The 267,904-nt window shown below is 37.2% G+C and overlaps 10 protein-coding genes and 1 long non-coding RNA gene across 19 annotated transcripts; 5 read left to right on the top strand and 6 right to left on the bottom strand.

The window, feature by feature from the left end:
* The first annotated feature begins 11,024 nt into the window (after nucleotides 1-11,024).
* On the top strand, nucleotides 11,025-14,575 carry LOC149713601 (uncharacterized). 2 transcript variants are annotated; one of them, XM_089843903.1, is made up of 5 exons: nucleotides 11,025-11,567; nucleotides 11,690-11,840; nucleotides 11,905-12,117; nucleotides 12,198-12,864; nucleotides 12,933-13,068. In XM_089843903.1, the coding sequence occupies exons 1-5, from the start codon at nucleotides 11,353-11,355 to the stop codon at nucleotides 12,953-12,955; spliced, it is 1,269 nt and encodes a 422-aa protein (XP_089700029.1). In that variant the 5' UTR covers nucleotides 11,025-11,352; the 3' UTR covers nucleotides 12,956-13,068. The 2 variants fall into 2 exon arrangements, with proteins under 2 accessions (XP_089700029.1, XP_089700028.1); XM_089843902.1 differs by having other exon boundaries at nucleotides 12,198-14,575.
* A 9,220-nt stretch (nucleotides 14,576-23,795) lies between these two features.
* LOC149713600 (uncharacterized) lies at nucleotides 23,796-27,132 on the top strand. Its single transcript, XM_089843900.1, has 9 exons — nucleotides 23,796-24,228; nucleotides 24,757-24,843; nucleotides 24,950-25,071; nucleotides 25,293-25,487; nucleotides 25,557-25,635; nucleotides 25,795-25,967; nucleotides 26,125-26,340; nucleotides 26,525-26,696; nucleotides 26,769-27,132. Exons 1-6 carry the CDS (start codon nucleotides 24,079-24,081, stop codon nucleotides 25,945-25,947), a joined length of 786 nt encoding a protein of 261 aa, XP_089700026.1. The 5' UTR covers nucleotides 23,796-24,078; the 3' UTR covers nucleotides 25,948-25,967; nucleotides 26,125-26,340; nucleotides 26,525-26,696; nucleotides 26,769-27,132.
* Nucleotides 27,133-63,840: 36,708 nt separating this feature from the next.
* Nucleotides 63,841-221,134, bottom strand: LOC149713597 (cell adhesion molecule Dscam1-like). Of its 3 annotated transcripts, none has more exons than XM_089849047.1 (26): nucleotides 220,679-221,134; nucleotides 165,838-166,170; nucleotides 132,481-132,642; nucleotides 115,962-116,111; nucleotides 114,465-114,758; nucleotides 113,814-114,083; nucleotides 104,491-104,898; nucleotides 103,881-104,042; nucleotides 102,977-103,273; nucleotides 100,696-100,815; nucleotides 100,266-100,433; nucleotides 94,957-95,104; nucleotides 92,000-92,148; nucleotides 91,382-91,513; nucleotides 90,620-90,787; nucleotides 90,489-90,559; nucleotides 89,448-89,688; nucleotides 89,279-89,377; nucleotides 88,194-88,379; nucleotides 71,178-71,471; nucleotides 70,106-70,270; nucleotides 66,771-66,964; nucleotides 66,572-66,653; nucleotides 66,088-66,168; nucleotides 64,543-64,701; nucleotides 63,841-64,185 (listed from the first exon to the last, which is right to left on the bottom strand). In XM_089849047.1, exons 1-25 carry the CDS (start codon nucleotides 220,773-220,775, stop codon nucleotides 64,613-64,615), a joined length of 4,560 nt encoding a protein of 1,519 aa, XP_089705173.1. In that variant the 5' UTR covers nucleotides 220,776-221,134; the 3' UTR covers nucleotides 63,841-64,185; nucleotides 64,543-64,612. The 3 variants fall into 3 exon arrangements, with proteins under 3 accessions (XP_089705173.1, XP_089705174.1, XP_089705175.1); XM_089849048.1 differs by having other exon boundaries at nucleotides 103,881-104,039; XM_089849049.1 differs by lacking the exon at nucleotides 132,481-132,642.
* LOC149713599 (uncharacterized) lies at nucleotides 72,329-73,375 on the top strand. The gene is made up of 2 exons (XM_089849051.1): nucleotides 72,329-72,549; nucleotides 72,608-73,375. The coding sequence occupies exon 2, from the start codon at nucleotides 72,629-72,631 to the stop codon at nucleotides 73,091-73,093; it is 465 nt and encodes a 154-aa protein (XP_089705177.1). The 5' UTR covers nucleotides 72,329-72,549; nucleotides 72,608-72,628; the 3' UTR covers nucleotides 73,094-73,375.
* Nucleotides 84,758-87,704, bottom strand: LOC149713598 (uncharacterized). Its single transcript, XM_089849050.1, has 2 exons — nucleotides 87,286-87,704; nucleotides 84,758-87,220 (listed from the first exon to the last, which is right to left on the bottom strand). The coding sequence occupies exon 2, from the start codon at nucleotides 87,011-87,013 to the stop codon at nucleotides 85,094-85,096; it is 1,920 nt and encodes a 639-aa protein (XP_089705176.1). The 5' UTR covers nucleotides 87,014-87,220; nucleotides 87,286-87,704; the 3' UTR covers nucleotides 84,758-85,093.
* A 9,584-nt stretch (nucleotides 221,135-230,718) lies between the features above and the next one.
* Nucleotides 230,719-232,629, bottom strand: LOC149713596 (uncharacterized). The gene is made up of 2 exons (XM_089849046.1): nucleotides 231,620-232,629; nucleotides 230,719-231,565 (listed from the first exon to the last, which is right to left on the bottom strand). Exons 1-2 carry the CDS (start codon nucleotides 232,077-232,079, stop codon nucleotides 231,141-231,143), a joined length of 885 nt encoding a protein of 294 aa, XP_089705172.1. The 5' UTR covers nucleotides 232,080-232,629; the 3' UTR covers nucleotides 230,719-231,140.
* A 7,169-nt stretch (nucleotides 232,630-239,798) lies between these two features.
* LOC149713595 (uncharacterized) lies at nucleotides 239,799-240,787 on the bottom strand. Its single transcript, XM_089843992.1, has 3 exons — nucleotides 240,196-240,787; nucleotides 239,991-240,132; nucleotides 239,799-239,932 (listed from the first exon to the last, which is right to left on the bottom strand). Exons 1-3 carry the CDS (start codon nucleotides 240,499-240,501, stop codon nucleotides 239,799-239,801), a joined length of 582 nt encoding a protein of 193 aa, XP_089700118.1. The 5' UTR covers nucleotides 240,502-240,787.
* Nucleotides 240,788-240,844: 57 nt separating this feature from the next.
* Nucleotides 240,845-241,750, bottom strand: LOC149713594 (uncharacterized). Its single transcript, XM_089843980.1, has 3 exons — nucleotides 241,544-241,750; nucleotides 241,430-241,484; nucleotides 240,845-241,347 (listed from the first exon to the last, which is right to left on the bottom strand). Exons 1-3 carry the CDS (start codon nucleotides 241,748-241,750, stop codon nucleotides 240,953-240,955), a joined length of 657 nt encoding a protein of 218 aa, XP_089700106.1. The 3' UTR covers nucleotides 240,845-240,952.
* Nucleotides 241,751-248,008: 6,258 nt separating this feature from the next.
* Nucleotides 248,009-249,137, bottom strand: LOC149713593 (uncharacterized). The gene is made up of 2 exons (XM_089843899.1): nucleotides 249,107-249,137; nucleotides 248,009-249,024 (listed from the first exon to the last, which is right to left on the bottom strand). Exons 1-2 carry the CDS (start codon nucleotides 249,131-249,133, stop codon nucleotides 248,530-248,532), a joined length of 522 nt encoding a protein of 173 aa, XP_089700025.1. The 5' UTR covers nucleotides 249,134-249,137; the 3' UTR covers nucleotides 248,009-248,529.
* Nucleotides 249,138-250,619: 1,482 nt separating this feature from the next.
* On the top strand, nucleotides 250,620-258,267 carry LOC149713592 (uncharacterized). 6 transcript variants are annotated; one of them, XM_089849045.1, is made up of 8 exons: nucleotides 250,620-251,185; nucleotides 251,268-252,417; nucleotides 252,481-252,622; nucleotides 252,681-253,430; nucleotides 253,485-253,997; nucleotides 254,055-254,336; nucleotides 254,398-254,457; nucleotides 255,700-258,267. In XM_089849045.1, the coding sequence occupies exons 2-8, from the start codon at nucleotides 252,112-252,114 to the stop codon at nucleotides 255,756-255,758; spliced, it is 2,112 nt and encodes a 703-aa protein (XP_089705171.1). In that variant the 5' UTR covers nucleotides 250,620-251,185; nucleotides 251,268-252,111; the 3' UTR covers nucleotides 255,759-258,267. The 6 variants fall into 6 exon arrangements, 2 of the variants coding, with proteins under 2 accessions (XP_089705171.1, XP_089705170.1); XR_016371447.1 differs by having other exon boundaries at nucleotides 250,624-251,185; nucleotides 254,398-256,051; nucleotides 256,121-258,267; XR_016371446.1 differs by having other exon boundaries at nucleotides 250,624-251,185; nucleotides 254,398-256,297; nucleotides 256,378-258,267.
* A 1,299-nt stretch (nucleotides 258,268-259,566) lies between these two features.
* LOC149713591 (uncharacterized) lies at nucleotides 259,567-260,170 on the top strand. Its single transcript, XR_016371451.1, has 2 exons — nucleotides 259,567-259,851; nucleotides 259,920-260,170. It is a non-coding gene; the product is annotated as an uncharacterized LOC149713591 (long non-coding RNA).
* Nucleotides 260,171-267,904: the final 7,734 nt, after the last annotated feature.

Here is a 267,904-nt window from a genome sequence, read left to right as displayed (position 1 = left end):
TAACCTATTTTAATCCATTTATAAGTTTAATAGTAGTTGTAGTAGCTAATGTCGACGCTAGGCGTAGTAGTCCGCCGGTAGTAGCAAAATAGCGTTACACCATTTAGGCAAATGCTCATTGTAAATGCAATGCAATTATGAAAATAAATGTGCCCCACCTGGCACCTAGAATGTTTTCCATCGATACTGTGCAATATTTTCCAAATTATTATCAAAATTGCTAGATAGAATCTGAGTACACAGAAAAAAAAGTGTTTAGGTTTGCAACATCTGAACATGTTATAAAGTTAAACATTGGTGTGAGGTAATGTTTATTGCTTCAATGTTGATGTCTAATTACATCTCTGTTTCTCTATATAAGGATCCTTAAAATGTGTTCCAAATAGAAACACTTCTTATTTTATCACGTTTAAGAGGTAAACACAGAATAATCTTAACACTAAGCTAAACATCAACGCTTGCCAGGTGTTATTTAATGTAACATGTTTTTAATACGTTGGTATATGGTTTAAATTTTTTAAATCTTTATTTTATGAAGAATTATAATATTTTAGTAAAACAATTAAAAAGTAGAGGTATATTTTATCACAAGGTGAATAATCTAACACCTTGTGGCTATATTCACAATGTAAGCCACAATGACTTTCATTTTATATTGAGAAAAGGACTTCCTTTACTCAAATTTTGAGCAAAATATATGTTTAAAGTGATGGTTCGACATGAAGAATAAACAAGCTTTCTTGGCTTTAATAATAGAACAACATTTCCAACAGGTCGGCTAGATTTGTTTAAATAGGTATATTCCCATTGCGCAGAATTCCATTAGACCGAATCCCGCCAAAGTTTCTAATGAAATTAGCCCTACCGCGGGTTTGATATTTACAATTCAAACGACGCTATTTGTCGAATTAAGAGACCTGAAAAGTGCTAGCGTTTTCAATACATTCGTATTGCCTTGGTAGCCCAGGACTTTTAGGGTTTGACCTAGAACATTTGAACATAAAGATGAAAATTGGTATATGTGTTATTTTTAACTCAACAAAAATATACTAAAAGTCCCCTGCTGTAGAGCGCGAGCTTTCGCCGCCATCTTGGAAAATGGCCGACGGGAATGCGAGGGGCTACTCACTTCCCAAAAAAATGTACACCAGATTTCATATTTCCAAATATTTCCGATTTATTTCTATTATTTTTGTATTTCTTTATTTCCCGATATTTCTCCTAAAATTTCCAATATTTTCACTATATTTCCCTTAAATTTCCAATATTTCGATTATTCCTTCGTATTTCTAATATTTCTCAGTATTTCTATTATTTTTGTATTTCTTTATTTCACGATATTTCTCTTAAAATTTCCAATATTTTCACGATATTTCCCTTAAATTTCCAGTATTTCCATTATTCCTTCGTATTTCCAATATTTCCGATATTTCTCATTATTTCCGATATTTCTCATTATTTCCCATTATTTCCGATATTTCTCATTATTTCCCAATATTTCTCATTATTTCCAAATATTTCCGGTATTTCTCATTATTTCAGATATTTCCCTATATTTCCGATATTTCTCAATATTACGATATTTCTCGAAATATTGAAATATATTTCTTAAGGCTTGTACACCATATTTCGTAAGTGGCTAGCCCCTCGCGGGAATGCCAGCATCAATGTATTCCACGTTCTTCTTCAATAATTATGATAATTGGTACACATAATGAATGGAACCACACGAACATCATGGCAAAATTTTAAAGCTCTGTGTTCAATAGTTTGGTCGCCATATTGGAAAATAGCCGCGGTGAATGCTAGGTACGGTATATTTCACTATGTTGTTGGAAAGTTATGAAAATTGATAGGTATTATAATCAGAGCTGTGTGAACCTCATAGTAAAATAGTGAAGCCCTTAATCAGATAGTTTGGCCGCCATGTTGGAAAATGGCCGCCATCAATGTCATATAGATACAGTATATGGTTCCAAAATTACGAAAATTTGTAATAATTATGTTGAAGACCGTCTAAACATCATATTTGAATATTGAAGACGTGCTACTGATAGTTTGGGCGCCATCTTTGAAAATGACTGCTGGAAATGCTAAATATATTTCAAATATATAAATTTTTTTGAAATTCCTATTTTGAATAGATGATTTTCATTAACGTAATAAACAACAAAAAATGGATATCTCGAAGTCGAAATTATCGACGCCATCTTTAAAAATGGCCACACGAAAATCATTGCCCTAAATTCTGAAAGAAAGAAAAGTTATTCTAAGCTGTTATTCTCAACATGTTGATTAGAGAATATGATTTAATATGGGGTTTAAACATTGTAGTGTTGTTTAAGATTAGAATTTGGACAAATCTCTAACATTTCATACATATTCATCGTCATCCTGATGATTTTTCATAATAATTGCATGTCAGAACCCTTGATTAGGCGCTACACCTAGCTGGGGGCCTTATGATGTTCATGTGGTTCTAATCATTATGTGTATCAATTTTCATAATTTTTGAAGAAGAACGTGGAAACATTGATGCTGGCATTCCCGGCGGCCATTTTCAAAGATGGCGGCGAAAGCTCGCGCTCTACAGCAGGGAACTTTTAGTATATTTTTTGTTGGGTCAAAAACAACACATGTACCAATTTTCATCTTTATGTTCAAATGTTCTAGGTCAAGCCCTTTTTTGGCCTATATGTCCTGGCCTATGGAAGCGCCACTATTTGACGACTATGCAACAAGATGATAATAAAAAACGACCTCGGGAAGTTTTCAACACCGTGTGTTCTAAATATATAATGTAATAGCATACACAAAAAGTGAAAATTGGACTTGGGTTAAGCATTTAAGAAAAACACTTTCGTCCAATAAAACCTTTTTGTTCAAAACCAGGTTAGGTAGGTAATATTTTATAAATCATTTAACATTGTTACGCCTTTTCCAAAATATTGATGTTTATCTTCATTGACTTCTCAAATAATATGCCTTTTCCAAATAGTTACTGTTCGGTTAGGTTTGGTTTGGTTTGGTTAGAAGGACGTCTCGTCCTCTTTGGGGTGGTTATACACCTCAAGTACAGTAAAACGGCTGGCTTAAAGTATTTTCATAATGAATATGCCATAAAAAATAAATCAATATCAGCAATTGATTTTATTATGTCATATTTTGCTGATTTATTACTATTTTGTTCTTATAATCCTTAGTTCTAAAATAATAATTTAGAAAATGTTTGGATCTATAGTCTGTCAAACGAAAGAAGAGCCCTGAGAAATTTGTTCAAATTGGTGTCGCCACCATCGACCCCATGGTACTTTATCAACTTGTTTTGTTTTGTCAATAGTCGTCTGTAATATAGTCTGCTATAAACAGATAGGCTTAATCGCAATAGAACCAATACATTTTGCAATATATATTTAATATCAGAAGTGGTATGAGACTAGAAGTGAAGGGCTCTAGCATTGATAGTAGATCCTGGCACTAGTGAACAAATTTGAGGATTTTATGCCGCTTCCATCGCGGAGAGAAAAAAAATTGGTCGAGTTCCAAAAACATTTCTTACCCCCTTCCCCTCAACCTAAAGCGGCGAAACACGGACCCGGCTCCTTGAATCTAGTTCGGCCGTCTACCACCGCGAGCGTCTCACGTTTTGGAGGGGAAATTTCAGAAACCGCCACTAGAGGGCCAACCGTTTGTGTTTTATCAAGTCTTTTCACTAATGCCGAGTGAAGAATTTGGTTAGCTCAATACTTCTAGTATCATACCACTTCTGTTAATATGTTTATGTTTCATGGTTTTTTACGATCATCGAGTATTAAAGAATATAAAACAAAATTAACGACAAGACACCAGTTTTATCTTTGTTGAACTAGCATTGCAACATATTTTAATGACATAATTTAAGTACTTGTCCATAAGTAGTTCAGCATCAAAGCGTCTTCAGTCCACGTCTTCATCAGAGTCTTCGCTGTCTTCTTGCATATTAATTTAAAGGTCAAAGTATACCAAAAATTTAGCTTCTAAAATCCAGTCCAGTGCTTACAGATTTATAATATTGCAGTCTAACGATTTTTTTTCGTAAGTTTGGACATTTTTCTAATACTCTAATATGACAACCATATTATTGGCTAATTAGTTAATTAAATATGGATTAATTAACAAAGCACCAGTTTCTTAATGTTTTTCCTATGTAGCTCTTATTAAAATGAAGTCACACTGAATTTTATTTTTAAATAGAAATATACCGAGGGGCTAGCCACTTACGAAATATGGTGTACAAGCCTTAAGAAATATATTTCAATATTTCGAGAAATATCGTAATATTGAGAAATATCGTAATATTGAGAAATATCGGAAATATAGGGAAATATCTGAAATAATGAGAAATACCGGAAATATTTGGAAATAATGAGAAATATTGGGAAATAATGAGAAATATCGGAAATAATGGGAAATAATGAGAAATATCGGAAATAATGAGAAATATCGGAAATATTGAAAATACGAAGGAATAATGGAAATACTGGAAATTTAAGGGAAATATCGTGAAAATATTGGAAATTTTAAGAGAAATATCGTGAAATAAAGAAATACAAAAATAATAGAAATACTGAGAAATATTAGAAATACGAAGGAATAATCGAAATATTGGAAATTTAAGGGAAATATAGTGAAAATATTGGAAATTTTAGGAGAAATATCGGGAAATAAAGAAATACAAAAATAATAGAAATACTGAGAAATATTAGAAATACGAAGGAATAATCGAAATATTGGAAATTTAAGGGAAATATAGTGAAAATATTGGAAATTTTAGGAGAAATATCGGGAAATAAAGAAATACAAAAATAATAGAAATAAATCGGAAATATTTGGAAATATGAAATCTGGTGTACATTTTTTTGGGAAGTGAGTAGCCCCTCGAAATATACTTACGATACCTAAGAACCTAAAATAATTTTTAAGTGGATTAGTGTAAAATCCAATTAATAAACTAAAATAATTGTTTAAGCCATTATATCAAACTAAAGGTTTCTATTTCCTGTCCAGGGAACAAACTTTTCAATTTAATTCCAAAATTTATTTTTTTCCTAGTAGTTCATACCTTTCTTAAGTACTTAAAATAGTTTTTAAAGCCTTAAATACTTAAGATATTTTAAAATTAATTAAAACATTAATCAAAATATTTTCCCGTGTAACTCATTCAAAAAAATAGTTAGACAGGAAGGCTTTTTGCGTTTGATAAAGCAACGATAGGCCTACACTGTAAAAAATAAGCGTACTTTTGGCATTCAAAAATGATAGTGGCCGTTTAATTTTGAACAAGCCTCTATTGACGCGTTCACATTTAACCAGAGACATTCAATTTTGAACAAGGAGTGTTTTAGGCATTCAAAACCTACCATGAGCATTCATTTTTGAACAATCTACCGTCATATCGATCAAAACTTAACTCTAGCATTCATTTTTGGACAGCTTATATATTACCATTCAAAAATGAATCCTTATCCGATTCAATTTTGAATAACCGCCTTGCGCTAATGAAGTGTTCAGATTTAGTCGTTTTGGCGTTCTAATAGGATTGAAATAGTATTAGTATTAGTATTAAAACAAGAGCGTTTTAAACGTTCAAATAAGGACTTTTTGGCTTTCAAACGAGTGCATTGTGGTTGTTCAAACGAATGCGATATGGGCATTCAAACGAGTGCGATATGGGCATTCAAACGAGTGCATTATGGGCGTTCAAACAAATGCGATATGGGCGTTCAAACGAGAGCGATATGGGCGTTCAAACGAGAGCGATATGGGCGTTCAAACGAGTGTGATATGAGCGTTCAAACGAGAGCGATATGGGCGTTCAAACGAGAGCGATATGGGCGTTCAAACGAGAGCGATATGGGCGTTCACACGAGAGCGATATGGGCGTTCACACGAGAGCGTTATGGGCGTTCAAATGGAATTGTTTTTGGCTTTAAAACAACACTCTAAGAAACAAGATGGCCCAAGGGCTGGGCCTTAATAGTAATTTTACACGGCTCACGTGACCCCCCGTATAGTTGATCTCCAATAAATCGTACAACTAAAAACATTTCTGAAACGCAATCGTGTATCCCCTTAATTTCTAATAACGTCACATTTCAAATAATATTAATGAAACTAAATTGTGCACCCCACTAAAGTATAATTTTTCAAAACCATACGAATCAAATAATGTATCTAAAACCAAATCCTGGATCCCCTAAACCAGAAATCACTATGACCGTAAACCGTCCCCTCTATTTTACGAAACCTAACCTAACCTAACCTAACCATTCAGCATAATCTCTGATGTATCACGCGCATGGTGCCGTTTCTTAAATTTTAACGGAATAAAATTCCGTGTAAAATTAAAAAAGTGCAGTAGTGCACGAAAATTATCATCTTGTTTCCCTTCACTCAAAAAAGCCCGCGAGATTTAAACTACCTTTCTTTCCTCTCTCTCCGAGCGGGATGCCCCCTCTCCCTCTTCCCCCTCTCACTAATATACCAGGCAGGCAGTTCTCTCTCTACGCGGAGCTTCGTATCGCCACCGCGTACGCTAGCGATCTCTCTCTCTCATCGTAAGCGTACGTTTCGCGGACGCGACCGGTTTCCCTCTCTCTCTCATCGTAAGCGTTCGTTTCGCGGACGCGTCCGGGACAGGGACAGGGACAGGGACAGGGACAGGGACAGGGACAGGGGTTTTGGTGCCGTTTCTTAAATTTTACCGTAATTAAAATTACGTGTAAAATTAAAAAGCGTTTAATGGGTATTCAAATGTGAACGAAATTGTTCAATCGCAAAAGGTGTGCAAAACAAAATTAATTCTGCCCTAAAATTACTTCATTCCACTGCTCTTAATTTGTACTACAAATAAAGCTTTCATTAAAAATACAATAACTTCTCAACAATTTACTATAACTTGTTTATTTACTGTGAATTAAATATGTATTTGTCTGTATAAACATAATTAAACAATAATATCAAAGGAAATGTTACGGATTATTGCGTATTTCACCTTTCCCTTATGTTTACATAGGCCTTCAAATAGTTTGATAATGTAATTTATTGCAACAACGTTTTAATCGGAAAGAACTTGATAATGAACACTTTCCTTAAGTGCAGACTTTCTTCATATCTGAATTATTATTTAACACAACGATTGATGTGTTTCAAATTTACCAGCCCTCAGAAGATGTACAAGCTTTAAACACATTAGATTTCTTACTTGTCAGTGCGTATATTTAATATAGTATGCCTTACCATAACGCATTCAGCGATGAAATTTGAAATCATATTTTTCAAATTTCAATGCTTCATCAAACGCTTGTCCACCATGTATTAATAAATGGTGAACTGATCAATTTTGAACGTAAGCAATTGAAGATGATCAAACTCTCCGATGTTGCTCAGTAATGAATGCATAAATATTCAATATTAAACGTTTAATTTTCCAATGAAATTTGAGCGGTTTTGTGCTTAAATTTACACGATATACTTACCTCTTACGCACTGTTCAAATATGAATGCGTGAGCGTCTAATTTTGAACAATAGTGTTCTGTTCAAATTTGAACGCAAAGAAATTATTCAAATTTGAACGTTAAAGCGTACCACCACAGTGTCGGGGCTACGCACGCCTAAGCATTCAAAGATGAACCTCACTTTTTAATTTTACACGGAATTTTATTCCGGTAATTAATTTTACACGGAATTTTATTCCGGTAATTAATTTTACACGGAATTTTATTCCGTTAAAATTTAAGAAACCACCAAAACCCCTGTGCCGGACGCGTCCGCGAAACCGGTTTCGCGTACGCTTACGATGGGAGAGAGAGAGGGAAAACGAAAGCGTGCGGGGAGAGAGAGATCGCTAGCGTACGCGATGGCGATACGAAGAGAGATGGAACCGAGATCGGAGGGAAACGAAGCTCCGCTGCCTGCCTGGTATATTAGTGAGAGGGGGAAGAGGGAGAGGGGGCATCCCGCTCGGAGAGGAGAGAGAGGAAAGAATGGTAGTTTAAATCTCGCGGGCTTTTTTGGGTGATGGAAACAAGATGATAATTTTCGTGCACTACTGCACTTTGTGCGCGTGATACATCAGATTATGCTGGATGGTTAGGTTAGGATTCGTAAAATAGAGGGGACGGTTTACTTATTTCTGGTTTAGGGGATCCAGGATTTTGTTTTAGATACATTATTTGATTCGTTTGGTTTTTAAAAATTGTACTTTAGTGGGGTGCACAATTTAGTTTCATTAATATTATTTGAAATGTGACGTTATTAGAAATTAAGGGGATACACGATTGTGTTTCAGAAATGTTTTTAGGTGTACGATTTATTGGAGATCAACTATACGGGGGGTCACGTGAGCCGTGTAAAATTAGTATTAAGGCCCAGCCCTTGGGCCATCTTGTTTACAGTGCTCTAATACTAAACTGAAAAGCTATGGCGACAGGAAAACGGTGATTGTAATCACAGAGTAAGGCAAAACTTGTCGTCAACGCCCCCCCCCCTTGTGTATTTAGTCTTCTCGATAATACCACTGGAAGTATCATAAGTTCATAAGATATGTTCCATAAGTTTGTCACTGGTTTTCCGAGAGCTTACCATGAAGTAATGGTTGGTGAAACGTCATAGATTTGCAAGCTTAGTACAGACTAAATAGGAAGATGGACTGCAAAACCGCGGTAGTCATTCTCGCTTGTCGATGCTGACATGCTCTAAGTAAGGCTCTAGCATTCCAAAGTATCTGTAGTGTCATACTTCTTTAACATATCTTATAAAATTATAGTTGAAGCAACGTTTCCCGAGAGTATGACGAGAAAAGATTTTTCTAGTCTTTGATTACAGCCTGAGGATGAGTTCATAGATTTTTATCTATTGGACTCCTTATCCTATTGTAAAACCTTTCTCTGAATTCCCTGCCCAATTATCTTTCTTGGAAATTGAGGGGTTCCATTGACAGTTTTCAACTGGTGACTAGACATTATGGAACCTTTATTGGTAGTAAAATTAGGAGTAAAACCTCTAAAATCAATCGATATCCTACTATTAAGGTTTCCCACAGTTCGGTTCAAACAGTTCAGTTTTCGGTTCAGTTCAGTTATTTGTCGGTTCAGTTAAGGGACTAAACTGATTTGATTGCTTCAGTTCAGTTTCAGTTCTTAAATTTCTAAACTGATCAGTTTTCGGTGCGGTTCGGTTTTTTTCTTAAACTTAACTGCACTCTAAGAAATGGAAGTGTTAAAAAGGTGTTAAAACGGTGTAAACACCGTAAAAACACCCAAAAGAGTGTTTTATTAGCTTGAGTTTTTAGAGGCCAATTTAAAGTGTAAATTCGGTGTAAAATAACACTATTAAAACACCGTTCGAAATTAAACATGAAAAATTATAATACTGCTGGTTTCTTAAATAAGATCTTTCATTTATTTTTCATTAATGTTTTAATATTAAAGTCAATACAAACAGTAAAATATTATTGAAAAACGTACTTGTTAAACCTTTTTTAAAGATGATATTCATGAAAGAAAACAGTTTTATCCTTTAAATAAAATTAACAAAGAAATTGGTAATCTGGCGGTGTTGTACCTTCATAAAACTATGCTAAACGTGTTAGGCGACACTCTTACAGGTGTTAAGCGATACTCTTAAAACCGAGACTAGGTTAGATACTGGCCTCACAGTAGGGCCAGCTTGAGAAGCCAAAGTGGGTGACTTGCTTTTGTGACATGTTTTATCAATATTTTGAGAAAAATTAGAGTACTAAATGAATTTTTTTTTTGTAAAATCTGTAGTGCAAATTAGATTAAACGCGTTTCTGGTGCTCGAAAAACTCTTAGTGAAAAGAGATTATTAAATTTAACAAGAACGTCTATATCTACTGCTTGAATATTATAGCCTCCAAAACTAATTTAATACTCTATGCTTTTGTACGAATTGAAAACTTTCTGCCTTTTTCAGAAGTTTATAAACCCGTAAAAATGACTTTATACGCAACAACCCTCGCTTAAAAAGGTATAGTTCTGCATGTGAGAATTTTCCTCCCTATAGGTGATGAAGTTCTCTCAAGATGGAACCCTGCTATGAATATAGCATTAATTGCTAATAATACTGCGGAATGGCGGATAATCAAAATTTAATTAAACAGGAAAACCATACTCGATATTTGAGTTATGCCTCATGAGTGGTCAAAATGTAGCTACTATAGTGTTTTTTTACGTCATCGGTTTTGCTCTTAAGTCTAGGAAAAGTACTAGAATTTCTCCTACTATCCAAAGAAGATACACGCCCCAGGAATGGAAACTGTAGCTTCCTCTAGTGTAAATTTTTGTCTCTCCCCTCCTAGTACGCTCCAAAGGCAGGCTCGGTTGACGGAGGTATTTCCGGCTACTTTGAAATTGCATAGACCGGAAGTTCCTTGATCAGCCCAACCACGAGACATACCTTCCATTCCCGGAGCGTATATTTTCTTTGTACTATCCTACCAAAAAATCTCCCACTTTTAAAGGTGTTACGCGACACTCTTAAAGGTGTGAAGCGACACTCTGAAAGGTGCTATGCCGCACCCTTTAAGGAGTTGCACAACACTAATACGGGAGTAAAAATTCATTTTCCGTGCGATATAAGAGATAAAAAGGTGTTAAACTGCACCTCTGATGCACAATTTTATACTTATCTTTGCCACCAATTGCTCAAATAAGTGTTATAAGGGGTGTAAATGAACCCCTGTAACGGTGTCAAATTTGGACCCATATAAACTACTTTTAAAGGTGTTAAAGCACACCCCGTTTTCTTAGAGTGTAAGTGTGATTAAATCCCTTCAGGGGTGTAAATGTACACCTGTAACGGTGTCAAATTTGGACCCATATAAAGTACTTATAAAGGTGTTAAATCACACTCCAATTTCTTAGAGTGTGATAAAAACTGAACTGAAGAGAACCTCAATGCCAGAAAAAGATAAGGTTCTTAAGAGTGCGACTTCGCGAGTCTGTAAGAAGACGGAGAGGATCAGGCGGTGCTCTGCAGCACATCGCATTCGAATGCGTGGTCGAGTGGGCTGTGGCCGCGGAGTTATAACTTCTTACACGCGTTTCACAAATTCACATATATATTCTTGTGCCAGCGGAGCGAACTTAGTCAAACCAAAACTAAACCTTTAAAAGCAGTCTGCTTGTGTTTACCCATCAACTTGAACTTGCGGTCTTTGAACATTGAAATTGGCGTTTTCACTAGACTCTCTAAAAATAAAAATTGGCGTTTAACTTTAGTAGTTTTAAGCTGAGAAGCCCTTGGCTTACTCAAATTAATACCAGTACCGGACTAGTTAAATCCGAGTCATGGAGGAGGACGGAATTGCAGAATCACGGGTCTCTGATCAAGAATCTGATTTTACTGATACTGTTAATGACCACACTAATGAAATTGGTGTTTCGGTTTCGGCACCCAAGAAACGCCGCAGCGGAATTTGGGAACATTTTGATCTAATTGTTGAACAAAATCAAGGTAACAATGTTTCCTATGCGAAGTGTCGGCTTTGTAAAAACAGTAAAATGTAAGTATTTTATATTTATTATTTTTTTTAATGTGGAATTAATAATCTATATGCCAAATCTAAAGTTAGATAAGTCATGTCCTATGATTCCTCTTATTAACTAAATAATCCTGCCCTCGTAGAAAATACAAAATTTCCGGAAAGACTAATGGCAGCACATCGAACTTGTTAAAGCATTTCAACTCAAATCACAAATCGATCCAATCACATTCACAACCAACAATTGGGCAAGTGGTTCAATCTCAGAAGGCTCGCCAAGGAATTTGCTTGGAGGTAAGTGTAGTACATAATTAAGGAAGCACTTTGAGCTATACTAACAAATATAACCGAAAAATAGGATTCGGAATTCTCCCAAAAGAACTTTCGAACTTCGGTTTTAGAATGGATTGTCCTTAACGACCAACCGCATACTGAAGTCGAAGCTCCTGCTTTTATAAAAATGATTAAAACTTGTAATCCCAGGGCTCAACTGTTCTCGAATAATACTGTTCGCAATGATCTACTTGAGGAATACCAAAGAAAATCTACCTGCTTAAAAGCAATGCTAAAGGTAAAATGATTCCTTTGCTAATAATTATTTAAAATTTTGCAGCTAGCACTATTAATACTAATTACTAAGTTATTTTTTAGGAAGTTAATGGAAAATTCTCCTTTACAATGGATATGTGGACTTCCAGAAATAATTTACCATTTCTTGGTGTGAAAATCTTTTTCTTGACAAACAGTTTTGAAAAAAAGGATATTTTGCTAGATTTCCCAGTTGTGAGAGGCAGTCACAGTGGTGTATCCATTTGCAACGCATTTTTGGGTGCATTAGAGAAGTTCGATATTCCAGCTAGCAAAGTGTCAGGAATAACATTAGACAACGCAGGAAACAATGATACATTTTGTCAACAATTCGACGTTCGATGCGCAGAAATAAAGGTCGCCTTTTCATCAAAAGAAAACCAAGTTCGTTGCCTGGCACACGTTTTAAATCTTGCTGTGCAGGATTTGTTGAGTGGGCTCAAGGCATCCACAAACATACACGATGAAGCTGATTTGGATGATGAAATGGAAGAAGATGAAATCCTAACTGAGTCTGGAATTGAAATAGAAACGACGATGAGGAAATTGCGTCGAATCATAAAAAAAATCCGGAAATCACCTCAGAAATCCGATAAGCTACAAGAGATTTGTAAACTACAAAAACTGAAGCAACTCAACCCAATTATAGATGTCAAAACACGTTGGAATTCCACCTTCGAAATGATAAATAGAGCTTCCTACCTCAGATCTGCCTTAAATGCGCTTACAAGTATGGATGGAGATTTGTTCGCATTAGCTTTGAACGAATCTGAGTGGAAAACTTTAGAGTCGTTGCAGGACCTTCTGCAACACTTTCATAGGACAACCAACCACATATCAATGCACCGTCATCAGACAATTTGTTCTTACATACCGGCTTGGGATTTTCCCCCTACAAAAATCTTCTTAAGAACTCTTAAGAAAATTCCTTGGGAAATTTCTTTGGAAATCCTTAAGGCTTTCTTTAGGAAATTGGGGAATATTGGCCTCTTTTTCTTAAGAAATTGCTTTGGAAATATCTTTGGAAATTTCTTGGGAAATATCTTTGGAATTTGCTTGGGAAATATCTTTGGAATTTGCTTGGGAAATATCTTTGGAATTTGCTTGGGAAATATCTTTGGAATTTTCTTGGGAAATATCTTTGGAATTTTCTTGGGAAATATCTTTGGAATTTTCTTGGGAAATATCTTTGGAATTTTCTTGGGAAATATCTTTGGAATTCTCTTGGGAAATATCTTTGGAATTTTCTTGAGAAATGTGTTTGGAATTTACTTGGGAAATGTCTTTGGAAATTACTTGGGAAATGTCTTTGGAAATTACTTTGGAAATATCTTTGGAATTTTCTTGGGAAATATCATGAGAAGTGGGTAAACTAATTTAGCCACTTGAAACGAGGATAGTTCTTACACGCAGAACCATATCCCAATACAGTGAGTGTAGTGAACTACACCCCATATAGGCCTAGCGAAGGAAGTTCTCGCGTGCAGTGTGAAATTGCTTATAAAGTCAGACATTTAATCGACTTAACAACATCCGTAAACGGCAGAAAGTTTTAAGCTTGTGCAATTGTATGGTGTGCTTTGTGGGTTTTGGAGGCTTTAACGGCCAAGCAGTAGATACAGACGTTGTTGTTAAATTTAATAATGTATATTCACTGAGAGTTTTTCAAGTATCAGAAACACGTTTAACCTAATTTTCTCTACAATGTTTTCTAAAAAATATTTATTTTGGACTCTAATTACGCTCGAAATAAAGATAAAACATGCCATAAGAGAATTAAGCCAAAATTCCCACTGACAGCTTAGATTCCCTGTAAATCTAAACATAACGATTTTAATTATATACTCTTATTTTACTTTTAAAGAATTAGTGCCAGCCGGGAGGGTGGCGCACTCCTGTAAGCCAAGCTTCTGGGCGGCAAAGTTTGAGGGAATAAGACACATGCCGGCGATCCTACCCTATAGGTGCCGACTGCCCCGTGTCCGCCGGAGGTAACTTGACCCCCACACCCCTTCCGTCACCTACCAAGTAAACCTCATTTCCTTCCCTGCTTAAACACATACTGAACCCTGACTAATCGCATCCTTGTCGCGGACGTATGTGCCCTACTTGCATTGAAACATCCACAATAGAAAAAAAAAGAGTTAGTGCCATAATTTTCGTCATCCACAAACTTAAAATGTGAAAAACTTTGGAAAATAAACCCTAAACCTTCTTTGGAAATTGATCTCAAGAATTCCTAAAGAATTTCGTTGGAAAATATTCCCTAGACGTTCTTTGGAAATTTATCTCTAGAAATCCTAAAGAATTTCTTTAGAAAATAATCCCAAGAAATTCTTTGGGAATTTACCTCTAGAATTCCTAAAGAATTTCTTTAGAAAATAATCCTAAGAAATTCTTTGGAAATTTATCTCTAGAATTCCTAAAGAATTTTTCAGAAAATAATCCCAAGAAATTCTTTGGAAATTTATCTCTAGAATTCCTAAAGAATTTGTTTAGAAAATAATCCCTAGACCTTCTTTGGAAATTTATCTCTAGAATTCCTAAAGAATTTCTTTAGAAAATAATCCTAAGAAATTCTTTGGAAATTTATCTCTAGAATTCCTAAAGAATTTTTCAGAAAATAATCCCAAGAAATTCTTTGGAAATTTATCTCTAGAATTCCTAAAGAATTTCTTTAGAAAATAATCCCTAGACCTTCTTTGGAAATTTATCTCTAGAATTCCTAAAGAATTTCTTTAGAAAATAATCCTAAGAAATTCTTTGGAAATTTATCTCTAGAATTCCTAAAGAATTTTTTCAGAAAATAATCCCAAGAATTTCTTTGGAAATTTATCTCTAGAATTCCTAAAGAATTTCTTTAGAAAATAATCCAAAGACATTCTTTGGAAATTTATCTCTAGAATTCCTAAAGAATTTCATTAGAAAATAATCCTAAGAAATTCTTTGGAAATTTATCTCTAGAATTCCTAAAGAATTTTTTCAGAAAATAATCCCAAGAATTTCTTTGGAAATTTATCTCTAGAATTCCTAAAGAATTTCTTTAGAAAATAATCCCAAGAAATTCTTTGGGAATTTACCTCTAGAATTCCTAAAGAATTTCTTTAGAAAATAATCCTAAGAAATTCTTTGGAAATTTATCTCTAGAATTCCTAAAGAATTTTTCAGAAAATAATCCCAAGAAATTCTTTGGAAATTTATCTCTAGAATTCCTAAAGAATTTGTTTAGAAAATAATCCCTAGACCTTCTTTGGAAATTTATCTCTAGAATTCCTAAAGAATTTCTTTAGAAAATAATCCTAAGAAATTCTTTGGAAATTTATCTCTAGAATTCCTAAAGAATTTTTCAGAAAATAATCCCAAGAAATTCTTTGGAAATTTATCTCTAGAATTCCTAAAGAATTTCTTTAGAAAATAATCCCTAGACCTTTGGAAATTTATCTCTAGAATTCCTAAAGAATTTCTTTAGAAAATAATCCTAAGAAATTCTTTGGAAATTTATCTCTAGAATTCCTAAAGAATTTTTTCAGAAAATAATCCCAAGAATTTCTTTGGAAATTTATCTCTAGAATTCCTAAAGAATTTCTTTAGAAAATAATCCAAAGACATTCTTTGGAAATTTATCTCTAGAATTCCTAAAGAATTTCATTAGAAAATAATTCCAAGAAATTATTTGGAAATTTATCTCAAGAATTCTTTAGGAAATTCCAAGGAAGTCTTTGGAAATTGTTTCTTTAGAAAATGATCCCAAGGGCTCCGTAGGGTTCCAAAGAAATTCCTTTAGAACTCTTAAGAAGTTTTTTGTAAGGGTCTTATGGTAAAGCTGCAGTCATTCAAAACAAACGACGATATTCTAACACATGCGATTAATTCTGCCATTAAGAAGCTGGAAAAATATGCTCCAGATTTAGAAAAACACGAACTTCCTTTCATTGGAGTTATTCTTAACCCTGCACTGAAAATGGAGTACTTTAAGCAGCATAAATATTTGTACGGCAAAAGAATGCTGAAAAACCTGAAAGATCTTATTACATCAAAATACAATTGGTATTGCAGCCAAGAACCAACTCCGATGGAAAACGAGCTGGAAGGTGAATTACTAGAAGATGAGTTTCTCATGCACATGCATTCTTCTAAAAAATCCAAGAAGTCTGAAGTCCAGAAATATTTGGATGAAGCTGTTTCAGGACGTACAATTGACCCTATTGAATGGTGGAAAGTTCATGAAGTGGAATATCCAATTTTGAGCAAGCTTGCAAAGGATGTCTTATGTGTTCAATGCACATCTGTTAGTATTGAGAGAACTTTCTCCGCTGGTGCTGATCTCATCGTTCCTACACGTTGTAGACTTAATGCTGAAACTATAACGAAGACAATGTGCCTCAAGTCCTGGTTTAAAGAAATTAAATAATAAAGTTTCAACTTGAAGAATCAAACTTTATACAAAAAAATGTACATTTGTAATACTTCAAATAAATTGTATGGCACTTCATGATTCCAAAATACTTATTTAGTGGTAGTAGAAAATGTTAGCGGTTAATAGTGATAGTCAAAAATACCGTTACAATCTGGGTATTTTGGGCCTCTGATATCTTTTTTTTCTTCTCTATAATTTCAGAAGGGGTTTTCGGTTCAGTTCAGTTATAACTGAAAACTGAACTGGTCAGTTCGGTTTCCTGGCTGAACCGAACTGATAATTTCAGTTCAGTTTCAGTTCTTGAAAATCCTAACCGAAAAGTTTCAGTTCAGTTTCAGTTTTAGTCCAAAACCGATTTGAACCGAACTGTGGGAAACCTTACCTACTATGCATTTCAAAATAGGTACTGAATTTCTGCGCCATCTACGTTCGTAAAATCAAACTAAGCCTTGGGTGCCTTGGTCCTTAAGAGGTTCAATTGTGGTTTCGATGATGGAATCTTTTCTCCAATACTCATGCATTATATTCTCTACGTGCTCTATTGCCTTACGCCAATTCTCTGGTCTCACACGTTCAATGGCCCTCAATGTTGCAACTTTGACCGTCGAGAGTTTGAAACCAGAATTCTGCTTCGCAACGTCGTTCTTCACTTGTGCCCATATTAGTTCAATCGGGTTAAACTGGCAATGGTACGGTGGAATCCTCACTACCGTGTGATCTCTACTTTTAGCAACCTCGTCAATTTCGTACTTCAGGGTTCTGGACTTGTGACGCTTTATTATTTCGTAAAGTTCACGTCGAGAATATAATGCATGAGCATTGGGAAAAAGATTCCATCATCGAAACCACAATTGAACCTCTTAAAATTAATATGCAAGAAGACAGCGAAGACACTGATGAAGACGTGGACTGAAGACGCTTTGATGCTGAACTACTTATGGACAAGTACTTAAATTATGTCATTAAAATATATTGCAATGCTAGTTCAACAAAGATAAAACTGGTGTCTTGTCGTTAATTTTGTTTTATATTCTTTAATACTCGATGATCGTAAAAAACAATGAAACATAAACATATTAAATATATATTGCAAAATGTATTGGTTCTATTGCGATTAAGCCTATCTGTTTATAGCAGACTATATTACAGACGACTATTGACAAAACAAAACAAGTTGATAAAGTACTATGGGGTCGATGGTGGCGACATCAATTTGGACAGATTTCTCAGGGCTCTTCTTTCGTTTGACAGACTAGTGTTCATTTTACGTAGGCCTTAAATTGTTTTAAGCAGAAGTAAATGAACCGAAGTTACCGGAGAGGGCAAAATTTGTATAATGCGTTTTCCATAACGTGAGGGTAGTAAAAATCAAGATAGCTGTACCTCTACCTGAATCGTCTCGAAATTTAACGCTGGCACCAAAGACCATAGTTACAGCTTGGTTACAAATCCGCGCAATATCGTTAGCATGAATAAATAGTCGTTGTTTCAGAAATAGGCGTCTGCTTCTATCTTAGGAGCCTAGGGGCTTACGTTCGATAATGGATGAAAACATTACGGATGATCTTTTGAAATACCTTTCAAATATTAATCGACCATTTGTGACTTCAAGACGGGAAAGATTCATTGAAATTCTAAAGTCAGACATTGGACAAAAGTATGTTAAAAGTCTTCTTATCCTACTCGAAAAGTTGTTCAAAGACTGTAAACCTCAAATCCCTAAGAAGTCGCCATTTTTAAAAACTCTTAACTAATTCCCGGAAAATCCGGTTAATCGAACATTGGCCGCTTGGTGGCGTTTTCAAAATTTTTGTGACTCGAAAGAGTAGAGGAGCGAGACTATCGTCGGGGTTGAAATATGGTGGTTTGTGAGGAGCTTGTGCTTAATGAATAAACAATAGGACTCCGGTAACTTCGGTTCATTTACTTCTGTTTTAAGTTAATTTAATTTAAATTCCATCGGGGAAAACCCGAAGTGCGGGTTTTTCGGTGCAATGGGATTGTACCATTGGACTGCATCGTAAATCCGCCAAAGTGAGGGTTTTTCGGTCGAATGGGATTCGGCGCAATGCTACTGAAGCCTTTAAATAAAGCTAAGTTGAAGTTCAACGGAAATTTTGTTTTCCCACTAGAAGCGGCACGCGTTTTTCTGAAAACAATGTATCTTATTTCGCTGGAATTAATTCAACCAGAAGTTAATGACTTCTTATCCTGGGAAGTATTGGACACTAAGGCTTTATATAGTATCCATCCCTGCTAGTCAAAATTGCCTATGTCCATCGTAAAAGAGGGTCGAAAGTTTCCTCCCCACTAGGAAAACGATCTAGTCTACTGAAAAAAAATCCCACCCCGCGAGGCTGTGGCACTCAAACTGTGGGGCGTGTTCAAAATTTCTTCAGCGTCAATCGTTGAAAAGCCGTTTGTCTAGAACTCTCTGAAAATCCATTACAATCCGTGGGCCTAGGACCCCACACTAGTTTGACCGGAATTTCTAGCAAACTCTATTAACAGCTGTTCTTGTCACCGTTTCTGATTCGTTACCTCAAACCACAGGACACACACAGTAAAAAATAATGGTTTTCAAATGGTTTAATTATGGTCTAAAAATTATTGAGATACCTTAAAGGGATTGATTAGTGGTTTAGTTTTATTATCATTATGCCATTTATGGTTTGAAAATATATCTAGACCATAAATGGTATGAATAAGGTATGAAGTTATACCGTTAAGGGGAATTTTTCATTTTAGATGAAAATTTATGAAAATGATTTTCATGATTATTATTTTCTTAGTCTGGGTTTTTGAATCGAATCTATGATCGTTTTTTTGCTGCAACCTTGTCCTTCCAGTTAGTTTTTCTTTGGCAAGACTAAAGTTTTATCCCATTCCAATATTAAACTTACTTTTGTTGAGAAACTTGCCGATTAAGTACTGAATTAAAACCTTTATTGGTTTAAAACTACATCAGAACACAACCAATATTATACCCGCTTTGGTTTAAAAACTTCCGAAATAGGTTTTGAATTAAAACCAAAAACGGTTTCAGACTAGAATGAAATAGGTAAATTTTTAAACCTGCTTTGGTTTAAAAACATGCCAGTTAGGTTCTGAATTAAAACCAAAAACGGTTTCAGACTAGAATGAAATAGGTAAATGTTTAAACCTGCTTTGGTTTAAAAACATGCCAGTTAGGTTCTGAATTAAATTCAAAAACGGTTTCAGACTAGAATGAAAGAGGTAAATTTTTAAACCTGCTTTGGTTTAAAAACATGCCAGTTAGGTTCTGAATTAAAACCAAAAACCGTTTCAGACTAGAATGAAATAGGTAAAGTTTTAAACCTGCCTTGGTTTAAAAACTTGCCGATTCGGTTCGGAATCAAAACGATAAATGGTTTAAGACTAAAATGTAAAGGGGTTAATAATAATCCCGCTTTCGTTTAAAAACGTACCATACACATTTTTAATTTCAACCATAAAAGGTTTTAGACTATAGATTGCATTGGCTCAATATTAAACCTGTTTCTTTTAAAAACTTACCGATTATGATTGATTCAAAATAAAAAGAGTTGAAGACTAGATTGCCTGGAACCGATGGCATGGGACCAATACCAAACTTCATTAATACGATAAATGTGAATCGAAAATATGTCCATTTCCAAAATTTCTGTTTTAAACTACCATTCTAAATTTTAACCCAAAATATAGTTATTTCCGATTTCTATAGACTAGTGGCGGTAGAGAGGGGAGTAGACTACGTATCCCCCTTTGGTCGCGCTTTTGTAAGAGAGGACACTGTAAGCTCCCAGTAGGCGGATGACACAGAGCTCTATACTACAACTCATTTGAAGGGGGAAACTCTCGCTGTGCAAGTGTTCAATATACAACAAAGGCATATGTTTACGAAGTCAAAAACGTTTTACTTTAGGCCTAACGGGCTATAAAGTGGACGTAATAGGTTTACTCAATAGTCCTGGTCGATTCACAGGCCCAAGCCGTCGGGAGACCTTGCGGGGATTTTCGCGGGAAAGGTGATCGTCCACCATATTTTGGAGAGAGGAATTTTTCGTCTGCTACAATCTTAAGGTGGGTTTCCAAACGCGCTTGAACAGCTACAGTTAGGCCCAGCCACAGGAGAGTTAGGATTTTGAAATCAGGGTATGGCGCTTGGCAACACTTCTCCTCCTAAAATATGGCGGCGCGTTCAAGGTCAGCGCGGATTTTGGCAGTTTCGACCAGGACTATAAAGGGAAAAGGAGGGAGACCGCGTCTTCCCCTAAGAAAATGCTCTACCGATTTATTTGGAATCAGTTTGATGTTTCAGCATGTACTAAACTGTGCTCCCTTTATACCTCTATGAAACCGAGGCATAGAGATGAGATGAAAGTAACTTTGTACCCGCTGAAATTACAAATTGATCTTGACTGTATATAGGATAGCTGCAATAATTCGTGAAAAAGTACATACACATAAATTAAACAACAGATCATCCGTTTTAGCCTTCGATTTATTCGATGTAAATGCGAATTTGAAAATGTTATGAATTAATTTTAGTAACTTACAGATTTTGACCTTAATGCTATGTAATGAGTCTGCTCAATTTTATACAAGTCTAACAATTCGTATTGTTTTTCATCACCTGCGTTTAGGATTTCCCATTTTTCAGGGAGTTCTTTGACCGCGTACGCGTGCAAACATTCGTGAAAACCTTCAACTTCGTATATAGTACCAGCCATTATTAGCGACATATTTAAATAGAAAATAAACCTAATTCTATAAAAGGATTTAATCTCATTTTTTTCCATTTCATAAACCATAAAACAATCCGTTGAATAATAGACTTGATCAAAAGTTGCGTTGGACAGCGAATAATTTTTTTCAGGGAAGGCATCGCTAAGAATTAGTTTTAATTGGGCGGGCAGTTCATCTTTTGAAATAAATTTCCCAGCTGTCGTGCTTTGTATACCATAAGGTTGTTCGTCCAACGTGTTATAACACTGCAAATATTGGTGTCGTGAAGACAACGTTTTTGTGATATTTATGCAATTATTTGACGCTCTAGCTATTTTTTTGAAGTAACCGTGTTTGCTTTCGAAACGCATACAAGAAATGGTTTTGAGTGGCCCATATTTTTGAAACGCTTTAGGGTAATGAATTAGATAATGAAATTTTGGCGTCATAATTTCGCAACCAATTACAGTAGATACCGATTTTAAAAAAATTTCTATTAAGTTTTGTAGTTTTGAGAAAAAATTTACGTGTAAATGTGTCGCATAGATGTAGTCTATAATTTCCCTTAGTTTAAGATAAACACCCCAATGCAAATCATTTTTGTGGGGTATGTATTCAAAAAACATAAATGGGAGGAGACGAAACAAACAAAAAATTTCACTCGCGGAACCCTTTAAATTCCCATTTCCCAAAATTGCTGCTCTAATTTGCGTTTCCGGACGACTTGACTCTGTTTTACCAAAAGGGAATGTTTTGATAATTTGGTTTAATTTGTCAAGGGTTAAATTTGAATTACTAACCATATAATTTAGTACGTGCTTTAATATTCTTGGCATAATGCCTTCTTTTAAATCGTGCATCGGATCAGGGGGCAATTGTTGCGTAAGGTCAAACCCCCTAATATTCATAAGCGGACTTGGGCTTCGGACTCCGTACAATGATTTTTCATCGGGATCTCTCGCGATACTTTGTAAGTGATACACGTGCCTATCCAATGTTTGTAATTGTAACTGGTTCTCTTTGATATTTGTTGAAACTTTTTCCCTAGTTACCATGCAAAATCTACTACACTCTTCCTGAACTAAAAGACGCGTTAAATCCGGCAAGTTTGTGGATACCCAAATTATCACCTGAAAATATTGCAACAGTAGCCGTTAAATGTACCCCCTGATTTTCGATATATATTCCTTCTCTTTGAATAAGATTTAAATCATAAATTAGAGGCTCAAGAACTTCATGAAAGCCATAGTTGTCAACGTCAACTGACTTCGCCAAAAAAACCAAATTTATATCGCTCAATTTTGATCTGAATTTTGGCTCAAGGTTCAGAATAGAAAAGTAACATCCTAGTATTTTGTGTTTGCCACGTTTAGAGCCTAAAGGATTCACTATTTCAAAATCATCAAGGTATATTTGTAATTGAAGCGTATTTAACGAGAAACTAGAATTCTTCTCTATAATGTTTCTGGAAATTTCACCTTGAAGATAATGTCCGACACATTGATTTGGTATTTTTGAAAGATCAACGTTTTTTCCAATCTGAAGATCTGAAGAATAGAGTTTTTGAATCACTTTCACAATAGGTACATAATGAAAATGACACTTCTCTTCCTTGTCCATTGTTTCGGTGAAGGTGAATTGCATAGGCTCTATTAACCCATAGTCCGATTTGCAGACAGCATTAATTTTATAGTTTGAGTTGAGGCTTTCAAACGCCTCCCCAACTTCTATGTTTTTCGAAAGTAATGCGGCTTTTTCAATGATAATATTTTTTGAGCGCAATACGGTTTGTATATTATCCATATTTGATGATAAAATTTGCTCGCAAAATATTAGTAGATCATTAGCGAGTGATTGTACTACGGTTCGTGGAAGATTATGAGCTTCTCGATATTTAAGTATAATTTTTAATATCGTTTCCCGAATTTCGGGAGGTCTTAACTCTTTTTCATTCCTCCCTTCACTTTGTTGTTCCTCTTGATTATTTTCTTGCTCATTTTGGTTTATTTCTTGTCCATTTTCGTTTTCAAAAATATCTGCATTTTCGTCTTGATGAGGGTAACTTGGGGGATCAAGCGTTTCCCTGGTAAATTTATGCTTATATTTCACGTGTCGATGATAAGTTTTGATATTAGTGAAAGACCTTCCGCAATTGTCTAGTCCACAAACAATACTAAAGTTACGATCGTGAGAATGCTTATTTAGCATATGAGTTAAAAGTATCCCAAATGTTTTGGCAAAAAAGGTACATCTAACACAGCTAAATAAACCGGGTGACGCCATATTTCCTCGAAGAGTGGAGGAAAGGAGAAAATTTTAACTATATACACGTACCACTGGACCAGAGTTTTAGACTCCAAGATTTAACCGTGCATTTGTTACTTGACAGTAAAGTCTGTTCTACACAAGGTCACGATTAAATGGTTAGGCCCATGTACCGCATTTTTCTTATAGCCAAAAGATAAGCTTCACTTCTCAAGGTAAATTCCACGGCCCATTGTTTGTGTTCTGGGAAAAAAAAAGGGTCGGCGACGATGGGACGGGGACAATATTTCCCCCCCCCAACCAAAAACTTTCCATTTTACGTAGGCTGTCCCATAGGAAATGGAAAGTTTTTAGCTGCGGTGCGACTGTACCAGCATCAAGAAAAGAACGGGTAAGGTCACTCTATGGTACTAGCATAGATACCAGTAACCAGTATTCGAGAAAATCTCGGAAAGAGTGGATTTAGAGGAGCGGACAAAAACTATTTCGAATATTTGAAATTAAATCTGCGGACATAGTCTTATAATTATTAACATGGATGAAAATGGAACTTTGTTGTTGTTGTGTTTTGGAGAACAAAAAAAGAAAATTCGGATCAAAGATAACACATATTCAGCGTTTTTGGAACATTTAAAATGTGATGAAAACCTACAGGACTTCGTGGGTCCGGATAAAGTTTATCAGGTAATATCCTTTTTTAGATATTCTTTAAGTATTAGGGCTTCCTGAATATTAAACTAGGTCAAACCAGATATGGTTTTCAGATATGTTCAACCAACAAAATTGTTATCCTATATGAAGTTTGCACGATGTATAGAAACTAATATAAGCCTTTTCTTTACGTTTAATTTTCACGGACAAGACTCCACGACGTTAATTATTAAATAGACTTTTGTATATAACTCTCTCTCTCTCTTTCTCGCTCTCTTCAGCGAGCCATCCCTTCTCAACAGGTATCTATAGGGAAGTTGTAGGAGCACCTGTCTGTTTTATCCCATATAGAGTTGGAAGGCAAAATGTATGTGATAGAGGAAGTTATCATATCACGTGCAACCTTCCTATATGCATAACCAATCCCTATTATAGTAGTATCATATCAAGTTTTATTAAGAGTAGAGTTGCCCGCATGTCTTCGATTATTTTAATATTAAAGGAAGCTGATACTCTTAGAGACAATAAAATTTAAAAACCGCTAAAATTGGTCATTATTAGGTCTATGATGAAGATTTTGAGGAATATGTGGACCTGGGTCAAACTAGCATTTTTAAAAGCAAAACTAAAGTCAAAGTGGTTTTAAAAGTAAATATTTGAAATATTAAAGGGAAACTAACCCTGAATATAAAATGGTGATAATTATTTTAAGTCAAAATTATAGCTTTTCTAATTAAAATATGTTTAAATATAGAAAAAACGATTAAATGAGGACCCAGAATGTTCAACAGAAAAAAGGTCAAGAAATGACCAGATAGATGCCACATCGACGTCGAACGCAGGCGAAAATGAAAATGAACCTCAATTGATTACCTGGTTAGTGCAGTTTTAATGCAATGAATTACATCAATATACACAATTTTAATTTATCATTAATCTATGAATAATCCTAAGAGTTTGAGTAAACTTTTTCAACTTATGGTTTTACTGTAAATAATTGACTTTTTACATTTAAAAATGTTATTATTATTGCAAACTGCAAAGGAACAAGATTATCTTTTTTATAGAATTATCTTACTAAATTGAAAATACTATAGGGTTGCTGAAAATCTTAGAGAAGATATTGGCAGCTGTTCAAGAACGACATTTGCTTTGACATACTCCCTTCCGGATTTGCCAGAAATGTTTGTTAGTGCTGACAAATACCAGGGTCTTTCCCCTCAGGTTAAAATCACAATGAACAAAGAGCTTTTAAGCATTTTATTCAGTGATTTAATCAAGAGATATGGTTTGTAAGTATAACGTTTTGAAGATATAGAAATTTTACTTGATGAACTTGTATATTTACAAATACCCTTCAGGTATCCATATCACAAAATTGTTGCAGAAAAATTAATCATGAAATACCCACACTTAAGAACACAACCAGGAGAAGGGCATGTATGTATCTTTATTGATTTTAATAGATTAAAATTTGTGATATCGCAGTGTACTCCAAATAACTTGTACAAGTACTGAAATTTCTTATTGTGAATTTCAATTACCATTTATTTAATGAAGTTTTAGCAGGTTAATCATGTTTGTAAAATAATATTACAGGAAATGTGGCACCAAATGCTGCGATCCAAATTCAAAAATTTTAGACAAAATTTGACAAATATAACCATTGTAGCGGATAACAAAAAAAATATGGAAAGGAGTCCTACAAAAAAGTACAGACATCTTGTCCTGGTTCAGATATCAACGTCATAGTAAACGTACAAAGAGTTCAGGTGATTATACATTCATATTCTATTTATCCATGATAGTCTAGCAGCATGAATCTATACAATATAGATTCATGCTAGCAGTATGAGTTCAAATTCGGAAAATTTTTTGTATTAGGTAGTTTCATGTAACAGTTAATATATCAATTCTCTTTATTTGAAGCTTGCTGATGTGGAATCTTTTGAAGATGATAATGATAACATCGCCGCTCATAAATCAATAATGATCAATGAATTAAAAAAAAAAGAAATAGACTGGGAGAAGATTGATACAAAAATGGATAAAACTATGTCTGATAGAAGAGAAGTTCTAAAAGCAGAGGGTACTTCTGTGGATAAGGTGTTGAAAGAGTACCCAGCGCTTTCCAATGCTCGACAAGTATGAACTTTGAATATGATCTGTAAATAAAGAATAGACAGAGGAGTAGATGGTGAAGTTTTCACTTGGAATTTTCACTCCTATTTCCGATTGAGGGAAAATCCCAAGCCTTCAACTCCTCTTCTTTCTATTCTCTATGGATTGATCAAGTCAATGCAGTTTATCATTTAATTTTTAATTAAAGATATCCTTGGAATTTGAGAGAATAACAAAGATAAACATTGAGAAAAAACTGGATGAAATGTTAAAAAAATACTCAGAAAAAATTTGGGTTTTGGCAAAAAAAGAAGTGGTTAATTTGAAAGCGGAAATTCTAGACCAGATAAAAAAGGAAGAGGACCCTGAATCCATGCAAAGTAATTTGATTCAATAGTACGGAAATTCTACTATAACAATAATAATTTTCCTTTCCTTTCTTATTCTTATAGGTCTCAAGAGGTCACTTTCAATTTTGCTAATTCCCACCAGATTTAAGGAAAACCATGAAAAGTTTTTTTTCCCCAATGGCGACTCTTCCCGATACCCGAAAGTGCCAGTCCTTGTTTTTTCGGGAAGCAAGATTCTAATAAATACAGACTACGAACTGTACATTGATCGTACCAAAGTGGCTGAGGCTTCCGACTTTCCGACTGCAATGATGATACTCATCGCAAGCTATTGGATTTTCAACATTCAATACCCAGATGAATTATTTAAAACTTATAGTTTTATTGAATCGTGCTTTTTGGAATTAAACTTCACGAAATGTGCTGCGCCAGTTAAAAGACTCATAACAACTCTCAAAAAATGAAATTCCAAAAAAATTTCACTAAAATGATTCGCAGTGCAAAAACAAATCAAAATTCACATCTTCACCTTGTTTTTTCTAGCCAGGAAAGTGAATACTTAAACTGTAACTGTAAATTTCAGTAAATATGAATGGTAGAAAACAAAATAATTTCCTCTTGAAACATAATTTCTGTAATTTTTCTAAACTTAATTGAATATCTACATTTCGGAGCTAGTTATCAGGATAATGTGAAAAGTTTCAGAGGGAAAATAATTATAATGTTTATTATTTTTATTTCCCCGGGCAATTAATATTATTAAAGGGTGTGTGAAAATAATGCAATGGGTTCGATATTAAACCCGCATTGGTTTAAAAATGTACGGGTTAGGTTCTGTATCAATACCATAATGGGTTTTGGACTAGATGGGAATGGGAAAAATATTAAACCTGCTGTGCTAAGGTTCTAAACCTGCTTTGGTTTGGAAACGTACCGACATAGTTCTGAACTATAACCATAAAGGGTTTAACAGTAGATTGAAAAAGGTAAGGTTCTAAACCTGCTTTGGTTTAAGAGCCTACCGACAAAGTTCTAAACTATAACGATGAAGGGTTTACCACTAGATACAAAACGGTAAAGTTCTAAACCCTCTTTGGTTTGAAAACGTACCGACAAAGTTCTGTACTATAACCATAAAGGGTTTAAGAGTAGATTGAAAAAGGCAAGGTTCTAAACCTGCTTTGTTCTGAAAACGTACCCGTTATGCTCTGACTTTAAACCATAAAGGGTTTAACACTAGGTTGGAAAAGGTAAAGTTCTAAACCCGCTTTGGTTTGAAAACGTACCCACAAAGTTCTGAACTATAACCATAAAGGGTTTAAGACTAGATTGAAAACGGTAAAGTTCTAAACCCGCTTTGGTTTGAAAACGTACCGCCAAAGTTCTGAAATATAACCATAAAGGGTTTAAGACTAGATTACAAAGGGATTAATATTAATCCCGCTTTGGTTTAAACACGTTCCATACACGTTCTGAATTTAAACCAACTAAGGGATTAACAAAAGACCCGAAATGGGTCGAATATCTAGCCTGTAATGGTAAATAAACAAACCAGGAGTGTTCTAAATTTAAACCATCAAGGGTTTTAATAAAATAGTCCTTAAACCCTTCAGGGACTGAAACTAAACCACTGATGGACTGGTTTTTCGGACAACTTTGACCAAACCCTTTGGGGTTTATTCACAGACCATTATTTCTCACTGTGCACCTTAAAGTTTCGTTACTTGCCCGCTGCTAGCGCGCAAATCAGCCTGCCAGCTCAAAATGAGAGAAGCGCCGTAGGTGGCGCGGTGATCGGACCTAATAAGAACTTGGCTAACAGAGATGGTTACGGATATGGTTAGAGTCCAATACTTCCCAGGATAAGAAGTCATAAACTTCTGATTCAACCTATGTATTTAAACCGACAGCATTCAAATATTTCAAGTTAACCTGCAAATATCTCTAAATCTAAGGTTATAAACCCTTAAACACGATAGGAAGCTAAGCTTATAAACCTTTAGTCATGGTTAAAACCTAAACATATAATCCTGAAAACATGTTATTCAACTAGGCATATAATCGTGTAAACACGTCTTGTTACTAAGCATTATAATATAATAACATGACATATATCACCTTAAACATGTTTAAATACTAGATATGACAAGCGATCAACACATTTTGAAACTAAACATAAGGTGTTGCAAACCTAAACACCATTCTTACTTAAACATGAGTGTTTTTAAACATGATAAAATATCTGTTGCATTGTCGTGTTTAGGCAAGTGTTTAGCTTCTAAACACTTTTTTTTCTGCGAAATAAGCGCATGAAAAACATGAAAAACTAGCTGATTTCAAGCCTAAATAATGGAAGCCATATTTAGTCGCCGGTGAAACATTATTACCTTACAATAGATTTTTTTAATAAAAATTCCCAATCATTTAAAACGACTGTGAAAAGGAAAATCAAATGATTTTTTATCGATTCTTCTACTAGGCTGAATTCCGCCCTTAGACGCGAGAGAGAAGTATCAACTGTTATTTAAATTTCACGCGCTTTTTGAGCTCAGGAAACCACATAAAAGTTCCGTGCAATTCGTGTGCTTGATTTATCCAAGGATACATCAGATTATGCTGTATTTTATAAGGTCAGGCCACGTTCCTTTAAATGGAGGGGAGGTTTGCGGTCATTGTGTCTTCAGGTTTATAAAATTATACCTTTAGGGGATCAGGAGTTTAGTTTAGATACATTATTTGACTCCTATGGTTTTTAAAAATCGTACTTTAGTGGGATGCACTATTTCTTTTTAGTAATTTTAATTGAGATGTGCCGTTTTTAGAAATAACACTTTAGGGGGTACACTATTGTGTTCCAGAATTGTTTCTTAGTTGTGCCATATTTTTTAACAATACCTTAGGGAGGTCAACTATATGGGGACACGCGTAAGCTGTGTAAAATTAGTATAAGGGCCCAGCCCTTGGGCCATCTTGTTAATATTTGTGTAGATATAGATTAGTCGTTGACTGCCGTCTGCCAAACTACTGAACAAATACCTACTCGAGTTCTCATTTCCCATAGCCTAGATCCTAAATTAAGATAATTTTTTCTAAAGAGGCAGTCACTGACGCAGTTTAGTGATAGAAATCGACTCAAATTCTGCCAATCCTGTCGCTTCATATCATAAGTTGTTTTTTAAGCATAGAGTTGTAGATTTCTTTGGAGGTTTAAAATAAATGTAACCTAATTCCGTAAGCCAATCATCCTCTTTAAGCATCCATTATAGGTTGTTTGGTGGAACGTCTTCTGCCATTTACGTCAGTACTTCGAAGATATTTGGTGCCAAATATTGACGAGATATTTTAATTTCCTACGCGGTGGCTTGGCACTCTTGGGTGAAATTTTTAGTTGAGGGCCTCTTTTATCGTGGGTTTTCCAACCTGTGTTTTATACTTGGATCACGCTATACTTTTCCACTTCTTTCGCTAAGAAAAAAACAGGGCGAAGGAGTAACAGGTTTTTTCCTATTCTTAAAACACCATGATATTGAATAGATGTTTTGGGGGAGAAATTTATAATAGTTTTTCTTTATTCAGTTCTCGAGTTTCATGCTCTAAAGGGAAGCCTTTCCCGGCTGTAGCGTGTCTTATAATCAAATAACAGCTTGGGGGTGAAACGGAGAATTGGATTCGTGCAGACAGACTAGTCTATAGAAGGTTACATGGTTACTTAAAGAGGATAATTGGCTTATAATAATTTCACTAAACTAATGTGAACCTAACTCGAATGTCGTATTGTTGTTTATATTGAAGGATTCCTCGTTCAGATTTCCGACCGCAAATAAAAAATCTGAATTCACTGGACGGGATTTCAACATTTTGAAAATTTTATCGGAAATTCTCTCTTTCAAGTACCGTTTCAAAATTATTTTTGCAATACATTTCCAAAGTTGTCTTCAAAAGAATCTTTTCCATTTATCACCGCGGTGTTTTTCCTACTTTTACCTCAAACGAATCTTATACCGGAGCCTCTGAGATGATCTAGGCCCATGCCTATCGCCAAGCGAGAATATTTTTAAACTAATTTAATTCGCCGTGCTTTCTCGCTTGGGGGAGCTTTTAGTATCGTAATCTAAAAATAAGTTCAGCCTCGTGACCCCGTCGACTTCTACAATATTAGGGCTAGGCATAGACGTAGAGCGGTGAAGCCCAGGTTGCGGATAGTAAGAAAATGTTTTAAAAAATTTCCGAAGACCTTTATTAAACAATCATGCCAAAGAAGTAAAGGATAAAAAGCTAAGGTTAAAAAAATGAAAGGTTACGAAGCAGTAAAAAACAATCCTCTTATGGTATAATAAAACTGTGAATAAGCAAATTCAAGAAGTTTTGTTTTACTAAAAAAACAAGAATGTTAAAATCTCATAATTAATTTTGTTGTTCACACAATCTAACAAAAAGATTCTATAAAAAGTAAAACAATTACGTCAATTTAAGGGTGAAACCTTTCTCTTTCATAAATTTTTATATTATATAGAATATCAACGATAATTTGTGGAAGACCCCGGTCGCAACTGTAATAAAAGCGCCATCTAGTGCACATATTGGGTGAAAATATTTCCTCTATGAAACTGGATATTTCCCAACTTAAAAATCGACACGCACGGGCCTAGATCATCTCGGAGGTTCCGCTTATACTTCAATTCGTACTGAAGATAGGCTTATCTTCGTAGTTATACAAAATTCGCCTAATATAACTTAATCATCGCCGCTGTTTGAAATAATCCTTTAATTTTATTCAACGGAATAAAATTGACTTTAAAGTTACTTTTCAGTCGACAATTTTAAGGCTTATCATAGCTTTCCCACTTTGAGAAACCCCTCGGCCAAATTCCCATCACAACATCAGCTGAGCCCAATTAATCCACTATGGAGTTCGTGTCTTTTTAAGCAATTCAAAATGTGTATGTCAAGTTGAGACGTGGTAATAGAAATCGACCATCAGCGACTCAAAAAGATGAAAGAACCAATGGTTATGCTATCTAGGTATCCATCTATTTTACTGCGAGGTACGATACCGTCCTGGTAAAATAAGTTTGCTAGCATATGCTCTATGATGGGCTCCAATCAAAATCAAATTGGCCACGGCAATAGAGGCCGGTCGGTGCTGGATCCTTATGAAATGGATAAGTATGGTCTGCAATTAAGATTCATCGCACCATGGGACCAGGATTCTCTATTAGTGAAAGCTTGGAAAGTTGAAATACTTGCCTCGAAACTATAGGCTAGACTCACGTTTATAATATTATAAGGGTTAGTAGAAATCGCCTTAATAGCGCAAAAACGTTGAAATTATCCGACCGACACGTACTAGGCCTAGCTCGATAATAACTACCCTATACTTGCTTTCCAAATTTCATCCGAATCGGTTCAGCCGTTAAAGCGGGTTTGAATAGCAAAGTTCCAAACACAAACTCACAAACTTTATTCATACTCGAGTTTTGATGTTGTACAAACATGAAGGGGTGATAAATATTGCACAGTGCCCCTTTTCTGTTATTTCAATTTATCTTCGCTACTGCTTAAGAGTAACGTCCCGCCAAATAGGGTTTTAGCTTCCTACACTCTTAAAATCAAAGGTGTGATTTAGCACCTTTTGTCTTAATTTTGACGGGTCCAAAAACAGCACCATTAAAGTGGTTAAATAACGCCTCTGAAGGTTTTAAATGGCCCATTTTCAACACTTTGCGTCTTAAAAATATTTTCTCCTGACACATTTTAAAAACCATATTTTTAAAAGGTGTTCTCAAAGTGTCTGTATATTCTTCTAATATTCTTCAAAAGGCGTCAATTTTGGCTTGAAGTGTGAAATAGTGCAGAAAAGGAATATTACACTCTTAAAACAAAAGATGTGATTTAGCACCTTTCGTCTTGATTTAAAGATGTTAAACAACGCCTCTGAAAGTGTTAAATAGACCATTTTTAACACTGCATCTTAAAAAATATTTCCCACTGACACATTTATTACACCTCATTGAGCTATTTATTACATCTCATTGAGCTATTTCTTACACCATTTTTAAAACAATATTTTTAAAAGGTGTTCTTTAAGTGTTTGTATGTTCTTCCAATATTCTTCAAATGGCGTGAATTTGAACTATTGAAGTGGGAAATACTGCAGAAAAGGCGTGAAATATTGCAGGAAGGCTGATTTCAATACAGTCTGCCACCTTTACCACATCGTGCTACACTCAATAAAGGTGCCATATATACTTTTCACCGTATACTCAAAACGAATTAGTGTGTTATAACACCTTTAAAAGTAGTTTTTATGGGTCCACATTTCACACAGACCGAAACCATAATTTGGAGGTTTTCGAACATTGGTATATACCCTCAAATGACTACACTTAAGTGTACATTGCTAAAATTTCTCTGATAATAACAGAGTAGTAAGGTGATACATCGTCTAACGATTTAAAGGCTTATCTAAATATAAGGGAAAGGTGAAATAAGCCATAATCCATAACATATCCCTTGTTATTATTGTAACATGATGCTTAAAAAGATAAATTGATATTTAAATTATGGTAAATAAACATGTTCCAGTAAATTGTTGAGATATTTATGGATTTTTAATGAAAGGTTTGTCTGTAGTTCAAATTTACATCCGCTGAATCACGAAATTTTAGTGCAGAAGAAATTTTCTTATTATATCGGTTTTCTAAACTATTAATTCAAACGATAACGCAGAAGGTGGGCGTCTTGAGCACTTATCGATATATTAACCTTGTTTGATTGGATTAAAAATGTTAAACCCGGGACGCAATGCGTCAAAACAATTAATGATTATAGAACTTTATGAGTAATGTCAAATAAGGTGGACTTCGAAACTCTTCATTATACATATCGGTATCGGCACCGATACTCGGGGTTTCCCGATAGTATCGGATTGGTTGGTATAGTACGATACTAAACCGATACTCGTTTAAAATGCGTTATATGGCACTACATGACATTTTTGGGTCTTTCAGTAATGTATGGATGGTGATAATACATTTTTATGAATGTCAATGAACCGTTATATTAATTTGGAAGTACCTCTTGGTAGTATAATTCATGAAACTACTCTATAATTATTTTCTAGTTGTTTTTTTTTTGAATACATGTGTATGGCACCGTACTACTAAAAGTATCGGTTGTAAGTATTGTGTTTTGGGATCATAGTGAGTAAATATCGATTGGAATCGGGTTAAGCCTGGAATCGGCTATCTCTAGTCAGGACTTTTAACTTACCGCCAAATCGTCTAATTACAATTTTCATTTAACAGGTCTGGATGTTAAACGCGTTTCTATTAGTTGCAATAATTTTGATAGTGAAACACCTAAGTTGGGCGAAAAGAAATAATTTATGGAACATAGTGGAAATAATATTACGTCAAGGTTCGAATGTCTTTAAAGAATAGCCTGAACAGAAAATTACGTGTCAATTTATGATGTTTTCAAAAGGTTTTACATTAAACAACATTCCATCGACGGTGTACAATCTCGTTCTCGCTACTACGATTTTATTTTTTGGAACGATGGAAGCATTTTACGCCTGCTGTTTGACTTCGGTGACAAGTTTAGCTCCAGTCAATCTACCAATTGACACTTTCGAACAGATGGCGCGGTTAATCAAATCAGAAGATTACGTTGTCAGTGCGAGGGAAGGACTCTCGACCCACCACAGTATTATGGTTCAGACCGACAAAACATTTTCCTTCATAATTTCGAAAACCTTATTATAAAAATATTTATTTCCAGAATACCGATAACGAGTACTTGAAAATATTCTCCAATTCCATTAAGAAACCGGGTTTCCGGCTTCCGAGAACGGCAAAAGAATTAGCCTTGCATCGAGTTTTACTTGAAAATTACGCTTACGTTTCAAGTAGAAAAACTTGGACATTTTTCATTACGTACTTGAAATTTTCAATCGACGCGTTTCATTTTCCGAAGAGATTTTTTACGTTGATTATAATTCCATAGCCTTTCGCAAATCACTTCCTTGCAAAGAAGACATCAATAAATGGTAAATCGTTACTTACTCATAAAATGAAGTGACATTTCAAAGTTTATTGTCAAAACCAAGTGTAATATTTTCACACTGCAAATATTCCACGTGACACTTTAAAGGGGTAAAAAATCATATGATTTTTTATCGTTTCTTATTATAATACCAGTGTGCTTAATCCAGGAATAACCTCTGAGTGAATTTAAATTTAGTTTGAGATATCATGGTTAATTTTGAATTAGCACCTCCCCTTCTTATTCACAAAATTTCTGTGGGATGCTACATGTCGAATGAAATTAAGCTCGAGATTTGATAAAAATTGATTTGACAACTGCGGTGCGAGATATAGAGCGTGCCACGAAAAAACTTGCTAACAAGAAGGCCGGGCATTATGGAGGTGCTGCAATTTAAAATTATCCGCGAAACCTCAAACTGATTTTAATTTTAAATTCATTTCAAATGCAGATTGGTCTTATAATTAACAGAAGTGTCGATAAAAAATCACAAGATTTTCCTATTCACCCTCCCTTCAAACCCTTTTCAGGTTGAACATTGTAATGAGTTCAGGACTAAATCTGAAATGGGAGTCGTACGAAACACGTGATTATATCACAAAGTACAATGAAACGTCCATCCAAGGAACTAATTGTATCCAAATAGACGATCTCAAATTGATATTTTACGTCTTGGTGTCGGGATGGCTCTTCTCATGCTCCCTTCTTGTTCTAATAATTGTAAAACAGCGACTTGCCATAAGATAAAGGAGATCCGCAAAATTATAAAATTTACTAACTCTAAACTTTAAACCGACCATCATAAAAAATTTCAACTGTGACCACAGCATTTGTTAGGCTGACCAACAATACAAAATAATCACAATTTTGTTTTTGATACTAAAATTTACAATGTTAAAAGAGCATTTCTACCATTCAATCGAAAACTCAAAAATTCCAACTCTGGAATTAAGAGAAGAAGAAAAAAACTTACAACCTAAACACTTGACTTTCTATTTCCAAAAGAACACAGAACAAGCTTATGAAAGGTGATTCATAATTTTGTCTCGACAGCTGCAAAACGCACGAATCTGCTTTTATTAATCAATATTATGAAATAAATATTGGAAATTGACACGAAATCATTTTACCTTCATCATTGCTAAAATGGAAACAATCACTATTAAAATTATTTAGATATAGTAAAATATGCTTAATAGCTTCTATAAAGTTGATCAATGTACAGTCGATGAATGTTGTTGAATAATACGAAAAACTAGTCCTACTTCGTATTTAATTAATCCGCTGTTAAGACTTTTAGTTCCCTTCCACAATAGCATATTTTTTGACACTGGCAAATGTGGAAATAAAGTTTTGTTATAATAGGATTTGAAACAGTTATAAAAATTTTCACTTTTGAAGACATGGTTATAAAACACGAATTATTTAAAAAAAAATTCTTATCTTAGGTTTTTTCACCAAAATTTCATATGACGAAAATATATTTCAACATTATTTACACAAGTATTAGGCTCTCAATTTAGTTCTAGAAAAATATGACATCTTCAAGGATATGACAGGCCTAAGGGATACCAGCTTAGTAGTAAGATTTAAAGATCTGCAATTTTGGTCAAATCAGAGTTGAATCCAGCTTTCAGGGTGTTGGCGTAAGAAAGACAGTATATTTTAAATTGAACGATTCTTGAACTGCTCTCTTTTTCTCTTTCGCAAACCGATCAGTAATTATAGGAATGTTCTCTCGATCACAGATAATTACGCTTTGTTTAATAACACTTTCAATTGAGTCTATTATTGAAGCATTAACTGACTGAGGTAATGGAACTGAGGGCTCCTCCTGATGATATTTTAAATGACAAGGCTTAACTTCAGATTGAAGGTCTTTAATTGCGTTTAGAAGATAATCTAATAATAAAATTAGATACTTTTCATGCAAAATGTTTTCTGCTAATTTTGAATACATTCTTCCTCTTTCTGTATTTATTAAATGAACTTCTTTAGCTACGTTTTCATTTAAAAATATACCTTTATTTTTCTGCAAACCTCCCAGCTCCATTCTCCGTCGCCTCCATTTTTTTAGCCACATCGTAGTATACGATGAGGCTCTTAGTTTGATCTGCCCTGTTGTCATTCTCGTAGTAGTACTGCCACAGTCATTTTCGAACGTCGAGAGAAAATATATTTGATTTTAGTTAACGTTACAGTTCACAGGTGGAGTTTTAAACTTAATACAGGGAAGAAATTATTTTTTAACTTTTCTTCCTCCACGGAGAATCGAACCGCGGACCTTTCACATGCCAGCTCAGTACTATACAGCCTCGCCTAAGATCGCTTGTTAAGAAACGGCCTCGAATAAAGCGCTATACTCGGAGAGAGAGGCTTGTCACAGGCACGGTCCCCTTCTCTCTCTCTATCTCTTGAACTAGGAGTCATGATCTTATCCGAGGCCAGGAGATATAACTTCTCGGTTGGAGAGGTAAAAGCATATTAAATAAATTTTTACCGACCGGGCAGAAGTTTTTATCACTGTTTAGGGTATGTTTAGGGTAGGGCATCGAGGGGCTATCCACTCGTACGATGTGGCTACTATTACGAGCCCTTGGGTCGTCTTGTTAAATCTGTATTTGTTTTCCCCAACTAAGACTCAGTAAGGCATGCGCAATACGAACTTCGATTATTTCATTTCCGCTTCGTGGTACCTCTAGAACCCGCCAGGGGGCGATGAAATTTCCTTACCTTGTAACGTGGGATATTTAATAAGTTAATTTAATTTTATATCCGGTTACTTTAATTTAAGTTCGATATGGCCGTCCCGGGTTTAACCTATCCTTTCACTATTTGGGGATGGTTTTAAGTTTATCAAAAATTAGGTGTCTAGGGGTATGATGTGTTTTTTGTTACGAGCAATAATTAGAACAGCTTTTTCACAGTAATCAATAGTATGCAAGTTTATTCAATAATCAATGTTTCCTAGTCACGGGTTACTAACGGCCCTCATAAATACAATAAATAAAAAAATAAAGAACTACGATACTGCGTTGGTGCGCCGTGGCGTTGTGGGAGGGGGGCTGCGACCGGTGGTCCGTCTTTGGTTCTCGGCACGGGGTCTCTCCGGATCACGGATCCGATCCAGGGCAACGGGCTTTAGCGTCTTTGGCCGTGGGGATGGAGCGACGGGCTTAGAGTCCAGCAGGGGCGTCGCGTTTCTTCCTGTAGCTCGGGTTAGTGCGGCGACGGGCTTGAATTCCTTTTGACGCCAAAAATGATTCCGGGTAGTTCGGCGACGGGCTTAGTTGCGGGTACGCGGTTACGAGCGTAGCGTTCTTTGCCAGCGAGATGGGACGTACGTAAATTCCCGGTGTTTTAGTAAGCGCGGTGACGTATTATAAATTCTTTTGCACGTTCACACGATGTTCGAACGTCGAACGGATTTTCCAAGGCACGTTCACATGGTTTCCCGGATGAAAAGTTTAATTCCTTCCAGGCACGTTCACACGGTATTCCGAACGGAACGTTTAAGTATTTAGACAAGTTAAAGTCGCGAGTCAGAAAGTTAAAGTTCTTTCACTACACTACCGAAAGGGTAAAATTACCCGTGACAAATTTTTACTTCACGAGTTTCGAGAGTCAGTCAGGCTGACCCCCAGCGTAGGGTCCAGTAGGCAACTCTGCCTTCTTTTTGTGAGTGCCAGGCTTTTATAACTTTATGGCGACTTCAGGCGCACCAATCATTATCGCTAGAAATCTTTCGGGTCCTCCAATCATTGAGCGAGGCTCGTCAACAAGTGTTTTTACCTCTCCGAGTGACGTATGTCACGGAGAGGTTCTAATTTCGACGTGTGTGTGTGTGTGTGTGTGTCTGTCTGTGTGTCTGTTGTTACACCCACGTGACCGCGTTCGCAGTTTCCAAATCGGAGCAAACGTGTTCGCCATTTCCGAACTGCTTTCACAGTCACGGAAATGGCTCCTCTACTTGAGTTCTCACACCACCATCTTCTGGTTTTTGTCCATCCCACACGGAGACCAATCTGTACTTACTGGCTTCTAATCACCACCATCTTTTGGTCTTCGTCCATCCCGCATGGAGACCAATCTGTACTTACTGGCTTCTAATCACCACCATCTTTTGGTCTTCGTCCATCCCACATGGACACCAGTCTGTACATACTGGCTTCTAATCACCACCATCTTTTGGTCTTCGTCCATCCCACACGGACACCAGTCTGTACATACTGGCTTCTAATCACCACCATCTTCTGGTCTTCGTCCATTCCACTTGGACACCAGTCTGTACACCTGGCTTCTACTCCATCGTCATCGTTGGGTTTAAGACATTCGCGGCGATCAGCTAGGGTTACGAGAAACGTCTAGCCTCCCTAAGGTGGGATCGCCACCAAAGGTTTTCGCAATTGCGGTTGTTCTTGCTATTAGCTGTAGTTCGACACCCTTATATACTACCTATTTGAGTAAGGTAATGCAACCGGCGTATGCTTCATTTCAAACGCCAATATTAGTCAAGTCTCTCAAGAATGTTTAATTGTTCTTTTTTAAAACGATGTAACGTTCAATAAGGCGAATAACTAACGAAGAAAATATTAAATATTAATTATATTTATTTTAATATTTAAGATAATCTTGTTTCTCAATTCAAAATTAATACGGAAAGAGTTAAAAAGCAGTCTATGTTTTTGTCTGTGTGTGTCCGTCCGTTGTTACAGTAGTGCGCTGTGTTAGAAGTTCGTTTTGTTTTGATGTGTAAAGGAATCCTACAGAACCATAATATTCCCTTTATCCTTAATATAAAGTGAATATGTGGAAATATTTTTCGTAATTATGATCCATTTAGTACTTTTGTAGCTTTAAAGCTCTATTTCATTTTGATATTCCAATGATTTTTTTTAATATTATTATTTAAAATGGATGTTTATATATTACTTAAGCTATACTACATCTGTTTATAGCATAATCCTTTCTAAAGTGAATACAAGCACAACGCTACTATGATGGTCAAATGAACTTTTATTTGTCAATAGACCTAGTGAACCAAAAAGTAAACGTTTGGGTTCGGATTTCGTTTCTGTAATGCAGAGACATTAACGGTTCAGAGTGAGCCGAAAGTTAAATACACTTTAGGCTTAGATATTATAATCATGGTGGAAATCTGGGCCGCGTTCAGCAGAGCCCAGCGCTGTTAACAGTGTCCTACTTAACGGGATTTTGTTTTTGGATTTTGACGTCACGGTGCTTAGCGCTTAGCTAGCGCGGTCTTCAAAGAAAATAGTCGGCTCTTTGGTAACGTGACGTAAAACGCGTATTTCTCAGCTTGGCGAAAAAACCATGGAGGAATTAATACAAATAGCTCTATGGGACTACAGCTATTTAATTGGCGTGAAACCAGTTGATCACGCGAGAATTTTAAGAGATATGTTAGTTTCTAATTTTAATTAAAAAAGTTGTTATCTATCTCTATAAATATGTTATCATCCAATTTTTGTTAAGCCTTGGTACATTGCACGCTTTATTGCGCTAGCGTCATTTATAAAACGCCGATGACCGGAGTAAAGCTATGACGACAGAGCTCACCGGTAAAATTTCCATATTCCGCTGTCTTTTTTGGTGAGCTCTGCTGAACGCAGCCCAGACCAGTGAAAGGTCTGATCGTAATCGGATAATAGCTTCGTGTTTTCATGCTTTTTATGGTACGCATTTACTTTCAGTGTGTGTAGCCACAAATAAGCTTTGGTGTTATGTAACGTTAACAGTCATGTTGACAAACTAAGAAAATCGTTGAGATGAAACGAGAGGATAGTGTTTACATGGCAACCCTGTTGTGAATATGGCTTTGAACATAGAGGGCATACAGTTGAGGAGTAGAAAATTGGGCCTTTACAAACACGTAAAGGTAATATCCCTCCAAAGTTTTATCTCTTCATTTCCCGTTTTTCCCCCATCGGATGATTTTAATGTGTACAAGTATATCATTATTGGATGTAAAATGTCGTCTGATTTACAGTATATTTGCTATTCTTTGTATACTGCTTTAATATTTCATAAATTTTAACTTAAGAAACATTTCCATATCTGGGTAAATAAGTTTGTAAGTAGTCGTCTTGACTCGGAGAGGTAATATTTTGGTTTTCCCAACTTGTTTATCATATACTAGTATTTTTACAGGTTACATTGGGGTCAGGGCTTGGTCAATAGAAAGCACTTTCAAAAGAGGGGTTGTTATTGTTATTCGGGGATTTTAGAATTTCTTAGGATTTCAAGAATAAGAGAATGGTAGGACAGGTGCGTGACCTGGCCAGTGGGTCGTCCCCGACCTTACCATTGAAAAGCGTGAAGTGCATGCGGCCTGGTACCGTGCTCGCATACCACACGCTGGGTTTTGAAAAGTATTTTCTTTTTGGATGTTTTAGGGTATTTTTATAAGTGTTCTTGATTTTGGCGGGAATAATAAAATTTGGCGTTACAACCTACTACCTTCATTAGGGGCATTTGCTAATGACCTAAATTGTCTTTTTCTCACACTTAAGGGGACCTTACATAATAGACTTATGATAATGCATAGAAATAAAGAGTAATTTAAAAAACCAAAGAAGAAACTGGATCAGAAATATTAGAAAATTCTGAACAAAACGCTGAATTAAAAATTTTAACAATTGAAAGATTGCAGTCGATATATTCTTGATGCTGAGTCTCTAACAGAGAAGAGGTCCTAGCAGCAGCACAGGTCGTTTCGCAAATAAATAGGCCAGACTGTTTTCGATTTCTTGAGGTAACGAGCCACAACGTGTCCTCCGTAGTTCCCAACGAAACACTCTTAAGGCCTTAGTACGTGATGTCCCCTGTCCCAGGAATACTTTCCTTAAGGCAATTTTAACAAAACTTTTCAAATCAAAACTCCATCCAACTTGAAATATCATATTCCTTTCAGATCGAACTATTCTACATAAAGACGGTTTTCCATGGAGTAGATTTTAAGGAGTAGAACGTTCAATTTCTTAAATGTGGTCTATATAGCAGATAGATATCTTTTTATATTACTCCATGGCGGCTGATTGCTAGCACGAGTCTTGACTAGTGATTTTTTGATTAAATCGGATCGATATAGTATCATAACTTAATCTTATATGTGTGAGCAAGCTTTTTGTTTTTTCTTCATGCACAGTCACAATTCGTTAATATCCAAATTTGGCCAAACTGCAACTGAATATTTTGGATAGGAAAATCGCATCTTCGGTATTTGTTGCTTTGTAGCGAAAAACCGTGTTAAACGAAATGGTAAATGGTATTGCAGCGAAAAGAAAACTACTCCATTTAGCTTCTTTGAAAGAAGGTATGAAGTGAACGTATAATTTGGTCGTCGACCTAGATAAAACCTGTTGAAGACATGGCCAACCAAGCAGTCAGCCGAACACCCAAAACTTTCCATCGATAGAGTCGAGCCATGTCTTTATCGATGTCTTTATCGATCGGACTACTAGGTGCATGTATAGGCGTAGATAGGTAGCAAGTGGTCGAGGCAGACCGACCGTTAGAATCGATCGCTTTAACAGGGAGATAAATTGAAAAGGGAGTTCCAGTATTTCAACCGGATTCTTTAGGTTTAACTTTGGGCTTTTATTATCTTATTCAAAATCCTAGAAGTAATGCGTAGAATTTAAAATATAATTTCAGTATAAAGCTTAATTCACACTCTGAAAAATAACTACGGAATTCCCCGGAAAAGAGTTCAACAGAAAAATTACACACTGCGCTCGACGCAATTGCCGTTCCGTTGGACAGTGTGTGGATCTTATTTTTCGTTTGAACTCTAGCGTAAAGTCTGATTATTCCATCAATGTACTGAGTTTAACTTACGATTTAACTAGGGACTGTCGTGCCAATGGCAAGAGCATTTAGCTCAGACTAAAGATTTGACCAGCTTGCTTTTATTTTCAGATTAATAAAACATTTTTCTCCTCCAAATTCCGGAAATAATTCTTATTAATGACATCAACAGATATCGCGCCAGCATCCAAAAAATCCAATTTTTCACATGCAGTTTAAATTGAGCTTAAACCTTATACTTTAAATTAGAATTAGCAAGGTTCCGGCAAATGTTAGCACCTGTTGAAAGGAAATCAAAATAGCTAAATTGAGGCATTCATGAAATGCTTCTTCGATATTATCATATTTTTCGTACTGCAATCAAACCTACTTGGTAAATGCAACACTTTTGTTTTTCCCGGTGGGAGTACCAAATATTTTATCACTGGCTACGTTCCCCTTACTGTTAACAAACATTCTTCTACTTCAATTTGCCGTTGCTTCCATGCGGTTGCAATAAAGTAGTTTCAACTCCCTTATATTTAGCATCTCCCTGATGATAGGTATAGCGCGGTGATGATAAAGAGCATCTAAAAACTCATTGGTTTCCCCAGAGAATGGCGGAATTCCATCCCTTGACTCCAATCCCTGGCCCTATATAACGCAAACGTCAGGCAGGTAAGCAAAGGCGAGATGACCGCTATTTCTAAACAGTATCAGGATTTCATTTTATGATTTTGCAAATTTTGTTGGTATTTCCTTGAGAGATTTCTTTTTTGCGCTTGTTTTAACTGGATTTAGTAATTTTGCCAGAGGTTTAATGATTTGATCAAATCTTCAAAGATTTTGCTATTTTCAATGTTAGTTCGGATTGAGATTTCCCCTGTGATTTTTTGAATAAAATATCTTCTGGTTACTTTCCGTGATTTTCAATGTTTGTGTCGAATATTTCGCAATTTCTTCACATTTCTTGATTTTGTAAAAAATACTTCGTAATTTACATCTTGATTTCGATACTTTTTCTTTGAAGTCGAATTCCACGAGGAATTGATTACCAAGGTTCGGAAAACTACATAACAACGTAAAACAAGTTTCTTATTCTTAAAGGGAATGAGAAGCTTCGTTTGAAAAACCTCTGATTTATATAACAAAATATAGAATTAATATATGTCTAATATTGTAGCAGTCAACGGGGTCACGAGGCTAAACTTATTTTTATTTTATGGTACTAAAAGCGGCACCAAACGAGAAAACACGGCGAACTAAATTAGTTTAAAAATGTTCTCGCTTCAAGATATACTCGGGCCTAGATCATTTCGGAGGCTCCCCCTTACAAAAAACTTCTTAAGAGTTCTAAAGGAATTTCTTTGGAACCCTACGGAGCCCTTGGGATCATTTTCTAAAGAAGCAATTTCCAAAGACTTCCTTGGAATTTCCTAAAGAATTTTTGAGATAAATTTCCAAATAATTTCTTGGGATTATTTTCTAATGAAATTCTTTAGGAATTCTAGAGATAAATTTCCAAAGAATGTCTTTGGATTATTTTCTAAAGAAATTCTTTAGGAATTCTAGAGATAAATTTCCAAAGAATGTCTTGGGATTATTTTCTAAAGAAATTCTTTAGGAATTCTAGAGATAAATTTCCAAAGAATGTCTTGGGATTATTTTCTAAAGAAATTCTTTAGGAATTCTAGAGATAAATTTCCAAAGAAGGTCTAGGGATTATTTTCTAAAGAAATTCTTTAGGAATTCTAGAGATAAATTTCCAAAGAATTTCTTAGGATTATTTTCTAAAGAAATTCTTTAGGAATTCTAGAGATAAATTTCCAAAGAATTTCTTGGGATTATTTTCTGAAAAATTCTTTAGGAATTCTAGAGATAAATTTCCAAAGAATTTCTTAGGATTATGTTCTGAAAAATTCTTTAGGAATTCTAGAGATAAATTTCCAAAGAATTTCTTAGGGTTATTTTCTAAAGAAATTCTTTAAGATTTCTAGAGATAAATTTCCAAAGAACGTCTAGGGAATATTTTCCAACGAAATTCTTTAGGAATTCTTGAGATCAATTTCCAAAGAAGGTATAAGGTTTATTTTCACATTTTAAGTTTGTGGATGACGAAAATTATGGCACTAACTCTTTTTTTTCTATTGTGGATGTTTCAATGTAAGTAGGGCACATACGTCCGCGACAAGGATGCGATTAGTCAGGGTTCAGTATGTGTTTAAGCAGGGAAGGAAATGAGGTTTACTTGGTAGGTGACGGAAGGGGTGTGGGGGTCAAGTTACCTCCGGCGGACACGGGGCAGTCGGCACCTATAGGGTAGGATCGCCGGCATGTGTCTTATTCCCTCAAACTTTGCCGCCCAGAAGCTTGGCTTACAGGAGTGCGCCACACTCCCGCCTGGCACTAATTCTTTAAAAGTAAAATAAGAGTATATAATTAAAATCGTTATGTTTAGATTTACAGGGAATCTACGCTGTCAGTCGGAATTTTTGCTTAATTCTCTTATGGCATGTTTTATCTTTATTTCGAGCGTAATTAGAGTCTAAAATAAATATTTTTTAGAAAACATTGTAGAGAAAATTAGGTTAAACGTGTTTCTGATACTTGAAAAACTCTCAGTGAATATACATTATTAAATTTAACAACAACGTCTGTATCTACTGCTTGGCCGTTAAAGCCTCCAAAACCCACATAGCACACCATACAATTGCACAAGGTTAAAACTTTCTGCCGTTTACGGATGTTTTTAAGTCGATTAAATGTCTGACTTTAAAAACAATTTCACACTGCATGCGAGAACTTCCTTCGCTAGGCCTATATGGGGTGTAGTTCACTACACTCCCTGTATTGGGATATGGTTCTGCGTGTAAGAACTATCCTCGTTTCAAGTGGCTAAATTAGTTTACCCACTTCTCAAGATATTTCCAAAGACATTTCCCAAGTAATTTCCAAAGATATTTCCCAAGAGAATTCCAAAGATATTTCCCAAGAAAATTCCAAAGAAATTTCCCAAGAAAATTCCAAAGATATTTCCCAAGAAAATTCCAAAGATATTTCCCAAGAAAATTCCAAAGATATTTCCCAAGCAAATTCGAAAGATATTTCCCAAGAAATTTCCAAAGATATTTCCAAAGCAATTTCCAAAGAAAAAGAGGCCAATATTCCCCAATTTCCTAAAGAACGCCTTAAGGATTTCCAAAGAAATTTCCCAAGGAATTTTCTTAAGAGTTCTTAAGAAGATTTTTGTAGGGGCCACACTGTGCTATAAAGGTTTAGCTATTTTCAAGTGGTATTTTTCATTATTTGTTTAAAAACGATCAAAATAATTTTCTTTTGAATTTTCGGAAATTACCAAGAAAGGTAATTTACTCGGTAAATTACCGTAATTTTCAAACTCTAATTGTTCCCTATCACAATGTTTAGCGGGTCTTTGCCTGAAAACGGGTTATGGGTTACTCTTTTCAGTAACCACCATTAAAGGTGAACATATTATTATTATAATTAGTTTTGCTGGCAACTGAAATTTTGACCAAGTTGCGTTGGGCCGTAGTACATTTACTCGAAATACTCGTAGAGTGCGTTTCACACATTTTGTTGTTTTATTACTTATGACATCACAAGTATTTTTAAAATATTGAAAGAGAGTTGCCAGGGAATTTTTCTCTTGGGAATAGCCACATGGATAAACAAGAACCTAATATAATATTTTAAAGAAACTTCGCAATAAATAAACTTTACTCAAATACCGGAATTTCAGCATTCCTCGGGCCGGCTTAACTTCCCAAACCTTCTAAAAACAATGGCCACAACAGTTCCTGCATGCTTAACATTTTAAGCAAAAGACTGTTAAATGCTTCAATAGAGGACTGCAAAGGCATTGGGAGAACTCCAACTTCATGGAAATCCAAGGAACTCCCTCACTTTTGGTCGGAGTTCGAGTTGGGTAAAATAACGCGTGATTAATCTTTGAGAAAGCCTTTACCATGATTGATTGGTGGTTTTACAATACCATACATAATTTTAAAGCTATAATTTATAGATAACACAGAAAGGAAATGAGCTATATTATATTCTGTACTTTTCTGATAAGCATCTTCCAAAACTTTGGGGGATTCACGTTCCCGTCTCCAGATCTCCGCAAAAGACAGGCTTACGTAACTAAATGGTTAGCCTACATCTGCAGTGTTCTCGAAGTCTAATTTTGAAGTTGCAACAAAACTTCTTGTCCAATTATAAAATACGACACGTCATTCCATTTCGGGCCACCATTTGTCAAAGATTACCGTGAATTTTAAAAACCTTTTATAGTGTGTTAGGAGCTATTAAGTCTTTGCTAAACTAGTTCCTTTCCAGGTTGGTTAATGTAGTTTGGGTTTGGAATGTTTGTTAATTATCTAGTCAGGCAGGAATTTTAGTTATAGTAAAAAGTTCTAGGCAGTGATGGGCGCTCTCATCTCCTACTCATAATTTTGAGTAATTTCTGAGTAAAGGAGAGGGCTTTTTTGAGCTTGTGATATGAGCAGGAGAGGAGAGGTACTAAAATTTGAAATTGGAGGTGAGTTTGAGATGAGAGGTGGTTTTTCAACCTCCATGAGTAACTTTTGTGGTGAGATATTTTATTTTCAAAACTCGGAGAGATAACCTCGTGTTGAGAGCAATTGTTTTGGATCATGAGGAGAGTAGTTGGATGTGAGATATGATTTTTCGGTAGTCCATGAGTGGAGTGATAGGTGAGAGGCTGTTTTTGGGCATTTTTTTTCTTGAAGTGAGTGTATGATATAAGTTTTTGCTTTTCCATGGAATGAGTGGTTGATATGAAATAGGTTTTTTAATGTGCTATGAAATGAGTGGTTGATGAGTAGTTCTTATACTCGATGAAAGGAGTGGTTGACGAAATGTCGTTATACTTGATGATAGAAGTGCTTGGTGAGATACTGGATGAAAGGAGTGGTTGACGAAATGTCGTTATACTTGATGATAGAAGTGCTTAGTGAGATACTGGATGAAAGGAGTGGTTGATGGGAGACATATTTTGGGCAGTAGGTAAAAAATACTACAACTTAAAAATAGAAAAGAGAAACTTTGCACCGCCTGAAATTTAAATGAGTTACTTTCAAAGGCGAAACCCTACTATCTCAACCATAATAAAGGTATATTTAATTATGTTGTGGCTGTCAGTTTTTTTTTTCAGCTAAACGGAAATTACGGGATAACGTATTTTGAGTTTGTACTTTTGATAAATTTTGAGATTATCTTTGAAGCAAGTTATGTTATTTATAAGTGTTCAAAGAATTTAAAACACGCGTTAATAAGATAAGCTTTAGTATTCTTAAGGGCGGTAGAATATCGACTACTGGTAATGAAGCTAGATTACCGATGGACGCGCAATGCCCTAATACGTTTTCTTTCCAATGATTCTAAACAATTTTAAATAATATTAAGACTGAATTAGAAGATATTAATAAAAACTGCATTTGTAGACAAAAAAGGGAAAGTGTAAAAGATAAGTATAGAAAATTAATTGCCTGAAGTACAGATATTAAAATTTTCCTTTTTGAAGAAATGACTATAAATCATCAATTATCTGAAAAAATTCTTATCCTAGTTTTTTCACCTAAATTTCACTTGCCCAAAAAATTTAAACACAGTATTTTTCTAGTAGTTCTAGAAAATAAGTCACCTTCAAGAATTTTTTAAGGGATACAATGTTCTACTTTATACTTTGCTTATAGAAGATTCAAATACTCAGATATCTGAAAAAAATGTAGCTTGATCAGATTAAAGTTTTATATTATAAAATTGGAAATATTGATATGGTATATATATCAGTTTAAATTTTATATTTTAAAATTGTAAATTTTACTAAGCGGAAAATAACATAGGCATTTTTATGGGGCGCCATGTCGGACATAATTCAGAATATGCAATCTGATATATATACGTCAACTTTGATATATATACGTCAACTTTGATATATATACGTCAGCTTTGATATATATACGTCAGCTTTGATATATATACGTCAGCTTTGATATATATACGTCAGCTTTGATATATATTCGTCAACTTTGATATATATAAGTCAGCTTTGATATATATACGTCAACTTTGATATACGTCAGCTTTGATATATATACGTCAACTTTGATATACGTCAGCTTTGATATATATACGTCAACTTTGAAATACGTCAGCTTTGATATATATAGGTCAACTTTGATATACGTCAGCTTTGATATATATACGTCAACTTTGATATACGTCAGCTTTGATATATATACGTCAACTTTGATATACGTCAGCTTTGATATATATATACGTCAACTTTGATATACGTCAGCTTTGATATATATACGTCAGCTTTGATATATATACGTCAGCTTTGATATATATACGTCAACTTTGATATACGTCAGCTTTGATATATATACGTCAACTTTGATATACGTCAGCTTTGATATATATACGTCAACTCTGATATACGTCAACTTTGATATATATACGTCAACTTTGATATACGTCAGCTTTGATATACGTCAGGGTTGGCAAAAATCCGGATAATTTGAATAAAATCCAGACCAGTGGTTTTAATTGGATTAAACCGGATTTTATTGGATTTATCCGGTTTAATTGGATTAAACCGGATTTTATTGGATTTATCCGGATTTAAAAAAAATTGTCATTTTATTTTTTTTCTGAAGGCAAAGTACTTTTGTTTCGCTCTTATATGAAGTTGGGGCACTCCCTGGTCCTGCCGCAGGGCCGGAAATAAGAAACATTTCTTATAGGACATGTGTCCAGTGACCCCCGCGATTTGACTGGAGAATTTATTGGACATTGTCCACTGACGTGTGCATAAATAGTGCCGCATCTTCATAGTCAAGCTATCAAAGCTTCAGAAAATTTATTGGTCAAAATTTCCAGTGAGCCCTTAGTTTTGAAAAAAATCATATGACATTTAAAAATTTTATTGGACAATGTCCAGTGTCCTGTGCTTAATTCCGGCCCTGAATTGCCCCGGTTCCAGTATAAAATCGTCTGCCAATTTAACTGCTAAAATGTTTTCATGAAATCTATTTCTTTCCTGAGTGCACGAGCCTAACACTAACTTTCGCTTAATATTGTAAGCTGTAACTGGAAAGTAACTGGTAACATAACTAGGCCTATTAGTTTTATCATTTATAATAAATAATATTTAGTTATCGCTTCTTATATTTTCCCTTGTTTCTAGTTGTATTTTAATTATTTTTATGGCACAAAATTGATTTTTTCTCCATTCATAATTAAGCCGGATATTTAGGTGGATTTTATTAAGTGGATTAATCCGGGTGGTTTAAACCGAACTGGATAGGTGGTTGCCAACCCTGATTACATAACAGAATATTTCGAGTGAAATAGGAAAAAAGCAATTCTTTTAACCTCAAAGGGAAATTCTATTTTTAAATCCACGAATTCCACTATTTTTCTCACGCATCATTCGCCCGTGGGGGCTAAATCCTAATTCGTACATTTGAATGAACGTTTTTGCCTAAGTATAATCTGAGATAAATAACCCCCTGGATAGGAAAGCGAAAAGGGAGGCATGCATGGATAGGGCATCGCCATCTCTAGCGCCCCTATCGTCAAAAATTGGAAAAACGTTACCCCAAATAGAAATACCATTGTCTAGACTAAGGCCACAGCGACGCCAGGTCTGTTTGGGGTAACAAAGTTCAACTTTTTGCCGACTGAGGGCGCTACATTGCGATGCTTTTTGAAAACGGCCGGTTTTGCTTAGCTTTCCTATCCAGGGGTTATTAATATGAGGATTTTAACTTCCCTCGAAACAACTAAGCCTAATTTAATAATTATACTTTAAAAGATATGCACGATAACCATGATGGTAACGTATAATTATAGTCCAATAGAGAAACGAGGGTCGGGGGGTCGTATCGGAAGTTATCGGAATCGGATCTATCTCTCTATCGGTCTGCTGACGTATATATATCAATCTTGCTGACGTATATCAAATTTGACGTATATATATCAAAGCTGACGTATATCAAAGTTGACGTATATATATTAAAGCTGACGTATATATATCAAAGCTGACGTATATCAAAGTTGACTTATATATATCAAAGCTGACGTATATCAAAGTTGACGTATATATATCAAAGCTGACGTATATCAAAGTTGACGTATATATATCAAAGCTGACGTATATATATCAAAGTTGACGTATATATATCAAAGTTGACGTATATATATCAAAGCTGACGTATATATATCAAAGCTGACGTATATATATCAAATTTGACGTATATATATCAAAGTTGACGTATATATATCAAAGCTGACGTATATATATCAAAGCTGACGTATATATATCAAAGCTGACGTATATATATCAAAGCTGACGTATATTTATCAAAGTTGACGTATATATATCAGATTGCATATTCTGAATTATGTCCGACATGGCGCCCCATACATTTTCATTGTGATTTCACTATTAGTGTCGAAAAAATCTGTAGATTGATCGGTATCGTTCCTTTCAACCGAATTCCCAATGGACCGAAATCCCATTCGACCGAATATCCCGCAATGATTTTAGATTTCCAGCCCAATGGCTATATTCCCGATGGACCGAAATCCCAATCGTCCGAATATGCCCCTAAAAAATACACGAATATAACTTGAAACACTGTAGCCGTCAGCGATTCGGTGGTGTAGTGGATACGATGTTGGACTACGAAGCGATAGGTTGTTGGTTCGAATCTCCGAAAGGTATGTTAATAATATTAAAAGTAAATGTTTCGTAATACTAATTAAAACGCTCGCTTTCATTCCTTTCAAGGCAAGAGATATATAGAATTAATAAACAAATTGTGCTTAAAATGAAGTGCAGTCTTAATGGTAGTTCCATCAATGTCTTTAAATTTTAAATTAAAATTTTAATATTTTGGTTTCGGGTGGGTTAGGTTAGGTTAGGTTAGCTTAGCTTAGGTTAGGTTAGGTTAGCTTAGCATAGGTTAGGTTAGGTTAACTTAGGTTAGGTTAGCTTAGGTTAGTTTAGGTTTGGTTTGGTTTGGTTCCAATAATTCGTTGACACCTTTTCCAAAATATGCTCCTTTTAATTAGCTACCACCTTTTCCAAAATATTCTCCCTTTAAATAGCTACCACCTTTTCCAAAATATTCTCCCTTTAAATAGCTACCACCTTTTCCAAAACATTCTCCTATTAATTAGCTGCCACCTTTTCCAAAAGATTTTCCTATTAATTAGCTGCCACCTTTTTCAAAATATTCTCCTATTAATTAGCTGCAACCTTTTCCAAAACATTCTCCTACTAATTAGCTACCACCTTTTCCAAAACATTCTCCAATTAATTAGCTGCCACCTTTTCCAAAATATTCTCCTATTAATTAGCTGCCACATTTTCCAAAATATTCTCCTTTAAATTAGCTACCACCTTTTCTAAAATATTCTCCTATTAATTAGCTACCACCTTTTCCAAAACATTCTCCTATTAATTAGCTGCCACCTTTTCCAAAATATTCTCCTATTAATTAGCTGCAACTTTTTCCAAAACATTCTCCAACTAATTAGCTGCCACATTTTCCAAAATATTCTCCTTTTAATTAGCTACCACCTTTTCTAAAATATTCTCCTATTAATTAGCTGCCACCTTTTCCAAAAGATTTTCCTATTAATTAGCTGCCACCTTTTCCAAAATATTCTCCTATTAATTAGCTGCCACCTTTTCCAAAATATTCTCCAATTAATTATCTGACATCTTTTCCAAAATATTTCTATTATTGCTTATAAATTGTTCGTGGTAAGAGGCGGGCTTTTAATACTCATATAAATAATCTTTTTACCTCCAAACAAGGTTGGGTTGGGTTAGGTTAGGTTAGGTTAGGTTACGATTGTTTAGGTTAGGTTAGGATAGGGTAGGTGAGGTTCGCCGTAATTAAAACGTAGTTAAAATAAGTGCAGTAATACATTTTCAACTCACATTTATTTTAACAATAATAAGTTGTGAAATTAGAAATATATTTAATGCAAAACCACACAGTATGTCTTCTTTCAGTTCAATAGAATTTCGGTCCAATGGGACTATAATAAAATCGCACCTTTGGCTACGTTCGGTCGAATGGGACCCCAAAAAAAACCCCTTCTGTCGAATGGGAATTCGGTTCAATGGGACCAAAGCGATTGATCGTGATATCTTGAGAGCTACACAACACGTAAATTTTTAAAACTTCGAAAACTTTACAATTAACGAAAACGTTTTTCTGTCCATTTTCTTCTCCTTATAGGGCCGAATTCTCAACCCAATTGTAAATGTTTGAGAGAAAATAAAATGCAAACGTGTTCTTTTTTTAAATTATGCATATCTTTCATGTTAAATTATATTTACTGAAATAAATTTGGTGAAAAAAATTAAGATAAGAATTTTATCAAATAATTGATGTTTTATAATCATGTTTTCAAAATGGAAAATTTGAATATCTCTTACTTCAGGCAATTAATTTTCTACACTTATATTTTACACTTTTCCCGTATTTGTAAACAATGACATTTTTATTAATAATGTTGGACTTCACCTCTTTTAATTTTGCCTTTCATTATTTTTTATCTGATTAGCTTTGATAAAACTCTATTAGATGCTCACTGAGAACAAGTACTTTGCGCCTTATTTTATGGCATTGGTGCATAAACGAACACCAAATGCTCATATATAAAAACAAAAAGTACACTTCATTGAAGCTTGCTCGAGCCATGTAATATAATAAAACACCCTTTTACAATGAGATTAGTGCTTATTTAATAATGAGATGAGCGCTAAAAATAAAATGATGTGAGATTGAAGAAATAGTTTTGAGTTCAAAACTAAGACTTCATGAGTGTTTAAATGAGATGAGTGAATAATACCAGATGACATTGCAGGTGCTTAAAATGAGATGATATACAAAACCCGGGATAAACTCACCGAGAGATATATCTACCAGAAAAAAAAACTGAAAGAAGAGGAGGAGAGGAGAGCCAAACTAAGGCTCTGATTTGAGGGCTGCCACGAAATGAGAGAAAATGTATATTACTGAAAGGAGAGGACTCAAAAATGAGTTTTCAATAACACTGACGAACAGTAGTGCGCTTGATATTTGGTTCCATTTTATAAAATAAAAGAGGTGAGCCATAGAGGAGAGGTTTCTATAGAAAAGCGCCATTTTGATCACGCGAGATGAGATGACATTAAATTTGAATTTGATAAAATAAGGAGAGGAGAGGTTTAAAAATATTTCACCATCTTATGAGATGGGAGAGGAGAGCGGCGCTTTGATCAATATTTGAAAAAAGGTGTGAGTGGGAGAGGGAATAAAAATATCAAAAATGCCCATCACTGGTTCTAGGAATGTATGTAGCAAATAAAATGAGATGTCCGTACATACATAGATTGAAGAGTGTCCTAATTTAAGGGATATAAAATCCACATGGTGTTATTGGCGGGCGTTCAATCCTTTAGAATAGAGTGGCCCTTAATATGGTAGAGGCCAAGGGTTGACTGAGGGAAGTTTGCCTTGGGGCTTATTACTTTTTCGAGGCCCATAATGAGGAGGCAACGCTTAGAAAAGCGATTACTTCAGCAGACTCTTCTTTAAAGATAAGCGACGATAAGCATCCGAATACATAAGACAATAACGCCAAAACTCCCCCCCAAGTCACACTTGACTATAAAATCAAACGCAGTCTCTAATAACAAAGGCAAATGGAAAGTGGAGAAGTAAGAAGAGCCTATAGAGACAACGAAAGGCTTTCTTCTGCCCCCATCTATGGTAAATCTCGCGTATGAATACTAGAGTTTGAAGCCTATGAAAAAATGCTAGAAGTAAAGGACACAACTGTTATAACACATTCCCCGAATGCCTCATAATTTAAATAACCGAAATGGTGATTTTCTTCGCAGCGAAATTAACAAATATAATACAATATTAAAGGAGATGGCTGATTGGTATATTTTGCAAAGAATCTAAAAAGAACCTATTATTATTATTGTTGATGAGGAGGGTACGCGCCCTAGCACCGATGCCAAAGGCATATTGTGCATCCTCGTAATCAGGCCTTGAATAGGCCTGTAGCTGCAGCGTAGCTAAGAATTCGCTCCACCGTGAGAGAGGAGACCCTCGAGGGTTCCAGGGTGTGTGAATCAAAATATTCTAATCTAAGCGAGGCGAAGTAGTCGCACTCGCAAAGTACGTGGGCGGATGTTTCTTCCATCTCCTGACACGACCTACAGAGAGGGTCGTCGGCAAAACCCATCAGATGGAGGTGCCTATTAAGCCGGCAATGCCCGGTCAAAAGACCGGTGGCCAGCCTAATATCCCATCTGCCGAGCGAAATTAGGTCCCTAGCACGAGACCTGCAGGGACCATCGACAAACAACTTTGTCTGTCTCTGGCCCTCCATGCTGTGCCAGAGCTGATTTTGTATGACAGTCAACCTGTCATGCAGACACCGTTTGACGTGCCTGTAGGGGATGGGGACGGCCGGCTCCGGCCCCAAGAGCTTGGCCTCCGCACCCCTTTTCGCAAATCTAACGGCTTGCTCATTGCCATAATATCCGCTATGCCCTGGCACCCAGTACAGCAGAACCCTGTTGCAGGATGCCAGTCGCGCTAGCAGGTCGAGGCAGCTACGCACCAGTTGAGAAGAAATCTGACACTGGTTCAGAGCGTTCAGGGCAGCCTGACTGTCAGAATAAATTCTCACAGTCCGTCCGGTATACCCTTTGTTAATACAGTAATCTGCGCAATAACAGATCGCGGCAATTTCAGCCTGGAACACACTAGCGAAGGTGCCCAGGCAAGCAGAAAAGCCGACCCTTGTGGTTTGACAGTAATAGCCGGCGCCAGCGCCGGAATCAGTCTTGGAGCCATCGGTGAACCAAATGGTTTCACCCCCAGTGCCAAGAGGCAGCAGGTTAGTCCACTCTGCCCGACTGGGGAAGTGGATACTGAATGGCTTAGTGAAATCAAAACTGGTGACGGTTTTGTCAGAGCACATCGTAAGCGACGGCTCAAGTGCGGCGTACTCCCGAAAGAGCTTCGTATGGCTGTAATCCCAAAGTCTTGGAACCCAACAGCCACTAATGTTGAGCCTGTAGGCTCCCATGACAGCCTCCTCCTCAATGAAGAGATGAAGAGGAAGCATGTCGAGGAGCACCTCCAGGGAAGCAGTTGGGGTCGATCTCATGGCCCCCGTAACACCAATGCAGGCAAGCCTTTGAAGCTTGCGCAGGGCAGCCTGCACCGTCTTAAGCCGGACCCTTGTCCACCAGACAAGTGCCCCGTAAGATAGTATGGGTCTGATGATCCCAGTATAGAGCCAGTGTACAGCCTTGGGGTTGAGGCCCCAAGTCTGGCCGACAGAGCTCCTGGTCCTCCAGAAGAGCATCTTGGCCTTCTTAATACACCGATCAAGATGCGGCTTCCATGTGAGTCTACAATCAAAAGTCACCCCCAGGTATTTCACCTCGGAGGACTTTGTCAGGACCTGGCCAAAGAAAGAGATATCATTGAACAGATCCTTAGTATTCTTCCTCGTAAAAGGAACAAGGACAGTTTTATCAGGATTAACGGTGAGGTTAACCGCCTGACACCATTGCTCCACGCTAGAGAGAGCAGATCTCATAAGCGCGGTAACAGTATCCGGGAACTTCCCCGTAAAGACTATCGCTACATCGTCCGCATACCCGAAGCAGCAACAGCCCCCAGCACCCCCGAGCCTCCCCAGGAGCTCGTCCACCACCAGGCACCACAACAGGGGGGAGAGCACTCCACCCTGAGGGCAGCCCCTGCTGGTAGTCACCCCTAGATAGTCCCCAAGGAGGGACGCCGACACCTCGCGGTCGGTAAGCATGGACTTGATCCAGCGGCCAAGAGTGGCGCTGATGCCAAATCTCTCAACAGCTTCAGTAATAACCGAGCTAGAGACCTTGTCAAAGGCCCCCTCGATATCGAGGAAGACAGCCAGTGAAATTTCCTGAAACTCGAATGCCCTATCCAGGCAATTCGTAAGGCCGTGAAGGGCCGTCTCAGTGGATTTGCCTTTTTGGTAGGCAAATTGTGAAGAAGAGAGAGGAGTTACCGAAAGTACCTCGTCTCTGATGTACCTGTCCACCAACTTCTCCAGAATTTTGAGGAAGAAGGAGGTCAGGCATATGGGTCTAAATGCTTAACCTAACTTACGTGGACTTCAGAAAATAGGCTTAAGGGGCCAGATAAAAAAGGAAAAATGTGGTAATAATTGTTGTTGAAACATAAAGGATATTGATTTTCGTTTGGGATTGGCGGTAGGTCGGTCCTTAAGCAAATGGTCCGAGAGTAGTTAAGCCTTGCTTTATTCTTTAACGCTGCATAAAGATTTTTTTCTTTCGCACCATCGGCTACCGTTATGAATAAAAATTAATGGACGATTTTATTTTATCATTCACGTTCTAGTGGTGCACCTTACCACCCTTCTTCCTATACTCAGGCAGGTGAATGTCGGCATTTTGGTTCCATTAAAACCTGTCGATTTTCGCGCTATCTAGCGTTAGAGTGAAGCAAATACGATTTAAAGCATCATCTAAAATTTTGATTTCCATGTGGCATACTGCGCGTTTTATGGTACTGTACTTTCTTAGCCTATTTAAAGACTTTGAAATATCGCAAGCCCTCAAATTTAAAAACGTGGGTATTATTTAGGCCTACCACCCTACCCATAAATCCTAATACCTTAAGGGTTTTTCGTGTACAATATTTAAAGGCCGCATTGTAATAAGAATTTGAAACAGCTAGCGAGCTATGCTTCCAGGCATATCCAATGATCCAAAGCTAACCCTAAAAGAAATATTGTTCCCTTGTCGAGCGTCATTTTTAACCCTTGGCTAAAGTTTTTCCATCGCTTGAAACCGCTAATGAGGTGCCTCTAGCAAGAATATTAAAAAAAATCCAGCCCAAGAGAACATTGAAGAGGAGCGCTAGAGACTACGTTCGGTTCCTGATTAATGGCCTATTCATTACAACTTTCATTGTTTGGTGTTTTGCAGTCTGCTTGAAGATTAAAATTATTATATATCCGAATCTTAGCACTAAAAAACTGGATGTTTTTTAAGAAAAGTCAGGAAATAAGTAATGAATATAAAACGTTCCATTATTGACATTACTTTGTCAAAAAGCACCGCTAGAGGCAGTAAGAGTTGGCTAGTCTCCTAGCGTGTAGTGAAGTGTGTCGTGGCCTCTTGGAACGAAGGAAGAGACCCCTCCGAACCTGCGCCTTCATTTCTCTACCACAACTAGAACCTTAACTTCCAGGGTTATTAATTAACGCTTAGTCTTCTACTCCTTTTTGTAGATTCTCGTTACTCCAACCAAAGGATACTGGGGAAGCGAAGAGACATGAGCTCACTAGGGACTGCGTCCTTTTTTTTCTTCTTCGTGTTTCCGAAATCCCTTGACGTGCAGTTTCTCAAATTATGCGCTCTTCATCAAACTGGAACGAGGACTTCCCTGCCACGTTATCTCTAAGAGATTTTTTCTCGTAAAAATCCTTTTAATTGATTTCTCGGCTTTTATGAATAATTTATATCAAAATGAAGATGAAGAATTTATACGTGTACTATCTTGGAACGGTTATTGACGTAAGCTATACCCCTTGGCAAAATGTGTGGGTGAAAAATGGGTCGTTCTTAAAGTGCGTTCAAACCGATTAGGTATTTTCACAGTAGCTGAACTGTTCAACAACATACTTCGTTAGATACTAAATTACCGAGACTATCGTCGTCCGCTACGTTTCATGTTGAAATTTTTTGTGTCCCAATTATTTTTACACAAATTTTCTACCTAAAACTGCAGACATCTAAATTCGTATAAGATTGACAGCATCCTTTTAAAAGTATATACTGTTAAAAAATGAGTCCAATCACAGTCCAAATTTGCACAAAGTAATCCAAATTTGGATGGCAAGAGGTGTAAGGGTCCAATAATGCTAGCTTTAATCCGAAAATGGATGCCTTCGATTCTTGGTGCTAAAGCTATCCAAAATTGCACAAAGTATAGACCATATTTGGATGGTAAGTGATATAAGGGTCCAAAAATGCTAGCTTAATTCATCCGAAAATGGAAGTCTTCGTACCTTCCATACTATCTCAACAGAAACGCCCTAGACCCGACCAAAGGGGGGTTAGTATAATATAAAAGGGTAATGGTAAGAGGGGGGGGGATTAAGTAATATTTGAGGATTACCTCCATACCTATTTACCTTGGCATGCAATTATCTCTCTTTATTGATGAACAATTGCAGGAGTTAAAACAAAAGACAGAGAGGCACGTTAGGTACAAAACCTCTCCGTGACATTTGTCACCCGGAGAGGTAAAAATTCACACTTGAAACATCTTTTCATGATTTACCTCAAAACTACTTCTCTATTAACTAATACTGCACTCTCCAATTCCATTCAGTATAAATCCCAAGTCTAGATCGACCTATACCAACTTTCATTTCCTAGAGCCCTAGACATGGACCAACACAAATTTCCTCGCCCACAACTAAAGCCATACCTGTTACCAATCCATACGCTAAAAGGAATCATTGTGACCCGTATCTTCCATGTTAATTACTTGGCGGGTTTTGTGGGCCGGGCTTGAGTGCTCTCCATCTGAGGTATTTCTAATTCTGATTTCATTGGCGGGTCGTCTGCTTATTTTAGTAGCACATGGGCACCGACTAATTAAAACTGCCTGAGTAGTGACAAAGGCTAATAGCATAAGTAACATAATAACCATAAGTATGACAATTAGCCAAAACTAACTATAAACCTATTTTCGGGCCTTTTACGTCATCATAAGTTCGCGTCCAGCACAGAGACCCCTAGCGGTGGAAAATGAAGCGACTTCCACCCCATATCGGAAATCCAGTTCAGAGGTTTAAAGAGACGCTATTGGGATTTGAGTCAACGGTCCTAAGCCTTGGTTATATAGTTGATTTGTATTGACTTTTTACCGACTTTAGCGCGACCACATTACGAAGTTGAAAATTGCACTGGGTAGATTTAGTTACTGAATATTTGGACTTCAAAAGGCTTATCATTTTTGGTGCTAAAATATCCGACTTATGACAATCTCAAAGTCAAACATACAAACACCGCGACCGCGCGAGCTCGTACAATAAATAGCAGACGAGCTATTTCCGACACAAATACGTTCAAGGAGATGGTTTATTGTGATTGGCTAAAATTGTAAAACTATGTCATTCGCCAAAGACCAGCATGAAGTACTCGGCGGGGTTGCAAGTCCTGGCCTGATGTAAGTGAGAGTGGTAGTGTTGATTATAGGTTTCATTTTGAAATTTGCATTATTACAATAGGAAGAGTCATACTTATGTTTATTATGTTACTTATGCTAATTGACAAAGTCTGCTTTCTCTACAGCGAATAAACTCGGCCTTACTTAAAGCTAAGGAATTAAAATAAACAGTGAGAATGTAACGTTCGTCAGTGGGAATACATAAGGAGTTGTTTCCTTGGAGTCGTACTTTATGGTATGGTTAGTTCCACTGAAAAAAAGAAAGAATATTTCCATTGTCTTCCCCTGAAGTATAAGAGAGAATCGCTAGCATCAGCGGCTTTCTCCCTCTCCCATCCTGGTATTTCATAACCAGTTCCTTTAGTTTTGTAATGCGATTTAAAAAAAAATTATTGTCAAAGAAATCAATTAAGTCCTTATGTAAAACTTTCTCCGATTTTTGTTTTAGACGTAAATCACTAGAGAATCAAAAACATTTTTGGGTCGGAACCAAATGAGCCGCAAACATTTCGTTGTAACTTCCTTAAATTCCATAACGTCGTGCCAAACTGAGGAGGATCCAAAACCCTATATAAAAATCAAGCCTTCAACTGGGATAGTCTGGTCATTTTCAAACTGAACCTATCTAGGGACTCAAGTCCAAAAATAAAAATAGCTTTTTTCGTGCGTGGCCTAGCTCCGGAAAAAGACATTTACCAAAAATAAAAGGATTGTTATGAGGCTGACAAAATAGGGGGAGAGGGAGGGGGTTTGGGGTCCGCGGTCGCGGTCGCGGTGCGTTAGTTCCCGCGACCAGACCAAAAAAAACATGATTAATGCACGCTCTCTCATACCCGTTACATGGTTCACAAGTATCTGGTTCGGTTTCCTCAAATGTATAAACACATCTGTATAATAGAACATTTTTCCTATACATAATTAAGTAGCAAAAACCCACAATGCAATGTACGTTAATGCTAGGCATACCACCCATTTGTCTCCTGTGAAGTTTAAAAAATGCTGCTGTCTATTACCATCTTTGTGATCCTTAAAAGAATAGGCAAAGAGATTTTTTTCAACCAGAGTAAAGTGGGCCTCCGAGATAAAATATCATATCATATACCTATCCCTACCCGAACACCTACCATTTCACAATGATGACTTTCAAATTTAGAATGAACTTCGTAATAATACCGGAAAATAACAGACCGTACTTTTCAGTAGCCCCATCTTGGAACGCTTTCTCCAACATTTTGGAAAGTCGGATATTTCAGTACCAAATAAGTTACTGAAGTGACCAAGCCCACCAATACATTAAGTTTGAGCTATTGCCGATGGATTGCACCTATCTGCAGACTGCCACGTCGCATACTGTTCTAGTAAAATTGGATTTAGAAAAGGTCTATTACAGGCCTAACTTGGAACAGTCCGTCCTAAAATGGAACACCCCCTTACTTTCTTTTTACTTCTCTTAGCATTAAACAAGGCTTCGGATTAAATTTCGTATGACTTCGATATCATAGAATCTTAATGATATCCTTCCTAGTACATTTTTAACCGACAAAGTACTTTTCTCCACAGGGTTTATAAGATCCAAAATAAAACTTTTGTTTACCTTTTAATCGTAGTATGGTTAGACTTGATTACACCGATGTATTGCGGCTGACCATTCTACAGGGGCAGGTAGAAATTACATTATTATTTTTACCCCTAGAGGTTCGGCAATTATTAGAAAAATGAAACAAAATTGGTAATTCTACAATAAGAGATAGAACATTAAATAATTTCCCCATAAAACAATATAATATTTTCTAAGTATAAGAAAACCACGTTTCGGTTAAATTTAAAATTCCTTAAGCGTTTGAACTTGAATTTTGAAATTTAAAGGGTATTAATTCCTGTTTAAAGTTAAGAGAATAGTTAATATGTTTGGTTTATCATAATAGTCACAAAGGACGACCAGGATTAATAGTAACCATGATCAGGTTCATGGTAAAAATAAAACAAGGATAGAGAAACGGCGAGATGTAATGAGCGTATTTGTCAAACGAAAAATACGAACTGTAGATAAATCTCCTCAATCAACAAAACCCTATTTTTTTTGTCCTGGAGCTTTTTCTCCGAAAATAAATTCGAAAGGTAGTTTAGCTCTTTTTTTTTCAAACACGGATCACCAGTGTTTTTCAAAATAATTTTGGAAAAAATAATCAAGTATATATAAAAAAGAACAAAAGATAAAAAAGTTTCCTAACCCATGGTAATGAATAAACTAAATAGAAGTAAGTTAATACTGAAAAGGGACCTTGGTTAGAGGTATTTGAAATTATAATACAAGCACTGTCAAGCATTAGGCTAAACAATTCTACTTTTGAAATCTCACATATAAGTATAAATCTTTCACTCACCAAAGGTTACTGGCGTTGCCCTACTGGACATTTATGTTACTATTCGGCCACTACTATAAAAATCAGTAGAGAGAAACATCCTGTCTCACCCCTCCCCCCGCGCCTGGAGTAATACGTTTCTGTGACGTTATCGTCACTCGGAAAGGTAAACAAGGGTCCCAAGGGGACCATTACAATTTTTCCGCCACACCTCGTATAAATTAAGCACAGATTATGAGTCTTATCTCCTATTATAATAAAGCAATAAATATGAAATGAAATTAAAAAATAGCTTATCTTGCTGGATTAATTAATGTAGGAATCGCATTAAGAATAGTAGCTCCACAGTCAATAATTCACATCGAAAACAGACTTGCAGGAGCGAGAAAACGCTGAGCGCAGAGGAAGTGAGATGGAGTCTCATGGTGAAACCGTTTTATACATATAGCCAGTTCAGGGCCGGAAATAAGTACAGGACACTGGACATTGTCCAATAAAAAAATCCTTATTTCCAAGACTTCTGAGACTCGATTTTCGCCTGAAATGGACCTTTTCGCCGCAAAGTGGAAACACTGGCGACATCTCGTATATTTTAGCGAAATCAACACCTGGCATTTTCCAAAATATATATTTAAATTATATTTTAAATTACTATTTAAAATATTATTTTTTCATATTATTTAAAATAAATAATTTATATAATTTAAAATAATATTTTGTAAATGAATTAAATAGCTTAAAATAAATATAAATTTTTAACCAAAATTTCAAGGAAATAAGTACAGGACACTGGACATTTTCCAATAAAAAAATCCTTATTTCCAAGACTGTCTGAGACTCGATTTTCGCCTGAAATGGACCTTTTCGCCGCAAAGTGGAAACACTGGCGACATCTCGTATATTTTAGCGAAATCAACACCTGGCATTTTCCAAAATATATATTTAAATTATATTTTAAATTACTATTTAAAATATTATTTTTTCATATTATTTAAAATAAATAATTTATATAATTTAAAATAATATTTTGTAAATGAATTAAATAGCTTAAAATAAATATAAATTTTTAACCAAAATTTCAAGGAAGACTCGAACGCGCCAGCTGCCGTTTCAAAACAATCCACGAGGAAAAAACAGTCGAGCGTTTTACCAACTGGGCTACGACTAGCTCTGCAATTTCCGTTCTGTTTGCGTACTATATACATATTCTAAAGCTAGAGTTGACTGACAGCTGAGGGTGAAAATTAAGGCGGGGTTTTCGACGCCGTCCAATAGCTCTGCAATTTCCGTTCTGTTTGCGTACTATATACATATTCTAAAGCTAGAGTTGACTGACAGCTGAGGGTGAAAATTAAGGCGGGGTTTTCGACGCCGTCCAATAAGCGGTGTGACGAAGACGAAACGAAGGAGGAGTTAAACTCTCGTTTATGCTCCCCATAAATTTTTACGCCATCTATCGATGGGCGGAAAAATTAAAAATGAGGATATAGAATTCTTTCATCACAAATGGCACGAAGTAGTCTTTAACAACAATAGCAGGTCTTTTCATTCAGTTTAACAATTGCATCGCGCCCTTTCAGAGTTTTAATTAAACTACGTTTTTAAAAAATTGCTGAAGTGAGCTATATGGGTCATTTTTATTCATAGTACGATGATACAATTTCATCAAGGTTTATACAAAAAGCTGGCTTTACAAAAAACATGGCGCTTTACAAATATTGTTTAATTGGTTGTTGTTAATTGTTCGTTCGCACGAAGTTCATTTGGGCTGCCTATCGAAAGCGGATATTGGAGTTTGGTTATAGGAATTTGTCCTTTTCGCAATATCGGAATATTTTTACAATCTTTGATTTTTTTACAGTAACTCTTGGATCATGAAAACTTGACACTGCATAGATTTCCTAATTCGGAAGGTTTTTCTTTTGGTTAAGTTGCAATCCAAGACACGAACAAATCGGGTTTCACCACCTGCGTATATACATATTCGAAACTATTAATTGAAGCACAAGTTCGTAGGCCTAGGCTATCAGAATATAACCGGCTTGGAAATAAACTTTAGTCTGATTAATGCTAGAACGTATGAATTGTATTTGTGTAAAAATTTTAAAGAGTGAGAATGAAATAACATAAGAGCCATTAATAAAGCATTTCCATTTATATTATAAAATGTGCATAAGCGCTAAGCCCAGCTCTCAGGGCCAATTTTAACATTGCACGACACTTTTTTTATGATTTTCAGACTTTGAAACATAAACAATTTTTTATATAAAAATAACGTGTTATAATTATGGTTTTTGAAGTTTCGTAAATGATTATGATGCTCACCATGGTTTTTCAAAAGCTACAACTAGGCATATCAAAACTGTGGTCCTCTTTCTTTCTCATAAATCCACTCTCATCTGGTGGAGTTATTGGTCTGTCGGATTGAGGCACTCTCTGGATTGGAGAGGTAGTCATTCGAAGACAAACGTCCAACAGTTGACTCTGCAAGTAAGGTAAAAAAACGTATGTTATAGTAAATTGAAACGGCAAAAGCCCATTTTTTGCAATTCTAGCAAAGTGAACTTAGAAGAACACGTCACATTTACTTCCCAGATTCCAAACGTGTATCTTAAAAAATGCTTCATTTTTATGTCACCCCCCACCCGTGCGCCTCAGGTTTTCGTTTTGCCGCTCTTTAGAGCTGGAAAACGATTGTTCCAACCTCAGTTGGAAGGCTGGCTAAATTCTAGGAGAACGGTAGCTCTCTTATATAAGACTTCATACTACCTCTAATCTAAAAGGATGGTTTTTTGATTTTTGGTATGACCTGATGGGTTTCGTCACAAATATACATTTTGAATTTTCAATTCAAATTTCACCCGTACTTCACATTACACCTCCTAGGTGGCGTAACACATTTTATTTCAAACGAAAATATTTTTCTTCCACACCGAGAACCGATCCCGCGACCTCCTGATCCATACTTGACGCCCGTGAAGACACCTGCCTCAACTAACTGAGCTACGGTCGCTTAGTACATAGTTCGAATTAAGTTAAGAGTCAAGAGAAGAGAGAGGAAGTAAGATTTGGACCCCCTCTCCCCGCCCGCAATTTTTCTGCCACACCGGGAGCCGATCCCGCGACCTCCTGATCCATACTTGAGGCCAGTGAAGACGCCTGCCTCAACCAACTGAGCTACGGTCGCTTAGTACATAGCTCAAGTTAAGTTAGAGTGAAGAGAAAAGAGAGGAAGAAAGATCTGAACCACCCCTCTGCCCGACGCCCGCAATTTTTCTGCCACACCAGGAACTCATCCCGTGACCTCCTAATCTATACTTAACGCCAGTGTTGAAGCCTTAGCCGTCTGTGCAATGGCCGCTTACTACATAGCTCGAGTTACTCTGTTTAAGAGAAGAGAGAGGAATGGATCTGGATCCCCCTCCCGACGTACGCCACTAGCTAGCGGGAGCCGAGAGAGAGTACCCGAGGCGCGATAGCATAGACAATTTTCTCTAGCTCTAGCCTGGCCTAGCCGAATATTGTTAGCGCTGCGTGCTCCAGCGCTGTGCAGTGTACAACTCGCAATATTTTTTTGGACAATTTATAATTATTATAATTTTTTATGCCAAGCAAGATTTTCTACTTGGAACTTAAACATTACCATTTATATGATCATATCAATCAACATTATAAAAATTTATTAATACTAATTCTAGTCACTAGAGGTCGCCGACGCAAAACGTTAATCTGGCTGGGGCCATCTTGTTAAATATAAGTTCCGTAATGATCTTCTTATACAAGGACGCTAATCTCCTTATGTGGGTGTAAGATATGGGTAGAAAATAAAACAACTCTTTAATGAGGTAGAAATATGAATTATTTGCTGACCTGATATGCTGTTCTCCGCATACTCTTCATTATTCTCGGAAAATGGCTCCTTCCATTTGGCTACTGCTCTTCGAACATCATCTTCAAATAAAAGTAAAGAGCATTTTACAACATTGTCAACACAAGAGCCAAAAACAAAAATATAAATAGCTCCCGACGCTCAAACTGAAAAATTTCAATCACCAATCGAAAAATTCTAAACAAAAAGAATTATTTTTCGGTACAAAATGTCTAATCACTTTAATCTATTTTATTACATGAAAAAAATCTTTTTTTTGTCACTTTCAAAAATTTTCCTTAAAATGTGAAAGATTATTTAGAATGAATCTCATTTCCCACAGTTAGTTGAGATATTAATTAATTTAGATATTTTTTTTTGCGACAAGACGTTGAAATAAAGGTTTAAGAATAGATTGATGACAGACTGTTTTTCAATTTGTGCATCAAGAGCTATCCTTATTGAAAAACGAATGATGACACCAACCTGGATAATGATAAATATGAAGATCTGATTTTGGAGGCCTTGGCGTCCGTTTAACGGTTGCGTATAAAGGCTCATCCGATATCTGGAAGACAACACAAGCGTACTATAAAGTGTCTTTTTTTAAACAGAACAATAAAAACGTTAACACTGAGGTTGGTCACTCGTATGAAGTCATAGATATTGTGTTTCTTAAGCTTACTTTATGGTTTTTGGAATGTTCTTTAGCCAGCCCTATATCCGTAGTGGCGTAGGGAGACGGGTAGAAGACACCAGGGCTCTTATGTTCGAGCTCAGATTCATCAGGAAGTGGCTCCTTCAGTGTAACCATTGTTTTGTTAAGATAATTTAAATGCATATTGTCACGGTCTTGACTTTTCTGCGGTGAATAAATTCCTAAAACAATAGACACGAACATTGTCAAGACACGTTTCATAGACCCTTCAGGAAATACAGACGAAAAATGCAGTTTCTTGTACAGAACTAAGATGTTTATATTTTTAGGTAATCTATTTAACTGTGGTAAAGACAGAAGTGAGATGAGACTAGAAGTGAAGGGGGTCGACTAATCTGCAGGTACTCTGAATGTCTGAAATGCAGTCCACGGTAGGAAACCTACTATTTGTAGTATGCAGGTTCGGTTCACATTTACAAATATAAGAAAGCAATACTATAATTCATTGCCTAACATACAGTCGAACAAAATTAGAGTTTCAACTCTGAAATCTCTTGACTAAAATGCAGTACTCTGAAATGCAGTCCTCGAAAATTATTATTTTCAACTCTGAAATGCAAGTCCTAGAAAATTATTATTTTCAACTCTGAAATCTATTGACTAAAATGCAGTACTCTGAAATGCAGTCCTCTAAAACTACTAATTTCAACTCTGAAATCTCTTGACTAAAATGCAGTACTCTGAAATGCAGTCCTCTAAAACTATTAATTTCAACTCTGAAATCTCTTGACAAAAATGCAGTACTCTGAAATGCAGTCCTCGAATATTATTAATTTCAACTTTGAAATCGGTTGACTAAAGTGCAGTACTCTGAAAAGCAGTCCATGAAAATAATAAATTTCAACTCTGAAATCGGTTGACTAAAACGCAGTTCTCTGAAATGCAGTCCTCAAAAATTATTATTTCGAACTCTGAAATCTTTTGACTAAAACGCAGTACTCTGAAATGCAGTCCTCGAAAATTATTAATTTCAACTCTGAAATCGGTTGACTAAAATGCAGTACTCTGAAAAACAGTCCACGAAAATTATTATTTTCAACTCTGAAATCTTTTGACTAAAACGCAGTACTCTGAAATGCAGTCCTCGAATATTATTATTTTCAACTCTGAAATCTTTTGACTAAAACGCAGTACTCTGAAATGCAGTCCTCGAATATTATTAATTTCAACTCTGAAATCTCTTGACTAAAATGCAGTACTCTGAAATGCAGTCCTCTAAAACTATTAATTTCAACTCTGAAATCTCTTGACTAAAATGCAGTACTCTGAAATGCAGTCCTCGAATATTATTAATTTCAACTTTGAAATCGGTTGACTAAAGTGCAGTACTCTGAAAAGCAGTCCACGAAAATAATAAATTTCAACTCTGAAATCGGTTGACTAAAACGCAGTACTCTGAAATGCAGTCCTCGAAAACTATTAATTTCAACTCTGAAATCTCTTGACTAAAATGCAGTACTCTGAAATGCAGTCCTCGAAAATTATTAATTTCAACTCTGAAATCGGTTGACTAAAACGCAGTACTCTGAAATGCAGTCCTCGAAAATTATTATTTTCAACTCTGAAATCTTTTGACTAAAACGCAGTACTCTGAAATGCAGTCCTCGAATATTATTATTTTCAACTCTGAAATCTCTTGACTAAAATGCAGTACTCTGAAATGCAGTCCTCGAATATTATTAATTTCAACTTTGAAATCGGTTGACTAAAGTGCAGTACTCTGAAAAGCAGTCCACGAAAATAATAAATTTCAACTCTGAAATCGGTTGACTAAAACGCAGTTCTCTGAAATGCAGTCCACAAAAATTATTATTTCGAACTCTGAAATCTTTTGACTAAAACGCAGAACTCTGAAATGCAGTCCTCGAAAACTATTAATTTCAACTCTGAAATCTCTTGACTAAAATGCAGTACTCTGAAATGCAGTCCTCGAATATTATTAATTTCAACTTTGAAATTAGACTGCATTTCAGAGTACTGCACTTTAGTCAACCGATTTCAGAGTTGAAATTAATAATATTCGACGACTGCGTTTCAGAGTACTGCGTTTTAGTCAAAAGATTTCAAAGTTGAAAATAATAATTTTCGAGGACTGCATTTCAGAGTACTGCGTTTTAGTCAAAAGATTTCAGAGTAGTATTTAATAATTTTCGTGGACTGTTTTTCAGAGTACTGCATTTTAGTCAACCGATTTCAGAGTTGAAATTAATAATTTTCGAGGACTGCATTTCAGAGTACTGCATTTTAGTCAATAGATTTCAGAGTTGAAAATAATAATTTTCTAGGACTGCATTTCAGAGTACTGCGTTTTAGTCAAAAGATTTCAGAGTTGAAAATAATAATTTTCGAGGACTGCATTTCAGAGTACTGCATTTTAGTCAAGAGATTTCAGAGTTGAAACTCTAATTTTGTTCGACTGTATGTTAGGCAATGAATTATAGTATTGCTTTCTTATATTTGTAAATGTGAACCGAACCTGCATTCTACAAATAGTAGGTTTCCTACCGTGGACTGCATTTCAGACATTCAGAGTACCTGCAGATTAGTCGACCCCGAAGTGAAGGGCTCTAGCATTGATAGTAGATCCTGGCACTAGTGAACAAATTTGAGGATTTTATGCCGCTTCCCACGCGCTAAAACTAGAGAGAAAAAAATTGGTCGAGTTCCAAAAACATTTCCTACCCCCTTCCCCTCAACCTAAAGCGACGGAACACGGACCCGGCTCCTTGAATCTAGTTCGGCCGTCTACCACCACGAGCGTCTCAAGTTTTGGAGGGGAAATTCTGAAACCGCCACAAGAAGGCCAACCGTTGGTGTGTTATCAAGAATATTCACTTTCGCCGAGTGAAGAATTTGGTTAGCTCAGTACATACTTCTGGTCTCATCTCACTTCTGGTAAAGATGATAATAAAGAATGTTGGAATTAACGTATTTGTTTTAATAGGACATAAAGAGAGTGGAGATAAATACACAGGTTGCCTTTTATAATTACAAGTCGTCCCGTACTCTATGGCTATACGAATTAATTAGCAAATTAATCTGTACGGACTTTATACGAACTATAAACTGATAAGAAGATACTGGTAGCTTGATTGGCTGCTATAAATTGTCTGGTCATTTACCCTGTGCCACTGCCTTATTTCCCACACTGATACATTCAATATTTTTTTCACATATTCTTCAGCGAAGATGGTAGACAGTAGCCTCGAGTGAGTTTTGGGTCGGAAAATTTTAATCTAACTTTGTGGTTATGTAACTCCCCCCCCCCCTCCCATGAAACTTACTGTGACAATATGACTTGCCTGTTCTACTTTCTGAGCTTCTTCTTTTCTTCATTAAGACGCAAACAAAAATGACAACCATGATTACTACGGCGAAGGATATCACAGCGGGGAGAATGACGTTCCATTCCAAATAAAATGGGACGCCTAGCGTCGACTCTTGAACATTCGCTGGCAACAAATGGGCTATAAAATGACAATTAGAATAGGTTTTACTGTCTTTAAATGAACCTTTAAGCGATAGTTAAGTTTCAATTCGAAAATAATAAAGATTGTCATAGGTTCAAAATGTGATCAAATTTGACAACGACATAACAACTATAAGTATGCTGCTCAATGAAATACGGTAATGGAGGTGTGATTACCAGTTAAACCAATGAGATAGAATATATGTTTCAAACCTAGAGTCACAACGTGGGATCGCGAGATCGACGTTTCGCAATACACTGTTTGTCGAGCATGAATCTTTATCAAATAAGAGTGGTGCCACCTATTAATCACTTTTAGAACTTTTTTATTACCGTCTGCTGGTATAATCTGTGTAACAAGCTGCCAGGAAAGTTTTTTAAACGTGTTAAATAAAATACGCGAGTTAAATAATAAAAACTCTAGTCCTTTTAATCTAATAAATAGATGAAATAAATAGATGAAATAAAATCATAACGATGTTTCTGATTTCAAATAAGCAATTAAAAGCTGTAATTAGTTCCGCTAGAGGCTCACAGATGGCGCTATCATGTTTTTATAAACGTGCATGATAAAAACAATGTGTTTCGCTGTAAGCCGCTTTGAATTGTAACTCTAGGTTTAATACATATATTCTATCTCATTGAGTTAAAAATGATTTCCGACAACCAACTTATTAATGTTTGCCATTGAAAACTAGCTTTTGCAGAAGCGATCCCTAAGGGGTGACACAAAATAGTTATAATAATTTTTGGTGGTTATAAATGCCACGTAAGGTTTTCAGGCAACAAGCCTAGTATCTATAACATGTTAGTAGGAATAAGGAAATGAAAGGGAAGTTCATTTCATGCTTATTGTTACTACGTTACTTTAGAAAGGAACAGTAATTATATTATAGAACGATTACTTTTATCTTTTTCCAGCGTTAGGAATGTGTAGATGGCCTCTGTGGGTCCAGCTTCGTTCGTGGCCGTAATTTGTAGATCGTACCAAGTGCCGGCACTCAGGCCACCGATAATGTGGGCCTTTGTCGTCCCTGGAATATTGGCCGCAGCGACTGACCACTGTTTATGACGCTGCAATTTATGTTTGACAAGAAAGTGAGTGATGGGACATCCGCCATCGTGCCATTTGTCCAGTCTCAACAGCACCGATGAAATATTCACCGATAGAATTGACTGCTTGTCCGGCGCCATTGGAGCTAAAATTTAATTAAATACATTATAGCAAGGACAAATATAAATAACACAAATTGTGGCTGTATAGGGAGAGCGCACGCGTTCTGCTAGGCGAAAATATTCTCACATTGAAATTTATTTTTACTTTATTTTGCAAAATAAACGGTTGCAAGCAATCAGAGAGGCAAACCTACTCTTCATTAATACAAGATAAAGCATACGGGCAAACGCCGCAAACCGAAGATGTTGCGCATAATATTCAATTATAATCTCAAAGAAGCAAAAAAATTCCAGCACTACGAATGACTCAGAAGCTAAATTCTGGGCTGAGAAATAGAAGTAGAGCACTGATTTGTCTAGAGAGTAAGCCAACGTAAGGGTCCTCCGTCACTACAGAAGACATTTATCCACCTTCTGTTTATTCAATTTGTCTTCGCTGTAACAGAATGCCTCTAATACGCGATTCAGCTCTTGGTAGAAAAATAACAGAGTTCGTCAGATTTTCAATGGCAACATTGTTCTTTCATTAAGTAAAAAAAAGTAAGTAGCCTATCATATGGTCTTATTTTTCCCAGGATCAATTGAAAATAAATTATTTCAACTATAAGGAAAATAAATTGAATCAAAGACAAACTTCAGAATAAACAATTTCACCGTTATTAATGAAAAACTGAAACATAAATGAGAATTCCGCAGTCTGATGATTTTTTTCAATGATGAAAGTAATGAAAAAATAATTATTTTAGTATCAATCTAGAATTTTTGAGTGGCATTCTTGGAACCTCAAGTTTTATTTGACTTGTAGCAAAAGTCCATTACTTTATTCCATAAAAGTAAATAAGGCCCCATAGCTTAATACTATCTGCAAAAGACAAGTCAAACGTGCCGGCAAATTCTCATTCGAAACCCCCTTGCGGCAATAAGAAGAAATAGTAGCGCTGGAAAAACGAAAAGAATCATGGGAAACGTTCAGTGTAAGGAGCTAAGTGTAGTATTCTACGTGGTTTTATAAATACTTGGAGTCACTTTTCCTCGTCTGCTGTAGTTGTTTTGTTCGGCGCTGCCGACTCAGTGCCGAGATGTAAATACAAGTCCAAAGAGGTAAGGTTTTAAGTTTGAATAGATGTTTTATACTGGTTAATATTGTCGTATTAAATAGTAAAGAGTAAATTCTGTCAGCATGGAAAGAAGTAACGAAAATATCGTGCCAAAAACCCCTAAAATGTCAAACGGAACTATAAGCCTTGGCGAAGACTTTGATACATGCTGCACCAGAACTTCAAAAATTACCAAATATATTGAAAAGAAACTAAATGAAGAACTGCACATTAAGGAATCTCAATCAAGATTAGAATTTCATCAGATGCTGATATCTGATAAAAATGTGACAGAACACCTTGAAAACCTCCTACAATCCTTTCTATCTCTTAAAGAAGCTATCGATTCTCAAATAAAAACCAAACATCCAAAAATGAAGAAAGGGTCAAAGGACTCCATGGCTCAGTTAATAATAGAGTATTTTGATGAAGCCAAAATTATTGAAGAAAATTTAAAGGTGAAAATCCGTGATCTCACGCTTGTAAACTTTCCGGAAGATTTGGAACCACTTTTAAGTTTTTACGCAAATAGTGTATTTGGTTACTAGGGATGCACCGATATGGGTACAGCCGATATATCGGCCGGCCGATATATCGGAAATTCGTAGCCGATATATCGGCCGATATTATCGGCCCATAAAAAAGTAATATTTCTCCATGAATATCGTTTCAAAGAGTAGAATCAACATTATTTAGGACCATTTACGTTTTTCTTTTGTTTTATTAGAGACATGTTTCACATCTCTTTCGAGTCTTTCGTTTAATGTGGTACCGCTACATATTTTAGCCTTAGCCAAATTCCTTAAAAAAACGGTGTGGTCTAAGTTAAATCGATCCCTGGTTTTTAGTAAAAATGCAGCTCCTTTCTTTGTTCAACAAGAAGTAGCGTTATAAGCAAAATTTTGGACCACAAGTGAAAAGTTCAAAGTGTACATTAGTGACACGTACCAAAACGCATTGGAGAGCGTCAGTGTCGACAACGATTGTTTGTGGGAGGTGTGGGAAACTAGGGAAATTACCTACTCATAGTCGTGAACAACGGGATAAAACTGAGATTGTGGAAAACCCTGCATTTTTAAAGGGAAATGTTAAACTGTGGGAATAAATTTGTTGTGATGTGTTTCAATTAGTATTCATTGAGTACCTTATTTCTTGTCAAATTTTTCCCGGAAATATCGGTTTACATGAAGCCGATATTGGCCGATACCGATATGAAAAATATAGGCCGATATATCGGCCGATATACCGATAACCGATATATCGGTGCATCCCTATTGGTTACATGCTAAATAATTCAATGGAAGTTTGGCGTGAAAGGAAAAAAGAAACTACTGGACCAACTAATCCTGAGCCTAAAGAAAATGCCAGTATTAATTATGAAGGAGAGCCTGAAAATATAAGAGGGCTTTATACTCTTGGAGGCGGAACATTAGGAGAGATATGGAAAAGAACCAAAAGAGCTAAAGAAAATAAAAATCTAATTCTACCGCAGAGAATTGAAAATCGAAAACTATACAAAGCTACATTTGAAATCAGAATGACTAATGAAATGAAACTGATTCATCTTCCTCAGGTGTTAATAAACAGAGACTTGAAAGGAGGAATGTTTTTCGCCCGAAAAACATTTTTACCATTTATTAGTAGAGTTTTAAAAGATACCAAAGAATTTGTAAATGTGCAAAATTTTGCTAAGCAGGGCAAAAACATTTTATCCATTGCTGCTGAAGAAATGAAAAAGAAATTGTGTGTTTATGAAGAAATATTCAATAAAGCTGTGACGGAGAAATCTATTGTCTTGGAAGAACATTTTCAGCAAAAGTTTTTTCAAATATGGTTTTGGAAGATAGTACACGCCGCAACTGAGGAGTTTGTTTCTGGTAACATGAAAGTAAAAACTAACAAGTTGGGAAAACCAAAATATTACCTCTCCGAGTCAAGACGACTACTTACAAACTTATTTACCCAGATATGGAAATGTTTCTTAAGTTAAAATTTATGAAATATTAAAGCAGTATACAAAGCACAGCAAATATACTGTAAATCAGACGACATTTTACATCCAATAATGATATACTTGTACACATTAAAATCATCCGATGGGGGGAAAACGGGAAATGAAGAGATAAAACTTTGGAGGGATATTACCATAACGTGTTTGTATAGGCCCAATTTTCTACTCCTCAACTGTATGCCCTCTATGTTCAAAGCCATATTCACAACAGAGTTGCACTGTAAACACTATCCTTTCGTTTCATCTCAACGATTTTCTTAGTTTGTCAACATGACTGTTAACGTTACATAACACCAAAGCTTATTTGTGGCTACACACACTGAAAGTAAATGCGTACCATAAAAAGCATGAAAACACGAAGCTATTATCCGATTACGATCAGACCTTTCACTGGTCTGGGCTGCGTTCAGCAGAGCTCACCAAAAAAAGACAGCGGATTATGGAAATGTTTACCGGTGAGCTCTGTCGTCATAGCTTTTCTCCGGTCATCGGCGTTTTATAAATGACGCTAGCGCAATAAAGCGTGCAAGGTACCAAGGCTTAACAAAAATTGTATGATAACATATTTATAGACATAGATGACAACTTTTATAATTAAAATTAGAAACTAACATATCTCTTAAAATTCTTGCGTGATCAACTGGTTTCACGCCAATTAATTAGCTATAGTCCCATAGAGCTATTTGTATTAATTCCTCCATGGTTTTTTCGCCAAGCTGAGAAATACGCGTTTTACGTCAGGTTATCCAAAGAGCCAACTATTTTCTTTGAAGACCGCGCTAGCTAAGCGTTTAGCACCGTGACGTCAAAATTCAAAAATAAAATCCCGTTATGTAGGATACTGCTAACAGCGTTGGGCTCTGCTGAACGCGGCCCAGATTTCCACCATGATTATAATATCTAAGCCTAAAGTGTACTTAACTTTCGGCTCACTCTGAACCGTTAATGTCTCTGCATTACAGAAACGAAATCCAGACCCAAGCGTTTACTTTTTCGTTCACTAGGCCTATTGACAAATCAAAGTTCATTTGACCAACATAGTAGCGTTGTGCTTGTATTCACTTTAGAAAGGATTATGCTATAAACAGATGTAGTATAGCTTAGGTAATATATAAACATCCATTTTAAATAATAATATTAAAAAAATCTTTGGAATATCAAAATGAAATAGAGCTTTAAAGCTACAAAGGTACTAAATGCATCATAATTACGAAAAATATTTCCACATATTATCTTTATATTAAGGATAAAGGGAATATTATGGTTCTGTAGGATTTCTTTACACATCAAAACAAAACGAACTTCTAACGCAGCGCACTACTGTAACAACGGACGGACACACACAGACAAAAACATAGACTGCTTTTTAACTCTTTCCGTATTAATTTTGAATTGAGAAACAAGATTATCTTAAATATTAAAATGAATATAATTAATATTTAATATTTTCTTCGTTAGTTATTCGCCTTATTGAACGTTACATCGTTTTAAAAAATAACAATTAAACATTCTTGAGAGACTTGACTAATATTGGAGTTTGAAATGAAGCATACGCCGGTTGCTTCGCCTTAATCAAATAGGTAGTATATAAGGGTGTCGAACTACAGTTAAAAGCAAGAACAACCGCAATTGCGAAAACCTATCGTGGACAACCCACCCTAGGGAGGCTAGACGTTTCTCGTAACCCTAGCTGATCGCCGCGAATGTCTTAAACCAAACGATGACGATGGAGTAGAAGCCAGGTGTGCAGACTGGTGTCCATGTGGGATGGACAAAAACAAAGACCAGAAGATGGTGGTGTAGAAGCCAGGTGTACAGACTGGTGTCCATGTGGTATGGACAAAAACAAAGACCAGAAGATGGTGGTGTTAGAAGCCAGTGTGTACAGACTGGTGTCCATGTGGGATGGACAATGACCAGAAGATGGTGGTGTTAGAAGCCAGTAAGTACAGACTGGTGTCCATGTGGGATGGACAAAAACAAAGACCAGAAGATGGTGGTGTTAGAAGCCAGTGTGTACAGAATGGTGTCCATGTGGGATGGACAATGACCAGAAGATGGTGGTGTTAGAAGCCAGTAAGTACAGACTGGTGTCCATGTGGGATGGACAAAAACAAAGACCAGAAGATGGTGGTGTTAGAAGCCAGTGTGTACAGACTGGTGTCCATGTGGGATGGACAATGACCAGAAGATGGTGGTGTTAGAAGCCAGTAAGTACAGACTGGTGTCCGTGTGGGATGGACAAAGACCAGAAGATGGTGGTGTGAGAACTCAAATAGAGTAGCCATTTCCGTGACTGTGAAAGCAGTTCGGAAATGGCGAACACGTTTGCTCCGATTTGGAAACTGCGAACGCGGTCACGTGGGTGTAACAACAGACAGACACACACACAGACACACACACAGACAGACACACACGATCGTTACAGAACCTCTCCGTGACATACGTCACTCGGAGAGGTAAAAAAGGAGGCCAAAATTTAAGGGACAAGTTATACTCGTCAAAATCCAAGAGGAATAAAAAAACAGAATCCACAAGTAAGCAGTGATGGGCATTTTTGATATTTTTATTCCCTCTCCCACTCACACCTTTTTTCAAATATTGATCAAAGCGCCGCTCTCCTCTCCCATCTCATAAGATGGTGAAATATTTTTAAACCTCTCCTCTCCTTATTTTATCAAATTCAAATTTAATGTCATCTCATCTCGCGTGATCAAAATGGCGCTTTTCTATAGAAACCTCTCCTCTATGGCTCACCTCTTTTATTTTATAAAATGGAACCAAATATCAAGCGCACTACTGTTCGTCAGTGTTATTGAAAACTCATTTTTGAGTCCTCTCCTTTCAGTAATATACATTTTCTCTCATTTCGTGGCAGCCCTCAAATCAGAGCCTTAGTTTGGCTCTCCTCTCCTCCTCTTCTTTCAGTTTTTTTTTCTGGTAGATATATCTCTCGGTGAGTTTATCCCGGGTTTTGTATATCATCTCATTTTAAGCACCTGCAATGTCATCTGGTATTATTCACTCATCTCATTTAAACACTCATGAAGTCTTAGTTTTGAACTCAAAACTATTTCTTCAATCTCACATCATTTTATTTTTAGCGCTCATCTCATTATTAAATAAGCACTAATCTCATTGTAAAAGGGTGTTTTATTATATTACATGGCTCGAGCAAGCTTCAATGAAGTGTACTTTTTGTTTTTATATATGAGCATTTGGTGTTCGTTTATGCACCAATGCCATAAAATAAGGCGCAAAGTACTTGTTCTCAGTGAGCATCTAATAGAGTTTTATCAAAGCTAATCAGATAAAAAATAATGAAAGGCAAAATTAAAAGAGGTGAAGTCCAACATTATTAATAAAAATGTCATTGTTTACAAATACGGGAAAAGTGTAAAATATAAGTGTAGAAAATTAATTGCCTGAAGTAAGAGATATTCAAATTTTCCATTTTGAAAACATGATTATAAAACATCAATTATTTGATAAAATTCTTATCTTAATTTTTTTCACCAAATTTATTTCAGTAAATATAATTTAACATGAAAGATATGCATAATTTAAAAAAAGAACACGTTTGCATTTTATTTTCTCTCAAACATTTACAATTGGGTTGAGAATTCGGCCCTATAAGGAGAAGAAAATGGACAGAAAAACGTTTTCGTTAATTGTAAAGTTTTCGAAGTTTTAAAAATTTACGTGTTGTGTAGCTCTCAAGATATCACGATCAATCGCTTTGGTCCCATTGAACCGAATTCCCATTCGACAGAAGGGGTTTTTTTTTGGGGTCCCATTCGACCGAACGTAGCCAAAGGTGCGATTTTATTATAGTCCCATTGGACCGAAATTCTATTGAACTGAAAGAAGACATACTGTGTGGTTTTGCATTAAATATATTTCTAATTTCACAACTTATTATTGTTAAAATAAATGTGAGTTGAAAATGTATTACTGCACTTATTTTAACTACGTTTTAATTACGGCGAACCTCACCTACCCTATCCTAACCTAACCTAAACAATCGTAACCTAACCTAACCTAACCTAACCCAACCCAACCTTGTTTGGAGGTAAAAAGATTATTTATATGAGTATTAAAAGCCCGCCTCTTACCACGAACAATTTATAAGCAATAATAGAAATATTTTGGAAAAGATGTCAGATAATTAATTGGAGAATATTTTGGAAAAGGTGGCAGCTAATTAATAGGAGAATATTTTGGAAAAGGTGGCAGCTAATTAATAGGAAAATCTTTTGGAAAAGGTGGCAGCTAATTAATAGGAGAATATTTTAGAAAAGGTGGTAGCTAATTAAAAGGAGAATATTTTGGAAAATGTGGCAGCTAATTAGTTGGAGAATGTTTTGGAAAAAGTTGCAGCTAATTAATAGGAGAATATTTTGGAAAAGGTGGCAGCTAATTAATAGGAGAATGTTTTGGAAAAGGTGGTAGCTAATTAATAGGAGAATATTTTAGAAAAGGTGGTAGCTAATTTAAAGGAGAATATTTTGGAAAATGTGGCAGCTAATTAGTAGGAGAATGTTTTGGAAAAAGTTGCAGCTAATTAATAGGAGAATATTTTGGAAAAGGTGGCAGCTAATTAATTGGAGAATGTTTTGGAAAAGGTGGTAGCTAATTAGTAGGAGAATGTTTTGGAAAAGGTTGCAGCTAATTAATAGGAGAATATTTTGAAAAAGGTGGCAGCTAATTAATAGGAAAATCTTTTGGAAAAGGTGGCAGCTAATTAATAGGAGAATGTTTTGGAAAAGGTGGTAGCTATTTAAAGGGAGAATATTTTGGAAAAGGTGGTAGCTATTTAAAGGGAGAATATTTTGGAAAAGGTGGTAGCTAATTAAAAGGAGCATATTTTGGAAAAGGTGTCAACGAATTATTGGAACCAAACCAAACCAAACCTAAACTAACCTAAGCTAACCTAACCTAAGTTAACCTAACCTAACCTATGCTAAGCTAACCTAACCTAACCTAAGCTAAGCTAACCTAACCTAACCTAACCCACCCGAAACCAAAATATTAAAATTTTAATTTAAAATTTAAAGACATTGATGGAACTACCATTAAGACTGCACTTCATTTTAAGCACAATTTGTTTATTAATTCTATATATCTCTTGCCTTGAAAGGAATGAAAGCGAGCGTTTTAATTAGTATTACGAAACATTTACTTTTAATATTATTAACATACCTTTCGGAGATTCGAACCAACAACCTATCGCTTCGTAGTCCAACATCGTATCCACTACACCACCGAATCGCTGACGGCTACAGTGTTTCAAGTTATATTCGTGTATTTTTTAGGGGCATATTCGGACGATTGGGATTTCGGTCCATCGGGAATATAGCCATTGGGCTGGAAATCTAAAATCATTGCGGGATATTCGGTCGAATGGGATTTCGGTCCATTGGGAATTCGGTTGAAAGGAACGATACCGATCAATCTACAGATTTTTTCGACACTAATAGTGAAATCACAATGAAAATGTATGGGGCGCCATGTCGGACATAATTCAGAATATGCAATCTGATATATATACGTCAACTTTGATAAATATACGTCAGCTTTGATATATATACGTCAGCTTTGATATATATACGTCAGCTTTGATATATATACGTCAGCTTTGATATATATACGTCAACTTTGATATATATACGTCAAATTTGATATATATACGTCAGCTTTGATATATATACGTCAGCTTTGATATATATACGTCAACTTTGATATATATACGTCAACTTTGATATATATACGTCAGCTTTGATATATATACGTCAACTTTGATATACGTCAGCTTTGATATATATACGTCAACTTTGATATACGTCAGCTTTGATATATATACGTCAACTTTGATATACGTCAGCTTTGATATATATACGTCAGCTTTAATATATATACGTCAACTTTGATATACGTCAGCTTTGATATATATACGTCAAATTTGATATACGTCAGCAAGATTGATATATATACGTCAGCAGACCGATAGAGAGATAGATCCGATTCCGATAACTTCCGATACGACCCCCCGACCCTCGTTTCTCTATTGGACTATAATTATACGTTACCATCATGGTTATCGTGCATATCTTTTAAAGTATAATTATTAAATTAGGCTTAGTTGTTTCGAGGGAAGTTAAAATCCTCATATTAATAACCCCTGGATAGGAAAGCTAAGCAAAACCGGCCGTTTTCAAAAAGCATCGCAATGTAGCGCCCTCAGTCGGCAAAAAGTTGAACTTTGTTACCCCAAACAGACCTGGCGTCGCTGTGGCCTTAGTCTAGACAATGGTATTTCTATTTGGGGTAACGTTTTTCCAATTTTTGACGATAGGGGCGCTAGAGATGGCGATGCCCTATCCATGCATGCCTCCCTTTTCGCTTTCCTATCCAGGGGGTTATTTATCTCAGATTAGACTTAGGCAAAAACGTTCATTCAAATGTACGAATTAGGATTTAGCCCCCACGGGCGAATGATGCGTGAGAAAAATAGTGGAATTCGTGGATTTAAAAATAGAATTTCCCTTTGAGGTTAAAAGAATTGCTTTTTTCCTATTTCACTCGAAATATTCTGTTATGTAATCAGGGTTGGCAACCACCTATCCAGTTCGGTTTAAACCACCCGGATTAATCCACTTAATAAAATCCACCTAAATATCCGGCTTAATTATGAATGGAGAAAAAATCAATTTTGTGCCATAAAAATAATTAAAATACAACTAGAAACAAGGGAAAATATAAGAAGCGATAACTAAATATTATTTATTATAAATGATAAAACTAATAGGCCTAGTTATGTTACCAGTTACTTTCCAGTTACAGCTTACAATATTAAGCGAAAGTTAGTGTTAGGCTCGTGCACTCAGGAAAGAAATAGATTTCATGAAAACATTTTAGCAGTTAAATTGGCAGACGATTTTATACTGGAACCGGGGCAATTCAGGGCCGGAATTAAGCACAGGACACTGGACATTGTCCAATAAAATTTTTAAATGTCATATGATTTTTTTCAAAACTAAGGGCTCACTGGAAATTTTGACCAATAAATTTTCTGAAGCTTTGATAGCTTGACTATGAAGATGCGGCACTATTTATGCACACGTCAGTGGACAATGTCCAATAAATTCTCCAGTCAAATCGCGGGGGTCACTGGACACATGTCCTATAAGAAATGTTTCTTATTTCCGGCCCTGCGGCAGGACCAGGGAGTGCCCCAACTTCATATAAGAGCGAAACAAAAGTACTTTGCCTTCAGAAAAAAAATAAAATGACAATTTTTTTTAAATCCGGATAAATCCAATAAAATCCGGTTTAATCCAATTAAACCGGATAAATCCAATAAAATCCGGTTTAATCCAATTAAAACCACTGGTCTGGATTTTATTCAAATTATCCGGATTTTTGCCAACCCTGACGTATATCAAAGCTGACGTATATCAAAGTTGACGTATATATATCAAAGTTGACGTATATCAGAGTTGACGTATATATATCAAAGCTGACGTATATCAAAGTTGACGTATATATATCAAAGCTGACGTATATCAAAGTTGACGTATATATATCAAAGCTGACGTATATATATCAAAGCTGACGTATATATATCAAAGCTGACGTATATCAAAGTTGACGTATATATATATCAAAGCTGACGTATATCAAAGTTGACGTATATATATCAAAGCTGACGTATATCAAAGTTGACGTATATATATCAAAGCTGACGTATATCAAAGTTGACCTATATATATCAAAGCTGACGTATTTCAAAGTTGACGTATATATATCAAAGCTGACGTATATCAAAGTTGACGTATATATATCAAAGCTGACGTATATCAAAGTTGACGTATATATATCAAAGCTGACTTATATATATCAAAGTTGACGAATATATATCAAAGCTGACGTATATATATCAAAGCTGACGTATATATATCAAAGCTGACGTATATATATCAAAGCTGACGTATATATATCAAAGTTGACGTATATATATCAAAGTTGACGTATATATATCAGATTGCATATTCTGAATTATGTCCGACATGGCGCCCCATAAAAATGCCTATGTTATTTTCCGCTTAGTAAAATTTACAATTTTAAAATATAAAATTTAAACTGATATATATACCATATCAATATTTCCAATTTTATAATATAAAACTTTAATCTGATCAAGCTACATTTTTTTCAGATATCTGAGTATTTGAATCTTCTATAAGCAAAGTATAAAGTAGAACATTGTATCCCTTAAAAAATTCTTGAAGGTGACTTATTTTCTAGAACTACTAGAAAAATACTGTGTTTAAATTTTTTGGGCAAGTGAAATTTAGGTGAAAAAACTAGGATAAGAATTTTTTCAGATAATTGATGATTTATAGTCATTTCTTCAAAAAGGAAAATTTTAATATCTGTACTTCAGGCAATTAATTTTCTATACTTATCTTTTACACTTTCCCTTTTTTGTCTACAAATGCAGTTTTTATTAATATCTTCTAATTCAGTCTTAATATTATTTAAAATTGTTTAGAATCATTGGAAAGAAAACGTATTAGGGCATTGCGCGTCCATCGGTAATCTAGCTTCATTACCAGTAGTCGATATTCTACCGCCCTTAAGAATACTAAAGCTTATCTTATTAACGCGTGTTTTAAATTCTTTGAACACTTATAAATAACATAACTTGCTTCAAAGATAATCTCAAAATTTATCAAAAGTACAAACTCAAAATACGTTATCCCGTAATTTCCGTTTAGCTGAAAAAAAAAACTGACAGCCACAACATAATTAAATATACCTTTATTATGGTTGAGATAGTAGGGTTTCGCCTTTGAAAGTAACTCATTTAAATTTCAGGCGGTGCAAAGTTTCTCTTTTCTATTTTTAAGTTGTAGTATTTTTTACCTACTGCCCAAAATATGTCTCCCATCAACCACTCCTTTCATCCAGTATCTCACTAAGCACTTCTATCATCAAGTATAACGACATTTCGTCAACCACTCCTTTCATCCAGTATCTCACCAAGCACTTCTATCATCAAGTATAACGACATTTCGTCAACCACTCCTTTCATCGAGTATAAGAACTACTCATCAACCACTCATTTCATAGCACATTAAAAAACCTATTTCATATCAACCACTCATTCCATGGAAAAGCAAAAACTTATATCATACACTCACTTCAAGAAAAAAAATGCCCAAAAACAGCCTCTCACCTATCACTCCACTCATGGACTACCGAAAAATCATATCTCACATCCAACTACTCTCCTCATGATCCAAAACAATTGCTCTCAACACGAGGTTATCTCTCCGAGTTTTGAAAATAAAATATCTCACCACAAAAGTTACTCATGGAGGTTGAAAAACCACCTCTCATCTCAAACTCACCTCCAATTTCAAATTTTAGTACCTCTCCTCTCCTGCTCATATCACAAGCTCAAAAAAGCCCTCTCCTTTACTCAGAAATTACTCAAAATTATGAGTAGGAGATGAGAGCGCCCATCACTGCAAGTAAGACTCCAAGCTCTAAAAAAGACATCAAATCTCAAACTAAAGTTGCAAAAGGATGTGAAAAAGAGAAATGTATGATTGATGAATCAAAAGACAAGAGCTCTAGTCAACCTACATCAAATACAAAAAAATCGAAAACTAAACTGGTAAAGGAATGCCAAAAAGCGGATGCCAAAATTTTTAAGAAAAATAATCCAAATAGAGGGAAAAAAGTCAAAAAGGAAAAGGTAGCCGTCACTGAAACATCTAGTCTAATAGAAGAAAGTATGATAGGAAATATTAAAAATCTTCACACTAGTCAAGGGGGTAAAAAAAGAAAAGCAAAGGAATCTCCGATAACCTCTAATCCTTCAGCATTAAGAAAAAGTGAGAGAATTGAGAGAAATGTTAGAAGAAAATTAATTAATGACTTTTAATCAGATTAAAGTTAGTTATTAAAAATTAATTAAGGACTTCTAACCAGCTTAAAGCGTTAGTTAATGAAAATTGAATTTAGGCTTGGTAGAATAAGTAGATGTTGAAAAAATTACAATGTTGATCCTATGAAAAAGTTCCTAACATGTTTTTTATGTTTGAAAAAATTGTACCGTGATATATTTGTGATAATTTTCTTTGTTCTGTTCCTAAGTTTTGGAGGTATTGAAAGTTTCAAACCAAAAATAAAAGGTTTTTTAATTTTATTTCAAAAGATACTCATTTAGAAGGGTGACAGAAATAATATAAAAATATTAATCATTAAATAAGAGACATTTAAGCGTCATTTAACCTATATCTTTGCCTCTCTTAAATAGAGAGAAACATTTCTGTAGTCTCTATTGTTTTTGTGATGGCCATGAATGTTTCTACGAACCAAAACCGATTTTCGGGCTGTTGAATAGTTAACACTCGATAATTTGCTTCCTGTTGCGTATTTAAATTGACTAAAAAGACTTTCAACAGCACTGCCATTAACACGACTTGGAGAGATAAAATAAGCAGGATATCGTGACAGAAAATCTCTACACAAATTTAAAAAAAAAGACTGTTATCCTTAAAAGATCCCAAGTCTGCCAACTCAGGAACACTTTCTGTGTTGGCTTAGATAATTCAATTTTTGGATTATCAGTAACCAAATCATTGGCCCAAGATTCAAAATATTGATAACCATCTTGTAATGATTTTATTACGTCACTGTCCATGCTGGTTATTTTATCTTTACAAAGTAAACCATTTTCGAAGATCTTGTTGCAGGCTCTTAAATATCTATAACATTGTAACGCTCTCATTCGTTCTACTTCTGTGCCATCGCTACTTTTATAAAAGTCGAAAAGCTCTGACAAAATATTTTCCTGTTGGAAAATTTTTGACAGTACTACATTCAAGCGCGTCCACGCATCCCTGATCAAGTAACTTTTTTCAAGATTTGGCTCGAAACGCAACAAACCTTTTTTTCTCCTCTCGTCTTCTCTATCGCCCAAGTCAAGTAGCTGTTTCCAACCAAAATGATATCCGCAAAGTTTGTAATCTTTTGGACCACCATGCCGCGAAGAATATAGCGCGGCAATAAGACTTTTTAGTTCATGAGTTGGGCAAATGACCCAGTGAATTAAGCGTCCAGGGCGGAAAGGATTTTTAAATGAGGGGTCCACAGAAAAATCATATTCATTTCCATTTTTTTTCCAGTTAAATGAACCTCTTTTATGTTGCATCGTAAGCTTGATAAGGGTTAAGTTTTCGCTCGCTCCGTCACAAACAATTCCCAAGGTTGAGAATTGGTAGGCTTCAAACACACGGATAGTTTCGTATAGGCAAGTAAGAACAAAACTGTTCTTAACTGAGGAACTTGACGAAAAATAAGGCCCTATAACATCATATTCAGACGACATATCACGCCATAAAAATTGTAGAATATACTGCGCTGGTGTTGCTGGTTTGTCGGTAGTGCCTTCAAAAATGTCATGCAAGTTTACAAATTCATCCTCAGTCATTGCTAGTCCAATAAATTGATGATTTTTAGAATTCCAAATGATCTTATCGATCACCTTCACTTCGTCGAATATTAATACGCCTTCTCCGAGTGGCACTTTTTCACCTTTGCTATTTTTTTCCTCTTGAAAACTGGCATATTTTGAAGCTTCTTCTTTTAGATAGTTGTGATCTATTCCAGGTTTACTGTTCAGGTGCCTAGTTTTGTTCTTCAGCGAGCCAACACTTGGTAGTTGGAGTATGTTGAAGGATTTTAAAGCACTGTAAGCAGCTGGGCTCCTTGTATAAATGGATAAGGCAATACGATAAGATATGGAACTCCAGGAATTTTGTTTCGATCCCGTTTTACATTTTAATTGATCAGTAAAAAAGTCTCTGGAATCTTTATTTTGCTGCACAGCCGAATCTTTTTGCCAGTTTTTTCTTACGGCATCCTGAATATCAGTATTTCCACCTACACTTCTTATAGCGCTTTCTACTTCGTTAGCAAAATTTTGGTTCAAAATTTGCAAAATTTTAGACATTTCTTCAGAATGGTGCTCATTTAAAGTTAAACTGCGTTCTTCAAAAAGGGCCTGCAACTTTTTATTTTTTTGTAAAAGGGTATTCCGGGCACTACGCAGTTTACTTTGTCTAATGGCCTTTGTTGTTGGTGTCATATAAGAAATTTTGTAATTGCTGCTTATGCGTGCCCTCTTAATTTTCGAAACCGGGGTTAGTTCTGCTTTTCTCTTTTGAGGTCGCCCTAAGCATGTCATAAGCTTTCCGCAATCATTGCACCTTTGAATTCGGTTCAAGTTTGGTCTTCTACTTTCAGAATAGTGAAAAACTTGGCAGTTTTTATACTGGTAGCGCTTGAAAGGTTGGCTTAAACTTTCTAATTTGGGATTACAAACGCCTTTGACCTTTTCTTCGGGAATCCCGGGACAGTAAACATATTTTGGATTTAGCATCAAATTTAGGACTTCTTCAAATTTTTGCTGGTCAAATGTTCCTCCACATGTTAAATTGAAAGTCTCGACAGGTCTAAAAACAACGGAGAAAGTGCATTTTCCAGACACTGTAAGCAATAACGACACTGGTTCAATATCTTCTTCAATCAGTCCTAATAGCGCTGGAACAAATGATATTGCGTGTTCTCCCCGTAGAAGCCTTTTAACCTATATAATTAGCATAGAGAAGGTACTTAAGTTTACTGACTGAATTAGGAAAAAAATTCTATTACCTCAAATGAAATTGCATCATATTGCGGTTTATTTAAAGCCTGCTATACTTCCACTGGAAATTTGCGTAGATCTGGGTGACAAAGTTTTTCATTGCGAAAACAGTACTCGAAATCCGTTTGACAACCGAAATCGACTCTACTAGCCCTTGTTACTTTTGAATCAGTTTGTATTTGTTTATTAATTTTACCCTTAATTTCAGGCTGGGGTATATTATTGCACTGAGTAGAAGTGGAAAAAAGTTTTTTTCTTGACCAAGGCTTACTTCCAACGTTTGAGACGAAGCATTTTTAGTTCCATAAGTTGGCTTATTTTTAAAAAATATTGTATTACAGTTCGTAGCCTTTTCCTTAGTACTCTTTCTATTTAGTAAAAAATAGTTGTACTGCGTAGATTTATGCATATTTATAAGCTTTCACACCCGAGTAACCGAGTTCCGACTTCCGAGCTAAACACTTAACTTTCCGCCATTTTATTCTCTGGCTCTCTGCTCGATGCCACGGAGTCGCGCGCCGTGAGTATAATATATCCCATAACTCTCTGCGCGCCAGCTTTAAACGGACTCTCTCAACCCGGGAGTGAGCCTATATGTGACGTCACCTATCACTTACGTTTCTGTATAGATTGTGACGTAGTTGATTTCATTTGCGTATAGTATTAAGCTATGGGGCCTTATTTACATTTATGGAATAAAGTAATGGACTTTTGCTTGTAGCGAGAACCAGGGAATTCCAAAACTTTCAGTTGTAATACTCATTGATGCGGGAGCAGGTTGTATCATATATCTTTATTTACGTCACGGCCTTAGTATCGTGAGCTTAACAAAGTACCCACACACACCTCAAAATTTCACCATTTAATAAAATAACCGATAACTTGATATTTGCTTGAAATTATAAACCATTATTACCTGCTCCATCTGTATTGGCGGTGACAATTTCACTATCTTCTCCTTTGCCAACGTTGTTAAAAGCGGTAACTCGGAAAACGTAACGCGCTCCGCAATTTAAATGACTGACCACGTGATGCCGAGTCGCTCCTGGAAGTTTCGTTTCCATCCAAACACCGGACTCTTTCCGAAATCGCAGTACGAATCCTAAATAAAATAAAACACAAAATTTTTAAAAAAGTAAAAAGTAAGCGAAAAAATTGTTAAAATTGTAAATTATTAGATTATGGTAATGCGGAAAAGACGAATGCAATTTCATTCGTCTAGCCTTTTTTTATTCAGCCGGACATCATTCAGGTAACAAAATGTTTCCGTTTACCACTACTTGTTCTGTATAAGAATGATGTGTTTTATAGGCCTCTACTCTATATAAGCATAATTAATCTTTCTGTTGTACCCATCCCTTGCTTACGACAATCGTACAAAGGACCAAAATTCTCCTCCACACTAACTAAAGGATCCAGAGTTAATGAAATAAATCTGCAACGAAAGGATGTAGTCTCGAGTCTAGGGACGTGATCACTAGTTTCCGGGGTTCTATTAAATGTTTTTAGTTCAAAGCGAAGACTGGTTTGTCGCCAGCCACATATAACCATCATATGTTAAGAAGACTCTAATAAAACACCTGTACGCCAAAACACAGCTCCATTCCATATGGGTCTATGATCGGAACTAATAAACAAGCTGCCTATCATAAATAGTTTCGAATATGAACACTTTGAGTCTAACACTTCGCATAATATACGGCATTAATTTCTACGGTTACGATATCACTTTCAAATAGAAACGTACTAAAATCACGGTCGGTTGAAACGCACTAAAATCAATAAGGGTTGAAACGCAAAATTCTCCATATATATGAGAGCAATCCTCATGTTTCACCCATTCCTTATTATCTAGGGTGCAAATCTGTCCTCATCTCAAAACGCTAATAATAATAATAATCTACCGAACTGAGTTATTCGAATATGAACACGCTGAGTGTTATACTTCCCAGTATAAACCAATTAGCTTCAAATTACAAATTATTACAAAAAGGTTCGTACCACTTATTGGTGTAACATCAGAATTGTCCATTTCCCATGAGACGGCGATGGAGGTGGGCGTGGTAGAAGACAACTTTAAATTCGGTGCAGTAGGAGGATCTACAATTGGAGTAGAACATCAGCACTTGAAGAAGAAATACTTGGAAACTGCAAAAAACATGAAGCTGACCATTTTCGAATGTTTGAACAATAACTTCGTCAGAAGGTGGACCAGCACCCTGGGCGTTATAAGCTTGAACGATGACGCTGTATTTGGTGAATCGTTTCAAGTTGGACAATAAGCACTGGTCCGATTCCGAGTCTCTGTCCGTCTCGAGGGTCTTGTAGACATACGTGTCCGTCGTGCCTTCCATTTTGTAGCCAACGTAGTAACCTTTGATTTCTCCGTAATGCAAATCGCGGCGCGGTGGCTGAAACAGTTGATAGTTCGATTAAAACTTTTCAGATTAAACAGTTAAATACACTAGCTTCGTTTATGAAGCAAATAGAAATAATCGAAAGCGAGCTAATGGGGTAGATGAATGAATCCGTGGCGTGAGACTATATAAGCCAGCCATGTTTAAGCAAACTGATTGCGACAATATACAGTGCCTTTCGCTAACCAGCTGGGACAAATTGACCATCCTAGTGAAGTCATATTAGTTATGTACTGATTAATTCAGTTGCCTTGAGGTATGTCAAACTTTCATTTTAATTATCGTAAAGAATACGATATCATATTCGAAACTCCAGTGGAAGGATGTTCAGACCAAACTTAACTAATAACACTGGTATTTATTTCTCAAAGTTTAAAATAAACTTGATCATGCAAGCTGACTTTCAACTCGATTTTAAAAATCAAAGATAAAAGTATGAGTTGGCGGCAAACTTTAAAAATCACATATTTAGAGGGCGCCTTATCGTTGACGTACACGTTTTTCAATTTATTAAATCCGGTATTAAGAATTTGAATATGAGTTAATGTTTCGTAAGAAGTAACACTAATTACTCAGACTTAGTCGTTAAGTTACGTCATAAATTCTCAAAAACTACGCCTGGTGAGGAACTAATAGTCATGTGTCCAAATAAATAAGCTGATGAACGTCAAAACTTTCCGCGTTTTTATTTTAGTACCCTCAGTGAGGTATTTCAAAGTGTCACATTTTATAAACGTATGATTATAACATTCATCATTTCACGATAAAATCAATTCGGTTCGAAAACGACTTACCTTCCAAGTAACCTTGATGGACTGAGATCCGGTGGGAATGGCCTTAATTTTTAGAGGTGGTCCACCGGGGGCTACCAAATATAACCAAAATAGAATCATTTATATTAGAAAAGCATTTATTATGACTATACCTTCTTCGTGGGTTGTAATGGAAATAGTTGTGCTGTATTCACTTCGACCAATGGCGTTAATGGCGGTGACTCGGAAACTGTATTGAGTCACCGGATAGAGGCCTTTTACCACCACGTCTGATTCCCCGCCAGGAACGGAAGCGTTGAAAGCTCGGGTGTGCCACTTGTCTGAACAATACAAATCAAAACCCATTATAGGGGACGTCTATGCAATGAATATAATTGAGCAACTTCACTAAAGATTTTAAATTTGTTTTAATTTAATGCGCGTGCCTTGGTGAAAATCCGATCATCAGTACTGTACATTCTGCTCTTACTGAAAAATTGGTAAATGTTGCATTTGTACTACACAAGCGATTAATTTCAACGAAGTTAATCTAATTTGAAATAATCTTTCGATACGTATACTGAAGGAAACACTCGCGTTTGAATCCTAAGGCGAGGAACTGCGCAAACATAATTCCAATTACCAAACAGATTTGAGTGCACTACGAAACCTATCATAACTTTCAAAAACCATAAATTATTATCACGCATTCCTACTGCTGATTGACTATTTCCTGGAGAGAGGAAATTAGTAAGATAATGTTGTACTAAAGTTGGGCGTTTATTGGCTAGAGAGAAAGAGACGAAGACTTTTTCGGTGTACTGTACTGAGATCACTAACGGGCTGTTATTTACATTTTTCTTTTCCTATACTCGATGGAGTCGATGCTACCCCCGCTAAGGCTAATAATAGTATAGAGGAAACAAAAATATTACCAGTGTCGGTTTTGTACTGCACCAAATAGTCGAGGATAGGACTGTTGCCACTGTACGGTGGCACCCAATGCAAGCGAACAGTTCTACTGGCATACTCGCTCACTTTCAGATCCTGCGGTGGGTCCGGTGCCTCTGAAATTAAGAACGTCAAGATACGTTCTGGAATACTTTTTAGAAAATCGGAGATTACAGTGCCAAATAGTTCAGTAATTTTACCAAGAAAACTTTTACACGTAGTTTGAACTAATTTCAAAAGATTAAACCAATTTTAAGACTTCTCCGAGTCCGACCAATAGAATTCCATAAAAAGGGTCTATGGAAAGCTAGCATACTGCCCTAATATCGCTTAAAATGGGAAATCTTTGTCCTAATTTGTATCATTCAAATAAAATTTCTAGAAACACAAAATATGGGTATTATTTTTTATTTCGAAGCAATAAGTGAAGTCCCTTGGCAAAAATTCAACTAATCAGGTTTGGTTCTGTAATTAACCAATGAAGTATTTGGGCATTTTGAGGTTTAATCAGGTGTTGCCGATGGTGCATATGGTGCAAATCACCACCTGCGGACACGGGTAGCCAGCACCTATAGGGATAAATTACCGACAACCTTAATTACCTTGAATAATTAGCTGAATGTTGGTTTCATCTTGTCCGAAAGAGTTGGTTGCGGAGCAAGAGTACAGGGCCGAGTCCCGTCGATCGGCTCTTAAAATAATGACTTCGGATATGATGCCGTTTGATAACACTGTTTCCTTAGATTCGTATCTGCAACACAAAAATACCACATTGTTACTAAAACTCGCTTCAAAGTTTTCGTGTTTCTGTGGTGGGAATGTTAATTAGTATAGTATGTTTAATTACCAATCACCAAAAATATTGAGTATTAAAAAGTCGTTAGGCGTTAAAAATGGTAATTTACCGGTAAATTACGGATTAAAATTTTGAAATTTCAAAAATTACCGTAATTTATGGTATTTTATGTTTTAACAGGCTTATTACCGCGGTAATTTTTGTAATTTACCGGTAAATTACCATTCTAAAATTACGGTAAGATATAAATCGGTAGTTTACGCGGTATTTGGTAAATTACCGGTAATTTTTGGACGGTAAATTACCGACTCACATCTCTAGGCGTTAGTTTCTAACTTGAATGAGGCCCGAGACCTCGCATACACAAATAACACAAGCGACCCTCGTAGAGATTACGCCTACATATTCTATGATATAATGACAATAATATTGATTGATATTTTGAGGGAAGGCTCTTGATTTTGCAAACTTTCCTCTTCTGATCTTCATCCCTAACAGACGTTTAACGCCAAGAAAGTGAGAGGGATCACCTTCCCTGTACGTTTAGAGGGTATATGCAGCGTAATCCATCCATTTAGGATTTCAGTGGGGCTGTTTAACATTAGGGAGTTTAAAAAATTGAGTTTCTATGAAAAATTCCAGCGCCATTTCAATAGAGTGCGAGCAAAGCCACAGAAGCACAGTGAACTTAGGGGAATTTACAAAATTTATTTACTTCCCCTACCAAGCTCTACCTATTAACAGCGATAGCTTTGAAATTCAGAGTGACCTTGATATATACCAGAAAAATATCGATCCTAATTTGCTATTTCCCCCTCGCCTAGATTTAAACAGTGAGAGCCAAGAAATTTGAAATGATTTTGAGAAAATGTTTTAAAATCATTGTCATTATTATTTTCTTTCAAGAAATACTAAATCCCAACAAAAACATCTCTGTAAAAATATGCCAAGTTGTTTGGCCGTAAAAAGAAGTGAGATCTAAAATACGGCCAAGTTATTATCTCCAGGTGAACCAACATTTTATTCGACTTAAAACTTCTCAAGAATGTTTTTCTGACTTGGCCATTAGCATTTCAAAGATTCGTTTAATTCCAGATATGGATCGGAATTAAAATATTAAATCAAATTGGTTAAATATTCTTGAATAGCCTTTGTGGTTAAACTTGTAACTTCCGTTCTTCACCTTCACGGGCGCAAAGAAGAAGGATGCAAGTTTGGAATGCTAATGGCTAAGTCAGAAAAACATTCTTGAGAAGTTTTAAGTCGAATAAAATGTTGGTTCACCTGGAGATAATAACTTGGCCGTATTTTAGATCTCACTTCTTTTTACGGCCAAACAACTTACAGAGATGTTTTTGTTGGGATTTCACTCTTTTTTGTACGTGCATGTTCTTCTAGATTTATAGAAGTAGGATTATGAAGTGAAATAAACATTTGTACTTTTCCAATTCAACCGCAATGATATGAAGGTGTGATCAAACAATACCTGATCTTTAAAAATCCAATTCAAGCGCATTGAGCCAATGTAGTATGAAAGCGCGAAATTAATATTAAAAGATTTAAAATATTTTTTAATCGACTTTTACCACATTACCACATTTATTACAGTTGTTAACCGTATTTCTATTCGAAGAACAGTATATTGTGGCAAGTAACACTTTTAATCAACAGAATAGATTTAAGAAAAATAAATGAATCAAAACACGCTTAGAACCATTTCTGACGAAATGAAAAGGAAATGAGTAAAAAATTTATTTACTAAAACATTAAGTAAAAAACATAAATTTTACAATACGAAAGAATCATATTAGTAAAAAATATTAATATTAAAAGACGAAAAAATTAAATTATAATGTCCTATTACGAGGGGATATAAATTATAAAACCCCCATTTCAGGGACTAACAGGGGAAAATTCCCGCTTTTGGGACTTTTTCCTTTCTTTGAATGCTAAGTCCTACTTGTATGCCAAATTTTATCATTCCCGCAACACCGGAAGTGCCCTAGAGGTTTAGATGATGACTCTAATTCTAAATCCCCATTTCAGGGGCTAAAAGGGGAAAACTCCCGCTTTTGGGACTTTTCCCTTTGCTTGTATGCTTATAGTGGTACAAGTATGCCAAATTTCATCATTCTAGCTCCACCGGAAATGCCCTAGAGGTTTTGATGATGTGTCAGTCAGTCAGTCAGTCTCATAATGTGTCATTTTCTCATAGGATTATCACAGAAACCAAATGAGTTAGAAAGCTGGAAGTTGGAGGACTTCCTAGGATTAACACTGTGCCCTTGAGGTGCAAATATGAGTGGTGTACTATTCCCCAGTACAGAGTTACGAGGGGGTGAAAATGAGGCTGAAATGTTTCGGGTAAAGGATTGCTGGTAGTGCACGACAACTTGGCGGGTGCACTGCCGTGCACCCAGACTAAGGTATATTTTTTTTAAGTAAGACAAATATCATAATTTTGTCTTTAAAACTGAAAATATTCAATATTTGAGGCTTCAACCACTCCATTTTGTTCAGTTATTTTTCGCTTTTTCAATAAGATGCAATGTTTCATTTAGAAATATCACAAATTAATAAAAAAAATTAATGAAAACAAATATGTAAATATTAAAATTATTATTATTATTATTTCCAACTTTTTCTTGGTGGACGATTAAGGTGCTCAAGGTCTACGTAGTCGCTGACGTAGTCGAATTGAGTTTAGTTTCTTAAGGTCTCTAGTGTGCGTGTTGGGCTTTCGGGGATAAACATAAATCTTACCTCGGGTCGGTGTCGGGGTCGAACTGCTGCTTATCTTTAAACCAAGCAATGGCGATGGGCTTATCTCCAAGCGACTCGCACTTGAGCCGAGCGTTTTGCCCTTTCCTCACGCTTTCCGTCTTGTATTTGCTTTCAAAATGCGCCGCCACTGTCAACACAACCCCCAAAAAGAAATAAAGACCACTTTTAGTTACAATACGCTAGAAGAATAACTCTATTTTATTCGAAACTTCGCGTACTTGAATCGTACACTTATAGCGAGAGTGTATTAAGAAAACCCCATCAGGGATTTTCTATTTATACTCAGTCCAAAATCGTAATGCTAATCTCTATGAAGCTTACCATTACGAGGTGGATAATCTTTTCCGAGTTAGACCCAAGGTTTCGCGACCAAGGAGGTACACTTTTTAACAAACCAACTTAACAGCACTAGCAAAGGCTGAAAAATGATAGTATCTCATTTCTCGTAGTGCAAAAATTAGTTGAACTTTTTTGTATAGGTTTAAAAAAACCTTTTGAAACCACGCGCTAGCTCACGCGTCAGCACTCGCTACATTATATCAAAATTTTAAATTCAAATCTCGCGCTAAAATTCACTATTTTATATTTTAAAATTAGGGTCACGTAATTTTTCGAAGTCCTTTCGTGCCTTTTTTTTTGTTTTAATAAACCTTAAAGTTAAAATAATCACAATGAAATACCTGGAATTTTTGTAATTATCAGCTAGTTTCACGCGGTTTAAATGAATATTTAGCAGAGAGTGCTTTTATACAGTGCATTGTATTTTCCGACCATTACAAATGTAAGTTACGATTGAATTTGACAATTCCAGAACTAAGTTATTTCCTAAATAACGTTTCTCCCCAAAAAGGAACACATATTTTACAAAAAAAGAATTTTGCTTCGCTGTCCTTAAAAAGCTGCATTTATACACATTCCTGGGCGTCACTTTTTGAAACCCATCACGAAGGGTCAGAATTAGAAGTTATTTTATGTATTGTAATTTGCAATTAAGCCTAATCGATATGAGAAATTTGGTTTTAATTTAATTCTAAACTTCGCATCAAAAACGGGTTTTGGAAGAAAAAGCTAAAACCAAGGACGATCATGACTCGAGTTGAACTTTAAAACTCGTGCAGGGTGTAATAACGCACATATAAGAACACCCATTCTCAATGTATGATAAACGTCAGAAATACGACACTGCTTAAAAAGCTAAAAACATTGTCCAACACCTTCCATAGATTTTAACTTAAAACCGTGTTTTATTGTTTTCTACTCCTTTTAACGCAGAAAATAGGTACTACAGAAATGTCACGTTAGCTTCCACTTATGCCATAAAAAAGGAGGACCTGAAATAGCTTTTCTTCGGGAAAAACTGTGTGGGGCTATAAGCCTTAGGAAAAACCATTAATATTGGACTTAAGTCAATTTGGATGTGAAGACGAGCGTATAATCTGGTGCGACGAGTTGAGGTGGTGGGACTGATTAGGGCATCATGCAAATATATGATAATGCCATGGTAATCGCTTAAGCCCGGAGAACAGATAAAAGTGACGCGCCGTGAAAAATGCTCATTTAATACCGCATTTATTCAAATAAGTCTATAACGCTCGTTTGGCTACAATGCCGCTCAACAAAATAACCAAGCTTTTTAAAATAAGCCTATGAAGCCTAAGTGTTGGTCTGCCATACGGCATTATCGATGCGAGAATAAAACGAGTGTAGCGCCATCTTCGTTTCAACGTTTCTATTACAAACCGTCCCAGAAATCAGGCACATCCTTCGTGATTTACATCCTAGGACGAGTTGGGTTACGGGTGGAGATGAGGCAAGCCCAGCAACGGGAAAAGCACCACTAATAGATATTAACTATCTACCATTATATAAAGAGATAGCTAAGCTACCAAGCGTTGAACGGTTGTTATAAGGGACTGCCTTTGTAATCACTAAACAGTTCTTAAGAGTCATAATAGCTAGGGATTCAAAACTAACCATCATCACAGTTTGGTAAAATTCAGCAGAGCTGTGCTAATTAATTAGTTAGCTAATTGAATTTCTAATTAATTAGCAAAATTTACTAATTGAAAATGGTAATTGTATTTTAATTACGTTAGTGTTAATTGAGAAGTAATTCTAATTAATTAGTATGAATCGAAAAGGTAATTATCTAATTAAAATTTAATTAGATTTAGGATTAACTAATTAGCTAATTGAATTTTCAATTAATCTTTTACGCCAATTTGTTGTAAAAAAATCGAGGAATTAACTCTTGATTCATCTATTTGAATATGAAAAAGCCTTATTATATCGATGAGGAAACCTTAGTGCTACTCTAAATTTTTCAGCTCCTCAAACATGAGAGAATACTAGTACTAGTAGAAAATTACGTAGTTCGCAACTGCCCCATTTCGAAATTTCGACTGTTTTACCTATTCGAATTAATAGCAGTGCGCATGTATTTACTACTCAGGGGTCCATTATAGGAACTGTGGGAAGAAAATGAAGAAATGAGACAAATTTTAACATGACGGAAGGCTCGAGGCTTGTCTCATTTTTCGAGAATAATTCATGGCTTCCGTACCCGTTTTTCAATGACATTAAAACATTAAACTTTGCATTACCAAAGTACTAAATCCATGGGCACTTTTAAACTTTTATGTTTACTTATGGTCTCTTTTTTACCTTAATTAGACAAGTAATTAATTAGAAATTAGTAATTCTAATTAATTAGTTTGATAAATAAATGCCAAATTTCTAATTGAATTGAATTAGTTTCTATGTCTAATTGCTAATTGGCTAATTAATTAGATCATAAATATTTCCCTAATTGCTAATTCTAATTCAATTAGTTGTCAGCTAATTAGCACAGCTCTGAAATTCAGTAGCGAATTCTGACTTTTCCTAAAGAACACATATACTAACAATCAAAACAACAGTTCGTAGCAACCCCATACTTATGAGTAAGACTGGTTTAAGTTATATTACAAGTTGGGAAAACCAAAATATTACCTCTCCGAGTCAAGAGGTCTACTACTACAAACTTATTTACCCAGATATGGAGTTATTTCACTTTTTTGAAGTAAAAATTTACGAAATATTGAAGTAGTATTCCAAACATAGCAAACAGTAAAGTAGACGACATTTTACATCCAATAAGGATAAATCTTGGACACATGGAAATCAGTCAATGGGGAAAAGAACAGGAAATGAAGTCTACGCTTCAGCTGTTTACCCTATATTCTGGTAGCTACATTCACAACTGGTTTTCAGTGTAAACACAATCGTCTCGTCTCACCTCAACAATATTCTTAGTTTGCCAACACGAATGTTAACGTTAAATAACACCAAAGCTAAATTATACCCAGACGCACTAATAGTCATAGCGCACCGTAAAGAGAATAAAAAGTCTGTAGCTACTCGTTTACCACTAGCCCTTTTACTAATCTAATTGCCACCATGATCTTTTCTTCTATTATAAAATCTTTACCTGATTATTTAAGAGTGTATTTAACTTTCGACTCACTCTGAACCGTTAATGTCTCTTCATTTCAGACACGAAAATCAAAGCCAAAAGTTTACTTCACTTCAGGCCTCAATAATTTACACTTTGTTTCACTAAGCCTATTGCGGATAATACTTGTTTTACCCGCCGGAGTCTAGGTCTTAGGTTTCTTCATGAAGTCACTAAACCAAGGATTATTCTATATACAGATGTCGTATAGCTTAAGTAATATATAAACAGCCATTTCAAATAACAATATTAAAAAAAATCTTTGGAATATCAAAATGAAACAGAGCTTTAAAGCTACAAAACTACTAAATGCATCATAATTACGAAAAATACTTCCACATATTCACTTTATATTATGTAAAAAGGGAATATTAAGGTTCTGTATGATTTCTTAACACATCAACACAAGGCTAACTGCTAACGCGACGCACTAGTGTAACAACGGACGGACACACACAGACAAAAAAATAAGCTGCTTTTTAACTCTTTCCGTATTAATTTTGAGATGAGAAACAAGATTATCTTAAATATTAAAATAAATATAATTAATATTAAATATTTTCTTCGTCAGTTGTTTGCCTTATTGAACGTTACATCGTTTTGATAAAGAACAATTAAACATTCTAGAGAGACTTGACTAATATTGGCGTTTGAAATGAAGCATACGCCGGTTGCTTCGACTTACTCAAATAGGTAGTATATAAGGGATTCGAATCGCGGCTGTAGATAAGAACATCGCAATTGCGTGAACCTTGGAGGAAGACCCCTCCATTGGAAGGCTAGACGTTTCTCGTAACCCTAGCCGATCGCCGCGTATGTCTTAACCTTAAGGATGTTGGTGGTGTTAGAAGCCAGGTGTACAGACTGGTGTCCATGTGGGATGGACAAAAACAAAGACCAGAAGATGGTTGTGTTAGAAACCAGGTGTACAGACTGGTGTCCATGTGGGATGGACAAAAACAAAGACCAGAAGATAGTGGTGTTAGAAGCCAGGTGTACAGACTGGTGTCCATGTGGAATGGGCGAAAGACTAGAAGATGGTGGTGTTTAGAAGCTAGAAAGTTCAGACTGGTGTCCATGTGGGGTGGACAAATGAACAGTTGTTAGACAGACAATGGAGTTATAGCCTGTAAGTGGAATACAATTTCCGGGACTGTAAATGCGGTCTGGAAATTGAATACACGTTTGCTCCGATCTGCAAACTGCGAACGCGGTCACGTGGGTATAACAACGGACAGACAGACAGACAGACAGACAGACAGACAGACAGACAGACAGACAGACAGACACGTCGAATTTAGAACCTCTCCGTGACATACGTCACTCGGAGAGGTAAAAAGATGTGCAGTGTCTCTCCCAGAGTCCCAGTCCCTGGAATTAAATTAACTAATTTTTAACTTTTCCATCAAATCCTTTGCAGAGTATTCTTAACGACTTCCACGGCTGTTGATGACTCGGTGGTTAAGCTTTGCTCGGATTTATGCATCGTATTTGCGCTCTTATTAAAGTTTCAGGTGTTCCTGTTAAATTTGGTGACATTTTACATGCTCTTGAATTGATTTTACTAGCTATAGATAATTAGCCTACTTTCATCAATAAGTTTTGTTTGCAGAAATTAAGTGAATAACCTATCTTGCATTCTTCCATATATTAAACATATGTGGCCGTATTGTAGGAACTAATGTTAATCCGATTATCAACGGCCCGGTATGATATTGACACTCTCATAAATCTCCATCAATACTTTTAATACCAAGATAAGAACAAACTACTAACATGAAAATACAGCAATTACCTTTGACTGCGATTGGAACTACTTTGCTCAATCCCGTTCCAATTCCGTTGGAAGCTTGACAAAGATAGGAACCGGCGTCCGACTGTTGCGCGTTCTGAAGTGCCAATGAACCATTCTCAAAAACTTGAACTCTTGAACTGCTACTGATGGCTTTGAACTCAGACTCTCCTGAAAATAATTGAAGTAAATTATGTAACTGGGACTTGACTATTTAGTTTGGTGCAATTCATTTAGTGAATTAATTTGTTAAAACGCGACTTCAATTGAATGCACACAATTTATGAAATTGAGAATATAACTGCTTATAGATGTATGGAACTCTCAATGATTTACGTTTACAGAGATTTTTCCGAGTGAAATAATTCCCCTGACTACAGCTACTTTGCACCCAGATCTCTTTCTGACAGCGAGTAGACTGAAAAGTACTCACCGTTAGACTTGGACCATCTTATTCTGGGAAGTGGGAACCCTTCAGCTTGGCAGTCCAAGAGCAAAGTTAATCCTTGCACTACGAACGTCGCTTCCGGCTCCAGCTTCCAACGAGGAGGAACTGAAATTAAAAGAACAAAACGATTTTTACCATTAACGTCAGCATTTAATATAATAGCGATATTTTACAACTATAATTGATATGCCATATCTTTCAAAAGTGCAATATGAATGATCACTTCAGGGTATCTTTCACTGCACAATAGTAACAACGAGTAATTTGTGACAATGCTACATTGATTATATGGAATAGATCTGAAGAGTAAGTAATTAGAGATCTGACATATATCACACCGATTATTTGTCTGTCGGCAGTACAGCACCATAATCAGGGGCGGACTGGCGAGCTTCACAACCATCTGCCACCGTTTTAAGAAGGGCCCCCAAGCCGATCCCTAAAATGAGAGGGGAGTATGTCGTTATAATGCACAGGGCCGTCGAGAGAGGGGGGCAGTTCGGTACTTTTTCCCGGGACCCGTACCTCTAGGGGGGGGGGGTGTAACTCGTATCAGCAATTCTCGGAAGAGCAGTTCTCGAAATAGCAACCGCGATTCCAAAAAAACAGCGGCGTTAATCAAAACTGCTCTTCAAGAAATAGCAGCTGCTAGTTTAGAAATAGCGGCTGCTATTTTGGGAAATAGCAGAGTTAGTCTTGAGTTTTGAGCATTTCTTAACAATACAGTTATGTTCGTTGGTTTTTTATGTTAGTTTATTCAGTGATCATTTAATCAGTAATGTGAGCTAATTTTTTAAAAAAGGCATATTATTATTTGGGAAGTCAATGAAGATAAACACAATATTTTGGAAAAGGCGTAACATTGGTAATGTGACATATTTTTTTGGAAAAGGCATATTATTATTTGGGAAGTCAATGAAGAAAAACAAAAATATTTTGGAAATGGCGTAACATTGGTAATGTGGCATATTTTTTGGAAAAGGCATATTATTAATTGGAAAGTCAATGAAGATAAACAACAATATTTTGGAAAAGGCGTAACATTGTTACACTATTTCCAAAATATAACTAACCTAACTCAAACCAATCGAAAAAAAAACCCTTAAAATCCCAACCCAACCCAACCTGGCCTGACCTAATACTATTGAGTTCAAATAATCAACTTTAACCAAACCAAATTATCCGTATCTGGCATAGTTCTATTTGAGTTCATATAACCCAGCCTACACCATAATAAATAACTATAGTTTTTCGCATCCCCGTTTTTCTGCTCTTTTGAGAACTGCTGTAACGGTACGCCACGTTTACGAGAACAACTGTATCGGTAACTGCTGTAACGGGTAAACTGTCATTTCGGGAAAACTGCTATTTAGGGAACCGCTGTTATGAGGACCGCTATTTAGGGAACCGCTGTTATGAGGACCGCTATTTAGGGAACCGCTGTTATGAGGACCGCTATTTAGGGAACCGCTGTTATGAGGACCGCTATTTAGGAAACCGCGAGTTTGGAATCCGCTCATACGGGAACCGCTCATGTGAGGGCTTCCCCCTCTCGGGGGCCCGACCGGGCCTCGACCTTGGTTAATTCTAGTGGGTAATGGTTGTGAAAATATGAATATAAATATAAATATAAATATAAAACTTAAAAATATATTTATCTTCAACTAGAGCTTAAACAGTAAAAATAAAAAAGTGATGAAGAGTAGTAGTTTTATAACTTGAGCCTTCTCTTAATGTGCTCTTAGTCCCTTATTTTCCCCTTTTCTCACTAAGCATGAAAGTAAAATATAAACCGATTTTAAGTTTTGTTTCTCGCGGGATAGGCCAAGATATAAAAGTAGAGTTGAAAACAATAAGACTACAAAACTATCTCTTTCCGCTTTATAAATGATTAAATGAACATTATCTTCTGAGATGCCATTTACAAATGTCCGATTTATGGATACGTAACTATTTTGAGTTAGTGAAGGACCAATTTTGAAATATGCAAACCCCGAAAAGGAGGGCCCCCCATTGACTGGGGCCCCACTGCCAGGGGCAGTTGGGGCCCTATGGCCAGTCCGCCCCTGACCATAATACTCTGTATCAGTGTTCGTCTGATCTGTTCCAAACAGAGTGTAGTTTGTAGTACTCACACAACAGTGAGTATAAGATTAATTACCCCTCACCTCGGGTGTAAAATTATGATTATGAGTTAGTATCGTAATTTATAATGGACTAGCAAAAATACTGCCATCCCATCCATGGTTTAAACATAAAGTCATACCGTGAATTACCATTGTGGCGTGATGACTGGCAGTCCCGACCGAATTGGAGGCAACGCAAGTGTAATTGCCACGGTGGTCAGGTCGCAACGACTCGAAGACTAAAGTGGAGCTGAACTCGGTGACGGCGATGGAATGCACGCCGTCTGACCCTGTCTTCCGATCCGACACAGCAGAACCGTTTTTCAACCAGATCATTTTGATTGGAGGATCGCCTTTGGTCACCGAACACAAAACTGAGTAACGTTGGCCTTGTTGAAGTGACTTCGGAAACGTGAACGGCTCAATGTGAGGACTGACTGAAAAACCAAGATGATTTTTGCAGTTATACTCAGGTTGGGAGCCATCTGCTGAGCAACTTCTTTATATTGAAGATTTTGAAACAACGTTTGGCTTCATTAAATAAAATAATTTTACCTTAAAATATAAAGCATCCCAAAATATTTACCCCATAACTTATAAAGCAAAGGCAGGGTTGCGTCATTAAAAGGTGAACGGAAAATGTCCAGACAACCATTTTTTCAATAACAATGTCAAACTCAATTATAAAATTTACTCAAAATATTCTGTTCTGTTAGAAATTTTAGAACTCTCAAAACTTGAAATGATAACCCTAACGCACATTTTTGATAAAAGTCATCCTTCCTATCTGGAAGCGCCACTCAATGTTTAGATTGCCTTGCGGAGGATTATTAATGAACAATTCGTTAAGAGGCTAGCACCATTTATTTAACTTTCGAAAGCGTACGAAAAATCATTTTTGATTGATTTCGTTATTGATCTTCACTTTTTATTTGTAAATCCAAATCGATATAAAATTATTGTCCGTCCATTTAATGATACCATGATAACTAAACATTTGTTTGAATACGATAAAACTTAGGAATTGGATCTTGGTTTATTTACCTGTAATGGTAATATGTAAACTATTTTGAGCGACTTGTCCATCGGTGTTTCGGGCGATGCAAGCGTATCTTCCTTCGTCATGAACTTGTTCCACACTCTGAACTATCAGCGTTCCATTTGGAAATGCTCTTTGTCTGTGATTGTAAGGCAAGCGAAGCCCTTCTAAGAACAGAAAAACAAGCAATTCTCGTTAAATAGAAATAAAAGAGATAAGGCAAAGCTAAATTAGAACTCAGATTGGTAAATAAACAAAGAAGCGAATGAAAAAAGCGATCAAGACAACTGTTAATCAACGCACTGCCAAAACAGCTTAGCCTAAACCTAAAGCTGAATTTTGTAAGGACAATGCTCTTTTGTGGTAGGTACCCACTAAGAATGATTTTTTTAAACTTCACAGCAATGTTGAAAAAAATGTCAGAAAAAGAATTTAAATAACGTCAGTACGTCGCAACAAATTTTATTAATTGTTAGTTCCCTTAATCCAACGGACGGGCTTAATGGTCTTTGGAGTTGAAAAGGTTTCCATCTTTTAAAACAGCAGCTCGAAAAAATATGATAAAATTTCTTGTGCGCCTTCGTTGGTAGAATTTAAAATAAATTTGGAGTGTACCTTTTTCCCATGATACACTGTCGATCGGAAAACCTCCAACCGGACACTGTATCTTCATGTTAGTTCCAGCCGGAATAGTCATATTCCTCATAGATCTGACAAAGGGAGGCCCAAAGACATTGAGTTTCTCGACGTGTTCAACCGTTCCGACGTCATTAGCCGCTTTACAGGAGTAGAATCCGCCATCTTCGGGTTTGGTGCTTGTAATATTGACGTAACTGACGACCGTGGCGTCGCTTTTAACATAGTCCCCCATTCGGAAGCGAGAGCTGTCCGGAATCGGATAGCCATCCAACATCCACGTCACTTGGGGCAATGGGTTCCCGTACGCCGAACACTTTAGCGACAGAGAAATCCCCGGGTGAACCTTCTCAGATTCGAACGTCAAAATCAGCTTCGGAGCGTCAACTGTTCAAGGGTGAAAATTATTGCAAAGAATAATGAAATATTTTGGTCATTGAATGCTAGAAACATTTGCTTTAGCAACTTTTAATTAAAAAGTAGGTTTGCTCTTTGAAGCCTAGACGAAAAATCTTATTGTACTTTAACGGTTTTACAGATATACAGTGTGGAACGGAGGAGGCCAACACCTTCCTTTGTAGAAACCCCAATACTGCCACTAAACTAAATTATAGACCTCAAATGTGTTTTTTCTTACTTTAGATTTTATTGTATGCAAATGAGAAGGTACGAAAGAAATATTTGGGAATATGCCTGAATGCAACGAAATGTTTTAAGGCACAGTCCTACGATTAACCCTTCTGCGATGAAAACATCACTGAAGTCATTTACTTGGACTTCTTTCGTCAAGAGTTTAGTATTGCAAGACATGGACAGTCATATTGAAGAGTGCCTCCACTATGATAATGTAAGGCCTAAGTTCTAGTGGATAGTGTAGGTATTAAACTAGCCTCTGTTTAAACACCTACTGAACTTGCCGAGCAAATTTAGGAACTTGGATCAATTTGGAAAATATTTAATTTATTCGTGGTAATGTGTGAAGTGGTGAGCATGGAAGACCAGTTCAAGGGTTGCTTCCTTAAATTTGAAAAGATGTCCAATACGCGGAAAGATAATCACTTTATTTTGTAAATAAACCCCAACAATAATTGTAACGCTATTTTGCTACTACCGGCGGACTACTACGCCTAGCGTTGACATTATCTACTACAACTACTATTAAACTTATAAATGGATGAAAATAGGTTATAATAAGGACAGGTTTTTGCCATACCAAGAGTCATGTTTATTATGAAACATAATTATTAAACTACTATTAATACTATGAAGTATTACTTCGACAATACACAAAAACAAAGTATTTACTTAATATTAAATTAAACTACTATTCAATTAAATGGTTACTACTACTACTAAATTATACTACTAAATATACTACTACTATAAAATTACATTACCCCCAAAATAATAACATGCTGCATGCGCTACTCGACCAATGCCAGATTAAATATTACTACTAAAATTATATACTACAAATATTAACACTACTATATACACGGCTACTACTACTACGCGTTAAGTCAATTGTACTCATCACTTATCGTTGGTCTCGAGACTTGAAGAATTGAAGAATGTAGATTCGGAGAACAGTGGCCATAGAGTTGAAGAGATGAGATGTAACGATACGAGAGTTAATACGGCGTGGGCTACTACGGGCTACTACGATGGTAGAAGGCAACGGCTGTCCATGAGGAACTTCTGGTGTGAGGAGAGCTGGTCTCAATTCAGGATTCTAAGTATTAGTTTTTGCGGCCAGCGCGGAGACTAAGTCTTTTTGTCCATCCTTGGTCCAGAAGAAGTTTTTAAGTGGTGATGTTGCTGCTTCGGCTCACGAGCTCAGAATGATTTTCCTTTATGGTTAAAATCTTGAAACCCCGTTTTAACCTGGGTCTTCTTAATGCTGTTATTTACCACCGTGCTTCTATTTCGGCTTCATATGGCCACCAATGTCGGTCCCACATGAGCCCTCCAATTAAGAACGGATGGCGTTCCTTTTTACTTAATGGCTTTCGCGGTAACGCGCTAAAAACCGTCTTCCACGAAAACGCACTACTATCGGCTTAAACTATTATTTGCATTGGTCGGTAGATTCTGGCAAAGGAACGAGTTCAATAGAAATGGCATGCACTTAAATAAAAATACATTGGTTACAATATTTTCTATCTTAATTTATGACCCCAGGTATGGCTTTTATGGTATAACGAGAAAAAGGAGCGGTGACAATTTACGGGGGTCTAATGGCGACGCTAAGGTATTGAACTTCGCCGGTATACGATTTTCACCCTTTCACATTAGGCTTTATCTACTATTCTCTACGGATCTCTACTATCTTTCTAAACTATACGTAGGCATGGGCAAAAGCAATTATACGCCGTAGGCATGGGCAAAAGCAATCATACGCAGATGGAAAGGAATATTTCTTGGAATTTAGAAATATTTCGTTACACTCCCCACTCCTCAGAGCCGAACGACCCTGAGAGGCAAATAAACTGATCACTAACAAGGAATTACTAAAACAATTGATAAGCAAACTAATATACAAATATATACATAAAATTAATCACAATGGCTTCGGGTAAACTATGCTACGACGATGATTACTATAACCGGGAGTGTACCTTTCCCAGAAAGTAAGTCGTGCGAAATATGCTTTCTTCTCACACAGAGTCCCTAAGACCGTATTTAGTCCTTGCGAGATCGCAAGTTCATGTGGGAACTACTGTCTGCTGGAGGACGGACAATATCGGGTTTCCCTCTAGGTTTGAGGTTTTTAGCCTCTTCAACAAGTTGGTCACGCTCATTATAGAGCTTTAGTTCCCTTAAGTTGAATGTTCCCTTCAAGGCCTGGTTACTATTTCGCGGGCGAATTTTGTAGGTGTAAGGGGATAACTTTATGTCTATTACAAAGGGTCCTTCCCAAGATGGTGCTAACTTCGCGGAGAACCTATTTCCTGCTGAAGATTGGAAGTGAGTTTTCTTCAAAACTAAATCTCCCTCTACAAATTCAAACTCGCGCTTCTTTTCATCATAAATAGCCTTATTCTTTTGCTGGCTTTCTACTAAATTAGCCTGGGCTTTCTTTATGGCGCTACTAATTAATTCTGCCTTGCTAAGGGGGTCGATTTGCTCGCAAGCTTTCGATAGTTGATTGTGGTCAACGTTCATGATGGGCGCTTCTCTTATTTCTCTACCAAAATTTAAAAACGAAGGTGTAAACCCTGTCGATTCATTTTTAGAGGCGCGCAATGCCATAACGAACTGTTGAAGCCCTTCATCCCAATACTGGTGGCTCTCTTTGACGTAGCATTTAATCATCATTCCTAAGGTCTTATTAGCTCGCTCGGTTTGATTACTCTGAGGGCTATAGAATGATGTGAATCTCTGTTTGATGTTAAACAGGCTACAAACTTCTCGCATTAGGTTAGACACAAATTGTGACCCATTGTCCGAGACTATTCTTTTTGGTACGCCAAATCGAGAAAATACTTGATTCACCAGGATGTTTGCTATATTTTTCGTTGTTGCTTTCTTTAACGGAAAAGCTTCAACCCACTTGGTGGAATAGTCTATGACTACTAAAATATGAGTGTTCCCCTTTCTACTTCTAGGGTACTCACCCTTCAGATCTATCCCAATTATTTCCCAAGGTTGAGAAGGTTCTGCAGATTTCATAAATCCTGCCTGCTTAACGGGTGGGGATTTATGTTCTTGACAAATTGTGCATGTTTTGACAAATCTACAAACATCTTTTGCCATACCTTCCCAGGTGTAATATTTTCTAATCCTTTCTAAAGTTTTACTGGCTCCTTGATGGCCAGCTGACGGAATATCATGACAGGCGGACATTACTATATTGACTAGGTTATCGGGAACTACTACCATGAACGATTCTACTATGTTAGGGCATATGGCACTATCACCATTGTTATCCTGACTAGTACTACTACTATTGTTGTTGCTACTACTACTATTTCTACAACCGTTGCTACTACTACTATTATTGCAACTATTGCGACTACTATTTTCGCCTCCTAACTGACCTACTATTGGAATGTTTCTATAAACAATACCGTCAATTATTTTACAGGAGGGTGCAACTCGTTCTACCCATTTACCTATACTATCTTTAGTACCTAATGAACGTTCCTCCAGAAACTTCAAGAGGCGACTGATTTTTGCGTCCAAGCGCTGTTCTTCAATAATTAATTCTCTATCTAGAATTATTGGTTCCGTATTTTCTATTTCTACTAATCCTATAACGGGTTCTTCCGTTTCTGTAGCTTCTGGGATACGTGAGAGGGCGTCTGCTACTATATTATTTTTCCCCGGAATGTAAACAATTTTAAAATCAAAAGACTGCAACTTTGTGCTCCATCTAGTGAATTTTCCGGTTGGATCTTTTGCATTTTTCAGCCACTCTAGCGATTTGTGGTCAGTAATGATTTCAAAAGGAGCGCCCTCCAAGTAAACCCTGAATTTTTCTACCGCCCATACTATGGCTAAACATTCTCTTTCTGTGACAGAAAGCTTTCTCTGCGCGGAGTCTAAAGTCTTACTCGCGTATTGCACTACTCTACTTTTCCCATCTACTATTTGGGTTAATACGGCGCCAAGCCCACAATTGGACGCGTCAGTATAGAGAGTGAACGGGGCTTTAAAGTTTGGCGAGGCTATTATTGGGGCGGAGCTGAGTCTATTCTTCAGCGTCTCGAACGCGCTTTGTTGTTCAGGCCCCCACTGCCAACTAACATTATCATGAGTCAAATGATGTAAAGGGGTTGCTATGTCCGCGAACTTGGGGATGAAACGCCGGTAGAAGCCGGCCATTCCCAAGAACCGTCTTAGTTGTCGTACTGTACGAGGGATAGGGTATTCTCTAATTGAACTCACTTTTTCTGGGTCTACTTCTATACCTTGACTAGAAACAAGGTGTCCCAAGATGTGTGCCTTTTTGCGGCAGAATTGAGTTTTAGACGATTTTATTGTCAGACCGTCGTTCCTTAAAATAGTTAAAACTTTTTCTAAACTTTCGAGATGATCTTCGAACGTGTCTGAAACTATGTATAAATCGTCGAAATAATCGAATACTCCCTCTCTCGCTAACCCACCGAATAAATTATTGACTAGTCTTTGAAATGTAGCTGGGGCGTTTGTCAGTCCAAACATCATAACTTTGGGTCTATAAATCCCACTATGCGTGACAAAAGCGCAAGTGTCACGACTGCCCTCGTGTAATGAAACTTGCCAATACCCACTTCTCATATCCATGACTGTGATATAATCTGGGGCTCTAATGGACTCTAAAATGTCTTCTATTCTTGGCAAGGGATATGAATCCCTGCGTGTTACGTTGTTAAGTTTCCTATAGTCTATCACTAAGCGGTGTTTTCCGTCAGGTTTTCCAACTACTAGTGTAGGAGCTGACCATGGGCTACTACATGGTTCGATTAAATTCAAGTCTAACATTTCTTGAATAATCCCATCTATTATTTCTCTCTTATGTGGAGAGTATCTATACGGTGGACACGCTATAGGCAGACTATTGCCCGTGTCGACGTAATGCTCCGTGGATTTAGTTAAACCGGGGTTGACAGAAAACACGCTTTTAAATTTAAAAACTAGCGCTCTTAATTTCTCCTTCTTATCTTTATCTATGGGCGCTTCATCTATCGCCTTACAAATAGCTTCCCTATCGAACTCCTCGTCCTCGAATAAATTACATTCTACTAAATTAAAATTACTACCACTATTATAAAATTCGTATTCGACGGAAGGGTTCGTATCCCAACACCAACTCATCTGACCGTAACTAACCGTCATACTGGAAGTCCTTAAAAAGTCCAATCCTAATATACACGGATAAGCCAGGTCTTTGAGAATGAGTGCCTCGTGTGTCAAAAGTTTTCCCGAAAATTCTAAAGACATTGATATTGCCTCTTTTACTACAATTGAATTTTTATCTACAACTCTAAGTTTAATATCGACCGGTGAAATTTTAAATCCTAATTGTACTAAACTACTACTAAGGGTACAATCGATTAAAGTAACGGAGCTTCCCGAATCTACTAATGCTATGGTAGGAATACCCGCCACTTTAATCTCTATAAGGCATTTCTTTCGATCGCTATCTTTTGACACGTGGAGACAGTCAAAGGCGAAGGGGCTATTTTTGAGGATTTCTACTTTCTCTTTGGGGGGCTCCCTCTCCTCTGGGACCTCCCCTTCTGTCGTTTCCCGCTTGCTGGCAATACCTTTGGATATGGCCCTTCTTCCCACAAATGGTGCAAACTACGGTAGGGCAATCGGGTACTTTGTGCCCTTCTTGGTTGCAATGCATACACCTAATCACGAAGTTACTATTAAAACTAGGTGGATTTGCTCTAGGCTGGAAACTACTAGGTTTATGTCTACGTCGCCCGCTTCTGTGGTTTCTATTCTCTAGGTCACTATTTTCCCTAGAGTTATTTTCTTGGGCTTGACCTCCCACTGCTCCCTTCGAAAGCTCGACGCGTACGGCGGCCTCCAAAAGCTCGCTAACGTTTTTAAAGTTTTTGGTGGCTAAATATGGTTTTATACTTGTTCTCATATTGCGATAAACATATTCCACCTGGAGAGAGAGTGGCAACTGAGCTTCCATTTGAAGCATTAATTCGCGCATGCTATTTATATAGTCGCGAACTCCTTCGTTAGGCCCTTGTTTCCTACTAATAATTTGCTCGCTTAATGCAGCGTCGTTTACGTCGAAAGCGAATTCCCTCTTAATTACTTTCTGTAACTCTGAAAACTCGGTGGGCTTGGTTGGTATAGATTGCCACCATTCTAATGCCGGACCTATGAACATCTGGGGTACCCACGATTGAATAAAAAGATCGTCTGGCATAGCTAGAGTCTCCCTGATTTGTAAAATCTTTACTAAAAAATCCTTCGTACTCATATCGGATGGTTTCCCAGTGAAAGTTGGGGTGTTTATTTTCGGCATTCTATTATAATGCATGCTAGACCCACCTAATGTCGACGTGTGCGGACTATTTTGCGCTGTAAAATTAGCGGCACTATTAGGCATAGTCTGGACTGCTAAAGGTACAGTCGGATTAGGAGGTGGGGGTTGATTACTAATCCCCAAAGTCTGAGCGGCCTGAGGAAGTGAGGCTACTAAATTTTGTGCTTGTGCGAGTTGTGTTAACTGCACTTGCAAGTCGGCTAATTGCTTTTGCATCGCCGCTAAATCTACGGTAGAAATCAACTGCATACCCGGAGGTATGGGATTTACTACTGATGGGATGGTATTCATATTTGAATTGGTGGTAGAGGTTGAATTACTCAAATTACTTATATTGCTACTACTAATGGTCGTTACTGGAGGAGAGAGGATACTTGGCACGCTAGTTACTACTACTATATTACTAGCTGCTGTTCCACTACTAACCCCTGCTCCAGCACCCACATTATTAACGTTTAATGTGTTCATTTTTCTACTATCTCTTCCCTGTGCCCGCTTTTCTCTACCTACAGTTTGAGATACTCTATATGATTGTAAAAAATCTGGGCAGCTAGAAAATGATCCCAATTGGGGTGTGCAATTTGAATGATTAACCTTACCAGTCATCAGTTAGACTATAAAATATTTCATACCTCCTACTATCGTCATAGCTTTCTACTAATTAGCTAAAATTACGGTTTCTACTAATTGGCTGCAATTAAAGTTCTGGATGCCTCCGTACTAGTTAATACTGGCATAGAAAGGCAATCCCGGCTGGGCCCCCAAAATGTAACGCTATTTTGCTACTACCGGCGGACTACTACGCCTAGCGTTGACATTATCTACTACAACTACTATTAAACTTATAAATGGATGAAAATAGGTTATAATAAGGACAGGTTTTTGCCATACCAAGAGTCATGTTTATTATGAAACATAATTATTAAACTACTATTAATACTATGAAGTATTACTTCGACAATACACAAAAACAAAGTATTTACTTAATATTAAATTAAACTACTATTCAATTAAATGGTTACTACTACTACTAAATTATACTACTAAATATACTACTACTATAAAATTACATTACCCCCAAAATAATAACATGCTGCATGCGCTACTCGACCAATGCCAGATTAAATATTACTACTAAAATTATATACTACAAATATTAACACTACTATATACACGGCTACTACTACTACGCGTTAAGTCAATTGTACTCATCACTTATCGTTGGTCTCGAGACTTGAAGAATTGAAGAATGTAGATTCGGAGAACAGTGGCCATAGAGTTGAAGAGATGAGATGTAACGATACGAGAGTTAATACGGCGTGGGCTACTACGGGCTACTACGATGGTAGAAGGCAACGGCTGTCCATGAGGAACTTCTGGTGTGAGGAGAGCTGGTCTCAATTCAGGATTCTAAGTATTAGTTTTTGCGGCCAGCGCGGAGACTAAGTCTTTTTGTCCATCCTTGGTCCAGAAGAAGTTTTTAAGTGGTGATGTTGCTGCTTCGGCTCACGAGCTCAGAATGATTTTCCTTTATGGTTAAAATCTTGAAACCCCGTTTTAACCTGGGTCTTCTTAATGCTGTTATTTACCACCGTGCTTCTATTTCGGCTTCATATGGCCACCAATGTCGGTCCCACATGAGCCCTCCAATTAAGAACGGATGGCGTTCCTTTTTACTTAATGGCTTTCGCGGTAACGCGCTAAAAACCGTCTTCCACGAAAACGCACTACTATCGGCTTAAACTATTATTTGCATTGGTCGGTAGATTCTGGCAAAGGAACGAGTTCAATAGAAATGGCATGAACTTAAATAAAAATACATTGGTTACAATATTTTCTATCTTAATTTATGACCCCAGGTATGGCTTTTATGGTATAACGAGAAAAAGGAGCGGTGACAATTTACGGGGGTCTAATGGCGACGCTAAGGTATTGAACTTCGCCGGTATACGATTTTCACCCTTTCACATTAGGCTTTATCTACTATTCTCTACGGATCTCTACTATCTTTCTAAACTATACGTAGGCATGGGCAAAAGCAATTATACGCCGTAGGCATGGGCAAAAGCAATCATACGCAGATGGAAAGGAATATTTCTTGGAATTTAGAAATATTTCGTTACATAATACCAGAAAATAGGATTTCATAGAAATGTTTTCAAAAACGTGTATGAATATAGGATGGATTCAAAAATACAGAATGTTTTAGTAATTATAATACTACTGGGCTCTCTCTAAGTTTTGAAGAATAAAAACTAACAAAAGGAGTTATAGTTATAGACGTGAGAAGAATTGGCCTTACCTTCTAGAGATAATTGGGCAACACCTTGGGCAGACTCGTCTTTATTGGTGACGTAGCATTGGTAGATTCCCGTGTCTTCCCTCTGGACGGATAAGATTTGGATGGAAAGGCGATTCAAGAATCGAACCCGGGAATGACCACGCAATGGCTGCTGGTCCTTGTACCACTCGACCGCCAATATGGGGTATCCCGAATGCGTGCAATTAAACGTCGCCGAACTACCCACATCCACTGTTTGTTCTTTGGGCTCAACACGCACGGAGAGCGGTGCTGAAATAATAATAAAAAAAATTATTTCCTGAAAATAAGTTTAAGAATAATAATTAAGCAACTGTTGCTTGAAAGCCCTGAATAAGTTTGCTAATAGTTATGGAAATTGCTCTAGAATAAGATGGAAGCTTCTTCGAGAATATTAAACAATAGCTCCTGGTGCTCGTCTCTTGAAATGCGTTTCAAGCCATTCCATAAATATTTAGTTACTATTTGACCATATCCTAAAGAAGGGGTTTTCTGTCTTTCAGGGCTGAGCATGCCTAACATAATCTTTAAAACTTGCGCAACGAAACTAAACAAAACGTCCCGAAGATCAGCAACGCCGGCTAACTTTGCTACAGTTAGTAATAATTAAATTAAAGTACCCTTGTATCTCACCTGTAACTAATAAGTCGGTGTATCCAGTATCAGATCCGAGGGTGTTGTTAACGACGCAGACGTACTTTCCGCTGTCCTGAACGGTGGGTTGCGTTAGAATGAGGCTTCCGTCAACCTGCTGCCACTTGTCGCCCAAGTTGATTGGTTTGTGGCGAGAACCCTCTTTGCGGTACCACGTGTACGTGGGAATGGGATGAGCTTGAGCGGCACACGGTAACGAAAAGGGCTCGTTTTCACGCACTTCCAACTGGCGTTTCATGTCCGTTATTCGAGGCATCACGTTGCTAACCGGCTCTAACAAATCGATGAATCAATTCATCATTTTCAACGGTAAAGGATATTAGCAGAAGTAAATGTTTTTATCCGGGGAAGTATAAGGCCCTTAGGCTTTCTACTGTACCCACGTTGTTGGACCAAATTTCCTTTTGTCATTCAGGATCAAAATTACCCTCCCCAATCAGGCCTTAATATCTTGAATCGCATTTTTAATTTAAGAACTGTACGCTGAAGAACAGTTAGTCGTGAGTTTAAAATTATTCAGTTTGATTTTATAATGTTAGTTCATATTTGTCTCGTCTTATAGGGGATGGATGAAAGTAACACTAGTTTCCGTTAGCCATCTGGCTAGTAACGAAAGTGCTATTATGTTACAGTTTCCGTTAGCTATCTGGCTAGTAACGAAAGTGCTATTATGTTACAGTTTCCGTTAGCTATCTGGCTAGTAACGAAAGTGCTATTATGTTACAGTTTCCGTTAGCTATCTGGCTAGTAACGAAAGTGCTATTATGTTACAGTTTCCGTTAGCTATCTGGCTAGTAACGAAAGTGCTATTATGTTACATTTTCTAGTCTCTACTTTCAAAATATCAAGTTGCTATTTTTAAAATCCATTGAAAAATCACGAAAACTCAGTTTCGATATATCAACCATTTTGTTTTGTCGAGCTTGTTTGCACGTTTTATTACATCACTATGACGTTGAGGGAAAAAAGCGCGGGAATCCTATACGCGTCTCGCGCTTCTCGCCAGTCTAAACTCGGGGTCTGATAACAGAGAGAGTGGCGTCATTTAACGTGAAAAAATATATCAGTGACGTTGGAGCACGGGAAACGTTTAAGCCTAAATTCTTAAAAAGTGGATTTAAAATAATTTCATATGAAACATTTTCAAATGCATATTGCCAAATAACCAGAAATCGGAGAATTAAAAGCTTGATACTTTTGAATTCACAGAAATTAATTCTATCTTTTGTTATATAAATCAGAGGTTTTTCAAACGAAGCTTCTCATTCCCTTTAATAAACAAGCTCCCAATCAGAGATGGCAGGATTCGAATACGAAAATTCTGAATATGATACTTCATGTATACAACTCATTAACTTCTGGCTGCAGCGAATAGCATGTCCTGATGACGTATCTTACATATCAGACCACTTAACACACGGACAGGCATCGGAATTGGGAACTTGGATACGTTGATATAAATTATGTTATAATTACCATTCACCATGATACGTCCGAAGGTTTCGCTTGTGACGATTTCATTGGTTAGTCTATTTCTCGTTTGGCACTGAAATCGCTTTTCACTGTCATTGATATCAACTCGTCTGATATGTATCTCACCACTTGGAAAGACGCTATAACGATCACCTGAAAGACGGAGTTAAATTACTACCATAATTACTGTACACTTTGATAATTAAAAATTTGTTAACATTATGAGTCTGTCAACTTGTTTCCGATTTATGGTAGTAGTCAGTGCATTTCTTTTTGAAGTTTGCAGGGTATTTCACGTAGTTACTTAAGCTAGTTAGTAGGTAAAAATGTACAAAGGTAAAAATAGTGTCAATTATTGATAAGGAGTTGCAAAAGTAGATCCTAATTTTTTTCAAAAATCGCATTAATTTGTATCGCCGCGGTGTTTTTCGGTTCCCATTTTTGAACCGAAGAGAATGGTTTAAAAGTTTTAAGCCAATAATAACAGCGCGGATAAAATCATGGGTAAAATATATCCTGGTATTGCGCTAACCCGTCAAATGTTTTTCTGATGCAAGTAAATTTTAAATGAAATATTAAACTTTTTGTTTAGAAAAGAGAGGCGTTTCCAAGATTTAGGTAAACGTTATACCGCTGGATAATCTTTTGTATTCAAATATTTGCTCATAATTTTAAGGAGTGTTTAATGTTGAAAAATTTCATTATAAAATATTCCGCGTAATCCTCAAAAGACAGCGTTTTACATTGGGTAACACAACATGAATAAGTATTAAACGCGTTCAAAATTATTTCCGCCGACCCTGTAAGTAGTAATAACGACCCCTAGAGGCTGACTCAAATCTAACTAATAATCTCTACTGTTCAACCGTACAACTGTTACGATGTTTAACGCAGAGCTGTGCTAATTAATTAGTTAGCTAATTGAATTTCTAATTAATTAGCAAAATTTACTAATTGAAAATGGTAATTGTATTTTAATTACGTTAGTGTTAATTGAGAAGTAATTCTAATTAATTAGTATGAATCGAAAAGGTAATTATCTAATTAAAATTTAATTAGATTTAGGATTAACTAATTAGCTAATTGAATTTTCAATTAATCTTTTACGCCAATTTGTTGTAAAAAAATCGAGGAATTAACTCTTGATTCATCTATTTGAATATGAAAAAGCCTTATTATATCGATGAGGAAACCTTAGTGCTACTCTAAATTTTTCAGCTCCTCAAACATGAGAGAATACTAGTACTAGTAGAAAATTACGTAGTTCGCAACTGCCCCATTTCGAAATTTCGACTGTTTTACCTATTCGAATTAATAGCAGTGCGCATGTATTTACTACTCAGGGGTCCATTATAGGAACTGTGGGAAGAAAATGAAGAAATGAGACAAATTTTAACATGACGGAAGGCTCGAGGCTTGTCTCATTTTTCGAGAATAATTCATGGCTTCCGTACCCGTTTTTCAATGACATTAAAACATTAAACTTTGCATTACCAAAGTACTAAATCCATGGGCACTTTTAAACTTTTATGTTTACTTATGGTCTCTTTTTTACCTTAATTAGACAAGTAATTAATTAGAAATTAGTAATTCTAATTAATTAGTTTGATAAATAAATGCCAAATTTCTAATTGAATTGAATTAGTTTCTATGTCTAATTGCTAATTGGCTAATTAATTAGATCATAAATATTTCCCTAATTGCTAATTCTAATTCAATTAGTTGTCAGCTAATTAGCACAGCTCTGGTTTAACGTTTTGTCTTAATCCGCCTTAACTCTCTTCAGCACCAACGAACAGCAGTGTAGTGTATTATTTGTTGTCTATAAAACCCATTAGGCTTAGCATATCATCATTTAAAAATAATATTAGCAATATTAAAAAACTAGTTGGGAATAAGACTAGTTAGCACATTTTTGAGTTTTTGGGCCCCATATTAAAAGATGCTGGTATGTTCAGGTCCAAAAGCCTGGAATTTATCGTAATGTACGAACATTTTCCACTTGTCCAAAATTCCCGCAGATTTAAATTATCTTTCTCATTGTGTACTTATTCAAGACCTAGTAACGAAACTGCAAAGCTAGTGCTCAACTTTCTAGGCGAGTTAACCACGAGTGCTGATTGCCACTCAGTCAGATCATTACTTAAATAGAAACGGAGCCTCCGAGACGATCTAGGCCCGTGCCTATCGAGAAGCGAGAATAAATTTTTAACTATTTTAGTTCGCCGTGTTTTCTCGCTTGGGGCGCTTTTAGTATCGTAAAATAAAAATAAGTTCAGCCTCGTGATCCCGTCGACTGCTACATTATTAGGGCAAGGCATAGACGTAGAGCGGTGAAGCCCAGGTCGCGAATAGTAAGAAAATATTTCGAAAATTTCCGAAGACCTTTATTAAACAATCATGCCAAAGAAGTAAAGGATAAAAAAGCTAGGGTTAAAAAATGAAAGGTTATGAAGGAGTAAAAAAATTCCTCTAATAAAACTGTTAATTAACAACTTCCAGAAGTTTTGTTTTACTAAAAAAACAACAATGTTAAAATCTCATAGTTAATTTTGTTGTCCACACAATCTAACCAAAAGCTTCAATAAAAAGTAAATGGCCCCTAAAACAATTTCGTTAGTTTAAGGGTGAAACCTTTCCTTTTCATAAAATTTTTGTAATTGGCCCCTAAAATATCAAAGATAATTTCTGGAAGACCCCGGTCGCAACTGTGATAAAAGCGTTATCTAGTACACATATAGGGTGAAAATGTTCCCTCTATGAAACTGCATATTTCCCCACATAAAAGTCGACACGCACGGGCCTAGATCATCTCGGAGGCTTCGAATGATATAGAAGACACATGTAATGTTTTATAAATTCACAGGTCCGCGTTCAGTTCCCCAATAAAAGTAATCTAGTGTAGTACTCTTTGATTTGCTCTCGATTGAGCTAGATCGCTTTAGAGAAACGTTTGTTTTGTTACAGTTAACGTATTGGAAATGGGAAAAGCATTATTTTCAAATAAAAGCCATGAATTTCGCCAGCAATATAGTGTATTACGGAGGAAACATGGCAGGTCACCAGAGATACCAACTTACCAAGAGGGGCCACGAGATTTCTAGCTTATTTGGGAAGAAATCATAAGCAGAGATTTCATAAAGAAAGTTTATTCCTTGAAACGCGAAAGAAATGAGATTTACCGACTTCGTGGAGAAAGGGGGGAGGAGTCGAATTGAGTAGCGTTTCTCGGTCACTATGCGTAGTAAGTTTCACCCCCAAGTGGGAGAATACTGTGGGGGATGGAATGGGGAAAGATTCTTGCACACTGTGGTAAAACCACCATGATGCTTCTTTGGCTACATTTATAACGCCCTCTCTCGACCATGTTTCGACTTAGCAAATTCAAAATATAGTGGCAGCATGGTTCCAGGCTTCCATCGTTTTAGATAATAACTTTGGCTTTTATACACGCAGTATATGCCCATATTCAAATAATTAATACGTGAAATATTACCTAATTCACAAAAAGCTTGCCTCCGTTCCTCCGTTGAAATCTACGCGCCACGAAGTAGCAGAAGTCAATTAAATTAAACTCTCCACCATGGTGCCACAGACGGCGCCAGCTAACTAGGTCACGTGTACTTACGACGATGTGGATGATGCGGCCCCCACTATTTCAACCCCATCCTCCCGTTTTTGTGGGAAATTATAGCGCGGATCGGGGCAGAGTTCGGCTCAATATTTCGACTCCTCCCCCTTTTCTCCATGGTCACTTGAATAATCAGATGTACAAAACCGCAGAAACAGATTTCTTGATTTCTAGAATTCTTAGAAAATCATCAGTAATCAAAATCATTCTTGTGGGTAATCAAAGGTAATCGGAAATCTCCGATAATCACTGGAAATCACATGAAATCTTGAGAAAATAAGAAATAACCACATGATTTACTAGTAATCTTTTGTAATCACCTCGGTAATCACACCTTTCGTGAAATAATCACACATTATCAATCGAGGAATTCGAAAATCTAAAAGAAAAATCGTAATCAGTTGAAGTAGAAATAATCGCAGCATTCATCGAAATTCGCGAAGAATCCAGTGGTAATCACAAAATTCACCAAAAAAAATCACCGGAATTCATTGAAATTCAAACAGGAATCACAAGCAATCTGTGGAAATAACGGGAAATCAGTGTAAAGATTATGGAAAGTAAGACTATAAAAATAATCGTAATCACAGAAATCAAGAAATTCGTTCAGTAGTCATCGGAATTCACATAAAAATTCAGAAATCAGTAATCAGGTGTACAAAATTTTCGCGAATGACTAGCCCCTTGAGGCTTTCCATGTTTGAAAGAGCAATAAAATGGCATTTACTAAAACTCTAGAGAAAAATGTTGAAAAAATTCAGAATGGAAAATTACTACTACGTAATACTGGGGAAATAGTTCAGCTTTTCCATCGAGTTAGAGCAAGTTAGCCACAAAAGATGAAGTGGTGATTATAATTATACTAATACTTTCTCTCCCAATACGAGCTAGAAGCTGGAAACCGATCTTTTCAAATCTTACAGTCAGTAAAGATGCGACAAGCAACAGCTTCAACTTCCTGCTCTATCAAACCGAGGATTCAAACTAAAAGAATCGGCATATGTTTGTTACTCTTAAGTTTCAATACGAATAAAGTCATAAAACTCAATTTTTCACAGCAGTGTGAAATCTTTAGCTCTGAAGATCTGTACTCGCTTTCTAACCAGCAACTCATCGATATAGATTTAATTCGGTTTTCCACGAACATACCTTATTCGTATTAAAAAGTAAGCCCAACAATAATGACGACTTCAGATTAAATTCCAAGAAAATGCCAAATTAGTTTTGGTAATTATAATCCACAGCTTCTAACCGAGCCCAAATTTGGGAACTATATGAGCAAAAATTGGATTTCGAAAATAAAAGTCGTGCTTCACTAAGGGTCCCTTAAAATATTTGAGGCACTACCCTGGCCAACAGTCCTTTTATCCGTACCTGTCCGAGTTTATTACAGTATATTCAAGAATTAGGGCTCTGTACTGAAAAATTGCACCTTTTGAAAATTCTGATACTCCTGTAGCCTTAACATTACAATCTTATGTTCTGATGAAAAAGAAAGGCTATTGGAAAACCAATAACGGTCGTCTTAGCGCACCGACACTATCAATGTACCCGACAAAGCAGGTACTGGGAAGGAGCGTGGGACTTTGAAGTTCGCTGTCACGAGACCTTGTCACTAAAGTGCACTTTCCGATTCGTATCGCCGGCGGAATTGGAGGAATGTGATGAAGACCGGATTTGGTGAATAGGTTTCTTAAGCCGCATTACGATGGCGACAAAAAAAGCTTTTACTGACTCCGGACCAGCAGTCCCAGCTACAACTACCAATCACCTTAAGTTCCTTTAGCCATTGCACCCCTGTTTGGAAGTCGCCTTGGCAATAAAGTATATTGGCACAAGGCTCGACTAGCCAGCCGGAAACGACCGTTTGTACAGCTCGACCATCAAAGTCCCGTTTCTATTAGAAGAAAAGAAAATCAAGCAGAATTAGGGAGAGCTATACACCAGCAGGGTCACCCAAATCAATTCTCCTGCCCCGCAGAACAGCCGGGATATTGTTGTGCAAGATGAGGTCGTTGGTCTTTTACCGCTATTAAGAAATACTGTTCTCACGCATTTCGCGGTTATTAGTGTTTAATTGGTGTCAATTAAATCATTTATAACATTTCTTGTTATGAAATGACGGCGAATTTTATTAGGGTTTTCTTCTGGTTAACGTAGAATTAAATTGTCAGATTCTTTTATCTAATTAGATTGATGAAGAAATGTCCACTTTTGTTGATGTGCAAGATGGAATACACGTGAAGGAAAAGTACCTATATTTTCTTTGCATATCCTGGGGTAGGGGGTTGTGGACTTTGACGCGCACAAAAATTTGCTTGGTCTCTATTCCCTCTTTTAAAATTACACAAATCCCTGGTATAGTTTTATTTTTGCCTCTTTGCAACGGAGATGGAAGGTTTAAATTAAAGATGGCCGATACCAGGCTTAACCCATACCGGTGCAAACATGAACGGATACGATCGATACCGATATTTACTCACTATGATCCAAAACCCGATAGTTCAACCGATACCGATATGGTATCGGTACCGGTTCATCCCTACAGGCGCGTACTAAGAAAGATTTTCGCTTAATAGTTGTTAGATAAACTGAATTCAGGTACTTTTTAAATAGAACTCGTCACGATTGAAATTCATAGAAATGAGATATTATCACCATCAATACGTTACCGAAAGACCTAAAAATTTCATGTAGCGCCATATAACGCATTTTAAACGAGTATCGGTTTAGTATCGGATTAAACCAACCGATCCAATACGATCGGGAAACCCCGAGTATCGGTGCCGGTTCATCCCTAGTTTAAATCGTGCATCTAGAAAGTTAGATGTAAGTTCTATAAACAATGAAGTATCTCGCTCGCTGTAAAGACCTACGTTTGTCTCTGTTCAGTTCAGAGCGTGTTACCTTCCCAAAAACCCTAACAACGATACTTTGCGCTGTAATCCTAGTTGCTATTATTTTGTATGGTAAAGGTCCAATTACGCTATCGTGAACTGCGCTTATACCCTTAGGACTGTGTTGCAGTGCGAACGGGTCTAGTTTTTCTTAAGCAATGAAAGAGTCACCTTTAGTTATTGAAAAATAAATTGCAGCTAAGTTTTCCCGGTATATACTGTTCGTTTTATAAGAGTATCACGATGGTATTTTGAAACGACGCAACGGTATAGGCCTAGTGATCTCTAGGGAGTGTTTTTGTGAAAAAAAAGTTGGGTGAAATAAATGTAGCGAAAGATACCTAGAAATTGCGGGGGAAAAATGAGAGAAGCCGATTTAGCCGAGCGAAGAAATGTCCACACTTCCAAATCTAACTCTGATTAATCGAACCATTTTACCCCTAGAACCAAGACAAGAGTTCCACTAAATCTGAAAGATAATATACTTGTTACCACTAATGGCAAAGGTTCCTGACGTTCTACGTATCAAATAACCTTCAAATGTCTACGCATTATCGTTGATTATAAATGAAAAATAGAAACAAAAGAAGATGAGGCTGTATAACCGACAATCATATGAACCATGCTGACTTTCAGTCAACCATAAAAAATGTATACTGCCCCGTTACGCGCAATTGCATTACCATCAAGATTTGCATTACCAATTCATAATCACTAAAAACCAAAACTATTTTGTAAGTCAGTTTCTGAATGCCTCTTCAGCTGCAGAGCCTATATTTTGGCAACAATAATTAACAAAAAGATAAGGAAATAGTATTGCAGAGCACTTATTAGTCAATAAAAATTTTAGACGGATAGAAATTGAGATCAAGACTTGGTTGGTGCACAACTTCATATTGCGAATACACCACCCAAGGCACTAACATCCACCCTAATGCCTTACTTTGTTATCTCTATTTGCATTTACTATGAACAACATTAGCCAAACAAAAGTCGTAATGGTTTGAATCAAATATTTTATTTTTGTCAAATCTAATGAAGATGTAGAGATTTTATTTTGTCTATTGATCTTTCATGAAACAAGAATTTAAAAAATTGAAGAGTCGTTAGTGGAGATATCCCTTAAAGGGAGGGTGAAGTAGAAAATCAAGTGATTTTTTTATCGATTCTTCTACTAATTATAAGACCGGGTGAAGTAGATAATCAAGACCATTCTGCATTGTGAAATATTCAGGAAATACTTCCGAATCATTTTAAAATTCAAATTAGGTTCAGATTTTAAAGATAATTTTAAATAAGGACATCCGACCAACCGTATACCACCCTGCCTTTTTATTAACAAAATTCTCGTGGCAAGCTCCATGGCTCGCGCCACGATTCTCATGTCGCGCGGCAATTTTATCAAATCTCCCGATAAAATTTCATTTGGCATGGAACGTGCCACGAGAATTTTGTTAATAAAAAGGCAGGGCGGTAAAATCTGATCCTTATTGGAATTTTAAAATCATTCAGAAGTATTTCCTGAATGTTTCAATAAGCAGACTGGTCTTATAATTAGTAGAAGGAAGAATCGATAAAAAATCACTTGATTTTCTACTTCACCCTCCCTTTAAAGGGAGAGTTAAAAGGAAAATCAAGCGATTTTTAATCGATTCTTCTACGAATGATTTAGATAATTCTTAACAAAAAACTGTGTGTTACAGATTGGTCGGAGGTGCTAACTTCAAGTTATCCATGAAATCTCAAAACTAATTGTAATTTAAAATCATTCGGAGTTATTTCCTAGGTTTGTCACAGATTGGTGGTTTTAAAATAGTAGTAGAATTAATAAAAATCACTTCCACCCTCCCTTTAATTACAATGCCGAGAATCGAATAGAATATCAGTGTCCCGGCCCTGTTTCGGAAAATCAATCGATATGAAGCAAATTGCGTTTTAAAAGTGGACTGAAGGCTCAAGCGAGTAAAGTCCATTTTACTTTCTAATAATTTATTTTCAAAAATTCTAAAGTGCTTCAGCCGCACCGGCTCTACCACCCCCCCCCCCCCCTCCAAGAGACTTCACTTACAATAGGATGGTTGATGCTCTGATTTCTGGCATCGCTGGATCTCTTAAGCATCCACCCCGTTATGTCTTAAGAGACCGGAAAACGCCCGCCTTCCACTGTACAAACCAATTCTCATCTACCATTGCATTAGGGGGAGGAGGGATGGGGCTGAATTTGGGAACACTCAAGGTCATTCGGTCTTTAGTGATTGATCATAAGCCTACAGAAAAAAAATTAAACGTCCTCGGCCGTTCCCGGTTTCCTATTTATTTTTTATAAAGGCATAGAGAGGAATCTACCCCGTTTTCCAGTCCCTTTAGAGATTCTGCGATTATATTTCTGGATGCAGAATTGTGCTCCAATATTTGTTCCCAAATGTTAATCTCAAATTATATGCGTAATAATGCGAATGACACTTCATATTGCCGTAATTCTAAATGTCTTAAGAAAGGTTTGTTCCACGTTATAGATAGTGGTGATGTGGCAACTCTAAAAACCAACCTTAGTCTCATGTTGAGAGGTTTTATTAACTTTCCGGTCCGCCTCCAGAGTCTGCTTTTAACTCGCTAGGTTTGATTGCGAACAAATTTGGAAAGCTGGTTGGCGGAAATCATATTACCTAAGAAACGTATTTAACTGAGTGTCAAAATTAACAATATGCCATGATCCTACCGTGGCTATATTCGTCAACGTATTGTACAAAAATTTGGTCATTAGCCCAATCTAGGAACACTTTTCTAAACCTAGATATTTCCGTTCCATATAACAAGAAGATAAATACATAAAGGTTGAGCAAATGCCTATCGATTGCACCGAATTTCAGACACATGCTTTCCCAGGAAAATGGGTTTTAGAAAAGGTAAATAATTAAACGGAACACCCCCTTCCTAAATTAGAACACAAAAATACAAATGCCAGAGATTCAAGTTTGTCTAGCTAAAAATGGTGAAATAAATTTAGAAGCGATGCTACGACCGCGAAGAGACCGTAGTTTTATCCTTATTATTGTCCTATTGTCAGAAGCCCTATCTTTTGCATCCTTTCTCAAAATCTTGTCAATTTCAGATATTTCAGTACCAAATAAGTTACTGAAGTAAAGAAGCGTACCAATACATAAAGTTATTTATAAAAGACCCAGCTGTACGTCAGAACATTACGCGATACTAGAAGTTCCACGGTTTTTTAAAATCAATGTTATTAGAAATTCCTATCTCTTAAGATTAAAGTCTTTAACCATACCATATGATGTTGGGTGGAGAGTAGCAATCAATCTTTAAGTAATCCGTTTTCATAAAAACGCAATCGGTAAAAATCAATGAAGTAGAAACAAGGGTTGGCTAAGTGTAAAGGGGTTCACTTAATGGAACGGTAATGGATCCTTCCAAACAGTGGCGGCTAATACTCTTCTAACACCCCGTGTCAAAGAAAACAGAACCAACAAGCTAAACAGCTTAAAACAATGTTTCAACTAAGCCAGCTCAAATTTCATTTTGGTAGTTTCCGTTTTATTGGTTCTCGTAATTTGAAGGAAGAGCTCGAGTTGCTCGAGTGAGACGGATAGGCGGTAACGTTACTCGCACGCTAACGCCTCAGAAATTAAATCATCGTGTTCGTAAGGCGGACGCTGTATTTGGAAACATTCCCTACATCAACACAAATCACGCTAGCCATATCTTTCTTAAACGCTTCGTCTAAAGTTTATTCTATAAAGAAAGTTTGTCAATGTACTTCTGTTTGAATTTTCATGTTTTTCTTTTAATTTTGAATTTCTTTATTTCCAAGATTTTTCCATGTTTCATTTTGTTCTGTTAAATCTGGATTTAGGTGATCCGCTTAACAAAGACTTGTGCGCGAATGACCGCCCATTTCTTTTTCTTTGCCTCGCGTGCAAAAATTTCTAAGGTTAAGATATACATTTATGCTACTAATCATGCCACTAAATGTGAAAGTTTGGGTTGCAGGCGTTATAACAATACGAATTTATATATCGAGTCAAGGTTCAAAAACTTGATTCATAACCCATGCAGAAACATGTTAATGAGACTGAACGCGAGTGCTTCACAATAGGAGCAGTCAAAGTGGGGTTACTGACGCTTACCGAAACTAGACATGATCATCTAAAAATATTCCCGATTCGAACCTTTCAAAGCCGAGTAGGCAATTAATATCTCTTATAGAGCCGAGTAACGCTGAAGTTCGAGGCTTATTATTTTAGCGTTGAATTTAAGCATAAATTCCGTTACTGTTTTTGGTAGTAACAGAAGTCCTATAATTGGCCTAGGATGTAACCAAGAAGTGATATCTAGTTTACTAGGGAGAAGGTGTAAGATGCCTAAGTATTCGCGCGCCATAGTCCCAGTCCCCTTTTCAAAATACAAGGGGGACGCAAAAGGAGGCCTGGCTATTTCGCCTCTCCTCAGTCGGAAAATACTTAATTTTCGTCATTGGCGTCGCGCTGACGTGAGTTTTCGAAAAAACAATGAAATGCTGGTTGTAATTTAGAGGCGGGGATTAACTCTGGACCTACGTTTGTACTGGAGATAAAGCTGGTAATGCGGCGAATTTATTCCTTTACCCTAATAAACTAGATATCACTTCTTGGTGTAACCAAATGCGGGGTTTGGGACTCCCCTCTCTTGTGTAGCAATACTGAAGAAGGGCGACACATTCCCCACCTCAATATATTCAATTTCGTACAACGGGAATTTTTTGAATGTTTGGTTTTGACTTGTTATACCTGAAGATGTAAATTAGGGATGATCCGGTACCGATACCATATCGGTATCGGCACCGATAGTATCGGATCGGTTGGTTTAATACGATACTAAACCTATACTCGTTGAAAATGCGTTATATGGCGCTACATGACATTTGCAAGTCTTTCAGTAATGTATTGATGGTGATAATTCAATTTTACGAATGTCAATTTGCCGTGATATTATTTTGGAAGTACCTCTAAACAATGTACTTGGTAGTATAATTCACGAAACTATATTCTATAATTATTTCCTAGTTTTTTTCATACATGTGTAAATGGCACTGTACAGTACTACTAAAAATATCGGTTTAGGTTGAAGTATCGGGGTTTTGAATCATAGTAAGTAAATATCGGTATCGGTTCAAGTTTGCACCGGTATCGATCGGGGTAAGTTCCCTTTCAACCGAATTCCCAATGGACCGAAATCTTTAGATTTTCAGCCCAATGGCTATATTCCCGATGGACCGAAATTCCAATCGTCCGAATATGCTCTAAAAAATACATCAATATAACTTGAATTACTAGAGCCGTCAGCGATTCGGTGGTGTAGTGAATACGGTGTTGGACTGCGAAGCGATAGGTTGTTGATTCGAATCTCCGAAAGGTATGTTAATAACATTAAAATTAAATGCTATGTTTCGTGATAACAATTAAAACGCTCACTTTCATTCCTTTCAAGGCAAGATAAATTTAGAATTAATAAACAAATTGTGCTTAAAATGAAGTATAGTCTTAATAGTAGTTCCATCAATGTCTTTAAGTTTTAAATTAAAATTTTAATATTTTGGTTTCGGGTAGGTTAGGTTCAGTTCGGTTAGGTTAGGTTCGGTTCGGTTCGGTTCGGTTCGGTTAGATTAGGTTAGGTTATTATCCTATATAGCTGCTACCTTTTCCAAAACATTCTCCTACTAATTAGCTGCCACCTTTTCCAAAATATTATCCTAATAGTTAGCTGCCACCTTTTCCAAAATATTCTCCTAATAGTTAGCTGCCACCTTTTCCAAAACAATGGTTCCAATAATTTGTTGCCACGTGTTCCAAAATATTCTCCTATTAATTAGTTGCCACCTTTTCCTAAATATTCTCCTATTAATTAGCTGCCACCTTTTCCAAAATATTGTGCTATTAATTAGCTGCCACCTTTTTCAAAATATTCTCCTTTTAATTAGCTGCCACCTTTTCCAAAACATTCTCCTACTAATTAGCTGCCACCTTTTCCAAAATATTCTCCTAATAGTTAGCTGCCACCATTTCCAAAATATTCTCCTAATAGTTAGCTGCCACCTTTTCCAAAACATTCTCCTACTAATTAGCTGCCACCTTTTCCAAAATATTCTCCTAATAGTTAGCTGCCACCATTTCCAAAATATTCTCCTAATAGTTAGCTGCCACCTTTTTCAAAATATTCTCCTATTAATTAGCTGACACCTTTTCCAAAATATTCTCCTAATAGTTAGCTGCCACCTTTTTCAAAATATTCTCCTATTAATTAGCTGACACCTTTTCCAAAATATTTCTATTATTGCTAATAAATTGTTCGTGATAAGAGGCGGGCTTTTAATACTCATATAAATAATCTTCTTACCTGCAAACAAGGTTGGGTTGGGTTGGGTTAGGTTAGGTTAGATTTGGTTTGGTTAAGTTAGGTTTGGTTAAGTTAGGTTTGGTTAGGTTTAGTTTGGTTAGGTTTAGTTTGGTTAGGTTAGGTTTGGTTAGGTTAGGTGAGGTTCGCCGTAAGTAAAACGTAGTTAAAATAAGAGTAGTAATACATTTTCAACTCACATTTATTTCAACAAAAATAAGTTGTGAAATTAAAACTATATTTAATGCAAAACCACACAGTATGTCTTCTTCCAGTTCAATAGAATTTCGGTCCAATGGGACTATATTATAAATAAAATCGCACCTTTTGGCTACGTTCGGTCGAATGGGACACCACAAAATAACCGTTCTGTCGAATGGGAATTCGGTTCAATGGGACCAAAGTTCGATCGGTACCGGGTTAAGCCTGGTATCGTACATCTCTAATGTAAATATTATCACTGTTCAATGGTAAATTTCAATTAGTAATTATTCTATCGCTATAAAAAGGTAAGCAAGACTTCCCAACTAACGACTTATACGCTTACGTAAGGGGAAAGTGTTTAAAAATAATTAACAAAGCTGTCCTTAATGACTACTTGCAGGAGCAGATGACAAAGGAGTCTCGGACGCTAGCTTCCACAATATAGAGGGCAATGGGACCCGCGTACGTCTCAGCTGTAGCGGTATCGTTTGCCATAGAGGCGCTATCAGACATTATAGCAGACGATGCTTTTGGTGGATTATATCTGGCACCAAAGTCTGCTGGGAATTATTTTTGTAATAACGGACTAACGGTGGCTACTGAGGTTCGTCGTCTTACCCGATCGCGACATAAATATACACAATACATTTACTTTATTCAAACAGCTGTAATCGTTGGTATTAAGATAAAAGATAAGACTACATTTTGTGACCTTAAAGGTAGGAATTTATTGACTGCTACAAGAGGTTGGAAACGAAATCACCGTCTCTTACTTTTTGTGTTTTAAAAGATCGTGAGTGATGTCTTTTCCCAACCTCTTGTAGCTATCATTTAATTCAAGAAGAAATTTAGAAAAAATTGGCACTGAAACACATTTTAGTTTTTTAATAGTGTACATACGTTACTCGCTGGGCTTTTCATTATCAATTTTAGTCTAAAAAAAAGATTAAAAAGTTGAAATCCATTTTTTAACTCTAATACCCTAGGCTAATTATAAGCAGACGATACGTATTTTTAAAGAGAGGCTCCAGACGCGATTTCCCAGATCTCCTTTCGAGACTTTGCAGCCACGCTATTGGTTGGAAAATAAAGCTCAAATTTCCTACGAGAGGTGGCACTGGCGTAATGATTTTGGTTAATAACCGTGACGTTCGCGGATCCCATTGCCCTCTACATTATGGAAGCTAGCGTCCGAGACTCCATTGTCATCTGCTCCTGGTGATTCTAATATTTTAGGAACATTATATTAATTCAGATGAGAAAACTCATTTTATATTATCTGCAGCTTTCGAAAATGACTTTTTCAACTCCCATTCTACTCGCCCTCCGTTTACTTAATGACTTTTCAGCTCGAAGATATTATCGAGAAAACGAAACATAATAGGTATTATTTGGAAAAATACGTTTTCTCTTTGCTCAATTTGAACGCGACTGATTTTGGCCGCAGTTGTAACACGGGTTCAAAATTTGAAATTCAAGCTTTAGATTATTGAAAACGTTTTATTCATATTAAAAGCTAAATTTTATTAAAAATGACTTTTAATTAACTTGATCTTGTTGACCCTAGCATTTCTAATTATTGCTTGGCCGTAATATTGAAACACACATTCATAGAAGTTTATCCTCACATAACTGGCTTCCTAAGTTCATCAAAATCTCTTAAAGGGTACGCGAATTTACAATTTCATATCATATTTTACCACAAAAGTGGTATTATACTGTATTACACTTTCAAGTCTACTTTCAAAATAGCAAGTTTTTAATATAATTGAACCAAAGTTTCTATTTTTAAAATCCATTGAAAAATATGGAAACTCAGTTTCGTTATATCAACAATTTTGTCTTGTCGAGCTTGTTTGCCCGTTTGATGACATCACTATGACGTAAGGAAAAAAAGCGCGGGAATCCTATACGCGTCTCGAGCTTCTCGCCAGTCTAAACTCTGGGTCTGATAGCGGAGAGAGTGGCACCATCTCACGTGAAAAATATATCTGTGACGTCGGTCTACGGGAAACGTTTTAGCCTTTCATAAAAAGTGGATTTCAAATAATTTCATTTCCAAATGCATATTGCCAAATAACCAGAAATTGGCGAATTAAAAGCTTGAAATTTTTGAATTCAGAGAAATAAATTCTATCATTTGTTATATAAATCAGAGGTTTTTCAAACGAAGCTTCTCATTCCCTTTAAGTTTATGAAAGCTCACGGATCATAATTCTTGTTCTTTTTCTTGACAACCCGAGACAGTTACGTCGTTTTGATTCTCGGACAATTTTTATACGATGATCTGCTGGACGCGAGTTGTTTCCCTGAACTGACACTTTCGAAATATCATTCAATGTTAAGCATGCTTCCGGATTCTACTTCCGCACCAAGAGGTTGTCGCGTCTTTTTTTTATCAGATAAAATAACTTCCCGCTTCCGTCATCCTTCTTCAGAAATAATTCTTAAACCTCGTCAAGACGAAAAAAGCTACTCATCTTTTTTTCAAGGCCCAATCGGTTAAACTTCAAAAATAACGATACGCCACCCACCGGAAATGACCCCTTGTCAAACTCGTTAAATTTTTAACAATCATGGAAACGTGGCCCGCTAGTGACGCAGATCCTTAAGGTATTTGGATAAAGAACCGGTGTAAGTTGAGTAATTTTGCTTAGAGTTGTATATGTTGAAATTAAATTGAAAATACAATTTAACAATGGTAAATTTGAAAGAGCTCTTGGAATTCATAGCGACAGGATTTGAGGATGTTTCAAATTGTCAAAATTTGATGTAATTCAATGGAAAACGGACAAAATTAAGATTGCTAAAGTTTTGCCTTGATACTGTTTTTACTATTGTTCTGTAAATATCTCAAGCTATTTTTGGCGCATTATTTACAAGCTGACCAGTTATTGTAGAATCTCCAACATAAGATTTTTAAAACTGTTTCGATTTATAGGTTACCGAAAACATTGCGTCCACTACAACTGCGTTTAACATGTATTTATTTGTTTCAGTATACTAGAATCTTCAAATCTGGTTTTTCAACACCCAATAGCGAAACATCACGAGTTAAAGAGGAAATAAAGTGGCAAAGGAAGCCTTTTTAATCGCCTTGCATTGATGAAATAACATTAAAATCGTACTTCTACCAAACGCTGTCCATTAATTAAAACTTGGAGAAGAAATCTTGGTTGACCAATCCTTAGCGAGTTAGAAAACATGGGTGCTGTACTAGCTTAGCACATACGAAACTAACATGGCCCCCCTCACCAACCACACCTAGCTAATACGGAAATCTAGATTTTCAAGACTTGTTTTTCCAAGCGATTCTGCATATCCCAAGTGTTGGGTAAAAGCACGCTCATTCACTAACTACCCTTATATATTTAATCGTTGGTGAAATGAAAGAATGGGTTACCAGATAAAGCGTTAACTGGAATGACTTGAGTGGCATCGGTGATCCAAGCATTGACGGTGACGAAGTCCTTCATGAATCCGGGAATGTGGCATCTCAAAACGGCAGTGTTGCCAGCAATCACAAACTCGTCGTAAACGTCAACTGCGTAACTTTGAATATTCACTGGAAATATACCAAAAACGTAATTTTCATTAGCCAAAAATATTATAATTGAATATAGAAAAAATTATTTTTACTGTTGTTTTAAATTATTTAATTATTTGAGGGCATTATTTGGTCTACCTTCATCTGATTAGAAAGCAAAGTTATAAAAAGTATAAAAAATCAAAGTAAGCATCTTATCTACCAGCTCTGGCCCAAAACCATCTTATCAGTATATATATAATCTATGAGCGGTTTGGAAGCTATTAAAATAATACCAAAAGATGGTTTCATACAAGATTTTGTAATGCTTAAAATTATCTTCGCAATGCATTATTTGTGTTAAGAACCCTTCTTGAAATACTATAATTATATTTGTAAAAATAGTGGCATAAATCTAGTGGCAAATTATAATTTTACTGTAAAAAAAAGACCAATATTTTTTCAAGAATGTTCTCAACTATTTACATAACTTATACTTTCCGTAAGTGGATGTTAAGCTATAATAAACTAGCTAGGCTATCAGGCGTTGTTTTAAGAGACTTAAGCAAGACGACCCAAGGGCTCGTAATAGTAGCCACATCGTACCGTACTTAACAGGCGTACATAAAATTTATGTGAATAGCCCCTCGATGCGCTACTTTTAACTGTGCTAAAATCCTTTGTTCATTAAATTTATTTATGTTGTAAATGTAATAGTGCGACACAGAGAGAAATTTCGAGTGAGTAGCCCCTCGATGCGCTACCCTTAACATTGCTAAAATGATTACCCGTAAGACCATTCTAAAAACAACGATGCTAAAATGATTACACACAAGTAACCCTTAATAGAAGAACAGAAAGTTTTAGTGATTACAGACTTGGACTGCAAAATTTACCGAGTGTAGACAATTCTCGCTTTTCGTTCTCGAACTAGCTCTAAGTAAGTGTCTAGCATTACGAAGTATAGTTAGTGTCATACTTATCTAAATATCTTATAAACTTATGGCAAGAGTGATTAGTCTGGTCGTAGAAACTGAAGAGACTAAAGAGCCTGAGATAATGCATGCAATATCTCAGCGGGTAAAACATGCTCTGTGTAATGTCAGATGGGAAAACAATATGAATGTTTGATGCGATGCTAATGTTAATCTAATAGATTTCCGCAGAGAAGATTGTAAATAATGTAACGCTACCACTTTCATATATATATCATAAATCCAAACAAATCTTAGGTTTTTCCTCAATGATTCTATATTTCCCAACGTAACTGATACTTCCTTCGTCTGTGTCAACTTTTTCGGCACCGAAGTAAAATAAGTACATTGAATTAGTGAGTCACTTTCTTTTGATGAATGCGCGGTAACGATGCATTTGATTGTTCCGACTGATGGAGACCCAAGCTATCCGTGTTACTTTAATTTTAATAAAGTAATACTTAGTTTAATCGACGTGTGTTGTCTCTACGTTTAAAAGGTTTTCATTAATGAAAATTAAGTACCTAACCTAAGCATTCAAGTCAACCGAAACATTTAGGCACACTTCCTTCAAATAATCATATTATAATCTGCCAATCCAATGAGATCATTTAAAACGATTTTTTAATTTTTTTATCAGAATTCTTCGGAGTGAATAGTGTAGTGATTAAGTACAGTACGCTGGTTATTTAAACCGTTTTACCCAGCTGAGGAAAGTAGTTTGAATGGGGCAAACAACATATTCAAAGGCAACACTGGGCGTATTCCAACGAAAATATAATTTCCGATCGCCCACTTTACTCAATATTCAAACTAGCATACGAATAATAGGATGAGTACGTGGACAACCCAATTACATTTAACAAACAGATTTGCACCACGACACGAATTCTAGGCCTATCACCACCAACGAATTGATATATTTTACGGCATTGAATACCTCAATAGCAAAATTCATCATTTTCTCTGGAGAGAATGTTAGAGTGGTGATTGGTTTACCAAAGACGGTAGAGCAAAAGAGGTCACTAAAAAATGCTTTCATCCGTGCTTCCTTAGCGATTCATTTTCTTATTATATTTGCTTTTACTAATACGAGATCAGGCATGAACTAAATGAGTATTTGATTCTATTTGAAAATAGCGCGACTCACTTCGGCGACCAAAAGAAGACAAAAAGGTTTTCAGCCAGGAATCGAGTGGCTACGGATTAGAAAAAGCTCCGAAGCGAAAAGCAAAGATAGGTCCACGATATCTCGTGCATGTAGGTATAGTAATACTTTTGTATGGGCAATCGATGTGGGTTGGCTTAGGTTTGGCCAATGATATATTTGGTGTTCATTGGCGAGCCGAAAGATAAAAGCTGCACCAAATGGATTCCGAATGGCTCTTCTTCAGATTTCCAAATCGAGGCTACGATCTGCTCATTACCGTCTTCTTTTTCGCCAAAATACGTTCTACGCTATTTTTACCAATCTTCTTTTTCACCCAAACCTTTTAGATCCACTCCCAAAATAAGCCACTCCGTAAAGATAATAAATCCGATCAGAGTCTTATAGTGCCGTGTTTATTTTTAAGAATATAAGCAACGTAATAACAGAAGTGAGATGAGACTAGAAGTGAAGGGCTCTAGCATTGGTAATAGATCCTGGCATTAGTGAACAAATTTGAGGATTTAATATAATTGAACCAAAGTTTCTATTTTTTTAATCCATTGAAAAATCACGAAAACTCAGTTTTGATAGATTAATAATTTTGTCTTGTCGAGCTTGTTTGCCCGTTTTATGACATCACTATGACGTGCGGAAAACAAGCGCGGGAATCCTATACGCGCGAGGTATACGCGTCTCGAGCTTCTCGCCAGTCAAAACTCTGGGTCTGATTGCAGAGAGAGTGGCACCATCGCACGTGAAATATATATCTGTGATGTTTTAGCCTTTCATAAAAAGAGGATTTCAAATAATTTCATATGAATATTGCCAAATAACCAAAAATCGAAGAATTAAATGCTTGATATTTTTGAATTCACAGAAATTAATTCTGTGTTTTGTTATATAAATCAGAGGTTTTTCAAACAAAGCTTCTCTTCCCTTTAATTAAGCTCGTTGAGGTCTTTCAGCTCTGATAGCAATGTGAAGTAAAAAACTGGGACTATGCTGTATATAGATATATCACTGGCCCCGCCCGCAGCTGCTGACTCTGCTTCCCTGTAGTTACGCCAATGAGCCGCGTGAATTATACGCTGCTCTTAAGCCGCGTTTACACGAGACACTTTTAAACCGTTTTGGAATGTACAAAAAATAATATTACGCTGTTAAAACCAGAGATCTTTCACGAGGAAATGCAAATATTATTTTTCAAAAAGTGTTAGGCCTTTCCAAAACGGTTGAAAACGGTTCCGAAGTGTCTCGTGTAAACGCGGCTTTATTGTCTCGTTTCCTGTTATTGTTTTCTAATAGGGTTTTCAAGTTTGTAATGAAATCCAAACATATGTCGTGAAATCTTTTATTTTTGCCTTCGGAAAGATTAGGGCTTTGTCAATGTTGTTGCTTTTTGAATCAGAGTCTAGGGAGGTTGAGGTAAAAAGACAGATCTAATGAAAGTCTGAAGGAAGAAGAGGCCGTAATGATCTAGCGGGCCACGCACTATTCACATTCCATTCGGATTTCTGCTCGATTTATCTCTAGTGAAAAAGTTGCGAAAAAATACTCTTGAAGTTGTTGGTACTATTCTAAGACAGAAATGAAACGGATTCCTCATAATAAATGCCTGTGCATATTTGAAGAAATCACCTTTAATAAAAAGACCAAAATTGTTTTCGGGAGATAGAATTAAAATTTTTAGTTTTTAAAAGGTACCAATTCATTAATCCATTCCTGAGCTATTTATTTCGATTGATCAGTAAGATTGAAGGTTAGATGGCAGAGCTGATATTTAGGATGAAAAGATCTAATGTATTTTCTACCGAATGAATGAATGAATGTTTAGTGACCCAAATAGTCCCTTTTGAGTCAGGGAAGAACCCGCATGGGGTTCACATGTCAAAAAAAAAAGGAATAAAAATTGTAACAAGCAAACATATCGACAATAATAATACCAATACCAAATTGGCTAAGGAGTAAGGACAAAGAATCGCGACACAATAATAAAACTGTTCCAATAGACTTAATAAGTTGAATATACAATATAGACAGGCGCAAAATATGAAACATGAAAACCAAATTCAGGTGAGATGCAGAACCGATCACGAAGAGCGTAAAGAGGCCCATCCATTTAAAACCAATTTTGTGACCTCGAGCACGCCGCTAGCAAAATGACCCCAAGCCAATCCGCAAGGGTTAAAGTAACGAAATTCCGGTAAAAATCCCTCTCGGGAGTAAAAACCGGACACTCCATAAGGAAGTGCTCCACATCTTTTCGCGCTGCCCCATAAAGAGCACAAACAGGGCATGTAGAAATGTTTACATTGCTCCACACGAATGTACAAGCTAAAAAAACAAATAAATACTCAGGCGCTAAGTTAAAAGATTACATTTACCCGATCCCCTCAAGTTGGAGACTTCCAAAATATAGATAACATTCCCCACAGCTGTTTACTTGTCTGAACGTCAATAATAAACTGCCATCATTGCTAAACCGAATAATTAGCAAATATAACATTAACAAAGAAATATCCTAATGATTTGGAAATCGGATGACGACTATGATATCAACAGAAGGTATCTAAAAATCAATAACAACGGGAAAAGTTCCAAGTCACAAAGATTTCCACATTTGCGTTTCGAGAACACATAGACCTAACCAACAAATCTTTTGAATTTTTATAACGGCTCAAATCTCGTTCTCGAGTTTTGAGGTGAGAAAGGGATAACCAGATTGGCTTGATTTTGCCATGCGCAGAACCCGTTTAACCCCAAGAATCAGACTCAAATCCAATCAGAAAAATTGAAGATTTATTTTCGTCGCTCAACGACAGATGACACTACAATCAACATTGTTAGTCACGTGATCCTATCCCTTAGATGGAGACGAGACCAAGCCGACTTGTTTATTTGTTGGTTTGGTCTATTGAGTACGACCGAACAAAAAAAAGCTCTAATAGGTGCAAAAACGTTGTAAGAGAAAATATTTTGGCTGATGTCCATTTTTCTCTCTCTCTCTCTTCATTCAGTAACACAAATCTAATCTTGACCCCTTGTAACATTACTAGGTCATATTTCATTCTAAATCGACACTGTTACTTGCGGAATGTCCATTTTTGGCGTTCCTATGTAGCCTTGACATAATCTGCCATAGACTTTGAAATTCTAAGGAGGACCAGTAGAGAAGTTAGTTTTGTTATTTTTTTATTTGCTACTGGAGCACAGTGAGCTGAAAGAAAAATATCAGTATTCATTCACTCCCACCATCCTCTTCACTCCCACGTACCGCCTTTAAACATGATTAGGTTATGGTACTTTGAGCATCGGGATCTTAAGTTTAAAATAAACTTTTTTAAAAAAAACATATCAACAATTGCATTTCAAAAATACCGTTTTTAGATTTATCGGAAATCGCGTTTAACTCGGTGACAAGTTGACAACTGACAAACCTAGATTAACAAATATACATTGAGGGCATATCATACTTATGGTTATCACGCTACTCATGATAGAACTCGATTTCGGGTCTACGTGTTCCAAGATGGTCCAGAAGAGAGTTTGACCATCTAACTCCCTGACTGGCGACTAATGACTTCCCCAAGGTAAACGTTGGAACTATCAATGTCCTTTTAGCGAGCGTCTGTTAAAAGGAGCAGTGTAGACGGCGAGGACTTCCAAGGAAGACGTATGAGTCTGGGATGTTCCTTTGGCAGTGTAGTGTTGTGATGGGCACACAACAGTCCCCTTTTAACATTGCTAGATCGATCCCCACGGTGTGGGTTCCCAGTTGATCGTCCACCCCGCCCGTACGCCATTAGCTATCTCAACTAGTAGCGCGTGCTGTGTACCTTCGACACTTCTCTTCTTCCATCGACTATTGTTTTCCTAACAAAGTACCCCAACTGTCTACCAGAGATTGCAATACAAGCCTAGCACCCGTAGACTAACTCCCAACGCATAGAAAAGATCGCTTTAACGATAGAATTCCCGACGGAGGTTTCACCCAAGAAGATTCAACCGGGTTCTCAGGGTTGCTTAAACTAATGGTTGAAGGAAAGGTCCCGCGTACTTCTAGCAAACAGCCTTGACGTCATTCAAAGGCATATTTGAAAAAACGTATAAAAATACTTTGGATTTTGGAAAGATAAATATTTCTAATTTATTATATTGAGTCTGTTGAATTCTTATGGTAAAAACTGCGTTTGGTTCAGCAGAACATGTATGTGGCAAAACATATTCTTCATTTTTCGGTTTTTTGAATCATAGCGTTTTCATACAGCAGAGTTCTTAATTCAAAGGACGAATCGGCGAGGCGAACATTTGTGTTCATTCGATGCTCGCCGACACTAATGATCGACACGTTAAAGAAATGGAAAATGTAAGCACTGAACATGTGCGCTCGCATTATGACGCGCAACCTGTCTCCACTAATAGGGATTCGACAATCAATCGCACAGGACTGGATACTTATCCTTTGTTTCAAGGAATCTTGTTCTGGGAATTCAAGCTTAGAAGAGACGCACACACTCTCCTATTTCTATTTGCTTTTGCTATTAGATACTTCGCGTGTAATCAATCGGTTACAAAATAATGGTTTGACATGAATTCAGTTGGGAGTAAAAGGGTTTCTTGAGGGACATGGTACCACGTTGGTTAGGTTCTCTTATCGGCTTAATCGAGATAACAACGAGTTTTCGGAGCCGCAAAAAGAGGATTAGAGCTGGCGCGAATAAAAGGAAATAAAGCCACGTGCCCTTTGGGTTGTTAACATACCATAGCCGCTAGCTGAGTGCATGACGCGAAATCTCTTTCTAAAAGCTTGTCTAATTCACCAAACATGACTTGATTAACGGTCTTGTTTTATTGTTGGCTCACTCCCTCGCGCCACTAGGAGTACTATGAGCTGGACGGTCGTGTTATTCCGACACGAGAGCGCGAAGCCTTTCAACGCCACCGATCGATCGGCCACTCTCCAAATCAATAACGAATCAAGACCCGCTTCCTCTCCCTAGAGTAAATGAAGAAAAAGGAGGCATAACTACTGGAGATGAAGTGAAGGTTTCTTAACAAATTCTCAAATATGTGTTTCAAGTTCAAACTACAGTAACTTCAACCTCAAAATTAAGAAGAGGAGCCTAGTGCTGTGTGGAAAGACTCTGTCATGAATTAATGCAAAAAGGAAAAATTAAATATATTTTTCGCGATTGCAGAGTTTACAAATAAAAACTGAAGGAAAAGCCACCAACACTTTGACACACAATTTGCAAGTTTTGGGCGAAAACCAACCAAAGTTTGTTAATCGGTCACTAATCGCAGATTGCATTTCAAATGTCTTGAATAAAGTGCAATTAAATATATTAAATAGTCTCAAATATTATATCACCCGCAAGTTGTTAGCAACAGTATGTTCACATTATCGAAAGAGTTTGCTTAATAATGGCCGGGTTTTGTTAGGTTTATTCTATAATGAATGTTGGTAAGAGGGACCAAAAGCTCCGTGTTACACCCCATTTTTTAAATATTAGTATTTTTTCTTTGTATTTTAAATATATTGAAAATAAAAATGGCGTCGCTGTATGGCACAATATTAATCCGGTTGGAAGGAAGTTCACAAATCTCCATCCTCTTAAATCCCTATCACTACAGTTAATCCCAAGAACGCAACATTCATCTTCTTGAATCATTTAAAATTTCTACTTCATCAATGCTAACTCATAAAAAAAAACTTGAAGTCACTGGGGACTCAGTTTTTTAATCCAGCTGCCTATTTTTCCTTTGACAACGCCTCACCAGGCGTCGCTTTACGAGAATCTATGACGTGTCACCTACGTCACTTCATAGCTAGCTCTCAGTAACCAGTGACAAACTAGTGGAACATCTATGGGGACAAGTTTTATAACTATCACTATGCAACTCTCGTAGAGAATCTTTAAGGGAAGCTTAGAGAAAGAAATAAGTTTGGTTGACGAAATAATGTTTGTTGAAGGCGCGTAGGCAACAGGACTTTTCCATTTGGGTATCTCTTTTCGCCGGCAACCCGATTACGGGTCTCAATGCGTCTCAAATCCTCGCTTTCAAACCCTAACGTATACTCCACTAAAAGACTTCTATACCAGTGTTCATTCTACGCACTATTTTATATTCTATCATACTTACTATTGCGTATTCGTACGCCTCGGTTTCAACTATTTTATCAATCGAACTTGAACACAAATACGGCATCTACTTGATTTTCTTCTAAAATACTTGGTTTTTGAATAAAAGTCGCCTTTAACTTCAAAGAGATTTTCTCAGCGTCTTTAAAATCGTCACAGTAACATTATCTTCATTCGCAAATGCATAGGACTATTCTTTAGAAGTAAAACTACAAGGTTAAGGTTTAAATTTGAAAATGGCGATCAGAAAAGTAGCTCAAACATCCCGAAAGTAGTACTATTCAAACTATTTGACCTTCATTTCAGGCTTTAGGAATTAGTAAACTGCTTATAAAATATATAAAAAAGCTAACTATTTTAGATACGAAGCGGTGACATCTTGGAATGATCAATTCTCGCCATATAACTAGGAATACCACAGCACATAACGAATAATTGGCGACGAATTACGCGAGCTACCTCCAGGGGGCTTAACTCAGATTGATTACAAGTTGCGGCAGTTTATCACTAAAATTAATATTCGAAGTTTCAATGCTATTTCATCTCCAATAGTTATTTCTCTTTAGTCTTAGTTGAAGAAAGACGTTTGGGCGGGTAAGTGGCTGGTTCTTCACTTGATTAGCCGAGCGAAACGTCCCAGAAAAATAAAGAACAGCCTCTACGCCAAGTACGTCCAAGTTCAATCACTTAATGATTACATATCAGCGAAAATAGAAACGGCACGTTAGATGGTACTGGCCAAACGCAGTGCATTGAACCAGTTTAACCTTGGATAGTGGCCAGCATGTACTCTAAGGTAGACAAGTGCAGCATAATACTCGCTTTCAAATGAAACAGCGCTAAATACGCCGACTAATATATCGGTGAACTTTTGGGAAAAATTTCAGAATAAATACTGTCAGTCTCTTTCGTTCAATTGCCTTTCAAGTTATAATGCGTTGAGCTAAAAATATATAACCACGAATGCGTATGTTTTCAATAAAACTTACAGAAAGTTCTATAATAAGTAACGTAACATAAGAAGAATAAGTATGATAATCACCCAATGACATACCTATAAAGGTTTATTTCACTCTGATCACTGATAGCTAGGAGGGCCCATAAACCGTTTTCTAAGCAAATCCAACCTATAATATCAGTACCATGAGCACAAAACTTTCGTCAAATTAGCGTCCGGACCATGGGAACTGTTAACTTACTGTAGCAACGTTACTTACGCTGAGATCAATGACACCGACAAGAAATTAAACCACTCATTCTGTCACGTTATTATCAACTGAAAGTTTTGTTAAATATCAAACAATTTTTTTAAACCTTTTAGCACTGTCTCTGAACGAGGTATTTCTAAATATCTTAGACCCGTCTAATATCTCAGACTAATTAAGGAAGAATACCTGACAAATACTTTATTTGGGCTACCGGGGGAGATTTCTGAAATCCAAACGAAGTCGCATGTACCCAACCAACAAATAAACAAGTCAGCTTGGTCTCGTCTCCATCTAAGGGATGGGATCACGTGACTAACAAAGTTCACTGTAGTACCATCTGTCGTTGAGCGACGAACATAAATCTCTTATTTTTTAGGCACTTTGGGTAAAACAGATTCTGCGCATGACAAAATCAAGCCAATAAAGTTATCGCTTTCTCGCCTCAAAAACCGAGAACGAGATCTGAGCCGTTATAAAAATTCAGCATATTTGTCGGTTGGGTCTATTACAAGGTCAAGCATGAATCATTTTGAAGTGTATAGGAGAAGGGAAAACGTGGAGTTTTGACGATACAAAAGCATACGTCTGCCAGCGCATCCTTTGGATTCTAAAATTTAAATTCAGAACGCGATGTGTTTGGCACGCTATGTAACGTTAAAAATTAAGATCCTATTGGTTTCCGGTTTTTGCTCGAAATAAATTTTCGAGCTTGAAGGTAAGAAATTTATGCATTCTTCAAAAGACTTTCTCTGCCGGAACCGTAAAAATTTGTTCTTTACTGGTTCTATTCAAACTTCTGCCTGTTGTAATAAAGAGCAATCGTTCCATCCGTCCATGGCAAATCCCAGGCGCCCACATTCCTAATAAGAAATGCGTATAAAAGAGATTCTTCCATTCGAGAAATTTGATCAAACTTTGTTCAAGTAAAGACAATGTACTAGGCAATTAGCCAATTATACAAAGAACCGACTAGGGACCAAATATTGAATTATATTAAGTGCTAACCTAATTTAGTCCCAATTTAAAGGGATAGAGACACCTCAAGTTTTAACGGAGTTTTTGTTGATCTTGGTCTGTTCGTTTTATTGTTGAGAACAATAACGTTTTCTGATACAAATCGACAGAAGCATAACGGAATGGTTCCTTCGCCAACTTAAATCATAACCCGCTGACTACAAAAACCCTCCTTTATTGATGAAAACTAAAAAACCGTTAAAGGTACAGTATCACAACGCCAAAATTAAACTTAATATTTTATGAAATTTTTACCGAGAAGAAATATGTCTACCCTTCATTGATGAAATGTAAATGACCCTACGCCAAGAACACTCTTCACTTATTTATAACTATTGATTGGGAAGAATTTCAGATGAAAATGGAAGGATGAAAGAAATCAGTCAAGTCGGCACTTGACACTCTTGAAAACCCTGGCAATTATATTACTTAATGGTGCTGTAATAGCTGAAAGGAGCTCAAAAACATGATGTTAAATGTCTTAAGAAAGGTTTATTCTTTATCATGTTACATAGACAAGAGTTTTGTCGGAAAACAATCACATTAGCAAGTTCCAGCAACTCTAAACCATATAATAGAAGAAGAATCACGGCCCAAATGACGTTTACAATTTCATGAACTCTTTTTAATTTCTTTGCTTGACCATTTAGACCTCAATATTACGTAATCTTTCTTTTTCCTCTCATCACACAACTTATCCTTTGAAACATTTGGCTCGTTAGAATATTCTGAAGAGATTTTAAATATCCGCCAAGACTTGTTTTGAAGTTTGAAATATCTAGGGATGATTTTCAAATACCGTATTTTTATTGTGTTTAAAGCTAGCGAATTGTGGTCCTCTTTAACGATTGATCGAGCAAGATCACGTGATTAATCAACACATTGTAATGTAGTTTAAAACTCAGTTTTTTAAACTAGAAGAAAAATTCATTGTGGCTAATACAATGGGCGCTAGTATGTAAAATTTGAAAATTAGTCAAGCCTTGTTTTTAGGAGTTTTTTTAACCTAATTTCACGCTATTTAACAAATGATAGAGTAATGCCACGTGATTAGTTAATACTGTAGGTTTTAGGAAGAACAAGTTTTAATGCATCTAAAGATCCATTTGAGCACTCTACCTTTAAAAATGAGGGCGCTGTTTGAAAGAAAAAGTTTAGGTAGTTGGGATTGGAAGGTGACCAGATAAATGTGCGAGGGTTTCGAGTTTTTTTTTCTGTGATCGGCAAAATTGAGAGTTCCGAATAAGGTTTTCGTTTGGTCAGCTCTTTACCTCATCGATTCGAAAAGCAAAAGCCGCCGACGCATTGTTCGTCTCCTTCCAAAGCAAGCCTTAGTTCTTTACAAAAGGAAATATGAAAAATATTTTCTAGCCTTAAAAATAGAAAGCGAGGCCGTTAAGCCTCGGCCTTCACGCCGGCTTAAGCTTAATCCCCCGGTTACCAATAATACGTCAGGAAGCTCGGAACTTTCTTTAGCCTAAGCCTACGCCTACTTTAAATACGCGACTATCTATGAAGCGAATCTTAAAACCTTTCGTTCGACAAGCCCCTTTTTACAATATGTCAACGAGAAGGATTTAACCCAGAATGGAACTGGGTCTCCAAATAACAATGGGATTACTCTTTATCGAAAACCCCTTACGTAATGGAATGGCAACTCAATCGGAAAACATGAGGATTGAAATTTTGTAGAAACAGTAATTGAACGTAGTTTTTGTAAAAAGTAAAATTAATAAGTCTAAAAACCAAAGTTTCCCCGTCATTCAAACACATTTAACATTTTAAGAACATATATTTAAATATTTTATAATGTAAAACACATAAACATGGACTAATTTCAACTAAAACAGAAGTCCATTAAATTAGCCTAGGCTAATTTAATGGACTTCTGACTAAAATCAGGTCACGACGAATTCCAGCGTACACCCTCAGAAAGACTATAATACACAGTGGCTTACCCCTCGTCATATTTTCCAGAGCGATATTTTTGCAAACGCCATGTGTGATGTCGTGTGCAAAAATAACTATCGCCATCTATGATGTTATGTGCAAAAGTAAAATGAATTTTCATTGACTATTTACTAAGTCTCGAAATGCCCCGCTAAACATCTACCACCATGGAGTACTACTACAATAAGTAAAGTAACTGAGAAGAATATGTCAGCATAGAGTATTATTTCAGAAGACCTATAGTTGCAATGTAATGCATTTTTAATGAAACCATTATTTTTACTGCAAAATAAAAAATAAAATAAAGAATAAATTGAATTTGCAAAGACGGCACCAACGCCAGATTAAATGGGCAGACAAACATATTATAGTCGTTTTAGATTTAAACTAATACATCATTTATCATTCATTTGTAATAAATTTTCAGGCTCTTAAAAGCTTTTTTAACTTAAGGCCATTTCAGACGATTCAACTTTTGACTCAACTAGATGGGTAAGAAAGTTGAGCCCGCAAAAATTGGTCAGTGACCAGCATTTAATTTCGTGGTTAAACTTGTCCAACTTCAGTTCACACGAACCATCTAATTTACTCAACTCAAGATGACTCATCTAAATGAGTCAAAATGTTGTATCGTCTGAAAAAACCATAACTATTCTTCAAATTTTTGAAAAAATATCCCTTTTAGAAATAAAGCGTTACAATTATTATACGAGATACCTTAAGTGCCCTTGAAGAGTGGTCTTTTCTAAATGGTAAAATAATTTCTCAACTTAAATTTTCTTAAAAGATAAGTTCTTCCAAACACTCCGAGAGATATAGACTATCATTAATGTTTGCAATGAAAACCCGGGTGTAAACCACACCTTCAAATAACCACATCTTATTCACAAAAGCTTTATAACTCGGTATTAGCATAAAACCATAATTTTCATTCCTCTATTTTTTGGAGTGGCTATCAAAATAGCACTTTATATAATATTGTCACGTAAGGGTCGAGTGTCATTGTCAAAACAAAAACACTAAATACGTTTTTATCATAACAAATCGTTTATTTTTCGAACAATTTCTTATTCCCGCATGATCGCCACAAACGCGTCGCGGAAAAAAGTATAGTAATACCACAATGTTTTTCATGAGAATTAAACACAACATGCAATCAATAAATATAACAACCCTAGGATAATAGTAACTTTTACTTTTAGAACTTGACAGTGTGCGCGAAAACAGACTTCTAACTGCTTGCGCACTTGATCAATAACCGGTAGTTCGCTATTCTAACACATGATCTTACATTGCGTACCAGTATGCGATTTATCTGAAACTTCAGCGAAGTAATTTTTAATCAAAAGTTTTGGATTTCACGTATACTTTTGATAACAAACATAACAAACTTCAACTTGGGTTCGATGTACTTTACTGAGGCGGATAGATATACAACGTTGCGTTTCGCAAGAATAAAACATCTAATGTATAAACAGGGATACTATACTGTATATTTTAAGAGGGAGTCGAATGAAGAGGGAAATAGAGTCATCTTAGTTGTGACGTAAGTGCCCACGTAAAACGTCACGGGCTTAGCTTTGGCAGTGGGCGGCCATGTTTATTACCGCTTTGGTTCTATGGGAAAATAGCATGGGTGACGTCACACTAAGGCTTCTGAGATAGCTCAATTGTGGAAGCGTTATCGGCGTGTCATGCGTAAAAGGTTCTACCCGATCTCTAGTTTTTGGTACCATTCAAGGCCAAATCACGGATGATTAGGGAGGAACCGAAATCTGAGAGAAAGAGGCGCGAACTGTGGAACGGCTTAGATCCGGTGGGACGCAAAAAATGCGGGTGGAATATTCGGAATACTACTTCTATTTCTTCTTGAAAGGGGAAAAAGAAGACGGCGCGTTTTCGACTCCCGTTAAATTAACCCTCTCATCCCTCTTAAAGCGTGGAAGGGAGGACTCGTTTACTTTACAACACGATAACAAACTGAACACTAATCACGACACTTAAGGCAGTCTGACAGCCATTACCATCAACCGGAACTTCAGAAAGTTAACGTAACTCCAGATGAGTACAAGATCAGGGTTAATGGGCAAAATAAACTTGTGAAACTGAGCTATAGATGGCGTGTGCACAGTATTTTGCTACTATGCAACAACTCTAAGTTAGACCAGGGATAGATTTAATTTTAGAAGTAGGAATGGAATTGAGAACGGTTAGTATTTACATCAGTCCAACTTATAGCCCAGTATAGAACCCCTGCCTCCAACACGTAACGAAAAGTTTAAGTTATCTTATTGGCTCACTTAAACTACGTTTGGATTACGTTGCTGATGGGGACGGCGAAAAATACGTAATTCCTTTTTACCCCTGACACTATGACCCGCCTCTTCTTTCATACCCCTCCGTCCCGTGGAAGGGGGTCCGGGACTTTGACGCATGCCTGGATTACTCTGTTCTCCATTCCAACTTCTAAAATTAAATCTATCCCTGGTTAGACCAAAATTATAGGATTTTATATCAATCATTGTATCACTGAGCTCCCATCAACGTCAATTGTTTTTGAACTTACAAACGCTGTTTTGAAAATGCTTCATCGATCTTTAACCTAAAGTGCTTTTAACTCCGTGGCAGGTTCGCATTCAAGCACTAATCCCAAGGATCAACGCCGAAGGAATATAAAACACAGTCCGCCGCTAAAAGCCCATAAAAAGTTGGTTAGAAGTTACGAATGAAGTTTTACATTGTTTTTAACGAAAACGGAAAATATGATTTGAACACGTAGACAACGTGTCATTAGTAGCAGCGCCATTAAAGGTAATGTAATATCGTAGATTAGGTAAAAATAGTGTCGCCGGATTTCGCGCGTTCGGGTTACTAATTATTTTGAAGCAAAACGAAAATAGCATGGATCTAGACAAATTGAAAAAATAATCATTTACCTGTCCGGACCTGTCTTTTCAAAAGAAAAATTAAATAATTTGACAGAGAGAGAAAAGAGACTTTTTAGACCACACCCAGAGATTGCTGTCACATTTATGGAAACGTGATGAACAAGACAAAAATATGAGTTAAAGGGAAGGTGAAAAGGAAAGCCGAATGATTTTTTTATCGATTCTTCTACTAATTATAAGATACGCATAGTGCAACATCCAGGAAATACCTCAGTAATTTTTAAATTACAATGAGTTTGACACTTCACAGATAATTTGAAGTTAACACTTTCGAACCGCTTGGTCCCGGCTCATGTAATATTTTGGTTAAATTAGAGCACAGTAAACTTATAGTAATACATTTCATTAAAGATTACCTTAATATCTTAAGAGATGTCCCCAATCTTTAAACAGTAATTTCCAATTTAGAATGACCTTCATATCTAATCTCTTCTTGCATTACATTAGATTAACCATTGGATTTTTCAAACGAATTTATAGATGCAGAACGGACAAATAAATTGCTAAATTAGGTAATTTGTATTTAAACGAATGGATTTCTTCTTAGTGTGACCGTGTACTCCATTAAGCAAAGCGTCGGGGCGACAAAGATTGAGAAAATAATGGAGAGAGTTGTAATGGCGTACAAACATCATATACTACCTTGATTAAAGCGATAATTAATCTATCCCTGAAAAGCAAAAGCTAATCACGAGCTACAGGTCCTTGCAATAAGATTGTGGCAGACTTACGAAGTCATCACCACTGCTATGGCTCCGTTTTCAACTTTCACATTACGGAACTAAATCCTTAACTCATCAATTTTGCCATTTTCAAGTATTCAAAACTGATAAAGCCTTTTGAGTCTTATAAAGAAATTCTATTATCGCCGAAAGATTTAACAAAATTTTAGAAATGGGGTTTCTTAAAAAATTTTCCGTTTGCCAGATGACATTCTCGTTGCCCAAAGGTTCAGAACAGGTCTTCCAATTCCATAACTTTTTCAGAAAACCTTTTTAATAGACGAGAATGACACTGAAATCAGCAAGGGTCAATTTATAGCATCTCGCGTTGTTGCTTAAAGACCCGATTTACTTACCTGATTTACTAAAATATTATTTTGCTAAAAATATCAAACGAAAATAAAAAGGAATAAGAATTTATATTCCACAATTGAAAAGAATATACACGCATAGCGAACTAATCAGTCACAGTAAAAGCAGCCATTGTCAAGTCAAAAATATAAAATTATCATTCAAAGTAACTCGTGTGGACCTTCAAACAGATTGGGTTATGTCAAGTAGCTAAAATAACATAACATCAATAAATATGATATCTGTTTAGCTCTGATATCCGAAATGCTAAATTTCTGAAGAAATTGTTTGTTTATCATCTTAAAGATATTAGTGACTTGCTTGAGAACGGATCTAGATGGGAAACTCTGACCACTATAATATAATATATGTTGGGAGGGTTTCACTTTCCAAAGGTTAAATGCTTCTACAAAAGATACAATTTTTTGGCAAAAAAATAAATTAAGAAATACGGTTTAATATAAATCGTTTTACTTGTAAATTAACACACCTTCATTAAGGTTGAGTGCCTTTCACACTTATTGTTCGTATGTAACTTATTCTCGTACAGTGTTTTGATCTATGGGCAAGTTTATTTAGAGCGGGGGTAGGCAAGCGCTGCCCCAAGACTCGCGTGACCCGAATATATTAGAACAGCTTTTCTCGATCCACTTTCGGCGAGCTTAGAGTTTTTATGACTTTGATATTTCGAGTAATACGCCTAATACAACAACTCAGCAGAGCTCTCCCCTTCTAGCTGATGTTCGCTTAAAAGAGCCAAGGAACATTTGAAATAATGTAACGAATTTTATAAACCCTATGGGGGATAGGAAATCTGGGCGATGCCGCATGCACGAGCAAGAGGATCGTTAGGATTCTAGAATATCAAAGACATTCGGATCTCACTGTTTAAAACTGGGATCAAATGAGGGTCTGCATTTATTCTGTTATATCAAAGTCATTCGAAATGATCAAAACTTTAAAAGTAGTGTCGTGGGGAGAGAGAAGCAAAGGAAACCAAGTATTACCAAGAAGTGATATCTTGTTTATTAGTGAGAAGGTATAAGATGCCTAAGTATTCGCGCGCCATAGTCCCAGTCCCTCTTTCAAAATACAAGGGGGGGGGGACGTAAAAGGAGACCGAGCTATTTCGCCTCTCCTCAGTCGGAATATACGTAACCAATGAGATGCTGGTTGTAATTTAGAGGCGAGGATTAACTCCGGACCTACGTTTGGACTGGAGATAAAGCTAGAAATGTGGCGAATCTTTACCTTCTCCCTAGTAAACTAGATATCACTTCTTGGTATTACCGAGTCTTAAGAAAACCCTCGCCTGGTCCTGTTTAGAATTGCAACGTTCCATCGTGAGAAACAGGCACCCTTGTAATTGTATTATTATCTTCTGTTGCATAGAGCGCATAGATAGTTAAGAAGCGAAGAGCACGATGCAATCATCCTGAAAAATAAGTTTGGTGAGGAATGTGCTAAGCAAATATCTGCTACAAACTCCGAGCTGGTATTGGGAAAGATATAATCAATGCAATTATAGCATTCACTTTGGATTTTGTGACGTCGTTCAACTCTTGGCTTATCCCGTACGTCCGCAACTGCCAGCCTATCCAGACACTGAAGCTTTTGAGCTTTATTGGCTTTGATTTGAAGAACAATTCTTGGATTGCATCATATTTACAGCGATGGTGAACACTCGAAATTTTAAAATTCTAAATTTAAGACGTATCTTTTAATTTTCCGTACTTGATTTTGTTGTCAATGGATAGGAATAAAAAGAGAGCCGTTTTGCAGTATAATAAAAGAGAAGAGTCGGTTTCTAGTTGTGGCGGCGAACATGGAGAGGTATATCTTTATGCCTACGAGCGAGCTCAGTTTATTTTGTTTCCTTTTATGTTTATTACCGTCTTGGGAAACGAGGCAACGAAGAAGGAACGCAATATTATGGTTTTTCAAATTAGAGTATAAACGTCTACCACCACCACCAAGCACCAAAAACAACATAAACCAGTCTGGGAAAAGCCTTTTTCGGAACTTTGTGATCACATTGTACTGAGTTATTCATATTTTTATCCAGAGACGTATGTACAATCGATACGAGAAATCCTTTATTTAAGAATATTCTGGAATATTATCCATACGACTTGTGTAAAGTCGTACAATATCAACAACTTTACAGATAATTAATTAACTGCCCACTAATTCCTAGTTAATGCAGAGTTCTACAAAGGCTTAAGTGCGCGCTTAGCACTAGGAAAAACCACGGCCTGAGCAAGAATTTTTAGGATCTAGAGTATCAAAGTCACTAGAACTTTTACCAGCAATAGTAGTTCTTTTAGCACCAAGTACATTTAATAATAATACATATCATTAACTCCCCTCTGCTTGCGCTTACCTTTAAACAGTCATCCCTTTGAAATTAAAGTGACCTTGATATACCACAGAAAATGAAAATCCTTATTTTTTACGTTACCCTCGGGCTCTTAGCTTTAAACAGAAGTAATGTAATGAAGAAAAACTTGAAAAATTTCATCCTAACTATTTCCTATCTCGTGTTCGTAACGACAAAACGCTCTGTCATGTTTCCTCTCTATATGTAATTGAACGTTTTATACTCAAAATAAACGTTATTATCCGCATAAATAGACGAATTTATTAGCGACTGCGTTCGATAAACATTAATAAAATTTTTACTTGCATAAATACAAAATCATCCAACCAAGAATGGTTCGAGCTTTAAATTAAGTTTATTCTACGAAGGATCTTAGAAATTTCAGGAAAGGTTACTTGGGGGCCTGTCCAATAGAAGACGTTGTTTCGCTTAAGCAGCTTTATTCGCATCACGTATTTCCGTATCATGCCTGTTAAACAGTTCACGTCAAGGAACCCATAGCCCGAGTCCGGAAAGCCACTGACATTACCCCGACACCGCAGTCCACAAACTAAGAAGCAATAAGAGCACTGTCAGCGCTGATTTGAGACTATTAGCAGATGAGATGGTACACGCATTTTATATGGCAGGGAGAGAAATTGCTTCTTATTACTTTCTGCTACCGCCATCTAGCCACAAATCAAAGCGCGAAAGTCTGGATTTTACTCTCTTTAAATGAGCATTTTTAAGCCACGCATCTTGCGTCCATAAGAAGCAAAAATAGAAGCATTATCTGACATTTCGACCCACTGATTTGATTTCACTTTCAAGTTTTTAAAGAACTTAAGTGTTGTTAAGATTATAGATAAATAAGTGTAAAAGGTGAATATTCCATTTTGGGAATTAATGATAATCATAAACCCCTTTACGAGATTAAAATCTTTCAACTTGATTGATAGAAGCAATTAATACTCGCAAGCCATTATTTCAATTTATTGAAAATTACTACTTGAGACGTTGCTCAACAGATCTCACTGCATATTAGTGAACTTGCGTACAATAAAAATTGGTGGTAGACTTCAACACAAATATTAACGAGTTCATCACAGGGACTTGAAACGATGAAGTCCATATCTTCTCACAAGACATATTATACTGTATTAAAAATGTCACAATATTTTCTGCATTTCAAGGTTTCTGAGAAAGGCATTCGCTATTTGAGGACTAGTTCTAAGCACGATTCCTCTTGTGAATTGTATCCACTTTGATATAGTAAAATATATAACACCAGTTCAAGAAGCTCTTTAGGCTACTACCATGTTAAAAATTACAAGCCGACCAAGCTAGAGCTCGGCATTATCTATCCATTATCCACGTTATTTTATCTTTATCCATGCTCGAAAATTATCCACAGAACTGTTAAATCGTATTATAATCCACAACTTTGTTTATAAATAATCGGTTATCCACCAATTTCTGGATTATGGTTAAGAAAATTCCGAGCTTTAGACCGAGCAATATTTCATTGTTCCGCAAACTTCAGAGTACCCAGTTCTCCCATAGCATTATGGTTATTTTTAAACTTGGCTTAGAATTAGACCTTGTTCTCTCGTCCCTTCTCGGCCATTTATAACCGTGAATTATACATCATTTTTTTTTTTCTTACAGGCCTACGACCCGTAACATTGCTTTTATGACGTGAATAGGTCTTCAACAACTTAATTCAATTAGGTCTTTGAGGAGTATTCCAATTTTGATAAGGGTTGCTACGTCAACTTCAAGTAAATTTGCAATATGCAATTCACGTCGTCCATTTGAGGTTCCTTAACACTTTCATCTATGATACATTGTTCCGCTAAGAACGAACCCTTAGTTTCACTGTCATTGTAGCACCCGCTAATAGCCTCACTAGCTTAAGTTACTCTGACGGGGTTAGAACATGCCTGCGAGTGAAATGCATCCGAAAACCGAAGCAACGGGAACGTTCAAGAGAAATACGCAATGAAGATACCTCGGGGAAAGAGGAAATAGGCAGTTGGTAGGTGATTGGTAAAGGCACCGCCCTTTAGCTTCACCAACGTTAAATCATAGTATAAGTTAGACGGGATTAGAGAGCAGGAGATATACGTTGCTATCTTGAAAACGCGATGAAATCAGTATACCAGTATATATAGAATGAAGTCCATTAATAGAAGTGAAATAGTTAATATCTAGTATAATCAATTACTCGCCGAGAATAGGACGTTCTTAACATGATAAATGGCTGGAGATTTGCCTCCGTTAACCTGGAGGAAATCAACCAAACCACTCTTAAAACTATGCCCAAAAGCCTCGAAGATTAAACAAATTCGTAGTACTAAACGTACAAAGAAAAGTACAACTTTTTCAAAAATATATAAGTACATATAGTTCTATAGGATTGAAAACCACTGGTCTTCCAGCAATATGTACCTTTTAAGTGTATACTTCGAGTAATGAGTGAATGGTGTTTGACGTTCTCCGTCCGAGGAGGCGCAATTAGGCTAACATGCTTCGATAGCCCTGGCGGCTAGGTTGCCAATGTCTGATAGGGAACGTCACTATTAAGGCTCACGTCGGCTTTAACTTGTTCCCCAATACACGATTCGTTTACCAGAAACACCCAACCTTCATTCTTGTTTGCTTTGACACCCCCGTCTCGCTTCTCAGAAGTCCTAACGGGAGATGGCGCTAATGCGTAAACAACCAAATGCCTTTTCATTTATACCGAAAAGACTTAAGAGCAGGTGGCGATAAAAAATGGTCTACGACTTTTAAGTGCAGTGAATTTGAATCTTGTAACCACATTGCTCTATTACGATGCGTATTATGCCCCTAAATGTGTCAAATATAACCTAGAAATTATAACTGTTACAGACTAATAAGGTGAGTTGTGTTTCAAGGTAAGGGCAGTTCAAGGGTAAGTTTTAAAGACATGTTCCATAAGTATCACACTTCCTATACTTTGCAATGCTAGTGACTTACAGCTCGAGCTAATTCGAGAACGACGGAAGCGAGAATTGATTACACTCGATTTTGCAGTCCATCTTCCTATTTAGTCTGTACTATGCTTTTGACAGCACCTCACCAGGCGTCGCTTTACGAGAATATATGACGTTGTACTTTCATGACAGGCTATCAGTAAATAGTTACAAACTATTGCAACATCTCTTGTAAACTTACGGTGCAAGGGGGTAAAATAATTTTACCAAATTTCACGCATTAGTTTAGCCATAGCATATAAAAATATGACATACTAGTAGAGCCAGCGGTCACAAAACTATGAGACATACATGAGACAGGGGCATCAAAATTCAGTAGTTTTGTTAGCGGTCTCAAAATTACGAGATATTATAGATTGCGGATAAGTGAAATTCCCGACTGACTGACAGATAATCAACGTCCGACTCAAACCGCTTTACCTCTAGAAGGCTAAAACATTGCAGTCACGGCACTCTTTAAGTAGTACACGCACACCAAGAAATATGTTTCCAATTCTACGTAATCTTCAAAAATGGAGGCGAAAAATGTTTATAAACCTTCAATATGGAATTACCACAACGCGTTTCAAACAATTACTTTAATATTTATAGTCCACTGGTTTCCTATGTGCTATAGACGGCCCTAATGGCTCCTGGGTTTCAATTTTAGTTTCTGAAATGGCATGAAGGAATATTAAAAAACGTTTATGGAATAAATTTCAACCGATTAAGTTTTAGCATGAGTTAATAATATGTTAGCTCCCTATAAGTTACTCAGGCAATTCATTTTTATACTCCAGCGTTTTCTCCCGCGCCGCCTAATTCCCAATTATATGCGACGCTCTGCGGCCGCCACGTGAACGAAAATCTTATTTACCCTTCTCTCCGGTTTGGTGAAAAAGCAGCCGACGACTCGAGGTCGAGGAGTACGAGCGGGATTTTTTTTTCGACAAGAGAGAGCGCAGCATTCGGATTTTTTTCCCGCGCGGGTGAATTGAGAAGAAATCGCTGGATACATTACGCCTATGAAGCCTGAGTAACTTATAGGGAGCTAACATATTATTAACTCATGGTTTTAGTATATTGGTTCGCTCATTATGTCCTAGTAGAGACGTTCTTCATGGCCTTTGGGGCTCAATTTTCCCCAATCATTTAAAATATCCCGACGGACAACGTCGGGTCTTTTTGCTGCTATTAAATAAATACTAGAAAAGGCATTAATAACAAAAATATGAAAGTATTTCAGGTGAAGGTAATAGAATATTTAAAGTAATCTATATATAAATCAAAGTCCTGACTGACTGACTGACCATCAACGCCCAGCCCAAACCGATTGCCCTAGAAGGCTGGAAATTCTCAGTAACGTTATTCATAAGGCGCGTACTAAGAAAGATTTTTCAAATCTGCCGCCATCTTAAAAAATGGCGCCCAGAAGTGTAAAAAATCTTCTCTATGCAACCAAGGAGTACTATATCGGGCCCACACCACACCCCATCCCCTAAGGAGACCTAACTTAGCCTTTGAAAGCGCCTAGCTACTTTCCGAGACAATTGTTATTGGACAAAGCCAAACTTGGTCTCTGATTTGCCAAAAAATCCGTCTGCTCTAAAAGTTTCTTTTGAGGCGCTGAATCCCTTTAGAATCCCGGTTCCCAACATTCTTCCTAGTGTTTTTCTATTCTAACCTATAGACGGGCTGAGCGATCTTTTGGGTTAAAATTTTTGCTATCTTTAAAAATGGCGGCCAAAAACTTAAAAACCCTTCTTCATGGAATAATGTCCGCATGAAAAGTAATAAAAAATGCATCCCTAGGGGCTGACGGGCAACGAGTGCCTTCGCTTCTAGGGTGCTACAAAAATATTAGTCATCAGTAAAATCTACCCATTCTTTAGAACATTTTGATGGAAGTTCTTATTACACGCGAGCGACGCTGCAGGTAACAGCTAGTATCTTATAAAATGGAAGTAAAACAATATTTTCAATGGTTTCGTCAAGTGTATGTATGCACTTGAATACGTGTGTGTATACAGGGTGTTTCTGAAAAGTCCATCACAAATTAAGGGGCGTGTTTATGGGACCAAACTGAGCGGAAAGTACCAAAGAACATGGGGTGTACAACATTTTGTTACGGAGATATGGCCTTCCAAACATTCGCCCCTAAAACAAGGAAATATCCAAAAATGAGGAGTAACACTTAAGACCGACTAACCAGCTTGTTTAAAATTACTAGACAATTTCAATAGCCTTTAATCGAACAATTGATTTCTACCTTTACTAATCAGAAGCGTATAAATGAGTAGAAGTATGCCTACGGTGGTAATGTAAAATTAATCCCAAGTGGCATGATGTTTCAAGATCTTCCCAGCACCAAGTAAAATGGTTCTGATTGAAGGGACTTTTATTAGCACAGCGTAAACAACGTTATTTTCAGGAATTAGTCCAAATGTCCACGGGCGGCATTACAAAAACGAGGCAGTCTTTCGAATGATACTTGGACATGTTGGAAGATCCCTGGCTTGTTCCTGTTATCTCAAACCGTAAAAAGCTACGCAAATCTTCATCATCACGGACAACACTCTTGTACGTTAGGTATGACCTTGAGAAAACCTAAAAGGACATCTCGAATGTATTTGAAAAACCCATCTCCAATTAAGGGGCGTGTTGTTTGTTTCCAACAGAGTAAACTCGCCCAGAGAACAATTACAATGCAGAGCCACGTTTCGGCGTTAATGGCCCACAAAGGTGGTCCCAAAAACAAGAACAAACTTTAATTTGTTTCGTTCAGTAAGTGTTTCATGTGTCATAGATAAAACGCCATGATTAATGCACGAAGAAAATGAATTTATTGACAAGTTTTAACATTTAATTGCAACTAGTTACAAAAATTGTTCAAAGTGTTCACCACCCGCGTTAAGGCACACATTAGCACGTCTTACAAATGATTCCCTTACACGTTGAAAAATGCCTGGAGTTTCGCGAATTGTTTGACAGCCGTGAATTATTCGTCGACGTAGCTCTTCAACATCGGGCACTTCAGTCTGATAAACTAAGTCTTTCAGGTGGCCCCAAAGAAAGAAATCACAAGGGTTCAGATCGGGTGATCGAGCAGGCCACTCCACAGGTCCACCTCGACCTAACCACCGCAAAGGGAAGGTCGCGTTAAGATAATTTCGGACCGCGATGCTGAAATGTGGTGGTGCACCATCGTGCATGAACCACATTCTGTTTACCAAACCTAAGGGTACGTCTTCGAGTAGTTCCGGTAAATCGTCCCGTAAGAACTGCAAGTAAGCCACACCGTTTAACCTGGGCTCTAGGAAATTTGGCCCAATTAAATTGTCACCCACAATACCACACCACACGTTTAAACTGAATTGTACTTGGTGACTTCTAACGCAAGTTGCGTGGGGGTTTAGCTGGGACCATTGATGTTTATTATGTAAGTTAATAATACCATCCCGTGAAAAGTTAGCTTCGTCAGTAACCAACAAATCCCGTGGGAAATCGATATCGTTTACTTTAGCCAGAAACCACTGACAAAACGCCGTGCGTCGTGGGTAGTCCGCTGGATTCAAACCTTGAACTTTTTGAACATGGAAAGGATGAAACCGGTGGCTTCTGAGGATTTTCCACACGAGCGTGTGGTTTACGCCTAATCGGCGACCAACTTGGCGGGTACTTGATTCAGGCTCGTCCTCGAAAATGGTGAGAACTTCGTCTTCTACGGCCTCTGGGATGGCTCTCGCTCTAGGTTGAGGTCCAGCCGGTTGGATTCGTCCATCTTGCCTCAAACGTCTGTCCACAGCCTCGAACGTCAGTCGATTTGGTAGTCGCCTCTGCGGAAATCTTTCCTGATACAAGCGTACAGCTGCAGCGGCATTCCCCTCGGCTAGTCCATACATTAGGTGCATATCCGCATATTCGGCATTTGTGAAGAAAGGCATTGTAACAGACTTCGTTGAATTATGAGTTTAATAAAACAAACACATGTACGTGAAACCTCTTTTATTCCTTTCTTAAAAACATAGTGCTCTGTTTTAGTGCTCTGTTTTTTAAGAATAGGCGAAGTTCTCACTATTTTCGAGGACGATCCAAAAACAAGCAGCCGCCAATTGGTTTGCTGATTAAGAAAAAACCACACGCAACTTGCGTTAGAATTCACAAAGTACAATTCAGCTTAAACGTGTGGTGTAGTATTGTGGGTGACAATTTAATTGGGCCATATTTCCTAGAGCCCAGGTTAAACGGTGTGGCTTACTTGTAGTTCTTACGGGACGATTTACCAGAACTACTCGAAGACGTACCCTTAGGTTTAATAAACAGAATGTGGTTCATGCACGATGGTGCACCACCACATTTCAGCATCGCGGTCCGAAAACTTGTCAATAACATTTTCTTTGTGCATTAATCATGGCGTTTTATCTATGACACATGAAACACTTACTGAACGAAACAAATTAAAGTTTGTTCTTTTGTTTGGGACCACTTTTGTGGGCCATTAACGCCGAAACGTGGCTCTGCATTGTAATTGTTCTCTGGGCGAGTTTACTCTGTTGGAAACAAACAACACGCCCCTTAATTGGAGATGGGTTTTTCAAATACATTCGAGATGTCCTTTTAGGTTTTCTCAAGGTCATACCTAACGTACAAGAGTGTTGTCCGTGATGATGAAGATTTGCGTAGCTTTTTACGGTTTGAGATAACAGGAACAAGCCAGGGATCTTCCAACATGTCCAAGTATCATTCGAAAGACTGCCTCGTTTTTGTAATGCCGCCCGTGGACATTTGGACTAATTCCTGAAAATAACGTTGTTTACGCTGTGCTAATAAAAGTCCCTTCAATCAGAACCATTTTACTTGGTGCTGGGAAGATCTTGAAACATCATGTCACTTGGGATTAATTTTACATTACCACCGTAGGCATACTTCTACTCATTTATACGCTTCTGATTAGTAAAGGTAGAAATCAATTGTTCGATTAAAGGCTATTGAAATTGTCTAGTAATTTTAAACAAGCTGGTTAGTCGGTCTTGGGTGTTACTCCTCATTTTTGGATATTTCCTTGTTTTAGGGGCGAATGTTTGGAAGGCCATATCTCCGTAACAAAATGTTGTACACCCCATGTTCTTTGGTACTTTCCGCTCAGTTTGGTCCCATAAACACGCCCCTTAATTTGTGATGGACTTTTCAGAAACACCCTGTATATATATTTCTGATAGTTGCTATTCATTTTATGAATTTGACAATGAATGCCCGGGTTGTTTCGCGTCACGACTGCATCCGTGCTCGTCAAGCGTCGTCAACGGAGCGAAACGAGGATCCTAAATCGGGCCCCCGTTACGCCGCGCATTACTACGCCTCGAAATGGTATTTTAATTGAGGCTCCCCCGGGTGCCCTTCCCCTTTCCTCCCCCTCCCTCCATTCTGGGTATTGGTTATCGCTGCTCCACCCTCGAGTCCGCACGCGAAATAAAGAATCTCATAATAAAGGACACGCGCGCAATAACACGACCAAAACCGAGGGACTACTCACCACAGCACGCACACTAGTCAATGTAGTTAACTCCTGTAAAATGTCGAAATTAATAAAGTATTACTTTTCCAATTTGAGGTATGAACGGTAAAAATATTAGTATAAAAATTAAAACTTCGTAATTTTAATTTTAATATTAAACATTTATTAATGAAAAAATAAATTAGTATTTTTATTCAGATATGTTATACTTATTTTGTGTTCGTTTCTGACGAAGGATTTTTCCCCCATTTGATTTTTCTCCATTAGGTTCTTATTGACAAGCCTCACTAACAATAAGCTATATTAATGAAGTTAAACAATTTAGGTAATTTGAAAACTACCTAACATATCAGTAGTTGAATGGACTCTTCTAACGCTATAGCTAGTAAAAAAAACCATTAAACGATCAAAAGATTTTAACCAAGGCTCGGAAGTTTGATCTAATGTGTCTCTTCGCATTCAATCGCTATGATCATTTCCAGGAACTCTTCAACAAGTTTCTTTAAAATGAAAAACATCATTCTAGGGTCTCTACTGATTCCATTTTATCGCGATTATAGCTCCCTAAAATGTTTTTTTTATAAAATATCCATGTCATCCCTCCATATTTTAACGGCGAGCTGAAGAGTTATTAGTCAAAACAGAATTTGTAGGGTCGCGTTTGAACTTTTGGGGAAAGGGTATAATAAGGGCGTACGTATTACGAAACCCCGAAATAATCATGGCAACGAACTAAAGGATACCTTTTTGGGGGGGGGAGATGGCAAATGAGCTTAGCCGCACGCTATCCGGGAACTGTCATACCGCTTTTAATCCATTTTTTGTGTTAAACGAGAAAAATGAGGCGACGTGCATTGTGTTTATGACAAAAAGTATCTATTCATTACCGGAGTGGAAATTCAGAACAAGCATTCATTTACCCTTTAATATAAAAAGCAATTAATTCTCAGTCCCTATTTGTTATCCTGTAAGACCTCAACAGAAGTTCATCATCACTTCATTAATGTACTTTAATTCGTTCCGATTATGATATGAAAATACCATCGTGTTAGTGTGGACCTTTTCGAAAGAAAAATAAAGGAATCCTGGTGAATTGTTCTAAAGCTCTTTTCCGAGAGTTATTCAATTCTTGTGCAAAATCGCTCACTTAGTTACACTGATATGCCTTTAATGGTCGTTAAATAAGAGACGGTTAAAACCTCACGCGTCAACGTTTATCAACTTAAGACGCGAGTGGCGGGACTATTTTAACAAGTTGACCCGAGACAAAAAAAAAAATATCCAAAAGTTCATAAGATATGTTCCTTAAGTTTGTCAGTGGTTACTGAGAGCTTGTCATGAAGTGAGGAAGGTCATAGATTCTCGTAAAACGACGCCTGTCAAAGGCTTAGTACAGCCTAAATTGGAAGATGGACTCCAACAACCGAGTGAAGTCAATTCTGGCGTCGTTCTCGAACCAGCTCTCAGTATAAGTCTATGGCATTACGAATCATAGGTAGTGTTATACTTATGGAACGTATCTTGAAAAACTTAAGAAAAAAGGAAATTTCAAATCAAAATCACGCGTTCATCTATAATATTATAAATGATACAGCAGCAATTATATCAGACGGTACTAGTTAGTGGGATATAATAAACCTCTTAATTCACCCTTACACAGAAAAAAAAGTGTTTAGAAACTAAGCACTTGCCTAAACACGACAATGCAACAGATATTTTATCATGTTTAAAAACACTCATATTTAAAGGGATACTTTCTTTTAATTTCATTGCAATAAATCCCTATAAGGTTAATTTATTTCGATAAATAGACAAATAAGGATTCTGAAAATATATATGTTTTTATATTTTAGTTTAATTAATGATTTTTAAATTACGATTAAAAGATCCAAAATGCTCTTGTTTTGCGATCATGAGGGCACCTGGTGACACAGAGTCGAACCACCGAAAAACGTTACTAGTTCGTCTCTACCAATTTCGACGTCATAAGTCTCTAAGGCTCCGTAGTGTTTTTCCTACTGGTAGGGGGATTCATTCTGTGAGCGCAGTATGATACAGATTGACGGGAATTGGTATGGCTGCACACCAAATTCTTCTACTTCAGAAGAACTACCCTCAGATTCGTTTATTATAAATTGTTCCGAATTTTCTGAATCCAAAGAATCAGAGTTCTAACTTTCATCCTCAGATTCAGGACCGGAATGATCAGAAATACTTTCTCGTCTGACATTCTTAAGCATATAAGCAGACGACGATTCACCAGGCAAGCTGACCTAGATTCTCGTTCCTACTACTTTTTACTCCTTAAACGACAGTTTTCATTCCAACTACTACCAACCAATCAGAGGCCGAACTTTACCTACGTAGGTAATGGGTTGAAAATGGTGGCCGATTTTAAATCTGGCGTTCAAAATTTTAATTTTTATTCAAGTTTATTTTAATTAATAAATGTTTCTCGCGATTTCTACTGACCCCCATGTTTTTAGGGGTGGATAATTTATAGAAAACCAATGTTAGTGTGACCAACTCAGATAAATCCGATTCTATCCCTTTAAGTAAGAATGGTGTTTAGGTTTGCAACATCTTATGTTTAGGTTCAAAATGTGTTGATCGCTTGTCATATCTGGTATTTAAACATGTTTAAGGTGGTATATGTCATGTTATTATATTATAATGCTTAGTAACAAGACGTTTTTACACGATTATATGCCTAGTTGTTTAACATGTTTCAGGATTACATGTTTAGGTTTTAAACATGACTAAAGGTTTATAAGCTTAGCTTCCTGTCGTGTTTAAGGGTTTATAAGCTTAGTTTTAAAGATATTTGCAGGTTTATCTTGAAATATTTTGAATGGTGTTACGACGTGCGTCGGTTTAAATACATAGGTTGAAATAATTCCTGCGAAATAAGATACATTGTTTTCAGAAAAAACCGTGCCGCTTCTAGTGGGTAAACAGAAAATTTCCATTGAACTTCAAATTAGCTTTATTTAAACACTTCAATAGTATTGCGCCGAATCCCATTCGACCGTAAAACCCTCACTTTGGCGGATTTACGATGCTGTCAAATGGGACAATCCCTTTGCACCGAGATACCCGCACTTCTGGTTTTTCCCGATGGAATGTAAATTAAATAAACTTAAAACAATTTACGGCCTACGTAAAATGAACACTAGATCCAAACCTTTTCTAAATTATTATTTTAGAACTAAGGATTATAAGAACGAAATAGTAATAAATCAGCAAAATATGACATAATAAAACCAATTGCTAATATTGATTTACTTTTTATATTATATTCTTTATGAAAATACTTTAAGCCAGCCGTTTTACTTTACTTGAAGTGTATACCAACGTATTAAAAACATGTTACATTAAATAACACCTGGCAAACGTTGATGTTTAGCTTAGTGAAGATTATTCTGTGTTTACCTCTAAAACGTGATAAAATAAGAACTGCTTCTATTTGCAACACATTTTAAGGATCCTTATAGAGAAACAGAGATGTAATTAGACATCAACATTGAAGCAATAAACATTACCTCACACCAATGTTTAACTATATAACATGTTCAGATGTTGCAAACCTAAACACTTTTTTTTCTGTGTAGTGCCTAACGCAATTAATCGTAGCTTCTTAAAATTGTAGAAGGAAACACACTCTTATTTAAAATATACATTCTGTTATACCAGGGATAGATTTAATTTTAGAAGTAGGAATGGAGAACAGATTAATCTGGGCGCGCGTCAAAGTCCCGGACCCCCTTCCACGGGACGGAGGGGTATGAAAGAAGAGGTAAAAAGGGATTACTTATTTTTCGCCGTCCTCGTCAGTAACGTCATCAAAACGTAGTTTAAGTGACCCAATAAGATAATTTAAAATTTTCGTTACGTGTTGGAGCGAGGGGCTCTACACTGGGCTATGAGTCGGACTGAAGTAACTACTAAGCGTTCTCCATTCCTACTTCTAAAATTAAATCTATCTCTGGTTATACGCAAAGTAAAATCAATTCCAAAATCCAAAAACTCAAAATTTTTAGGCATGGAAGCACAGTAAGCTAAGATTATGCGAAACCTCAATTACTTTCCCGTGAACCGTCAACGAGCCTACCTTTAATCAATGCTTTAACATCTAAATTTACCTTGATATACTAAAATACTAACTTCCCTGGATCATGGAGTCGTGGTTTTCGAATCGACAAAGAAATGATCCATTTTTTTTTTATCATTTAAGATCCACGTTTTATGGCATTTTTTGTAACACTATAGATCGAAAAAACATTTTCCTATGAATACTGATATTCGATCACGGCTATATTTTGAAACGCGCATATATTATGTTATAAATAAATTTATTACGTTTAGGCGTCGAAGGTTTTGAGTATAAAAAAAATATAATCATATCGCGAACATGAGCTGGGGGTGATTTAGCTTCAATATTCAAGCTCCTATCTGATAGGCATATAGTTTCCTAAGCAATCTTTTTAGAAACGCTGGATTTGATTCCTTCCAATTTTGAATTTTATACCCACCACCACGAGTTTCAAATTTCTCCACTAAATGATTATGCGCCGCCAACGACCATTCAAATCAGTACATTCATCTTTCTTAGGCATGGAAGAAATTATATACTACCTCCACCGCACGGTAAACTAAGGAAAAGCTCGCGTATGATATCATAAGTCCAAAAGTATGTTCCATAAGTAACTGGTTACTGAGAGCTTGTTATGTGACGTAGGTAATAGATTCTCGTAAAGCGACGCCTGGTGAGGCGCTGTAAAAGGCATATTATAGACTAAATAGGAAGATGGAAGTCCTACAAAACCGAGTTTAGGTAATTCTCGCGTCGTTGTCGAACTAGCTCTCAGTAAGTCTCTAGCATTGCGAAGTATGGGTAGTGTCATACTTATGGAACATATCTTATAAACTTGTGATGAAATGAATACTATCGCCGCCGGTGGATCGAATTAAACTTAACAACCGCGAAATCTATCATAATCTCGAAGGAAAAGAAAATCGGTTCCTAACGTATTCCCTGAATACCTCAGAACATACCGAATTTGCTATTTCACCGAAGAAAAAAAAGAAGACAATAGTATACTGAAGTAGAAAACGCATTGGTTGATTTTTCTACGAAAGAAGAGAGATAGAGATAAACATTTGCTTTGTGTTCATGCGTCATGAACGTCATACTGCAAATACTGAAGTTATGGCTTTCACCAGAAGTAAATAGGGGGAAGTAGGTAAAACTAGGTATGCGTTGCCGTTTTGCGAGGCGTCACTTAACGGAATTTTTCGCGAAATACCAGCGGTTTTGGCGCGAAACCGCGGAAGAATACATGGAACTAGTTTATTCCAGGGTTCGTCTGCTTTAATTTTTATCAGAGTAGAGCTGTCGGATTAGCCCTTAAAATTTGTCTGACTTTTTTATCACTTGTTTCACGATAAATTAAATTGCACTGAACAAAGCTATCCATCTTAAAATTTAAATAAATCGAAAACATGAAAAAACAACTTCAGCGCGGGCGGTGGCCAGGAGGATTTTTTGTTTGTTTATGTTCGTAGTTCGGTATATCACGGTATGGTGGCGCACAGTCAAATATTTCTCTAGGTTTTCTGCCTCTCGCTTATTGGCTCATTTGAATATGTTGGGGCGCGAAGTGGTTTTTTAGGAGAGAGGGACGACTTGCACTAGCTAAAAGTACGCATACCTACTTCCCCTATTTACTTCTGCTTTCATAAACCTTCTCAGTGTCTTCTTCACTTTCTGTTTTTTATTACTTATTTATATTATATTATTTATTTGCTATAAATGTTTTACGAAACTTGATGGTCTTAACATTACAGTTACGATAATTTTTCCATCTGTCACGAACGCAATTAAGTCAAAATTGTTCTTACCTCCTCTGACTCTCACATTCCGGCTTCCAGTGACCCCGACGGAATTGTAAGCGAGACATCTGTATGTGGCCGAATGAACTTCTTGTTTGTAGTTATCGGAGTTGAAAGGCGGGAAGACCAAGGCGCCATCTTGCCTGACGTGTCTAAGTCCGGGGACGTCGATGGCCGCTTGTTTTGAGTGACTGGTCGTTCCTTCCGCCACGATCCAACTGATGACCGGAGCCGGATTTCCCCGGGCCGAACACGGAATCACCGCCCCCGTCGAGTTGGCAAAGTCCACCGTCACCGGCGGTTCTTGGATGAACGTTGGAGCTTCTTGAGATACTGATAGACCTTCAAGAAATAAGATAATATAAAACTTAGCTATTTCACTAAAAACGGTTGGGTTTTTTATTATTCGAAAACATCCAAGGAAAAGGTTTCACAGAGCACTGAGCGTTGAAGTAACAATGAAGTACCAGGGAGGAGAGACTTGGGAGGGAGTGTTAGTTTCATGTTAAAGAAGCAGTAATATAAATGGAAGGGAAAAAAGGGAGGGTAGGAATTCTTATTTCTCTCTCTCTCTCCCTCGATTCTAGCTAACGCGCACGCGCGAGTGGCGTCGGACACCGCCAGCTCCCACTTCCAGTTCAAGGCCGGTTTTTAAATTTGACGCATGCGCGTGGACACCGCGGCGAGTGACTGAGCCAGCGCCGGAAAGAGACGAGTTTAGCCACGAAGCGAACCAATCCGCCTATTCACATTATTATTCCCTCTCAAGTCTCTCCTCCCTAGAGGGACCATGCCGATGTTGGAATTTATAGACTGTGGACTGCTTTAGGGGCAATATATGATTTCGATGAAAGACACGGGGGTAAAACTCTGCCTTCCATCTCGATTTTTGGCGCCTGCGCTGTTGTCTCTTTGTATCATGAGAGTGCGTAGAGACAGCAATGTATCAACCACCTAGTACGTCCCAATACTGAGATACTGAGGGTTGTCTAGGCGAGATGGTCGAAATTAAAGTTCGGTGAAATAAAAACGACGTTGGCATCAGTTCGCCATGATCCTCTTGAACAGGTTTCAGTTGGGCTGAAAACCGTGTGAATTTTGAAATTGAGAGAATTCCGACATCGGCATTGTCAAACCCTTATTGGGTTTGATCCTCCGTTTTTGGATGGCCTAGAACCCTATAGTTCTCTTTTACGAATTAAAGCAAGTTTGACTAATATCGCCATGACATTTATAGGAATTGTCGCTTTGGTAAAAACGATTGAATAATTGAATTGGTTGATTTATTAGTTGTTGTACAAACTTTTATGCATCGGTTGTTATACTTCCCAGGATAAAGCCATTAACTTCCGGTTAAGTACTGATTTTAGGGATAATGGAAAAGCAGGTAAAATAAAAGCTCAATCCTGGTCATTTTCTACTATGTTCATTAACCTATAATATGTATCTAAAACAAAGACTCGGAAGTTTTCAAAGTTAAGGTATTTCTCAACAACCTAACAATTGTGTTCGCTACATTAACTTTAAAACGGTAACCCTTCAAAAATGATTAAGAAGTAAAATAAAACTGCAGAATAGCGTTTATCGAGATAGATTTAACGCGTACAAAGGCATAGAATACTGTATTTCTTTAGGAGTCGTTTCCGTGGCGTTAACTTTGGTTTCATTGGCTTGTCATAAGCTAAACGCCCACGTCAGGCTAGCGACAGCGAAATTAAAGCTATTAATTTAAGCGAAACAAATATTGTTAGACGGTGGCGAGACTGTATTCTTAAAGAACAAATCTCATTAAATTTCAAAAGTATCACCCTCTTAACCGTGGATTGAATGACTCTAAAGAGGCACAGTCAAAAAAATATATATTAATAATTCATTACGGCGATTCAAGCACAATGAGCCGAGGGGAACATCATGATCGCGTACCTTTAAGGAGGAGTAACTTTGGGATTTCCAGTGACCTTAATGTACCAGAAAAACTACAGATTTTATAAATTTACATCCCATTCCTGAGCACCTAGCTTTGAACAGCGCTGAAATGAAATTTAGAGTGGCATTGGTTTACTAGAAATCAAAAGTATATAGTTACATAAACAACAAAGTACACTTCGTTGAAAGTTTCTCGCGCCGTGTAATATGAGAATCTTTATCCCAGAAAAGTGTCGACCCCCTCTGCGTATGATTACCTTCCCAACCGTGGAGAGCACAGGGAACAAGCCGTAAATAGGCTCATAAAGTAGCAGTACCAAAAATTAACGATTGGATCGCCAGAATCACGCACTACTTTCTATAAACATATGAAGTCTAGAAACTCTTCTCTGATTGGTTAGTTCCTGTAGGTGGTTGAGCGGGGGTGGGGGTAGTTCGTTTCTCAGTTTACATGCCGTCTACAGCCAAAGGCAGGGAATTCTTAATGATGTGCACTTTTTGTTTTAACTCTATACACTTTTTCTCGTATATTCAGTGTTTTTTGAATCTGCAACTTTTCCCATCCCCTATAGGTCTGATAGGATTCATAGTTTAAACCCTTTTTTATAATTTGAGACTGTGCCTTTAAAGTATTCTGCTGGTGTGTGTGGGCCGCTGGACTTAATTGTTGAAGTTGAAAGAGTGTAGCTAAGACATTAATAATTGGAAAATAAGCGCTGGAAGAGTTTGCTTCGACTTCTCAAGTTAAGAGTCGAGCTCCACTCACGGCCCTTGGTTCTCACGCTCACTCTATGGATATATTCACACACCCCTAACCACTCTTAATAGAATTCGGTGGAAGCATTAGACTCGAGTTGACACGCCACAGTTATCAAACTGGCCTTTCTTGTAAATTAATAATAACAATTACTCCAAGTTTATGGCCAGGAACGCATTTGTCATTCCTCAATGACACGGATGAAACAAAGAAAATATACGCTCCAGGAATGGAAGGTATGTCTCGGGGTTGGGTTGACAAGGAACTTCCGGTCTATGCAAGTTCGATGTAGCCGGAAATACCTCGGTCGACCGAGCCTGCCTTTGGAGCGTACTAGGAGGGGAGAGACAAAAATTTACACTAGAGGAAGCTACAGTTTCCATTCCTGGGGCGTGTATCTTCTTTGGATGAAATCCACCTCTCCGTTTACCCTCTTGTAGTCTCGAGAACCTCACTTAATCATCTTGAAGGACCACAAACGACAATATAATACACGTTACATACCATGGATTTAATTGGAAGTTTTTAATATGGTTATGTTTCATACTCATATATTTTATATTTCTTATTTAGCAAAGATTCTCAGCGCTGTTCAAGGAAAGCTACTTTTAACAGGTAGAACTAACTTAAAGCAACCAAAGGTTTGAACCAGGCGATGAGTTGGACATTCTGTATACTATTTTCGATGTTATTTCAGTTGGTGGTTGAAAGAAGCTTGATTCAACTTAAATGAAAATTAATCATGCTGTTTTATGTAACTTGAAATTCATCATTACATTGCCATTTTACACTTTGGTTCGTCGTCGCAGGTCCTTTAAAGATTTCGGAGAAGTAACAGTTAAGAACGATCCTTGAAATATCGTCGAGTTTCTAAGGCAAATTCTTCCATTCGACGAGACTCCGCGTCCAGGCATGCATTGCGATAAATGATTTTCGAACTCTCAACAGCTGTTACTACTCGCCAATTTATATCGTCTTTTAAATGAAAGGGAACGCTAGTTAATTAATGTCACAACACTGTGTAAAGCCGGGCGTATACATTATTCTTCCAAAGTGGATTTGTATAGATAAGTACAAATGTTATCTTGGTTTTTTTTATCATTGACAGGCGAAATTCAAAACAATTATGGCGTATTACATAACCTTGCCCCTGCAGATGACTCGCAATATGGTATATTATATCATAAAATAGAACATGATGCATTCAAGAATGTTAGTTACTGATTTCTGTGGAAGCAAAATACTCTGGGTCATTAAGGCGCTGGTTTGTTTAGTGTCATGCGGTTAAAATTTGATTACTCTAAGCCGTATTCTACTGTATGTTTAATAATTTTGTGAATATAGTTTTGTTGAAAATTTTGCTTGCTCTAACTTTAAAGTTTAAATAATTTTTTATGAATAAAAAATATGTTACTTTTATTAAAGTTCCTAATGGAATAATTCCTTGAATAACAAACCATTGTTTGATTGCTTACGAAAGAAGGAAAAATGTATTATCATTAACAGGAATGTATGGAGGGGTTGGAATGGCTAAGGTTAAATCCTAATCGGCGTGAAATAATCTTGGAAACAACTGACGTGGCTTAATTTACGCTAGTCTGACGTATTTACCACTTAAATTATTTCCATTCATTCACTGGCTGCCAGAAAAAAAAACTTGTTTGCTATAATTCTCCACCCTCTCCCCTAGGTCCTCTGCCTTGGCTGAGAGAATCGAATATGAACGCGAACGGCGGCGAATCAGCGCATTTAACTTTAAAAAATCTAAAAGGTCACTTCTGCCATGCCTTTTTTAACGAGTCATGACATTTTTCGCCTTCGATAGACATCTAAACAGACGTAGGGGGAGGAGGTACACTTCTCAAAATAAAACAAGGACTCGCCTTATGTTTCCACCATCAAGGGTACAACGAGAGCCCCATTGGCCATTCCAGCCCCTCCATACATTCCTGTCATTAATAATTATATCTTTGTTTGAAGCATAAAATGAATGAAGTTTATTCCAGCCAATCTGTCCTTCAAGCCAGGTATTACCTTATGGGAATGAAGTTAGTTAAATTGTCACAAATTCCAAAAAAAAATAAAGTTCATGAAGTCCTAAAGATGATATATCCATTGAACTAAAACAAAACAAACTTAACCCATCATAACCACACCCAACAGAAGGCACCTAACCTAATCCAGAAAGTTTAAGCAAAATTTCTCAATATATTGTGCTCGGCTCGCGAAACTTACCCAAAAAGACGGCTCCGCCCCTGTGGTGTTTCCATATCTTCTGGAATTAATGGAACGGTCTATTGTACTGTTATGTTCGCGGAGAAGGGGGAGTTAAAGCGTAAAATATTGTATGTAAGTTAGTTAACTGACGAAGGCTTAGTGTATTATAGTTAAGCATAGAAGTACAGAGTTTAACTGAAATCTAATCGAAATTTGTGTTTGCTTTTCATTGGCGTGCTTTACACACAGCTCTTAAAACCCAACCTCAGACTTACACGGGGTGGCTCGGCTATTCGTAGACGTCTAATAGCTAAATTCTATGAGGTAGTGTTTCTAACTAAATTCTCTGAAGACTTGAGCTTTTAAAGAAGAATTTTCGATCTAGAATAAGATTCTCAGTGAGCGCACGAGTCTAAACTTAGGTTGGTTTCCCTGAAATTTATAGAACAAAGTAATTAGGTTATAATATCGGAGTAAACTTTATTTCCCATGTCTTTATTATCCGATTTTATAGAAGCACTGGTCTCCCTCTAACGGGAATTTATCTCGGCTCTTTTTTAGGCGAAGTATATTTTACAATCACTGTTCAGATCAGGGAGCAAGTGAAAAACATGATATTTAAAATACGTTATTGATCCTTCTTCGATTAGCTAAGAAACACTATGCCTATATCTCTTTGCGGAAGTCTAATATAAAGCAGGTTGCTTCAAATAATACTACTCTCCATTTGTTACTGATTAAGATTCAGATGAAACAACGATACCCGCGCGCTGCTGTTCCTATTGATTCCACAGAACAACCGAAGAAGGACATTGATTAACTATACCAAAAAACATGAACATTGCAATATGAAGAAAATCACGCTGCTTCAGATGGTCGTAAAACTAGCTACAGGAACACTGTACTGAGCTTCCATGAAGGATTTCGTTTCCAAGTTCTAACTGCCACGCTCTTCGACCGCAACGGCCTCGTACGCCATTCGCGGGAAATAAGAATGGCGGCTACTTAAAGGGAATGCGAATTTACAATTTTATATCATATTTTAGCATGACAAAGGTATAATGTTACACTTTCAAGTCTCTACTTTCAAAATATCAAGTTTTTAATATAATTGAACCAAAGTTTCTTTTTTTAAAATCCATTAAAAAACCACGAAACCTCAGTTTCGATATATCAATAATTTTGTCTTGTCGAGCTTGTTCGCCCGTTTGATGACATCACTATGACGCGAGGAAAAAAAGCGCGGGAATCCTCTCGAGCTTCTCGCCAGTCTAAACTTTGGGTCTGATCGCGGAGAGAGTGGCACCATCTCGCGTGAAAAAATATATCTGAGACGTCAGTCTACGGGAAACGTTTTAGCCTTTCATAAAAAGTGGATTTCAAATAATTTCATATGAAGCATTTTCAAACGCATATTGCGGGCAAATAACCAGAAATCGGAGAATTAAAAGCTTGATATTTTTGAATTCACAGAAAATAATTCTATCTTTTGTTACATAAGTCAGATGTTTTTCAAACGAAGCTTCTCATTCCCTTTAAGGTCCACGACTTCATTCGCAATAAACTAATACTAAATTTATTGGTCGCCGTGGAACGTGGCAATAGTTGCCGACAAAAATTAAAAGGCTAACGCTACCAATCCTGCAATGCATTCATTTTAAACTCTGGGGCTCGAGGGATTCTCGCCTAAACACCCCACCCAAAATGCTGGAGACCAGGAGCTTACCAGGCTATAGGGCCTAGTATCGATGTCCTAATGATGCTAATTAGTCCTTGGGCTTCCGTTCGAATGGACTCGGATGTGCCGATACGAATGCTCGAATTCCGGAAGCAGAGAATCTCCCTTCAAAGCGATCTTATCCGTTTGATTGAAGAGAATTGAACAACTTCAAAACCAACGGTTTTATCTAACGTTAAGCCTACCCATTGTGTTTGGAAAATATGCTTGTTTGACTACAAATTAGGTCGCAAACACAAACCATAATTCCAAGAGTCTATTCCAGAACCGTTCAATCTAAAACCGCCCAGGTAATAATCATTTCAAATTTCTATGGGTTTATTAGCAGTTTTTTTGTCGACAACATGAAGGGGCGTTCTGCAAAATATACCGGAAAAAACCGATTATATATACGAGATTCGTTTGATTGCTGAACGCAATCCAAAACGTCCCCAAAACTTTCCATTATAAATCTTGAATGGCCAAGTCTTTAGCTCTTTATTACGAAATTCTAAGGTATTCGGCTCGATATTTTTCTTGTTTTCTTACAGGGCTAGTTCAAACTTTAATTTAATGAAAATTACAGTAACATTAAAATGAAATCAAAGTTGAGAATATTTCTAGTAGACGAACCCAAAATCCTCGCTTGGCTGCTTAAATAACTGTACGATAACTTTGAGAAACATAGAAGTGACATCTGGTATTTTAGAAATCCTCTACAGTGCTTGGAGGAGGAAATTTTGATTCTGGAGTAGCTATAGTTGGGGTCCATCTGTAGCTGTTTAAAAATCTCATTATGCTTTTTGTGGATGGGCATCAATGAGTGGAACACCTTTCGGTGAAAATATTTCATTTTTTACTTTATTATGTTAAGCCTAAATAGAACTTCTTGCTCCTCTAACCAGGTGGCACCTAAGACTTATATGCCCAAGGGTACAAAGGATTAATTTTAAGTTCATACATGGGAAGGGCCACTAATGCTAGCACCATAGACTACGCTACTCCAGAGTAAAATTTCCCGTCTCCAATTTTAGAGACTGAGCAATTGGGAACAACAAATTTCAGCGATATATCCTGCTTCTTAAGTTCGTTAAATTGTACAATATAGAAAAATTACACATTTAATTCTTATATATAACAAAAACCTATTTTAAAACATATTAAATTTTTAATCCTCTAACAATTTAGTCTGTAACTTTTTTTATAATGTCCATGGCTCAGTTTATACATTAGGGTTTTATATGAAAATATATAAATCCCTAATGTATAAACTGAGCCATGGACATTAATAATTTTTGGATGTGTGCCGCTGCCCGATTGTAGCTATAGCGTTTACCCAATTTGTAAAGATTTTGCCAGGGTAAAGTCACTTTACTCTCTTGGGTTTCACTCATTTATAACCTTGTCTTTTAAGAGAGGTCCAACAATACCGCTGTAATTGATTCTTACAATAAAATATATCCTCGGCTAAATAACCCCATTCCGCCCTCACTCTTAAAGGGATAGTAGTATAAAAATTGATCAAATTTCATCAAAACTTGAGATGAAAACATTATTATATTCATTCTTATTTAGATGATAAAGTGGTTTATTTGTTTTTTTCTTTAATCTTTATGAGCCGATACAATTACTCAATGAATTTGACTGAACTACGTATTGCTATTATAGTAACACCAGGGGATGGTATTCCTTAAGATAAGGTCCACGAATCCCTAGCCTTTAAGCCAGACACGAACGTTCTATTTTACACTCTTAACAATTCATGATTAATAACCCCTATTTAAGAATCGTTTTATTTAAATTGATAGATGTATAAAAACGTTGGTTTCTAAAAGAAACATCATCATGCAGAGCTTTGATACGGATGGGCTGGTAGGCCATACTATTTACCATTTAGTGTTTTTATAGAAAGGAAACTCTTTCCAGGTTCGAGTTATTTGAAACACTCCGGGCAACGCCGAAAAGCATACTTAGTAAAATATAAAAAACAATGCCAATCTTTTAAAACGTCGCGACATCTTGAAAAAAAAAGGAAGAAAAAACAGAAAGGGACACAGTTATGACGGGGTTCCTAGAAACCTATCATATTTAAATTCCCTGAATTTGAAAGGTTTTACCTTTATCTTTGCCATTCTTTTTAGGTTTCCGTGTTATTTGTTATTATTTTTATCGCTTAAAAAGATGTCAACTCTTAAATTGGACAATTATCTTTTAAACATTTTTTATCGTAACAAGCAACGCGGGAATACCGCTCGACGTTGTGATTTTCGTAAACCCTAAACTAACGTCAAATTCCATGACTTTTTAGGTTTAAACTGATATGTGTCAACCCTTCATGGTGTCAGTATCCAGTCAATAATCACTCTCTTAATTCCATTGTTGATTTTTAAATTTTGAAAGAACCATCAAGTAACTAAGAATTCTTGATTTCAACATAACCAAAATAATCAAAATTATACGCGACTATCCCTTTAGAGATGATACCTTCCCTCGTGAAAAACTAAAAAAAGCTTAGCCTAAATTATACATTATTATCCATTAGCGGGAGCGGAGTTACATTTCAAATATAAAACCCTACCCAAATTAATTATACATTTATAATGCGTAATAAATCACCATTAATGAAAGCTAAGCTTTCCAACCACGCATGCCACGAACATACGACTATCAATGCACCGAAGACAAAGCTACGCGGACTTTTACAATGATGAAAATTCACTTAGACACAAGAATAGTAATTTCATTCAAGAGATGACTTCAACTCTATTAAATTAATTAATCTACTGTAGTAATGAATTGTCGGTTAATATCTTAAATTTCACTTTCCAATACAAAATGCATCTTCATCGAATGGATAATTATTTTGTAATTGCATAAGAAATTATTTAAATGAACTGTTAAATTGACAGTGCATTTAAAAATTACATCAGACTAGCTAAGAGCTCTTTGGTGTTCCTCGGGTGTTTTAAGGGACTGGAAATAGGGCAGAATTTCTGTCTATGTAGACACTAAACACTAATTAGTCTTTGAATCTAACCTGTAATCTACATGATTTAGGTTTTCGAAATTTTCAAATATAATAGAACGGTGCTTAATTGAGAGTTAACCTAATCAACCAAAGAGCTTAAAAAATCTTAAATTCCTGAATTTTTTTGATAAAAGCAGTTTGCTAAAATATAGTAACAAACTGTGACTGTGCATAAAGAGCAAACACAAAAACCTCGATTTCAAAACATATTTTTTTCTTCAAATAAAAACCGAGAAAAACCATAATTACAGACTAATTTCATTGAAGACCTAGAAAAAGCCCACTTGGTTAGACTTAACTTGGCATTCTTTATTCGCCAAATAATAGTTGTATTCTCATAATACGGGGCTTTATTTGCTCTTGATTTAAAGGAACTCTTAATTAGTGTAATTTAATTAGAGCTAAGTACATTTGAGTCTTCAATAATGGTTTCTCGATTTTTTTCTTATCCGTGCCTTTCAGACCATGCGCAATTCAACTTTTTCATACAATGGAAGCACTACAAAATACAAATCTTTATAAAGTTTGTTTCAAAGGGCCCCGTTTTGTTTCGCTGTTTGGTTTGTTTTGGCAACGAACAATCCAGAGACTAAATTCGATAAGTTATGAGGAACTTCCCTTAGAGACGCAATACGAATCATGGAACAAAAACAGTAGGTGACTTTAGCAAGAGATTTATCAGGAACACTGTTTAATCTTGAAGGAGAGAGGGAGATGGAGTGTGAAACCTCGTATCTTAAAACGTTCCATACGTGCCCCCACCTACGGAAGTCACGGAACGGCACCGAAGTCCTCCCAGCATCCTCAGCGTTTAGGTATCTTACAGTACGAAATCTGAAAGGACGCCCCCTCTGTCTTAGATAAGCCTTGATATAGATGCTAGTTCTCATACAAATATTATTGCGCTACGCGGCAGCACTTAACAATCGCCTATGGGAAGGGGCGTGCGCGAGGTACACTGGGAGAGTAAAGGCCTGCCCAGACTGACACATCACTGCCTTCTCTAATACTAGGCCTTGCGATAGGAATAAAAAGGGGGTGGCAGTTAGGATTTCACAAATGGCGCTCCCCTACAAAAATCTTCTTAAGAACTCTTAAGAAAATTCCTTGGGAAATTTCTTTGGAAATCCTTAAGGCGTTCTTTAGGAAATTGGGGAATATTGGCCTCTTTTTCTTTGGAAATTGCTTTGGAAATATCTTTGGAAATTTCTTGGGAAATATCTTTCGAATTTGCTTGGGAAATATCTTTGGAATTTTCTTGGGAAATATCTTTGGAATTTTCTTGGGAAATATCTTTGGAATTCTCTTGGGAAATATCTTTGGAAATTACTTGGGAAATGTCTTTGGAAATATCTTTGGAATTTTCTTGGGAAATTTCTTGAGAAGTGGGTAAACTAATTTAGCCACTTGAAACGAGGATAGTTCTTGCACGTAGAACCATATCCCAATACAGGGAGTGTAGTGAACTACACCCCATATAGGCCTAGCGAAGGAAGTTCTCGCATGCAGAGTGAAGTTGCTTTAAAAGTCAGACATTTAATCGACTTAAAAACATCCGTAAACGGCAGAAAGTTTTAACCTTGTGCAATTGTATGGTGTGCTATGTGGGTTTTGGAGGCTTTAACGGCCAAGCAGTAGATACAGACGTTGTTGTTAAATTTAATAATGTATATTCACTGAGAGTTTTTCAAGTATCAGAAACACGTTTAACCTAATTTTCTCTACAATGTTTTCTAAAAAATATTTATTTTAGACTCTAATTACGCTCGAAATAAAGATAAAACATGCCATAAGAGAATTAAGCAAAAATTCCGACTGACAGCGTAGATTCCCTGTAAATCTAAACATAACGATTTTAATTATATACTCTTATTTTACTTTTAAAGAATTAGTGCCAGGCGGGAGTGTGGCGCACTCCTGTAAGCCAAGCTTCTGGGCGGCAAAGTTTGAGGGAATAAGACACATGCCGGCGATCCTACCCTATAGGTGCCGACTGCCCCGTGTCCGCCGGAGGTAACTTGACCCCCACACCCCTTCCGTCACCTACCAAGTAAACCTCATTTCCTGCCCTGCTTAAACACATACTGAACCCTGACTAATCGCATCCTTGTCGCGGACGTATGTGCCCTACTTACATTGAAACATCCACAATAGAAAAAAAAGAGTTAGTGCCATAATTTTCGTCATCCACAAACTTAAAATGTGAAAAACTTTGGAAAATAAACCTTATACCTTCTTTGGAAATTGATCTCAAGAATTCCTAAAGAATTTCGTTGGAAAATATTCCTTAGACGTTCTTTGGAAATTTATCTCTAGAAATCCTAAAGAATTTCTTTAGAAAATAATCCTAAGAAATTCTTTGGAAATTTATCTCTAGAATTCCTAAAGAATTTTTCAGAAAATAATCCTAAGAAATTCTTTGGAAATTTATCTCTAGAATTCCTAAAGAATTTTTCAGAAAATAATCCCAAGAAATTCTTTGGAAATTTATCTCTAGAATTCCTAAAGAATTTCTTTAGAAAATAATCCTAAGAAATTCTTTGGAAATTTATCTCTAGAATTCCTAAAGAATTTCTTTAGAAAATAATCCCTAGACCTTCTTTGGAAATTTATCTCTAGAATTCCTAAAGAATTTCTTTAGAAAATAATCCCAAGACATTCTTTGGAAATTTATCTCTAGAATTCCTAAAGAATGTCTTTAGAAAATAATCCAAAGACATTCTTTGGAAATTTATCTCTAGAATTCCTAAAGAATTTCATTAGAAAATAATCCCAAGAAATTATTTGGAAATTTATCTCAAAAATTCTTTAGGAAATTCCAAGGAAGTCTTTGGAAATTGCTTCTTTAGAAAATGATCCCAAGGGCTCCGTAGGGTTCCAAAGAAATTCCTTTAGAACTCTTAAGAAGTTTTTTGTAAGGGCTAGATGTCGCTTTTCTGAGGTTTTAAACTGGCGGCAAATTCAAAACTATGGGAAATTGTTAGCAACGACGAAGTGTAATCTGCTAAGTTCGGCTCGAAAAAGAAAGCAAAAAACCGGTCAATAAACCGGTTCATGATGCTGAACGGTTTCCGAGTTCGAAAAATACTAGTTTAAATTTGGTGTACGTTTTGACACTTGTCAATGGCGTCTGCATGGAAATTTCAACCTATCACAGCCCTTAAGTTTTTCCCAAAAACTGCCACTGCCAATGAAATGCCTTAAGTTTGATTTGGATTGACCAATGAGCGAGCTTAGGAGAGGTAAGAGGAGATTGCTTTGACAGCTGAATTCGGTCACAGACATTATAAACTCCGATATTTTAATTACCCACTTCTCTAATTTAGCAGACGATGTGCCCTGGTCAATGGTCATGGGCCAGGTTATTTAGTAGTTTAAAAAATCTTTATTTCCCACCCTGGTCCGCCATAAGCGAAAGACGTGACGTCATGCGAGACTGCGCAGTACGAATTTAATTTCGTCATCGCGAAAATTCGCCTCAGAAAAGAGCCATCTAACGGTTACTAAGCGCAAATTCAAAATGTCACATAAAAAATGCTTCTGCCGTACATTTCAACTTTTCAAGGCCTAGTATTAGAGTTGGCAGTGGACACATTTTGCGAGTTCGCATCTTCGCTTTGCTTATTTGCAAGATCGGGCTACTGTCCACATTGGGTTTTCGCTACTTTGCGTCCTCACCTCGCGAAGATACAAATTTTTTGCGACTAGGCCAAGAATTTCGCGCCTTCGCGAGAAAAGCACCAATCACTGGCCAGAGGAAGGGTGGGGCGATTAGTTTGGTTTTTTTCTTTGGACAACGTCGATGGAGAAGGGCAGATGGCGCAATGATTGCTCAAACTTTATTGGCTCTCAGAAGGTATCGTTCCTTTCAACCGAATTCCCAATGGATCGAAATCCCATTCCACCGAAAATCCCGCAATTATTTTAGATTTCCAGCCCAATGGCTATATTCCCGATGGACCCAAATCCCAATCGTCCGAATATGCCCCTAAAAAATACATGAATATAACTTGAAACACTGTAGCCGTCAGCGATTCGGTGGTGTAGTGGATACGATGTTGGACTGCGAAGCGATAAGTTGTTGGTTCGAATCTCCGAAAGGTATGTTAATAATATTAAACGTAAATGTTTCGTGATACTATTTAAAACGCTCACTTTCATTCCTTTCAAGGCAAGAGATATATGGAATTAATAAACAAATTGTGATTAAAATGAAGTACAGTCTTAATGGTAGTTCCATCAATGTCTTTAAGTTTTAAATTAAAATTTTAATATTTTGGTTTCGGATGGGTTAGGTTAGGTTAGGTTCCAATAATTCGTTGACACCTTTTCCAAAATATGCTCCTTTTAATTAGCTGCAACCTTTTCCAAAACATTCTCCTATTAATTAGCTGCAACCTTTTCCAAAACATTCTCCTACTAATTGGCTGCCACATTTTCCAAAACATTCTCCTACTAATTGGCTGCCACATTTTCCAAAACATTCTCCTACTAATTAGCTGCCACATTTTCCAAAATATTCTCCTTTTAATTAGCTACCACCTTTTCCAAAATATTCTCCTTTTAATTAGCTACCACCTTATCCAAAACATTCTCCTATTAATAAGCTGACACCTTTTCCAAAATATTCTCCTATTAATTAGCTGCAACCTTTTCCAAAACATTCTCCTACTAATTAGCTGCCACATTTTCCAAAATATTCTCCTTTTAATTAGCTACCACCTTTTCTAAAATATTCTCCTATTAATTAGCTGCCACCTTTTCTAAAATATTCTCCTATTAATTAGCTGCCACCTTTTCCAAAAGATTTTCCTATTAATTAAAAATACATTTAATGCAAAACCATACAGTATGTCTTCTTCCAGTTCAATAGAATTTCGGTCCAATGGGATTATAATAAAATCGCACCTTTTGGCTACGTTCGGTCGAATGGGACACCACAAAAAAGGCGTTCTGTCGAATGGGAATTCGGTTCAATGGGACCAAAGCTCTCAGAATGGGAAAAGCAAAATTTTTACGTGTATCAGAACTGGGACCCTATTCTGTAAGCGTTTTTGGCTGTAAAGTTTTCGTGAACCGTAAAGATTACGGTCGGCTAAAACCGTTTTGAGAAAAAGTCTATTCTGTAACTTTTTGGACGAAAACTTAACGGTAACGGTAAACGTTAACTTTTCGTGAGCTCGAAGGCATCCGTTAGGAATTTTACGGACTGAAACGAGTTGTTAAGCCTATTTCAGAAACGCTACAAAACTGATATTGTTACAAATGTATTTATTTTTGGTCATAATTTCAATTAAGTTTCGAGAGCGATATTTAAAATGACCTACCGATTTATGAAATTGGGAATTCTTCACTTTGCTGAAGAAGAAAAAAGGTAATGTTTTGCGTAACAACGCGTTTTTGAATTAAGTTGACAATTTATAACAATTAAAGAAAAACCAAGTGAACTATCTGTCAATAATTTTACTTAAGCCTAACGAAAACGCTACGGTGAAATTTTACCGGGAATTGAAAAATCAACGGGAAAAAAGTATTTTCTTAACGGAAAAGTTATAGAATAGCATTTTTCTGCACAGTAAAAAAAGAACATTCGAAATTGAATGTTTCAGCGTTCAATACCTTGCCACTGTGGTGGTACGCCTTAGCAATCAAATTTTAACGCATAAAGTGGTATTCAATTGTACACGTTAACGAAATGTTCATATTTGAACGCTAATATTGATATTCAAAAATTCACGCTAACGAAGCATTCAGATTAGGCCATTTTGGCATTCAAATATGATTGCACTAGCATTTAAACGGGAGCGTTTTGGCGTTCAAACGAGGTCGTGTTTGGCGTTCAAACGAGGTCGTGTTTGGTGTTCAAACGAGATCGTGTTTTGCGTTCAAACGAGGTCGTGTTTGGCGTTCAAACGAGATAGTGTTTGGCGTTCAAACGAGGTCGTGTTTGGCGTTCAAACGAGATCGTGTTTGGTGTTCAAACGAGATCGTGTTTTGCGTTCAAACGAGGTCGTGTTTGGCGTTCAAACGAGATCGTGTTTGGCGTTCAAACGAGATCGTGTTTGGCGTTCAAACGAGATTGTGTTTGGCGTTCAAACGAGATCGTGTTTGGCGTTCAAACGAGATCGTGTTTGGCGTTCAAACGAGATCGTGTTTGGCGTTCAAACGAGATCGTGTTTGGCGTTCAAAGGTAAGCGATTTTGGCGTTCTCATGTAAGCGCTTTTGGCGTTCAAACGAGAACGAATTGGCATTCATACGTAACTGTATCGCGTTATAATACGATTGCATTAACAAGTTAACGAGAACGATTTTGGTGTGATCCATTCACGCCATGGTCAAATATTATTTGCCCGTATTAATACCCAAATCTAAGCCTCTATTCACCTAATTTACCTCATTTTAGTACCCTATTTACAGCATTTCAAGTTGATTTGACTATAGTAGTTAACCGCTTTCCTCCCATTCTGACGACCGACGCCGCAAATTGTCGGATTCATCAAATGGGACAAACATCTTGGGTTAAATGTTCCCAGTGATATTAAATTACTAATTCCCGGGATCGGAAAGATTCTATTTTGTCCTGCAAAAATCTACTTAACTTATAACGATTGAGTGGCTAGATAAAATGAGCACTAAACCCAATTATTTTGTAAAATATTTAGCAAAATAGATAGTTCACAAGAACCAAATAATTTTAAATTAAAGCAATGCACCTTTATAAAAACATTTCTTGATATTTATTTTCATTTTTAAGTCATATGCATCACATAACACTGCAAAGAATTTTGAACATAAAACGAGTACGTAATACACTGCGCATATAAAAGACATCAGCAAATATTTTATTTTTAATCGCTGCCGACGATAAAAATTTCTTATGATTAAAAAACCAAGTTGGAAAAACCAAAATATTACCTCTCTGAGTCAAGAGGACTACTTACAAACTTATTTACCTAGATATAGAATTATATCTCTCTTTTTTAGATGTAAAAATTTACGAATTATAAAAGCTAGGTTCCCTCTTGACCGAAAATGACGACCGAAAACCTAAGCGCTGCGTCAAAAAATTGAGTTTTACGCAGGCCTTCGACGGCAAGATTTTAGTTCGGTTCACACATACGACCGAATTCAGACCAAAAGGTGCGGTCGGCAGGGTCACGTGGCACGAGTTAATTATGGAGCTTACTTCTACCAAATTAAGGTCAGAGATTCAAATCAAAGGTTTATTACATACAAACACGGCAATATCAACTAGCGATCAAATCCGATTAGAGAATTCAAACTCAAAAGTTCATAACATGCAAAGGTGGCAATGGCGACTGGCGAGGTGAAAAAAAAAAAAAACTCGAAGCGGCGATAAAGAAGTCCCCTATTATTACGTCAGCAGAAGCTTTAACCCGAAACGAATTTTGATTGGCTATGAAAATAATTTTACGTCGGCCTCTGCTTCAAAAATAGAACACCAATTCTGTTCGACCGAAAGCTGTTTCGGTCACGTTAGGCGGAAGATGTTTTACCGAAGAGGTACTTACGCCGTGTTTCCGTCGTTTTTTCGGTCAAGTGGGAACTAAGCTTAAAGCAGTATTCCAAGCATAGAGGATATATAGTAAAGCAGATGACATTTTACATCCATTAAGAATGTGCCTTGGACACATGAAATCAGTCAATGGGGAAAAAACAGGAATTTAAGTGCATAACTTTTGGGAGAAATATAGTCTTTATGCGTTTTAAAAGGCCCAGTTGTCTACGCCTCAACTTTTAACCCTGTATTCTCATAACTACCTTCACAACTGGTTTTGCAGTATAAACACTATTGTCTCGTTTCACCTCATATATATTCTTAGTTTGCCAACGGGGGTTTTAACGTTAATTGTCACCAAAGCTGATTTGTGGTTAGACGCAATGAAAGTCAATATGCACCACAATAAGAATGAAAACTCCGAAGCTACAACCCGATTACGATAAGCCCTTTCAATGATCTAATTGCCACCATGGTGCTTACATCTATTTTAAAAACTAGACCTTATTTAAACGTGTACTTAACTTTCGGTTCACTCTGAACCGTTAATGTCTCTTCAATACAGACAAGAAAATCAGAACCCATAATTTACTAAATCTCGGGTCTCAATTACTTCCTCTTTGGTTCACTAAGCTAATTACTGATAATCCTTGAATTACCCGACTGATTCTAGGCCTTAGCTTTCTTTTTGTGATCACTATAGCAAGGATTATTGTATATGTAGTATAACTTAAGTAATATATAAACAGCCATTTCAAATAATAATAATAGAAAATATCCTTGGAATATCAAAATGAAACAGAGCTTTAAAGCTACAAAACTACTAAAGGCATCGTAATTACGAAAAATATTTCCACATATTCACTTTATATTATGAAAAAAATTAATGTTAAGGTTCTGTAGGATTTCTTAACACAAACTGCTAAAGCGGCGCACTAGTGTAACAACGGACGGACACACACAGACATTGACATAGACTGCTTTTTAACCATTTTCGTATTAACTTTAATTTGAGAAACAAGATTATCTTAAATACTAAAATAAATACACTTAATATTAAACATTTTCTTCGTTAGTTGTTCGCCTTATTGAGCGTTACATCGTTTTAAAAAAGAACAATTAATCATTCTTGAGAGACTTGACTAATATTGACGTTTGAAATGAAGCATACGACTGCTGCTTTGCCTTACTCAAATAGGTAGTATATAAAGGACTCGAATCGCAGCTGTTGATAAGAACATCGCAATTGCGTGAACCTTTGGAGGAAGACCCCGCCATTGGGAGGTTAGACGATTCTCGTAACCATAGCCGATCTCCGCTTTTGTCTTAACGTTAACGATGATGATGGAGATAGAAGAAAGTATATACAGACTGGTGTCCATATGGGATGGGCAAAAGACCGGTTGATGGTGGTATTTAGAAGCCAGTGAGTACAGACTGGTGTCCATGTGGGATGGACAAAAGACCGGATGATGGTGGTGTTTAGAAGACAGTGAGTACAAATTGGTGTCCATGTGGGATGGACAAAACACAAGAGAATAATGGTGTTGGACAGACAATGGAGTAATAGCCATTATAAGTGGAATACAATTTTCCAAATATCAGGCTTGGAAATTGAGAACACATTTACCCCGATTTTCCAACTGCGAACGCGGTCCCCTGGGGTGTGACAGACAGACACGTCGAAATTTGAACCTCTCCGTGACATACGTCACCCGGAGAGGTAAAAATTCAATTTATAGCATTTATTGGATGTGTGCATATGCACGCGTCTAGTATTAAGAGAATCAATGCTTAAATTTGGAACCGTAGGTATTAAAGACACCTAACCTAAACTAAGTCTTACCTAACACTTACCAAACCTAACCTAAGCCTAACTCAACCTGACCTGACCTACAAAACAAGACAAATTTTGAAAAAGGCAGGTGTTTATTGTATATAAACTTAGCTAGTAGTTTTCACGATTATTTAGAGAGGACGATCGCCTATCAAACTTAGTTATGTAATTAATCACCCAGTTAAGCAAGTAAATTAGTTTAGGTTTAACCTCCATTTTCTAATAATGTTTCGTAATTTGACTCTGTGTGTGCTTGTGTTCCTGAAAAAATCATTAGTCTGAGCCAAGAAAATAATATAATGGTAATGAATAATTGGCAAGTTATTATGTTCTTGAACATCAAAATATAATAAAAATGATTTGTTGAATTATAATATTAAAATTTGATAAAATGAACCTGGATTTTTACCATTGTAAATATTACACCCAAAAAACTCGCCAAGAATTGCTCCCGTGAACGCCCGAAAAGCTCTCTTTTGAACAGAAAAAAGCTCCCGTGTGAACACTCATAACGCTCTCGTTAAAAAGCAAAAAACGGTCTCATTTGAATATCAAAAACAGTCACCTTTGAACGCCCATAATGCTCTTGTTTTAAAGCCAAAAACACTCTTGTTAGAACACGAAAAACAATCTTATTTGAACGCCAAAATGTTCTTATTTGAACGCCTAAAACGCTCTAGTTTGAGTACTAATACAATCCTATTAGAACGCCTAAACGACCATGTCTGAACGTTTCATTAGCGCAAGGCAGTTATTCAAAATTGAATGGAATAAAGATTCTTTTTTGAGTGGTAATATATAAGCTGTTCAAAAATGAATGCTAGTGGTTAGTTTTGAACGCGTAAAACAGTCCTTGTTCAAAATTGAATTTTTCTGGTTAAATCTGAATTCGTCAATAGAGGTTTGTTCAGAATTGAACGGTCGCCATCATTTTTGAATGCCGAAAGCACGCTCATTTTTTTCAGTGTGGATTTTTAGTTGACCGTTATGCGAAAAACGGAAAACTGGAAACTTTACCGGAACCGTAAGGTTTACGGTCGGGATTGAGAAAATTACAGAATAGGGTCCCAGAAGTGCAAATGCTTTTCGTGATCTGTTGCGAAGATGCGAATGTACGAAGGCGCAAACACGCGAACGCGAGTTCAGTGTGGACAAAGCTTAACGGAGCATAAGTACGCCCGTTATAATTTCCAATCCATCTTACCCCATTTATCCCTTGTTTAATAGCAGCGGTAAATAGAGATAACCGAAATCTATTCCCAATTAACACTCAAAGTGAGAGAACGCGCGCGCGCTCTCTCTCAATTACTAAATAGAATGCCTGGTTTAAATAAAAATATAAATGATCCATTACATTTCCCGTTAAGGAATATAACTTCCACCCATAATACATCCCTTGTCAAAAGAACAGAAGTTGATGAAAGTTAAAGTGTTAGTGGCATAATTTTCGTCATCCACAAACTTAAAATGCGAAAAACAGTCCTTGAAAAATCTAATTTTTTTATGGTATGTTTACTTTTTTATTTGGTTTCGTATAGCAATTTATGAAATTGCAATCAAAGTATTGTGTTTGGAAAAAGCCTAGTTAAAATTTTGTTTCCTTTGATGACGTAGTAAGGATAAATTTTCTCTCTAGATGTCGCTCACGTGACGCCTGTTAGTGTCTCCGCGCCGCGTTAAGCCTATATTATTCAGATTCGCGCTACATTAGTAGACTCGAGAGCTCGCACTTGGATTTTCCGCGAGATGCCGTGAATGACGTAGCAAGGAGAAAAACCCGCCAAAAATCTTCTCCGCAAATTTGCTTTTGCCCCCCCCAAATTTCAAGTTTTCTAAATGTTTTATCTGTGTTTTCCCTCATATTTAAATATTGAACAAGCATATTTTTGAAATCAGAAGAGTTTAAACTCTCAAAAAAGTAAGGTTTTCTTTAGATGCGAGATAATTTTTAAACCACGTCGCTATTCCTTTAATTAACCGACTAGGCTTCCACTACGAAATCCGTAATTATTTCAAAGTAGCAAACCTATTCTAACGCATTCCCCGATTGCCCCAAAAAGCGAATTAGATATTTTCAGAGTAGAAAATAAGGTACTGTGTAGAACACTGATTGGTTGACTTTACAAAGACGCTAGAGAGAAACAATTTTTTTTAAACTTTTTACGTTAAAAACTAAACTCGAACCTTTGCAATCTAAATGCGATCGCGACTTGAAAGAAACGTTGTATAAAAGTTGGATGTAGGATCGAAAATCCAGAAGACGTCTTTGCCCATTTCCTTTCTGAGAAAGCCCTCGACATCTACACTGTTCACTCAATTACAGACAACACCTAACAAGCCACGTAGTGATGCAATTTGTATAATGACACGGATTACCTACTTCAATTTCCCTTAACATTTCTTCGTTGAATCCGAGAAGTCAAACAGAATGAATTCAGAATGAAACACGGTAAAATGGAGGGGTTGGAAAATTGTCTAAAGGAAAACGGACTTCATAAAATGTAACTTGATATTATCAGAGTTAGAAACGGAAGTATTTTTTATCAAATCTGTGATTTCGGTAGATTTTGAAATAGTGTATACAGTTTCGGTGGATTTTGAAGTCGTTGAAATCATTTCAAGTAACCCCAAAACCATCCAAACGATTTTTAAGAATTCTGTCTGTCAAAGAATTTTCTAGAGTTTCATTCGATTTAAAAACTTTCCTACCGAAAATTCATAGATTGTAACCAATTTTGAACTTTTTATCAGATCGGCATTATCAAGAGGAATCTCGAACTAAATTTTCAAGTGCACGACCCCTCAAGCAGCGAAAACCAGCACCACCACTGGCTTCCGCACCATTCTCTGGTCGAGCTTGACTGCGAACCCTTTTAAATTAATGCCATTCGTTGAGGGAAAACGGGGTTTGGCAAAGAGGACAAATATTTGCATTTACCGGCCGAGCGTACATCTCGAGACTCGAACACGACGACTTCAATAATTCTTCCGCGAGCCAAGGTGCGCAACCCAAGTTCGTGCACACCCTACTTCCATTTTCCCAACAGACTGTTAATTCTCTAGTGTTTCTCAGTACCGATTAAAAATTATTAATCACCAGCGGCCAACATTGCACGCCCGATAAACAATTACACGGATAAAGGAACTAAATAGACTGAAACACACTTCCTTCTTTCTGGGTGTTTGCATTTCAAGAATTGTACTAGATGAAATGTCTAATTCCATCTTATTATGAACATGTAGTCTAGATTAAATCAAGTGGAAAATAGATCTTTAGTATATTCAGAAGTGAGATGAGACCAGAAGTACTGAGCTAACCAAGTTCTTCACTCGGCGAAAGTGAATATTCTTGATAACACAAGAACGGTTGGCCCTCTAGTAGCGGTTTCTGAATTTTCCCTCCAAAACGTGAGACGCTCGCGGTGGTAGACGGCCGAACTAGATTCAAGGAGCCGTGTCCGTGTTCGGCCGCTTTAGGTTGAGGGGAAGGGGGTAGGAAATGTTTTTGGAACTCGACCAATTTTTTCTCAGCAGTGTAGGCGCGTGGGAAGCGGCATAAAATTCTCAAATTTGTTCACTAGTGCCAGGATCTACTTTCAATGCTAGAGCCCTTCACTTCTAGTCTCATCTCACTTCTGGTATATTATCAAAGACAAGTAGAAAAAATAGAAAGTGAGCATGTAGGGAGAGTAGAGGTCAGGTTGACTCTGAGCCACGAAAAAATGTTTAATGCCCCTAGTGCACCACTGGCGTATTGAAGCTAGGGTATAGGCGGAAAAATTACACATTCGGAATCGTTAAAGTCGCCCCCTGTGCCATAAAATAGAGGCTAGTTAACTCACAAATACAATGGCGCTACGCGGCAGCACTAAGCAATCGTCTACAGAAGGGTAGGGGCGTGTGTAAGTTACACTGAGATTGTAACGATCTTTTTAGGTATCGTTGACATATACTACTACTACTAATTAATAAGGTAGAAATCAACGCTCATATATTCGCCATACCAATCATAATTTTATTTTAACTTCTTTTACGACTATTTGAATTTAAATTGTCCAACTACTAATTTATGGACTTTAAACAATGAGCTCTATAACTATAAATGCAAACTATCTTTCGCATTAAAAATAAACTAATACTATACATTGCTTTAATATTCTAATTAACAATTCCTACTACTATTCTAAAGGTACGGTTACCCCGACAATCCCCCAAAATAATCATGCAACCCGACCAATGCCATAAACTATTAATTAACTATCACGCACGCGGTATTTCGCGTTAGGCCTGTATTTAAGTTAGTACTCATCACTTTATCGGCGACTGCTGTTTCTTTTACGATGATGGGCGTCTATGGGACCATCTTCTTCGGTAACTGAACAAGGAGGCTAGGAGGCGACGCCTCGACTACGAACGGGCGGCTTTCCAATCTTGGTTCCGGCAGGATTAACTTTTATTGCGGCCAGCGCAGGACGTTATTAATCCATTTGGTACATCGTGGCTCTATAGGCTATCCCTTGGTTGGGGCTACTTCGCGTGATCAGGGCTCGGTAGTGGGCAAGGTATCATCTGGCATAGAGTCCGTACAAGTCTGCTTTTATACTGCTTGTTGTAGCCCGGTTTTATCCCTTTCTTCAAGCTCTGAATATTAGGGGATCCAATCCTTGGTGGTTACCGTTTCCCTTCTGGTTCGAAAGGGCCAATCAGGTGGTGTCCATTGATGGTCATTACCCCAAAAGCTGGGGAAGATTTTACTGTCCGGTGACGTAGGCACGATTGCGATATTTTCCCGGCAACGATGTTGGGGACGGCGCGAAAACCCGTGACGTACGCGCGCGTTGTTTGCGAGATTCGAGAACTCAACGATGTTGGGGACGGCGCGAAAACCCGTGACGTACGCGCGCGTTGTTTGCGAGATTCGAGAACTAGGCATTGGCCGGTTATAAATTTGGCATGGTCGAGTTTTAAGTAAAAATAGCATGCACACTCGCGATATTCAATTGTTACAATTGTCATGCTTTAAAACTCTCAAAGGATTATTTTCAATTGGTTCACCCACTAGGGCTCTATGTATACAGGTGGTTTTCTATAGAAGAGGTTTGCTCACTAGAGCTTTATACGTATAACCTTATTCTTGGCATGGCGAAATGTTTTTTTATAAAAAGATAAAATGGTAAAAAGGGGTTTAAAGGTCAGTGACGGGGTCAGGCTTATGCTAAACTGTAATGGGGCATTTCCAAAACTATTGAAAGCTGGTTTCTATATCAAACTAAAAACCCCAATAACAGCCATAATTTCGATTGATGCTATATGGTGTGAAAATATTTACTAACTATAAAAATATTCGCTACACTCCCCCCATCTTAGCGCCGAACGACCTCGAGAGGCTACAGACTAAAAACCCAAAAAAAATTCTAAAAAAAAAAGGAATAATTAAAAAAATATTTACACAACGGAGATATTACAGAATAAGGGTATTTACAGGGAAATCTATATACAGGGGCTTCAGCAGACCTATGCTATGGCTTTATTTCCGAGGACCAGGGGTGTACAGTTCCTGGATCGAAAAAGGCTCGAGTAACGATACTCTTTTCACACAAAATCGCTGTAGCTATGGGAAATTATTTGCGGGATCGCAAAGTCATGTGAAAACCTTCGTCCACTGGAGGGCGAACAATTAACGGTTTTTGCTTGGTGGTTTCCTCAGGAGTTTTAATCTGAGGGGCACTAATCAAATCTAGATCTGTATAGAGCTTAAGTTCTCTAAGATTGAATGTTCCTTTAAGTTGCGTAGTACCATCAACGGGGCGCAACTTGTAAGTGTAAGGGGAGAGTTTACTATCTATAACAAAGGGGCCTTCCCATGATTTAGCCAACTTTGCTGAAAACCTATCCCCTGCCGATGATTGGTAATGAGTTTTCTTTAAGACTATATCTCCTTCCGAAAACTCAAATTCTCTCTTCTTTAGATTATAACGGTCAGCATTTTTATCTTGTGTAACTACTAAATTTTCTTGAGCTGCCTTAATCGCGTTTGCTATTATCACTGCTCTGCGTAGGGGTTCTATGGTTTCGCAGGCTTTTGTGATTTGCGTGTTGTCAGGAGCAGATGACAAAGGAGTCTCGGACGCTAGCTTCCCCAATATAGAGGGCAATGGCACCCGCGTACGTCACAGCTGTAGCGGTATCGTTTGCCATAGAGGCGCTGTCAGACATTATAGCAGACGATGTTTTTGGTGGATTATATCTGGCACCAAAGTCTGCTGGGAATTTTTTTTGTAATAACGGACCATAGCCCACTCGATCACGCGCGTCACGACGCAAGCTGCTCGCGCTATAGCTAGTGGGCTATGAACGGACTAACGGTGGATACTGAGGTTCGTCTTATCCGATCGCGAAATAAATATACACAATATAATTACATTATTCAAACAGCTGTAACCGTTGGTATTAAGATAAAAGAAACTACATTTTGTGACTTCAACCTACTAAATAGTCAAATTAAGTCCCAACTAGCAGAGAAACCCAGGTAAGCCAAGGCTTAATTAACAATCTGTACCCACTGGAATGATTGGGGTCGGGTTTTCAAAAGATAAAAGCAAGGTTTTAAAAGATGCCGAAACACAATGTTATATATGTGTTTTAGGGCCAAAATATTCCGTATTTCTTTTGAATTAATTGACTGCTACAAGAGGTTGGAAACGAAATCACTGTCTCTTACTTTTTGGGTTTTAAAAGATCGTAAGTGATTTCTTTTCCCAACCTCTTGTAGCTATCATTCAGTTCTAGAAGAAATTTAGAAAAAATTGGCACTGAAACACATTTTAGTTTTTTAATAGTGTACATACGTTACTCGCTGGGTTTTTCATTATCAATTTTAGCCCCAAAAAAGATTAAAAAGCCGTTGAAATCCATTTTTTAACTCTAATACTCGTTAAGCCTAGGCTAATTATAAGCAGACGATACGTATTTTTAAAAAGAGTTTCCAGACGCGATTTCCCAGATCTCCTTTCGAGACTTTGCAGCCACGCTATTGGTTGGAAAATAAAGCTCAAATTTCCTACGAGTGGTGGCACTGGCGTAATGATTTTGGTTAATAACCGTGACGTTCGCGGATCCCATTGCCCTCTACATTATGGAAGCTAGCGTCCGAGACTCCTTTGTCATCTGCTCCTGGTGTTGTCTATTGTCATAATTGGGGGTTCCCTAATTTCCCTCCCGAAGTTCATGAAGGATGGCGTAAAGCCCGTAGACTCATTTTTAGCGGATCGCAAAGCCATCACAAACTGCTGCAGTCCTTCATCCCAATATTGGTGACTGTTTTTAACATAACATTTGATCATCATTCCAAGGTTTCTATTCGCTCGTTCCGTTTGATTGGATTGAGGCGAGTAGAAGGAGGTAAAACGCTGTTTGATATTAAAAAGAGCGCAAACCTCCTGCATGACCTTTCCCACTAATTGAGGCCCATTATCAGAGACAATTCTCTTCGGCACTCCAAATCTGGAAAATACTTGGTTGACCAATATAGTAGCTATGTTTTTAGCAGTGGCTTTCTTTAAAGGAAAGGCTTCTACCCACTTAGTCGCGTAGTCTAGTACTACTAAAATTTGTGTATTGCCCTTTTTACTACGAGGGTATTCCCCTTTTAAATCTATGCCAATTACTTCCCATGGCTCTGAGGGTTCGGCAGACTTCATTAGACCGGCCTGTTTAACTGGTGGGGTTTTGTAGGCTTGGCAAATTTTACACGACCTTACGAAGCGATGCACATCCTTGGTCATACCTTCCCAAGTATAGTATTTTCTAATACGATCTAATGTCTTACTATAACCTTGGTGACCAGATGATGGGATATCATGGCAAGCTGAGATGACGTTTTTAACTAACTTTTTGGGGACTAATACGCAAGAAGAATCTATACCCAGGCTTTTACTATTGTCTACGCCGTTAGGGGTCCTACTATTAGAGACTTCATTCCCAGGATCTATTCTATTATCCAAGGGAGCACTACTTGTTTCTCCTGATTGACCTAAGGGGATAACGTTTCTATAAACTAGCCCGTCAATTAATTCACAGGAGGGTGCTACGCGTTTTACCCATTGTCCTACAACGTCTTTAGCGTCTAATATTCCTCCCTCCAGAAAGGTAACTAAACGACCAATTTTATTGTCTGACCGCTGCTTTTCCATGATAAGTTCTCTATCTAGATCTATGGCTTCGGAATCAGTGGTATCTATTTCCACCGACGCTACTGTTTCTTCTGACTCAAATGATTCGGGGATGCGCGAAAGGGCATCGGCAACTACATTATCTTTACCCGGCATATAAACTATCTTGAAATCAAATGGCTGAAGTTTTGTACTCCATCTCATTAGTTTTCCAGTCGGGTCCCTCGCGTTTTTAAGCCATTCTAGGGATTTATGATCTGTCCTAACTTCAAATGTCACCCCTTCTAAATAAACCCTAAACTTTTCAGTGATTGCCCAAACAATAGCGAGGCATTCACGCTCTGTAACGGAAAGTTTCCGCTGTGTAGCATCTAAGGTTTTGCTCGCGTACTGAACTACTCTATTTTTACCGTCTATTGTTTGAGTTAATATTGCGCCTAGTCCTACGTTACTAGCATCAACAAAAAGTGTAAACGGGGTTTTAAAATCAGGGGAGGCTAGGATTGGGGCGCTAGTCAGTTTTTCTTTTAGAGAATCAAACGCCCTTTGTTGTTCTGGGCCCCAAACCCAATTTACATTATCGTGGGTTAAGTGGTGCAATGGAGAAGCTAGTTTGGCAAAATCTTTTATAAAGCGTCTGTAAAAGCCGGCCATACCCAAAAATCTACGTAGCTGCCTAACAGTACGGGGAATGGGGTAACTATTTATGGCACTAACTTTGTCAGGGTCCACCTCTATACCTTGTTTAGAAACTAGGTGACCTAAGATGTGCGCTTTTTTTCGGCAAAATTGGGTTTTGGACGATTTTATAGTTAGTCCGTCGCTCTTTAATATGGTTAGTACTTTTTCTAAACTTTCTAAATGCTGTTCAAACGTATCCGACACTATATAGAGATCGTCAAAATAGTCGAACACTCCTTCCTTAGCTAAACTCCCGAATAAGTTATTTACTAATCTTTGAAAAGTCGCGGGGCGTTAGTAAGCCCAAACATCATAACCTTTGGCCTATAAATTCCACTATGGGTTACGAAAGCGCATGTGTCCCTACTGTTCTCGTTAAGGCCTATTTGCCAATAACCGGACATCATGTCTAAGACTGTAATATATTCAGGGGCCTTTACAGACTCCAGAATATCCTCAATTCGAGGTAGCGGATAAGAATCCCTACGAGTTACGTTGTTTAGTTTGCGGTAGTCAATTACTAATCTATGTTTTCCATCTGGCTTGCCTACTACTAATGTTGGTGCACACCAGGGACTATAGCATGGTTCAATTACTCCTAGGTCTAGCATTTCCTTAACAATCCCATCTATAATCTCTTTCTTATGGGGAGAATACCTATATGGGGGGCACGCTATTGGTGAACTATTACCCGTGTCAACAAAATGTTCTGTGGATTTGGTTAGACCAGGTGTGGTTGAAAATACGCATTTAAATTTAAAAATTAGGGCTCTTAATTTTTCCCGCTTTTCCTCGTCTATAGGGGCTTCCTCTAGTGCTTTTTTTATTGTCTCAAAATCAAAATTTTCGTCTTCAAATAAATTACATTCGGTCAAGTTAAAATTAATCCCACTATTGTAAAAATCATACAATGCGCTGGGGTTTGAATCCCACCACCAACTCGACTGGCCATAACTTACGGTCATGCCTGCACGTTTCAAAAAATCTAAACCAACTATGCAGGGATACGCTAGGTCGTCAAGAACGATTGCCTCATGAATCAGGGTTTTTCCTGGAAGTTCCAGGGAACGCTAATTGTTTCTCTAGCTACTATTGTTTTACTATTCACTACTTTAAGGGTCAGTTCTACTGGTTTGTTTACAAATCCCAACTGATTCAAAGAATTATTAAGCTTTCTATCTATTAATGTAGCGGAGCTACCAGAATCTAACAAAGCTATTGTTGGTATTCCCGCCACATTAAGCTCAATTAAACTTTTCCTTTTAGTACTATCTGAAACATGTAAGCAATCTTTGGCGAAGGGGCTATTTTCAATTTTTACTTTCTTTGGGGGGCGCCCTCCTTGGACACGCCCCCTCGACCGTTTCCCGAACTATTTTTGGGGCAATACCTTTTGATATGTCCCTTTTCATTACAATTTGAACAAATAATGGTGGGGCATTGTGGAATCTTGTGGCCCTCCAAATTGCAATGGTTACATCTAAGGGTGTAGCTATAATTGCCATTGTTTTCACTACTATGCCTTGAACTAGTGGGAAAACTATCTTGCCTATTGTTGAAGTGGCTTCTCTTTCTATGGGCTCTATGACTGCCTCTACTTTCACTTCCATTCCCACGGTCGCGGGCTTGACCCCCTCCTAAGCCTTGGGAAAGTTCTACGCGTACAGCTGCTTCAAGGAGATCACTAATTGTGGCGTAGGTTTGGGTAGCTAAATAAGGCTTAATATCTTTTCGCATGTTTCGAAACACTGAATCTACTTGTCTTTCAGGGGGCAAAGAAGTTTCCATTTGGAGAATAATTTCTCTCATCCCATTAATGTAATCCCTAACACTCTCATTATAGTGCTGTTTCCTATTGATTAATTGCTCATTTAGCACGGAATCATTAACTTCGTATGCAAATTCCTTTTTAATTTTAGACTGTAGGTCCGTACAATCCAAAGGCTTTGTTGGCAAAGATTGCCACCAATCAAGTGCAGGGCCGATGAACATTAACGGAACCCACTGCTGTATGAAAAGAGCATCGCTTATACCTAGAGTTTCCCTAATTTGTCTAATTTTGACCAGGAAATCTTTAGTGCTCATGGAGCCTGGCTTCCCCGAGAATTCTGGCGTGTTTATCTTAGGCCTTTGTGGCTGAGGAAAGCTGGACGAGGCCGACCCCGAATGAGAACTGGGCGACACCTGTGGTGCTACTATGCTATTAGTTGTATTTTGACCCGCTGAACCTACTACTATAGGGTTAATAACCTGCTGCTGACTAATCGGGGCAGGTGGGGTTAAACTAGGTGCTCCCACGGTCGTTGTGCTAAGTTGCGCGGCTGCCTGCTGCGCCTGAATTTGTACCATTAATTGTAATTGAGATGCTAAATCTGCTACCATTTGCGGCGAAATTATTGGCGTATTCATAGGGGGTGTAGTGTTAATTACAGAAGGAACTGGAGTTGTATTTTGACTACTAACGGTAGTTTGTAAGCTACCTGTGCTACTACTATTGACTACAATCGGATTAAGGGGGGAATTGGGAGAGTACTACTACTACTAGTGACTCCAGCCACGGTGTTTCCTAACGCACCGGGGCTCGGGCTATTTCCCGCCAATCCACCCCCGGCCAAAGCATTCGAGTTCATATTTGTTTGGTTTCTTTTGTGCGCTCTCTGAGCTCTATCTATAGCCTGAGTTTCTTTGAATGCTTTTAAACACTCGGCACAACTTGAATAAAAACCCGCTTGCGGTTGGCAATTTAAATGATTAACTAATTTTTCCTTCATAAATTAACACATAACACTCTAAACGTTATTATGCTTTAGCATACTAATTTTAAATTTAGTCCTAACGAGTTCATGGAAAGCCTCCGTACTAGTTTTACTGGCATAGAGAGACTATACCGGCCACGGACCCCCAAAATGTAACAATCTTTTTAGGTATCGTTGACATATACTACTACTACTAATTAATAAGGTAGAAATCAACGCTCATATATTCGCCATACCAATCATAATTTTATTTTAACTTCTTTTACGACTATTTGAATTTAAATTGTCCAACTACTAATTTATGGACTTTAAACAATGAGCTCTATAACTATAAATGCAAACTATCTTTCGCATTAAAAATAAACTAATACTATACATTGCTTTAATATTCTAATTAACAATTCCTACTACTATTCTAAAGGTACGGTTACCCCGACAATCCCCCAAAATAATCATGCAACCCGACCAATGCCATAAACTATTAATTAACTATCACGCACGCGGTATTTCGCGTTAGGCCTGTATTTAAGTTAGTACTCATCACTTTATCGGCGACTGCTGTTTCTTTTACGATGATGGGAGTCTATGGGACCATCTTCTTCGGTAACTGAACAAGGAGGCTAGGAGGCGACGCCTCGACTACGAACGGGCGGCTTTCCAATCTTGGTTCCGGCAGGATTAACTTTTATTGCGGCCAGCGCAGGACGTTATTAATCCATTTGGTACATCGTGGCTCTATAGGCTATCCCTTGGTTGGGGCTACTTCGCGTGATCAGGGCTCGGTAGTGGGCAAGGTATCATCTGGCATAGAGTCCGTACAAGTCTGCTTTTATACTGCTTGTTGTAGCCCGGTTTTATCCCTTTCTTCAAGCTCTGAATATTAGGGGATCCAATCCTTGGTGGTTACCGTTTCCCTTCTGGTTCGAAAGGGCCAATCAGGTGGTGTCCATTGATGGTCATTACCCCAAAAGCTGGGGAAGATTTTACTGTCCGGTGACGTAGGCACGATTGCGATATTTTCCCGGCAACGATGTTGGGGACGGCGCGAAAACCCGTGACGTACGCGCGCGTTGTTTGCGAGATTCGAGAACTCAACGATGTTGGGGACGGCGCGAAAACCCGTGACGTACGCGCGCGTTGTTTGCGAGATTCGAGAACTAGGCATTGGCCGGTTATAAATTTGGCATGGTCGAGTTTTAAGTAAAAATAGCATGCACACTCGCGATATTCAATTGTTACAATTGTCATGCTTTAAAACTCTCAAAGGATTATTTTCAATTGGTTCGCCCACTAGGGCTCTATGTATACAGGTGGTTTTCTATAGAAGAGGTTTGCTCACTAGAGCTTTATACGTATAACCTTATTCTTGGCATGGCGAAATGTTTTTTTATAAAAAGATAAAAAGGTAAAAAGGGGTTTAAAGGTCAGTGACGGGGTCAGGCTTATGCTAAACTGTAATGGGGCATTTCCAAAACTATTGAAAGCTGGTTTCTATATCAAACTAAAAACCCCAATAACAGCCATAATTTCGATTGATGCTATATGGTGTGAAAATATTTACTAACTATAAAAATATTCGCTACAAGATTGTTTTATAACCGCAGGTCGCCCGTCATCATATCCACTCCATCTCTTTTCTCCTGATCTAGTTTTTAAAAGTTTGGTCACTTACTTAGTGGTGTTTATTGTTTCGTTAGTTTGAGGTTTTAAAGAGTTAGGTACAAATGATAAAGGGAAAGAAACTGATTTGACATTGTTCCGGAATAGACGTTATGAAAATCTATTTTGATTAAGAGTTGAATGAATGGGCTTTTCATACAATAAACCTCTTGGAATGAAAAATGGCGGAAAACAATGTCGGTTTGTATGTATTTGACCCATTGAAGTGTCTGCACATTTTCTGGACCCAAAGCGCCTAGAGCGCAGACGCCGAAAAGGGAGGTGGAAGGTAATGTTTTACCCTCGCTTCTTTCTCTCTCAGTTACATCGATGGGGCTCATATTCGAGATTGTTATAAAGTATAACTAAAGAGTGTTAGTTTGAATTAATTTGGGTGAGAGTACATTTCCTCGGTGGTTCTCTAAACATTATTTGCTGAGACCACGGATTTTGTTAATAACCATTAGGGACGCCCCGAATACCACAGCTTGCAATACAACGCAATTTTGAAAGTTTCGGGCACCTCGACCGTAACCTTCGTTCCAGAGAGGAACCTAAGGTTAAACATAAACCCCCGTTATTATATTTTCGGTGACTGTATGCGGTTTTATTTAATATGATCATTAAATTTTAATTGCGTCAAAGTTTTGATGTTCAAAATTTCACGCGTGCCGCTTTCGACTCTTTTTATTACCATTGGGCAGCGAGGGAGGGAAGTGGGAGGGGTTAAGGGTTTCATTTGAAAAATCGATATATGCTAGGGAGATTATTTCGCTTTGAATTCGAGCAAGGCGCCAACCGACTTCCAAATTAGCCACCCCGCCACTATCGTTTACGCCGCCAACTTTTCATAAGCAGTTTCTTCTTCGCTTAAACTCGACACGCTTCATAGATTACACGGTTGAAGCTGACGCTCGCCAGATCGAGGATATTTCGCTGCAACCATTCCCATTATGGAAAACAACAGAAAGTGATAAAGGTACTAGGGCCTAAGGATAATGAAATCAGTCTTTTAGTATATTCCCAATATGGTTTACGACGCACATCAATCAAGTCTTCGTCTCTTCCTCTTTCGCTTCTTTACTAAATTAACCAATCAACGCTGTATTTTATTATCACCTTATATTTTTATTTTCTCACCGACGAAAATAGCCAATTTGGATTTTGAGGCATTCGAGGAATTTCATTATTTTCGGATTTACGCGATGATAGATTTCGTAGTGCAAATCTCGAACGTAAACGTAATTCGGTTTTACCCCATACTGAAGCTGGTATTCGCACCTATCAGAAGGTGAGAAGGACAGATATTATCCTATATCTTGATTGTTCAGACGTCGCACTGCCGCAGTCTCTTTTATTTGAATTATTTCGCAGATTTACACGGTGTTAAAGATTAGACGAAGACTTAATTTGAATAACTACCGACACTGAAGATATCGGATGAATGATACAGCGTAAGATACCGCTTTTAAAGCAAGAAATAAGAATGGAGGCTACACTCAAAACAAGTGTTCGTCTAATCTCTTCCATCCTACACGGTGCTTTGCAGAATAAGAATAGAAGAAAACTCATTTTCAAAAATGAAATGGGAAAATAACTATTTTTGCGTAAACCAGGAATTCTAGTAAGCATGAGAGAGAGAGGTCTCGCATTTCGAGTCTTAATTAGGAATCGATTTCTTGGTGGGGGAACGGACTGTGTTTAGCAACGCTATTCTTTCAAACATCTATCGACCTTTTTAAAGGTGCGTTTTCAAAGGCGCGTGTTGAGGGTATTTTTTAGCGAGAAGCGGACCGCGCGATTTTTTTTTCTCGCCAAGAAATTTTCTTTTTTCTCGCTATCGCTTGCGCTAGCGATACTTTTTTGCCAACCGTTTTCATGTGCGCGATAAACGTGCATAGAGAGATCGTTAAGCCTAATTTTTCAGTAAATGTTTTACATTCATTTTCTAAATAATAAACATTTAAGCTGAAGAAAAACACCTACCTATATCACAAAAAAACGTACTATTCATCTCCATTTTCGTCGCTACATCCATCCATTTATTCTCTTTAAATCTGTGTGGCGATAAGCTCCATATAGGCCTAATGTCTCTTTTTCCAACTAAATTACCAATTTTTCTTTCTTTTCATCTAAAACTCTTTTATTCTCAGCTCGAATTAGTCATATATTTTCGTTTATTAAGAATTGTTTACCCATTTTTATATTCACTTTTAAAACTCGGAATAATTAGGCTTAAAACGTAGACTTTTTAAGTCTCGCGCTGCACTTAAAACACGCGCCAAAGTTTTCGACGCTCCCATTGGCTACGAAAAATATGACATCACAAACATTAAGCGAGAAAGAAAAACGCTTAGCGAGAATATCTAATTGAATCTGATCGGAGCGGGTAGCGATTTTTTTCCCCGCTCGCGGTTTTTACTCGCACCCGCAAAAAATATCGCTTTAATGAAAACGGTTGCTCGCGGAGCGGGTGCGAGAATTTTTAGTTTTTTCTCGCACCCGCTCGATTTTTACCCTCAACACGCGCCTTTGAAAACGCACCTTAAGGTTCGAGCGAGATTCGGATAAAGCACTACACACGGAGCCTTGCCTTTGCACCCACCAATACTAGCTTCTTCATGAAGCAAAGCGTCGCTTTGTGACCGTTATGAAGATAGCCCGAGGCCTATACAGCTACATTCAACTTTAGGCAACTCTTTCAAAAGCTGATGACGAGAACTCTATCTCGGACAAAGACATAATTTACAAATATATGCCTATCTATATCTTGCTGTTAATCAATGCCCAATACAAACTCAAGAAAGCTGAAACAAGTTAAACAGGAAAGTCTCTGAAGTATAGTTAAATGTAAGAGAACTTTCATACTGAATAACGGCGATTTCACGTTTCAACCGAATTCTTGATTGGCTATATCCTATAGAAGGGATTTGTGGTGATCGCTCGGAATTGAAAATACCCTGCAACATTAACAACTATCGTTCAACTTGATTCACGAACCAACTTCGATAATTAATTTGTTTCCAGATATTCAGTTTCGTTCTCACTTGAATTTGAACAGGTTATGAATCGCTTCGAATCGGTTCCCCCGGTAACGTGGTTTATGGTAACATAATGCTTAAAATACTAACACACAAAATTAGAAATGAATATAGTGGTTCTCGGTTGTATTAAGCTAAAACAAAATACATATATTTACAAGATCAGGCGGCTTATCAGTTATCACACATTTCTGTATTCACAAAAGTACATTATTGGAAAAATTAGGAAGCCATCAAAATGATCTACCTAACTCAAAACGTTTAAAACTTCAATCGCTGCAATCATATGCAAAAGAAACTTTTAAAACATGGGTAATGCCCTGTAATATTAGAAATCATCTATACCGTGTTTAGAACAGCTTATTGAGACTGTAAAATTGAGACCGTTATTATATCATAGCTGGGTCGTCCGTTATGAATCGAATATTTCACAGCACCGAGTAAATTTTAATAAGCAAGTTCAAATATAGAAGTCACGCAAAAAACAGTTTTCAGTCGGTCTTGGTAAATATAAGCAAGCAATCGAGCGTAGTAGCGATTGCACTCTAATGACATAAGCTTACAAGCGAGGGGCTAAACACTCTCCAATGCCAAGAACACCGAATCGTACAGATTACGCGTAATTCTAAGCGACAGCTTTGATACCAATTACAACGCATCATGTTGGTTTTTTTTCTTTACATGTAACGTTTTTCGTATTACGTTTACGGTTTTTGCAAAGATTTGAACACTTGACACGCAGTTAAAATTTTCAGAAAAATCTTGAAATATTTTATATAAAGAAACAAAATGATTTACCCAGGGTTGGCAAGGTGCTTTAAAGGAGTGCAACTGGGAAAAACTTCCTAAGTCAAGTACACACACAAAAAACACTAAATATTCTGAAATATACGCAAGATGTTGTATTTGTAAGAACCTAAGTTTTTTTAGCTTTCAAATTCAATAAAACGACGCTTAATTAGGTATTAATCATTAAGCTTAGATAGATTGAAACAAACCTCTTTCTCATATACTGTATACAAAATAAGGGTGGTTTCAACTGCTGAAAATTAATCACAACTTTCCACGATAATCTCAAATTTTCCCATAGAAATGAGGCGAAAATCTTTTTTTCTAGTAGCTGAATTAACGTCAAATGTTCGAACTTTCTTTTCAATTTTTTTCGTGATTTTAGCACTGTCAAGTGACTGGCCCCTCGTTATACGACAAAACCTAAACAAAAGAACTATAGTTTAGAAAATTCGTTTAAAAAAATAGATTAGAAAACTTTATAACTATCGATTAACGTGACTATATAAAATTGAGTTAGCGTTTATCGGAATAATAAACAGACGAAGTTTAGCTAGCAACAAAACTATCTGAAAAACGTTGGAACTAAAGAATATTTTATGGGAAGAGCGTTAAGTTCAGTTTAAAATTTTAACTGAGACTACAAGACGTTATTTTAAATTTGTCAGGAACTGTAAAAATTTAATAAGACATATTAAGAATAATTTAGGAAATATTTATTAAGCAAAATTATATCAGAAATAGATTTGATTGTCTAATTCGCTATGAAAAACAAAATTACTTAGTTTGTAACTTCAGGTAATTTAGAGCCGTAAAATTTTAGCGGTTAGCCATTTCATAATGGTTTATTTTAACTCCGGTTCAGATATAACCCTTACAAAAAACTTCTTAAGAGTTCTAAAGGAATTTCTTTGGAAACCTACGGAGCCCTTGGGATCATTTTCTAAAGAAACAATTTCCAAAGACTTCCTTGGAATTTCCTAAAGAATTTTTGAGATAAATTTCCAAATAATTTCTTGGGATTATTTTCTAATGAAATTCTTTAGGAATTCTAGAGATAAATTTCCAAAGAATGTCTTTGGATTATTTTCTAAAGAAATTCTTTAGGAATTCTAGAGATAAATTTCCAAAGAATGTCTTGGGATTATTTTCTAAAGAAATTCTTTAGGAATTCTAGAGATAAATTTCCAAAGAATGTCTTGGGATTATTTTCTAAAGAAATTCTTTAGGAATTCTAGAGATAAATTTCCAAAGAAGGTCTAGGGATTATTTTCTAAAGAAATTCTTTAGGAATTCTAGAGATAAATTTCCAAAGAATTTCTTGAGATTATTTTCTGAAAAAATTCTTTAGGAATTCTAGAGATAAATTTCCAAAGAATTTCTTGAGATTATTTTCTGAAAAAATTCTTTAGGAATTCTAGAGATAAATTTCCAAAGAATTTCTCAGGATTATTTTCTAAAGAAATTCTTTAGGAATTCTAGAGATAAATTTCCAAGGAAGGTCTAGGGATTATTTTCTAAAGAAATTCTTTAGGAATTCTAGAGATAAATTTCCAAAGAATTTCTTGGGATTATTTTCTGAAAAATTCTTTAGGAATTCTAGAGATAAATTTCCAAAGAATTTCTAAGGATTATTTTCTGAAAAATTCTTTAGGAATTCTAGAGATAAATTTCCAAAGAATTTCTTAGGATTATTTTCTAAAGAAATTCTTTAGGATTTCTAGAGATAAATTTCCAAAGAAGGTCTAGGGAATATTTTCCAACGAAATTCTTTAGGAATTCTTGAGATCAATTTCCAAAGAAGGTTTAGGGTTTGTTTTCCAAAGTTTTTCACATTTTAAGTTCGTGGATGACGAAAATTATGGCACTAACTCTTTTTTTTCTATTGTGGATGTTTCAATGTAAGTAGGGCACATACGTCCGCGACAAGGATGCGATTAGTCAGGGTTCAGTATGTGTTTAAGCAGGGAAGGAAATGAGGTTTACTTGGTAGGTAAGGGGTGTGGGGGTCAAGTTACCTCCGGCGGACACGGGGCAGTCGGCACCTATAGAGCTATTTCAGTGGGGGAAAAATTTCGTCTGCTACGAAAATTGGGCCTGCCTTTGAGTGTAGGGCGGCCATTTTATGAGGGTTTTCTCTATGGGCAAATAGCATTGGTGACGTAGCCATTACCCCCTCTGAAATAGCTCTATAGGGTAGGATCGCCGGCATGTGTCTTATTCCCTCAAACTTTGCCGCCCAGAAGCTTGGCTTACAGGAGTGCGCCACACTCCCGGCTGGTACTAATTCTTTAAAAGTAAAATAAGAGTATATAATTAAAATCGTTGTGTTTAGATTTACAGGGAATCTACACTGTCAGTCGGAATTTTTGCTTAATTCTCTTATGGCATGTTTTATCTTTATTTCGAGCGTAATTAGAGTCTAAAATAAATATTTTTTAGAAAACATTGTAGAGAAAATTAGGTTAAACGTGTTTCTGATACTTGAAAAACTCTCAGTGAATATACATTATTAAATTTAACAACAACGTCTGTATCTACTGCTTGGCCGTTAAAGCCTCCAAAACCCACATAGCACACCATACAATTGCACAAGGTTAAAACTTTCTGCCGTTTACGGATGTTTTTAAGTCGATTAAATGTCTGACTTTATAAGCAATTTCACACTGCATGCGAGAACTTCCTTCGCTAGGCCTATATGGGGTGTAGTTCACTACACTCCCTGTATTGGGATATGGTTCTGCGTGTAAGAACTATCCTCGTTTCAAGTGGCTAAATTAGTTTACCCACTTCTCATGATATTTCCCAAGAAAATTCCAAAGATATTTCCAAAGTAATTTCCAAAGACATTTCCCAAGTAATTTCCAAAGATATTTCCCAAGAAAATTCCAAAGATATTTCCCAAGAAAATTCCAAAGATATTTCCCAAGAAAATTCCAAAGATATTTCCCAAGAAAATTCCAAAGATATTTCCCAAGAAAATTCCAAAGATATTTCCCAAGCAAATTCCAAAGATATTTCCCAAGCAAATTCCAAAGATATTTCCCAAGCAAATTCCAAAGATATTTCCCAAGCAAATTCCAAAGATATTTCCCAAGCAAATTCCAAAGATATTTCCCAAGAAATTTCCAAAGATATTTCCAAAGCAATTTCCAAAGAAAAAGAGGCCAATATTCCCCAATTTCCTAAAGAACGCCTTAAGGATTTCCAAAGAAATTTCCCAAGGAATTTTCTTAAGAGTTCTTAAGAAGATTTTTGTAGGGGAAATCACTGTTCGAAACTTTAATTGGTGAATTAAAATATGATTTGAATGTTTCAACGCTGATAAAACCATTGATTACCTAACCAACTTATCACTCTAGAATTTTCAAAATATTAGCATCACGTTACCTTTATAACAACGCAATTGGCATGTGTAATTTCAAAACTGAAGGGATTGAAAGTGAATGACATTCTTTGAAAAATAAAGCCGACCATCAAGACATTCTGGCCCTGGGTGTTGCAATATTTTTACTTCTTGGAAATAGAATTCGAAGTGTCAACCCATCTGCTAATTTTAATCCGGATCCCCAAATACTTCCCCTTGTATGCATTCGCGAGTTTTACCCTAGTATACCACAGAGGCAGTAAATTGGCTTGCAGAAGTAATGATTGTGGATCACGTGACTGTCGCCTATATTCTCGTTACATTATGTATAACTTTCCGTTATTTCTATTTGTCTTTGCTAATATTATTTGCGTACAATCGCACTTGATCAGCACTACTTTTTCTATGATATTTAACATTACGAATTCATTCGCCTTAGCTTCGAGTTTATTAAGAATGGAAAACATCTAAGGTCACTAGTCCCATAAATCTATTTCTAATTTCAGGCGTATGTTCGCGTCACTTTCGGTTGGGCAAAGTCTAAAATTATGTAAAAATATTATCCATAGCACTTAGTTCGGACTTCACCTTCCTTCCTCACGCTCTCTTCGGCACGAGATTCGTAACACCGCTAGAGATTAGGCGCTGAGATGAAGAAATTACGGCGCCGGGTTTTGTTAGCTAGAACACGACGTCGGGAGCGATTAAGTCGAACGTGTGGAAATATAAGCGGGTGTTAAATACAACTTTCCTATTCAAATTATTCGTCAACGTAAATTACACGAAAAGTGTTTTAACTCCGCTCTGGTTCGCTGTTCCAATCTTGGCCTGAAATCTCTTATCGAACAAGGCTTAAGGCCAAACGAGAAACATCAACCCGTTATTGATAGGGTTACTGACTTAAGGCCCGACTTCACTTTAAAACACAGTACTGCAGACAAACGTAATTCCTTAGGAAGTGCCTTATTTTTATTTTTTACGTAAATGTCGCCCCTGTTCAATATATTTCTCAAAAGATGTTTTTTACAGTTTCGTTCAAATGGAAACAGTCAACTGTAGGAAGGACCTGACGAAATGAACCCTTATTTCGGGTAAAATAAGGCTTCTGTACTGTCAACGGTAAAAAAAATCGGTACAATAAATGCGATACTCGCCTTTAAAGGAATAGCGATGTTGTTTAAAAATTATCTCAAATCTAAAGAAAACCTTACTTTTTGAGAGTTTAAAATCTTCTGATTCCAAAAATATGCTTGATAAATATTTAAATATGAGGAAAAACACAGAAAAAACACTTCGAAAAATAGAAATTTGGGATGTAAACGCAAATTTGCGGAGAGGATTTTTGGCGGGTTTTTCTCCTTGATACGTCACTCACGGCATCTCGCGGAAATACCAAGCGCAAGCGCTCGAGACCCCCGAGTCTACCAGGGCCGCGCGAATCTGAATAAAATAGCTTAACAGGCGTCACGTTAGCGACATCTAGAGAGAAAATATCTCCTTACTACTTCATCAAACGACCCACAAAATTTTAACTAGGCTTTTTCCAAAGACATTACTTTGATTGCAATTTTATAAATTGCTGCGAAACCAAATAAAGAAGTAAACGTATCGTAATAAACTTGACTTTTCAAGGATTGTTTTCGCATTTTAAGTTGGTGGATGCCGAAAATTATGTCACTAACACTTTAAAGTTATCGATCTAATTTGAAAAGTGGTAGGCCTACAGAGACACTGTACTCAAGGCTGATCTGTTACACCCTGTATGTTTAAAAGAAACAACTATCGTTTTTCATGATCATTTTCCATGGAGTGATTTCATAAAAGAGTAATTGTTTCAAAGATTCAGCGACATTTGTTGGAAGCGTTCAGCGAGAAAACCGATCACGCAATTGTGTAATTCATTATTTCGGTATTTGCGGCTGAACGCACGATTCTGATGACAATTGGCTGGTGACCGAAAATTTTATTAATCACCTATTTTACAATTACGTAAGGATTTGGATTGTATTACGTAGAGTAGCAATAATTTTCATGACAATTAACCTTTCAATAGAACCTTTGGTTCAATCTTGGCAACAAAGTTTATTGGTTTTACACCCAGTTGAGCCTAAAATCCTCTCCTCTCACTGTGTTGATGTTACCATTTACAATTTTATTATACGTATACCGTGTTTTGAAGAAAGAGTAGGAAACTTATGGAGCTGTTGGTCCATTAGGAGCTTTTTGCTCTCGGCGTTAAAGTCTCCCCTATGGTCAGTTTTGTGGTCAGCCCATGCGAAAATACGAGTTTTATGGAGGTTCAGTCGTTAACTCCGCCATTTTCCACAGAGATAAAACTGACAAAATACAATCTCTGTATATCACGAAACTAACAGAACATGAAGGTAGATTTAAAATATTACAAGACTGAACTTACCTATATATAAATAAAGGTATGTACACTCGGGTCGGCCCTTAGCTTGTAGTACAGACTGGGAAGATTATAATGCTTCACAACTTATTTATATTTCACCTTAAAAGTTTGAGTTCTTAACAGTTTGAGGACTGTATAATTTTCCACTGATAATAAAAAGGCATTGCTCGCATATAGTTTTTTATTTTGGGGTTTGCTTATGTTAGACCGCTGTAATATTTGATGAGCCGGTTTCAAATTGACTATTCTATTTTGGATAACAAATATTATTCAAAACAAGCACTATTTCGGCGTTCCCATCGGGACATTCTTGTTATTTTTCGAAACAAATGGCATGTTTCAACCACAAAAGCCATTAATCAGGTCTATTGAACATATTAATGCTAGATTCCCACTCGACCGAAAAAACCGGCGGAAATCAGGCAGCCGACGGAAGAAATTTTAAGTAACGCAGGCGTCCGGCGGAGGACCGTTCGCACTACGACTGAATTTTGAGTTTGGCGGTAGACATTGAGTCACGTGACAGATTTCAGTGGTTTCCACAACATTTATCTGAATTGGTATCTTTGTCCTCTTGTTGCTTAGAAAGTACAAGAAGGGATATTTTCTAACCTCTTCAATAAATTCCTCCTTAATAGCATGATGCTAGCATCTAATCTCTTTTACTTCCATTAGTTTAATTTTTCTTTCTTGGTTCCGAAAGCCTTGGTCAACCACAAAAAAAAATGGCGGCTATCAATCAATCTCGCGTTTGCGTACGCTTTTGAAATTTATGACGTAGTCAGTGATATAATTTTAAAGGACTGAGACACCGGAAATTCCGTTGGGCTCGGTGTAAAGATTTTTCAGTTAAACCCCTTTCTGCCGGGTTTCCGTCGTGTTTTTCATCGAGTGGGAATCTAGCTTAAACCATTTTTAATAAAATCAGTCTATTTATTTCTTTTCGACCCGCCATTTTAAAGGATGGCGGCTTGTGCAACCCAAAAAGCTAGTCTACAGGATATAGCAAACGTCTAAACTACTTATTAATGAAATTGGTTGAAACGTACAAAGGTATTTCATTTTGTCCACTTATCTTTACAAAGAGAGTTTTCATTAATAAATATTGAGATGACCCTGGTTTAAATATGAGAAGAACTTCAAAATATGGACTATTCCGAAGTTGGAGAAGATTGTTCTTCATCGGAAAGGATTGTAGAATATTTGAAATAAATTGCAATAGAAACTTTGGGGGATTTATTTTGAGCAACATTATCATCCGATTAACAATATAGTAAGTTCATAAGATATAGTTCCATAAGTATGGCACTTGCTAATAAAAAGACTTACTGAGAGCTAGTTCAAGAACGACAAGAGAATTGACTACACTCGGTTTTGCAGTCCATTGATCTTCCTATTTAGTCTGTACTAAGCCTGTGACAGAGCCTCAATAGGTGTCCTTTACGAGAATTTATGACGTTCCAACTACGTCACTTCATGACAAGCGTTCAGTAACCAGTGACGAGCTTATGGAACATACCTTATGAACTTATGATAAACTATAGTCTGCGTTGTCAAATAATGTCGTTAAGCCTCGTGCTGTCAGTGCACATCGCAGGAAGGATGAAGATTGGTGTAGTCTGTTTATTAGAGCGCCCTCTAGTCTGATTCCAAAATAATGAGATGAAAGAAGGCCGAAGGAATTTCTTGTAGATTCCAGATTACAATTTCACTATATTGAAATACCCGACAAAGCAACTTTAAGCTAACATTCCAACAGAGTTCACCAACCAACGTGGCTGTCACATATTTTATAACAACAAAGAACTTAAGTTAAAGCCCTGAAGAAGTAAAATAATTATGATAAGTGTCAAAACTTTATTTCAAGTACAGTAATCAGAATTCTAAATAAATCCTTTACCAATATATGGGATGCATCCACAAAATAACAAAATATAGTAAAAGGGAAGTTTCTAAATTTGAATTTGTAAAAGAGAAAGAGAGGTTAAAACCAAGCTAGCATTTTTCTCATTTTGGGCCTAGTCAGGACGTAAAACATTGTTATATTTCACATATAATAATCTAGGTAGCGTATACTTAGTTCAGAGCTATAGGTAGATGCATACCACAAGAAAAAGGGCCTAAAAGCGATTGTTTGCAAAGAAGTTTATAGTGTTAACAGGGGTGTGACAACATCGTTGAACGACGCAGGGTGACCACTCAAAATTGTAAATTCCTTTAAAGGAAATATAGGAAATTTATCCTGGAAATATAGGAAAATATAGGAGGAAATTACTGAAAAATATAAGATAAATGGGGTGCATTTCTTTTAGAAAAATGATATTTATATATTAAAAAGTAGGAACCATATTTTTATTGCAAACAGAACATATCACCTCACATATATGAGCGATAAATTATCACATACTGTTACTATCACAACTATTTATTTTTGGTTTTTTTAGGAGCTGGTTCAACACCTTTAGGGCTGGTTAAATTTAGGAGCATATGGTGTTTTTTGTTTTCAATTTTGAGTAGCTGCCTATTAAAACGCCAATAGTCTCGTCGTATGCATTAGAATTTTCAAATTATAGGAGAATATAGGAATTATCATAAAATTATAGGAGAAAATAGGAAGGACTTAAAAATATAGGAAAAAATAGGAAATATAGGAAGAGTGGTCACCCTGACGACGTTGTTGGAAGCTCGCTTTTCCTTCGCATTATTATCTGCCTTACAAGACGTGAGAAGAGCGTTTAACATCGCCTCTGCAAAAGTGGTTAGCTAAGTCTTATTGAATTAACCATATAAGTGCCATAATTACCCCTGATAAGCAAAACACGCCCTTTGTAACCTCGTTCAGAGCCAGTAAATTCATCGCCCAAAGAGAGCGATTCTACAACATGGTTTACCAAATTTACAAATATATGGTGCATGAGTGGTCTTTGCAAGGCTTTGTAAAAGTATTCATCTCGAAAATAGCATTCAAGGTTTGCTATACGAGGTTGAAACGAATTAAAATTGAGCATTATGCGACATTCATGGCAGAAATTATACTGAGTAACGACTCTTTTATCATTTCAAGAAGAGATCTTATTTTTTAACCCACTTGAGGTAAAACTTGCTTTGTCGATAGCTGCTGTAAATGTAACGGACTGTATTATTTTTAATTTTGGTTTAGGTAGAATTTACCATTCGAGATAATTTATGCTTTCTAAATTTAAAACAACAACTTAATAGTTGATAATACGATTACCGCCGCCAGTTAGTTCAGAAGCAGACGACTGCTTAGATTGCCGAGTTAAAGGTACTAGTAGGGGATACTGGGAAGGAGAGAATTGCTTCGATTCCCCTCGAGGTGGCGTAGGACCTCAAATCTTTCTGTGGCGCTATTGAACAATGGTGATTACCCGTGGTCATATTGTGAATTCACGCTTACGGGTGGTATGATATACTTATGCTCAGACCCATGCTTGAGATATCTACCCTTCCTTAACTCCAAAGAATCATAAAACCTTGCTTCAGTACAAAAACACAAACTTACTTTTATTGAAAACATCTTCTTAAACACACGCAGTATATATCATTCGTATGTTTGGTTTGAAAGCGTTATTTTCTAGTTTTGTTGAAGCCTAATAGAGCTTTGCATTTTTAACGATTCAAGTAAGACTTTTTTGCGACCCAAACAAATCGTTAACGTCGTGGTATAGTCGCGTGAAGTTTCAAACAGAGGAATAGTCTTGCGTCTAACATTTAATGGCAATTTAAATTCTGGAAAGCGAGCTTTTTTAATTAAATCTTGCCCGAACTCCGGGTTTCGCTCTCTATCTGCCCACTGGACTTGATCGATATTAACGATTAGTAAGTATTACGTGTACTGTAAGATCTGGCACGCGAATAGCTTCACCCGCATAAACTGACCACGTAATTATCTTTGGAGTATTGATATCAACACGACTCTATTTATTGAAAATTCACTACTAAAGCCTAGATCCCACTTGACCGAAACACCGCGTAAGCATCTCTGCGGTAAAAACGTTTATGCAGAACGTAACCGAAACAGCTCCTGCTGGTCGAACGAATTGATGTTTTATTTCTAACCAGGGATAGATTTAATTTTAGTTGTAGGAATGGAGAACGGTTAGTATTTACTTCAATCCGACTCATAGCCCAGTATAGAGCCCCTCCCTCCAACACGTAAAGAAAAGTTTAAATTATCTTATTGGCTCACTTAAACTACGTTTTGATGACGTTGCTGACGGGACAGCGAAAAATACGTCGTTCCTTTTTACTTCTGTCGCTATGACCCGCCTCTTCCTTCATACCCCTCCCCGTCCCGTTCAAGGGGGTCCGGAACTTTCACGCGCGCCCACATTACTCTGTTCTCCATTCCTGCTTATAAAATAAAATCTATTACTGTTCTTACGTAGAGGCTGACGCAAAATTATTTTGATTACCAAACCAAAATTATTTTGACGTAATAATAGCTTTCAGTCCTTATTTTCGGTCAAGTGAGAACTAAGCTTTAGATTCTTTTATAGGTGTCGTCGGAGTCGAACGTTTTCGTTCAATTAGATACGAGTGAAAAATAGCTGAATCAGAATCAACTCTTTTGGGGTTTAAACCGATTTTCGGGAATCTTTTCGGATTATCGGGTCTTTAACTCTGATGCCAAGTGTTAACTCTGCCAATCAACCTGGCCATAATCCCATAAACTCAGTTATTTAAAATGAAATTTGTGCTTTTAGCGAAGTAATTTTTGCGGCTGGAGCATGTGTACTGAGCTTAGAGGTATACATTAGCTTCCTATGCTTTATTCCCAGGCCTACATTAAACAGGAATCACGTTGAAACAGGGAAAAATACAAACTGTAAATTTGACCATCTCTCAGTGTCCCTTCCTTTAAATCAAACTAAGATTAAACTGTAGACTAAAATCCTCAAAAAATTTATTTCCTCGCTCATCAATATCTTGGTTTTTGTACCGTCAAAGATATCACGCAGTTTTCAAATCCCTTATGAGATCGACGCTTCAATATATAGTGACATACCCTAACTGCCCTCAATTACCCTAAAACCTTCCGTGAATACGAAAACCAAACTTATTTCTATTGAAAACTCCAAGTTTTCCTTAACACACGAGAAATATATTATTAGTATGTTTGCTTTTAACGCGTTATTTCCAAGCTTGGCTTTGCCTTATTTGAGCTGTGAATTTTTAACGACCGGGAAAAGGTTTAACCCTTTTTTTGATTTTCGGCCTAAACAAATCGTTAAGGTTGAACTATAATCGCGTGAAGTTTCAAACGGAGGGAAAGTTTAGCGTCTAACGTCGATTAAAAGCGGGCGGCCCAGCAACTTTTTAATTAAATCTGCCCCGAACTGCGGGTTTCGCGCTCTCTCTCTTTCTCCACCGGACATAAACGTTGTTTACGAATATATTAGAATAAATACATAGCAACCGCTTAATAATGGAGCTTTTCTCAATGCGTAGACTCTAAACTACGAATTATTGCCGACGATAATAGACCTCGGGTTTTCAAAACAATTTATGTGAGAACGAACGCTGTAGAAAGGACTGGGGTTCTATTATTGCCACGAAGTTAAAATAAATATTCTTACAATTCGCAATATATTGTTTTTTATCCATAACCATTATTAAACGAGAAAACAAATTGGGGCATAACCTTATATTAAAGACCAATGTAAATAGCGGAAAATTATTTTGCTTGCACTGGGGTTAAGGAAAGCAGCTTCGAATAGAGTAGGTTATTTACGACATACAAAAATAGGGTTATCTCAGAAGCCTTGGTGTGATGTCATCCACGCTATGTGCCCATAAAACCAAAGCGGTACCAAACATGGCCGCCCTCTGCCGAAGTCCGTGACGTTTCACCTAGGCATAAAAGTCACAACTGAGGTAACTCTATTTTTTTAGTCGGCATGATATTTATATTAAACATCAGAGTCCAAATTTAATATTGCATAACACTTTTAATTTCTCACCTAAGTAATTTTGGTTCTTGGACATAGATTTTGTAGTGTGTATCCTCACTTAGCCCGAGGCTTATTTACAGGTGGGTCCATTTACAAGCTGGGGGCAACATAATTCGTATTTCTCGCATATTTAAGTGCCAAAAGCTATGGAAAATACGTATATTTTGGAACTGTTAGTAGATCTACATTATTTGCAGAGTTTCAGTGCGTTTATCTGATATAAAATACCCAGCCCTTAGGCTTATTTTTAATTGATAACGTTGGATAGCTCTACAGTCGAAATCGGGTAATCCATATCTCCATATCAATCCGCTAGCTGTCTGATGGGAAGAAATAATATCATGACTAAAGCATCTCCGATTTTCAAGGGATGTAAATCTTCATTTTGCTCAGACGCTTCGCGATGGAATATTTGATTTCCCAACAAATCTTTTAAATAGCGCGTTTTCCCCTAAGGTGCCCTAATGCAACTTAAAAGTAGTTCTGAAAGCACTTTTCGAGCTAAAGTTTACATCAAAGCAACCTAAGATCCAAATTTACGCGTGTGCCTGACTAGTACCAAGAGAATATTGAAAGGATGAGCGGAAGGTTAAACCAAGTCTTTAATGAAGGTGACTTTCCAGTCACCTAGCGTAATTTGCGATCACGGTAGTACCCTTGATTTTGATAAGGGGTTAAGTCTGATCTTTAAAACAAGTGCGAAATTTAAACTGTAAACGGTGTACAAGTGATTCCTCGAAGAAATTGACATGAAGAAAGGGTAGGCTTATGCCATTATTTAACTAATCAATGAAGTCACATTTTCACCGAACAATTTCGTGGTATGGAGTATATTCAAATACAAGTATAAAAATTGATAATAATTAAGTTCTATGAAATGGGGAAAAAATCTACCTGGAAAGATGTGTTATACACCCATAATCGGCCAAACCATGGACAAAACAATACTGAAGGCCCGATGTCAGAGGGAGAAAGTTTAAAAATACTTGTTACTTCGCCTCCTAGTGGCATATAGTAGCAAACCGGATATGGAATGGAGGAATGAACGTTTTAAAGAGGGACGCAGCTAACGTCTTATTTTGTCTAGATGGCACTAGCTTTTTACGGGATTTGACTCGGTATTTTTCCTCACCCCCCTAGATTTTGGGGCTGAAAAGGGGGAAGTAAGCTTAACATTGGTTGTTTAGTCGTTTAGTATGGGCTCTATGGGCTGCCATCGGTCCTTCGTCCATGGCCAAACTATGCCTAAATGTCGCAACTTGGAAAACAGCTAGTTAAAGCGAACAGTTTCCGTGTTCCCTATGAAGGGGTTTATGAGATCCATATTCTTTTATATATTATAGGAATGACGCTATTTAAGGTTAGGTGTATATAACCCTGGAATAGAAATTCCAAAGTTGCTTCTTTTCACACCGGTTCCACTCTATATTTTCATAGAATTCTCGATTAGATAAACTAGTTCCTTTTTGTTCATAAAAAAATTTCATCTGTACACCCTCGTCCCTCGCTAGTGCCAAGATTTAAATTTCAGTTAACGCTAAGGATCAACTGATTCTAGGCTTTACATACATCGCCATGGGTTCGTGAAATATTTCTAAACACTAGAAAACTTATTGGACTACAAATAACGTAAAAACAGTAAGTTATTGGCGTAATGCAAAATATTTTATGAAATTTGTTTTTATCATCTTATAGATAGTGATTGTGGTGAAATCAAAACCTCATAAAACAGTACTCCTCTTTGTTTAATCGTATTTGCTTTATCTACCCACCAGAGGTCACTTCAACTAAAGCTAGCCTCGATTGACAAATAATTTTTATGTTACGTTGGAGGAAATCCAGAAACGTTCTGTGCATTTCATACTTATTGTTTTTATGTTACATATGGTTTGGCTAAATACGTATAAGGGTCACGTTGGAGGAAATCCAGAAACGTTCTGTGCATTTCATACTTATTGTTTTTATGTTACATATGGTTTGACTAAATACGTATAAGGGTCACTTGATGTTTTTGGGTTCTCGTGCTGACATCTATTAGGTTTTGATTGAATCTCATCTTGAAAATATTCTAATGAGTGCGGTTCCATTTTGCAGAATCATGTCTCTGGATATGAATTTTAATTGGGTCCTGGGGTTCTAGACGCGTCGTTTTAGAAAGCAGTGTCACCTCTGGGAATTTCCATTTTTGGCTCTTCTCTACTTTGAGCCTCCGCGGTAGACACTCATTAATTAAGACCTAGCTCTTAACAGGTTACTCTAATTAAGTGCAAAGCGTCCCTCATACTACTCTAATTAGTTTTAACCTCAGACACGTTTGTTTAGTCCATCTTGGCCTCTATTTGAAAAAAGATATGAATTAATTTGGAAATAAATTTTATGAATACTTAATTTAATTAATGGTTATAAGCCTAATAAAATAATATTATTAAAGTTCGCTAAGTTTAAGACTAAAGAAACCTTAAAGGGAGAATGAACTGATCAGATAAATATTTATATTCAATTTATTCTAATGAAGAATATAACATTCACCAAAAGAAAACTTTTAAACCAAAATGGTTTTTTCATAACTCTAATCGATTAAAAATGGTTGTCTGGCCGTTTAATTATCCCTTACAGTAAAATAATATTAGGCGGATTATCTAGGACGAGATTGTAAAAGAATTCGCTTTTATAAGGTTTAGAACCGATTCTCTCCCAAGCGGCTCCAGATGAAGAAACCATTATAAATGGCCTTAACCCAGGATTATCGTCGAACTCGCCCCGATTTTTTTCTTTGTCTTGTGATTATTTCTGTCGGTAGTAGTTTTAGCATAAGTTTATAAGATACGTTCCCATAAGTATGACACTTCGTAATACTGGAGACTCACTGAGAACTAGTTCGAGATCGACAAGTCAGAATTGACTACAACCGGTTTTTTAGTCCATCTTCTTATTTAGTCTTTACTAAGCCTTTGACATCGTCTCACCAGGCGTCACTTTACGAGAATCTATGACCCGTCAACTACGTCACGTCATGACCAGCTCTCAGTAACTACTGACAAACTTATGGAACATATCTTACGAACTCGGTGTTTCTCCTTCACTAAGTCGGGATTATCACCGAAGTCTTCGTATCCCCATCCTTCATTTTAAGTCCACATTTCTGTGGTTACTTAATATTTCTCTCGATGATGGCGCTGTAGTGTGGATAATCGGGTTGTTACTTGGTAAGTAGATTATTTAGGTGTCCCAACTGTCACCGAACTAGGCGTATTTTCTTGGCCACCTAAAATCAACCTCTGACCTGCCCACCCACGCTATTTTCAAGCGCTAGCGTAACTGCCGTTGATGAAGGTACGAGCTAAATGACTAAATACATCTTCGTCTTCGAAATGGCTTTTATGGAATACTCCTATGGTTAATTACTATACTTATGTTAAGTTTGCAGCTTCATAATATTTTGAATTTGGAAGGATAGTGAAAGCTAGACGAGATGCAAAATTGTGCTTCACAAATGACACGGCAGAGAAGGCAGTCAGCTGAAATGGCCCGACATTGATTTGGGAAAGTGCTTTGGGCCATCAAAACTTTGTAAATAAATGATAAGAGCTTGGAAAGGAATTCTATACGCGTCTCTATTCAAAATACTCCAAATTATCCGCCCAAGGTGTTCACCCACAAATAACAAACTCTCCTATTACCCTTCGCTATTAGAGAGGTTAAGAAGTTTAATTATAAACGCGTACACTATTGTAAAACACACTAAATAGCTAAGATACCAGGAGTTTCTATAGTGTTTTAAGTGATTGAAAACGGAGAAGAATTTCCTATCTTTGTCGTCACTACCAGTTCATAGTGTTTGGACCCACCCAAATGAAATGTCCAATTGACGTTGCTATTTCACAATGTTATAACTGAAAAACAATGCTTAATTCGGGGTTTTAAGGATCTAAACAAGACGACCCAAGGGCTGGGATCATAATAGTAGCCACATCGTACCGTACTTAAAGGCGGACAGAAAATTTGTATAAACTTAAACAATCGAGAAAGACAACAGGTCAGGTGAAACTAAGAGCCTCATCGTAGATGTACATCATTCGATGTGGCTGAAAAGACGTTATTAATACGCTTTAAAGCTCAATTCGAACTCGGCGGAAAATCACGTTAAAAATTTTGTAAACAATTATCACTTGACGAAAAAAAAATTCATTATAAAAAGTATCCCCTAAGCCGGGAGCGAAATTCATTTCCGGTATGGGTTAGTTTGCTCCATAAATATTTCACATTTAATTTAATGAAATTTTACATCTAGTGCTTCTTAAGAAATAAATTCACAGTTTGCTATCCCAAAATCTAAAAAAAATTATTACCTTATTGAACGTACACACTAAATTCACAATGATCAAGATTCCATGATTGAATTCGAGAGCAGAATGCAAACGCTGGCGCAACAAGACGCAATAAGAGTGCTCGATTTCGAAAACATCCGTTCATTGGTGGAATACCCAGGTTTACGCTGAGTTCAACCGAACAAAAAAACACACTTTCTACTTGCCGGAACCGCAATTCTGTTGAGCTCGGGGTGTAATTTTTCTGTTGAACCATAAGTTTACAAGATATGTTCCATAAGTATGACACTTCTTATACTTCGTAATGCTAGAGACGTACTGAGAGCTAGTTCGAGAACTATACGAAAATTGACTACACGGTTTTGCAGTTCACATTCCTATTTAGTCTGTACTATGCCTTTGACAGCGCTTCAACAGGGGTCGCTTAACGAGAATCTATTGCGTTTCACCTACGTCACTTCATGACAAGCTCTCAGTAACCAGCGACAAACTTATGGAACATATCTTATGAACTTCATTCTGCCTAATTCCCAGGTACCATTATCTAAATAGTGTGATGCTTACGACTTCCAACCAAGTCTAGACCTTTTTCGTTCTAGTTTCTTTAGTGCTGACCAATAAGAACGCTGCAAACCCTTGTCGTTTTTAATATCATTCCCCAGATAATAGCTCAAGGGATATTCGGGGAATGCATTTGAAATGATATTTTTGCTTCTCGGAAATTATCATGGATTTTTTAGCGCAAACCTGGATCTGAAAGCTACTCGAGCATGTATTTAAACTCGAAAATATACCCCCTATTAAACTGCGAAGGGCAAGAAATATTCTTATTTTTTTCGGCTCAGATGAAATGAATACGAATCACATGATTGTCACCTGCTCTCTCTTTACTACATGCCTCACTTTCTGTTATATCCATTTTCGTTCACTCATTTTTCGTACAATTATCAGAATAGCGAAGAGGGGGATGGGATTACGCTTATTGTTTAAATAATAGGATTTTAAACTTGGGTATTAATTCGAAACAGACAATCCCCGTAATACGAAGTTCAATTACATTTTAAATTAAGATTTTAATTATTTACTGACTCGAGGTATTCTCGAATTAAGAATACACCGACTGGCTGGCAGGCTATTATTGGAAACCATTCGTTTAAGGTCGGGCGCTTCATCATTACTAATGCATATCGGATTATAGTTTCTGCGGAGTTCCCATTAAGGCCTGGTTAACGCGACCACCACAACTATTGACTGTAGAGACCGAGATAGAGACACAAGCACAATATCGCTTTACACCGTACACGGAAGCTTGAATCGTATCGAGCGTTTAATGGAACGGTTAAACACGCGAGAGTTACGATGTTTACCCAGGAAAGGTAATAATTGTTTCCCCCTTGATACTGATAAGACAAAATGGTATGGAAATTCTGCCATAACAATGGAAACATTATTCTTACCGATTCTAAGCACTGTTATTTTACTTTTTAGATAGTTGGCAACTGACTTGCAATATTTGATCAAAATGTGTCTTTTAAAACCTCGAGACAATTTGTATAATAACTTCAAAACGATGAGCTAATATGTGTTGTTACCTCGAAACCTTAATCTAAGTGAAATCACCCTGAACCTGAAGCTAAGTATTGCTAACGTTTTAAGTAAATCATTTAGTTTTGTATCCTCGAAAACTTCTAAGTTTACGACTGAGGATGCAACAGTTTTTCCATTTAAAAATTCCCTTTCTTTTTCAGGTTCGTCTTGTAAAGTTTCAGCAAACAGGTAAACTTACGCAGGAGTAATGTAGTAGGGCTATAGAGTACTTCCAAAAACCAGTTTTAATTTCGACTCACCCATACATTGAAAATAAGAAAGAATAATTAAATACCCGGTTTATCCTTTCCATCAAACCTTGCTGAGGTTAACGGTAATAATTAGTACCGGATGCTGTTGGCTAGATGTGGCATGGGGACTAGCCACCACCCCTCTAAGGGACCCACCAGTAAATAAGCCAGTTTCTTTGTGTGTACATCCCTTCAAAGATTGGATTTTTTCTCGGTAGGAGTCTAGCAAGTCGTGAGCAAAAAAGAGTCTCCCGAACCCTGCAGGGTTTTAGAGTTGGGTCTAAGGGTTCCTAACCCCTTTGGCTAGTAGGTGAGGGGTTAAGAATACGCCGGGATTCCGACGAGGATAGACCCTCTGATAATTTTACGAGTTTATGCTTGATCCGTTGGTACCCCAAGCTCACTAATGCTGAACGTAATAGGGAGCAACGGCCTACCAGGGGTAATTTTTACAGTTTTATTTGTGGAAGCGTTAAAATGTTGCGTTTTTTAACACGTAGGACTGTGGCAATTCATTTAGGAACTACCAAACCAATCTTATTTTTCATTTTTGTTTGTAGAACTGTCAGAATTTTACGTGATTAAAAATGCTAGGACTTAAGTAAAATTACCCAACAACATGAAATTCCCTGATTCATATAGCAATTTTCAAATGTCTTCACTTTCCCATTTTCACAGGTACGGTGACAATCCTGGTGACTCAACCAATCAGCAACCCAACACGACAAGTTATTACCCATACAAATCATAAACACCTTACAATACTCCTTTCACAGAAACCGAAACCTAAGTTGCCAACGCCAATAAAACCAAAGATAATAAAAACTCACCATGAACGCTGCGCAACAATTGTCCGATGAAGAGAATAACAAAAGAGCGGAAACACCACTTTGTCAGTGTCGGCAAGACTGACTTCTTGTCTGTCATCGCGTCTCAGATAATCTTCTTAACCCGTCTCACTGAAAAACGACACGTTTTAATCCATTGTTGAAAAAGATTGGAGAGCTCGATCGTCGCGTGACGTCGCTCCGGAAGTTGTTGAAACGTCGTTGAAGTTAGTTCCTTCAAACGCCCAAGTCTTTAGACAGAACAATGGGTTGAGCGACTGAGACGAAACAGGGACAGGTTTTTGGGCCGTCCTCACTCGAGGCAATCCCGGAGCGAACTGCCGGCGAGCGTCTGCTAACTGTCGCGTGGGGTTATTACTTCCGAAGACCCGAATACTGGAATGGATGGTTTCGGATCGAAGCGCGCCGGCAACCAGGCACCGTACACTACCTTCTCTCTCTTTCACTCTTCAGGGCTTAATTCCCGACTACACCCTGCTCCTACCAGTACAAACCCTCACTCAACTTCGTTAAGAAGAGATGGTTGAGATAAATAAGTTTTTTAATTTCTGAAAATAATTTTTTCTTATGAATGTCTAATTATTAATAAAAACAAGTTGGGAAACCAAAATAAACCTCTCCGAGTCGAGACGAATTTACTTTCCAATCACAGGTCCACCAGCCAATGAGAAAAACCGGAAATACATAGTTCAAATTGATGAGGTCATTTGTAAAGGTTAAAGCTTTTAATAATTTCCTGCGTATCCTCAATGATTTTAATGAGGACCTAATATCTATCATTTAAATGTGTATTTAACTTTCGGCTCACTCTAAGCCGTTAAGACCTCCTATATGAGGACACGAAACAAGGTCAGTTCTGGTTACAATCTAGGATATCTTATCTCATAGACCCAATCGTTTCAACACTTATGCAAAGATGAAGTATTAACATCCATATTATCTAACGAAGCTAAAAGTTACGTTAAGTAAACACCTAATTTGAAATGTTAATATCAAAAGATGTTCTTGGAATATTGAGATGAAACAGAGCTTTATAGCTACACAACTACTAAAAGAATCGTAATGCCGAAAAATATTTAAAGTATTTCCATTTAATATTCTGCAAAAAGAAAATGTTATCGTTTTGTAAGAGATCTTTTCATCCTACTCGCTTTATATTAACTTTGATATGCGTGTAGTGTTTCGATTCAGATGCAATCTTCATTACTCGTTCTATATAAACTCTCACTTGCGTCATTACATAGAAAGAAGTTTATCATAAATAATTAAATAAATATAACTGATATTAATTATTTGAATCGTCAGTATTTTACGTTAATTATAGTTAAGTCGGTTTAAGAAACTTAATTTCTAAAATAATTTTAAACATAGCTATCTTTAACGTTATACCAGAAGTGGTATGATACTAGAAGTATTGAGCTAACCAAATTCTTCACTCGGCATTAGTGAAAAGACTTGATAAAACACAAACGGTTGGCCCTCTAGTGGCGGTTTCAGAATTTTCCCTCCAAAACGTGAGACGCTCGCGGTGGTAGACGGCCGAACTAGATTCAAGGAGCCGAGTCCGTGTTCGGCCGCTTTAGGTTGAGGGGAAGGGGATAGGAAATGTTTTTGGAACTCGACCAATTTTTTTCTCGGTAGTGTAGGCGCGATGGAAGCGGCATAAAATCCTCAAATTTGTTCACTAGTGCCAGGATCTATTACCAATGCTAGAGCCCTTCACTTCTAGTCTCATACCACTTCTGGTTATACTTCTAGGGAACACCTATATCAGAACTTTTGTAAATTTAGGGTATATAAGGCGATTGATTCACACTAAACGATAAGAAAATGCGCAATTGCGTGAACTTTTGGTGGAAGCCCTGTCATTGGGAGGCTAGACGTTTCTCGAAACCTAGCTGATCACCGCGTACTTAACGATGGGAGTAGAAGCCAAAAATTGCTTTCTATGAACACGTTTGCTCCGATTTGCCGACAGCGAACGCGGTGACACACACTCACAGACACATCCAGTGTAATACCTCTCCGTGACATCATCGTCACTCGGAGAGGTAAAAAATTAGCGGGTGTTCCTTATTTCATCTTATTGAGTAGACCGGTAAGCAGTTTCTTGTTGAAAGAAAAAGAGTGTGTTGGAAGTTTTAGTAACTATCGTTAGGTGGTGTGAGGATAAATGAATTTTAAAGTAGTCACTGTTAAAATTTAGGTGCGAGGGATGGAAGTAAACCAGCTGCGTTTGTGTCACAAAAACTTCACCTTTTTTATTGGTTCTTTAACCATCTGATGTGAGTGTTGGTCTCCAATACCTCGCTTTTAGTTCGCTAGAAAGGGCTGACGTTGAGTCGCCTGGAGCTCAAGCACGAGCGCCACCACACTTCAGGCTTTTCTTAACCGGGGTTGGGGAAGAATTGTCACCGACGATAGGTGGACGAAAAAGAAGGAGGGAAGGGGGCAAAACAGAATCACACCTTAATACCCATCCCAGTTGATCGAGTACCAAAACAGTGCGGGACTTCGTGCTGGCATAAATTGTGCACAGGAAAAATAAAACAAGAATGGCATTGCAAAGAAAAAGGTATTTACCCTCCAAAAAATACGCGCTCGTTGCCGTTGACATTTGAATTGAGCGCCATGATCCCACTATTTCTATGAAATCCAAGATTCTTATCCCTATCAAACTGTAGTTTCATAAAATATCCTATATTTCTGAGCAAACTTTCGTTCCAACATAATTGTCTTTTTACAAACCAAATAACACATGTACCCGTTTGTACTCGTTCTGGGTACAAAAAAAAGACCACAGGTTGACTGCTCACATTTTCTCTCTGCTAACTATCCACATGTTCGTTAACTAAACAAGTTAATTGATTTTCTTTCCAAAGTTCAAAATAGCCTAGTTTAACGCAAAACTGTTCTACAGTATCATATCAATGTATAGGATAAGGGTATAAGTCCAATAATATCCTATTAAACAGCTGAAAAAATTCCATTTGTCTAATATTAAGCTGAAGTCATATAACTTCTTGACTCAATAACTGCCTCAGAATTCAAACAAACGTTTTTGAAATTCAGAATAAAGATTCTGTAGTAAAGCTTGGGATATTTTCGTGTAAATCCGCTACAGCCATATAATTACGTCAAGAAAAGATATTAAAACTTTTTGATCCGAATTCCTCACATCCTACAGTAAGACTATGATGATTTTCGTTAAAATCCACAATGTTGAAACATGATACCCAGAAAATTAACCTCAGATATCTTAAATTTCGTTTACAGAATCGAGCCACCTCTATCGTAGCAACAGCACACAGCCACCAACAAATCATAACTCATGAAACAAAGTCGTCCAAATTTTAAGGTGAAGCTAAAATGTGCTTCGGAAAAAGAAGTAAAGCGCGCTGCATCTGTTAAGACGAAGAAAAACTGTCATGGCTGTAACTCTATCTGGAATGACATTCGTTTTTTCTTGGGTTCGTCTCAGCCGGCTCGTTTATTTCCAGGCTTATGGGAATTTTTCATAAAGTTTGGCAAACGAAGGGAAAAAATATTTGACAGACTTTCCATTCTAGCAGTATAGGTTGCTATACTTAGACATTAGATCGGATCGTTTACGAATTTTGAAGCGGGAATAGACTCGAACCCTTTTCCCACGTCACGTTCAAATTATGAAGGTGCAGTGAATTATTAGACAGAAAGACATTAGTCAACTCCTTATTGCTAACGGTGAAAAAACTCTTTGGAAGGTTCCGGTTTCTTCGGAATTTTAAATTCTATTTTGAAGGAAATATTGTGCTAGACAAAATTAAGGCGGTTTTCTTGTAAATTAAAGTTTCACCCCCAAAGCCAAATAATTTGAAGCGTGGCCTACTACGGTTTCCTTTCTAAGTCTATGGATACCTGTAGAAGAAACATAGAGGTCACAGTAGACAATGGATTATATTTTCTGCTAATTCATTTCAATAGCATTGAAAGTCCTAATTAAAATATTGTTCCGTTATTCGTACTTCGCGCGATGAGATGTTCTCTTAGCAGCCGCTGAACCGAGGGGTCGGTCATTCATGAAATCCCGTATGCTACTCGCGAAATCCGAAATCTATGCCGATTTCGAAATCCCATAAAAAATCCGAAATCAGAAACGAAATCACAAAATCAGTAACGAAATCATAAAATCAGTAAAGAAATCGCAAAATCAGTAACGAAATCACAAAATCAGTAAAGAAATCGCAAAATCACAAAATCAGTAAAGAAATCGCAAAATCACAAAATCAGTAAAGAAATAGCAAAATCAATTACAAAATTCACGAGGTCCAAAATCAAAAGAAATGACGAAATCCGACAAAATGACGGGAAAAATCTCAAAATCCGAGGAAATCACGGAGAAAACATCAAAATCCAACAAAATCACGAAATATCTCAAAATCCAACAAAATCACGAAATATCTCAAAATCCGAGGAAATCACGGGAAAAATCTCAAAATCCGAGGAAATCACGTGGAAAACATCAAAATCTGAGGAAATTACGTGAAAAATCTCAAAATCCGAGGAAACCACGGGGAAAACCTCAAAATCCAACAAAATCCAGGGAAATATCACAAAATACGTCGAAATCACGGTAAAAATAGCAATATTCGAAGGAATCACGGTAAAAATAGCAAAATTCGAAGGAATCACGGGAGAAATCTCAAAATTCGCCGAAACCCGTTGGATTTTACCAAATTTTTATATCAAACAAAATCCGATGAAATCTGAAGAAATGAAATAGGATTTCGAAATCCCGTATACTTTTTTATAAATGTCCGACCCCTAACGCTGAGCCCTAGATCTTATTCCTCTATTAAGATTGAAGAAAAAGCTGGTGCTGGACATTAGGTCTTAACCCTCTGCAATCTGCCAAGTAGCAGAGTCCAAGTTCGCACTGATCCCCCCCCCCTTTTATTTCCGACAGTATGGCTTTCTTATATATACTAGGAAAATTGTCCTTGCTTAGCTGCAGATAGTTTTAAGAAATATAAATGGAAATATATGGGTGTTGTTGAAAAGTCCATCAATAATGAAAGAACGTGTTTATTGGGCCATTTTGAGTCGAAACTTTTCTATGACATTTTGGCGTCCGAGCCACTGTTTCCAAGTTAGGATTTAAATAATTTAGGGACGATCCCTTAAATTTAATTAAGAAATCGAAAAACAATGATTTTTAATTTAATTAAGGGGTCATCCCTAAAACATTCCAATCATAACTCGAAAACAGTGGCTCGGATGGCAAAATGTCATAGAACATTTTCGACTCAAAATGGCTCAATGATTTCTGAAAGACTTTTCAGCAACACCCTGTATATTAATACCAAATTATTCTAGTAAACAAAATTAGAAGATGAATGTAGTATAACACTAATAATCGGTATTGATGTAATCCTAAATAAAGGATTGTTCCCTATGTAATAAGCTTACAGTTGTTTTTTATTGAATTTCAATAAAAAACAACTGAGATGGGCAAGTTGGGGAGCAACTCGAAAAGCAAATAAGTTCTTGGTTTTAATACTTATTGAATCTGCCCGAAGGATCGGACGTTTTGGAAAAAGTGTACGGGATTTCGAAATCCAATTTGATTTCTTCGGATTTCGTTTGATTTCATTTGATTTCGTCGGATTTGGTTTGGTTTTAAAATTCGATAAAATCCATCCCATTTCGTCGGATTTTGAGATTTTTCCTTTGATTTCGTCGGATTATGCGATTTTTGCCGTGATTTCGTCGGATTTTGGGATATTTCTCTCGATTTTGTTTGATTTTCAGGTTTTTCCAGTGATTTCGAAGGATTTTGTGATTTCCTCGGATTTTGTGATTCATTTTGATTTTGCATATCGTGAATTTTGTAATGGATTTCGCGATTTCTTTACTGATTGTGATTCTGATTTTGTGATTTCTTGGTTGATTTTGTGATTTCGTTACTGATTTCGGATTTTTATCGGATTTCGAAATCAGCATTGATTTCGGATTTCTTAAGTTGGACTTCGCGGGTAGCGTACGGCATTTCATGAATGACCGACCCCTCGGATCCGCCTCACCTGGGGTCTTTTCTAACGAAGCTAGTTTACTAAGAAACACACCTTCAGTAAAATATAGAGTGCATTTAAGACTTGTTGCCGACCCTTATCTTTAATATAAACCTAAGATAATTTTGATTCTTACGCACTTGATAAACAACTTTTCAAACTCTCATTTATTTGGGCACAAATATTATTATTTTTAAATTGGACAAAACAACTATTCCTTTGTGCATCATCTGACTGAATGAACTAAATAACACGCGTTTTTAAACGAATACACAATAGTAAAGCTCCATCGACGTATTTATCGACCCGAAAACATCGTTTGAAAATCATAATTCTTCACTTGAATGGACTCGAAAATGAAGTAAACGTTTTCTAAATATTGTCTTAAGGGTTTATAACCTTTCTTGGTGCATTGGCTATGGTTATCAACTCAATTGTTACGTTCTCACGAAACTTAGAATTAAGTTTTCATTCATAAGCCACAGCTTTTCCAATCACCATTAAGTTACCCCTTGGCGTATTTTTCAAAGAATTTTTGAATGAAGTTTGTTTCTTTTGAAAAAATTCGTTAGTAAGAATGCTTTTATTTAGTTTAAATTTGTATAAATTGTTTACTTACTTCCTTAAAAGGTCCCTTAATTATGTCAATCGGAACTTTATTATTCCAAGGTGAACTCTGCTCGCATTATCAATTTCATTCTTAATTTAGTTGCAGAACTTACTGTTTAAAGCCAATCTCGCTCAGCCGGAACGTAGAAAATGAGGATCTGTATTTCTTTCTGGTGTATCAAGGTCCTCGAGACGTGTCATGAGAATTTCATATCAAGTTTTAAACTTTGACTCAAAAAATCTAATATACGGTTTATGGATAAAATAGAAATATCGCATTATCAAGGTGTATTGCATGAGGGAGTTATAATGGGCCAAAAGTAATGCCGCGCTTTTAAAATAATTTTTTAAACACTATAGGCTATATCGTTAGCTGAAGTAAGGCTTTTAGCATTGCAATGTATGTGGTGAATTTCGGGGACAGGTTCTAGTAGTCTTATAGGCCTTTCTAGACAGGAACACACACCCGTAATCTTAAAGGGAGGGTGAAGAAGAAAATCAAGTGATTTTTTATCGATTCTAATACTAATTATAAGACAGTCTCCGAATGATTTTAAAATTCATATTAGGTTCATATTTTAAGAATAATTTTAAATAAGGACCTCTGACCAATCGCGTAACGCCTCGTCTTTTTATTAACCAATTCTCGTGGCACGCTCCATGTCTCGCGCCATGATTGTCACGTCGCGCGCAAATTTTATCAAATCTCGCGATAAATTTCACTCGACACGGTGCGTGCCACGAGAATTTTGTTACGCGATTGGTCGGAGGTCCTTATTTAAAATTATCCTTAAAATATGAACCTAATTTGAATTTTAAAATCATTCGGAAGTATTTCCTGAATGTTTCACTATGCAGACTGAACTTGTAATTAGTAGATGAATCCATAAAAAATCATTTGATTTTCTACTTCACCCTCACTTTAAACGAAAGAATCTGTATTCATCTTTAGCTTTCCATTGAAAAAGCGCTGTAAACAAAATGATTTTTTGGTGGTCCAGCGCTTCGATTATCTAAAATTCTACAGCAAAATCGGTTTCTGAATCCTTTTAATTGTCCCTTTTCCTAGATTCATTAACAACAATTAAGTCTAAATATATTATTGTAATTTATTATGGAATCAATGTAGAGAGATTGTATTGGCGATCGCAACGCAAGCTGCCGCTTATGGATCTTGATGTACGTCAAAGACGTATGTTTGGAAATGGCCCGAAACTTGGATTTTGGCAAGTGTTTACTTGGCCGAATCAATATCATTAAGGAGCATTTATTCAAGGTAGTCTTTTCAGGAACTTAATAGAACCATAATAGCGCGTGATTGACGACGTTTCTCCCGAGTGCAAATTGGATTACACTAAATACCATCGTCGTAATTACGCTAACGGACAAACTTAAATATTGAGGAGAGAGAGAGAGAGAGAGATTTCCGCTATAATTATGAAGCGAGTTTATTAATGCGTTGATGCTCGAGTTTACCAAAGTGGAAAGTTGTTTACTTTTCTTATGACGGTTATTTTGTTCCGCCATGTTCAACTGAATATCTACATTGAGATTGCTTCGTCAGTGAGCGTGTATGAGAAGGAGGTTCGGAGAGACGAAATTCTCCGTCATCCCCCCTTTCCAAACTGGTATTGAGCTGTGGCTAGGTATCAGAGTTTCGCACATGCGCAGTCGGCGCAATAGAGAGGAAAAAATCAGTATTCTTAATGATTCACGCGACGTCTGTGCGCCGAAGTAGCTGCGCGTGAGAGAGATATTGGACTGTGCCGTTATAGTTACCTTCCCCTTCAATCTTTGACTCTCCCTCTTATGGGTGCTCACTGGCTTCGTAAATTGCTTTGGGTTGAGCGCTGATTATCAGTCAGCCAGGACTTTTACTTAAGAAAGTTAAATTGTTTTACTAAATATTATTCAACACGATTAAAATTTAAAATATACAGATGTTTTGCCGTCAGACAGTTTTGATTACTTTTCTGATATCCATTGAATCCAAAAATTAAACAGCGAAAACAATGATACCTAAAGTGGTTTAAACGTAAGGACGCTATCCTGTATGAAGACGATTACATTTTTGTTGGCCCCTTTCCAAGATGGTAGAGAAAGTAGGGTTAATATGGGGCTCCCAGGCCAAGCACTGTGGAAGGCAGGGGCGGTGCGAGGGGGAGCCGATGGCGCCAGTGACGCTGGAACTTTCGAGAAGTTTAATTTTATCACAAACACTAAGATAAGATAAGGGATATCTAGAAGAAAAATAAAAACTCAGAATTCAAATCAGTTCAATTTTATCACAAACACTAAGATAAGATAAGGGATATCTAGAAGAAAAATAAAAACTCGGAATTCAATTCAGTTCAATTTTATCACAAACACTAAGATAAGATAAGGGATATCTAGAAGAAAAATAAAAACTCGGAATTCAAATGAGTTCAATTCTAGTGCAGTGAAAGTTTAAAAAAGAATTTATCTTGTGGGGGTAAAACCCCGGAAAAGGGCACCATGGAAAACCCGGGAAAACCAGCGCCATGGAAAAATATTCTACCCCCCCAAAAGAAACCCGATTGCAACATGTCGGGGAATTAAAATGTATAAAATAATAGAGAGATTCTCTACAAACAAAAATGTAAACGATCGTATGGTTGTGGAATATATGTATAAGAATTACTCAATAAATTTGTCTTAAATTTTTTATTTTGTATCTTTATGACCATTGGCGAGTGTAGAAACACCGTCATCTAAAATGAACCTCTTGTCGTCGCAAGGGTTAAGACATAGTTTATTCTGTCTCACCGTTGATAAAACATGTTTGTTGCTCACGATTCGAGTCATTTCCGCTACAGTCAACTCGCGATTAAACAGACAATCGCGGTATTGTTCATGGCGAACATTCTTCTTGACCACACGCTTGCATACACCTTTACAAGTCTTCTTTTCGCCCTTTGTAGATAATATACTATACATTTTGGGTCTTAGACCACAAAACTGTTCGATCGGTGTACCATCTAGCTCGTCTTTGAATTTTCCAAACTTTTCTTGTTCGCATCACTAAAAAGCGGGTGATCGCGAGCAGTGGCGCCGCCAGAGGTAATCGCGGTAAGCGACTGCTTACTTCAAATTTTGAAGGGGGCCTAATTTTGGAGGAAGGGCCTCATTTACAAAAATACGATTTTACTGAAGTTTTTTCTTGTTCGCATCACTAAAAAGCGGGTGATCGCGAGAGTAGCCAGAAAAGTCGTACATGTCCGCTTGGGCGGCGAAATCGGCGTATAGGTCAGGGGTTTCGATGCAGTACGTGAGGCTGTCTGTAATTACAGGCTGGATTAGTTTCAAATCGGGTTAACACCTTAAAAACCTCATACCCAGTATCTGTGAAAAGTAATTTCGCGCTCTCTCCATATCGTCTCTGGATTACATCGTAATGAAATTGGTACATCAGAAGTTTAGATAAGTCCAGAATAACGAACCCCGTGTAGATGGGGCGGTTTAGGACCAACTTCTTTTTGGTCATGTGAATACCGACCAACTCATTGTGAAAGATGGTAAACTTCTCAAAGGCGGGAGATGAGGCCTTTTTAACCGCCTTCTCGGGTGTTGTAACTAGTTTGAAATCCTGACGATTTCTCAAGTTTTTCATAGTTTTACCTGAAAAATTATTTTTATTTTTAATTTTTTAATTTTGTTAATTAAGTTAATTACGTACCAAAGACAGCATTGTTCATTAATTTATATAGATCTTTTTCGAAATCGTCTGTTGCTAGTTTTCTTTTCTCCGTATTGAAGTTAATATATTACTTCAACCAGGCACCCTGCTCGAACTTCAAAATCCGATGAATCTTGGTTATTTTTAACCCCTTTGATACGTAATACTTCAAATTACGGTAGTGAACGACGTATCGTTCCTTATTGAAAAGGTTGGAGACTAATTTCGGCAGTGATTCCTTGATTTTTATGTTGAGCGAGGTCATCTGGTCCTTTGAATATTCGGAGAGCATCTCGGGTTTGATTGTCATTGATTCTGGTGCCAATGGGTAACAATTATGATCGTTGTGCAAGACCTCCGGGTATGCGAGGTCCGCCTCAACTATGAAACCTTCTGGTGAGGTGTCGGAACAACGTAGAATTTCGGTTTCAGAGTTCGGAGTTGGTTCAATCCATCGGAAGTTCTTCACCGGTAGGGCGTCGCACATGACGGTACCGTACAAGTTGTTACAATCTATGAATGTTAGTTATTAGTTTGTTTCGCTGATGTTATTCTAAAATTTCTTACCTAGGTAGCAGGTGTAACTACTAGGCTTCAATTCGTCGTGTGATTCTAGATATTTGTTGATGGCTGCTGCAAACCGATGACTTATCATCGAGACACCTCCCCTAATCCCCTTTTCGATGAATAAGTGCATATCCTCATCCAGAAGAAGGTCTAAGCGTACCTTCGTTTTACAAAGGGCGGCACTCCATGCAAAACCTGGTAGGGTATAAGCATGGGCCGGGTCGAGTCGATAGGATGTCATACACATTTTGCGAAAATTGTGGAACACATCGGCTAGAAGGAGTGTGTCGGACATCACGTACAGATCGTGATACTCTCCCAGATTTTGTATGTTAAAAGATTGCCACACGTTTTGAGCGTGGGCGTATTCTTCCTGGGCCAAGGGTTCGTCCGTGAGGTCGTTGTGGAAGCACTCAATTGGCGGTAGTTGCCTCTCGTCGAAGCGCTTCTCCGAATCCATGTAGGTGTACGGGTAAACACCCTTCCTAAGAAGTAACTTGACCTCGTCTGGGTTGAATACAGAGTCGCTGGTCCGCCCTTCGCCACATTCGAAACAAGTGTCTCGAGTGACGCCGGTAAGAACCGAATACTATCCACAAAACGTAAATTCCCGAGTGTGAATGAAATGTACGTTTCACTGTTGGACGCGATACAGATAATCTTCTTGTTTCTTATCAGGGCGATTTGCTGCATAATAAGGTTGAATTGAATTGAATTGAACTATTGTTTATTGTGAACTACAACATTACAGGGAAGTAACTACAAGTTAGTGCACATGTTAAATTAGTTTGGGGTTGGATTCTGCCCGAGTCAGTTAATACAAAAGTGATAAATGCTATGATATTATCTACATTATACAGGGTGTTTCTGAAAAGTCCATCACAAATTAAGGGGCGTGTTTATGGGACCAAACTGAGCGGAAAGTACCAAAGAACATGGGGTGTACAACATTTTGTTACGGAGATATGGCCTTCCAAACATTCGCCCCTAAAACAAGGAAATATCCAAAAATGAGGAGTAACACTTAAGACCGACTAACCAGCTTGTTTAAAATTACTAGACAATTTCAATAGCCTTTAATCGAACAATTGATTTCTACCTTTACTAATCAGAAGCGTATAAATGAGTAGAAGTATGCCTACGGTGGTAATGTAAAATTAATCCCAAGTGACATGATGTTTCAAGATCTTCCCAGCACCAAGTAAAATGGTTCTGATTGAAGGGACTTTTATTAGCACAGCGTAAACAACGTTATTTTCAGGAATTAGTCCAAATGTCCACGGGCGGCATTACAAAAACGAGGCAGTCTTTCGAATGATACTTGGACATGTTGGAAGATCCCTGGCTTGTTCCTGTTATCTCAAACCGTAAAAAGCTACGCAAATCTTCATCATCACGGACAACACTCTTGTACGTTAGGTATGACCTTGAGAAAACCTAAAAGGACATCTCGAATGTATTTGAAAAACCCATCTCCAATTAAGGGGCGTGTTGTTTGTTTCCAACAGAGTAAACTCGCCCAGAGAACAATTACAATGCAGAGCCACGTTTCGGCGTTAATGGCCGTACCTAACGTACAAGAGTGTTGTCCGTGATGATGAAGATTTGCGTAGCTTTTTACGGTTTGAGATAACAGGAACAAGCCAGGGATCTTCCAACATGTCCAAGTATCATTCGAAAGACTGCCTCGTTTTTGTAATGCCGCCCGTGGACATTTGGACTAATTCCTGAAAATAACGTTGTTTACGCTGTGCTAATAAAAGTCCCTTCAATCAGAACCATTTTACTTGGTGCTGGGAAGATCTTGAAACATCATGTCACTTGGGATTAATTTTACATTACCACCGTAGGCATACTTCTACTCATTTATACGCTTCTGATTAGTAAAGGTAGAAATCAATTGTTCGATTAAAGGCTATTGAAATTGTCTAGTAATTTTAAACAAGCTGGTTAGTCGGTCTTAAGTGTTACTCCTCATTTTTGGATATTTCCTTGTTTTAGGGGCGAATGTTTGGAAGGCCATATCTCCGTAACAAAATGTTGTACACCCCATGTTCTTTGGTACTTTCCGCTCAGTTTGGTCCCATAAACACGCCCCTTAATTTGTGATGGACTTTTCAGAAACACCCTGTATAATATATAAATATATATAATAATATATATAAATTATTAAAATATAAAATATTACAGTTCTAAATCTTTTAATTTTAAGAATTGCGTAAAAATGTCTATATGTGATCCGTGGTTATTAAAATTTCTCATTATGCGACCTAAGGGAGTAGGTTTTGTTATACAATTATAAAATGTGTTATGTTTTCGCGTACATTTGAGCGGGATGTTAAAGTGTATGTCCAATAATAATTCTGAGGAATCAATACGGTTTCCTATTAATTTTGATAAAAATAGAATATCCAATTTTATAAGAATGTTACTAATTGTATCCAAGTTGATGGTCGTTAGTAACTCATTATAATGATAAGATTTTAATCGTGTAAAATAATTTTTATAATAATATATGAATTTCCTCTGGACAGCTTCTAACTTCGCTAGGTTTGTCTTGCATGTTTGAGAGAAACTCAATGATCCGTAGAGTAGGGTGGGTCTCGTAATAGTTTGGTAGAGGTTGATGAAACATAATGGGGAATTTAATTTCCCTGATATGTTTAGCGCTCCACCAAGTGTTCTGCGGGCTCTCGTCGATGCATAATTTATTTGCTCATTATAGAGTAATTTAGAATCAAAAACTAGACCTAGATCATATATACTGTCCACTTTTACCAAGGATTTATTATTAATCTTGTAATCGAAATCAATTGTTGTATGTTTGTGCGTGAACGTCATTATTTTAGTTTTATCTTCATTTATAGGTATATTATTTTCTGTACACCATTTATGAAAATTGTGTAGATCTTCCTGTAGTAGTTTACAGTCTGTTGTGGTAGTTATGGATCTCACTACCTTGTGATCATCGGCAAACTGAATCAATTTTGAATTTATTATTTGATTTGGTAAGTCGGAAATATTTATGTTGAAGAGGAGAGGTCCAAGTGATGACCCCTGGGGTACCCCGCAACGAACGTCAAAGGATACCTCAGTCAACACATTGTTACATTTCAATACGTTTTTCCTGTTTGTTAAATAGCTATTAAACCATTTAAGCAGAGACCCAGTTAGCCCGAATGAGGCTAATTTTTTAATAAATTGTGATGCGACACCCTATCAAACGCTTTAGATAGGTCCATGTAAATTGCATCTATTTGTCCACGTGATTTTACTATCGGCTCAATATAGTTTAAGAATGTTAAATGGTTAGTGTCGACCGACCGTCCTTTTACAAAGCCGTGTTGCGAGACGCTGATATTTGGAGAAAACCATTTGTATAAATATCCTTGGACAATGTAGTCAAACACCAAGGCGAGCGAACATAATAGAGATACAGGTCTATAATTTTTAGGGTTTCCCTTGTAGCCATTTTTATATATAGGTGAAACCACCACAGTTTTCCACAGCTCCGGGAAGATGCCTTGTTTTAAAGACAAGTTGAATATACGCGTTAGTGGACCGCATAATATTTCTTTGCAACCTTTGATTAAGAAGTTTGGAATTCCGTCATGTCCGGATGTCGTTTTTGGTTTAAGTTTTCCAATTGCACTTAGAACGTCCTTCTGAGATATTGTCAAAGATGATAGATGTCGAGCACAGGGCCGGATTTACAATATTTTGGGCCCTAGGCAAGGCGTTAGTTCCGGGCCCCCAGCCCCCCAACAGACCTGAGTTTAAAAGAATCTAAGAGACATACTGCTTTTTATATTTTTAATTGACTTAACACTTAACTGCATATTTAAATTTCTTTTTGAACTCAATAGTTAAATTCCTTTCTTTCTAACATAAGAAATTTATAAATTATCTGTTCATAGTCTATGAAGTCTTTTAGTAAATCCTTTTCAATATATATCAAAGATAAAGAACTTAATTTTTCCTGGGCTGATGTGGTTCTTAAGTTTTTCACTCTTTTTAAAGCTGAAAAGGATCTCTCGCCTCTTGCATTGCAAACACAAGTAAATTCTCAAAACAATTTCTAAGTTTGGAAAAGTTGAAATGATATTATTGGTACGAATGAAGGAATCAAAGAATTCTGGGTTTTTGCTTTCTTCATTCTTCACGAAATGCTTGAAATGTAGCAGTTCGTTTTCAATCTCTTCAAAATTTAAATCATTGCAATACGGTTCTGCCAATTCTTGGAAAGCTCCAAAGAAAGATTCATCGGGGGCATTAATGTTAAAAATAGGTTTGAACTTTTCATTAGTGTCATTAGATTGTCACATAAGACGTAAAATGCTTTTATTTTGAAAGCTTCCCGTCCACTCACGTGTGTTATCATCGTTTTTAGCCACATCGTATGATGTACATCTACGATGAGTCTCTTAGTTTTGCGTGCCCTGTTGTACTCGTCCTCTTACTAGTACTAGTACCAGTAGACGTGAAAGAGTAGCGCGTTTGGCAGTATAGAATTTTTCGTTCGTCATTTAAGGGAGAGTGAATGGGACAGAATTTTGGTTATGTGATTATTACGTTCGTGTATTTTAAGAGGATGGGATTATAATAGTAACTTTAAGCATTTTATTTAATTGTACCAGTAAGGTTAAGCATTTGGGATTGTGTTTTACGATTGCTCGACATATTTAAAGAGAAAAAGAGGATTATCGTGTTACCTTAATTAAAATGGAAGGTTTAATACTCCCTTTAAATTTCCTGTCACCCGTCAACAACAAGGGTTTCACGCTTTCAATCCCGCTCCCCTATTTCAAAATCCAAAGAAATCGAGGAGAATTTCTAAAAATTCCGACGTTATATTTAGAATGGTCTTAAGGAGATGTTTATTATTAGAAGTTACGTGTATTTCTCCACAAATCGAGAAGAATTTTAAAAGAAAGTACTAGCTTGTGGCCCTAAATATTACAATTATAACGCAAGTAAGGATTAAGGGTTTTTATTTTTGTTAGGGCATCGAGGGGCTATTCACTCTCATTTTCTGTACTTCATTTAATGGGCATTTATGGGTATTTCATTTAACCACTGTTAAAGGATGCTTCCGTTCGTGTCACACTATTATAATTATAACAGAAGTAAAAAAATGAAGTAATCATTTTGAAACAGTTAAGGTAGCGCATCGAGGGCTATTCACTCAAATTTTCTGTCAAGTACGGTATGATGTGGCTACTATTACGAGTCCAACCCTTCAGCAAAGAACCATTTACGTATTTTTCCCCTTTCTTCGTTACTTTTGTAAATTATCTCTTTTGTGAGCTGAGCAATTATTTTAAATATTTCAAATTATCACTACCACCCTGAATGAAGCTTATCAAGGAATCAAACAATGCAACTCCAGTGCATAATGACGGTCAGTAACAACACGAATTCAAAATGAAACTTCTTTCTCCGAGGATTGCAACTTCTCAAAATACATTTCCATTGAATTTTCAAGTTTCTTTTCGTCTTTTTCTTCTTAATGAAAGAGGGGGGAATATATTTTTTGGTTTTTCATTTTTTCAATTTTTGAAAACTAGCTGATTACGGGCCCCTCAAATATCCGGGCCCTAGGCAATTGCCTAACTTGCCTAGTGGTTAATCCGGCCCTGGTCGAGCATTGTCATTGTCCTTTATAGCATAGTTGGGATTGGTATTATCGTACGCGATGGAAGAAAAGATATCCGCGAAATGCTGCGCGATGTCATGGTTGTTCGTAATTATTTTACCATCTTTTTCTAGGAGTATAGTTCCAGTAGCTGAATCCTTTGTAGAATTTACGTACGACCAAAATAACTTAGGATCTTTCTTAATTGAGTCATGGATCGTCTTGGCGTAAGTCGCCTTGTCTCGTTTCAAAAGGCGCCTGACTTCCAATCTGTATTTTTTATAGTTAAGAAAATCCTGTGGTCTTGCCTGTCTTTTATCTTTCCCGTGAAAGTACTTTTTCCGTCTTAATGCAATACGTAGGTCGTTTGAGTACCAAGTAGGGTAGTTCTTCCTGTTATTAGTGGGACCAGTTTTCCCCGATTTACTAATGGGGATTGTCTTTTCCATAGCGCTGATAATGTTTGAAGTGACTACTGAAATTAGTTCCGGAATATCATCTATTTCCTCCAACAGGTCCCAATTACTGTTCTTTAACATAATATAAAGGTTAAAGTAATCGCCTCTTTTGTAGATAAAAGTAGCTCTACCGCGAGGGGACACCGGCTTGAGTTTAAAGTTTTGGTAAGCTAGTTGTAATGGCGGATGATACTTGTCAATGGGTACAAGTGGATCCGCGTTAACTGGTTTCCGAATGTTCGGTGAATTACTAAAAAAGAGATCTAATATTTCTCCTCGATGGTTAGGAGTTTAGTTAAGCTGAGATAAATTTCTCGCAGATGTCAGGTCTAGTAAGTGTCTTGCTTTAGGTTTAACAGACGGTCTACAAACCGATATTGTACCTAAGTTCCAGTCGACGTTTGGTACATTAAAGTCGCCCATAAATAAGATATCGCCCTGATGTTCTAAGAACTTTGATGAAAGGTGTGTTTCCAAGTCGTTATACAGTGAAGCGGGACTAGTTGGGGATATATATGTGGTTCCACATAAGAGTTTCTTGTTATTTGCACTAAATATTTCCACCCATACTGCCTCAAAGTTCTGTTCTAAGTCTGTTCTCCTTAAAAATTTAATGTGATTAGATATTGCTACGAAGACCCCACCGCCTCTAGATGACTCCGCTCTATCTGTACGGAGGACGCTGTAGTTTGTGGTAAAATAATCCGATGAAGAATGAGAGGAACTAAGCCAGGTTTCAGTTAGAGCAATTATATCGTAGTTTTGTAATAAACAGTTGGCATAAAATTCTTCTTGTTTGGTCCTAAGACCTCGTACATTTTGATAATAAAAAGTGATGTGTGTGTTTGAAACCATGATTGATCATTGAAGTATGACGCTTGTCTTAGACTGTGGTCACATCAGACTCGAAATTATAGATCATATGTAATGGACCCCTAAACATATTGACAAAACTGCCTTCAGGAAAGTTTACGGGGTCATATAGCAGCTCGATTTCGTCATCATCCGCCGTGACATAGAATGACGCGTACTTATCTGGATGTTTAGAGTTAATTCGTAGACAAGTTACAGTTTTGAAACTCGAGTCTTCTATAATACAATCTCGCAGGTCCTCATTTGTTGTGCATATTGGCAGGCGGGAGACAAAGATAGCTTTTTTATGGTTATCTTTGCTTAACGGCATTATGGCTTTAAGTTTTTAGTTCTGCTTTCCGCCAGTCAGTGTTTTTTCTTTTAGTACAGTAGGCCTTGTATTGGTTCCGTTTGACTGTTTATGCCTATTGCGCGTACTCTTATCAGTTACTTTGGTATTTATAACTCTTTGACCTGTAGATAGATTACCCCCTTTAGATAAATTAGTTGTCAAGCCATTTAAGTAATTGTTTGTAAAAAAATTGGGATCCGGTATATTTTGGGGTAAAAAATTAGGTAGTCCAGGTCGTGGAGCTAATGATGGCCTTTGCGATCTAAGTCGCTCATTGTCTAAATTTAGTTTAGCTACCTCGGTTTCCAGTAATGTCACTTTATCAGTAAGTAGCTCTAATGCAGAAAAAATGGCATCTAAAATGTTCCCCTTGGCTCTAGTTAAACTGTTGGTCTGGTGGTATTCGTTTAGAATATCCAGATATAATTCGGGTGATATATGCGTATCGCTTGAACCAACTTTTGACCTTGATGGGGTTCTTCGGTGATTTCCTGAAGGCTGTTTGCATGATGCGCACACGAACGAGCAATTCTTTTGCTTGTCCCAATAGGAAGTCGATTGATCACTTGATAATTTAACGCATTTCGCGTGAAATTCCTGTTCGCAATCCTTACATTCAACAAGTGCTTGTCTGGTTCTGGTGGGCGTCGTATCTGTTGGCGTTACGTAGTTAGCATACAGTTATAATTATCGATTATGGTTAATTACTTGCTCAAGTTATGCATCACGACTGGGATGAATTTAGGCGCTTTTAACTTCAAATTACAACTCTGGCATGCGCACCCCCTATATACCCCGGTGTAGTGGTGGTGGTCACGTATTTTGACCAAAGAATGGTTCCTCGCAAACGTAACAGTGCGTTGAAGTTTGGAATGCGATTTCTTAATCCGCAGAAAGTTGCATGGGAATATTTTCCTTCAACATTTCGGCGATATCATCAGCTACTCCCAAAAGCATTTTCAGAAATTTCAAAGCTCCATCTCCCCCTCTGTACGTCTCATGCTTGACGAGATTTCCTGCGAATAATCAAATATGTTAGATAATAGAACACGTGATTCACGATTTTGAACTCACCAGTTGGACCGAAAATAGCGTATGAAAACCCACACGCTACATGTAACGCTAATGTCGTAGTTGACGACAGTTTCGAGTCCGGCAGACACGTTGAGACTTTAGGTAAAAGAGATTCGAAATCAGCAACGATGATATATGGAACCTGTTTATGTAACAAATATTATGATATATCCCTCGTTAAAATAAAACGTATCTCGTATATTACCATTTGATTCCATCCAAAGTTACTAAACTTTAAAATGGGTTCATCGTGTGGCATGATAACGCGTTGTGGATCATGAACATTACACTCTCGCATATGGTAATTGTGTACTTCTTCCATGCTGCTTCTCTTCAAGCAATACCGACAATAATAGACTGTTTCTTTGTGTTTCGTGAAGTCGCTTAGAAGTCGACTTATGTGACGGATTAATACATAATGTTTTGATTCACCATTTGAAACCAATAGCAAATCAATTTGTCGCGCTTCGGGGACTTTTTTCTCACTCACGTGGGAAATACCCCTTTTCATAAGCGAAAATATTTAAGGAGAGGTTATTCTTTTCCTCGAATATCTTAAGGTTATATGAGTCCAACTCGAAGGGGAATGTAATGTCGGACACTTCAGTTCGTCCTCATATGGTCTATAATGAGTGATTCGACTAGGATGGTTGGTCGCGGGATGTAACTTGGCCAAAATTGACCACAAGAAACACTTGTTGTCGAGTGGATTCCCTGGGTCCACGTTTACAGTAGCCTTTTTATTTTCAATTATGGGTGGTAATTGAAAATATGTACCGCCCACGAGTGGCAGGTATTGAATTATGATGATTTGGACGGATGGAATACGGTCCAAAACCCAGCCACTTCCCATCGATTCGAAATTGCTCATACTTTCAGCTAATTTCTCCCGACTTAAGTCTAGCTGTCGGGGAATAACCTCGGGTGTTAGAGTCGCGTGTGTGAACCCACGGAAGTACGGACTAGTTTCGACGTCTGTATCCGTATTCCCGAGTTCCCGCGTGTATCGCGCGCGCACCACCATGTACCATTTTATTCCTCTTTTTTTCCGAAAGTTTGTTTCTGAGGTACGTTTGCAGTTTATCATAGTGTTCATTTAAGAACAATACGGGATCTGTAACACCTTCCGGCGCGGTAAGTCGATCTAAAAAAACGGCATCCTCGAGCGCGTTTAGTTCCTCGATTTCTGGTTCATTATTAACTTCTGGAGGGTCTTGTTGAACCTCCCAACTGGTCATGAACTCGTCCAGCCCAACATCATCTTGAGACGAGAGTTCATACTCTTTTTGTTCACCCTCCCATTTCTCCATAAAGGTGTTAAGTTCTTCGTCATCTTGTGAGAGTAGTATTTCTGGACCTAAACATACATTTAATGTAAGTTTCTCAATTGGAGAGGATAGGGTTTGCGAATCTACATAATCTAAATTATATAAACTTACCATTTTCCACTCGACGCTTTTTCGGAATTCCCACCAACGTGGGTGAAGAGGCCCTCTTTACGGGAGAATTTGGCGGGGAAATACGGTGCGACGGTCCGGGTTGTGGTGACGTACCCGAGCCGTACCCCGCGTGGGGTTTAAGTTTACCCCGAACTCGTCGTGTTTAAATTTCCGTTGGTGTCGAATCAAAATATCCCGACGTGCAAATTCTTGGCCGCAGAAGTTACAGTTAAATTTCACATTTCCGTGTACACTGCGCGTGTGTCGATCTAGGCTCCGTTTGCATGTGAAGGAAGCTGTACATTTCTCGCAGAGGAACATCTTGAAGAGTGATCTATTCACTCGTCTAACCCCGTTTTATACCTGTTGGCTTATCTTTGTATGATTTACATGGGTTTCGTCGACCTTACGCCGAGTGTGTGGTATTTTCCACCAGATCCGCGCGTAGATTGTATTTCCCACTACACGTCAAACCCCACGTGACTTTTTAATCATGATAAGCATGTGTATGCTCCAACTCCGAATGTGTCTAATCTATATCAAATCTTAGAATTCTTTTTATTTCAAACAACAATAAGTGAATTTCTATTTATTTTCAATCTATTTGTGAATATACATCGTCTTGGTGTTTATACGCCCATTCAGAGTAAAGTATAAATTTAGATAGGGCACATACATATTTCCCAAAAACGATGAAAACTCAAATGAAAACAAAAATTAAAGAACTAGAAAATAGTGGTTCAAAGTTTTGTTAACTACTAAAGTGCGGTTAAAACTGATGTGAAACGAAAAATTTTCATTTGAATGTGATCTAAATCGAGTAAAAAGCAGATCAGAATCTTGTCAAAGTGCTAAACTGAGGCATAAAAACGTTTCTTAAACGTTAATGTCATTAAACCACGATGTAAAATGAGTTACAATGCAAATAAGAATCACGTGATCCCACTTAATTTCAATATAAAGCGAATGTGACTAACAATGCAAATAAAACGTTACACTATTTAGTTAAAATACACTTGAAAGCGATGCTAAATAATTCAATGTAAAGCGAATGTGATTAACAATGTAAATAAAATGTTACACTATTTGGTTAAAACAAACAAACTTGAAAGCGATGTTAAATAACTTAAATGTGATTACTATTGCGGTTAAGTGACTACAAGTACAAACAAAAGACTTTCGTGAAATTATTAAGTTTATCTTTAGTTTTAGGAAATGTGAAACGGGAATCATAGATTTCTTGGTGTTAAGTTTGAAACATGTACATCAAGCATTGGAGTAAGAGTGCATCACTTTACATGCCATGTACCAAACTTTCACACTATTTTCTTACACAAATCAAACCCTTGTAAATCCGACAAACCACTACCATTACATGGACGGGACAGGACCCTGAACCTTAAAACTTCAGGGGGCGCCGCCCGCCACACGTCTATTACTTTTTATTCGGCGGCGCCCCCCCTGAACTCATTTTACATCGTGGTTTAATGACATTAACGTTTATGAAACATTTTTATGCCTCAGTTTAGTACTTTGACAAGATTGTGATCTGCTTTTTACTCGATTTAGATTACATTCAAATGAAATTTTTTCGTTTCACATCTGTTTTAACCGCACTTAAGTATAACGAACATGGGAAAATTGACACGGACCAATTCAAAATCGAATCGATTTCGTTCATACCAAAGAAACTGAACGCTGAAAATCCCTACAGAATTATCTCACCCGCTGAAGACTTAGTGTTGATTATCAAACATTGGAGTTACTCTCTTGAAGATAAAGTGGTACTGATGCGTCACAATGACACATGCCAATATACGGAACAATTCCATTTCGAACGGAACGCAAAGGGTGAATACCGAATTTCCCAAGGATTAACAAGGGTAGTTCTGATGGAAAGTGTATGGAAGTTCGAGATGAGTCTATTAAAATTGGCAACGAAGTTGTTTTAGTCGATTATCCAGGGAACGAGGGTAATGTTTGGTCACTATTACCTGGATATGGTGATAGCGCCGTTAAAATTCAGTCCAAAGTAACCGGTACTTGTATCAGCGCTGTACACGGTTTTGCGTCCAATTTGGTTATGGTTGACTGCGAGAATGGTAGAGACAATGTCTGGGAGCCAAAGTTTTGCGATGACTAAAACCATAAGTTTATAAGATATGTTCACCATAAGTTTGTTAATATCTGGTCATGACAAACTGGAGCTTGTAATTTTGAAGTGAGTGAGTGAGGTAGGTCATAGATTCGAGTGCATGGTAAAGCGAGGGAGGCCTGGTGAGTGGGGCGCTGCTGTCAGAGGCTTAGTGATGCAGACTAAATATTATTAGATGGAAGTCCTGCAAAATTAACCGAGTGTAGTCAGTTCTCGCTCCAATAAAACGCGCAAGGTAGAACGACGTCACGGTTTTAAGTTCTGCCCCTTTAAAGCAATCGCATGGATCAATTGCATGGTTATGAATAAATGAAAGGTATTAATTCTTTAAATGAGATATATTTGGAAAGTGGTTAGAGCCATTTTAATTATCAAGTCACATCAAACAATTTTATTAAATAATATTTATTCTAATACATAGACAATACAACAAAATTTAATGTAAAAGGTATAATTTTAAATGAAACTTACTCAATAGTATACAGTGTGGAAGAGATCAGAACAACACCTACCTTTGTGGAAAACCCCCAAAACCCCTGACGGACTACTTCACTGCAGTACATTTTCGAGCTCGAATACAGGGTGTGACATGTGTCATTGTATGCAAATGAGAACGTGCAACAAGTATCATAGTGAATATCGTTTAATGATACGCACTTTGAAACGTTAAAGACCTACGATTAAGCTTAGGAACTAAGGCATCACACTACAAATTAAAGGGCTGTTTGGTAAACCCATCAGCGTAAATGTTCGATGTGCCTACCGTCGTGGTGTAGGCACTCTTCAAGACGATTGTCCATGCCTTGTATTACGTTTTCTAACATTTGAGGAGTGATTCGTTCAATTGCGCTTCGAATTCTGGCCTTCAAGTCGTCTACATTTAAAGGTTCTGTTGCATACACCTTCCCCTTAACATATCCCTATAAGAAAAAATCAAGTGGGGTTAGGTCAGGGGATCTTGCTGGCCACGGAATTGGTCCACCTCTACCGATCCAACGGTTTGGAAAGTGCTCAGTTAGCCATTGGCGAACATTGACCGCCCAATGTGGTGGCGCACCATCCTGCTGGAACCACAAGTCCCGCATCACTGCTAATGGTAATGCGTCTATCGCATCACTAAACTCGTGGCGCAGGAAGTGCAAATACCTGTCATCAGTAATGTTGTCCTCGAAGAAGAAAGGTCCGATGATTCTGTTCCCCAGAATGCCACACCAAACATTTATCTTCCATCGAATTTGATGGTAATGTTGCCGTAACCAGTATGGATTTCGTTGGGTCCAGTAATGTAAGTTATGTCAGTTTACCGTACCATCCCTGTGAAATGTCGCCTCATCAGAAAAAAGAACCTTTCTTAAGAACAATGGATCGGCTTCAATTTGCTCGCGCATGGTAAGACAGAAGTCTTGACGTCTTAGGTAGTCATCGTCCGTTAAGGCTTGATGGAGGTGGATATGATATAGGGCCGGTAGTGTAAAATGGCAAGAACGGTTGAATGGCTTAGACCAACCTCTTCTCCGACCGCTCTACTACTAGTATGAGGATTGGCTTCAAAACGTGCTAGGATGTCGACTTTCCTATCATGATTACCAATTATACGGTCTCTTCTACGTTGACGGTCTTGCACGACGAAACTCCCGAAATCTCGTAGGTTGTCTCTAATATTCGTGAAGGTTCTTCGAACCGGCCTTCGTCGGTTTGGGAAGCGTTCGGCATAAAGCAATGCCGCTTGTTGAACGTTACCGCGACATTCACCCAATGTCAGAACACCCAATTTTTCTCGGTTGGAGTAGGCTGCCATTCGTCTACGACACAGGACTTACAACGTTTATACGAACTAAGCTGCTAGTAACGACGCGTACGTTTGATTGAATAATGTGCCGAATTCTCAGTGCCGCGGAAAATTCTGACCTTCGTAACCTCGTATGGATTCCTTATCTAAGTAGGCCAAAGCCACGAGTTTAGTGATGCGATAGACGCATTACCATTAGCAGTGATGCGGGGCCTGTGGTTCCAGCAGGATGGTGCGCCACCACATTGGGCGGTCAATGTTCGCCAATGGCTAACTGAGCACTCTCCAAACCGTTGGATCGGTAGAGGTGGATCAATTCCGTGGCCAGCAAGATCCCTTGACCTAACCCCACTTGATTTCTTCTTATGGGGATATGTTAAGGGGAAGGTGTTTGCAACAGAACCTTTAAATGTAGACGACTTGACGGCCAGAATTCGAAGTGCAATTGAACGAATCACTCCTCAAATGCTAGAAAACGTAATACAAGGCATGGACAATCGTCTTGAAGAGTGCCTACACCACGACGGTAGGCACATCGAACATTTAAGCTGATGGGTTTTACCAAACAGCCCTTTAATTTGTAGTGTGATGCCTTAGTTCCTAAGCTTAATCGTAGGTCTTTAACGTTTCAAAGTGCGTATCATTAAACGATATTCACTATGATACTTGTTGCACGTTCTCATTTGCATACAATGACACATGTCACACCCTGTATACGAGCTCGAAAATGTACTGGAAAGAATCATGTTACATTACTGAAGTATAGTCTCATCCTTCTGGTTTAATATATTTTGCTTTAACATTAACAATATAACAGAAATTGGTCTCTACAAATATATGGGAAATTCTGTGACCAGTCACTTTGCGTTTCAACCATCGCAAAACTTAAGGGACCAGTCATTAGCTTTGCCATTTTTGCAATCGACCAGGACCAGATTGGAGCCAAACCCGTGTATAGCGCTGATACAAGTACCGGTCAATTTGGATTGAATTTTAACTTCGACATCACGCCGTCCTGGTAGTAGTGACCACACATTATCCTCTGACCCTGGATATTTGACTAGAATAACTTCGTTGCCAATTTTTCTGGACCTATCTCGAACTTCCAAATATTTCACGTCATGTTCGGTCATTCCTTTGTAAATTTTCATAATTCGGTAATCGCCCTTGTCATTTTGTTGAAAAAAGAAGCTCTGGCGGTCTTCGCAAATGCTATCGTAGAGCATCGGAGTGGTTTTATCCATAAGCCTATAGTCCCATGATTTTATGGTTATACCCAAGTTGTTTGAGGTCGAGATGATCCTGTAGGGACTTTCGCTGTTTAGTTTCTTCGGTATAAATGAGATTGATTTAATTTCACGTCTTTCATATTGGTATTCATGGGACTGAGAAACGAAAACTTTTCGAGATCCAGGTTTAATGTCCACCATTTCCGTAACTTCATACGTTGTTTCATCGACTCGAATTGCTGACGAAACATTAATTCTTGCTTCTTCCATTTTTGAATATTGTTCGTTATCGAGATATAATATTATCTCTCCGTGGTAGGCCGTAAGGTTTTCATAGGAAATTACAACTTGCCGAGCTCCAAAAATGCCGAAATTTACAGGAGAACCGTAGTTATATAATTCACTAAAATCTGTAACATTAATGGCATCTTTATCAAGGTTGACTCTCTGAGATTGCTCGGTTGTTGGCGGTGTTGTTCCGAAAACGGTTGTTGTAAACGCAAAGAGTGTCTGAAATACATCACTTGTTTTAGATCAGATATTTTTTACTTTATAGACCACTCCAGTAAAGAGAAGGAAACACCACAGGGGCTGGGTATGTCACCTTGTTTTATTTCCACTGGCGCAAAGAAGCAACTACCGCTAGAGGCATTAACGCGAGTTGGCTTGCCTCCCGTAAGACGTGTAGTCATTACTCTGGCAGGGATAGATTTAATTTTAGAAGCAGGAATGGAGAACGGTAAGTATTTACTTCAGTCCGACTCATAGCCCACCCAGTATAGAGCCCCTCCCTCCAACCAACACGTAACGAAAAGTTTCAATTATCTCATTGGCTGATTTAAACTACGTTTTGATGACGTTGCTGACGGGGACGGCGAAAAATACGTAATTCCTTTTCACCTCTGTCGCTATGACCCACCTCTTCTTTCATACCCCCCTCCGTCCCGTGGAAGGGGGTCCGGGACTTTGACGCGCGCCCACATTACTCTGTTCTCCATTCCTACTTCTAAAATTAAATCTATCCCTGGTGAGAACTAATGAGGCAACTGGGGAACGTAAGGCATACAAGTATGACTTGGAATGCATACAGCTAAATGGAATGATTGTGTCCCATCTTCATTTCCATGCGGGTTTTGGGCCGGGTTTGAGAACTTACTATCCGACACGCCTAACATCTTTCTAACGGCGATTTCATTGGTTCTATGGTAGCAATGCTAGTTGCAAGGCGCGTGCAATTATATTATAAATTCGCCAAGTAAAATTTGTCATACATAATGATTAATCTAGCTCTTGCCACAAAATCCGCCTACATACACGTTGAGTGAAAATAGCTACACGCAATGATTCATATTAGCTGTATGCATTCCTGGTATAACTTTTTTTTAAATGAAAATATTTAAAACGTGTTAGATATCTAGTGTTAAATTTTATTACTTTTATATATTTTCTTTAACATAAACAGTATAACTGAAAGTTCTCATTATTTTTATCTCTACAAATGTATGTGGAAGTCACTAAGCGTTTCAGTCATCGCAAAATTGTAGTTTCCAGATGTTTTCTTTGCCACCATAACAATTAACCATGACCAGATTGGAGCCAAATCCGTGTAAGGCGCTGATACAAGTACCGGTCAGTTTGGACTGAATTTTAACGGCGCTATCACCATATCCAGGTAATAGTGACCAAACATTATCCTCGTTCCCTGGATAGTGGACTAAAACAACTTCGTTGCCAATTTTTACGGACCCATCTCGAACTTCCAAATATTTTCCATCAGAACTACCTTTTGTTAGTCCTTGGTAAATTCTGTATTCACCCTTTGCGTTCCGTTCAAAATGGAACTGTTCCTGATATTGGCAAGTGTCATTGTGATGCATCAGTACCACTTTATCTTCAAGAGAGTAACTCCAATGTTTCTTAATCAACACTAAGCCTGCAGCCTGCGAGATAATTCTGTAGGATTTTCGGCGTTCAGTTTCTTCGGTATGAACGAAATCGATTCGATTTTAAATTTGTAAGTCTCCGTATTTTGTTTTTCGTCGAGCTTTTCGTAGTTTGCGTACGTGGGTACAGTTACGAAAACTCTATTCAACCAAGGTTCAATGTTTACCATTTCTGTTACTTCGTAAGTTGTTTCATCGATTGCAATTGCTGATGAAAAATAAATTAGTGCGATGTGCCTTTTATTACTATGGGAGGCACCGACATGTAATGTTATAGCTCCCTCGTTGGTCGTAAGGTTTTTATAGGAAATTACAACTTGCCGGGCTCCAAAAGCACCGAAATGTACAAGACAGCCGTCTTTGCAAAATTTATTGTCAGTGCAAGTAACATTAATGGCGTCTGTATCAAGGTTGACTCTCTGAGACTGTTCAGTTGCTGTTGTTCTTCCCAATACGGTTGTTGTAACCACAAACAGTGTCTGAAATGATACGCGAGGTACATTCGTTTATGTAATTTCACATTTTTAACTTCATCAAATTAGAGTTTTCCAGTTTTCTTACCAGGATTTTGAAGACGACCATTTTCATTCGGGTATCAATTACGAATAACTCCTTAATGTTGACTTTAATTTATATATAATATGAATTTTTATCAATCAACGATAAGAGTAATGCAGTGCACAAAGAAGTATGAGAAATTAACAAGAATTTCCCGATAACATTTCCAAGAAAATCAAATTAAAATATAGAAATACGATAAAATAGACGTAGTTGAATCTGTCTGTCTGATAGTGACGCTCTTCCGGCGTTTAACCTTCCAAGCATGATGATTATTATGTTTTAGAATATCATTTAAGGATAATTAAGATACGAGATTGACTTCCACGAATTAAAAAAAAAACATTTCTTAGTGTTTAGCTTCAGCTTTAGAGCGAATTAAGCCGCGTTTACACGAGACACTTCGGAACCGTTTTCGAAAATAATATTTGCATTTCCTCGTGAAAGATCTCTGGTTTTAACAGCGTAATATTATTTCTTTGTACATTCCAAAACGGTTTAAAACGGTTTCAAAGTGTCTCGTGTAATTGTATCACTTTACATGCCATGTACCAAACTTTCACACTATTTTCTTAAACAAATCAAACCCTTGTAAATCCGACAAACCACTACCATTAAATGGACGGGACAGGAACCTGAACCTTAAAACTTCAGGGGGCGCCGCCTGCCACACGTCTATTGCTTTTTATTCGGCGGCGACCCCTGAAGTTTTAAGGTTCAGGGTTCTGTCCCGTCCATGTAATGGTAGTGGTTTGTCGGATTTACAAGGGTTTGATTTGTGTAAGAAAATAGTGTGAAAGTTTGGTACATGGCATGTAAAGTGATGCACTCTTACTCCAATGCTTGATGTACATGTTTCAAACTTAACACCAAGAAATCTAAAACTAAAGATAAACTTAATAATTTCACGAAAGTCTTTGGTTTGTACTTTGTAGTCACTTAACCGCGATAGTAATCACATTGAAGTTATTTAACATCGGTTTCAACTTTGTTTGTTTTAACCAAATAGTGTAACATTTTATTTACATTGTTAATCACATTCGCTTTATATTGAATTATTTAGCATCGCTTTCAAGTGTATTTTAACTAAATAGTGTAACGTTTTATTTGCATTGTTAGTCACATTCCCTTTATATTGAAATTAAGTGGGATCACGTGATTCTTATTTGCATTGTAACTCATTTTACATCGTGGTTTAATGACATTAACGTTTAAGAAACGTTTTTATGCCTCAGTTTAGTACTTTGACAAGATTCTGATCTGCTTTTTACTCGATTTAGATCACATTCAAATGAAATTTTTTCGTTTCACATCAGTTTTAACCGCACTTTAGTAGTTAACAAAACTTTGAACCACTATTTTCTAGTTCTTTAATTTTTGTTTTCATTTGAGTTTTCATCGTTTCTGGGAAATATGTATGTGCCCTATCTAAATTTATACTTTACTCTGAATGGGCGTATAAACACCAAGACGATGTATATTCACAAATAGATTGAAAATAAATAAAAATTCACTTATTGTTGTTTGAAATAAAAAGAATTCTAAGATTTGATATAGATTAGACACATTCGGAGTTGGAGCGTACACATGCTTATCACGATTAAAATGTCACGTGGGGTTTGACGAGTAGTGGGAAATACAATCTACGCGCGGAGCTGGTGGAAAATACCACACACTCGGCGTAAGGTCGACGAAACCCGGGTAAATCATACAAAGATAAGCCAACTGGAATAAAACGGGGTTAGACGAGTGAATAGATCACTCTTCAAGATGTTCCTCTGCGAGAAATGTACAGCTTCCTTCACATGCAAACGGAGCCTAGATCGACACACGCGCATTGTATATATGGTAATGTGAAATTTAACTGTAACTTCTGCGGCAAAGAATTTGCACGTCGGGATATTTTGATTCGACACCAACGGAAATTTAAACACGACGAGTTCGGGGTAAACTTAAACCCCACGCGGGGTACGTCACCACAACCCGGATCGTCGCACTGTATTTCCCCGCCAAATTCTCCCGTAAAGAGGGCCTCTTCACCCACGTTGGTGGGAATACCGAAAAAGCGTTGAGTGGAAAATGGTAAGTTTATATAATTTAGATTATGTAAATTCGCGAACCCTATCCTCTCCAATTGAAAAACTTACATTAAATGTATGTTTAGGTCCAGAAATACTACTCTCACAAGATGACGAAGAACTTAACACCTTTATGGAGAAATGGGAGGGTGAACAAAAAGAGTATGAACTCTCGTCTCAAGATGATGTTGGGCTGGACGAGTTCATGACCAGTTGGGAGGTTCAACAAGACCCTCCAGAAGTTAATAATGAACCAGAAATCGAGGAACTAAACGCGCTCGAGGATGCCGTTTTTTTAGATCGACTTACCGCGCCGGAAGGTGTTACAGATCCCGTATTGTTCTTAAATGAACACCATCATAAACTGCAAACGTACCTCAGAAACAAACTGAGAAAAAAAGAGGAATAAAATGGTACATGGTGGTGCGCGCACGATACACGCGGGAACTCGGGAATACGGATACAGACGTCGAAACTAGTCCGTACTTCCGTGGGTTCACACACGCAACTCTAACACCCGAGGTTATCCCCCGACAGCTAGACTTAAGTCGGGAGAAATTAGCTGAAAGTATGAGCAATTTCGAATCGATGGGAAGTGGCTGGGTTTTGGACCGTATTCTATACGTCCAAATCAACATAATTCAATACCTGCCACTCGTGGGCGGTACATATTTTCAATTACCACCCATAATTGAAAATAAAAATGCTACTGTAAACGTGGACCCAGGGAATCCACTCGACAACAAGTGTTTCTTGTGGTCAATTTTGGCCAAGTTACATCCCGCGACCAACCATCCTAGTCGAATCACTCATTATAGACCATATGAGGACGAACTGAAGTGTCCGACATTACATTCCCCTTCGAGTTGGACTCATATAACCTTAAGATATTCGAGGAAAAGAATAACCTCTCCTTAAATATTTTCGCTTATGAAAAGGGGTATTTCCCACGTGAGTGAGAAAAAAGTCCCCGAAGCGCGACAAATTGATTTGCTATTGGTTTCAAATGGTGAATCAAAACATTATGTATTAATCCATCACATAAGTCGACTTCTAAGCGACTTCACGAAACACAAAGAAACAGCCTATTATTGTCGGTATTGCTTGAAGAGAAGCAGCATGGAAGAAGTACACAATAACCATGTGCGAGAGTGTAATGTGCATGATCCACAACGCGTAATAATGCCACACGATGAACCCATTTTAAAGTTTAGTAACTTTGGATGGAATCAAATGGTAATATGCGAGATACGTTTTATTTTAACGAGGGATATATCATAATATTTGTTACATAAACAGGTTCCATATATCATCGTTGCTGATTTCGAATCTCTTTTACCTAAAGTCTCAACGTGTCTGCCGGACTCGAAACTGTCGTCAACTACGACATTAGCGTTACATGTAGCGTGTGGGTTTTCATACGCTATTGTCGGTCCAACTGGTGAGTTCAAAACCGTGAATCACGTGTCCTATTATCTAACATATTTGATTATTCGCAGGAAATCTCGTCAAGCATGAGACGTACAGAGGGGGAGATGGAGCTTTGAAATTTCTGAAAATGCTTTTGGGTGAAGCTGATGATATCGCCGAAATGTTGAAGGAAAATATTCCCATGCAACTTTCTGCGGATGAAGAAATCACATTCCAAACTTCAACGCACTGTTACGTTTGCGAGGAACCATTTATTGGAAAGATGGTCAAAACACGTGACCACGACCACTACACCGGGGTATTCAACCCAGACGAGGTCAAGTTACTTCTTAGGAAGGGTGTTTACCCGTACACCTACATGGATTCGGAGAAGTGCTTCGACGAGAGGCAACTACCGCCAATTGAGTGCTTCCACAACGACCTCACGGACGAACCCTTGGCCCAGGAAGATTACGCCCACGCTCAAAACGTGTGGCAATCTTTTAACATACAAAATCTGGGAGAGTATCACGATCTGTACGTGTTGTCCGACACACTCCATCTAGCCGATGTGTTCCACAATTTTCGCAAAATGTGTATGACATCCTATCGACTCGACCCGGCCCATGCTTATACCCTACCAGGTTTTGCATGGAGTGCCGCCCTTTGTAAAACGAAGGTACGCTTAGACTTTCTTCTGAATGAGGATATGCACTTATTCATCGAAAAGGGGATTAGGGGAGGTGTCTCGATGATAAGTCATCGGTTTGCAGCAGCCAACAACAAATATCTAGAATCACACGACGAATCGAAGCCTAGTAGTTACATCTGCTACCTAGGTAAGAAATTTTAGAATAACATCAACGAAACAAACTAATAACTAACATTCATAGATTGTAACAACTTGTACGGTACCGTCATGTGCGACGCCCTACCGGTGAAGAACTTCCGATGGATTGAACCAAATCCGAACTCTGAAACCGAAATTCTACGTTGTTCCGACACCTCACCAGAAGGTTTCATAGTTGAGGCGGACCTCGCATACCCGGAGGACTTGCACAACGATCATAATTGTTACCCATTGGCACCAGAATCAATGACAATCAAACCCGAGATGCTCTCCGAATATTCAAAGGACCAGATGACCTCGCTCAGCATAAAAATCAAGGATTCACTGCCGAAATTAGTCCCCAACCTTTTCAATAAGGAACGATACGTCGTTCACTACCGTAATTTGAAGTATTACGTATCAAAGGGGTTAAAAATCACCAAGATTCATCGGATTTTGAAGTTCGAGCAGGGTGCCTGGTTGAAGGAATATATTAACTTCAATACGGAGAAAAGAAAACTAGCAACAGACGATTTCGAAAAAGATCTATATAAATTAATGACAAATGCTGTCTTTGGTACGTAATTAACTTAATTAACAAAATTAAAAAATAAAAATAAAAATAATTTTTCAGGTAAAACCATGGAAAACTTGAGAAATCGTCAAGATTTCAAACTAGTTACGACACCCGAGAAGGCGGTTAAAAAGGCCTCATCTCCCGCCTTTAAGAAGTTTACCATCTTTCACAATGAGTTGGTCGGTATTCACTTGACCAAAAAGAAGTTGGTCCTAAACCGCCCCATCTACACGGGGTTCGTTATTCTGGACTTATCTAAACTTCTGATGTACCAATTTCATTACGATGTAATCCAGAGACGATATGGAGAGAGCGCGAAATTACTTTTCACAGATACTGGTATGAGGTTTTTAAGGTGTTAACCCGATTTTAAACTAATCTAGCCTGTAATTACTGACAGCCTCACGTACTGCATTGAAACCCCTGACCTATACGCCGATTTCGCCGCCCAAGCGGACATGTACGACTTTTCTGGCTACTCTCGCGATCAGTGGCGCCGCTAGAAACTTTTGCGGGGTAAGCGGTATTTTGTGTATGGGCCCCCTACCCAGCCGTGATCCATGCGTGGTGAAAACGGGGGTAAATCTAAGGTGCACCGCGGTGCCTGAGCGCTGAGGATGACAGAGATAGGGCGAGGAGGTCAATCCCCCCTGCGCAAAGGATGTGCGTCCTAAAACTAAACGCACCGAAAATTGTTTTTACTACCCCCCCTATTTTCCCATTTTTCGGCGGATTTTATAAAGCGCGTTTCTATCTCCCTCTTTCTCTCCTCTTCGTATTTACTATTTCGAAATAAGAAGTAACAGTAGAGAGTTTAAGTTGCAATACGTGTAAGGTTCTACAGTGCATTGGACAAATGCACCGTAGAAGCCTAAAAGTAGTGCAGCATAAACTCTCTAATAATAATCCTCGAGTCAGCGCCGTCCCGTTGACGATCCTTATCAGTACACAAAAAAGTAACACAATAGAGCTGGTCGAAGTGAAAAGTGCTCGGTTTAGCTACCTCTTTCGCTTCCAATAAATTCCTACCAGAAGGAGGTTTCGATCAAGTGAAAGTATTTTCGCCTCTCACTTCTAGGCCCGGTAGGACTAAAGTCCCCATCCCCAAAGCGCATTCTTTACTAACCTAACCCGATCCCATTATGATAGCGATAAAAGTCGGCCAAACCTGTAATAGCCACCGCGGTATTCCACCTGCGACTCCAGGACTAAATTTTGAATATTTTCAGTAAAATCGTATTTTTGTAAATGAGGCCCTTCCTCCAAAATTAGGCCCCCTTCAAAATTTGAAGTAAGCAGTCGCTTACCGCGATTACCTCTGGCGGCGCCACTGCTCGCGATCACCCGCTTTTTAGTGATGCGAACAAGAAAAATTTGGAAAATTCAAAGACGAGCTAGATGGTACACCGATCGAACAGTTTTGTGGTCGAAGACCCAAAATGTATAGTATATTATCTGCAAAGGGCGAAAAGAAGACTTGTAAAGGTGTATGCAAGCGTGTGGTCAAGACGAATGTTCGCCATGAACAATACCGCGATTGTCTGTTTAACAAGATAAATTCGTTTTTAAACTTTCACCACACTAGAATTGAACTGATTTGAATTCCGAGTTTTTATTTTTCTTCTAGATATCCCTTATCTTATCTTAGTGTTTGTGATAAAATTGAACTGATTTGAATTCCGAGTTTTTATTTTTCTTCTAGATATCCCTTATCTTATCTTAGTGTTTGTGTCACAAACTAAACTGGTTTTGGACTTGTAAACCTGTCTTATTTCCAACCCTGGTTTGTGATAAAATTAAACTTCTCGAAAGTTCCAGCGTCACTGGTGCCATCGGCTCCCCCCTCGCACCGCTCGCACCGCATGCGGTGCGTGCACCGCCCCTGCCTTCCACAGTGCTTGGCCTGGGAGCCCCATATTAACCCTACTAGAGAAATAACAAAAACTAACTTTTAAAGTGATTTCGTAATACTTAAAAGAAACGCGGGGTAATTATTTTATAAGACATTTTCATTGCATTTCCATGCAGCTGCCATTTTCCGAAGAAGGCCACAGGTAGACCAAACTTTCATAATTATTGAATATCCAATACTTGAAAGTAACTTGGAAGCAAATTTTTAAAAGCTGCTATAAAAATATATAACATGATGAAGCACCGCCCGCTAGACGACGTTGTCGACGCGGTGGAGAATAACGATTATAGTGTCTGGAATTTTCTCTCACCTAGGCGTATAATATATAATTCAGTTGAGTGGTTCTCCCGCCAAACTGTCAGCCACGAAATTGCCTTCCTTATCAAGGGTAAATTAGATCCTAAGCTTTCACTCTCCCTCAACGCGCAACCCTTTTAAACCAAAAGAGAGTGCTGCCTCTTTCTACAGCAAACGAGAACATAAACAGGAATAGAAAGTAACCTCGACATCGATAGTCAACTATGTTCAATTGGAAATGGAAAAGAAAGAAAATCAACTTTACATTGATATTGCTTGATAGTTTTATCAGGGATAGATTTAATTTTAGAGGTAGGAATGGAGAACAGAGTAATCTGGGCGCACGTCAAAGTCCCGGACCCCCTTCCAAGGAACGGAGGCGTAAAAAAGAAGAGGCTGGTCATAGCGACAGAGGTAAAATGGAATTACGTATTTTTGCCGTCCCCCCGTGTTGGAGGGAGGGGCTCTATACTGGGCTATGAGTCGGACTGAAGAAAATACTAGCTGTTCTCCATTCCTACTACTAAAATTAAATCCATCCCTGGTAACATCAAAGCCGTTTTGAAAACTAGCCAAAAATTTAAAATAGTTAACATTTTCCGATAAATTATCAAAGTTTTACGAGTTAATGTTTCCCGTCATTGCTTCTTATCAAGACTTTTTTTCCTTCGCCTTCCAAGCCTCAAAATAAAGTTGGCATTTTCGTTCCTTTAAAGGCCGAAATTTTAGACCTCAAAGTGGCTCAAACGTTCAAAGGTACCAAATACAAATTATAGTACTGTTTTAAATCTCGATTCCCCCACTCAGGGTCTTCAAGTTTATTTAGAAATTTTCTTAAACATTAAGAACTTTAGTATATTTAAAATAATGATTGTAAAAGATGAGAGCTCAATTCTTGGGTTTAAAGCGGGTATTTCAGAAAATGGAGCTTTGTCAAATTCATTCCAAGAAGCAGAAAACCGGCTCACCACCAGTTGGATCCTAACAAAAACTACTTAATTTTTAAAAATATGTAGTATTCAAGGAAAACACGTTCAACCGCATAAAAATATTAGGCCTACGCCTACGAATTTCTTACAATTCCATAAAGCTCACCAACCAATTTTCTGAAATGTGTCGCGAACTCTATATATTGGTTTTCTTCAAAAAAGGAGTCTTAGGCTAATTACGAAACAGGTAAAATTTATATTAATGTTTTCTTATCCGCCATTTTGTACCTCTCCTTCGACTCAAAAAGATATTCTCTCTGTTCAAGAGAGATACAGAGGGGAGGAGTGGGAGTGATGCAATTGCCATGGCAACGAAGATCGGCGTCTAGTTAAGAGTGGCACGAACGTGGGAAAAGATGGAAAGGGGTCTTTAGTTCGTGGAATATCGTTGGTTCGATGAGTCCCTCTCGAAATTCCGTCTACGGAACAGGAGGCTGCAGCGATATCGAATTGGTCTCTACCAGAATTTTAATAGCTTCGTACTACCCTCCTATGAATCCTTCCCTTTTAGCGAACTGTTAATTTAAAAAAAAATAAATATATTTATTAATAACTAGCTAAGGTATTCCCAGCGCTGCTCGGAGGTTTTTAAAGACTGTACCACCCTACACTTAAAGGGTTTGGGAATTTACAATTTCATATCATATTTTAGCACGAAAGTGGTATTATATTACACTTTCAAGTCTCTACTTTCAAAATATAAAGTTTTTAATATAATTGAACCAAAGTTTCTATTTTTAAAATCCATTGGAAAATCATGAAAACTCAGTTTCGATATATCAGTAATTTTGTCTTGTCAGCTTGTTCGGCTGTTTTATGACATCACTATGACGTTGAGGAAAAAAGCGCGGGAAACCTATACGCGCGAGCGCGAGGTATACGCGTCTCGAGCTCTGTCCATGCGTCTCCCCTCTGGGTCAAAAACAAGATCTCGCGTGTGTGACGTCAGAAACAAGAAAACGTTGTAGCCTTTCTTAAAAAGTGGATTTTAAATAATTTCATATGAAGCATTTTCAAATGCGTATTGCCATATATGCAGAAATCGGAGAATTAAAAGCTTGATATTTTTGAATTCACAGTAATTAATTCTATCTTTTGCTATATAAATCAGAGGTTTTTCAAACGAAGCTTTTCATACCCTTTAATTGTATTAATGCAATTCGTATGAAATATCCCCGTGACGCTGTTTTTAAAGGCCAGTTTTTACAACCACGTGTCATGACGTCAACTAGATCATGGTTGTTGAAGGTCTGATCGTAGTCGTGAACATTCAGTTTCAATATAAAGATGCTTATTTAGGAGTTACTCGTAAAGCTAAAACGGAAAGGTCTATAGATTTGATCGTTCTTTACAGTCTTAAAACGAGCATTGGGGAACTCGAGTAAACCACTTCTAAAACCTTCTCATTAGTGTTACTGATGTCAGTTTGCTTAAATTAGGTAACAAAAAAAGTTTCGGAAATATATACATAAGAATAAATGGATTTTTAAAATGTGTTTAGTGGATAACCTAAATAGTTCCAAACTACTAATACTAGTTTTCCATTCGGGTTAATAGATTGAAACTGTGAGTCCTACAACATTTCTAGCGATTTTCATGTAAAGTACTAGATTCTAAGGGAAACCCTTTTCGTGAAGCTAAAGCGAATAGTTTCCAATCCTCTATGAATGTTTTATGAGATCCAATGTTCTATTCTATTACGTTCAATTTATCTCAAACAAACGTGTGTGTATCGAAAAATCTGAGAATTGAAATGTATTGAAATTGAGGTTTATTGTCTATAAAAAAGTTGCAAAACATTTTACGAGATTATACACATGGAGCACATTTAAAATACAAAGTATCATGAGAATAAGATATAAATTAAATAGTAACGCGGACAACTTTAAATGGGAAATGAAGTAAGTAAATCATTGATTGTTTTTTAGCCACATCGTAGTATACGATGAGGCTCTTATAGTCTGTCAAACGAAAGAAGAGCCCTGAGAAATTCGTCCAAATTGATGTCGCCACCATCGACCCCACAGTACTTTATCAACTTGTTTTGTTTTGTCAATAGTCGTCTGTAATATAGTCTGCTATAAACAGATAGGCTTAACCGCAATAGAACCAATACATTTTGCAATATATATTTAATATGTTTATGTTTCATGGTTTTTACGATCATCGAGTATTAAAGAATATAAAACAAAATTAACGACAAGACACCAGTTTTATCTTTGTTGAACTAGCATTGCAATATATTTTAATGACATAATAGCAGACTATATTACAGACGACTATTGACAAAACAAAACAAGTTGATAAAGTACTATGGGGTCGATGGTGGCGACACCAATTTGGACAAATTTCTCAGGGCTCTTCTTTCGTTAGACCAGGGGTAAATAACGAAAGGAGTTAGAGACGCTAGCTTCCGTAGTGTAGAATACAGTGGGACCTTGAAACGTCATAGAATTTGTAACTAACGTAGTGCCATCTTTGGAACTGTATTGTAAATAAGACCAGAACCTTAAAAGTTTTGCCTTAAAATCTCGCACCGCAAGGTATTCTGGGTAAAGTAAAATGGCGGGTGTCGATGTTGTGAAGTCGTCTCATAAATCAACCCAATATAGTTATTATATTCAATCGCGAGTAAACAGCGATTTAAAGAAGAAAGGTAAGTCAACAATTTGCAATTTGAAGCCGGGGAAATCCTCAAAATGTGTTCAAACATTTTGCCGTAAGTGCGCGGTTACAGAGTCGGCCCAGTGAGCTAAGGCTTAGTGATTTTTCCGAGTCAGTGCCAGTGGGAACTGTGGGATCAGGATCATCGACTGTATCTGTGACTAAAGAAATTAAAACAACTAAAACTGTATTGAAGGATGCAAAAACGACTTTAATTCCATTTCATTATCGAAAAAGGAATTTACCAACTTTAAGATTGCATGTTTCTAATTCAAGTGCACCTTAATGAATAAACTTTACTCTAAGCCTAATTGTCACTTAGTCGTAAGCAGACGAACACTAGCAGACGAAAGTAGCAGACGAAAACTAGCAGACAGGAGGAAATCGATATCCCAGCATGACTTTCGAAACTTTGCTGCCACGCTATTGGTTGGAAAATATCATACTTATTTTGAATTATAGACGGCGCGACCGAGGCGTTTTCTCTTTTCTGTGTCTACGTTTGAAAGTCCCACTGTATTCTACACTACGGAAGCTAGCGTCTCTAACTCCTTTCGTTATTTACCCCTGGTTAGACAGACTATTGTTTGATCTGCCCTGTTGTCATTCTCGTAGTAGTAGTGCCAGAGTCCTACCTTTGGCAGTATCGTTCGTCATTTTTGAACGTCTAGATAAAATATTTTTCTTTTTAGTTAACGTTACAGTTCACAGGTGCAGTTTTAAACTAGATACAGGGAAGAGATTATATTTTTTAAATTCTCTTCCTCCACGGAGAATCGAACCGCGGACCTATCGCTCGCCAGCCCAGTACTAAGCAGTCTCGCCTAAAACCGCTTGCTTAGAAACGCTCGCGAATAGAGGACTAGTCTCGGAGAGTTTGTCAGAGACAGGGTCCCCTTCCTCTCTCTCTATCTCTTCAACTAGGAGTCATGATCTTATTTGAGGCCAGGAGATATAACTTCGCGGCAGGAGAGGCAAAAAGTATATTATATAAATTTTAACCGACCAGGAAATAGTTTTTCCAATTGATCTCGTTGTTCTAATTTACGTACTTTACGATCATACGATGTGGCTAATATTTTTGTCTTGACAAACTTGTTTTTCCTCTTATATTTTTAAACATTTAGTAACCATCTATAATATGCAGTCGGGTTAGTTTTTTTACATCAGGTAAATTGTCCGAAAAAATATTAAAAACATTAGCAAAGGAATTGCAAGTAGATTAATCGATAAATTACGAATGTAAAATGTATATGGATTACGTAAATTTTTAGGGACCGAAAAATTAGGATCATTTAATAGAGTCGAGAGCGGAAGAATGTTGTGAACTAATTTATGAATAAAAGTAACACGATTTATACGGATGCAGTCAGTAATTTTGAGGAGATCAAGGATAGTCAATACAAGTTCATAATTATACTGAGCCTTAGATAAAAAGTGTCTATGACTAAATTCTATAAATTCGCGCTGTACACCTTCTACCTTGTTTAGGAGGTATTGGCCACAGCCACCCCAGGCAACCCAACCAAACAGCAACCTTGAACGAACAAGGCTTAAGTATAGGATGCGTCAGTGACGAAGAGATTTTAGCTGACGACTTAGCTTAAGCGAAATCGCTAAGGAACGACGACATATGCTAACAGTCTTGGTGACGTGACTAGAAAAATACAGGGTGTTTCGGAGAAGTCTGGCACAAATTAACAGGCGTGTTCTTCGGGTCAAAAGAAGTCAAAAATGTTCTATGAACTTTTGGGTGAAAGCCCCCCGTTTCAGAGTTATGTACTCTCCAAAGTTGGCCTTAAAACAATGGAATTTTGCCGATATGTGGAACTGGTATTATGCCTTTGGACAAATTGTTTTCTAATTTACCATAAGCTTATGTACGAAGAAATTAACAGCTAGTGAAGTGGTTTAAAGGGCCGCTAACATTATTCGTTCTCGTATTAATAACGTTTTTACAAAAATATTAATCCCAAACAAATTTATTGCACCTTAAACGCCAGTTACTTGTTTAATTAGACTTTTTGTTTTATGTTCCTTCGGTTACAAAACATCAGCATTTACAAAAATTGTTCAAAATGACCTCCTTCAACGTTTAAGCAAACTTGCGCGCGTCTATTAAACGACTCGCGAACACGTTCGAAGATTCCTGGCGTGTTGCGGATGTTATCACACCCATCAATTATTCTTTGTCTTAAGTCCTGGACATCTCGAACTTCACTACGGTACACCAAGTCTTTCAAATGGCCCCACAGGAAAAAATCACATGGGTTGAGATCCGGCGATCTTGCTGGCCAATCAATAGCTCCGCCTCGACCTATCCACCTCAAAGGGAATTCGACATCAAGATGCTGTCTTACTCGAAGGCTAAAGTGTGGCGGTGCCCCATCGTGCATGAACCACATTCTTTGTCGGAGGTCCAACGGTACGTCTTCGAGAAGGTCTGGTAAATTGTCCTGCAAAAATCTCAAGTATGCCTCCCCATTTAACCTTGGTTGCATAAAAAAGGGTCCAATTAACCAATCGCCTACAATTCCGCACCACACGTTCAAACTAAACTGCACCTGATGTGCCCTTACGCGTGTCGCGTGTGGGTTTCTTTGGCTCCACTCGTGCTGGTTGTGCAAATTAATTACACCGCCACGCGAAAAATTGGCTTCGTCAGAGACCAGCAAAATACGTGGAAAGTCCAAGTCTATTACTTGTGCCAAAAACCACTGGCAGAAAGCTACTCTTCTTGGACAGTCACCTTCGTTTAAAGCTTGTACTTTTTGTAAATGGTATGGGTGGAACTGGTGTCCACGAAGGATTTTCCAAACGAGTACATGATTTACACCTAATTGGCGGCCAATGATCCTGGTGCTGGTTGTAGGATCTTCCTCAAAAATAGTTAGTACATTGTCTTCAATGTCCTCGGGTACAATCTGCGGGCGAACTTCAGGGCCTGACGGTTGTAGCTTACCGGTTTCTCTCAAACGTCTGTCAACAGCACTAAACGTTTGCCGATTCGGAACTTGTCGTTCAGGAAAGTGCTCCTGGTACAAGCGCCGAGCTTCAACCCCATTGCCTTGAGCCAATCCGTACATCAGATGCATATCTGAATACTCTGCATTCGTGAAGTAGACCATTATTTGTTTTAGAGAAGCTACCAAATTCGCATTTAAAAAGTAAAGCACATTAAATTCGATTGACCTTTACTCAAGCTTAAGTAGTGAAATTAAAAAACAAATTACGCTGCGTTGGATAAAACAATCGGAATGTTTTTTTAAGAATCACAACTACTTAAGCTTGAGTAAAGGAAAATCGAATTTAATGTGCTTTACTTTTTAAATGCGAATTTGGTAGCTTCTCTAAAACAAATAATGGTCTACTTCACGAATGCAGAGTATTCAGATATGCATCTGATGTACGGATTGGCTCAAGGCAATGGGGTTGAAGCTCGGCGCTTGTACCAGGAGCACTTTCCTGAACGACAAGTTCCGAATCGGCAAACGTTTAGTGCTGTTGACAGACGTTTGAGAGAAACCGGTAAGCTACAACCGTCAGGCCCTGAAGTTCGCCCGCAGATTGTACCCGAGGACATTGAAGACAATGTACTAACTATTTTTGAGGAAGATCCTACAACCAGCACCAGGATCATTGGCCGCCAATTAGGTGTAAATCATGTACTCGTTTGGAAAATCCTTCGTGGACACCAGTTCCACCCATACCATTTACAAAAAGTACAAGCTTTAAACGAAGGTGACTGTCCAAGAAGAGTAGCTTTCTGCCAGTGGTTTTTGGCACAAGTAATAGACTTGGACTTTCCACGTATTTTGCTGGTCTCTGACGAAGCCAATTTTTCGCGTGGCGGTGTAATTAATTTACACAACCAGCACGAGTGGAGCCAAAGAAACCCACACGCGACACGCGTAAGGGCACATCAGGTGCAGTTTAGTTTGAACGTGTGGTGCGGAATTGTAGGCGATTGGTTAATTGGACCCTTTTTTATGCAACCAAGGTTAAATGGGGAGGCATACTTGAGATTTTTGCAGGACAATTTACCAGACCTTCTCGAAGTTGGACCTCCGACAAAGAATGTGGTTCATGCACGATGGGGCACCGCCACACTTTAGCCTTCGAGTAAGACAGCATCTTGATGTCGAATTCCCTTTGAGGTGGATAGGTCGAGGCGGAGCTATTGATTGGCCAGCAAGATCGCCGGATCTCAACCCATGTGATTTTTTCCTGTGGGGCCATTTGAAAGACTTGGTGTACCGTAGTGAAGTTCGAGATGTCCAGGACTTAAGACAAAGAATAATTGATGGGTGTGATAACATCCGCAACACGCCAGGAATCTTCGAACGTGTTCGCGAGTCGTTTAAAAGACGCGCGCAAGTTTGCTTAAACGTTGAAGGAGGTCATTTTGAACAATTTTTGTAAATGCTGATGTTTTGTAACCGAAGGAACATAAAACAAAAAGTCTAATTAAACAAGTAACTGGCGTTTAAGGTGCAATAAATTTGTTTGGGATTATTATTTTTGTAAAAACGTTATTAATACGAGAACGAATAATGTTAGCGGCCCTTTAAACCACTTCACTAGCTGTTAATTTCTTCGTACATAAGCTTATGGTAAATTAGAAAACAATTTGTCCAAAGGCATAATACCAGTTCCACATATCGGCAAAATTCCATTGTTTTAAGGCCAACTTTGGAGAGTACATAACTCTGAAACGGGGGGCTTTCACCCAAAAGTTCATAGAACATTTTTGACTTCTTTTGACCCGAAGAACACGCCTGTTAATTTGTGCCAGACTTCTCCGAAACACCCTGTATAATTTAGCGTCGAATATAGAACCCAAATCTTTGGTCTCAGTTGCTGTGTGGATGGGTTCAGAGTCAATTAAGTAGGTAGGAGTTCAGCAACATTCGACAAACTCGCCTAGTAAAGCTTACATGAATAGACTTAATTAGTAGGGTTAATAGGAATATTATTTTTTAAACACCAAGCGGAATATGTGTGTATGTCCTCCTGAAAAAGTGAGCGATCCAGTTCCGAATTAATAATTTTACACAATTTGTTGTCATCAGCAAATTGCAGTATGACACTAACGCTAGTATGAAAGAAATGGGAAAAGAAATTTACAAGAATTTTATAACGGGACCACCTTAAGTTTTCATAAAAAAAAATCCAGTTAATTAACTGATACCACTTCGCACGAGAATTTAAAAGCTGTATTTTAAACGAATAATAAATTGGTTTTAGACATGTACTGAATGTATGCTATTCCCATCCCAGGTTTGAATGAAAGTACCTATAGTAGCAATCGAATCTGCAATTGTGAAATAAAATGCTCTATACTTTCTAGTAGGAAGCTGACAAATGGAAAATTCAAGACTAAACTTATTCCATCCAAGGTGAAAGGATTTCTTTTCCAAACTCCCAGATTTTCAATATCACACAAGACACTTTACGAAAAACGGTAGTCGGTTTCGACAGACGGAATTTCATAGGACGAAACTCCCCAAGAGTAAATCAACCAGGAGTGTAAAACTACTCGGTTATCCGCCAATGTTATCATACCATTTGTATCAGTTTAAAGTTGGAGCTGAAAAGTCGCTTAAGCTAGATTCCCACTTGACCGAAAATACCCGGCGGAAATCACGCAGCCGACGGTAGAAATTTTAACTTACGCCAGCGTCCAGCGGTAGACCGTTCACACTACGACTGAATTTTGAGATTGACGAAGATATTTTTGGGTCACGTGACAAATGGGAGTGGTTTTCACGGCATATATTTCGCACTTTGAATTAGTATCTTTAAACTCCTTGTTGCTTAGATTGTAACCTCCTCTATAAAGTCTTCCTTATTAACATCTAACCTGTTTTTTCTACCATTAATTAAGCTTTAATTTTTCTTTCATAGTGGCGTGTTTCCGTTAAGCCTTGGTCAACCACTTTTTGTAATATCTCTCAAAAAAATGGCGGCTATAAATCTATCTCGCGTATGCGTGCGCTCTTGAAATTTATGACGTAGTCAAGTGGGATAATTTCATTGGCTGAGACACCGGCGTAACGCCAAACACAACCGAAGAAATAGAACACAACTTACGCCCGGCCGAACGGTAATTCCGTCGGGCTCGGCGTAAAGATTTTTCGGTTGAACCCTTTTCTGTTGGGTTTCCGTCGTGTTTTCCGTCGAGTGGGAATCTAGCTTTAGGCCCTAGCTCGTCAAAAACAAAGGAGCAAAAAAAAATTGCATGCAAAAGCCGAAATAAGCTTGGAAGTGAGGTGGAGTAGAAATCTTCATACCTATAACTTAGGTATAGCGTTTTCCATTGTGGTGATCCGAGCGCTCGTGGCGAGGGGTCGGTCATTCATGAAATCCCGTACGCTACCCGAGAAATCCAACATAAGCTATCCGAAATCAATGTTGATTTCGAAATATCATAAAAATCCGGAATCAGTAACGAAATCACAAAATCAACAAAGAAATCATAAAATCCGTAAAGAAATCACAAAATCAGCATTAAATTACAAAATCAACAAAGAAATCACAAAATCAGAAGCAAAATCAGTAAAGAAATCGCGAAATCCAATACGAAATTCACGAAATCCAAAATCAAAAGTCCGACGAAATCACGGGAAAAATCTCAAAATCCAACGAAATCAAGGAAAATATCCCAAAATCCGTCGAAATCACGGAAAATATCACAAAATCCGTCGAAATCACAGAGAAAATGCGAAAATCCGACGAAATCACGGGAAAAATTTCAAAATCTGACGAAATCCGTTGGATTTTATCGAAATTTCAAAATCAAACAAAATCCGAAAAAATCAAATTGGATTTCGAAATACCGTACACTTTTCCAAAAACGTCGGACATGGAGTGCTCCGAAAAAAATTCGTCTTTCACAGACAGAAAAACGAGCGACTCATGAGACGGAGACACGTCTTCCAACCAGTCGTTCTCTCCCGGTTTGCTCCCGGATTGATCCCAACCGCTCCGACTCTAGAGACGGAGCTACCAAAATGGAGCGCCTGATGACGTCACAAAATCGCTCCGAAAAAACTTTTGTCTTTCATTGGGAGCAACTAGGTTCGAGCTAGAGCGATAAGGTATCAACAAAATACGGAGCGATTTTAGAGCGCTCCCAGGCGACCCCAAAGGAAAACGCTATTAGCCTCTGTACCCCCTACGGCATCTGGCTCCTCCCAGAATTCTCATTGATATTTCGGTACGAACACGATGACAGAACCTCTTGTGTTACAAAAATTTAGCTAATTCATGAGAACTAGCTTCTATTTTCAAAAGGCACTACACCACACCATTTAACAATCCTCTACCAAAAGTAGGGGCGTGCGCAAGGCGCATTTCAGCTCCAAGTACAAGTAGTTTTTTAATTCAAGAAGTGGGTGTTACTGGTCCTCGGCACCAGTTTATTAATTGCAAATCTATAGGAGAACAAAGGCTAGGACCAGTCCGGAGACCAGTTTATTATTTCAGACACTAGAGGGTCACTGGTTCAAAGGAGTAATTTAAAAAATATCCTTATTTCCCAGACTGCTCTCAGCTGAAAGAGCCACTTCGTTAGTACTGTGGTCGCTAATTGGTCAGAGTATTATCAGGAGTTCATAATAACCCCCCTTCGGGGGGGAAGTATGAAACTGGCCATAGAGCTAATGGTAAAAATCGCGAACAACAAGATTCTGTCGTTGCGCATAGAAAGGATTAGCCTGTTTATGGACATACAACCTTACAGTATATCGTAGTTGTATCTATGCTCCTTGGTTTTCGTTCCAAAACTTCCGTTATCTGGGATCTTCGTCGAAAAGAAACATGGCGATATGGTGGACATAGAAACACGTTGCAATTCTTATATTAAAGATACTGCGAATAAATTTGTCCAAACCGTTCAAATTTAACCACGGAAGTCTCACTCACATATATCACAACAGAACATTATTGACGATCGTTTAAATGTTTTGTAGAAAACTAGAAACCCCGGCTAAAAGCCAACTTCTTAGCCAAGGCTTAATTTACACCGTTCCTACAGAAGCAGA

Source organism: Phalangium opilio, unplaced genomic scaffold (assembly GCF_054372755.1).
Source record: "Phalangium opilio isolate 3A_F unplaced genomic scaffold, DU_Popi_V2 ptg000009l_1, whole genome shotgun sequence".
Taxonomy (NCBI): domain Eukaryota; kingdom Metazoa; phylum Arthropoda; class Arachnida; order Opiliones; family Phalangiidae; genus Phalangium; species Phalangium opilio.
The sequence above is the reverse complement of the archived record's forward strand: the minus strand, read 5'-3'. Positions and strand labels throughout refer to the sequence as shown.

Coding starts and splice junctions, on each gene's coding strand:
- LOC149713597 (XM_089849047.1), bottom strand. CDS start 220,775: ATGACAGACAAGAAGTCAGTCTTGCCGACACTGACAAAGTGGTGTTTC. Junction 114,759..115,961: donor CGGACGTATCATGGTGAATG/GTAATTATAACA, acceptor TCGATTTGTTAG/AGCCGGTTAGCAACGTGATG. Junction 114,084..114,464: donor CACCGACTTATTAGTTACAG/GTGAGATACAAG, acceptor TTATTATTTCAG/CACCGCTCTCCGTGCGTGTT.
- LOC149713595 (XM_089843992.1), bottom strand. CDS start 240,501: ATGAAAAGGGGTATTTCCCACGTGAGTGAGAAAAAAGTCCCCGAAGCG. Junction 240,133..240,195: donor ACTTTGGATGGAATCAAATG/GTAATATACGAG, acceptor TTACATAAACAG/GTTCCATATATCATCGTTGC. Junction 239,933..239,990: donor CGCTATTTTCGGTCCAACTG/GTGAGTTCAAAA, acceptor GATTATTCGCAG/GAAATCTCGTCAAGCATGAG.
- LOC149713594 (XM_089843980.1), bottom strand. CDS start 241,750: ATGTTCCTCTGCGAGAAATGTACAGCTTCCTTCACATGCAAACGGAGC. Junction 241,485..241,543: donor CCACGCGGGGTACGGCTCGG/GTACGTCACCAC, acceptor TCTCCCGTAAAG/AGGGCCTCTTCACCCACGTT. Junction 241,348..241,429: donor AAAGCGTCGAGTGGAAAATG/GTAAGTTTATAT, acceptor ATGTATGTTTAG/GTCCAGAAATACTACTCTCA.
- LOC149713601 (XM_089843902.1), top strand. CDS start 11,353: ATGGAGGAGGACGGAATTGCAGAATCACGGGTCTCTGATCAAGAATCT. Junction 11,841..11,904: donor GCCAAGGAATTTGCTTGGAG/GTAAGTGTAGTA, acceptor ACCGAAAAATAG/GATTCGGAATTCTCCCAAAA. Junction 12,118..12,197: donor GCTTAAAAGCAATGCTAAAG/GTAAAATGATTC, acceptor GTTATTTTTTAG/GAAGTTAATGGAAAATTCTC.
- LOC149713600 (XM_089843900.1), top strand. CDS start 24,079: ATGGATGAAAATGGAACTTTGTTGTTGTTGTGTTTTGGAGAACAAAAA. Junction 25,072..25,292: donor GAACCTCAATTGATTACCTG/GTTAGTGCAGTT, acceptor AAAATACTATAG/GGTTGCTGAAAATCTTAGAG. Junction 25,488..25,556: donor TTAATCAAGAGATATGGTTT/GTAAGTATAACG, acceptor AATACCCTTCAG/GTATCCATATCACAAAATTG.
- LOC149713596 (XM_089849046.1), bottom strand. CDS start 232,079: ATGGATTCGGAGAAGCGCTTCGACGAGAGGCAACTACCGCCAATTGAG. Junction 231,566..231,619: donor TAGTTACACCTGCTACCTAG/GTAAGAAATTTT, acceptor TAACATTCATAG/ATTGTAACAACTTGTACGGT.
- LOC149713593 (XM_089843899.1), bottom strand. CDS start 249,133: ATGAAAATGGTCGTCTTCAAAATCCTG. Junction 249,025..249,106: donor TGGTCGTCTTCAAAATCCTG/GTAAGAAAACTG, acceptor GTATCATTTCAG/ACACTGTTTGTGGTTACAAC.
- LOC149713599 (XM_089849051.1), top strand. CDS start 72,629: ATGGAAAGAAGTAACGAAAATATCGTGCCAAAAACCCCTAAAATGTCA.
- LOC149713592 (XM_089849044.1), top strand. CDS start 252,112: ATGAAAAGGGGTATTTCCCACGTGAGTGAGAAAAAAGTCCCCGAAGCG. Junction 253,431..253,484: donor TAGTTACATCTGCTACCTAG/GTAAGAAATTTT, acceptor TAACATTCATAG/ATTGTAACAACTTGTACGGT. Junction 254,337..254,397: donor ATTACTTTTCACAGATACTG/GTATGAGGTTTT, acceptor AATTACTGACAG/CCTCACGTACTGCATTGAAA.
- LOC149713598 (XM_089849050.1), bottom strand. CDS start 87,013: ATGCTAAATCCAAAATATGTTTACTGTCCCGGGATTCCCGAAGAAAAG.